This window comes from Nuphar pumila, chromosome 1 (genome assembly GCF_984573655.1).
Source record: "Nuphar pumila chromosome 1, dmNupPumi1.hap1.1, whole genome shotgun sequence".
NCBI classification, from domain to species: domain Eukaryota; kingdom Viridiplantae; phylum Streptophyta; class Magnoliopsida; order Nymphaeales; family Nymphaeaceae; genus Nuphar; species Nuphar pumila.
In genome coordinates, this window is record NC_143249.1 from 171,391,691 (window position 1) to 171,676,652 (window position 284,962).

General features: G+C 38.4%; 2 protein-coding genes and 1 long non-coding RNA gene across 3 annotated transcripts; 1 reads left to right on the forward strand and 2 right to left on the reverse strand.

The window, feature by feature from the left end:
• The first annotated feature begins 15,930 nt into the window (after positions 1–15,930).
• On the forward strand, positions 15,931–17,750 carry LOC149851274 (uncharacterized). The gene is made up of 2 exons (XM_089999628.1): positions 15,931–16,064; positions 16,182–17,750. The coding sequence occupies exon 2, from the start codon at positions 16,188–16,190 to the stop codon at positions 17,610–17,612; it is 1,425 nt and encodes a 474-aa protein (XP_089855754.1). The 5' UTR covers positions 15,931–16,064; positions 16,182–16,187; the 3' UTR covers positions 17,613–17,750.
• A 26,219-nt stretch (positions 17,751–43,969) lies between these two features.
• On the reverse strand, positions 43,970–194,557 carry LOC149851275 (transducin family protein / WD-40 repeat family protein). The gene is made up of 9 exons (XM_089999640.1): positions 194,037–194,557; positions 193,811–193,930; positions 193,609–193,692; positions 154,119–154,295; positions 92,575–92,652; positions 50,003–50,175; positions 49,417–49,578; positions 44,611–44,671; positions 43,970–44,414 (listed from the first exon to the last, which is right to left on the reverse strand). The coding sequence occupies exons 1-9, from the start codon at positions 194,436–194,438 to the stop codon at positions 44,226–44,228; spliced, it is 1,446 nt and encodes a 481-aa protein (XP_089855766.1). The 5' UTR covers positions 194,439–194,557; the 3' UTR covers positions 43,970–44,225.
• Positions 58,423–59,287, reverse strand: LOC149851276 (uncharacterized). The gene is made up of 2 exons (XR_016433335.1): positions 58,979–59,287; positions 58,423–58,902 (listed from the first exon to the last, which is right to left on the reverse strand). It is a non-coding gene; the product is annotated as an uncharacterized LOC149851276 (long non-coding RNA).
• Positions 194,558–284,962: the final 90,405 nt, after the last annotated feature.

A 284,962-nucleotide genomic window follows, 5' to 3' on the forward strand; every position in this document is an offset into this window, starting at 1 on the left:
AATATTTTTTGGTTTTTAGATTCAATCTGATATCCATATACAAAGTTAAAATCCATAATAAACATATTAAAAAACTCATATGGTGGAGCAGATCGAGTCGGACGATAAAAAATAAAGTTAGCTCAAGTTGTCTGTCCAACGTAAACATCAAATGCCGGACACAAGGAGCACAACTGCTTATCCAGTCAAAACAAACATGGGACATAATACAGTTGTTACAAAACAAATGTGTTTAGTCTGTTAAGTTCTGTTGTTCCATTCAATCTTGAACAAGCAACCAAACACCCTTGTGTATTTTTACTATTTGGGAGCAGCTATGTTGCCAAAACACTACACAAGGAATGCTGTTGGCAGCTCCAACACCACATTTCAACACCATTCACTAGACTATAGTTTTTAAGAACTCCATCTTCAACAGCAATACATGAAAATGGTGTTTTCCATCTTAATGCAAAGCTCCCAAAGAAAGTCTCAAACGAAATGAACACCATGTTGGTTTGTGAATGAAGCCGCTGCTCAAATTTTGATCTTTAAATTGAAACACATAATAGAACACCTCATGTGGTGATCACAGAACAGTGAAAGATGCGTAGAGCATCAAATGAGCTTCATGTTTGGAAATATAACCTTGCGCAACTAACTCAAACTGGTCAATTCACTCTTATTCTTATTGGAAATACCATTATTAACTGCAAGCTAGAAAATGTAACAAACATGACCAATTTACTGTTTACTTTACCCTTTTTCTTTTTTGCAGCCTGAAAGTTCAGGTGCCTGATTTTTTTGGAGACAACTTACATGACACCTAATTTTTTCAGGCAACAACTTAAATGGCGCCTGATTTTTTTTAAGCAGCACTTATATGGTGTTTGATTTTTTCAGGTGAGAACTTAGACAAGAAGTTTGACCAAGGTGTCTAATTTTTTCGGCTGACAAAAAAGTAAAACTGTAAAGAAAAAAATAAGTGGCCATGTTTGACATATTTCTCTAGTCTTAGAGAAAACAATAGAGCATGTGAATTAATGACAATGTATGTTTTCTGCAAATACAGATTTTTTGTAAACCAGCAGCTAGCAATAAGGCAACAAGTTCGACCCAGAATTAAAATTGAAAATTGGAATTGAAATTCAACTAGTATACAGAGCAATCCTGCATCTGATCCCACCACATCCAATTTATATAATTAGAGGTTTTCCTCTTAAACAGAGGATAAGAAGGAACTTTCGAGGATGGAGAGAGGCTGCACAAGATTAATATATATTTTTTTGCTTGTTTACCTTGATTCCTTTAATTTCTTTGCTCGTAGACAAGTTTGTATTAGTTTCTTATTGAATACAGTAGATTGATAGCATTAGTTTTTTGAGGGCCATTAATTTGCATCAGTTCTTCCCAAATGCTGTGCAACACTCCATTCTCCTTGCATTTGATCTTTAAAGTTTTTCAAGAGTACAAATACATTTAATATGTAATGAAATACTACCGTATTTTGTGTGCGTGCAGAGAGAGAGAGAGAGAGAGAGAGAGAGAGAGAGAGAGAGAGAGAGGTGCTACTCAAACTCAGTAAGAACGTTTGAGCTTGGGTGCTTATCAAAATGAGGCTTCAATAAATAAAGTTCAAGCTGAGCCGGGATCACTTCCCTATCATTTACATGTTTGTACAAGAGAGTATAAATGCATCTCATTTGGGGACATTCTTTGTATTATAGCTACTCTTTGACATATTTCATTAAATATTAAACAATTCTTTTTTCCTGCAAAATGGATTTGAATCATTTTTTATTTTATAGCTTAATGGTAAAATGGTCTAAGGTACTCATCTATGCCGGATGGACATGGATAAGGACACATGTTATATGAGACACTTTTAAATTCTAGAAGGTTTGCATCGGGCTTGCGGATCTCAGAAGATTTGTGCATTTCAGTTGTGAATCTCTTGTGTAGGGTTCAAGTTAGCATGTTCACAAATATTTTATGTGAATTTTATCATGTCTGTGAAATGTTCATGTGAATTTTCTTATTATTGAGATATTGCGACCTTGGGATGGCGTGTATATTTATAGCGCCAACATCAACATGTGTGAAAGGTAAAAATATTCTAAAAAAGTTGAGAATAAAAAATTTTGAACTTCAATGAGATTTCCTCAAATCAAACTTATTACATTTTGTAATGCACTTTGGGACTTTAAAGCATCACTGACTGATTGATCACTGGAAGCATTTCAGGATTAATTTAACTAAGTTGGTGACATTTGGAGGGGAGGAGGCCCATCTCATCCAAGTAGGCAGTAGGCTACTCCATTTACTAACTCCTGGATATCCAAGTCATGCCTACCCTTAATAATTGTTTTTCAATCCCGAAACTAAAGAGTATCCAGCAATGATCTATGTATGCACAACCAATCACAGGGCAGTATTCCATGGATCCCACAGGAACAGAGCGTGGGCTCCACTGCAAATGCTGGCATGTGATTGGCCATGCATAGATAGAAAGGTAAGTGAAAGGGTCAGTGGATCTGGGCTGCCACTAATAGAGCCTGTGAATCTCCAAACATCTGTCATGACAATGTCTGCTCAAGTAAAAGATGTGTTATGCAAAACAATTTGAGTAGTTGATTATCAATCTTTAAATGAAAATTAAACTTATTAGGCCCCATTTCTGGTTCTGCCCCATAGGTTTTAAGTGTTTTATGATAGATGTGTCACGCCCCAAACGATTGTTAGATGTGTTTAGCATGATCGATTTAGTGGGAATCGACTCTTGGATCATGTTTTTATTTTATTTTATGAAAAAACATGTTTTTATAAGCTGAGAAAAACTGGTAACTTCATAGCCATTGATTTTGGATCACCGGAAAAACCTGTATACAGGTTAGATTTCGAAGATCCAAAAGCTGGTTCCCACTAAACAAAACCTATAGATCACATCTACTGGGTTAGACATGCAAAAAAATACTTAAAACTGCGATTTTTGAAAGGAACTAACGAGACCTAACGAAAAAAGGGGCCTAAGGAACACATTACTCATCTTTAGTTGTGTAGACCAGCCGGAGTAATAAAATTTGAATGCCCGATGCATCCATGGGAGCAATGCTGCCAACTTGCCCTTCATAAATATTTAAGACTTAAAATGATTTTTTATTATAAAAAAAATACGATCTAAGTGTTGTTTCTTGGTGAATTGATCATGTTGAACACATCTACAAGTCAGATTAAAACATCCTCAAAACCTCCATGCACTTGTCGTAGGCACCTAACTTTAGTTGGCACCTATTCCCCACTGATACAAAGAGTACATATTTATATCTTTCTTACTTTACAGGAAAGAAACCTTCCTCTGTTTAACTAATGAATATAATTAACGAGAAAATACATGGTTTGATTTTAGAATGTGACCCGAGTTGGACTAAGTGAGCTGAGACTCTGCATCGGGCAAAAACCAACAGAGCCTTGGGTCTCAACTGTTTACGGCCGAGTTCTCCAACCATGCATGCAAGAACTCCCTTGACCTCTCTTGCATACGGGAGTGAAATTGGCAACTATATATCACCTCTAGGAGGTTGGTAGGGGTGCTACTTGGTTGGAATCCTAAGGTAATTTATATCCGAGTAGAGGTGGGCACTGCGGGCCAGCCCAGCCAATCGCGCCATGGGTCGGGCCTGGGCCAGTAAATTTAGCCCTAACTCGGCCCAACCCGGGCCTCTGGCTCAGCTCGGCCCGAAGCGGGTCGACACAGGTATATATATATATATATATATATATATATATATATATATATATATATATATATATATATATATATATATATGTGTGTGTGTGTGTGTGTGTGTGTGTGTGTGTGTGTGTGTGTGAACTTTTATGTATATATGTATATATGAATATACATATATGTTATAAAAAAATGATCATATTGTACAACTAGTTTGATGTGTTTTCTTAAAAAATACTACAAATTTTTATACTCTCTATGTTCAAAATCGTAAATATCTGAATTTAAAAAAACCTTTTTACCCTTTGCACATGTGAACTTTCTCCTGTATATGCGAACTTCCTTTCAAGTATGACTTTTTTTATAAAAGGTTTTCGTTCTCAGATATGTATCTCTCTAATTCAACTTCAAAAACTTGTATTTTTATAGTCGTTGGAAAGCTTAGATACAACCCTATAACTTGCATGTTTTGAGTCAGAATTAAAAACATTACTAAGGTTTTTGTTTATGAGTTCAAAAACTGGAATAGAAATAAGCTTTGCAAATTGAACAATTGAAATGATGTTTAGACCCAAAAAAATAAAAGATTTCAGAAAAATCTAAAAAATAACAAAGAAATTAAAAAAAAAATATTTTCAATGATACCTGATTTGCTGAAAAATGATGAAGGAGCGTTGAGATACAACCCCAACAATGTTCCTAAAACTTGAGGTAGTCCGCATAAAATATATGCGAACTTTAAGAAGTTCGCATAAAATATATGCGGACTTCATCAAGTTTGCATAAAATATATGCAAACTTGAGAAAATCCGCATATATTTTATGGAGACTTGAGGAAGTCCACATAAAATATGTGTGAACTTTCTGAAGTTTTTATCCGCATATATTTTATGCAAACTTGGGGAAGTCCACATAAAATACGTGTGAACTTCCTCGAGTCTACATAAAATATATGGAGAGTTGAGGAAGTTCGCATAAAATATATACAGACTTGAGGAAGTCCGCATATATTTTATGCGGACTTGAGAAACTCTACATATATTTTTATGCGAACTTCCAAAAGTTTTAGGAACGTTGTTGCTATTGTATCTCAGCATTTTTTTATCATTTTCTAGCAAATCAAGTATCGGTGAAAATGTATTTTTGTCTAGTTTTTTTGTTTTTGTTTTCTGAAATCTTTCATTAATTTGGTTGAAACATCTTCTAAAATTACCTATTATTTGGTTGTTCCAATCTATAGAGCATGTTTTTATTCTAATTTTGAAACTAAAAAAATGGGAACCCTATAAAGATTTTTTTGTTCTAACTCAAAACATAAAAGTTATAGTATTGTGTCTCAGCTTTTCAACAACTGTCAAAACACAAATTTTTTACATCGGATCATAGAGATACATATCTAATAACAGAGACTATTCTAGAAATAACAATCACATATTTGGGAGAAAGTTTGCATATATATGAGGAAGTCCACATGTGCGAAGGGTTAAAATATCTTTGTAAATCCAGATATTTGTGATTTTGAACATGAAAAAAATATAAAAAATTATAGGGATTTTAAGGAAACACATCAAATTAAATGTACAATACTGTTATTTTTCATATATATTATATGTATATATTCAGCTCGGCCCAGCCCGTTTAGGCCCATGGGTCTAATGGGCAGGCCGGGGATCAGGGTTTTCTCAATGGGCCAGCCCGGTCCATAAGGGGGGCGGCCCATTGCCCACCCATATATTTGAGTATATGTCGAGCCCAGAACAAATATGAACGGACTTATTTGAAACTAGTTTAGAACTGGATAGTCAAACGTGATGGGATCAAAGTAAAAAATCGGGCCTAGTCTAACCTGTTTTTATCTTTTTCACCTGAAAATCACAGCTTTTAAATCTAATACTGCAGGCATTAATACCTCAACCACTTTACTGTGAGGTCATATTGAATCTAAATCAAGAACCAGGACCACTATATCGAAAACAGGCAATAAAAGATTAAGCCTGACTTTGGACCCATTTGCAATCCTAGAGGTAGGGTCGACAAATGAGTCAAACGAATCAAACTGTGGGTGTTCAAGCTCGGCTCATTTTTTGTATCGAGCTAAGCTAAGCTGAGTGTTAGCTCATGAAAAGCCTGAGGGCATGGGCTAGCTCATTTACAAAAATATATTTTTTGAGAGTTGAAAATAATAGAATTTGAACCCTAAACTTGCATGGGCTAGCTCATTTATGGATGGGTCCCACTCTTTTTCTGAGATGTCATGGTGCCTCTTTCATGATCCTCTCTCCCTCTCTCTCTTTCTCATGGTTATCGGCTTTACATTAGGGATGGCAGTGGACCGGGGGGAAATGGAACCCCACCCAGCATCACCTTGATTGGACCAGGGATGGAGGACATAAAATGGGGATGGAGGTTAAAATCAAAACCCATGCGGGGATAGACTTACACTTTTCCCCACCCAGCCTTTTTCCGCCCCACCCGTCCCAGGTCCCCGTTAGTAAAATGTTAAAATACTCTTCAGGGATAACAGTGGACCGAGGAAAAATGGGGCCCCACCCTGCCTCGCCTTATTTGGACCAAGGGTGGAGGACATGAAACTGGAATGGAGGCGAGAATGGAAGTTAAAATCAAAATATGTGTGGGGATGGAGGCAGGGATGGAGGGTGGAGACCTTGTCCCCCGCCCCCGCCCCGGCCCCGGTCCACTACGTACCATCCCAACTTTACATGTGGGTTTGTTTATAATTTAGTTATACAGTGGCAATTGATATTCAGATTTAATATACCACCAACGGGGGCTCCGTGTGGTTGGTAGGAGCTGACAGTGGACGTCTCCTTGTGGTTGGGACATTGTTGGTTCAAACCCCAGTGGTACGATAAATAATAACTAGTGGGTTCTGCCTGACTCCAGCTTGCCTTTTAAATAAAAATATATATTTGGATTTAATATGAGTTCGATTATTCTGCACAATTTTGGTTGAATCTGGATTCTTTTTTTCCTTATGTTTAGATTCAAATTCAAATTCGGGATGAGTTGTTTTTGAGTCATAATCCCACTATGAATCTGAATCCAATTAAATGAAAATCAAATTAGTCTTCACAAACAAAGGCTTGATGTAATTGACAATTGAGGTTGATAATGTCGTTAAATTCAACTACATGGTGGTGGATGCAGACTGATCCATTATTCATTCTTTAAATTATAAATGCATGTTGTTTGAACTATTTTGATGAGTTGAAAGAAAATTAATGAAACCATCAACCAACAGATATTGGATTTTTTGTAGAACTCTTTTTTCCTATGTAAAGATACTGGTACAACCCAATGTATAACACGAGTTGATTATGCAACTTTCTGATTTTTTAAAAAAATAAAAATAAGGTAGGACACAAATTTTTAGATTTTTAGTAAATAAAAAACTATTTTTTGATACTTTAATATATAAAAGTGTGTTTTAGTTAAAGTTCATTATAAACCATTTACAATATTAGAATAAATGTATGTACATGTCTCGGTAGTGCCAACATGTCCAAACGTATCCGAATTGTGTCTCCCAAGACACGTAGGGTGGTACTAGGACATAGCTCTTTACCATGATAAAATCTTAGGCCCAATCATTTCATATAGTTTTTTTTTACTCATTTGTTATACTCTCACGTAGGGAAAGCCTTTTTCGTTGAAAAAGCCACTATGGAAGAAAAGTGCTTCACCATGTGGGGGAGATATGAACCCATTTCAACAATAAAGCAACCTTTTGTAATTACTATGTGGGTCCTATCACATATTTCTCATAGACATGATTGTTTAATACCTTTTAGGAAAGAGGCTCTATTTCTTATGAAAGATTGTTTCTTTCGTGGGAAAGGGCATGAAACAAACACCTTGTTGAGTTGGCATCTCTTCTCCTCTTTCCTATTATAGTAAAACAAACATCCAAACATCATAGAGAGAAAGTGTTATATGGGCATAAGTGGGCCTCAATTTCACAATACCTCATAATATACTCTTTTGGCATAAGTGGGTCTCAATTTTCCCACCATCTTCCTCTATGTCATGTGTAGATAGCTTTATATGAAAGAACTTTCATGAAAATTCTAAGTTGACAGTTTTTCTAACTGAAAATGACCATATTGTACAAAAAAATGTGTTTTAAAAATGCTCCACAATTTACCAAATCCACCAAATGAATAATTTCACAACTTCACTTTTTTGTATGCTTTTACCCCTGCATTTTTTATTTTTGTGGGTCATAATGCTAAAAGTTGATGGACCTACGAAACTCATCAACAAAATCATATATGAGGTTGCAATATTCCAAAAAAGATTGCAAAATTTTAAAACACTTGAGAAACTCGTGACAAGCAACACAAGGCACGTTATGAAAATCCTTAAAGTGTTGTGGAAGTTCATACCTTGTAAAATTCTAAAAGAATACTGCATGAGGTATTGCAAAATTACGAAAAACTTGTGAAAGTCTATATTGCGAAATTGAGATGAATATCTCAATGGTATTGCAAAAAAAAAATTCTTACAAAATTTTGTTTTATATAAATGTTGCTTCATTTCTCAACCCCTTATTTGCATTTAAATGCCCTATTTTTGCAATCATAGGGTTCTTTTGGTCCCTAACCGGTGGTCCCCAATCCTTCCAACGACATTCTGATAACATTTAGGCTTTGCAAAAATCCTTTATCAACGACAATAAACCCCGAAAGCATGGGCAACAATTCATCGACAATGAGTTTTTTTGTTAAAAGCATGGGCGACACTTCATTGACGGTGAATTTTTCCAGTAAAAGCATATGTGGTGAGATGATCGACAACACTTTATCGACAATGAGTTTTTCAGTAAATGCAATGGCGATGAGATCTTATGGTATGGATAAGATAGAAAACCAAAAGTCCGTGAGTTGTTTGTCAGTGTTGCAGTTGATCATTTGAAAATTCATTCTCATCGTAGAGAACGTGAAGGATGATGATGCCGAAGGATTTTGCTCTAACAATTTGTGATAGCCAAAAATATGTGTTGGATGATGATGATGTAGAGTTGACGCATCTCATAGTCAATGTTTGTTCAATCACATGGTATGGGTGGGATAGTAAAAATCAAGAGAATAACATAGAGTGTAGAATCAACAATGGTATTTTGCATTTTCTCCCTATCAAAGATATGGTGAAATACAACTCTTTAGGCCAAAGAGATAGAGGTACCTCTTCGCATACTTTGTTTTCTTCCCATCAAAGAGTCAGTGAGAAGCATCATTCTTGTGAAAGAATGTAATGAATGAAATATAAGCGACTTTATTTTATGAAAGAATGTAAAATTTGTACTTATACATGCAAGTTTCTTCAAAGATGTGTTAGACGATGATGATGTAGAGTGAACATACATCACAGTTAGCATTTGATCACATGGTATGGGTAGGATAAGAGAAATTATTTTGTTAAAGAATGAAATAAATGCAAAATGTATGAGCGACTTCATTTTGTTAAATAATTGAATTAATGCAAAATGTATAAGCAACTTTATTTTGTGAAAGAATGAAATGAATACAATGTATGAACGATTTCATTTTGTGAAAGAATGGAATGAATGCAAAATATATGAATGCTTTTATTTTGAGAAAGAATTGAATAATACAAAATGTATAAACAACTTTATTTTGTAAAAGAATTGAATAAATCCAATGCATGAGTGACTTCATTTGGTGAAAGAATGGAATGAACGTAATGTATGAGCAACTTTATTTTGTAAAAGAATATAAATGCAAAATGTATAAGTTACTTCATCTTGTGAAAGATAGAAATGAATGCAAAATGTACAAGCGACTTTATTTTGTGAAAGAATAAAATGAATGCAATATACAAATGACTTCATTTTGTTAAAGAATTAAATGAATGCAAAATGTATGAGCAACTTTATTTTGTGAAAGAATGAAATGAATACAATGTATGAGCATTTTCATTTTGAGAAAGAATGGAATGAATGCAAAATATATGAACGATTTCATTTTGAGAAAGAATGGAATGAATGAAAAATGTATAAATAACTTTATTTTGTGAAAGAATTAAATAAATCCAATGTATGAGAGACTTCATTTGGTGAAAGAATGAAATGAATGTAATGTATGAGTGACTTTATTTTGTAAAAGAATAGAACAAATGCAAAATGTAAAAGTGACTTCATTTTGTGAAAGATTGAAACGAATGAAAAATGTATGAGCGACTTCATTTTGTGAAAGAATAGAATGAATGCAATATATGAGTGACTTCATTTTGTAAAAGAATTGAATAAATGCACTGTATGAGCTACTTCATTTTGTGAAAGAACAAGTCACACATATACATGTAGATTTTCTATACAAATTTGCATGTATATATGCGAATTTCTTTCAAAATATGTAAATTTCCTACTTATGTGATATTTTTCTTTAAATTTTACTGTTACATAACAAATCCGTTTGTTTAACAAATTGACAATACATACAAATAGAACTAAAATTTATAACTAAAATTCATCTACAAACATAACAAAACAACTACAAATTTTGTTAACCTTAGATGTAAAATTATAACCAAGATTTTAAATACAACCATAAATAAACTTTATATCCAAATTATATTCAAGTTTTTATTCATTCTGTCAAAATTACATCCATATTTTTTATTGTCATCTATATGAATCTTTCTAGATGTTGTATCATCAAAATAAGTGATATATTCATGTTATATTTAAATGAGTCCACACAAACAAAACAAATAAACAACGATATATATATATATATATATATATATATGTCAAACTTATTAGATTTTTGTTCTTTTTATGGTTCAAACTTATAACCTTCTATACAGGACCTTTGAATGTGTTAAGAGAGACCTTTGAATGTATGCAGATGGATAATGAGATACACAAAAGCTATAAAACTATCTCATTGGCTTATTTTGTTACTATTTTTGCTTTTTGGTAATGTTTTCTATAGAAGACCTTTGAATGTGTTAAGAGGGACCTTTGAATGTTTTTATATGCAAGATTATTTTATTACTATTGTTTAAAATGAGATATCCCTCTAGCAGGTTATATCATTTTGTTATTATTGTGTTAGGAAATTAACAAATGTAATGTCCTTTTGCTATGACTCAACACTACTTGAATTTAGAAAGATCAAGTCACTCATGATCTCGTGAGTTCTAGTCGAGCTCATATGATCTATATTTAGTTGTTTAAATTGTTCATGAGACGAGTGTGAGTTATTTGAAGAGTTTAACATGCAAGCCCGAACACCTTTTGTTCAGTTCTATAACAATGAAATTTAAAGCAAAAAATATAGAATATTTGATGAAATTTTGCACATAAGTAGGAAATTCGCATGTATACATGCAAATTTACACATGAAATTTGCAAATTTAAGAAAAAATCATAAAGAGCTTAAGGAAAATCGCATATATACAAAACATTTGCATAGAAAATTCTCACGTATATGTGCGAATTTCTTATCCTATTGTGAAATTTGCATGGTAAAACAAAAATTTGCATCACTTAACGCCGATTGCATGCGAAAGTTCATGAATTTGGTAAAGTTTTCATGATTTTCACTTCTAAAGTAGACTTTCTCAACCACCAACATGAAACTCTTAATGAACTTCGCACGCTAATTGCCTATATAAACAATGAAATTCACACACTAGAACAAAATTTCGCATCTCTTAAAGTTGACTGCATGCAAAAGTCCATAAATTCCGCAAACTTTTCATGATTTTCTCATCAAAAGTACACTTTTGCAACCACCAATGTGAAACTCTGACGAAATTCACATGTAAGGAATTTTAGTACTATAGATGCGAAAATCGGAGAGCTTTTGCAAAAGTGAGGATTAGTCATTTTTTACAATGTGTATTGTGCAGAAATATCGTGCAAATTTCATTTTTAGTGATATTTATCAAGATCGGGAGAGTGTCACGACGTAACGCAAAAAAAAATCAAAAGATTCGTTTGTGCTAAAGGTAAAATGGTTCTAAAAAAGTAGGAAACCTGTGAAATTAGACATCCAACAGATTTCAAATTTTGTAAGGCATTTGGGAAAACAGTACGTTCATTTTTCGTTTTTATAAACACATGCCCTTTCTCGCGAAAGACATTCCCTTCCAAGACAATGAAACAAACATGCTCTCTCTCTCTCTCTCTCTCTCTCTCTCTCTCTCTCTCTCTCTCTCTCTTTGGTAGGGGTGGCAATCGGGTCGGGTTGGCGGGTCAGCATACCTCAACCCGAACCCGACCCGTTTATTAAATGGGTCGGCTGTGGCAAACACGAACCCGACCTGTTTATTAAAAGGGTAACCCGACACGACCCACCAACCCACTTAATAAACTGGTTGGGTTGGGTAAACGGGTTGGCAGGTTAGCGGGTTGGCATACCCCTAACATGAACCCGACCCGTTTAATAAACCGGTTAGGTGGGTCGACCCGTTTATTAAACGGGTTCATTTTTGCCCAACCCGAACCCGCCTAAGAGGCGGGTTGGCGGGCCGTGTCAGGTTTTGCCACCCCTACTCTCTGGTCAGGTCTTGCTTGGATGTCAAAAGATGGACGTTGGGCCCTTTAAGGTGTATTTCTGTTCATGAGCAGAATTGGAATTCAGCCCTCACTTACCAGGCATGAATCCCGAGTCCGGCTTCACTCATCCCCTAAGTCATCCACATTTTCATACCCCTCTTTGGGATTTCATTTATGCAACTTGTTTCGATGAAATCAAACTACATAGACATGATCTACATATAAGATCAACATTCGAATCACCTGAATCTGACTTGTACTCAGTTTTTTTTTTTGGCAATTCAAAAATCAAGGCTGAAAGAAAACAAAATTTTACGATTCAAAAGATAATATTTTTTCCATGAAACAAGTATATGATTAAAAGGTCGACTTTTATTAAATCAAATTATGCTAAATCTAGATCAAAACAACTTGCATCAGTAAGATCTCAGAGGGGGTTACAAACATGGGGAAGGACATAGGGGATGAGTGGAACCAAATTGCTGAATCCCCTGAACCACATCTAGATGAATATATAACCAACCAAGTATATCTACTAGCTAGTCAGGCCTCGTGACAGTCATATATGCTTCCCAACCACATAAATGAGACACATGTAGCCAATCAAAGCAGCCAAGTATCTCTGTACCGGCTCAACCATATCTCTTAATGTAAACTTTACACCACAAACAGTTTACGCCAAGGTTAAGGAGCCACTTTGCTAAAACCTCTGCCATTGATTATTGTAGCCAATTCAATCCCCTTATATTAGAAAAGAGAATCATTTTCAAGCTCTGGCTTTTTTTTTCTTTTTCTTTTTTTTTAATATGGAGAACTTCTGGATGCTTCGACTTGTGGAGAAGAGTACGTCGACGATATATAATGTTACATCCATGAATTCGAAAAAAAAAAAATGTATGGTCTTCTCTAATTTTTGCTTCGTTTTATTAAGGGCTCTATTTGTGGTTGTTATCTGTCTACCTAACATTCAATGTGATGATGGGGAGACTGTAAGCCTTGCAAACCATATACACCACTGGGTCACTTTGATTGATTGCCACAAGCTGACTAATTTACACCACCACTCCCACTTACCCACAAACTTGCACGTCCCTTTACTGTTGTATTTTCCCTTGTCTATTCTTCGATGTTTGACATCGAAAATCTCTTCGAGAAGCCTGTGAGTTGTGATTACCATGGTGGTGGTGGTGGTGGTGGTGGTGGTTACTTTAAACATTGATGCTTGAAACCAGAATGTGTCTAACCAAACGCGTGAATTGGCGAACTACCAAATAAAAACATGAAGTGTTAATGCTGTGTTCATGACGTTATATTCGTGTAGTATTTGGCTTTTGAAGATACCGTGCAAAATCGCAACATTATCAAAATATTGCCGATATTTGTGACTATATTTTGTTGCAAATACCTTTGTAAAAAAAATAAAAACAAAGAATTCTAATGCAAGTGCAATTCCACCAAATTTCAGGTCCACTATTCACAGTGGATCTTGAGCTAGAATCTCAGTGGATCCTTACGCTGATTTTGCGTTCAGCGTATTAAAGTTGAGTGCTTGGTCTACTACAAAGATACAAGGACTGCAGATGTGAAGAAGTTCCTTTGCATAACCAAAAAGGGCCACTCACTACTAACCAAGGTTGTTAGAGGCGAAGCTAGGCGTTGAGCATGTTATGAAGCGAGGCGTAAGCCTCAAGGCGTTGAAGCGTAAGCTTCAGATTTCATGGCCATGTCCTCGCAGTTCCTCTGCTCGTCCACCAATTCCCCAACCCTCGCTGGAATCCGGCACAAATACTCTCTCAGGTAATCGACTGAAACCACCATGAATTTCGTTAGGATGATCGAAAACCGATTCGAGCTCATCGTGTATATCCATGACCTCTGGCTGAGATCGAATTCGTGCGACCGGGCGAAGAATCCGACGATCCTCTCCGGGTGGCTCTGCCACACCTGGAAGGCGAAGCGGAGGGAGTCAACGTCGATTCGGATGTTGTCGTCGCAGATGGCCATCGCCCGCGTACGGATGAAGGGGCGGGGGAGGAATCAGTTATTCAGGCTAGCGTTGGGATCACGGAGGAGGTAGATGGGGGCGCCGAGGGACTGGAAGGAGAGGTTCCTGAGGGTTCCCGATGGGATGGAGGGGTTGCCCCACATGACGTAGACAGAGTGGACCGCCGGAGATGAGGAATAGACGGTGGCGAGTTCCTGGAGTTGAGGGAGACGCGACTCCGAAAAGCCGTTGATGAGGACAATGAGCTGGTCTGAGCTGAGGGCATGGTGGTCGATCGGACGACAAGAGTCCTCATGGTGGTAAGTTATCGATGGCCGAGATGATGTCGTCTTCTGGAGGAGGGAGATCGCGAGGATGAAGAAAAAGGGGCTGATTTGCGTCATTCGCTTTGTCTCCATGGACGGAATTTTTTTTCTCTTTTCCGATGTTGGTTTGTTAGATTTCGGAGGAAACGCCGATGGTTTTTTGGATTCCGGCGAGGTTTGTTCTGTTCATGTGTCAGACTCCATCGCAGATTTTAGCCGTCGGAGGCTGCCGAAGGAGGCACCATCTAGTTCAGTACGCTTCAGGTACTGAGTGTGCGCCTTAGTACCTTGAGCGTGCGCCTCGCCTCTGAGGCGTACGCTTCAGGTACTGAGGCCTACGCCTCTCACAACACTGCTACTAACAACTTGATTAGAGATTTCGAGGGCACACCTCAAATTATATCTAGTAGCAATTTTGACTATGAGATGCCTGCTTACTTACTATTTACTAACGTGGGTTAGGTTCTCTATGCACTTGTTTTTTTTATGAAAGTCTAGCTGGGGTTAGTCTGACCCCTACCAGTTATACAAGGATACCATTGGGATTTGAACTTGCAAAGTCCCAACACAAGGGGAGCCCCCGTTGGTATGCACATTGTTTTTTCGTTGACCTCTCTTTGTTCAAAACTTGAGAAGATTTGAAATTTCCAATTAACTATGTACCCCTGAAATTTTCTACTATTGTACGACTTCTGATAAGCTGGCTTTAAAGCCACTCATATGATGACTAAGATGCCCTTAAACCAGATCAATCTTTTTGTGAGGAAGGTGCCTACCGTGAGTGAATGGGAGTTTTTGCAAATCTGACATTGCATGTGTATTCATCATAGTTGATTTGCTAGAAAACGATACTTATGTGGTGTTTTTTTCATGAAGAACATGAAATTTTAAGCTTGAATATTCATGAAAAATTTAGACTGCCCATTTTCAAATCTTTTAAAAACCTAATCAAATGTCATAATCATATTATCCAAGAAGTCCCGTTCCTATGAAATCAAGCATGTACTAAACATCTGTGTGGTGAAATTTAAAAAAAAAAAAACTGGCAGCTGCCCCCACTACTCTCTATTGTGTAAACATGTTGACTAAGATGCCCAACTATTACTTATTTGTATCTTGTAAATCTTCACAACGCTTCCTAATATTTTTACTGCACGGGGAAACCCATTTTGAAATAGCGTAACGTTGCCCTCCTACATTTTTGTTTATGACATGCACCCTCAGTTACTTTTGGGCAAAGAGTTCCATAAATGTAGGGGTATTCTGAAATGCCATTTTCTCAAAAGGATTTAGGGTTTAGTAAATGTAGCCGTTGAGGTACGTTCCCCGAGTACTTATAAAAGACATTTGATTTCCCCCCAACACCCCCACTTTGGCTCTCAGCAATCCCTTGCACTCCCCACTCGCCGTCTTCAGCCTTATCTCTACTGCATCTCCTTCTAGGGCTCTTCCTCTTCCTCTCTCATCCAAACAACCCGAGGACATCCCTCTGAACCGAAGGTGAACACGTAAAACCTTCCTTTATGGGAGTTCTTTTTTCGCCTTTTGTTTTCTCCCTCTTCTTGGGGATGGTAGTTTGCTAAGTTTGTTGGTGACTCTGTGTTGTGTTTTGTTCAGAGAAAGATGGCCAAGAAGAAGGTCGCAAAGGCAGCAAGCAACGAGGGAGCAGAGGAGAAGAAGGTCTCTAAGGCGGCGAACAACAAAGGGGGAGGAGAGGAGCTGAAGGCTAAGATATCCGCCATCAATGAAGACCACCAGATCGCAACCAACCTCAAGTTGCTGAACGACCTCCTCGTGAAGCAGACGATGGAACTCAGGCAACAGGTAGCCGCGCTGCGGACGCTGAAGGAGAAGCTCGAGCACGATATCTCTCAGGGGGAGGAGAGAGCCCAATCGTTGGTAGCAGAGAGAAACTCGTACATTCGGAAGCAGAGGGACTCCGAAGAGGAGCGCCATGCCTGTTCTGCCATCTTTGACATCGAGCGGATGCTGAACGCCACCGTCATCGCTTCGCAGATATCCCAGCATAACGAAGAAGCCGAGAAATGGGGGAGAACGATGGAGTCTTGCCTGAAAGAAGCCCGGGAGAACCAGGAAGCGGTTCAAGAGGTGTGGAGGGTTGAGAAGGAAGGTCTGGAGAATGCCATCTCCGACCGAGAATCCAAGATTTCGGAGATGGTTGAACTGAGGCAAGAAATCGAGAGGTCGTGGAAGACGGAGAAGGCGGGACTGGAGGATACCATCTCTTCCCAAGAAACCAAGATTTCCGAGATCGTCGATGCGAAAGAAGCCGTGGAAGAATCATGGAAGACTGAGAAAGAGGAGTTGCAGAGGACCATATCCACCCTCGAGGCTGAAACCTGTAGGATGGCAGGACTGAACGAGGAAAGCGAAAAATGGATTCGCCAACGAAATCTTCAGATAGCCGAGCTACAGGGTGATGTAGGAAGATTGAATGCGAGAATCACGGATTTGGATGAGTCTCAGAGAGATTTGTTGAGTACCAACGATCGGATTCGCGAAGAACTGCAGCAATCCAAAGACGGCTTCCTCAGATTCTCGAGCGAGAACCAAGAACTGAGCAAAATGGTTTCAAAGCTCAAGTTGGAGATGGAAGAGAAGGATGTTCTGCTCAAGTCGTTGAAAGAAGAAGTGGATGCACTTGAGAGGAAGGGAGCAGAGTGGATGAAAAGATTTGAAGGTGCAAGAACGTCGGGAGAGAAAGTGTTCTGCATGTTGAAGAGAAGGGCAGAGATGTTGAGTACTTCCGAGAGGGGGGAATTGATGGTAGCTAAAGGGAGCAGAGAAGGTGGTGATGAAGAAAGTGAGAAGAGATGTCAAGGGGAACTTGAGGTTATCTGGGAGGCTTTCAAGAAGAAAACAGAGAAGGTGCAGGAAATGGCGATGAAAATCGACAGCCTGATGGCTGAGTTGGTGGAGTCCGAAGACAAGAGGCGTATAAACGTATGGCATACCATATTCTCGTCACTCACGGGTGCTGCTGGTCTGGCCATTACCCTTGCTTTCATTGCCAAATTGCGTTGGTGACTGCAAAACTCTCTCTCTCTCTCTCTCTCTCTCTCTCTCTCTCTCTCTCTCTCTCTGCTTTTTAAGATGTATCAGCCATTAACCTGTATGAATGCATGCCAAGGTCTTTTTTTCTGTCAATTTCATGTACTGTTAGTTCCATTGTCTTTCTGATTTTCCTGTGTTAAATTGTGTCTGTGCCATAGTTACTGAAAGCTTCTTAGTGCATAGAGAAGTTCACTTTCTTAGAAGTGCACTTCAGAGACAGGAAACTGCTAGCATCCCCGGAAAAAAAAAACGAAATCTGCTTCCTTTTAATGGAAATCTGGTGACCATAACTCTCAGGGGCACCTTTGGAAGGAACAAAAGCTCTCATATTTAAAGAAAAGATTTGATACGATAATTTACCTAAAATGAAAAATTCTCACTTGTTTAGGTAGCATGAGAAAAATAAAATAGAAATTGTTGAAAAAACGAGAGAGAGGAGAGGGTGGTGGTGGAGCTTCTCCCATGCAGTTTTCTGTGATATGGGTGATGGTGGGTAGTGATGTTCACCGCCATCTATCACTACCCACCATAACACATATCTCAGAAAACGGTGTTGGAGAAGATCCACCGTCATCCACCACTTGAAAAACAGCACTAGAGAAGATCCACCCCCAAATGATTTTTTGTCACCACTTTACATGGTGGTGGTGGTCAGATAGGTGATTGGGAGTGGATTTCACTATTTTCTCTTGGAGGAATGTTTTCTATCAAAGGAGTTTCTTTTACAAACTCTAAGAGAAACTGCACACTTAAAGTAGAAAAGAAGAAAAATAATATAAATTTAAAAAATCCTTATAATTTTTTCAACCATTTCAAACAATAGAAACTTCTTTTCTTACAATTTTTTTTAAAAAACATATTTTTTATAAGAAATATTCTTCGAAGGGAAGGGAGTGGTGGTGGATAGTTTTCTACCAAGATAACATAGTGAGGTTCACTCTCCACCACCCATCTTACAACCACTACTACCTACCAACTCACCATCACCCACCTCCAGCCATCAACCCCATGATTATTTTTCACTACCCATCATCACCATCTATCTCACAACTTCCACAGGATAAACTCCACCACCGCCCCGCCCACACCATGTTTTTCCACCATTACCCACCTTTTGACAAACCACCCTTCCAACTATCCATCACCATCCACCCTGATGATTTTTCACCGCCATCCATCTTACCACCATCACCCACCTCTCGGGTGGATCCTCTCCGATGCTATTTTTTGGGAGATGGGTGATGGTGGTGGTAGTGGTAGTAGTAAAATGGATGGTAATGGATAGTGAAAATGATTATGGTGAAGGTGGTTTTCCAAAAGGTGGATGTCGATTATGATAGGGAGATTGTGGTGGTGGTAGTGAGATGGGTGATGGGGAGTGGAGTTCATTATTTTCACTTAGTAGGAAACATTTCTACACCTCCGGAGGAATGTTTTTTATCAAAAAGTAATTTTTAAAAACTCTTAAAGAGAAACTGCAGGTTTCGAAGCAAGAAAAATATTGAAAGAGTATCACAAATTAAAAATCCTTATGATTTTTCAAACCCTTTCTAATGAGAGAAACTTTTTTCCTGAGTTTTTCTAAAAAGTATATTTTTGATAGAAAACATTCCTCGAAAGGGAGAGAGAAGTGGAGGAATGTTTCCTACCAAAAAAAATAGTGAGATCCACTCTCCACCACCCATCTCACCAACACTACCACCTATCATCTGATTATCACCACCACCACCGCCCACCAAACGAAAAACCATCATCCCCACGATTATTTTCTACTATGCATCACTACCATCTATCTCACAACTACCACACACCTCTAGAAAAATGGTGCTGAATAAGCTCCACCACAACCCCCTATGATGATTTTTCACCATCATTCACCTCCCAACAAACGTCCCTCCCCACTATCCATCATCACCCACCTTTCAAAAAACTGCATGGCACCCCCCCCCCCCCCCCACCCAGATGATTTTTCACCACCACCATCACCCACCTCTTGAGTGAATCTTTTCGGTGGTATTTTTTGAGAGATAAGTGATTGTGGTGAAATGAATGGTGATGGATAGTGAAAAATGATCATGGGGAGGGTAGTTTTCTAAAAGGTAGATGGTAGTGGTGATGGTGAGATGGATGATGGTGGTGGGTGGTGGTGGTGGTGAGATGGGTGATGGAGATTGGACTTCACTATTTTTTCTTCATAGAAAACATTTATCCACTTCCTCTTATGAAGGAATGTTTTCTATCAAAATTTGTTTTTTATAAACTATTTAAGAGAAACTAGACATTTGGCAGTAGAAAAGATGTAGGAAAAGTAATACAAATTAAAAAATCCTTCTGATCTTTTCAACCCTTTCGAACGCAAGAAACTTTTTTTTGAGAGTTTTTCTAATAAATGCATTTTTTATAGAAAACATTCCTTGAGGGGGGAGGCAGAGGTGGTGGATAGTTTACTACCAAGAGAAAATAGTGAGTTTCACTCTCCACCACCCATTTCACCACCACTACTACCTACCATCTCACCATCATCACCACCACCACCACCACCCACCACCCAAAAGACCCTCATGATTATTTTTCACTATTCATCACCACCGTCTATCTCATAATCATAACTACCACACACCTCTAGGAAAATAGTGCTGGATAAGGTCCACCACTGCTCCCTATGATGATTTTCCACTATCACCCACCTCCCCACAAACTGCCCTACCCACTATCCATCACTACCCACCTCCCAAAAAAATTGTGTTGGAGAACCGCCACCCGCTTGATGATTTTCTACCACCACCATCCATCTGACCATCATCACCCACCTCATGGGTCGATCTTCTCTGGTGCTATTTTTTGGGAAAAGGATAATGGCAGTGGTAGTGGTAGTGGCATAATGAATGGTGACAGATAGTGAAAAATAATCATGGTGAGGGCAGTTTTCCAAAAGGTGGATGGAGATTGTGATGGTGATATGGGTGATGGGGAGTGGACTTCACTATTTTCTCTTTGTAGGAAACATTTTTCTACCTCCTTCGATAGATAAATGTTTTCTATCAAAAAGTATTTTTTAGAAACTCTCTAAAACAAATTACACGTTTGAAAGTAGAAAAGATGCATGAAAAGTAATACAAATTAAAAAATCCTTGTGATTTTCTCAACCCTTTTGAACGAGAGAAACCTTTTTTTTTTAGAGTTTTTCTAAAAAAGTATATGTTTGATAGGAAACATTCCTCGAGAGAGAGGGAGAGGTGTAGGAATGTTTTCTACCAAGAGAAAATAGTAAGGTTCACTCTCCACCACCCATCTCACCATCACTACCCACGTTTCGAAAAACCATCATCCCCACAAGTATTTTTCACTATCCATCACCACCATTTATCTCATAACTACCACATATTTCTAGGAAAATGATGCTAAATAACCTCCACCACCACCTCCTATGATGATTTTCCACCATCACCCACCTCATGACGAACTGCCCTCCCCACTATCCATCACCACCCACCTCCCAAAAAATTGCGTTGGAGAACCTCCACCCCTTGATGATTTTCTACCACTACCATCCATCTTACCACCATCACCCACCTCTTGGGTGGATCTTCTTCAATAATATTTTTTAACAGATGGGTGATGGTGGAGGTGGTGGTAGTGGCGAAATGGATGGTGATGGATAGTGGAAAATGATAATGGTGAGGACAGTTTTTCAAAAGGTGGATGGCAATTGTGATGGTGAGATGGATTATGGTGGTGAGTGGTGGTGGTGGTGGTGAGATGGGTGATGGGGAGTGGACTTCACTATTTTCTCACGGTAGAAAACATTTCTCCACCTCCTCCCATGGAGGAATGTTTTTTATCAAAAAATATTTTTTAAAAATAATCTAACAAAAACTGCATGATTGAAAGTAGAAAAGATGAAGAAAAAGTAATACACATTTTAAAAATCCTTATGATTTTTATAACCCTTTCGAATTAAAGAAACTTTTTTCAAAGAATTTTTCTAAAAAAGACATTTTTTATAAGAAACATTCCTTGAAGGGGAGGGAGAAGTGGTGGGATGTTTCCTTCCAAGAGAAAATAGTGAGGTCCACTCTCCACCACCCATCTCACCACCACTATCACCTACCATCTCACCATCACCACCACCACCACCACCACCCACCTCATGAAAAACCATCATCTACATGATTATTTTCCACTATCTATTACCACCATCTATCTCACAACTACCACACCTCCAGGAAAAATGTGCTGGATAAGCTCTAACACCTCCCCTATGATGATTTTCCACCAACACCCACCTTCTGACAAACCGCCCTACCTACTATCCATCACCTTAGAACTCCCAAAAAACTGCGTTAGAGAACCTCCACCCCACTGATGATTTTCCACCACTACCATCACCACCATCGATCTTACAACCATCACCCACCTCTCGTGTGGATCTTCTTTGATGCTACTTTTTAAGAGACAGGTGATGGTAGTGGTAGTGGTAGTGATAGTGGCGAAATATATGGTGATGGATAGTAAAAAATGATTATCGTGAGGGTGGTTTTCCGAAAGGTGGATGGCGATTATAATGGTGAGATGGATGGTGATGGTGGTGGTGGTGAGATGGGTGATGGGGAGTGGGGAGTGGACTTCATTATTTTTTTTGGTAGGAAACATTTCTCCACTTCATCCTATAGAGGAATGCTTTCTATCAAAAAATATTTTTTAGAAACTCTTTAAGAGAAACTGCACATTTGAAAGTAGAAAAGATGTCGAAAAAGTAATACAAATTAAAAAAATCCTTATGATTTTTCCAACCCTTTCGGACAAGAGACTTTTTTTCTGAGAGCTTTTTTAAAAAGTATATTTTTTTAAAAGAAACATTCCTCGAGGGGGAGGGAGAAGTGGAGGATTGTTTTCTACCAAGACAAAATAGTGAGCTCCACTCCCCACCACCAATCTCACGACCACTACCATCTACCATCTCACCATCACCACCACCACCTCCCACCTCCCGAAAAACCATCACCACCATCTATCTCACAATTACCACACACCTCTACGAAAATGGTGTTGGATAAGCTCCACCATTGCCCCCTACAATGATTTTTCATCATCACACACCTCCTGACAAACCACCTTCCTCACTATCCATCACCATCCACCTCCCAAAAAACTGCGTTGGATAAGCTCCACCCCCTTGATGATTTTCCATCAGCACCATCCATCTTACTACCATCACCCACCTCTCGACTGGATCTTCTCCGGTGCTATTTTTTGAGACATGGGTGATGGTAGTGGTAGTGGCGAAATGAATGGTGATGGATAGTGAAAAATGATCATGGTGAGGGCATTTTTCTGAATGGTGGAGGATGGTGGTGATGGTGAGATGAATGGTGTTGGTGGGTGCTGGTGGTGGTGAGATGGGTGATCGGAAGTGAACTTTACTATTTTCTTTTGGTAGGAAACATTTCTCCCCCTCCCATTGAGGAATGTTTTCTATCAAAAAGTATTTTTTTAGAAACTCTCTAAGAGAAACTGCACATTTGAAAGTAGAAAAGATGTAGGAAAAGTAATACAAATTTAAAAAATCTTTATGATTTTAACAACCCTTTCAAACTGGAGAAATTTTTTCTGAGAGTTTTTCTAAAAAGTACATTTTTGATACGCAACATTCCTTGAGGGGGAGGAGGAATATTTCCTACCAAGAGAAAATAGTGAGGTCCATTCTCCACCACCTATCTCACCCCCACTATCACCTACCATCTCACCATCACCACCACCACCATCACCACCTACCTCTCGAAAAATCATTATTTCCACGATTATTTTTCGCTATCCATCACCAATATCTATCTTACAAATTTCACACACCTCTAAGAAAATGGTGCTGGATATGCTCTACCATCGCCCGCCTATAATGATTTTCCACCATCACCCACCTCTCGACAAACCACCCTCCCCACTATCCATCACCACCCACCGCCCAAAAAATTGCACCGAAGAACATCCACACCGCAAATGATTTTCCACCACCACCATCCATCTTACCAAAATCACCCATATCTTGAGTGGATTTTCTCTGGTGCAATTTTTTGAGAGATATGTGATGGTGGTAGTAGTGGTAGTAGCAAAATGGATGCTAATGGATAGTGAAAAATGATCGTAGTGAGGGTGATTTTTTGAAAGGTGGATGATGATTGTGATGCTGCTGAGATGGATGGTGGTGGTGGGTGGTGAGATAGGTGATGAGGAGTGGACTTCACTATTTTCTCTTGGTAAGAAACATTTCTCCACCTCCTCTCATAGAAGTATGTTTTTTTATCAAAAAGTATTTTTCATAAACCCTCTAAGAGAAACTGCACATTTTGAAGAAAAAAAGATATAAGAAGAGTAATACAAATTAAAAAATCCTTATGATTTTTCCAACCCTTTCGAACAAAAACTTTTTTTTTGACAATTTTTCTAAAAAGTACATATTTAATAGAAAACATTCATCAAGAGGGAATGAGAGGTAGATAAATGTTTCCTACCAAGAGCAAATAATGAGCTCCACTCTCCACCACCCATCTCTGTGGCGCCCCAAACCCCGACTTTGGAAAAACTTAGAATTTTCTGTGAATTTTTTTTTGAAAAGGTTTAACTAGAAAACAGTAGAAAGCAAAGTGTGAGGAAAACAACAAAGCTGCGAGCCTGGACGGTCACAGGTGAGTGCAACAAGGTAAACCACAGTGTGAACAAAGGTACAACTACCACGTAAAAAGGGTATACAACCCATCAGTTTAAAGTTTACAAAATAAGAGTACAAGTCTCAAACAGGGAATATATCCCAATCAAAATCCCAAAAACCCAAAACCACAAGGGACAGGATCTGCAGAGCAAGTGTGGGTCCCCCAAGCCTCCACCATGTATCGTCGCATCAGCATTGCACCTGTTCGTCACTTACATCCACATAAAACGGGGTCAGGCCTCTTGCGAGGTGGTAAAGAAACAACCATAAGTATATATATATATATATATCAATTCTTACAAGGAAAAGCAGGAACAAAACTAACAAGTGTAAGTGCCTGTGTCAGGCAAGTGCAAAAGTGACAAGTACTAGTCAACAGAGCTGAAGTAACAGTAAAACAAGTAACTAAAGCGGTAACTGAACTGTAACAAGTGCTGAAACAAGCAAGTGACTAAAGTAACAGCTGAACAAGTAAAGTAACCGAAGGAAAAACTACTGAACAAGTAAAGTAGCAACTACAGTAAGTCACCTGATTGGTTAGTCTTTAAGTTCTTCTGATTACTCCTTCGGGTACGCGAAAGAACCTTGCATTCTGTGAGACATGCACCCGGCGTCTGTTATTCAATTCTAGTGTGGTAACCGGGAAAGCTACATACCGAGTAAACCTCATGCGAGCAACACGCAGCTGGGAGAAAAAACTCACATAGGCAAGGATTGCAATTCATACTACTGCAGTAGTGAGGTCCTAAAAAGGTAACCTCGACCTCCCTGACTCTGAGTGACTGGAGGCCAAAGGACGCTACAACTCCTGTCAAAACACGTGTCGTAGTAACGACAAGTCACTCAGGGTTGTACCATTCACCCTCTCCAAGGTGAACCGTTTTGTGAATGTGGCGAAGCAGATTTATCTTTCTTAGGCTCATTGTTCAATCATACCTCTCAAAAAGGATTTTGCCTCGTGGTCCCTGCGGGGTACGCAAAACGAGGACTTGGCCAGCCCATCAACGTGCTCAGCCTCACGCGGCCAACAGAGAACACTACTCGTGAAAGCAGTCACAACACCGTATTATTTCTTTTCTAATTCAGGGTATAATCACATAAGAGTTCATTCACCACACAAGGGCCATAGCCCAAGGACTCCAACTGTGCCCAAAACAAGTCATTTTCATTCATACCCTATGGTGTTCAAATTTCAATCTTTTCATTTCATGAAGGAAGTGCATCTTGTGCACTTGCCAATGCCTCAAGCAATGTACCTCCTCAAGGTACGCACTACTCAGTGTCAGTGTCAGGATGTGCCACGTGCAAAATGTAAAAGTACCACATGTTTACTAACTTTTGCACAAATATAAGTAACAGAGGCATTGCATGAATTTATTTCTGAGAGACAAGTAAACATGCAAGCAAATACACATCCTCATGCATATGACATTTCATTACTTTCTATCATTCAAGAAGTTGTCTCTTCATCATTAAAATTGGCACTTTGCAAAACAAGAAATTATTCTCGTAGAGAACTTATGATTTTGCATACTTCAGTGTTGCGATTGAATTTAACAATATTCTCATACGTATGGGAATTACATTCGCATATTCAAGGGTTGAAACTGAATTTAACCAAAATCCCATCTTATAGGAATAACATTGGCTTTTTCCACGGTGTAGGGTGTCGCTTCCGAAGACCCGATACAACAATACTAAACCACACTTGTGATTTAAAATCAACGTAGTCTCTAAGTACATAGATTTACAATAGTGTTCATCTGCTTACTTGACTAGTCCGTAGAACGTAAACCAAGGTGTGAGGGTTGTCCTTACGTAGTACAACACACATACGTGTCGAAGGTGATTTCTGACATTAACCCATCTAATGGGTAATACATTAGCTTTTCCCAAGGTTCGTGGTGCCGCGCCCGCGGACCCGAAACGAATCATGACAAGACGAACATGAAATAACACTAAGGAAACTCATATCTAATTCAAAGTGTAAAATTTTCTGAAGAATCACTTGGACGGGACACCAGAGTGTCACAAGTCCATTCAGTCGCACCGAAACACTTAATGTGTTTTAATATATATATATATATATATATATATCCACATTTTTATAAAAATACTCGATGATGCACGCTCCATATATATATATATATCACTCGAAATCGGTGCATCCCAAGGCATGTGCACGCATGCCAACACCCTAACTGAAGTGCGAAAGGGTGCGGGGCAAAACAATTATCAGTTTAAACCTATTATGGTTCGGCTAGAAGTAGGTTTGTGTGTAGGCTTTAGAAGACAAATGTTGACGGCCGAATCAATGGGATTACGGGGCTGAAATTGGGCCGAAAATGAACTGCGTACCCGCTGCCAAGGCGGGCCTGTAAGGAAAAACATAAGTCTGGTCCTCTGGACCAGACTGCTTGGTTTACCTAGTAAATCTGGTCCGATTCACAGTCCGGATCAGAGTGCCATAATAGATCGGTTAGGGCAGAAACTGGCCGCCAAACGGGGCAGTTTGGGCTGGGTCAAACTGCCAAAAGGGGGCAGTTTGGTTAAATCTGCAAATTTGTGCGCAAAGGGGCTGGACAAGGTGGGTCTAGTCCAGAGGACCAGACTGCGCTGTCGACCATTTACAGGTCTGAACTATTTGGTTCAGACCTGGACCCACAAGGGTCGGCCACCACAGCCTGGTTGCCCAGCACCATGCGGCTGGCACCCGACTCCATCTAATGAACCTGGGTGCCAACGCACACACAGGTCTGAACCTTGGTTCAGACCTGCATGCAACCGAAGGTTAGCCGAAGGGAGGAAGGGCCTGGGTGCTCAGTACCGCACGACTCCATCCGGATCCAACAAGAGGGGAAACCAGGCTGGGTCAAAGCTCACACACCAGTCGGTCAAACCGGACTATAGTGCTGGTCTGAACCCATGGTTCAGATCGACGCTTCAGTCCAAGTCGAATAAAAAAAATACAAAGAAGGAACAAAACTTAACACAGAGATTTATATTATATTTTTTTTGAAGGTTTGTGCTGGGCGCGCAGGCCACCCGCATGGCGCCCAGCCCAGCCATGGCGCAACTGGGTTGGCCAGAGGGTATGGTCCGCTGGACCAAACCGTGCAACCCTCAGCTACATGAACCAGAGCCCAAAGGCTCGGTTCATAGCTACCAAAGGGGTGTTGGGTGCCTGTACAAGGCCGGCTCAAACCCACAAGGTGATCCGGTTGGTCATGCGCCAACAGTGAAACCCAAAAAAAAAAGGAAAACAAAACGATGACATAAATGTTTTTACTGGAGGCCATGGCTTCCCATTGCTAATGGGACCTGGTCACACTATGACCCAAGCCACACACAGGTGCAGCACTAGTCCCATCGTTTTGGGACTACGTTGAGCCCAACACTCCCAAGAAGGAGTTCAAGGTGAGGGGCAACGGCTGCAGCACATAGCTATGCCTGTGTGCATTGCAAGATGGTGCCAAAAGGGTGTTGGGTGTAGGCTGGACAAGCTCAGCTCGGTCCAGCACACCTCAACAGCTCTACACGTCCAGCACAAAGGAGGAAACAACAACATGAAGGTCGAAGCTTTCAGCAAAACTTAAAAAAACAAAGGAGAAACAAGAAGAAAACATGACATGCATTGAAAATAAGACATGGAATAATGCATCAAAGGAAAAAAGAATACGATAAAATAGAGAGGAAGTTCTTACACATGGAAGTATGAACAATAACCCAAAGAAAACCATGGAAAGAAACTTGTTATGCTAATCTACCGAAGGAGCACACACGCATGGGTGCGTTTGCATCCTTGGCTTCACCTTTTGACAATATGAGCACTATAGAATGATTCTTCACCTTAAAAGTTTGGAAATGGAAGAAGATGTTGCAGCTCTTCAAGTCAAGAGGGCTCCCACGGCTGGAGGAAGAAGGTAAGTGAGAAGGAGGTTTGGGAGAGAGAGTATGAGAAAGAGAGAGAGTGAGAAAGAAAAATCGCCCAACTAGGGGGCCCGATTTTTCTAAGGGGTTATAAAAGGTGTTGGGTTGAGATGAATGGCTAGAAACCACCCATCTATGATGGAGGGCTGGGGTGGAACACGGTTTTCCACTGCCGCCCAGCCCCTCCACTCAGCTCCAAGGATTCAAAATGCTTTCAAAAAAATCACCAGGATGCCATGGGGCTGCCGCCCCATGCATCCAATGGTGGCTAGTCCACCCTAATGATGGCTCTTCCCTCTTGGGAAGAGCCTTTGGGATTTCCTCAAAATCCCAAGGCACAACACTTATGGGCCCACGCATTCCCCATGGGGGAATGGCGCCCTCCAAGACTACAACGTCTGCTCCTTTACTTCTTAATGACATGACTATTAAATTTTAAAATTTCTTCTTTTTAATGATGTGGGTAGGGCCAATCGTGGCCCTCCCATTATGAGCTTTTAAAACCTCTTACAATCTTGCCACTAACCTAGCTGGTCAATGTGACCAGCTGGTTCCATGGCCTTAGTCGTCCCAAGGCCCTCCAAAGTGGACAGATGAGGCCTTGGTCGACCTTGACCAATGGCAGAACAATTAGTTTATATACAGATTTTATTTTTAATTTAAATTTTAATTATTTTCCCATGATGTTTAACAATTTTATTTTATATTTTCAAAGTAAATGTCATCACACAGCTACTCAAGCAAAGAAATCCTCGTTTCGAGCAAAATTGGTCTCGTTTAGGCCTTCGCTAATTTTTAAGCGATCTCCCGTAATTCACATGCACTGGCGAGGTTTTTTCGTTGTTCGGACCTCAAATTTGAGGTAAATCACCATAACCTTATTCCAAACTTACCCTAAAAATTTTGGAAGTCCGCAATTGCCTTTTTACGTAGAATTACGTGATTTAACCTGGTTCTCAATGTAGGCTAAATTTCAAAAATTGCCAAATTAGTAGAATTTCATTGATTTCAACATATTTACGTGATATTACATCAAAATTAAAATCGTGGATCTGACATGATCCCCTCCTTAAAAAGGATTTCGTCCGCGAAATCACCCTTAGGAGGTTACAAAAAGTTCTGGATATGTCTCTCTCATGCTCGCTTCCGGTTCCCATGTGCATTCTTCAATGGCATGGTGCTGCCAACGTACCTTAACTTGCAGAATAGTCTTGGTACACAAAATCTAATCTCGTCAATCAACAATCTCGATAGGCCGTTCTGTCAAAGTCAGATCTTTCTACACGTCCACATCTTCGTAACGAATGATGTGTGATGGGTCAGGAATGTACTTCCTTAGCATCGACACATGAAACACATTGTGAATGTGGGCATATTGTGGAGGTAACTCGACACGATATGTCACTTCACCGATCCTTGCCAAAATCTCAAACGGTCCAACGTATCTCGGACTCAACTTCTCTTTCTTTCCAAAACAAAACACACTTTTCGTTGGTGAAACTCTGACAAAAACCATGTCACCAAATTCAAAAGACAACTCACGACATCTCTTATCGACATAACTCATCTGTCTATCTTGCGCTGCCTTCAAACGTTCACGAATCTTCTATACTTGTTGAGTGTAGTGCTGAAGAACAATCGACGATTCGCTCGATCTATCGATGATATCGTCCCAATAAGATGGTGATCGACAAGATCTCCCATACAACCCTTCGTACGGGGTCATCCCGATACTTGCGTGGTAACTGTTATTGTAGGCGAACTCAACCAAACACAGGTGTGAATCTCATTCACCCTTCCAGTCAAGCGTACAAGCTTGCAACATATCTTCTAACGTCTGAATCGTTCTCTCGGATTGTCCAACTGTCTGAGGATGAAAAGTTGTATTGAACTTCAACTTCGTCCCCAAAGCAGACTGCAACTAACCCCACAGTCGTAATGTAAACCAGGGATCATGATCGGAAATAATAGATCTCGGCACACTATGCAGTTGAACAATCTCTCTAACATCCAAGTCGGCTAGACTCTCGAGAGACTGACTGATCCTGATCGGCAAGAAATGGGCAGACTTGGTGAGTCTGTCCACGACTACCCAAACTGCATCATGCTTACGCCTAGTCTGCGGTAAACCTACCACAAAATCCATCGTAACGTCTTCCCACTTCCATTGAGGAATCTTGATCCTCTGCATGAAACCACCAGGACGCTGGTGTTCTGCCTTGACCTGCTGACAAGTCAAACACCTCGCAACGTAAGCCGCTATCTCGCGCTTCATGTCATTCCACCAATACTTTCGCTGCAAGTCCTTAAACATCTTCGTTCCACCTGGATGAATCGTGTATCTCAACATATGCGCCTCATCAAGAATCTTTTTCTTCAGCTCAGGGTCGCTCAGAACCCAAAGATGATCTCTCATACGAATGCTGCCATCATCAGACACACTAAAGGAAGAATTTGCTTGCTCTGTCAAGACTATAAACTTATCATACTGGCTGTCAAGCTTCTGAGCCTCCACGATTCTCGACAAAAATTTTGAGTGAATGGTCAGACCAGACAATCTGATCGAACCACCACCAACTGAAAAGGGTTTTCAGGCTACAAAATCCTCAATAAGCTTCTGGCTCCACACAAGACTAGCTAGAACACCACTCGTCTTGTGGCTAAGCGCATCTGCCACAACGTTCACCTTACCAGGATGGTAAGACAACGTGAAGTCGTAGTCCTTGATGAATTTGAGCCAACGTCGCTGTCTCATATTCAACTCCTTCTGAGAGAACAAATATTTGAGTCTCTTGTGGTCTGAGAAGACCTCGAACGATTCTCCATACAAATAATGTCGCCACGATTTTAGAGCAAACACAACTGCTGCTAACTCCAAATCGTGTGTCGGGTAATTCCTCTCATGGGTCTTCAAATGTCTAGAAGCATAGGCAATCACTCGGTCATGCTGCATTAGCACGCAACCCAATCCAGTACCAGAGGTGTCTGTGTACACTACAAACCCACCTCTGCCAGAAGGTAAAGCTAACACCGGCGAGGTCGTCAGCTTCGACTTCAGGATCTGGAAACTGTCTTCATAAGCACTGTTTCACTCGAACTTGATACCTTTACGCAAAAGCTTTGTCAAAGGTAAAGCAATCCTCGAAAAGTCTTGGATGAATCATCGACAGTAACCTGCCAATCCAAGAAAGTTGTGAATCTCAGACACATTTTGAGGCTGCTTCCAGCCTAGAACTGCTTTGACCTTAGCTGGATCGATTGACACTCCGTCCTTCGATATCACGTGCCCAAAAAACATAACTCGCTCGAGCCAAAATTCACACTTGGAGAACTTGGCGAACAACTGATGCTCACGAAGAGTACTCAAAACAATCCGTAAGTGCTCTCGATGTTGCTTAGAACTCTCTGAGTAGACCAAGATGTCATCGATGAACACTATCACAAACGTATCCACAAACAGACGAAATATCTGATTTATCATATCCATGAATGCTGCTGGAGCATTCGTGAGGCCGAAAGGCATCACCACGAACTCGTATAACCCATATCTCGTTCAGAAAGTTGTCTTCACAATGTTATCTTCTCGGATACGAAGTTGATGATAACCCGACATTAGATCAATCTTTGAGAAAATCTTCGCCTTCTGCAACTGATCGAAAAGATCTTCGATCCTGGGTAACAGATACTTGTTCTTGATCGTGGCTTGGTTGAGCATTCGATAGTCAATGCACAACCTCAATGGTCCATCCTTCTTCTTCATGAACAACACTGGTGCTCCCCATGGAGAAGCATTGGGTCAAATAAAACCCTGATCTAAGAGTTCTTCCAACTGTCGCTTCAATTTCTCAAGTTCTGTTGGAGCCATACGGTACGGTGCCTTGGAAATTGGAGTAATTCCAGGCAACAACTTGATAGAAAATTCAATCTCTCACTTCAGAGATAAACCAGGCAATTCCTTCAGAAACACATCGGAAAATTCTCAGACCACGTCCAAGTCATCAATCAAAACCATCTCAGGTTCAATTGGAACAATACTGATCAAGAATACAGTACCCCCATTCCGCAGATACTTCTGAGCCTTGAAAGAAGAAATCATGCGACTGTCGCACAAAGGTCGAGGAAGCTTGATCTCCAAGACAGGACGATTAGGCTGAAAAAGAACAACCTTGCCTTCTCGACAAAAGACTTGGGCATGATACTAAAAAAGCCAATTCATGCCTAGAATGGTACCGAACTCCGTCATGTCTAGCAGGATCACGTCAGCCGATAGGTTCTGCCCTGCCACTGACACCTCTATGCTCAGAATATACGAATCACAAAAAGACTGTTCACCAGTCGAAGTGCAAATCTCTAACGGGTAATTCAAAGACTCTACTGCCAAAGGTAAAGTACGAGCAAATCTAGCAGCTATGAAAGAATGCGAAGCACCATAATCAAACAAAGTAAAAGTTGTGTGTCCGGTGACTGAGATAGTACCTTGGACCAACTCTCTCTTGGTCACTTGCTCTACCGTTGTTGCGTATGCACGTCCGGCAATGACTTTTTGGTTGGTCTGCTTCGGTTGGTACGATTGCTACTGTTGCTGATGCTGATACGTCTGAGGCTGTCTCTGCTGCGCCTGCTGGGAAGTGCTTGGCATATTCCTCTGCTGGTCATCCGCCTGTTTCTTCCTGCAGTCCCTGATGTAATGGCCCATCTTGCCACAGTAAAGGCAACCGCCTGTGTCACGCGGACAGGGTCGCCCTGGATGGTCAGTTGTGCACTTTGGGCAACTGGCCGCAGTGATCTGCTTTTGTGGCTGCTGGTGCTGCTGATGTTGATACTGGGGCCTTCTGTTTTGGTATTGTAGCTGGTTGGTGTTGGTGTTGTTGTTGTTCCAATTCTTCTTTGACGGAGGATGAAACTTCCTTCCACCCTGGTTCTTCTGAAAATGTCTTTTCCTCTGCCAACTCTTTTGGCCTGGATGATGCTGTTGTTGTCGAGATGCTGGAGTCTTCTGAGATTCCATCCAATCATGCTCTAATAAGGAGGTCGTCTTCAAAGCTTCGTCTACTGTCGTCGGTGCACGGGTGTACACCTTTGTCCGTAGAGTCGGCTTTAGACCCCGAGCAAACTTCAGTGCTCGCTCCTTCTCCGTTGTGTATAAATTTGGACAGAATCTCTCCAAGCTACGGAAACGAGTGACGTACTCCGCAAGTGACGAACTACCCTGCTGAAGATCAAGAAACTCTTGCATCTTCCTACTCCTCTCGTGAGCCGGAAAGTATGCAACGAAGAAGGCTTCAACGAACTGTTCTCAATCAATCGACTGGTTGTCAAATTTAATCTCCCAGGTGGTCGCCCACCACCTTTCTGCATCTTTCCTGAGACGATACGTCTCGAAGTCCATCATGCAATCGTCTCCAACCTGAAGAACACGACAAATCCTCTCCATTTCCCGCACCCAATCTTCAGCTGCCTCAGGTGTCGCTTTCCCGTCGAACGATGGGGGATTCATGCTCATGAACTGCTTATACGGTACCGCTGCAGCTGGAACTTGGGAAGGAACTCCCTAACTCTAGGTGGCCTGCTGAATATGCTCGCCCATGTTCCGCATTGTTTATGCCTGTCGTCCGACAACCTTCGTAAGGTTGTTAACCGTCTCCATGAGATCATCGCATCTCGTACGTCACGCCATCTAAATACGTAAAATTTACACATAAAAAACTAGCAAGTACTCAAAGATAGAAAATTTATTTCATTAATAAGAAAACTGCAAGCATTACAGAAACACCCTTTATCCATACAGGGTTAAACAAGCACTACTAACAACTTAAGCAAAAACCAAAAATGAAACAGTGACTCAGTGTTTCTAACAACATAACATCACATAATATTCTCAAGACTGGCTAGTGTAGAAGTCTCTATAGTCCTTCTGACTCTCATAGCGCCTCGGCCTGACACGGGGAGGAGAAACAGGATTCCTCAGCGGCGTGTTAGAAATCTCCTGGACTTCCATCTATATTGGTGGCACGTACTCCGAGGAAACAACATATGGATAAGACTCAAGAGAATACTAAGGAGAATCTATCGCTCCACGCCTTTCTCCATCTTGACTATCCACTTCAACGACTAGTGGTCCAATAACCGAAGATACATCATCGATGTCATCAGCGTTGCTCCTCCAGAGCTCATCCCTCAGCTTCGTCTGGCATTCATCCTTGACATGCCCTCGAAGACTGCAGTAGGGGCAATCAACCAACTCACGGGGACAGATTTATCCCGCGTGATCTACCAAACACCTGGCACAGAGAGGTGCCAACATATACATACTACATGCCAAATGTTGCACAACTCCACTCAAGGCCTTCTCGCCTCGAGTCAGGTTCTGGAGAGCTTCCAAAATCTTACCGTAGCTCAGGTTCGTGGAAATCTAATCCACACACAGAACCGAGTATACAACACTAACTAAGAAGCAAGAACAACAGAATAAAGAAAGCTTAACTTACAGTGCGATGGACGATGCACGATGAAGCTTGGACCACACTTTAATGTTGCTTTGATACCAAACACAGTGGCGCCTCAAACCCCGACTTTGGAAAAACTTAGAATTTTCTGTGATTTTTTTTTTTGAAAATGTTTAACTAGAAAACAATGGAAAGCAAAGTGTGAGGAAAACAACAAAGTCGCGAGCCTGGACAGCCACAAGTGAGTGCAACAAGGTAAACCACAGTGTGAACAAAGGTACAACTACCACATAAAAAGGGTATACAACCCAACAATTTAAAGTTTACAAAATTAGAGTACAAGTCTCAAACAGGGAATATATCCCAATCAAAATCCCAAAAATCCAAAACCACAAGGGACAGGATCTGCAGAGCAAGTCTGGGTCCCCCAAGCCTCCACCATGTATCGTCGCATCAGCACTGCACCTGTTCATCACCTACATCCTCATAAAACGGGGTCAGACCTCTTGCGAGGTGGTAAAGAAACAACCACAAGCATATATATATATATCAATTCTGACAAGGAAAAGCAGGAACAAAACTGACAAGTGTAAGTGCCGGTATCAGGTAAGTGCGAAAGTGACAAGTACTACTCAACAAAGCTGAAGTAACAGTAAAACAAGTAACTAAAGCAGTAACTGAACTGTAACAAGTGCTGAAACAAGCAAGTGACTAAAGTAACAACTGAACAAGTAAAGTAACCGAAGGAAAAACTACTGAACAAGTAAAGTAGCAACTACAGTAAGTCACCTGATTGGTTAGTCTTTAAGTTCTTTTGATTACTCCTTCAGGTACGCGAAGGAACCTTGCATTCTGTGAGACATGCACTCAGCGTCTCTAATTCAATTGTAGTGTGGTAACTGGGAAAGCTACAGACCGAGTAAACCTCACGCGAGCAACACGCAACTGGGAGAAAAAACTCGCATAGGCAAGGATTGCAATCCATACTACTGCAATAGTGAGGTCCTAAAAAGGTAACCTCGACCTCCCTGACTCTGAGTGACTGGAGGCCAAAGGACGCTACAGCTCCTGTCAAAACACATGTCGTAATAACGACAAGTCACTCAGGGTTGTACCATTCACCCTCTCCAAGGTGAACCGTTTTGTGAATGGGGCGAAGCAGATTTATCTTTCTTAGGCTCATTGTTCAATCATACCTCTCAAAAAGGATTTTGCCTCGTGGTCCCTGCGGGGTACGCAAAACGAGGACTTGGCCAGCCCATCAACGTGCTCAGCCTCACGCGGCCAACAGAGAACACTACTCGTGAAAGCAGTCACAACACCGTATTATTTCTTTTCTAATTTAGGGTATAATCACATAAGAGTTCATTCACCACACAAGGGTCATAGCCCAAGGACTCCAACTGTGCCCAAAACAAGTCATTTTCATTCATACCCTATGGTGTTCAAATTTCAATCTTTTCATTTCATGAAGGAAGTGCATCTTGTGCACTTGCCAATGCCTCAAGCAATGTACCTCCTCAAGGTACGCACTACTCAGTGTCAGTGTCAGGATGTGCCACGTGCAAAATGTAAAAGTACCACATGTTTACTAACTTTTGCACAAATATAAGTAACAGAGGCATTGCATGAATTTATTTCTGAGAGACAAGTAAACATGCAAGCAAATACACATCCTCATGCATATGACATTTCATTACTTTCTATCATTCAAGAAGTTGTCTCTTCATCATTAAAATTGGCACTTTGCAAAACAAGAAATTATTCTCGTAGAGAACTTATGATTTTGCATACTTCAGTGTTGCGATTGAATTTAACAATATTCTCATACGTATGGGAATTACATTCGCATATTCAAGGGTTGAAACTGAATTTAACCAAAATCCCATCTTATAGGAATAACATTGGCTTTTTCCACGGTGTAGGGTGTCGCTTCCGAAGACCCGATACAACAATACTAAACCACACTTGTGATTTAAAATCAACGTAGTCTCTAAGTACATAGATTTACAATAGTGTTCATCTTTTTATTTGACTAGTCCGTAGAACTTAAACCAAGGTGTGAGGGTTATCCTTATGCAGTACGACACACATAAGTGTCGAAGGTGATTTCTGACATTAACCCATCTAATGGGTATTACATTAGTTTTTCCCAAGGTTCGAAGTGCCGTGCCCGCGGACCCGAAACGAGTCATGACAAGACGAACGTGAAATAACACTAAGGAAACTCATATCTAATTCGGAGTGTAAATTTTTTGGAAGAATCACTTGGACGGGACACCAGAGTGTCACAAGTCCATTCGGTTGCACTGAAACACTTAATGTGTTTTAATATATATATATATATATATATATATATATATATATATCACTCGAAACCGGTGCATCCCAAGGCATATGCACGCATGCCAACACCCTAACCGAAGTGCGAAAGGGTGCGGGGCAAAACAATTATCAGTTTAAACCTATTATGGTTTGTCTAGAAGTAGGTTTGTGTGCTGGCTTTAGAAGAAAAATGTTGACGGCCAAATCAATGGGATTACGGGGCTGCAAAGGGGGCGAAAATGAACCGCATACCCGCTGCCAAAGCGGGCCTGCAAGGAAAAACATAAGTCTGGTCCTCTGAACCAGACTGCTAGGTTTACCTAGTAAATCTGGTCTGACTCACAGTCCGGACCAGACTGCCATAATGGCACGGTTAGGGCAGAAACTTGCCGCCAAACGGGACAGTTTGGGCTGGGTCAAACTGCCAAAAGGGGGCAGTTTGGCTAAATCTGCAAATCTGGGCACAAAGGGGTTGGACAAGGTGGGTCTGGTCCATAGGACCAGACTGCATTGTCGACCATATACAAGTCTGAACTATTTGGTTCAGACCTGGACCCACAAGGGTCGGTCACCACAGCCTGGGTGCCAAACACCATGGGGCTGGCACCTGACTCCATCTAATGAACAACTAAGGCTGGCACCGTGTGCCAGCCTGGTTGCCAACGCACACACAGGTCTGAACCTTGGTTCAGACCTCCATGCAACCGAAGGTTAGCCGAAGGGAGGAAAGGCCTGGGTGCTCAGCACCGCACGGCTCCATCCGGATCCAACAAGAGGAGAAACCAGGTTGGGTCAAAGCTCATGCACCAGCCAGTCAAACCGGACTGTAGTGCTGGTCTGAACCCATGGTTCATACCGGCGCTTCAGTACAAGTCGAATAAAAAAAAAGCAACAGAACTTAACACAAAGATTTATATTATTATTATTTTTTAAGGTTTGTGCTGGGCACGCGAGCCACCCGCATGGCGCCCAGCCCAGCCATGGCGCAACTGGGTTGGCCAGAGGGTCTGGTCCGCTGGACTAGACCGTGCAACCCTCAGCTACATGAACCAGAGCCCAAAGGCTCAGTTCATAGCTACCAAAGGGGTGTTGGGAGTCTGTACAAGGTCGGCCCCAACCCATAAGCTGATCAGGTTGGTCATGCGCCAACCATGAAACCCAAAAAAAAAGGGAAAACAAAACGATGACACAAATGTTTTTACTGGAGGCCACGACTTCCCATTGCTAATGGGACCTGGTCACACTGTGACCCAAGCCACACACGGGTGCAACACCAGTCCCATCGTTTTGGGACTGGGTTGAGCCCAACATGCCCAAGAAGGAGTTCAAGGCGCGGGGCGACGGCTGCAGCGCATAGCTATGCATGTGTGCATTGTAAGATGGTGCCAAAAGGGTGATGGGTGTAGGCTGGACAAACTCAGCTCGATCGAGCACACCCCAGCAGCTCTACACGTCCAGCACAAAGGAGGAAACAACAACATGAAGGTCGAAGCTTTCAGCAAAACTTAAAAAAACAAAGGAGAAACAAGAAGAAAACATGACATGCATTGAAAATAAGACATGGAATAATGCATCAAAGGAAAAAAGAATACGAGAAAATAGAGAGAAAGTTCTTACACATGGAAGTATGAACAATAACCCAAAGAAAACCATGGACAGAAACTTGTTATGCTAATCTATCGAAGGAGCACACACGCATGGGTGCGTTTGCATCCTTGGCTTCACGTTTTGACAATATGAGCACTATAGAATGATTCTTCACCTTAAAAGTTTGGAAATGGAAGAAGATGTTGCAGCTCTTCAAGTCAAGAGGGCTCCCACGGCTGGAGGAAGAAGGTAAGTGAGAAGGAGGTTTGGGAGAGAGAGAGTGAGAAAGAAAAATCGCCCAACTAGGGGGCCCGATTTTTCTAAGGGGTTATAAAAGGTGTTGGGTTGAGATGAATGGCTAGAAACCACCCATCTATGATGGAGGGCTGGGGTGGAACACGGTTTTCCACTGCCGCCCAGCCCCTCCACTCAGCTCCAAGGATTCAAAATGCTTTCAAAAAAATCACCAGGATGCCATGGGGCTGCCGCCCCATGCATCCAATGGTGGCTAGTCCACCCTAATGATGGCTCTTCCCTCTTGGGAAGAGCCTTTGGGATTTCCTCAAAATCCCAAGGCACAACACTTATGGGCCCACGCATTCCCCATGGGGGAATGGCGCCCTCCAAGACTACAACGTCTGCTCCTTTACTTCTTAATGACATGACTATTAAATTTTAAAATTTCTTCTTTTTAATGATGTGGGTAGGGCCAATCGTGGCCCTCCCATTATGAGCTTTTAAAACCTCTTACAATCTTGCCACTAACCTAGCTGGTCAATGTGACCAGCTGGTTCCATGGCCTTAGTCGTCCCAAGGCCCTCCAAAGTGGACAGATGAGGCCTTGGTCGACATTGACCAATGGCAGAACAATTAGTTTATATACAGATTTTATTTTTAATTTAAATTTTAATTATTTTCCCATGATGTTTAACAATTTTATTTTATATTTTCAAAGTAAATGTCATCACACAGCTACTCAAGCAAAGAAATCCTCGTTTCGAGCAAAATTGGTCTCGTTTAGGCCTTCGCTAATTTTCTAAGCGATCTTCTGTAATTCACATGCACTGACGAGGTTTTTTCGTCGTTCGGACCTCAAATTTGAAGTAAATCACCATAACCCTATTCCAAACTTACCCTAAAAATTTCGGAAGTCAATTCGCTCGATATTTTCCGCAATTGCCTTTTTACGTAGAATTATGCGATTTAACCTGATTCTCAATGTAGGCTAAATTTCAAAAATTGCCAAATTAGTAGAATTTCATTGATTCCAACATATTTACGTGATATTACATCAAAATTAAAATCGTGGATCTTACAATCTCACCACCACTACCACATACCATCTCACCATCACCACTATCCACCTCCTGAAAAACCATCATACCCATGATTATTTTCCACTATCCATTACCACCGTCTATCTCATAATCATCACACGCCTCTAGGAAAATGGTGCTAGATAAACTCCACCACCGCCCTCTTTGATGATTTTCCACCATCACCCACCTCCCAACAAACTGCCCTCCCCACTATCCATCACCACCCACCTTCCAAAAAACTGCACTGGAAAACCTCTACCCCCTGATGATTCTTCACCACCACCATCCATCTCACCACCATCACCCACCTCTCTGGTGCTATTTTTTGAGAGATAGTTGGTGGTGATGGTAATGATTGTGGTGAAATGGATTGTGATGGATAGTGAAAAATGATCGTGGTGAGGGTGGTTTTTCGAAAAGTGGATGGAGATTGTGATGGTGAGATGGATGGTGGTTGTGGGTAGTAGTGGTGGTGAGATGGGTGATGGGGAGTGGACTTCACTGTTATCTCTTGGTAGGAAACATTTCTCTACCTCCTCTCATAAAGGAATATTTTCTATCAAAAAGTATTTTTTTAAAACTCTCTAAGAGAAACTGCATGTTTGGAAGTAGAAAAGATGTAGGAAAAGTAATACAGATTAAAAAATCCTTGTGATTCTTCCAACCCTTTCGAACAGAAAAAACTTTTTTTCTAAGAGTTTATCTAAAAAGTACATTTTTTATAGGAAACATTCCATGAGAGGAAGGGAGAGGTGGAGGAATGTTTCCTACCAAGAGGAAATAATAAGGTCCATTCTCCACTACCCATCTCACCACCACTACCACCTACCATCTCACAATCACCACCACCACCCACACACCTCCCTAACAACTATCATCCCCATTATTATTTTGTCACTATTCATCACCACCATCTATCTTACAACTACCCCACACCTCTAGGAAAATAGTGCTGGATAAGCTCCACCATCGTTCCCTATGATGATTTTTCACCATCACCCACTTCCTGACAAACCACGCTTCCCACTATCTATCAACACCCACCTCTCAAAAAAATGTGTTGGAGAACCTCCACCCCCCTCATGATTTTCCACCACCACCATCCATCTTACCACCATCACCCACTTCTCGGGTGGATTTTCGACAGGGCTATTTTTTGGGTGATGGTGGTAGAAGTGGTAATGGTGAAATGTATGGTGATCGATAGTGGAAATGATCGTGGTGAGAGAAATTTTTCGAAAGGTGGATGACGATTGTAATGGTGAGATGGATGGTAGTGGTGGGTGGTGGATGGTGGCGGTGGTGAAATGGGTGATGGGGAGTGGACTTTACTATTTTCTATTGGTAGAAAACATTTCTCCACCTCCTCTCATGGAGGAATGTTTTCTATCAAAAAGTATTTTTTATAAACTCTATAAGAGAAACTGCAATCTTTGAAAGTAGAAAAGATGTAGGAAAAGTAATATAAATTAAAAAATCTTTATGATTTTTTCAACCCTTTCGAACGAGAGAAACTTTTTTTCTGAGATTTTTTTAAAAAGTATATTTTTTATAGAAAACATTCCTCAAGGGGGGGGGGGGGGAGAGGTGGAGGATTGTTTCCTACCAAGATAAAATAGTGAGGTCAACTCTCCACCACTCATCTCACTACTACTACCACCTACCATCTAACCATCACCACCACCCACCTCCCAAAAAACCATCATCCCCACGATTATTTTTCACTATCCTTCACCATCATCTATCTCACAACTACTACACACTTCTAGAAAAATGGTGTTGGATAAGCTCCACCACCTCCCCTATGATAATTTTCCACCATCACCACCTCCCAACAAACTGCCCTCCCTACTATCCATCACCACCCACCTCCCAATAAACTTTGCTAGAGAAGCACCCCCCCCCCCCCCATGATTTTCCACCACCACCATCCATCTTACCACAATCACCCTCCTCTCTGGTGGATCTTCTCTAGTGATATTTTTTGAAAGATGGGTGATTGTGGTGGTGGTGGTGAAATGGATGGTGATGGATAGTAGAAAATGAATGTGGTGAGGGCGGTTTTTCGAAAGGTGGATGATGGTGGTGGGTAGTGGTGATGGTGAGATGGGTAATAGGGAGTGGACTTCACTATTTTCTCTTGATAGGAAACATTTCTCCACCTTCCACGGAGGAATGTTTTTTATCCAAAAGTATTTTTTAGAAACTCTCTAATAGAAACTGCATGTTTGGAAGTAGAAAAGATGTAGAAAAAGTAATACAAATTAGAAAATCCTTATGATTTTTCCAACCCTTTTGAACGAGAGAAACTTTTTTCTGACAATTTTTCTAAAAAGTACATTTTTTATTGGAAACATTCCTCGAGGGGGAGGGAGAGGTGGAATGTTTCCTACCAAGAGAAAATAGCCCATCTCACCACCGCTACCACCTACCATCTCACCATCACTGCCCACCACCCGAGAAACCATCATCCCCATGCTTATTTTTCACTATCCTTCACCACCATCTATCTCACAACTAACACACATCTCTAGGTAAATGGTGTTGGATAAGCTCCATCACTCTCCCCTACGATGATTTCCATCATCACCCACCTCCCGAAAAAATGCCCTCCCGACTATCCATCACCACCCACCTCCCAAAATATTGTGTTGGAGAACCTCCACCCCCGATGATTTTTCACTACCACCATCAGCCACCTTTCTGGTCGTTTGTTGCTATTTTTTGAGAGATGGGTGATGGTGGTGGTGGTGGTAATGGCAAAATGGATGGTGACAGATAGTGAAGAATGATCGTAGTGAGGGCGGTTTTCTGAAAGGTGGATGATGGTGGTGGTGGTAAGATGGGTAATAGGGAGTGGACTTCACTATTTTCTCTTGGTAGGAAACATTTCTCCACCTCCTCCTATGGAAGAATGCTTTTTATCAAAAAGTATTTTTTAGAAACTGCATGTTTGGAAGTAGAAAAGATGTAGGAAAAGTAATACAAATTTAAAAATCTTTAGGATTTTTACAACCCTTTCGAACGAGAGAAACTTTTTTCTAAGAGTTTTTAAAAAGTACATATTTGATATGAAACATTCCTCAAAGGGGAGGGAGAGGTGGAATGTTTTCTACCAAAAAAAATTAGTGAAGTTCACTCTCCACCACCCATCTCACCACCCCTACCATCTCACCATTACCACCACCCACTTCCCAAAAAAACATCTCTATGATTATTTTTCATTATCTATCACTAACATCTGTCTCACAACTACCACAACACCCCTCTAGGAAAATGGTGTTAGATAAGCTCCACCATCACCCCCACCATCACCTACCTCCCAACAAACCGCTCTCCCTACTATCCATCACCACCCACCTTCCAAAAAACTGCTTGGAGAAGCTCCACTTCCCTGATGATTTTTCACCACCAACATCCATCTTACCACATAACCCACCTCTCGAAAAACTATGTCAGAGAAGCTCTACCTCCACCCTCTTTTCTCTCTCATTTTTTTTAAGATTTTTCATTTTAGTTTCCTCTCATGCCACCCAAACAAGTAAATTTTTTATTTTAGAAAATTTATCATATCAAAACTTCTCATAGGCAATTTTTTTTTTTACCATGATAGTTTTTCTTCCTTTCAAACGTGCCCTTAGCGTCTTCTTCTCACTTCTTGTTGCTCTCCCTCACTTTCTTTGTTTTTTATATTAAAACATATTATTTTATATGTTGTTTTCATATCACTTCCTACTCGTCGCTTCTTGTATCCATTATGTTTCCTGAACTATGGTCTATGTGGGTTGGTTAAGAAACTGAAACAGATGTCAGTGTTGGAGCGAACAGTTGTAGAATGGCTGGAATTCATATAGAGGGTTCCTAGCGAAATTGAAGCGAGCTTCCAGCATAAAGTGTGGCAAAAGGGTTTAACATTTAGGATCATGACTTCCAAGTTATCGAGCACGTAAACTGCGCAACCATCGCTCCTTTTCCCGTGAGCCATTGAACAACTGTTCGATCTCTTACATCCACATATTCAGATAACAAACTTTATTTATGTATGAGACAATCGTTTGAAACAGCATTTATCTAAGATAATCCTCTTTTATAAGATAGAAGATAATAAACAATTACAAATAAAAATGTGGAGGGGGATAAGAGATACTATGTATGCATCACATGATGAAGACTTCTACCTGCGTCTCCAAATGAGAGTTTTGGAAAGTGATACAAGGATACACACTAATAAACACTATATACATCACATAGTGAAGTAATTAGCTTTCCAGTTTTACATATATTTCTTCTGGCGGGTCTTCTTCAAATGAGAGTTTTTTCCTTCATTTCCAGCTGAAACTTCCCAACAAGCAATTACACGGTCCCACGAAGAGCTCACCAGTGTAGGATAGAAAGGATGCCAACTGCAGTCCCTCACAGTTGATGAATGATACACTAGTTTACGGACAGTAGCCCCCGTAATCTGAAAAAGCAAAACTGCTTCCATCAAATGACATCCAATAACACACACTACAACCAGTGTTAATATCATGCTCGAAATATAATGGAAAGCAGTCAGAAGCCATGCTACCATCGACAATACAATCAAAAGCAAAAAACCCGCTAGAACATCCAAAGAAATCCCGAATCTAAGCAAGAAAAACCAGGAAAGCTCATACCACATCATAAATATAAATGCACCCGTCATGAGAGCCGGTATATATATACTTCTGGCCAGTGCTGTAACAGTAAAGAAAAAGATTATAAAAAAAGAGATTAGTTAATGGAAATTCAGTTGCATGCTTGTTTCTTGACAAGCTGATTGCATCCAACGAACATCAGAGTTGGGGAAGAAAATAGGAACACTATATATATATATATATATATATATATATATATATATATATATATATATATATATATATATATATATATATATATATATATGGGGTTAATAATTGGTGCTATTGAAGGCACCAAATTATAGGAAACTATTGAGCTGAAAATCATAGGTTATAAATTTTTCTGTAAATTAAATATTATGAATGTGATCTACAATGTTTGTTTAGTCGGAAATGAGTTTTGACTCATGATTGTAAAAACCCCATTTAAAAAAAAAAAAAAAATTTGTTTTGGACCCGGGCCGGGTCGGGACCCGACCCGGACCCATTTTTCTTTAGGGTTTTAAGTAACTCGACGCAGGATCCCGAGCGCCGCCCCCTCCCCTCTTCTCCCCCTTCGTTTTCGGGTTGATTGGGGAAACCCACCGAGGTTTCCCCTTTCATCACCCCCCCCCGAGCTCTTTATGAGCATTGATGGAGGGCGAGGGGAGGCACGCCTCCCCTCTCGAGCTTCCTCCCCCGCGCCGGTCTCCTTCCCTGCTGCGCCCGCCGCCGACGCCGGCCACCACCCCTAGGTACGCCGTTCTTCCTTTTTCTCCTCCCTCTTCTCTTCCTCACCCCCTCCCTGCCACCTCCCGCTGTCGGCAGGGGCTCAGCCCCTGCCACTTCTTGCTGTCGGCAGGGGTTGGCCCCTGCCGTCTGGTGCTTTCGGCAGGGGCTGGCCCCCTGCCATCCATATGCTTCCGGCAGGGGCTGGCCCCCTGCCATCCATTGCTGTCGGCAGGGGCTCAGCCCCTGCCACTGTGTGCTGTTGGCAGGGGCTCAGCCCCTGCCACTTGGTGGCTGTCGGCAGGGGTTGTTCCCCTGCCGCCACGCTATTTGTTTTTGACAGAGGGCTCAGCCCTGTCTCCCCGCGGCTGTCTGCAGGCAAGGGCTCGCCCCTTGTCGTGTTTCGGTTTTCGGCCGGCAGGGGCACACCCCTGCTGCCTCTCTTTTTCTCCTATAGGCAGGCTTGTTTTTCTACTTCTCCGCATTATAATTAACATAGCACTGTTGCAGACCTCGCATCGGACCCCCGCTCTGGCTCCGCGGCCCGAGCCTCGTATCATCTACACGCGTAGACGCACGCAGCTGCACGACATCCCGAGGTAGGGGAAAGTCGCACGAATAGTATGTATGAACAAAATAAAATAAGACTTCTGAGATAGAATAGTTATTTTGCATACTTGCGTATCTGAAGAAATATTGACTGGTCAAAGTTCCCTCTTTGTGATTCTTTTGAAATTGCATAATGTAAATTCTTTGGGTAGACTCATCAAGTAGTTTAATTGGCATGCCTGTTTACGTGTAAGATTACTTAACTGATAATTGTCTATTTTGCATGCTTATTCCTTTGAAACTGCATACTTAAGGTAGACTTTGTGAATAGACTCCGAATGCACTGCAATTGCTATTGCAATCGAACCTTAAGGCAGGTACGATATGAATTTTATGTAAGAACATGGAGTGTATTGAAGTGTGAAATTTACACTTTATTGATTTTGATGTGATAATATCGGCCTCCACAGGCCAATTGCTCAGAAAAGCAAAACATGTCATGTAGGAACCAAAGAAATCATAAAACATTATCGTAGTTGTACCTCTAGGAAGGTATGATCGTACTTTTGGACAAGTACGTCCCATGTGGGTTACGATGGTGGGTTGATGAGGTTGTAGCAACCTCGATGAGTGCAATTAGCACATTGCTGAGATCACATAAATGGTGACCATTTCGCCTTCACAGGCAAGATGCTCGAGTGGGTCTAATGGACCAGAGTATGTAGGATGGGGCGGCGGTTAAGAAACTCCCGTCGTACCCATCCGATCTTCACGGTTCATCAAGGGAGAGGATGGATGGTACAAAGACTAGGTTGTTGACAACCACCCCACGAGCAAAAGACTCGGTTTTCCCCAGTCATCGGAGTTAGGGGAAATGGGATTACCATAAATTATCCTAGGTGGTAACTCCCAGGCACTTCTGCAGAAGTTGGGTGCATCCATGAGCCACGAATGCCTTTGGGGATTTACTCTCTTGGTCACTGACCGTCCCCTTAGGAGCGGACTCAGTCAGCCATCCGGGTTAATGAAAACACCTGACATAATAAACCCCCGGATCGGTCTCGGCTGTTTCTACGTTTCGCGTCTGTGCGTACCCACAGGTCAGTTAATATCAGAACTTAAAGAATATATTCATGAATAGTTGTAGATGGCTAAGACTTACACTGCTTCAACTAACATCTCTTTGCACTTATTACATTTGTTAGAATAGACTACAATTGTTTTAATTGCTTAAATATCATAACTGCTTATCTCATGAATGCCCTATTTTGTTTTATTCTACTTATCTGTTTCGTGCACCTACTGGTTTGTTATGAAACTGACCCATTTCATGGGCAGGTGAGGAGTAGGACTTTACTGGCAGCCGATGGCGTGGTGCAACATGGATCAAGATTTGTCTTCTTTCTGCTGGCGGCTTGGCTCAGAGACTTTTTGGAGTTTTTCTTAGATTTATTGAACTTTGGAATAAAATGCTCATTTTGTAATAAACTGCAGATTTTTAATCTATTGCCTTATTTCTTAAATTCCTTTAAGTTGTTGTACATGTGAATGATGGTTTTTCAGCTAACGTACCCAAGATTATTGACTTGTGTTCCTTTCTAAATGTCTTCCGCTGTCGTTTTTAAAAAAGTTCAAACTTTAAATCTTTGAAAGGTTTTTCGATAAGGTTTTCGAAATCACAAGTCGAAATTTTGAGGCGTTACAATGATTAGGAAACATAAAGCCGGTTTTTCAAGGGCTTCAAAAATTAATGGTCCACAATGCACTAAAATTTCATGACTCAAAAAATCATATTTTTGGATCAAAATAACACTATCCAAGGTTTAGCAAACAAACCTTCTTGAACACATCTACGTAGTCAGATTGAGTTGATAAAACTTGAACCTATGATTTCCAGCTCAATAGTTCCTATATAAATCGGTGCCTTCAATAGCACCAAATATTAACCTATATATATATATATATGTATATATATATATATATGTATATATATATATATATATATATATATAGAGAGAGAGAGAGAGAGAGAGTAGGTGACAGCTGCCTACTGTCAGCCTACCAAGCTTTGAAAGGGTTTTTTCTAAAATCTGACCATTAGGATGTGATCTACATGCTTGATTTTATAGGAATCGACTCTTGGATTGTCTGATTCCGACACATAGGTAGGTTTTTATAAGATTTAAAAATTGACAATATACAATTTTCAAAAATATTCAATGCTTAAAAAGTCATATTTTGTATCGAAAAAACATTATCCAAGTATCATTTCCTAGCAAATCGACCATGCCGAACACATTTGCAGGGTCAGATTTGTGAAAAAAAAAATCCAAAACACCTATTTACTGGTGGTAGGCAGCTACCAAATTTCATATATATATATATATATATAGATAGATAGATAGATAGATAGAGAGAGAGAGAAGGGTGTGTGTAGGTACATATGACAGTCATAGTTACAGGTTTGGTTTCTTTTAATGACTGCACAGATGTAATCTACATGCTTGGTTTTGTTGGAATACGGCTCTTGGATTGTGCGGTTTCAACAAGTGAGCATGTTTTTTAAGGACTTAAAAATCAATATCCATGGTTTCGAAAAATATTCAAGGCTAAAAAAACCATGTTTTCCATTTAAAAAACATGATCCAGGTTTGGATTCCTAGCAAACGGACCATGTCAAGCACATCTATAGGGTTGGATTTATGAAAAAACTGTTGAAAATGCCTGTTTCTCTCTCTCTCTCTCTATATATATATATATATATATATATATATGGTAACGCTTGGTAATGGCACCATTACGTACAAACACCTCTGGATCTCCATGACAGGTTGTTTTGATCCAATCCAACCTCATGGATAGATTCAGCATGTTCAAAATAGTGGGAACTGGCTTTTGGATCATGTTTTTTGATGAAAAAACAAGATTGTATGATCTGGGAAAGTATCATACATTGTAAGCCATTGTTTTTTAAAGCCTTGTAAAAACCTACCAATGTGTTGTAATTGGATGATCTAAGAGCCAATTCCCACTAAGAAAAACATGTAGATCACATCTATAAGGTTAGTTTCATGAATAAAATGAAAAAAAGAAAGGTGTTTCTACCTCATGTCACCACTACCAAATGATATATATATATATATATATATAGAGAGAGAGAGAGAGAGCAATATGATAGCTCCTAAACAGTTTCATCTCTTAAAGGTCCTAAACACTTCAAAAAAACATAGTTACAGGTATTTTTTGCTTGATCTAAACCTCTACATGTATTTATCATTGTCTATTTACTAAAAACTGTACTTTAGATCAAAGCAATCTAACCAAAAAGTTTGATTTTTTGAGCATCAAGTTTTATGTGATATGAACTATGGATTTTTCGTCGCTTTAAAAAAATGCTTCTAAACATGAAAACTACATCATCTAAAATGTAAACTATATAGAATATGTCCAAGTTAATGTTAGCAATGCATATACCATTTTAAGTTATTTAGGATGGTTTAGGAGAACTGTCTAGAGTCTTCTGAAGAGAAGAGAATGAAAAGATACCTAGACACCGGAGAGAAGTAACAACGTATGAGTGTACATAACACTTTGTGCCCTTTGTATGTAGCCAATGATTGATCATCTGGATGCTTTAAATTTTTGCAGTTGGCTGGGTAATCCATCCACCGATAGTCCCACTCAGTGTGGATCCTCCTGGGATATGCGCTGCATATGCAAATCAAATCAACCAAAATATCCTGTGAACTACACCCACATTAAACAACCAGAGTTTGGTAAACTATCTAGCGTTTTTCAAGGAGACCACATTTTCTCTAGATACTTCTGCCAAGAATGCAACCCAGCATGCCATAGACTTCCAACTATATGCATGAGCTGTTCTAACTTATCATGTCAAAGTGCAAGATCAATATGCACTGCAGGGTCACTTTATCTGTCAAAGTTACTGAATTTCCAACTAAGATGTATAGAAGTAGAATATCCTCGCTTAAGTATGAAATCATTTAGCAAATGAATCACTATCGGTGTGAAATATACCATTACATATTCTAAGGTATGCAAAGTCTATGAAATGTTAAAAGCAAATGACAAACGATGACAATAATTAGGATGCCAATAGAAATGGGAACACCTGGTGTTGGATGACATTTTCCGTATGTCCCATAGTTTGATGGATTGATCTTTCCCATTTGAAATGAAATAACGCCCATCCCCACGACTATCCAGAAATGTAATGCCTTCTAAATGACCCACCAAGATACCGGCTGCATGACCTCTTGAAATAAAGCAACGTCTGTCCCAGACCTGAAGAAGCCAACCACATCAGAGTATTTAACATGCAGGCTAAATACAAACAGCAAATCTTACGTATTCTACTCATTATTGTGATTAAGGGAATATTGAGTTAACCCATCTTAAATATGTCAGAGACCTAGTATCCTAGGTTTTGAAGGACAAGAAATTACAACTACCTATTCTAGAAGATAACCTTCAATCTTTTTTCAGACAAACAAAGCATGGTAAGAAACCTCAAGTAAAATAAATCTTTTCTGGATCTATTATTTGCTCTTAATAAAGAGAACAAGGACAAGAAATCCAGCACACAAAAATAATGTAACTGAGCAAGATGGACTTGTAACATAACTGTATCATGACAAAAAAATACATTTAAAGCCAGTGAACATAATAGATAAGAGCAGGAGAAACTGGAAGGCCAAGGAAATCATAGGAGATGAACACGAGCCCTTAGTGCATATAGATGAATGATAGGCAGGTGCATGCACAGTGCAACCTCACGTCATATCCATCTTCACTACTTTTTGTTAGATTTTGTCATTTCCCTCTTGCACTTTCTTCCTCGCCACTTATTTCAACTGCTTAGGTTCCTACAGGAATTGGACTCTTCCACATTTCATCCTCCTGTTCTCAAGTCTGATCCAAATGCCACAGTTGCTCTGCAGTGACGTGGACTTGACCTGCTCCTCTGCCACCACAGGGCACCATAGCATGTCAAGGATAACAGAGGAAACCTTAGAGTAACAACCACCTTGGCATCTGTGTCACCCTGTAGAGTCAAGTTCTGAAGGCTTCAGTTGACAGCCTTTCAATCATTACACAGTTGAGGAGGCTGATCAAGAATGCTACACTGTGGGAGATATCTTGGTCCGGGAAGGCCAAGATGATGCCTTGCATATGGGTAGCAAGAGGGCGCTTATGCCAAACATGGGCCTTATGAGGAAGGACCCTGCCATTAAGGACAGGGCACCCCCCACTGATAGGCAGACCTCTGTATCAACAGCATCAGTCCAAGGGTCTCGTCAGCCAGTTCAGTACTGATACAACCTGAATTTTCTTTTTCTTCAAAAAAGTATTGACTACAACCTGCTATATAAAGGCCAATTCTTACCCTTTTTTATTTTCCCCCTTTTTCTTCAAACAATTGGAACCTGATAGGAAAAAGATAATACATGTTTTCTACGTCTGTAGATGTGATTTTTATGCTTTCATTCCTTTCGTTTTTTTTCATTTTTTTTATATGTTCCTATGTAAGAGAACCATTGTCCTTGGGGCATGAAGGAAAAAAATAAATGCCTAGTGGGAACAAATGGAAGACCAACCAACCTTACTGAGCATGAAGAACAAATCAACCATACAAAACTTGTAACACCTGTGAATTTTTGTTATATGAATAAATATGAATTCTGGATTTTCAATATGGTCTGGAATGTTATGTATGTGTATTTTTACGTTTAGATGTGATTTGGATCCGGGTCGGATGTTATATAAAGTCTGACCCAAATGGTGTCTCCAAGTTATGGCCGAATCGATATTGGAACTTTAATATTGGATCTCTGATATCGGATCATAGAGAATTGGATCTCTGATATTAGATTGTCGATATTTCATTTGGATCTTAGAATTTGGATCTTAAAGATTGGATTTCGAATATTGGATCTCAGATATTAGATCTCTGTTATCGGATCTCTAATATTGGATCCTTGATATTTCATTTGGATCTCAAGTTTGGATCACTAAGTTTGGGTCTTGAGAAATTTGGATCTTTGTATGGATCTAGATAGATCCAATATGGATCCATAAATCTAAATGGATCCTCGATCCTTATTAGGTAGACCCAATTAACCGTTATGAATGAATAACCAAAGTAGGGTGGGGCATCACCCACCTACTTAATATATATATATATAGGATACTAAGTAAATAGTAAAAAGTGAAATAATTCCTACTTACTAAAAATGAGAGGTTAAGAGATAAGTTACTAAAAATGAGAGGATAAAATGGTAAGTAGGTAATTATGTCTGGAAAAGAGAAAAGTAAAACAGATTTTTAAGTAGTTGGGGAATATCTCCACATGATTTTGGAGAGATACCATTTTAAACATGAAGGCAAAAAGATAACCTACTAATTAGGAGGTGAATGGGCTGAAATATAGGAAAAAGAGGAAACCACTTTTGTGAAACCTCCCTTTCATGCACCCCCCCCCCCGCCTTCTCCCCTCTCTTGCTTATCCTCATAACCGACCCCAACCCCCTTAATCCCCTTTTATCTCTCCTCCCTCTCACTCGACCCCATCTCTCTCTCTCTCTCTCTCTCTCTCTCTCTCTCTCTCTCTCTCTCTCTCTCTCTCTCTCTCTCTCTCTCTCTCTCTCTCTCTCTCTATATATATATATATATATATATATATATATATATATATATATATATATATATTGTTCCTCCCATATGATTGGGATGCACTCCATTGAAGGCAGTAACGGCGTTGTTGCTGCAGTCAGATCAGGTAGAAGTCAGCCTATCTGCGTACATCAACGAACCTGTTGTGGCCTCCAAACTGAATCGAGGTAGGACCCGTAGCGATAGTGTGTGCAAGGTGCCAGGCTGAACTTGCATACAGCCTTATAACAGGCATATGAATGCTATGACTTATGCTCAGCCATGGGATAATAACCATGGTTGAGATTGAAAGTCAAGACCATACGTTTATATCTATGTCACATGGGTGCGGGTGCGGGTGCGGGTGCGACACGGGTGCGGCGCAATTCCAAAAAATTTGGACACGGGGACTCCGCTATATATATATATTAAAAAATATATATTATAAATATATATATTTTAAATATTATAATTATATATATAACAATAAATTAACACATAAAGATTGTAAATTTTAAAGCAAAAAAAAAGCAATTCTTAACAACACAAACTTACCAAGATATAACACATAAAGAAGCTTGTGAGTGTGATAAACAACAAAACTTATCATAAATCTGCCTCATCGTCTAAATTAGAAGGAAGAACAGGATCGAGGTAGTCCATGTTGAGAGTATGTAAATTATGTTCTCCCTCCAAGTCAAAATCTTCTGGATTTACATCCCAATTCTTGGATGGTCCACAACTGCATCAAAAAATCACTATATTAGTATCTAACTTAAAAGTTAAAACTTTGAATACAAATATGAAATATTTAAATACAAACTTTGAATACAAAGAAAAAAAAATACCTATACTCTTCTTTGATCCGGCGAGAAATTAATCGTAGATTTGAGTGAACATATACCAAATCCTCTGCTCTTTTACTGGTGAGTTTGTTTCTTTTAATGTTGTGAATTTGAGCATATGTACTCCAATTTCTTTCACAACAAGATGATGTAGCAGGTTGGGATAACAATTTCATTGCAAGACGTTGCAGATTTGGTGTCTCTGATCCATATGTTGCCCACCAATTAAGGGGATCTTCCTCGTCCCTTGCCACAAGTGCTGCTAAAGAATCAAATCTTCCAGTAGAAAACTTGCCAAACTCACTATTTACAACCTTAAACATGTGAGGATCATTAAAAACTCTTCCCAAATATATCATTCTATTTCTTGATATCTCAGGATCTTCATTTGGAGAAACACGACCAACACCTGCTGTCAACTATTTTTTTGCATAGTATTTTGGATTGAGAGAGTGTGCCATGCAATGCAAAGGTGTATTGCTTTTATCCCATCTTCTCACTAAAACTGAATGTACATGATTGTAAAATTCTGAATCATCAAGTGCAATATCTTTCTTCTCATGTTTAAAAATGATACTTTGAACTTTTCCAATCATATTGTCCCACATTTCATAAATTCTATGAAGCATGGGTACATCTCTGTCAACTTCTCTCAACATTTCCCAAATAGGCTCTGTAAATTCAACAAAATATGTAATTTTATCCTACCAAAAATCATCACAGATGCATTTTTTGATAGCTTGAGCCTTGACATCATCTTCAGTACGATAAAAATCCCAATCTTGATCAGCCACCATCATCATCAATGCATTCTTGAGTTGCTTAATTCTTTTTATCATAACAATTAGAGAAGCGAAACGAGTTTCAGCAACTTTCAGTAACTTGAGATCAGAATGCCTATTAAATATAGAAAGGGCATGATGATGGTTTACAACAAAATTTCTAATATTTCGAACATCATGCTCTATTTCCTCAATCCATAAGCACATTTCATGTGCATGTGCATCATCTTTTGATGGATTGCATATACTCTTAAGTGCCAAATTTAAACTGTGTGCTGCACAAGGAGTCCAAAAAATATGTGAATATGTATCTTCACTTGCCAAATTCATTCCTGCACGACTGCAAACTGGAGCATTGTCAGTAATGATTTGCACCACACTTTCTTCACCCACTTCTTTTATCACTTCAACAAATAATCTCTTTAAATATTCAGCATCTTTATACTCTCCAGATGCATCAACAGTCTTAAAAAAGATTGGCCCATTTAGTGAGTAAGCAATGAAGTTTATCAGTGGTCGCCTTTGTATATCAGTCCACCCATCAAAAACAATCGACACTCCATGTCGTTTCCATGCAAATTTTGGGGTCTCTAGCAAGTCTTCAATTCTATTTTTTTCCTCTGCAAGAATGACTGTTCTTAGTTTTTCTGAACTAGGAGGCACATAACCACTCAAATTGCAATTAGCCAAAGATGTAATCATATCTTTCCAGTATGGACTTCTAGCTACATTAAAAGGAATTGAGCTTGAGTAAAAGAATCGACCAATCTTTTTATCAATTTCTGCTCTTGCCATGTTTTTGAATGATGCTTGTATTGTTTTATTGCTTTTCATCTTTCTTTTCTTTAAAAGCTCTTCTTGTGTATCACTAGCAGTAGAAAAAGACAAATTAATCGAATCGCTTTTCATCTCTGCAATTTTCTTATTTTCAGCTTCCTCTTGTTCTTTTTTTAATTGCTTTAACATGTCTTTGTCAACCCCAGAACATGCCCTAATTCCTTGACCACGAATATGCAAAAGATGTGCTTTCACATGCGTATAAGAACCTGTGAAAACAGTCTTACATAGATTACAATGAAACTGCACATTCCCACCACCACCACTACTAGCTTTTATCCCTTTTGTCACAAGCCTCCAAAGTGGTTGAGAAACATCTAATTTAGGGTTAGAACTTGAACCAAATGTATTGACACTACCGCTAGAACTCGCCATTATATCTGAAAAGTGAAAACTGAAAAGAAAATAATTAAATAAGTAAATAAAATAAAGTTAATAAAACAGGGAATATTGGAGGGGCCGAGCCCCTCTTCTGCGAGCAGAGGGTGCAGGGAGGGGGGCCGAGCCCCTCCTCTGCAAGCAGAGGGTGCAGGGAGGGGCCGAGCCCCTCCCCTGCGAGCAGAGGGTGCAGGGAGGGGGGCCGAGCCCCTCCCCTGCGAGCAGAGGGTGCAGGGAGGGGAGCCGAGCCCCTCTTCTGCGAGCAGAGGGTGCAGGGAGGGGAGCCGAGCCCCTCCTCTGCGAGCAGAGGGTGCAGGGAGGGGGGCCGAGCCCCTCCCCTGCGAGCAGAGGGTGCAGAGAGGGGGGCCGAGCCCCTCCCCTGCGAGCAGAGGGTGCAGGGAGGGGGGGCCAGCCCCTCCTCTGCGAGCAGAGGGTGCAGGGAGGGGGGCCGAGCCCCTCCCCTGCGAGCAGAGGGTGCAGGGAGGGGGGCCGAGCCCCTCTTCTGCGAGCAGAGGGTGCAAGGAGGGGGGCCGAGCCCCTCCTCTGCGAGCAGAGGGTGCAGGGAGGGGCCGAGCCCCTCCCCTGCGAGCCGAGGGTGCAGGGAGGGGGGCCGAGCCCCTCCCCTGCGAGCAGAGGGTGCAGGGAGGGGGGCCGAGCCCCTCCCCTGCGAGCAGAGGGTGCAGGGAGGGGGGCCGAGCCCCTCCCCTACGAGCAGAGGGTGCAGGGAGGGGGGCTGAGCCCCTCTTCTGCGTGCAAAGGGTGCAAGGAGGGAGGCTACGAGCAGAGGGTGCAGGAGGGTCGACATACCTGACGGAGGGGGAGACGGTGGCTGCCTGTCGCCGGAGTTCGGATCGCCGGCGTGGTTGCAGGAGAAAGCTGCAGGGGCTGGGCTGAGGGGGAGAGGCAAAATCGAGAGGGTAAGCCCCTCTCCCTGTCGATAAACCCCTTTTAGGGTTCGGCTGCCAAAAAAAATTTGGATCTGGGTCGGGTTTGGACCCGACCCGACTCGGATCCAAAACAAAATTTAAAACTCGAACTGGACAATTTTGGACGGACTCGGCCCGGACTCGTTGACCGAGTCCGACTCGGCGTTGACCGAGTCCGGGCCGAGTCCAAAGCCGCACCCGAGTCCGTGCGTGTCGACGCGGGTGCGGCAACCCTTTAGCCGAGTCCGTGTGACATAGGTTTATATATATATATATATATGGCTGTTGCGAAACAGGAACCACTTTATGCATTCAGATGCATCGCTGATCCAAGGGTATACATATATTTCCTGTAATACAAAGTTAGAATCATACATTCATATATATGTATATAGTTAAATGCATACAGATGAATCATTAATCTATGCTTTCGCATAATTCCTTGAGATACTAGATCTCAATATATATATATATATATATATATATATATAAGTAGTTAAATATACAGATGATCCATACAGTCACTGGCTTTGAACATGCAGTATGCATCTCTGAATTTCTGAACCCGAATAAACATGTAACCTGTTGACTACATGGTTCTGAACGTATGCATCTGAAATCTTTTGAACCTGGTTATGCCTAGATTTATTGTATACCTGCATCTATGGATTTTTTAACATGAGTAAACCTATAACCTGATGAATACATGTTTCTGAATTTTCTGAACATGTTCATCTGAAATTTCTGAACCTGGTTGTACCTAGATGACTGTTATATATTATATATATATATATATATAGTTCATGCATGCATTTCACTGATTACATGCATCTATCTTTAAGCATGTATTTTGCTGCGAACGTGCATCTGCATTTCCAGAACTTGTAACGTCATGCACTGTAATGATTTCATGCATCAATAAGCATGAATTAAGCTGGGGGTATGCATCTGTACTTTTCCAGCACATGTTCTTTTGATTTCATGCATTTTCGACATGTGGTATGATGGGATTAGGATTCTGCATAAGTACCTGAACATAGTATGCTGGGAACAGGTATCTGCAATTGACTGGGCCTGTGCCAGCATATAAATTACTGATTACATGCACCAGCAGTACTGGATGACAGCTGCATACATCCAGTTTGGATGTTGACTGCATGCATCCAGTCTGGATAATCATGCATTCGAAATGGAGGATACGCAAATGTATATGGTTTAGAGCATGTGCTTGTATAGTTTGGCTATATACATGTGCTGCTTTAGTGACACCCATGTGCAGTTTACCTAAGTAAATGATCAGGATGATTATATATATATATATATATATATATATATATACCTACAATTTGTACAAGACCTATGGGTAAGTGGTTTCCTTGTATTTTAAATCTAGATATTAATTATGTTGAGTCGGAACAAGATGTGTGGGTATGTGTATCATGATATGTCCTGGTGTTGCAAAAACACATGTACACCAAGGGTTGCCCCAGGTTTGGGCTCCGGTTTGAAATAGACCCCAGGGTGTTGCAGGTGCACCCATATTAAGAAATTTCAAGTACATGCACACATAAATAAATTGTAGAGCCCGACTGGTTCAAAGGTACCCGAGAACACCAAATAGGTTAATTTAATGAGTTGGACCATATCTTATCCACTTCTGTGAGTGAGTTGTTTGGAGAACCGCACTAAATAGGCAATGTGGTAGGTCACCTGATGTGAGTACCTAGGCTATTAAGTCATGGGTGCAATATCAATTATACCTATGCGAGGTAAGTTAATAAAGCCTCTAAGAAAGAGAATTATATATATATATATATCATAATAATAACAGATGACTCATTCAGTCCTGGGCTTCGGGCTTCCCTGAGAGAGTAAGTAGTACAAAACTCTAAGGACATTCTGGTTATACTCCGAGTGGTAATGGCTCGGTCGGTCCCTAGTTCTCGGAGTTAAGGGACCCGACTACCAATTTTGTCCTAGGTGGTAGATTCATGTTCTTCTGCAGAATTTTATAATGCATCCTATTTTGGGCTTGGCCTTTGGGGTCCTCTCTTGGTTTGTATGTTGTCCCTTTGGATTTCAGTTTCAATCAGAGTTGCCAGTCAAGGAAGCGGGAGCGGGAAGCGATACGGGAAGCGGAAGCGGGAAGCGAGGCACTTTCAAAAATTTAGGAAGCGGGAAGCGTGGGACCACTTAGGAGCGAACCGGGAAGCGTCTCGGAAGCGACATAGGAAGCGAACCGGAAGCGACCTAAGAAGCTATAAATTTCTAAATTGTAAATTATAAGCTACAATGTTCTAAACTCTAAGTCTAACCTTAAAATTAACATAATCCACTACTTCACTTCATCATGCAAGATTCAAAATAAAAGTATACCAAAAAAATATTATAAGACCATGACAAAAAAGTAACATAAAGGTTTTTAAGTTGGACAACTCCAACTACATCATAAAAAAAAAAATAATAATTCAAGAGTTCATTAATCTGTCATCTTTCTCTTCCCCTTCAAGTCAGCAATAGATCGCGAACTTTCTGCATCATCACGTGCATCTTGTCCTCCACGACCATGTCTTCTGCTCCTTCCTTCATTTCCTATAATGAATACGTTAAAAAGTTAAAATGTTCAAAAACCATAATTTAAAATATAAAAAACACAATATCAACATACCTTGCCTAGGTCTCCGGCTAAAGAAACGATCAATCCGACCATGAGGAACTGATGGTCGCTCTTGTATATCTGCAGTTCTACTAGCTCTGATGGATTGATTTGTATCCTCTTGAACTTCATTTGTACGTATAATTATTGGAGGTAATGGAGCTCTTGGTTGTGCATCTTTATGTTTGGATTTGGAAATAGTGCTTGATTGTTGTGCACTATCATCCAAATCTCTCCATCGCATATCCTCTAATCTCAACGTATTTTCTTCTACAATAGGAAGTTCTGGATTGATATCCCATTTTTGACTAGGCCCTTCTTTATAGCGATTGTTGCACCTTTTATAACAAGAATATAAAATATGAATGTTAATAAACAATCAATGATAAAAAAAGAGAAAAAAAATACCAAAACAAAAGTACAACACAGTTTAATTATACCTGTCAATCAATCGAAGATTGGAATGAATATACACTAAGGTATCAGCACGATCTTCATTGAGCCTATTTCTTTTAACATTGTGAATGTAACTATAGGTGCTCCACACTCTTTCTGCAGAAGATGTGCTAATAGGTTGAGATAAAACCTTAATGGCTAATGCTCTCAACTCCGGTGTATCACCATAAAAGCGCCACCAATTAAGCACTGACATTGTAGGATTCAGTGCATCTATTTGTGCTGCATTTCGGCTAAATCTTCCACTTCTTGATGCAAAAGCCACAAGTTGTGACCTATAAAGTGTAGATAACTCTTCATTTTCAGAAGATATGACTTCAAGCGCAAGCATTGCACCGTCTAAAATATCATTATCCTTTTCTGCAAAAAAAAATGTTTAGTAACTATAACAAGAGAAATGCAAATGAAATAATAAAATAATTAAATCATTTAACTTTAAACTTTATTAAATAGATAGAATTAATTTTTTACCAGGAGAAACTCGTTTGACCCCTCCTGCTGCTGGGATTTTGAGATACTCCGACTCGTAATATTTTGGAGTAAGCATGTGGGCTAGACTATGGAGAGGCACATTCATTCTGTCCCATCTATTTGAGACAATCTTATGAATCTTTTCATATAAATCTGGTTGTCCTTTTAGATTGTCTTTGATTTCCCCCAACATGTTGTCCATGCCTTCATACACTTCACCAATTATAGGGCCTTCCTGATCACAAAATTTAATCATCTTATAAATGGGTTTTGTAATCAATAATGCTAAACGTACAGAATCTCAATATTCTTCATCAAGAACAGTTGTTTCTGTTGTAACAGCCCTTTTTTTCATAATTTCATCTGTGCATGATTGCTTCCAATCACTCCATCTATCTGAAATTACTGTGAGCCTTAAGCTCTCCCTCACATCAAGCAAGCGTTTCAAAGTAGTATAATGTGAAGCAAACCTTGTTTTTGCAATCTTTATTAATTCTAATTTTTCATTGCTTCTAAAGATTGCTAGTGCTTTTGAATGATTTGTGATATACTTCACAATTTCTTTACTCTGCAAATATGTTTCTCCCAACCAATGAAACTCATGTGCCAAATCCTTGAAGATCAAATTAAGTGTGTGCACAACACAAGGTGACCAAAAAATATACTTGTACGTTTGTTTTAATTCTTCACCTGCTAACTTGCAATTTGCTGCATTGTCTGTAATCACTTGCACTACATTAGAAGGCCCCACAAGTTTAAATCCCGTCTTCAAAAACTCGGCAATGTTTGCAGCTGACTGTTGCACATTAGAAAAATCGCTTGCATGTAAGAACATCGAGCCAAAACAGTTTGAGGCAAGTATATTTATCAAGTGTTTGTTCTTGATATTTGTCCAACCGTCTGAGACAATGGAAACTCCAAACTCCTCAAACTTTTCTCGAAATTCATTTAACTCCCTGTGAACACACTCTTTCTCACTGTCAAGCAACGTTGTTCGCGCTTTTTCATATGATGGGGGTTTATATCCGGGCACTTTACTAACTGCAGATATCATCTCTTCCCAATATGGCGATCGAAGCACATTGAAAGGTATGCCATTTGCACACAAAATCTGATAATTTTGTGATCTACATCATCTCTTTCTACCTTTTTAAAGGTATCACGAATATCAACTGTTTTTCGGCTTCCACTAGATGATGTAGTCATACTAATAGGCTTCTTCGGAGTATCAATTCTTGATCTCCTCAACTCAAATGCACTTGATGAAACCTCCACTCGATGAACTTGCCTCTTAATTTTTTTTGCCAATTCTGCATTTTTTGCAACTTCAGGGCAAAAGGCAATCCCAACACTTTGTCCCTTTGGAGATCCCATGAGATGTGCAAAAATTCGAGTATATGACCCATGATAAATATTTTTGCAGTGCCTGCACATAAAAACTTGGGTTCCACCTTGCTTTCCTTGCCCACTCTTCTTTTGTTTCAATACATGGCGCCATAACACTGTTGTTTTATGCATGCTAGGTGGTTCATCATCTTGGTCATCTTCAGAATAGTAGTCATCCAAGTCATATTCTTCTTCATCTTCCTCATCAAAACAATTTTCGTTTCGGTCCTCAAACTGATATGGACAAGCAGAAGACCTCTTCTTGCCCTTCCCAACACCACTAGATGATTCATGCTCCAAATTGTACAAAGAATCGTCATCGTCATCAGAATTATCGTGATCATAGCTTGAGATGGTCATTAATGAAGCAAAGAACATGCAAATATATATGCATCATAAAAGTATCAGAATCAACCTAAAACACTTAAAAAAAGCTATTATTAATAGTAAATAATGGAGAGTGAAGAACACAAAGCATGGGGATGTAAACAAAAGACTAAGCTAAAAAAGGGGGGGGGAATTACGTGCAATCTGACTATCACTGAACTAAATACTCAAACAGGCACTTCAAGTTCTAATAAGAAACAAGCAACATAAATAACTGAGAATATAGAGAGAGAGAATAGTTTGATTGAACTTCTAAATCAGATCAAGAACATATAAATCCAGTTTTCTTTCAGGACTCCACTAAAGTTCAATACCCGACTCATTGGGAAATTCTCCAAGTACCCATCAACTTAATTTTGCACAAATGGAGAACATTAAAGTGCTACCAGCCTTGGCAAACATTGATCTCTGAGACAATAGACTTAGAACTGAGGTTCTAAATCATTACGGTTATCTTCTTCATGATAATGTTCATTTACTATTTGTACCAGCTCACATCCTCCAGCAGCTCTCAGCCTCTCACTGTACATCGGACTGAAGAAATAGCTTTTAAAATGTGGGAACAACACACTCAAATGCTCTCCAATAAAACAATAATATTGCATATTATACCCGTTATACACCAATTAGCAAAAAAAATATTCATCAGTGTAGAATAGTTAAGATCATTAAAACCATCAACAATATCATGTTATCTCTAATGATACTTCCACCCCATCCGGTGCACTGATTTTCTTTGCCAACTGATGAAGTATAAAATGAACTTCCACATACACTATCACCATCATATCATAAACAACTGAAGAGTTAAATAAGAAGCTACAACACATAATGGCCAATGCAAATTAACAATCCAGCTATATCAGAAAAGTTTTGTGACGAATGCATACCATCTGTTTAGATAAGAAGTTAATATTACATTGCTTACGCTATCAATAGACTAGTATCATGGAGACAATAAAAAACAACCCACTGCTTCATGCAGAATGAATAAAAAAAACAGTTGCGATAATGAATCAGAAACTAAAAAAACTACAAACAAACCCTTGATCTACAGGAACAAAAAAAACCTTGATAGTTATGAGAAATAGACGAGTCAAAAACCACAGTGGTTGTCAACATCGTCTGAAAAAAGGGAGAAAGGGGGGAGGACATAGGGCCACCCTCTGTCCCTATCGCCCACTGTGAGAAAAAGAGGGGGCGGAAGATAGAGGGTGTTCCTCTGTCTCCACCCGGCACCAGCACCAGCACCAGCACCATGAAGAAAATAGTCATTGCCTCAATTTTCCATATTTTTTTGTTTTTATTTTTATTATTTTTTTCTTTTGACCACACTCGGTTTGGGTCACACCCAGATCAAGTTGGTTTGGGTGCAAACCCGCCAGACCTGGACTGAGTGGCCTTGGTCGACTCAGTCTGGTTCAGACCCACACAAAGTTGGTCAGTGGTCTTTAAATGGCTAAGACAAAAGTCATGACCTCTGTCTGTGACTCTGTGGACTCTCTCTTCCTCTCTCATGGCTGCTGGTGGCTGAGGCAAGGGCACCCCCCATGTCTCGCACTTCTTCTTCACGGTGCTGGTGCTGGTGCCGGGTGGAGACAGAGGAACCCTGATATACACCCTGAAAAAAAAAACCCTGCGATAGATCTACACCGAGAAAGAAAAAACCCTTGATCACTTTCCCCAAAACTACCCTATTGGATCCCACTGGTGTTGCTGACTGGAGGGGAGCTCGCACGACAGAGAGATAGAGAGAGTGACAGAGCGTGAGAGAGGGGGATAGCGTACCTGAAGGTGAACATCTTCATCTTCGGAAGTCGGTGGAGGCCACCGGAATTTTTTGAGGTCGCCGGAACTCGGAGCTCGCCGAAAACTCGAGAGAGAGAGAGAGAGAGAGAGGAGTCAGAACGCGTGAAAAAACAAAACCCTAAGCCCCTTTTGATTTTATTTTTTCACGGGTTTTATAAAATACCCATTTTAACCTCGGTAAAAAATATATATTCATGTGTAAAAAAAAAATTGAGGGCAAACTCGACCTTTCCATAATAGCGTACCCCTTTAAAGGGGTACGCGTACCCCTTTAAAGAGGTATGCGTACCCCTTTAAAGGGGGACGCGCTTTCTCAATTGAACCTGCGCTTCCCCTCGCGTTTCGGAAGCGCTGCGTTTCGCGCTTCCAAAATGCGTCCCGGGGAAGCGCGCTTCCCCTATTCTATAGGCGTTTCCGGTAACTCTGGTTTCAATTAGATTACTCAGGTTATCAAAATATTTAGAATAATGAACCCCCAAGTAGTCTCTTCTATTACGGTTATAGTGGCTCTGCGTGTACCGACAGAAAAATTAACAAGAGGAATAATTATTAAATTTGTCTAGAATGTTTTTATTTAATTAATATTCACTTTGATAATATGATTCATGTTTATCAAGTTTATACTTGTTCGGATGTTATTGAATTGATGTATCTTGTTGTGAGTTTTCTTAAACTAATTTAGGCTTTGATGTAGAAGTGTATATGACTGATGTATGAATGTATGTTGGTGCATACTTGTTACTGAGTACACACCTATTTCTTCGGTGTTCCTTCTATTCAGACTAGTTATAGTCTGACCCTACTATTTAAATATTTAAGGTGAGGAACAGAAGGTGTAGAACGATTGTGGGATATTGTAGGAGCACCTTGATGTATAAATTTTTTATATTCACGAGACAACTTTTGGATAGTTCAATCATATCCATTTAAACTCGTTGTAATGAACTTATAATTTTATTTGATGTTAGACTTTAGTAAATATGTGGAATGATATCTTTAGTATGAATGCCAATGATGCTCCTAAAAAAAAATTGTCACGTTTTTGGGTTAAAGTTTCAGGGAGTCACAACTTTGGTATCAGAGCCTGGGAACAAAAATTCTTAAATCATGAATGTACAACAACCCGACAAATGCTATGAGTATAATTCAACTTAGTTACTTGTTTTGCATTTAGTGATATCTACTTTATACAATAGAGAACCTAGAAAAAATTGTAAAAACACTACATGAATGATTAAATAGAAAGAATTTAGATCCTAATTGGCTTGTTAATAGATTGGTTTGTAGATATATCGTCAAGCCAATACCAATGCGAACAAGGCCAACAAATGGCAAGAGCAGAGGGGCTTCATCATGGATTCCCTCAATGACCTGACTCTGATCATGAATACGCATCTGCAAAATCAGAATGGGCAAGCTGCAACTGCTGGTGCACATCATAACCCAGGCCCGGTAACTTACAAGAAATTTATGAAGCTCAACCCACCAACATTTTACGAAAAGGTTGACCCAAAATTAGCTAAGAGCTGGATTGAAGAGATCAAACGAGCCTTTTGTGCACTGCATGTGCATGAGGATAGGCATACGGACTTCGGTACCTATAGACTGAAGGAGAATGTCAGGAAATGGTGAGACATTGTTCGGGAGGTCAGTTTTGTTGGGATGGCTCCTATTCCATGGAGAGTCTTTCAGGAGGCATTCTTGGAGACATATTTTCTCCAGCATGCTCGTGATAGGAAGAACCAAGAATTTCTAGAGTTGGCTCAGAAAGACATGAATCTGGTGGACTATACTACAAAGTTCCGGATCCTAAAGAGGTATTGCCCGAACTTGTTCGCCAACAACAAGGTAAAGGAGACTAAGTACGTCTGTGGGCTCAAGAACGGTATGAGATATAGAGTGATGACTAGTCGACCATCGATTTTGCACGACGTCATCGAAGCAGCCACCACATTAAATGAAGAGTGAAAAAAATCCAAGAAGAACAAGAATAAGTCAATGGGTAAAGGTGGAGTCTGCAAGCAGTAGTTCCAGGGTGGCAAGGTGCAGCAACCACCGTTCAAGAAACAAAAGCCGCATGGAGGAAATCTACCCCATTAGAAGCAGAGTCAAAACCAGATATGCCATAAATGCAACCGTTCTCACAACGATCAGCCTTGGCCTCAAAACACGGGTGCATGCGTTTACTATAGAAAGATAGGTCATTACGCGCATCAGTGCCATAAGAAGATGGCGAATATGCAAAGGAGGACAGTTGCAGCAACAGTAATAACATCAACCACAACAGAACGTCTAGAAGAGGATGTCGAGACGTGTATATGACACCACCACTGAAGGGTAATCTGGTGCAAGGTATGTTGTTAGTTGATGGTCAAGCTGCACTTGGTTTTTTTTACTATGGTGCCACACATTCTTCCATATATGTAGATTATGCTAAACAACTAGTTGTGAGCATTGAACTATTGAAACATATATTAGATGTGTATAACCTCGTTGGACACAACTCTATTTGTGTAAATTATATACCGGATATGAAAAACTTATTCGACGAGCAGAGTCTACCTGTTGACCTAATCCTGCTCGATATGACTAAATATGATGTCATATTGGGTATGGATTGGTTATATGAACATTACGCTAATGTTCTATGCCGTCAAGGCAAGGTGATACTATCTCGATCAAGTTTTTCAGAAGTAGAATTCAAGCTCTCAAGACTTGCTCTAAAGGATTGAGTGATTTCGACATTGAAGGCTAAAAAATATATGAAACAAGGATGCATGGCCTTTCTAGTTAATGTGTCCCTGGTGGAGCCGAAGACCACACCAACTAGTGAACTGGAAGTAATCTGTGAGTTTCTGGATGTATTCCCAGAGGAGCTGCTTGGGATACCTCTGCAGCGAAAAGTGGACTTCCATATTAAGCTTATGCATGGGACTGTACTAATCTCCAAAGCACCCTATCGCATGGCACCAACGAAACTCGAGGAGTTAAAGAAACAATTGCAAGAATTGATAAAAGGACTTATCCAACCGAGTGTATCACCGTGGAAATCACTGATCTTATTTATAAAGAAGTATGGGTCGATGAGATTATGCATTAACCATTGGATGCTTAATCAGGAGACCATCAAAAGCAAGTATCCATTACCCCGTATTGAGGACTTATTCAACTAGTTAAAGAAAGCGAAGGTTTTCTAAAAAGTCGATCTATATCTGGTACCATCAACTTAAAATTAAGGATGATGATATTTCAAAGACAGCCTTTCGGACAAGGTACGAACATTACGAGTTTATGGTAATGTCGTTTAGACTCACAAATGCGCCAGCCACTTTTATGGACCTCATGAATCGGGTGTTCAGACTATACCTGAATGCATTTGTGATTGTTTTTATTGACGATATTTTGATATACTCAGAGGATATGGAGTAGCATCGAAGCCACTTGAGTATTGTATTGGAGACTCTTAGGGAACACCAATTGTTCGCAAAATTCTCTGAGTGTGAATTCTAGCTTGAGAAGGTCATGTTCTTAGACCATGTGATCTCAAATGATGGAGTGTTAGTGGACCCAGCAATGGTAATTAATTCTTACATAAACTAACTTAGCAATCAAAATGAAGTTCTTATATTGAGGAATCTTAATAATGGGCGTGAGATGTATATATAGATGCTATATTAAATTGAGAACAACCGAAAAATGTCAAAGATATTAGGAGTTTCCTCAGTTTGGCAGGCTAACACAGGCGATTCATTCAGGACTTCTCTCGGATCGCCCTGCCGATGACCAAATTCCTTAGGAAGGGAGTTAAATTTGATTGGACCGAAAAATGTGAGGAAAGCTTCCAAATTCTGAAGAAGAAACTCACAATTGCCCCTGTTTTAACCATGATATCTAGTTATGGCGGTTTTGTGGTATACACGAATGCTTCGGGTATAGGTTTGGGGTGTGTGCTAATGCAAAATGGTAAAGTTATTGCATACGCATCACGACAACCGAAGATTCATGAGCAAAACTATCTGATTCATGAGCTGGAATTGGCAGTTGTAGTTTTTGTCCTAAAAATATGGTAACATTACTTATACGGCAAACAGTTTGAAGTATTCACGGACCATAGGAGTCTTAAGTATCAGTTCTCACAAAAGGACTTGAACACACAGCAAAGGCAGTGGCTAGAATTTATAAAAGACTATGAGTTTACCATTTTCTATCATCTGGGAAAGGCAAACGTTGTAGCGAACTCACTTAGCCGCAAGGCGGACGGTACATTGGCCAGTTTGGTTAGGAAAGGGTGGAGATCAGTGAAAGATTTTGTGAACTGGAAGCCCTTTGCAGACGAACATAGAACTGTTAAGCTATCCAGTCTGACCTTGGAATCCTTACAAAGATTATTGCAGGCCAAAAGGAAAACCCTTAATATGAAAAACTTAAGGCGCTTGCATGGCAAGAAGATTTCTCATTCATAATCAAGGAAGATCACAGTATTTGGATGCAAAAGCGACTTTGGGTCCCTAACGACCTTAAATTGAGGGAAGAATTGTTAAATGAAGCCCATAAGTCTAAGTATACCATACACCCGAAGAGTACAAAAATGTTTGAGGACTTATAACGGGGGTATTGGTGGAACGGCATGAAGCGAGAAGTAGCAAGTTATGTCTCGAAGTGCTTGATTTGCCAGCAAGTTAAGATCGAACATCAGAAACCTGACAGAATGTTACAGTAGATGAAGATCCAATAATGAAAGTGAGAGAAGATTACTATAGATTTCGTGGTGGGTTTACCCAAAACCCACAAGCAACACGACACTATCTTTGTAATAGTTGACAAATTTACCAAGTTGGCTCACTTTTTGCCCATTCAAATCAACCAACCTTTTGACAGTCTAGCCGACTTGTACATCAGGGAGATAGTCTGATTGCAAGGCCATAATAAGGGAGACCTTTATTATATGGACCATCTTGATCTCCCTACAAATTATTTTTGTTCTTATGTCCAAGAAAAAAACATGGAAACTTGGCATAAAAGACTTGGTCATCCAAGTTATTCCAAAATGTATCTCTTTCCTTTTGGAAACAAATTTTGTAAGGAAAAAGAAATTAATTGCAAAGATTGCATTTTTGGAAAAATGAAGTCTATTCCATTTCCAACTAGAACTTTTCTTTCATCAAGACCTTTTGAATTGATGCATTCGGATGTTTGGGGGCCTTCTCCGGTTATGTCTAAAGGGGACTATTCATATTATGTTACGTTTATTGATGACTTTACTCGGTATATTTGGATTTATTTTCTTAGTCATAAATCAGAAGTATTTACTTTCTTTAAAGATTTTCATAAAAAGGTTCAAAATCAATTTCAAAATAACATATCTATTTTAAGATCCGATTCTGATGGTGAATATTTATCTCACGAATTCCAAAACTATTTAACCCAAAATGGCATTTGCCATCAAAAGTCATGTCCTAGGACTCCCCAACAAAATGGCCTAGCGGAAATGAAACATAGGCACATTATAGAAACCGCTAGAACATTACTTGTTTCTAGAATCACCTTGCTTGGTGGTTCTAATCTTTTCTTGCAAAAAGTATGCTCTCGCAAGATCCTTTTGGGTATACATACCCTTCATAAAGGACCAAGCCTCATTGGCTCTACAAAATTTAGCTATATTAGCACATACCTTAAGCTCCACATTGTTCATAAACCACGCAAGGATTTTTGCGTGATTGCTTTCCCAATCTTCCACTTTTTTTTGATGATTTTCAATGGCCTTGAGGCGAGCATCTCCTTCAAGAGCCTTTTCTTAACCTTCTTCGTCCTTGTGAGCATAAACTTAGGTTCCGGAACGGTACCCATGACAAAACCCCAAAGCTTCTTTCCTTTGAGATTATTTTTCATTGCTGATGCCCACATCATATAATTCTTTCCATTGAGCTTGAAAGATAGGTCAATCTTTGCTTCCATGATGTTGCCAAGAAGTGAGAAGATATCCACTAAATATGAGATACACGAACCACACCTTTCCTTCAAGAATCGAGTGGCTCTGATACCATGTAATGAGATATTGCGGAAATATAAAGAGTGCATACAAGCACTTACAACAATGAATAAAAGAGACAATATCACAAGTCCACAAAGGGACAATACAAGCACAAGCCTTTAAGAAGGCAACAATATAAAAAGCCTCTTATTGAGAAGAGAGAAAGCTCTCAAGAATAAAAATACACAAGAGGTTCACCCCTATTTATACAAGAGGGAGAGGAGGAAAAAGGAGGACCAAATAGCCTCAAAAGAAGAGCCAAAAGGGGGCTCCCATGGAGTCGTTGGGAGCCCCCAACGGTCACATTTGTGACCGTTGGGGGCTCCAACGACTCTATGGTTGGAGCCCCTCTTTGGTTCTAAAAAATACAACATAAAAACAAAAAAATAAATAAAGAAATTTACATTTAAACAAAATAGTTGTTTTTTAAAACAACTATGTAAAATTACAAAAATACCCCTATCGGGTATTGATGTAATATTATATATATATATATATATATATATATATATATATATATATATATATATATATATTTATATATACATATATATAGATATATACGTATATATATATATATATGAGGTACATTTTAACAACCGGGTAACCCTACTATCTCAATATGCACATATTCATAACGCTTTTCACGTGTCTATGCTAAGGAATACATCCACGACCCATCTCATGTAATCCAATACGAGGATGTGGATATATGTGAAGACCTAACTGTTAAAGAAAAGCTAGTGAAGATATTAGAACAGAAGAATGGGTGTTGAGATCCAAGACCATTCCTCTTGTCAAAGTTAGGTGGCAACATCATGGCATCGAGGAATGTACATGGAAAATCGAAGCCCGTATGAGGGAAAGGTACCTGTCTTTTTTGGTAGTCCTCGTATGATAATTTGGAGGTTGAAATTCTTTTAAGGGGAAAAGGATGCAACACCTGTGATTTTTGTTATATGAATAAATATAAATTATGGATTTTCAATATGGTATGGATGTTATGTGATGCCTTGAAATTTAAAACCCAAAATTTTACTAAAAATTTCAAAAAAAAATCTTTTAAATATTGACAATGGAAAAGGATTTAATATTGGGTCAGGTTTTGAAAATTTTGAGCGAGCCACACAAGTGAAATAAGACAAAGCTATTATCAGAGTGAAAATCAAAATATTATTTACATAATTTTTGACAAAATGTACACAGTTCAAAACTTGAGAATACAAAATATTATGAACAAAAGTCCTAAGTTGGGCCTTGGATCCTCCATAGAGTACTAGTCCTTAATGAACCATATTCTTTTTATTTAGAGCACACTATTCTATTGTTAGAAGGGTTCTCTGAACCCATAACTCTATTCTTAAGCTATGCAGAGATGCACGTTTTATGCATGATTCAAATATTTTATCTTCAAAAAGCATAACATAAGCAGAAAGTATTATTCAAAATATAATGCATGCATCTTTGTAATATTTATTTTGATTATGATGTGTACTAAAAACTACTATTTATTCGAAACATAATGCATATGCTTATATTATTTTATTTAGAGAATGATTAAAAACTATTATTTATTGAAGGTTTGATACGTATCTTATTCAGAAGGGATGTATGCAATAACTATTTATTTTATTTGAGATAAAATCATTTTCCTCAAAGTATGGTACGTACCAAAACTATTATTTTATTTGAAATATAATTATTTTATTCCAAATAGGATACTTACCAAAACTTTTTATTTTATTTAAAATTTATTTGTTCAAAGTATGATACATATCTAAAAATTACTTTATTTGTAATATAATGTGTATATACATATATATGTATATATATATATGTATATATATACAGATATAGATATATAGATAAAACGAATGTGATTCGTAACAATTCAAATATAAGAGGACATGTATGTTTCCAAAATATATTTAAATATTCAAAATTCACACACATTTGGTGATAGAGATTACCTCGTATAGTTCTTTGTTAAGAGACAGAAAATTTCCCAAAAATCCTAAGGGAATTTTTCCTCCAAGTTGAACCTTCAATGTATGAGAGCCAACCGTGTTTGAAGGGTTCGCTATTGCAGCGTGAAAGGGAGGAGTACAGGTGCAGCGCTATGGGTGACCAGGTTCAAATGTGCAGGGTTCAGCTGGGCACAAGGGGTTTGAGCTGGGTCATCCAATAGGGTGAAGCTGAACTGGCTTGAACCTAAGTGGGTGCAGGCTGGTCTGAACCTAAGTGGGTACAAATTGATCTGAGCCTAAGTAGGTACATACTGGTTTAAACCTAAGTAGGTGCAGGCTGCAGCACCACCACTCTTGGTGGTGGGAGGAGGGAGGAAAGGAAGTAGGAGAGGAAGTGGGAGTGGGAGTGAGGAGAGGGGAGAAGAGATGTGAAGCAGGAAGGGAGAGGTTTGATGAAAAGAGCGTGAGGAGTTGGGCGAGGAGTTGGGCCCTTTAAATAGGGAAGAGATAGAGCCTTGGTGTTGCCAAATGGCAACACTAAAGTGCTGCCTATTCACACTTGTAATTTTTCATAGGGAGCAAAAACAGTGGGCCCCCCATGCTCTTGTTTAAATGGGCATTGGGTTGGATCAATTGTGATCCAGCCCTGGTTCCAAAGCCCAGCCAGCTCAGTTGGCCTATATATATTTCTTGTGTACACACTACATCAGGGTTGACTGGACCCAGTCAACAGGTGGCTGGATGAGTATGACCCTTTGGCCATAATCATCCCTACGATAATTACCAAAATGACCATTTTACCCTTGAACTTGCCGGGTGAGTTTCGAGAGCATACGAGCTTCGTTTTTGACGAAATCAAGATCGTCTTGCCTAGAATTTCAATGCAAATGCAACAATGTGTTCGAAACTTATAAAATAGATCTTGAAAATTATGATTTTTCCCTTTTGTCGGGCATGTTTTGCGCTCGTACAAGCTCTGTTTTTTACAAAATCACTTTTGTTTTTTTCAAAATTTTGATGTGGTTGCAACCATGCATTCGAAAATCATAGAATAGGTTGTCAAAAATATTCATTACCTTAGATATTTATAGTCAAAGAAAGTCTCTGAAAAATTGTCAGGTATTACATGTTATATGTGTATTTTTACATTTGGATGTGATTTGGATCCAGGTCGGGTCTTATATAAAGTCTAATCCAAATGGTGTCTCCAAGTTCTGGCCGGATCAAACTCTGATATTGGATCTCAGTGAACACCCCAAATTTTTCAAAATTTTGTAAAAATGACCCTTTTGCCCCTAACCCCGTTTTCTGAGAAAATCAAGTCATTTCTTCAGATTCTCTGAATTAAAATTCATATCGATATATTCAAAATCAACTCCGGATCCGAACCCAACACTTTAAATCCATAATTCCTCAAAATCCGGATCAAAACCCATTTCTGAAGAAATTTTCTCAAAATAGCTCTTAAAAATTCTCAGAAAAATTCCCTTTTGTAAATATTTTTGCAAAAACACCAAAAAAAATTAGTTTTAACCTTTGTCTTCTCACAAACTTTAGGATTTTATTCTAAAAATACAAAAAATTGAAAAATAAACCAAAAACCAAAAATTTGAAAAAATTTTGAGAAAAACAAAAGATTTTGAGCCTTTTGAAAACAATTTTGCTAAAAAAAAAAACTCGAGAGCCCCCACCTCTTTGTAAAATCTCAAAAATCAGAGGGGCTCCTCTGAAAAAACTTTTTTTTAGGGTTCGAAAAACCCTTCGTAAACAAGGAAAGGGCGAAGGTAAGGCGCCTCCCTCCATTCTCTCTCTCTCTCTCCCGATTCTCTCCGTCTCGGCCTCCACCGAAACCACCTCTTCATTCCCATCCTCCATCGCCCTCCATCACGTACCCTACATCCACCGTTGATGCCTAACAAACCCCCTCCTGAAGCTTCTTCTTCCTCCTTAAGAAGGGACTCAGGAGACCCTCTCTTCCATCCGTTCTCACCCCATCATCGCCCTTTTCTGCCTTTTTCTTCTTCCCCTCTTCTTCATTTCACCCTCCTCGTCGGCCTCAGCTGAAAGAGGTCGATCATTCCTTACAGCTAAGAGATGATCGAAAGGAGTCGACCAATCCCAAAAGCCGCAGGCCTTCTTCTCTCTTAGTTGATCCAGGAAGAGTCTCCAACCCCGGCATCAAAAGCAAAAACGGCTGTCATCAATCTGCGCCTGACCCCTCCATTAATAACAGCAAAAAGTGAAGGAACCTCCGCCCACTCTTTCAAAATACAAGCAGGCCAGATTCTTTCTTCATTGATAGGAGAAGGCAGTCCCTATAGTGGAAGCCCCACCGAGGTAGGCACCTCTACTCAATACCTGGATTTCCCCTTTTATCTTTTGTTTGAGTTCTCTTTTAAGGATTTTGTGGTTTTGATTTTCGTTTTTCTTTAGTAACTCCGCCTGTGTAGTTATACACTGCCGGTCCCAAGCCCGGATAAAGGAGGAGGGTTGCGGTAGGCCTGTGACAGCCAGCATAAAAACTTTGTCATATCCTATGAAAATGAACCAATATGAGAATTTCGTTGGGGCGTTCCCTACTGAGCGACGCGCTGCACTCTCTAGGCCCGGAGGCAGTGATAAATGTGCAAGGGTTGCTAGGTCGTCGCCCAGAAGCGACGCGTCACACCAGCGCCCGGGTGTGGTGTCAAATAGGCAAGGGTTCCCTCACTTTGTTGGACGGGTGGGGGTAAAGAAGTTAGTCCAAGACCATAAAATTAGGTTAGCCACTTGGAACATAGGGTCTTTAACTGGTAAGTTGGTAGAGTTAGTAGATGTTATGTGTAGGAGAAAGATTGATATTTTATGTCTTCAAGAGACCAAATGGGTAGGTGAGAAAGCTAAAGTGATAGAACCTTGGGGATATAAGATTTGGTATACAGGAATAAATAGGAATAGGAATGGAGTAGGGATTGTTATGAGTCGTCAGTTTATAGATAATGTAGTTGAGGTCCATAGGAAGGGTGATAGAATTTTATTTATTAAATTAGTATTAGGTAAGGATATTATTAATATTATTAGTGTTTATGCACCTCAAGTAGGTTTAGATGATTCCATTAAGCATCAATTTTGGGAAGATTTAGATGGAGTAGTACAAGAGACATCTTATGGAGAAAAGCTTTTCATCGGCGGTGACCTTAATGGACATGTAGGCATTAGTAGGGATGGATTTGAGAATATCCATGGAGGCTATGGTATAGGAGAAATAAATAAAAGTGGAGAAAGGATTTTAGATTTTTGTTTGTCCTATGATATGATCTTAGCAAACACTTGGTTTAGGAAGAGGGAGTCTCACCTAGTAACATTTAAAAGTGGGGTTAATACGAGTCAGATAGATTTTTTCCTACTTAGAAAGAGAGATAGGGGTTGTTGCATCGATTGTAAGGTTATACCAGGAGAAAGTGTAGCTACACAACATAGAGTCTTAATTTTAGATCTTAGAATTAGACAATGCCGCAAAAGGGATAGACATAGGATAGATCCTAGAATTAAGTGGTGGGCACTGAAAGGAGCTAAACAAGGAATGTTTGTAGAGCAGGTAGTTAAGGAAGTTGATTGGTGTCTCGAGGAGGATTCAGAATCAATGTGGAATAAGATAGCGGGTGGTATGAGAAAAGTAGCTAAGGAGGTATTGGGTGAGTCTAAAGGCGGTGCACCACTAGGTAAGGATACATCATGGTGGAACGAGGATGTCAAATTAGCTATTAAGGTTAAAAGAGAGTGTTATAGAAATCTAAGTAAGAGTCGTGATAATGAGAATTTGGAGAAGTATATGATAGCAAAGAAGGAAGCTAAAAAAAGTTGTTCGAAACGCGAGGGCTAAGGTATATAAGGAGGTTTATGACAAGTTGGATACCAAAGAAGGCGAGAAGGATATTTATAGGCTTGCAAAGATGAGAGATAGGAAATCGAAGGATTTGGGTATGGTTAGATGTATCAAAGATGAAATGCAAAGGGTTTTAGTCAAAGATGAGGAGATTAAGGAGAGATGGAAAGATTATTTTGACAAGCTATTTAATGATAGTCATGCTCAAGATCTTGGAGACTTCTCCATTCCTTTTCATGAGATAAATCGTGACTTCATGCGCAAGATTCAAAAGAAAGAAATTGCAGAGGCTTTGAAGAAAATGAAATCAAGAAGGGCAGTTGGCCCAGATGGTATACCTATCGAGGCTTGGAAATGCTTGGGAGAGAAAGGTTTAGAATGGTTGACAAATCTTTTTAACTTGATTTGGCGAACAAATAAGATGCCTAATGAGTGGAGGAAGAGTACTTTGGTGCCTTTATATAAGAATAAGGGTGATATACAAGATTGCACAAACTATCGTGGTATAAAACTCATGAGTCATACTATGAAACTTTGGGAGAGGGTGATTGAGTCTAGGTTGAGGAAGGTTGTCATGATATCGGAGAATCAATTTGGTTTTATGCCTGGAAGATCAACTATGGAAGCTATACATCTTCTTAGACAACTTATTGAAAGATATAGAGAGAGGAACAAAGATTTGCATATGGTTTTTATTGATTTAGAGAAGGCATACGATAGAGTACCTAGGGACGTTCTCTGGTGGACAATGATGAAGAAAGGTGTTTCTCTCAAGTACATTAGTATAATTAAAGATATGTATGAAGGAGTAGTAACCAATGTCTGCACTTGTGGAGGGGTGACAACCAATTTTCCGATAACGGTTGGGTTACATCAAGGATCTGCTTTAAGCCCTTTCCTATTTGCGATAGTGATGGATGAGCTTACGAGATCAATTCAAGAAAATGTACCGTGGTGTATGTTGTTTGCTGATGATATTGTTTTGATTGATGAGTCTAGAGCTGGGGTTAATGCTAAGTTAGAATTATGGAGACAGACATTGGAAGCTAGAGGTTTTAAGTTGAGTAAGAGTAAGACTGAATATATGGAATGTCGGTTTAGTAAGCAACGAAGTAGTGATGGGAGTGTAGTGAAGCTTGGTGAGCAAGATATACCGGTGAATGATTATTTTAAATATTTGGGATCCATCATTCAAAAGTATGGAGAAATTGATGGAGATGTAAATCATAGGATAAAGGTTGGGTGGATGAAATGGAAAAGTGCTACTGGAGTGCTGTGCGATCGTAGAATGCCATTGCGGTTGAAGGGAAAGTTTTATAGGACGACTATTAGACCCGCTTTACTATATGGTACGGAATGTTGGGCTGCCAAGAGACATCATATTCAAAAAATGAGTGTAGCTGAGATGCGGATGCTTAGATGGATGTGTGGAAATACAATAAAAGATAAGATTCGGAACGAAGAGATACGTAAGAAGGTAGGTGTTGCACCCATTGAAAATAAGATGCGAGAGAATCGTTTACGGTGGTTTGGACATATTCGGCGAAGGCCTAATGATGCTCCAGTTAGAAGGTTGGAGAAATGGGAAAATATATTAGTTAAAAGAGGTCGGGGTAGGCCTAGGAAGACTTGGATGGAGATGATAGGAAAGGATATGAATGCTTTGAACCTCACCGAGGACATGGCGTTGGATAGAAATGATTGGAGGAAAAGGATTCATGTGGAAGACCCAAAATGAATTTCTTTTTTGGTTCATATCGCTGACCCCAATTGTTTTGGGATGAAGGCGTAGTTGTTGTTGTTGTTGTTGTTTGTGATTTTCGTTTTTCTTTAGTAAAAGCACCCCTGCAATATCGATTTGCTAATAGCAAAATCGATCTGCAGATGTGCGATAACAATGGAATGTTATATTCCAACATTTCTTTTTCTGAGATCTACATATGCCCGAATATCTGTATTTTCTGATTTCCTAGCATTCTTATTCTTCTTATTCATTGTTTGCCTGTGCATTTTAAGATATTCAATATGCTCTGCATCTATATTTTGTCCATCTGTTCATTACAGCATCACCTATCTTCAGTTGGTCCCATGATATATTACTTCATGGCATCTCGTGCTCTCACACATGTCCATACATCTCTATGTTTTCCTTTAATTTTTTTTTTTTTATGTCAATTCCTGTATCAGATACTGTGTGAATTTTAATCGCATCTATAGTATAGCATCTTCGTCATATCGTTTTGCTTTTGTTTGGTGATCATTCCTATACAAGCTACTACATATCATAGGTTGTGTTGTAGCGCCGTCTATGTATGACATTGCGTAACATCCATCGAATATCAGCATTAGGTGTCTCCTCCACATCATCTCCAGATCCAACTAGCAGGCTGTGCCATAATGATAACCAGCGTGAGGTTCAATGGCAACCCCTAAGAGCTCCCCATTTTCCTGTCTTGATTTGAACAGACTTGAAAATTAGCACAGAACCAATTCAATAGAGAGCATTGAGGAATCAACTTGTGCTCCTTCCAATTCGCCTAAGCCAATCAAGAGCGAGGTTTCTTGACTTAGGACTCGTTGAAAGTTTGGGGAACTTAACGTCTTAACCTTGCTCTGATGTTATGACGATTGCAGAGATTTTTTTTTTTTTTGGGTATGGAGGATGGAATGTTATGTTCGGAACTGGACTGATGGATGCCTCACAATCTCCTCATTAACTCCATATTACATATTTTCACTAGAGTTTATTTGTGTCCCGAGCCTGGATATCGAATAGTTTCTTTTTCTTTGTCTTTTGACCAAATGCTACTTAGATGGCAATCCTTTTATCCAACTATAATTTCCCCTTGAACACGCAGGGACAGGATATATTTTCGTATACCTTGTGACTTCTTTGTCTTTGTTTCATACCTTATTTAGACCAATTCTGATAGCATGTTGATTTTATTGTTATCAACTGTTGTTTGCTGGACAATACTTGGTTAGTTTGTGTTCAGTCATGTGGGAACTGTCGATTTAAGTTGCTTGGTTCACCATTATGTTCTGCAAGGAGAAGGTAAGTTCTAGTTAAAATCATTGTCTACCTTTTGGATATCAGCCTATGCAGAAATTACTTAAGTGAATTTGTGGATGCCCTCTTATTTCCTTTCTTTTATGCAAACATGCTGATGTCTGTATGTAAACTTTGTCTATTGCAGGAGGACATTTTACCTTCACGTTTGATCTGTAACTAGTTTCTTTTGGACCTAATTGTTGTTTTCCCCCTCCTTTTTGCTTTTATGACTATTTCTCTTAAAAGAATTGAGCGGTTTTTGCTCAGTTCTGTCCAGGATGAATCCAAGCTGTTGATAGCCTACTTAATGAGTTATCAGGGTTGACAAAATAAAGAGTCTCACAGCCATCGTTTATTTTCATCATATGCTTCTACTCCTTGGTTGTTTAGTAGTGCCTTTAGACTTCCCAACATCTTGGGATTTTCATAGTTGAAGCTTTATCTGTCCTATTTTCCCAAAATAAATAAATAAATAAATAATATATATGAAAAGAGAACAGAAAAGAAATTGCAGTGATCTTTGGAAATTCCTAGTGCCTGCGTCTAAACTGCATAATTCTCCTTCTGTTATGACCTTACTCAATGCTGTCAAGATATAATCTGATGTGCCTGACGATTTTATTTCATTGATTACTTAATATAGCATGATTACGTGACATTAGGAGTTGGAACATGGTGGCGCCCATGCGTATTATCATTGGCCTCTATCAGGTATATATCCATTGTATTGAAATAGTTGGGATCTTATGTAATAATATTGATAGGCAGTATATTAGGAATCCGAGTATATGCAATTCTTAGGTATTAGCTTTCATGGAATTGTTATTGATCCTACATCTGGGTGCTGTCATTTACTACATTCCCTGTGTTACAACCCCTTTTATCTTGACATCCACGGCACAATCCTCATATTAGCCTAGTAAAACTCAGCTATGCAGCATCTTACAGACCTCCCACGTGGGTTACAGGTAGTTGGTTCCTGCCCATCTGTTTTGTTCTTTATTAAGGCATGACCAGCACATGCGTGGGAACTGATTTTCCCTTGCCATCATAAGTGTCATTTGTTGAGTGCCAAAGACAACTTTTTTTTGGGCTGTTGGGTTAAATTTGTTTCTGCCTTACACTCCAGCACTTATCATCCATTCATCACCATTGTTAGCATGTGGCAACATTTCCCATTTCTGGCCTCACAACATGCAGGGCCTTCATAGCTCCACCATCCTGTCTACAGCCACCCTGTGACTATGTCCCTGCAGTCAGTCCCTTACCTATACCACCATGTTTTACTCACAGCAGCATCCCAGCATAATTTCCATTCTTAGCACTCACTCTGCACCATTACCCTCTGCATTACCTCATAACCTTTAGACTTCCAGCCTAGATGGTTACCATTCACCTTAAATGTCATTATAGCCCATTTCCAGTTATCTCATTTTCCAAAGTTCGATATGTCATAACAGATGCAGGGGATGTCATAATTATATGTTTTGGGTCTTGATTGGTAACGCAACCTTATATTATTTCTAGATAGTAGGTTCATGTGCATTGTAACCTCCTCCTCATTTCTAAATGTCTTCCATAAACATGATTAACACTTGTACTTTTTCATCATCTTTGTCAAGTACTAACCCTATTTTGCAGGAAATATGTGGATAAAGTCATCATTTGAAGTTGTAAAATTAAATTCATATGTTGTAATAGCTAGATTTGAATGAAAATTTACATTTCCTGCTTTAGGTAGAATGAATGAGCATCGTAAAAACATGAATTGCTTGTTTTTCATGCATTTTTGCCTTTATTTCTCAAATTCTCATAAATGGCAAACACGAATGGCACGTGCACCATTTCGTAGGAGGTAATTGATAATAAGTTGATGATCCACATCAATGGCCATAGTCAGGGTGTGGACAAAACTTAGCATTTTTATCTTTTACAAAATAACACTGAATCCACATTGGATCTATTTTCAAAATTCATCATATTTTCTAAAAATATTTTCTTCTTTTATCAGAATTTAACTTAAAATTAACTCAAAATATATACCAATGGCCATAGTCAGGGTATATTGAGAGTTAATTTCATTTTAAATTCTATAAAAGCACCAAAAAAATGTATTTTATTCTTCACTTGAATTTAAATGTGATTATTATATAATATATCCAATGACCATAGTCAGGGATATATTATATCTTCAATCTCATTCTTAATTCATTTAAAGAATGAAATAGCTTTTCAAAAGCCAATTTCAAAGGTTTAAATTCATTCATATAGGATAGAATTGCATCATATTTTCAAAACTTCCTTTTCAAAATTCCAAGTGATTCTTCTTCTTAAATCAAATCTTGTCCAAATCCAATTCTATCTCATTTCAATATTCAAAAATTCAATTTCAAAGTCCAATTTGACTTTGAAATTTCAAAATTATTTTATATTCAAACTTCAAATTTCAAACTCAAATCAAAATCCAAATTCAAAGTTCAATTTAACTTTGAAGTTATCTTTTGACTTCAAAATCAAGTTCATCCCCTTATCTTCAATCAAGGTTTAGATTTGAATCTCAAGTTTAAAATTTGGGTTTCTAAAACCCAGATCCACCTTTAAAGGTCCCATTTGGGCTTCTCAAAACCCAAATCCAAAGTCCCAAATCCTAGTCTCAAACTTGGACCCAGATTTCCCAGTATAGGACTCCATTCCACTTTGGGTCTCCAATCACGGATCCAAATTCCATTTAGGATTCAAATCCTTATTCTATTCTGGATCTCCCACCACAGATCCAAATTCCATTCAGGGTCCAAACCCTTATTTCATTTTGGATCTCCAATCACAGATCCAAATTTCATTTAGGATCCAGATCCTCATTCTACCATTGGATCTCAGATTCAGATTCAAATTCCAATTCTTAGGATCCAGAATCCAATCCTACTTTGGGTCTCAGATTCAGATCCAAAGTCCAATTCTTAGGATCTAGAATCCAATTCTACATTGGATCTCAGACTTTAGATCCAAATTCATTCTAGGATCCAGAACCCAATCCCACATTGGATCTCAGACTTCAGATCCAATTCCATCTTAGGATACAGAGTTCAAATCCATCTTTTTCAGATCCAAATACTATCTTGGATTCCAAATCTTGAATCAAATTCCATTCAAGATTCCAAATCCAATATTCCATTTTTTCTCCAATTTTTAAAACCAATTCCATTTCATTCCAAACTTCAAATCAAATTCCCATTTCGGATCCTAAATCCAAAATTCAACTTTGAACTCTATTCCGAATCCAGATCTCGGATTCGGATTTCATCTTGAAATTCCAACCTTTAAATCAATTCCATTTTTTTATTTTTCCCAATTCTATCTTTCCTACTGATTCAATTCCATTTTCATTGCTATTTCTGACTCAAAGTCCATTTATGACTTAGAAAATTTCTTTCTTCTTCTTTTATCTCAAAAACTTCAAAAACCATCTCTTTCCAGATCTAGATTTATCTTCCCAAGCTCTTGATTATTCTAAAAACTTAGAACTTTAATCTTAAGTTCTAAGTTAGGAATCATTTCTTTACTTTATCAATTTCACTTGGAAATTCTTCAAAATATTTTTCAAAAAGAGCATACATCTTTACATATTGCACAATCATGATTCATTGTGCATTTAGACTTAGGATAAAAACTTAGATAAATTCTTTGCAAAGCAAAAGGCATAAAATTCGACCCTTGGTTCGATTACCCCTGGTAAAGGCGCCAGGAACGGTCGAACCTCGTACCGACGAGCGGATCCCGTCTCCCAGTTTTCCCGCAAATATTTCAAAAACGGAGGCGAGTTATTTCAAATATTTTTAAAATTAAGGTCAAGTGAGACCCGCAAAAGAGTTCCTCTTCTCTTCTCTTCTTTCTTTTTTCTCTTCTCTCTTTCTTTCCGTTCTTTTATCATTTCTCCCTTCAAAAAGGAGGAAAATAAGAGGTTGAAAAGGAAAAGAGAAGGAAGAGAGAGAACATTACGAGAGGAAAAATTTTGCGATGATCACAATCTCTGATATCATATCTAATAGAATTGGATCTCTGATATTGGATTGTCGATATTTCATTTGGATCTTGGAATTAGGATCTTAGAGATTGGATCTCTGATATCAGATCTCGGATATTGAATCTCTAATATTGGATCTTTGATATTGGATCTATGTTATCGGATGTCGAAGATTGGATCTCTGGTACTGGATCCTTGATATTTCATTTAGATCTCGGGGTTTGGATACCTGAGTTTGGGTTTCAAGAAATTTGGATCTTTGTATACATCTGGAACGACCCAAATATAGATCTAGAAATCTAAATGGATCCTCGATCCTTATTAGGTAGGCTAATTTAACCGTGATGGATGAATAACCCCAGTAGGGTGGGGCGTCACCCACCTACTTAATATATATATACTCTATTCCTCCCACACGATTGCGATGGACTCCATTGAAGTAAGGTAGTGAGAGTGTTGTTGCTACTATCAGACTGCAGCCGGATTAGTTGGAAGTCGGCCTATCGGCGTACATCAACGAACCTGTGGTGGCCTCCAAAGTGAATCGAGGTAGGACCCGCAGCGATAGTGTGTGCAAGGTGCCAAGTTCCACCTGCATACAGCCTTATAACAGGCATATGAATGTTGAAACTTACGATGGGATAATAAACATGGCTGAGATTGAATGCCAAGTCCATATATATATATATATATATATATATATATATATATATATATATATATATATATATATATATATATATATATATATATGGCTGCTATTATGAAACAAGAACCACTTTATGCATTCAGATGCATCGCTGATTCAAGGGTACACATATATTTCCTGTAATACAAAGTTAGAATCATACATACATATATACATACATATATAGTTAAATGCATGCAGATGAATCATTGATCTATACTTCTGCATAGTTCCTTGAGATACCAGATCTCAATCACATATATATATAGTTAAATACAAAGACGATCCATATAGTCAATGGCTTTGAACATGCGGTATGCATCTCTGAATTTCTGAACCTGAATAAACATGTAACATGTTGAATAGATGGTTCTGAATTTTTTCTGAACGTGTGCATCTGAAATCTTTTGAACCTGATTATGCCTAGATTTGTTGTATACCTGCACATCTATGGATTTCTGAGCATGAATAAACATGAAACCTGTTGAATACATGTTTCTAAATTTTCTAAACATGTGCATCTGAAATTTTTTAACCTGGTTGTACCTGGATGACTGTTATATATATATATATATATATATATATATATATATATATATATATATATATATATATATATATATATATATATATATGTCTGAGATTCCTGAACATGATTGATTGTAACATGTCCAGAACTTGTAACAGCATGCACTGTAATGATTTCATGAATCAATAAGCATGAATTAGGCTGGAGGTATGCATCTGTACTTTTCCAGCACCTGTACCAGCATATGACCTGATTTCATGCATTTTCGACATGTGGTATGTTGGGATTAGGATTCTGCATGAGTGTTTGAACATGTAACAAGCGGTTGCATGTATCTTCGGCAGGTAGTATGCTGGGAACAGGTATCTGCAATTGACTGGGCCTGTGCCAGCATATAAATTACTGATTACATGCACCAGCAGTACTGGATGACAGCTGCATACATCCAGTTTGGATGTTGACTGCATGCATCCAGTCTGGATAATCATGCATTTGAAATGGAGGATACGCAAATGTATATGGTTTAGAGCATGCGCTTGTATAGTTTGGCTATATACATGTGCTGCATTAGCCACACCCGTGTGTAGTTTAGCTAAGTAAATGAGTAGGATGATTATGCATATATATACCTCCAATTGTACAAGACCTATTTGTAAGTGGTTTCCTTGTATTTTAAATCTGGATATTAATTATGTTGAGCCGGAACTAGATGTGTGCGTGTGTATCATGATATGTCCTGGTGTAACACCCGTGTTTTAGAAAAAAAATTAATTTTGGATCCAGGTTAGAACCGAACCAGATCCAGGTTCGATCCAACCCGGCACGCCCCCCCCCCCCCCCATGTTTTTCTATTTGAACGCAGGGGATGGTTTCCTCTTTTACGCAAAAAGGAAAAACCCTCCCGTCCCCCAATCTTTCTCTCTCCTCGGTTACCCCCTGCCCCGCTCTCGACTCCCCCGCTCCCTCTCCCCGACGCCCATCCTCTTCTCCTTGTCTTCTCTCTTTTCCCTTTACGCTCGCCCTCTCCTTTCGCCGGGCCAAACCCCTACCGGAGACACGTGCCCCTGCAGGTACTCTCTCTCTCTCTCTCTCATGTCAGCCGGCAGGAGGTCATGCCCTCCTGCCGTCACCTGGGCTCTCCGGCCAACGAGCAGGGGGCAAATGCCCCCTGCCTTCGTTTTGTTGTTCAACCGGGGGGCAGGGGCGCCGTCCCTACCCTCCCTTTCTTTTTTCGGTCGGCGGGTAGGGGCGCAACCCCTGCCCTCCTTTTCTTTTTCAAGTTAGCAGGCAAGGGCATGCCCCTACCCTCCTTCTCTTTCCGGTAGGCAGGCAAGGGCGCAGCCCCTGCCCTCCCTCTCTTTTTTTGATCATCTGCCTCCTCTTTTTCAGTCGGCTAGCAAGGGTGACGCCCCTACCCTTTTGTTGTTGGGCTCAGTCTGAACCGAGCCCAGCCCTTGCATGTTGAGGGGAGGACCGAGCCTAGGCTCGGTTCCTTGCTTTGACTAGGTCGGGCTCGGCAGCCAGACCGAACCCAGCCCAGTCCATGGTCGTGTCCAAGGTTGGGGCCAGGTTCGGCCTGGCAGTCGAGCCCACAACCCACCCTTTTTCTTTTTTTTTTTCCTTTTATCGGGACTGAGTCTGGCTCGGTTGAGGGTCCAGCTGAGTCCGGCTCGGTTAGGGCTAAATTGGCTCACTCCGACTCAGAAACTGGTTAATTCCCTGCGACACGAACATGGCACCAACGCGTGATTCTAAAAGAGAAACTCCCTTGTGCTATTTATGATGTACGATAAACCATTTAGCGTACCCCATCGGTGCAACGGATTCTATGCGCACACCAAGGCACGAGCCACTTATCACCTACACCCGGAATCGTCAGCAAAACTGACATTCTCTGAGATAGGGGAAAGTTCCATACAAAGATAATGGTTGGACACTTTTAATATATGTATATCTATGTCACAGGGATTCGGCTAGCAGGGTGCCGCACCCGCGTCGACCGGGTGCAGGTGTGGGTGCGGCATCGGGTGCGGTCAACCCGATCCTGGGTGTGTTGACCGCACCTAGGGTCATTTCGGTCCATTTTTGTTTGGATTTTTTTTTAAAAAAAATTGCCCTACGAAATGGGCTGCAGAATTTAAAAAAAAAATCTGCTGACAGTTGCTGCTCTTGTTTTATAAAGGGGCACTTGTGTCCACAACATCTGACCAGCTTTGTTGGCATCCCATGCTATTCCTGCCTCCAAACAATTAATTCATAGCGTTGGAAAACATACTGTTAACTTGGAAATGATGATCCATCTTCCTCAAAAATTAAAACCAAAATTCAAGAGCCTTTTGAAGTCTTTATGCTTCAACCAACCAGATCCTTTTTCGTTAAGGATTTTCTCTCTCCATAATAAATGATAATGGTGGTGGTAGAGCCTTGGTGGCTATTAGTATTCACTTTTCTCCTGACGAGATGGGTGCTCTAGCCATAGCCTTGTGTAGACCTCTCTTTTCCACATGTCAAATCCAATAAATTTCTTTTAGCTGTCATCTGTGTGCAACTGTATATAAAATGAAATTTGAAGAACCCTAGGCAGTGGCGTGGCAGTGGCGTCGTAGGCCTCGTGAAGACTCTCTCTCCAACAAACCATGTCAAACCTTTCGCTTATATTTTTTTTCGTGAAGACCAGAGAGTTTCAGACATGATTGAATCATGACAGTCAGCAGAACGCAGCAGGCTGGGTCAATCAGATTGCCAATCCTTTTGGTTCATCAATTTTGTCCCGTTGAGCTAAAGTACACAACAAGCAAAACGTGGGTAACAAGTCTTCAAACAAACACACCAGCAAAAAAAAACTGAACCCCGACCCGCGCCGGGGGAACCCCCGACCCCCTTCTATCTATCTATCTATCTATCTATCTATATATATATATATTACATTTTTGCCCCTGCCGCACCCCCGCACCCGAGTTTTTTGGAAGTGTCGAATCCCCGCACCCGCACCCATGTGACATAGAAGTATATATATATATATATTTTTACATATGCTTTTAACTTAAGGATGCGGTTTTGCGTATTCTTGTTAATTTAAATTTATGTCATTTACTTAGCCATCGCGTTGTTACATGCACAGGCTACTGCTTATGCATTTATTTAGCCGATGTACGGTTTCATACATCGTGCACTGCTTATGCAATTTATTTAACTAGATGTGTGGTTTCGCACATCGAGTCTTGCTTTATGTCATTTACTTTGTTGCCGCACAGTTACGTGCACAGGCTACTGCTTACGCATTTATTTAGCCGAGATACGGTTTTGTACCTTATGCGCTGCTTATGCATTTATTTAGCCGAGGTACGGTTTCGTACATCGTACATTGCTTATGCATTTATTTAGCTAATGTACGATTTTGTACATTGTGCACTGCTTACACAATTTATTTAACTCGATGTGTGGTTTCGCACATCGAGCCTTGTTTTATGTCATTTACTTTGTTGTCGCATTGTTACGTGCACAGGCTACTGCTTACGCATTTATTTAGCCGATGTGCGGTTTTGTACCTCGTGCACTGCTTACGCATTTATTTAGTTGAGGTACGGTTTCGTACCTCATGCATTGCTTACGTATTTATTTAGCCGATGTAAGGTTTCGTACATCGTGCACTGCTTACATAATTTATTTAACTCGATGTGTGGTTTCGCATATCGAGTCTTGCTTTATGTCATTTACATTGTCGTTGTGATGTAATGTACACTGGCTTATGTTTGATATACATGTACTACGCCGATGCGTTGTAATGTGCACAGGATGATATTTTGATATACATGTATTGCTTCATCGCGTTGTAATGTGCACAAGCTTACGCTTACTTTTAAAGATGCAGATTTGTGCATGCTCGCCCAATTTTTAAAAAAAAGAGGATTTCATGCAAGATTTCAATGTTTGAAATATTTGTTGTTTCGAAAAACAAAAACGGATATCTAGTGGTTGCCTATTCGCAACTAGGTCTTTCCCTCAACCCTGCGTAGCCCTAAGAGATACGTATGGTCTTTTGTTGTGATAACCGAATGACTCAGATATCCCCAGCCTAGAGTACGAGACTTGAGATTTCAAAATAGTATTGGGGTTTCTTTCTGAGAAACTGATACCCCTTTCATTATAACAGTACTATAAGACATACGCGGCATATTAGTACTACGATGATTGGATGAGAGGTTTATGGTAACCTCGTAGCATGCAAATACAAAATGATAAAAAGGAAATCATATAAATAAACAAAACATTGAAATTTCTTAATGATAGGGTTTCTTGTTGAGAAACTGATACCCCTTTCATCGTAGCGGTACTATCAAACATGCGCGGTATGTTAGTACTACGATGATTGGATGAGAGGTTTATGGTAACCTCGTAGCGTGCAAATGCACAATGATGAAATGAAAATCACATAAATGGTGATCATCTCTTTCACAGGCAAGATGCTCGAGTTGGTTTGAAAGACCAAAGCATGTAGAATGAGTCGTCAGTTAAAATAGAACTTGACGTATCCATTCGTCTCTTGGTTCTGTCAAGGGAGAGGATGGGATGGAAAAAAACTCTGATGGACTGGTTGTTAACAACCACTCCTCGAGCAAATGACTCGGTATCCCAATCATAAGAGTTAGGGGACAGGGCTACCAAAAATTATCCTAGGTGGTAATTCCCATGAACTTCTGCAGAAGTTGGATGCATCCCTTTGAACAAGTGGCCTCTGAGGAATTCTCTCTCGGTCATTGATCGTCCCCTTATGAGCAGACTCAGCTAGTTGTCCGGGGTATTAAAATACATGAAATAACAAACTCCTGGGTAGTCTTAGTTGTTTCTACGTTTCTCTTGTGCGTACCCTCAGGATAGTTTAATATTGAAACAAAGTTATCATGTTCATTATACTTATTTTGACTTGCACACCGCGAAAGGAACAACGTATATGTTAGTTTTGTTCTGAATTTTGTTAGCATGGTCATTCTGCTCACTCTTAGAAGACATCTGATAAAATTGGAACGATACAAAAACAAGATTAGCATGCTCATTTTTACTTATTCTGAATTGCATATAACAAATGAAACTACGCATGTGTTAGTCTTGTTCTGAGTTGTTATATCTATGCACCTACCTGATTTTTATCGATCTGACCTTGTTTCATGGGTACAGGTGATGATTAGGTCGGTACGACAAGCGATGGCACGATGGCGTGATGATATCATGATGAGACTTTTTTTCTGATGTTTTGCTCCTGAGGATATTTTTGGTATAAGGGTTTCTTTGAAATTCCATTTTTTCGTATAAATTGTAAAACCTTGTTTTGAATCTATTTGGTTTCAATGAATGTACGGAGTTACAAATCCGTTGTGTAATGGAAATGGTTCACCCGTAATGCACCCAAGGTCCGTTGACTTGTTATTTCAAACGTCTTTTCCACTGAACTGCTATTTTAAACTCTGATAAAGGAATTATTACAAGGCTTTAAAAAATTTCCTAAAAAGTTACAAGTCCGGGATTTTGGGGGCGTTACACCTAGTGTTACAAAAAGACGTGTACACCAAGGGTTGCCCAGGTTTGGGCTCGAATTTGAAATAGACCCTAGGGTGTTGCAGGTGCACCCATATTAAGAAATTTCAAGTAAATGCACACATAAATAAATTGTATAGCCCAACTGGTTTAAAGATATTGAGACACACTAAATGGGTTAATTTAATGAGTTGGACCATATCTTATCCACTACTATGAGTGGTTTGTTTGGAAAACCACGCCAAATAGGCAATATGGTAGGTTACCCGGTGTGGATACCTGGGCTATTAAGTCATGGATGCAATATCAATTGCACATATGTGAGGTAAGTTAATAAAGCTTTGATGGAAAAGAATAATGTATGTATATATATATATATCATAATAATAACAGATAACTCATTCAGTCTTGGGTTTACCTACGAGAGGGTAAGTGGTACAAAACTTCGGGGATATTCTGGTTATGCTTCGAGTGGCAATGACTCTGTCAGTTTCCAGTCATCGAAGTTAGGGGACCAGACTACCAATTTTCTTTTAGGTGGTAGATCCATGTTCTTCTGCAAAAGTTTAGGATATATCATATTTTGGGTTTGGCCTCTAGGGTTCTCTCTTGGTTTGTGTGTCGCCCGTTTGGATTTCAATTTCAGTTAGATTACTCGAGTTATTAAAATATTTAGAATAATGAAGCCCCGAGTAGTCTCTTCTGTTACGATTGCATTGGCTCTGCCTATACTCGCAGGGAAATTAACAAGATGAACAATTACTAAATTTGTGTAAAATAATTTTATTGAATTAATATTCACTTTAATAATGTGATTCTTGTTTATCAAGTTTATACTTGTCTGAATGTTACTAAATGAATGTATCTTGTTGTGGGTTTTCTTAAACCGATTTAGGCTTTGAGGTAGAAATGTATTGCATACGACTGATGTATGAATGTATGTCGGTGCATACTTGTTATTGAGTATACACCTATTTCTTCGGTGTTCCTACTATTCAGACTGGTTGTAGTCTGACCCTACTATTTAAACATTTAAGGCGAGGAATGGGATGCTATAAAAGCACCTTTGATGCATGAATTTTTTATATTCCCCAGACAGATTTTGGATAGTTCAATCATTTTCATTTAAACTTGTTGTAATGAACTTATAATTTTATTTGATGTTAGACTTTAGTAAATATATGGAATGATATTTTTGGTATGAATGTGTGTGACACGCCTGATACGTTTAACCTAAATTGAACTTATCATTTCCGCTGTGTTTCAAAAAAAATGTTACATTTGTGGGTTAAAGTTTCAGGGTGTTACAAAACTGAATAAAGAGAAACAACATCACCTCAATCAGGACTGAATAAAGAGAAACAGCATCACCTCAACCAGGACCAGAACCACCATATTAGCGGTTTTGAAACACAATCAAGAAATTGTCTAACTATATGTATCAATAGATGAACATAACATGCACTAATACAAACGGGTGATATGCAATGTAACTATTAAAGCTTGACAAGAGGAGGAACGTAAGGACGACAACAATAGTCACATTTTGGACCTGCCCCAGAAGAGGTTGAATGCAGGACAAGGTTCAAAAACATAGAAACTCAGGATTCAGTCCCAGTGATGCTTGTGTGTGTGTGTGTGTGTGAGAGAGAGAGAGAGAGAGAGAGAGAGATGTGACCAACTATGTTCTGTGTATATGAATCAATATAGATATTGGATTAAATTCACCCAATGGCTCATAGTTTCAAGAATCATAGAAGGTAACTAACAAATTATGGTTATAATGAGTTTTCATGAATGAGGTTTATCACCACCAGGAACTTATGCAAAGGATCATTAGCATTTCTACTGCTTTCTCATATTTGCATAAAATTTGACAAACAAAACAAGTTTTTCATCAAAAAGAAAACTTCACTATTTTGCTATGGAGATTCAATGCACAGAGCAAATCTACAAAAGAAAGCAAGCTATGGAATTAGCACTTGCAATTTTGGGGTTAGACCACAGTAACACCTTGTGAACCCATGTATTTGTGTTCTATAACCTCATTTCATTTCTAGTAAAAGTTTCAGTTCACCTCTTTGATGTCACAAGTTAACAATTCTTTATATTCAAAGAAAATGCCTCCATTGTGGCAATTAGTAACCATGAGCATGGTTATCCTATGCCCTCATCATGTGCATGACTAAGTGCCACTCACATTATTCAGTTCAAATCTAATATATATCAATAACAAACTTCTATTATTTGCAAATAAAACAAAAGAAAGAAAAAGAAAGAATCTGATCATTAGCCTTTAAAAAAAATCAACTAATAGTAAAAGAAACAAACTGTTGCTTGTAACAAGAAAATTATTCCAAAATACTATTTGAAACATAGTGTCACATACAGTGTTGTTAAAATTGTGCCTCGAGGTGAGGCTTAGGTTTCTTCGCCTTGAGTGCAATATGGGGCAAAGTGTGTGCCTCATAAGTTTTGAGGTGCACGCCTCACACATAAGTGGTCAAATAGGCATCAAACCATTTGACCTTTTTTTACTTCTTCTCTACCCTTTTTCCGTTTTTCTTCTTTTTCTTCTTTTTCTTCTTTTTCTTCTTTTTCTTCTTTCTTTATTTCTTCTTTTCTTCTCCTTATGTTTTGCACATACTCTTCCTCTTTCTTTCTTTTCACTTTGTTGCATCCAATTAACTAATTTTGGTTCAAACTAGATCTAAACCAAACATCAGACATTATCATGGTGCTCTATTATAAGAATTTCTACTGATTAGTGAAATTCATATTTGATTTGTTTCTTAGCTGTTATTTTTTGTTTAATTCCTTAACAAAAAAATGACATTTGGATGTCCATGGTTTCTATAGATAGGTACTAAAATAAGTTGTGTTGGATTACTATTAGTTGTTCCTTGGTTAAATAATACAATTGTTAAATCATTCAAACTACTGCATTATAATCATTGCTTAAATTTATTTTATATTCTCTAATTATTATTCATTATTGTTTCATACGTAATGCATTGTTTATTTTTATTTTTATTTTTATTTTTTAACACTTTTTATATATTTTTTTATTTTTTTATTTTTTAATATTTTTTGTGAAGCTTACGCTCTATGCCTCAAGGCTAATGCCTCACTTCATGGGCGGTTCTTGCACCTTGCTATGTCTCAATGTTTTTCACAACATTGGTCTCATTCATTTAAGGATTACTATGATTGAAGAAGCAATCAACATGAAATAAGAAAATTTTGAAGAAGACTGATGATAGATCTATACACAAAAACACACTAAATTAAAACATCTGAAGAGAAAGGGTGTCCAGTAATTCCATCCCTATGCAACAATTTTACACAATGAACAAGTTTCAAATAAAAAAAAGCATAAAATTGGCATTCTTTTGCATTGAAATTTCAAACCACCTTACAAAAGCTGTCATCACTTCCAGAATACATGATATGGCCAGTTTCATCAGCAAAGGAGACCGTATTAACATCTTCCTGTACAAAGATGTGCAATCCAAGATCAACAGGTATTAAAGAAGCTTAACAGTAAAATTGTCTCATCATTAGTTGCAATTATTTAACATCATGAGCAAAAGCCCAACTGAAGAGATCCCTTGAGCAAGTTATCCTACCACTAGAATTTTGATAATCAAAAGTTGGATCCAACTCATTGCCTACAACAATCTATTCAACCACTAAAAAATTGATAATCAAGGTTAACTCTGCTACCCCTGCTCTGTGCAGAAAATATTAAAAGAACCAGAAACATAAACGAATGGTAACCTTGAAGATATAACGTCTTCAGTGTAGCAGATTGTAAATATGAGTGGACACGATAGCTATGTTACAAGGATTAAAGAGAGATCTTCATGATACACCAGGTTTCACTGAACCAACTGGAGAGCATTTATTTGGAGAAACAAATCATATGCAGCCTTCTGGATGACAAGGCTAGCAGGAAGATAGACAAAGGATGCCATAGAAAGAAAACATAACTTACACCTTTCTACCAATTCCAGAAAGAATTCAGATGAATTGTTACACAAATGAAACTACTCATGATGTTCAGGAGGGGCCTAAGTCTCAGTGGAACCTAGACCATAGTTTCTTAACTGTGTGCTACATTTTTCTTTTTCCTTTTCTTTTTAACCACCAGATTGTTGAACATTCTGAAGGTCAAGAAAGGTGCTTGGTACATCTTGTAACTCCAGGAGGCTACATAGTTCTACTATTCTGTTTCTATTTAAATCTAATAAGTACTCCATGTCAATTTGTGTTATCCTCCAGACAGTCACCATTGTTCATCTCCATTCTCCTAGTTCCTTCAACAACAACAACAATAACAACACAAATCATGCTTGCATGTGACTTTTCTCATCTTCATCATGTCTCAAATGGTATTCCTTGATTTCCTCCATTACCAGAATTTTCCCAGAACTTCTTTCAGCATACTCCTAACTCTGGCATTTATTATTCTCAGTCATCCAACTTCTTGTATCATTTTATATTTGTTGTAGTTTTTGCACCACCAATCACTTTAACAAAGTAGCAGAGGGCCTCGAGGCAACATTGACGGTGAAGAATCTGAATAAGGATCCATTTATCATATAACAGGCTAATAGCTTAAACCAACGTCACAAAGCAGAGCAATAATGACTTTAACAAACTGAATGTGTCATAAATAGACTATGTTTGTCATATACATTACCGTACAGCACAAGAAGGCTGACAATATTGATAATCCTTTCCTACATTACACTACACCATAAACCAGCACTACATATAACCTTAGTTGTCAAAGGCGGCGACCTAGGCATAGCCCCACCATCTGGGCTTTTGGGTTTGGGCAGTGGGGCCCTTTTTACCGCCTAGCTCACCTAGGCTGTTACTGACTAGGCTTAAGGACAGTCTTGTCCTTTTCTACTTTTCCAAGGCAAAGTATAAAATGGGAAGGGTGTAGTCCTCTCTCTCTCTCTCTCTCAGTTTGTTGCAGCGAGAAGAAGAAGAAGACTAGAACAGCTACACTCCCTCTCTCTCTCAATTTGCTCTCCATCCCTCTCTTGGTTTTCTTCTTCTTCCTCCCCCCCCCCCCCCCCCCCACCCTTTTCTCTTTTTCCTTCTTCCCTTTTATTTTTCCCTTTTTTTTCTTCTCCTTCCTGTTTTTCCTTTTTTTCTATAGCTTGTGTTTTTCAGTTATATACATGTATATAACTGATCATCTTGTGTTTCAGTTATATATATATTCTGTATTTCAGTTATTATAATATGTATATTATATATTTTGTATTTTGTGTTTGTGTGTTTCGTGTATATATATATTCTGTATTTCAGTTATTATAATATGTATATTATATATTTTGTATTTTGTGTTTGTGTTTCATGTATATATATATATATATGTGTGTGTGTGTGTGTGTCAGAAACCTATGTCATAGGAACTCGGCCAAATGGGTGCCGCACCCGCGTCGACACGACGTGATGCGGGTGCGGCACCAGGTGCGGTCAAACTGACCCTGGGTGCGTTGACCACACCCAAAGTCATTTATGTCCAACTTTTGGACTTTATACATATATATATTTTTATTTTTTTGCCTCACCCCAGTACCCAAGTTTTTTTAAAGTGCCGCACCCCCGCACCTGCACCCGCACCCATGTGACAGTCGGAAATAGTCAACCAAAAAAATAACTCAGAAACAGTCAAACAGATTAAATATAAATTATATATATATATATATATCATGTATGTATATTTGATTATTTGTTTATCTTTTCTCACACATAGACATGCTGACGCACACATATATATCTATTTTCTGTGTGTAAATATATATAATTATATATATATATATATATATTATAAGCATATATTATATATAACTATATGTAACTATGTATATGTATATATTGTATAGTTTTTGCGTGTACTATTTCTGTTTGTCTCAATTATTATCTATTTTCTTATCTTTTTCACACTTCACACACACACACACACACACATATATATATATATATATATTGTTTTCTGTATCTTTTCTCTCTCTCTCTCTCTCTCACACACACACACACATATATATATATATATCATAATCGCCTGTATCGTTATAACGCCTCAAAATTTCAAACTTGCGAACCTTTCAGAAAACAGGCAAGAGACTAGAAAAAATCTCTTTCCTTTAGAGTTTGTTTATGAAATCAGCGGAAGATTATTCTTTTGTTAAATTCAGAAAGGCAAGCTGACAACTTTGGGCACATTAGCTAAAAGAACCAAAACTCACAATCCATGTTACTTGCAAAACACTTGGAAAAGCCACTTTCATTTAAAGAAGTTTCCAAATATTACAAAATTCGGATATCCCAAGAAAATTCATTACAAAACCCAAAAACGTCCAGGACGCGAGCTAAGAGCAGTTAAAAGAAGTCTTGAAGCCATCTTGCAATCGCGTCATCGCCCGTGGTGTACCTAATCATCACCTGTACCCATAGAATGGGTTAGTTTCGCGAAAAACTAGTAGGTGCACAAGAGAGACTACAGAAAACTGAATTAAAAGTATTTAATTCAGCATGCTAAGCAGTTTAAAGTAGATCAACAATTAAACAGGTAAGTCGTTCAAAACAGGTAGGCGGTTCAAAGCAGGTAAACAGTTCAAAGCAAGTAAGCAGTGCAACCGTCAAACGCAACATGACGATTCATTTGATTGTAAGCTGTGAACTATCACGCAACAAGCAAGTCTCATGACCCATCAACCAGTGTGAACATACTTTATGTTTCAATATTACTGGCCTGCGGGTACGCGCAGACAAATCGTACAAACAGCTGAAACTAGTTCGGGTGTCTGTTATTCTATGTATTTTCAATAACCTGAATAGCTAGTTGAGTTCGCTCCTAAGGGGACGGCTTTAGCCGAGAGAGGATTCCCCAAAGGCAGGTACTTGACAACGGATGTATCCAACTTATGCAGAAGTCCATGGGATCTACCACCTAGGATAATGTTTGGTAGTCCCTTTCACTAACTTCAATGACTGAAGAGGCCAGATCTTTGCCCGTGGGGTGGTTGTTAACAACCTGTCCATTAGAGTTTTGTACCGATTCATCCTCTCCCTTGACAGAAACACAAGGGCAATGAGTGCGTCAGTGGTAAATTAACTGACGACTCATTCTATATGCTCTGGTTTTTTGACCAAATGAGTATCTTACCTGTGAAGGCGATCTCATTTTTATGTGTTTACAACATTGTCATTTAGCATTGTTCGAGGTCGCACAACTGTCTCATCCGATCATCGCAGTACTAGCGTGTAGTGCACGACTACAAGTACTTTATGATGAAAGAGGTATAGTTCCTCAATAGGAGCCTCAATAAAAGTGTTTCACAAAGATGTAATGTTTGTCGAACTTTACTTTTGACATTCTTTATCTTTTGAAACAGCCAACAGCTTGTGCCAACATTTGTCATGCGATTTTCTAGAATCTCATCCGCTATCGTGGTATCTACATGCCTTGCATGACTCGATACCGACCTCGATAAATGGGATACGGGTTTCTCAACAGAACCCCCGCTAAAAAAGTTTGCTCAAGCCCCAATTCGGGGTTACCCGAGATATGTCGGATAGACGAACAGAACCAGCCAAAACACATTCTTCCAAATACATCGATTTGGGTAGTCTTTGATGTTTTTGTGCAGCTCCCTAAAATCTCAAGTCTACTCTGCAGGACTGCTTACTCGAAGAGTCAGGATCCTTGGGAGGTATCTCTCTTCTTAGACGAGGATGTATCGTTAAGCTCTTGACTCAACTCTTGTCGCAAGAGGGAGAGCGGTAAATACTTTTGTATCCTCCACGAGGATGCCTTTATAGCACATGCAATGAGCGAAAACATGAGCGTCATCTGCAATGGCAAGGCAGTAACAAAACATTTGCAAAAGCAGGAGCCTGGGCGCAAAGGAAAGACATGACAGAAAATAAAGGACAAGGATCGCGAAACCGCGTCCTTGAGTTAAATGCGTATTCTTATAAATATATATATGCATATATATTTATTTAATTGTAATTTTTAGTTAATTGAACTCAATTCAATTGTCAAAGTCCTCCGTACAATCTTCCCCTACCTTGGGGAGCTGCAAGCTTGTTGGCGCCTGCAGGTGTAAACGATGGACGACTCGGGTCGCAGAGCGCGAGAGGGATCCATTGTACGAGTTGCAAAAGCGACGATCTTAGCAAGCTAATACCAAAAATAGAAGGTCAGGGGCACTATCCTTGTCTTGACGTAAAGGAAGCAAAGGCAAGAGAAACATGCCCCTGCAAACCTGCTGAACGCGAAAGAAGCAGGGGCAGGGGCTGCGAGCCCCTGCTAACCTGCTGTCAGCAAACTACGAGGAGGCAGGGGGTTGCACCCTTGCCCTCAGAAAGCGAAGGCAAGCATAATTGCGCCCATGCCTGACAAAGTAGAAGAGAGGCAGGGGCAAAGCCCCTGCCTGTCAACAACAAAGGGGAGGCAGAGGGCTTCGCCCCTGTCTGTCGAGCATGCAAGGAGGCAGGGGCCCGTCGATCAAAAAGAGGGAGGCAAGGGACTTCGCCTCTGCCTGCCGAATACACAAAGAGGCAGGGGGCGAAGCCCCTGCCTGACGCCAGAGAAGAGGGAGCAGAGAGGGGGCTCGACCCCTCCCCTGAACAACGGGGGTGCAGAGAGGGGTTCGACCCCTCCCCTGCCGGAAAAATGGGAGCAGGGAGGGGCTCGACCCCCTCCCCTGCCATAACAGGGAGCAAGGAGGGGCTTGACCCCTCCCCTGCTGTAAAAGGGAGCAATGAGGGGGCTGGGCCCCTCCCCTGCTAAAGGTGGTGCAGGGAGGGGGTTCGTCCCCTCCCTTGGCCGTAGGGAGCAGAGAGGGGGCTCGACCCCTCCCTGAAATCAGAGGGAGTAAAGAGGGAGCTCGACCCCTCATATGTACTACGAAGGCAGGGAGGGTCGAGCTCTCCCCTACGAAGATCGAAGGCAGGGAGGGCTCGAGCCCCCTCCCTGCAATAAATAAAGGCAGGGAGGGTCGAACCCTCCCCTGCGCACCTAAATAAGGGAACAAGGAGGGTCTCGACCCTCCCTGATAAAGACAAAAAAGTAGGCAAGGGCCCCAAAACCCCCTGTCGGAACCCTTCTCACAGGCGACAGGGGTTTTACCCCTGCCGACCTGTCGGCAAACTGGTAGGGGCTAAAGCCCCTGCCGGACGGCCCTTCCTTACCGTAAAAGACCGACAGGAAGGGGCTTTTGCCCCTGTCTGTCGACGGAAGGGAGAAGAAAAAAAAAGAGGAAGAGGAGGCGACAGAGGGAAGAGAAGAAGAACGAGGGGAAAGGGTGCGTACCTGGAGGTCGTCGGAGAGCTTGGCGAGGGGAGGAGGGTCATCGGCGGTGGGATGCCAGTGGTCGTGCTCGTCGAATGCAAGATCGGCAGGGGGTCGGTCGGGAGAGAGACGAGAAAGCAGAGAGGGGAAGGGGTTTCATAACCCCTCTCCTGCCTCGCTGTCTTTAGAAGGCACGAGGGAGGCGGTGCCTCCATTGGGTCCGGGTCGGGTCCGGTTCCGGATCAAACCCAAATCCAAGTTAGTTTTTTTTTCGGGTTTTACAATCATTAAAGGTAATTTCTCAGTGAGGGTATTTCTCGAAAAGATTTTCAAAAGTTGATACATCTCATGAATATCTCGCAATATATAAAAAATTAAATAAACATTCTAAAAAATAAGTAAAAATAAAGAAAATAGAAAAATGAAAGAAAACTAAGATAAAGACCTTAAAATAGATAAGATAAATTGATAAATGAGCATCTAAGTTAATAGCTAACTAACAAACAATAAATTAGTAACTACATGACAAGTAACAACATAACACAACTAACAAGTAACAAAAAAATCACAAAATGTGCAAAACTCGTCGATTTGATTTGATTTTTTAACTTTATTTTGAGGCCAAGGTTGCTTTTTTTAAATATTGTAGTATTTTTTTAATTTTTTATCTTTAATAAATTTGGGGCTTTTTTTAAAAAGAAAAATCTGAAAACAGATGCAGTTTTCTTTAGCGATATTTATCACGATATTATCATGAGATATAATTTGCCAATATATTGAAAATATCATGATATATTTCCAATATTATCGGCTACTTTGAAATGGCCGATAAAATCACGATATTTTCAATATATCGATGATATCAGTGACTCTGATATATATCATGTATGTATATTTGTTCTCTGTATCTTTTCTTATACTCTCACACACACATATATATCTGTTTTCTGTATATATATATATAGTTTAGTTTAGTTTTTGGATTTTTAGCCACCAGCATCCACCGCAGGCTACGGCAGGTACCCTTGTCACGGCAGCAGCAAGGGAAGACTTCAGTCGGCCCTTCTCTCGCAACGGTTGAACCTGCCGATCGTCGGAGATTTTCGCCAAAGAGGTACGGATTTCTCCATTGTCTTAGATGAAAAAAAGGGACATGGATTCGTATTCCATGTGGTATTTTTCTTGAAAATCCATGGATGGAATCAAGGTATTTTCATCTTCTTGAAGGTTGCTGTGTAATAAAATAGATGTAGATGTATTTTTATGAAAACAGAATTTTAGACCATGAGATATATGGCTTTTCAGGTGTGCGTTAAGGTAGATTTGACCTCCACGATTTTCCAATGTATAAGGAAGGGATTATTTAAAACGTATGCATGTCACTGCATAGGTAAAATCCACATAAGTATATCACGATTAGGCACATATCTGAATGTAAGCTATACTTTCAAGTATCCTTGGCCTTTTTATTTTGTTATGGTTGCATATATATATATATATATATATATATATATATATATATATATATATATATAAAAGTGCCTGTAGGTTTGTTTACACATGCATACCTGTAGGTGAATCAACAAAATGCATGCTTTCTTGGCAAGGAATCGGTTTATATTCAAACATTTGAATGAAGGACATGCATACTAGGATTTCTTTTTCTAATTATGCATAAGCATACCTCATGTTCTGAATTTTTCTTTGGTATTTATGTTGGTATGCTGTCAGCAACAAAAAAAAAAAGGGGGTGAAAAGAAAAACTTTGGTTGCTTAGAAGGAAAGACAATCTTAACAGCCCCCTTACCAGTCCTGGCCCTGTTCAGCTAGGCCTCGACAGGCTGGACAGGCATGTCGAGCCTGCTGAACCGAGTAGAGTGGGCATCGGCTGGGAAATACCTAGTTTTTTGTGGGTCTGGCAGCACTTGCCAAGTGCTGGCAGATTCCACCTGTATAAAAAAAAAAAGGTTATGTTAGTTCAAAAATACGGGTGGTGTGCTTTTCTTTTTAATTTTAGTTTCCTGTTAAGTGGGTGTATCTGGGTACATGTTAAGGAATGGGATTGTCACTTGACAAAATATGCTGAAGGTAACATTGGTGTATTTATACATTTAAACTTATGAGTAGGTCACGTGTGTTATCACTTGAATACTCACATACAACAACAACAACTACGCCTTCTGGGGTCGGCGATATGAACCAACAAAGAAAATCATTCTGGGTCTTCCACATGAATCCTTCTCCTCCATTCATTTCTATCCAATGCCATGTCCTCAGTGAGGTTCAAAGCATTCATATCCTTTCCTATCACCTCCATCCATGTCTTCCTAGGCCTACCCCGACGTCTTTTAACTAATATATTTTCCCATTTCTCCATCCTTCTAACTGGAGCATCATTAGGCCTTCGTCGAATATGTCCAAACCACCGTAAACGATTCTCTCTCATCTTATTTTCAATGGGTGCAACGCATACCTTCTTACGTATTTCCTCGTTCCGAATCTTATCTTTTATTGTATTTCCACACATCCATCTCAGCATACGCATCTCGGCTACACTCATTTTTTGAATATGATGTCTCTTGGTGGCCCAACATTCCGTACCATATAGTAAAGCAGGCCTAATAGTCGTCCTATAAAACTTTCCCTTCAACCGCAATGGCATTCTACGATCGCACAACACTCCAGTTGCACTCTTCCATTTCATCCACCCAACCTTTATCCTATGATTTACATCTCCATCAATTTCTCCATATTTTTGAATGATAGATCCCAAATATTTGAAAGAATCATCCACCGGTATTTCTTGCTCACCAAGCTTCACTACACTCCCATCTCTATTTCGTTGCTTACTAAATCGACATTCCATGTATTTTGTCTTACTCTTACTCAACTTAAAACCTCTTGCTTCCAATGTTTGTCTCCATAATTCTAACTTAGCATTAACCCCAGCTCTAGACTCATCAATCAAAACAATATCATCAGCAAACAACATACACCACGACACATTTTCTTGAATTGATCTCGTAAGCTCATCCATCACTATAGCAAATAGAAAAGGGCTTAAAGCAGATCCTTGATGTAACCCAACCGTTATAGGAAAAATTGGTTGTCACCCCTCCACAAGTGCGGACATTGGTTACTACTCCTTCATACATATCTTTAATTATACTAATGTACTTGAGAGAAACACCTTTCTTCATCATTGTCCACCAGAGAACGTCCCTAGGTACTCTATCGTAAGCCTTCTCCAAATCAATAAAAACCATATGCAAATCTTTGTTCCTCTCTCTATTTCTCTCAATAAGTTGTCTAAGAAGATGTATAGCTTCCATAGTAGATCTTCCAGGCATAAAACCAAATTGATTCTCCGATATCATGACAACCTTCCTCAACCTATACTCAATCACCCTCTCCCAAAGTTTCATAGTATGACTCATGAGTTTTATACCACGATAGTTTGTGCCATCTTGTATATCACCCTTATTCTTATATAGAGGCACCAAAGTACTCTTCTTCCACTCATTAGGCATCTTATTTGTTCGCCAAATCTTGTTAAAAAGATTTGTCAACCATTCTAAACCTTTCTCTCCCAAGCATTTCCAAGCCTCAATAGGTATACCATCTGGGCCAACTGCCCTTCTTGATTTCATTTTCTTCAAAGCCTCTGCAATTTCTTTCTTTTGAATCTTGCGCATGAAGTCACGATTCATCTCATGAAAAGGAATGAAAAAGTCTCCAAGATCCTGAGCATGACTTTCATTAAATAGCTTATCAAAATAATCTTTTCATCTCTCTTTAATCTCCTCATCTTTGACTAAAACCCTTTGTGTTTCATCTTTGATACATCTAACCATACCCAGATCCCTCGATTTCCTATCTCTCATTTTTGCAATCCTATAAATATCCTTCTCACCCTCTTTGGTATCCAACTTGTCATAAACCTCCTTATATATCTTATCTCTCGCGTTTCGAACTACTTTTTTAGCTTCCTTCTTTGCTATCATATACTTCTCCAAATTCTCATTATCACGACTTTTACTTAGATTTCTATAACACTCTCTTTTAACCTTAATAGCTAATTTGACATCCTCGTTCCACCACTTGAATACTCACATACTTGACTAAAATGTGTAGTGTATAAGGGTGTGCATATGGTATGAATATGTGAGTGAAGCGTGTATATGACAGGAATACTTGCATTAACTGAAATTATGCTAGAGCAGTCTCCCTTTCAAAAATATATATATATATAATATATATGCAGTTTGGTATGGACAGGCCCAAATTTTCTGTTTATGAAAAATAAATTGGTTAGGATATGCATGCGAATATTACAAATTATGCTAAGTGTATTGGGCTTAATCATATGCATACAAAGGGGTGTTGTTCCTTATGTGATTAAACTTGTTGTGTGATACTTATTCGAAATTGTTGTTGCAAGCAGGCTTACTTGTGCATGTACATATACGGAATTTAGGTGCTTTTGCGAGATCAAAATGGCATGAGTGTTCGTACGTTTTAATTGGAATAATTCATTAATGAAATCATGCATTTGGCAAGAATTGTGCAATAAATGAAAGTATGCATTGCATGTTGGTGTGGGAACTCGTGCTCATGTATTTAAATATTATTGATTTTGTCATAGATGAATGTGCATTGAAAAGTGTGTGAAAAGAATGCATAAGTGGCATACTCTTTATGATTTTTTTTGCTTATGAGGGCATTGATGGTCAATTGGATCATCAGGGGCCGGGTGAGCCTCGTGAACCGGTTGTTCTCTGTTTTAGTTATTTTGATGCATTGCGCAAATCAGAGGGGATATTATGGTTTTTACTGCACTGTTCCTTGTTGCTACGGACTATAGTCCTGTGAAAAGCTTGGCATGCTGTTTTGCAAGCTTATGTTGTTAAAATTTTTACATGTTGATTTGCAAATGTAAAATAGATGAATTAATAACCAGATAAAATAAAGTAAAGAACAGTGTAATTCATATTACTCTTTGATGTCCCTGCTTTAGTGTAGGGAATCTTGGATGTTGCGGTTTTGGGGAAAACCGTGAGGATACAAAAACTCCGTGTGCGTATTGTCGCCCCTGAACCCGATATTGAGGTTCTTCTCCTGGCCACGGTTTTAGGGAGAGTCCGCCACTTTTCCTAGGGGTGGTGTGTGTTGACACAGTTGTTGTTGTTTTGGTATACCAAGAAAGTGGCGTCAGTGGATGCTGTTTTCCCTGGTGTCCCCGACTTTGGATGTTATTTTCCAAGGTTCCGATGGATGGTGCTGTTTCCTGATATCGGTCGAAGGCTAAGTTTAGAACCCGGTAATAAGATACAAATTGTGTGTTAAGCTACCCCGAGAACCCTACTTGACATCGAGGATTGTACCCGTTTGGTGTATCCTGTTAAAATATGATGTATATATATATATAGAGAGAGAGAGAGACAGATTACGACACATATTCATATATATGATATATATATGACTACGTGTCTATCTATATATATATATATATATTTATTTTGTAAAACCCGACAGGGGTATTTTTGTCATTTCACCTATACACGCATATCATTGATATGCTTTTTCTTTTCTTTCTTTTTCCTTTATTCTTTTTCTTTTTTATTCTTTTTAGTTTTTCTTTCTCATTTGAGAGGGGTCCACATAGAGTCGTTGGACCCCTCCAACGATCATATTTATGATCGTTGGAGGGGCTCCAACGACTCTATGGGAGCCCCTCCTTGGGTCCCTTGCTGTGTGTAAATAAGGGGCACAGCCCCATGTATTTCCTAAGCTTCTTGTGAAGCATTCTATGAAGTGAAGAATATTTTTTATCTCTTTTTTGTGCTTGACCACATTTGTGGTTTATTTTGCCCCTTTGTGGCCTCTTGTGTATGTGCGTGCTTTCGCTTGAAGACTTTCCCCTTCTCATTTGGCACTTCATTACATGGTATCAGAGCCTTGGTAAAGAAGGCTTCATCGGATTCTACTTTGACAAGTAATACCTCTCCTCTCTCTTGTCTTATTAATTTGTTTCTCTAAATGGCCAACAAAGATGCAAAAATCGATCTCTCATTCAAATTGGATGGGACCAATTACCGCATGTGGGCCGCCGCTATGGAGAATAATCTCAAAGGTAAAAAGCTTTGGGGTTACGTATGTGGAACCATTCCGGAACCACAATTGAAGTTAACTAAATTTGAAGGAAATGAGGAAAAAGCTTTGAATGAAGAAGAAAAGGAAAAGGCTATTCTTGATTATTCTTCTAAAATGGAAGATTGGGAAAGTGAACATGCTAAAATCTTAGCATGGTTCATGAATAATGTCGAGTTGAAGATTTGTGCATGGTTTTTTATGAAAGGCATGTACACCCAAAGAGACCTTGCTAGGCATTTTTTTCTACAAGAAAAGGTAAGAGCTACCAAGCAAGGTGATATGAGCATTAGGGACTACTATAGTGCCCTATCTTCTTTGTGGGATGAACTTGTTCTTCTCAAACCACAATGGGAAGGAAGTGCTATTGCTATGAGACAAGAGCAAATGGAAAAAGAGAGGTTCTTTCAATTTATTCATGGGCTTCGTCCCGAATTTGAACAACTTAGAGGATCTCTACCTCATAGAGCCTCTACCCCTCTAAGTGATATTTTGGCCGATTTATGTCAAGAAGAAACCCGTTTGGCCTTGAAAAGAGATGTTGATGAAGTACATGCCGTGTCTAGACCCGGCAACAATGTAAGAACATATAAACCACCACATTTTTGGAAGAATAATGGTGGTGGAGGAAGAAAAATTATTTGTCATAATTGCAATGAACCGGGCCATATTCATCCCGATTGCCCTAGATTCAAGAAGAAGGTGGCTTCCGTGGGGGAAACTCCTCCAATCATCAATGAAGATTCAAATAAGGATGGTGACATAAAAGAGTCCATCGCTCATCTAACCGAAACTCTTCAACAATTTATAAAGATGAACGCCTCTACATCATCATCCTCACCTTCCACCTCCGGTGCCGCCATCTCCTCTTTTCCAGGTATGACCTCTTGGATTCTTGACTCGGGTGCCTCTTTCCATATGACTCCAAATGCATCACTTTTATCAAAACCAAGTCTCAATAAATTTAAATCATATGTATCCACCGTCGATGGAACATCTTTAAATGTTGAAGGTATTGGAAACCTTGAGAAAACTTATGACCAAAACAAAGAATTTTTTGTTCCCAAAATTCGAATTATCCTAAAACTTAATCTAAATCCTTTTTCCGTCTCTCAAATTACCGATTTTGAATGTAATGTTTAGTTTTCACCAACCCATTGCTATATGCAGGATCTCCGGTCCGGGAAGCGGATTGGGCAAGGCCATAGAAGAGGGGACCTTTACTATATGGATTTTGTCTTTGCCATCCAAATCATTTTGTAATCACGTTCAATCCAAAGATATTGAGACTTGGCATAAGAGACTTGGACACCCTAGTATTTCCAAGTTGTACCTTTTTCCGTTTTTGGAAAAATTTTGTAATACAAATACATTTACATGCAATGATTGTATTCTTGGGAAAATTCACTCTCTTCCATATTCTCATAGCAATTTTGTGTCAAAAAGGCCTTTTGAACTTGTGCATTCCGATGTATGGGGACCGGCACCCGTTATGTCCAAAGGGGACTTCTCTTACTATGTTTCTTTTATTGATGATTTTACTAGATATACATGGGTTTACATTATCAAGAATAAATCCAGTGTCTTCATTAATTTTAAAGAGTTTCACGCTCTTGTTCAAAATCAATTCCAACACAATATAGCCATTTTTAGGTCCGACTCAGGAGAAGAGTACATGTCTAAAGATTTTCAAAAGTATTTTAAAACAAATGGGATTTTGCACCAACGATCTTGTCCTAAAACTCCGCAACAAAATGGTTTTGCGGAAAGGAAACATAGACATTTAATCGAAACCACAAGAACTCTTCTTGTGTCTAAAAATGTTCCTAAAAACTTTTGGGCTGAAGCTCTTCTTACCGCAACATATCTTATGAATCATATGCCCTCTTCCTCCTTAAAAAATGTTTCGCCCTTTGAAAAACTATTTAAAATTACTCCTGATTTTAATAGACTAAGAATTTTTTGATGCAAATGTTTTGTACTTAGTCTAGGACAAGATAAGTTGTCACCTAAAGCTATTGAATGTGTGTTCATTGGCTATGGTGAGAATAAAAAAGGCTATAGATGCTATGATATTCGAAACAATAAATTATATGTGTCGAGAAATGTAAACTTTATTGAAGATCAAAATGGTTTCGATATCCACACATCTAAGGAAGACATCGATTATTCTTTTCTATTCGACTTAGCCCCTAGGATTAAGTCTCCTGAGGCAATTACTTGTGATACTAGTTGTGATGGAATTTTGCATTATAATGATATACCACAACATGAGAATACTTCCCAAAATGAAAACCTTAATAATATAAATGTATATACCCAGCGGATAGGAAATGAACATCAACCTGCTATTGATAGACACTCTCAAGACTTCTCTTTAGAAGAATCTATTGATCCACCTAGGAGATCTTCTCGTACTAGTAGGCCACCACAGAAATTTGTGTCTTATGAATCTTTTTCGCCGAATTATAGGGCCTGTCTCATGTTAATACATTCCTATCATGAATCTACATCATTCAAGGAAGCTAAAGATCACCCACATTGGATTGAAGCTATGAAAACCGAATTAGATGCTCTTAACAAGGCCCAAACCTGGAGCATTATTCCTCAACCTTTAGGAAAAAAAGCCATTGGGTGTAGATGGGTATATAAGGTGAAAACCAAATGTGATGGGTCTCTTGAAAGATACAAAGCTCGTTTGGTTGCAAAAGGCTACGCCCAAGAATATGGGATTGATTATGAAGAAACCTTTGCTCCTGTAGCCAGAATGACTAGTGTACGAACACTAATTGCTTTAGCATCCATCAAACAATGGCCGATATATCAACTTGATGTTAAAAATGTGTTTTTAAATGGAACTCTGTGTGAAGAAGTTCTTATGGACCCTCCGCCGGGTCTTGAAATTGGGAAAGGTAATGTTCTAAAATTAAACAAAACTCTCTATGGTTTAAAACAAGCACCAAAAGCTTGGTATGATCTTTTTAGCAAAGTAGTTCTTGATAATGGTTTCTCCTTGTTAAAATGTAAAACTGTACATATATGTATATATAATAATATTATATTATTATATATATATAAATACATTTTTAATTTCTTTCTTTTCTGTATTTTTTTCCTTTATTTTTATTTTTTGTTTTTATGTCATCTAGTTCAGTTTGAACTAGAATGACTGTTGCTAGTCAAGTCCTGTCCAGACTTGACTAGCAATAGAGCTGTTGGACTGACACAGTCCAACAACTCTTAATAGAGCTGTTGGACTGACACATGCCCAACAGCTCTATTGAGTCCTCTTTTAGCTGTGTATATAAAGGGGTGCAGCCCCTCTTGTATTTTACTCCAATGCTTCTTAAGCAATTGGTTTTTCATATCAATAAAGAATACATTTTTTATTTTTATTTTGTTTCCAGTTATACCCTTTTTAAGGGTTATGCTTTAGTGTCATTCTTGACACTTGCTCTTGTTAATCAAAGCTCGTGTTTCGAAGATCCCCATTTCATTTCATGGTATCAAAGCCGCGGAAGTACTAAATCTTGAGGAAAAGCTGCCTCGGTTTCCGTGCACATTTGCAAAAGTGTTCGCCACTTGAAGAGAAGTGTTTTATCACTTCATTGGAGAAGATTTCACATCTTGTTGTATTGTTTTTTTTTTTTTTCTTTCTCATTTTTCTTCTTGTTTCTCTTCTATCCCTATTCTTTCTCTCCTTGTAATCGATGGATGACAATGATAAAGTCACCATCATGCCTATGAAACTAAGCGATACGAACTATGTAACATGGGCTTCAATCATGAAGCACCATATATGGGGAAAAGGCTTATGGGGGATTGTGGATGGTTCCGATTCGGAACCTAAGCTATCTCTTACTAAAAAGGAGGGAGACAAAGAGGTCCCTCTATCGGAAGAAGAGAAAATCAAGGCTATTGCCTCATACGAGAAGAAATGGAAAGAATGGAGAATATCTCATGCGAAGATAATGTCATGGCTTATCAATAGCGTTGACATTAAAAAATGCTCAAGTCTTGCCAAATTTGATCATGCCGATAAGGCATGGGAATACCTTAAGAATATGTATTCCCTTAAAGATATTGCACACGTGTGCAACCTCCAAGAAAAAGTTCGAATGATGACACCAGGAGACAAAACTATTCGTGAATATTACAATGGGTTGTCCGAACTTTGGGAAGAACTTTCCCTTTTAGAACCAAAGTGGCATTGTGCCGAAGACATCGAGCTTCGTCAGAAACAACTCGATGCTGAACATTTTTACCAGTTTATCACTGGATTAAGGCCGGAATTTGAAACCACTAAATCGGCCCTACTTCACCGGGGAAAAATTCCTTCTATTGTTGAAACTATTGAAGAGTTAACAATGGAAGAAAATCGTCTCCGGAAAGGTTCTTTAAAAATTGAAGATGATTCCGTTTTAGCCGTGTCTAGACCAGGGAATCATGTTCGATCATATAGGCCTCCTCACTTTAACCGACAAAATGGTGACTATGATAAGAAGAAAGTTATTTGTCATCACTGTCATGAACCGGGACACTACAGGCCACAATGTCCCAAACTTAAGGAGCTGAGAGAAAAAAGAGCTGCAATTGCTGGATCGGAGCCTAAAGATCAGGATGCACCAGTTTCCCTGGCCCAACTAATGGAGATTCTTCAGCCTCTCATCAAAGGTGCCTCTTCCTCATCTGAAGCTTCAACCGGCGCAGCAGCCTCATCTTTTTCTGATTTAGGTAAAATTTCTTGGCTTCTTGACTCTGGTGCATCTTTTCATATGACCCCAAATAATCAAAGTCTATCCAAATGTGTTAAAAATAAAACAAGTGTGTCAAAGGTCTTTACTGCTGATGGGACTTCTCTTGAAATAGAAGGAATAGGAAATTTTGAAAAAATTTATAAAACAAAAAAAATTTTTATTCCAAAAATTAGACATGTTCCCAAATTAAATTTAAATCTTTTATCTGTATCTCAAATTTCTGATTATGGGTGTAATATTTCTTTTTCTTCTCATGGTTGTTGGGTACAGGATCGCCAGTCAGGCAAGCTGATTGGGAAAGGCCATAGAGAAGGAGGGCTCTATTACATGGATTTTTTGGAAATGCCGAAGAAAGCTTTTTGTTATAATATTCAAAAAATAGAGTTGGAACTGTGGCATAAGAGACTTGGTCACCCACATATAGCCAAAATCCAACATTTTCCAAATCTAGGGAAATTTTGTAACTCTGAATCATTTGATTGTAAAGATTGTATTCTCGGCAAAATGAAAAGATTACCATTTCAGAACAGAACCTTTTTCTCTTCAAGACCACTTGAATTAATACACTCGGATGTTTGGGGTCCTGCACCAGTAATTTCTAAAGGAGGATTTGTTTACTATGTTATTTTTGTCGATGATTTCTCCCGACATACGTGGATGTACTTTCTCAAACATAAGTCTGAAGTATTTTCATACTTTCAAACTTTTCATAATATGGTTAAAAACAAGTTTCAAAATGATATTACTATTTTTCGCACAGATTCAGGGGGAGAGTTTTTATCCACAGATTTTCAAAATTATCTTAAATTGCATGGCATCACACATCAAAAATCTTGTCCTTATACACCTCAACAAAATGGACTGGCAGAACGAAAACATCGCCATATTATAGAAACCACTAGGACTTTATTAATAGCAAATCAAGTCCCTAAAGACTTTTGGGCAGAAGCTGCCTTAACTGCCACCTATCTCATTAATAGGATGCCATCTTCGTTACAAAATATCACTCCCATTGAAAAACTTATGAACATTTCTCCAGACTACTCTAGATTAAGAATATTTGGGTGCAAATGTTTCATATTTACTGACAAAAATGATAAACTTTCCCCTCGTGCGATTCCCTGTGCCTTTTTAGGATATGCTGAAAACCAGAAAGGTTATAGATGTTTTGACTTCAAAAATAATAAACTATATGTGTCTAGAAATGTTTCCTTTCTTGAAAAGGAGAGCTTTTTTTATTTTAGAAAATTAAAAGACGTCACTGAGTACTCCTTTTTGCTAGATCTAACATCAACATCTGATGAATATGACCTTGATTGTAACTTTGATGATGATCACAGAATTATTGATCTTAATGTTGAAAATGAAGAAGTTCATAGAGATACTAGTATTCAATATTCCAGGCGACAAGAGTCTAATACTCCATGTGCACTTGAGAAATATTCTAACATTCCAACTAGACAATCATCCCGAATCTCGAGGCCTCCAGAAAAGTTTGTATCATACGAGTCTTTCTCACCCACATATAGGGCAGTTATTGCATTAATTCACTCATATGAAGAACCATCCACATATTTTCAAGCAAAAAATGATATCAAATGGATAGAAGCCATGAAAGCTGAATTAGATGCACTTGAAAAGGCTTCTACATGGAATATTCAAGATCTTCCTCCAGGGAAGAAAACTATAGGATGTCGATGGGTTTATAAAATTAAAACCAAGAGTGATGGTACTCTTGAAAGATATAAAGCCCGTTTAGTAGCCAAAGGTTATGCCCAAGAATATGGGATTGATTATGAAGAAACCTTTGCTCCGGTGGCTCGTATGACTACTGTCCGAACCTTAATTGCCTTAGCTTCTATCAAAAAATGGTCTATTTTTCAAATGGATGTCAAAAATGCTTTTTTAAATGGAAAGCTAGTTGAAGAAGTATATATGGAACCCCCTCCTGGTCTAAGTATTCCTAAGGGTAAAGTCCTTCGCTTAGAAAAAGCTCTTTATGGACTTAAACAAGCACCAAAAGCTTGGTATGATAGGTTTAGTCGTGTTATGATTGATATTGGTTTTCAATTCTGTTTAACTGACACTGCTTTGTTTATTAAGAATTCTGATGCAGGGATCATTGTGCTTCTTCTCTATGTAGATGATATGATCATCACCGGAAGCGATAAACAGGGAGTTGCAACAATCAAAACACTTCTTAAATCTCATTTTGAAATGACTGATTTGGGCTTGTTGAGATATTTTTTAGGCATTGAAGTTGCTTATTCTCCTAGAGGATATTTATTATCTCAGACTAAATTTGCTTTTGATATTGTTTTCAGGTCTGGTATTACTGATGATAAGAAAGTTGACACTCCAGAAGTTGTTAATGTTAAAATGAAGATTGATGATGGAGAACTTCTTGCAGACCCTACTCCTTACAGACAGCTTGTCGGGGCACTTTCCTATCTATCCATTACCAGACCAGATATAGCACATGCTGTTCATACAGCAAGTCAATTTCAACATGCTCCTACTTCTGTTCATATGGGAGCAGTCATGCGTATTATCAGATACATCAAGTCCTCTCTTTCACGAGGACTTTTCTTATCTTCCTCCTCTTCTCTTGATTTAATTGCATATACTGATGCTGATTGGGGAGGTGATCCCAATAACAGACACTCAACCACTGGCTTTTGTGTCTTTTTAGGGGAATCATTAATCTCGTGGAGGTGTAAAAAGCAGCAGAAGGTATCTCTCTCATCCACCGAAGCTGAATACAGAGCCATGGCAACCACGACCATGGAAGTAGTTTGGCTCCGACGACTGCTTGCTGACATGGGAGTTGAAGCAACAAAGGCTTCACAAATGTGTTGTGACAACAAAAGTGCGATCTACATTGTCAGTAACAGAACATTCCACGAACGCACCAAACACATCGAAATGGATTGTCACTACGTCAGAGAGGAATATCTACACGGGATAATTGATCTGCCATATGTCACTTCAGAATATCAGTTAGCAGACTTCTTTACAAAGCCTCTCGCTGCTCCCCGATTTCACTTTCTCTTAGACAAACTTTCGCTCATTGTACCGTAAGTTTGAGGGGGAGTGTTAAAATGTAAAACTGTACATATATGTATATATAATAATATTATATTATTATATATATATAAATACATTTTTAATTTCTTTCTTTTCTGTATTTTTTTCCTTTATTTTTATTTTTTGTTTTTATGTCATCTAGTTCAGTTTGAACTAGAATGACTGTTGCTAGTCAAGTCCTGTCCAGACTTGACTAGCAATAGAGCTGTTGGACTGACACAGTCCAACAGCTCTTAATAGAGCTGTTGGACTGACACATTCCAACAGCTCTAAATAGAGCTGTTGGACTGTGCCCAACAGCTCTATTGAGTCCTCTTTCAGCTGTGTATATAAAGGGGTGCAGCCCCTCTTGTATTTTACTCCAATGCTTCTTAAGCAATTGGTTTTTCATATCAATAAAGAATACATTTTTTATTTTTATTTTGTTTCCAGTTATACCCTTTTTAAGGGTTATGCTTTAGTGTCATTCTTGACACTTGCTCTTGTTAATCAAAGCTCGTGTTTCGAAGATCCCCATTTCATTTCACTCCTCATGTTACACAGATACTGCTTTGTTTGTTAAATCTTCTAATGAATACATAACAATTTTGTTATTATATGTTGATGACATGATTATCACAGGTAATGATAAGAAAGGTATTGATCTTATTAAAAATATTCTTAAGAAAAATTTTGATATGTCTGATCTGGGTTTTCTAAGGTATTTCTTAGGAATTGAAGTTGCATACTCCCCCAAGGGGTATGTCCTATCTCAAATGAAGCTTGCCTCTGACATTATTGCTAAGTCTGGGTTGACAGATGACAAAAGGGTGGAGACTCCAGAAGTGATCAATGCCAAGATGAGAGCCAATGATGGCACTCCTTTAGCAGACCCCACGCCTTATCGTCAATTAATTGGATCCTTAACATATTTATCTATCACCAGGACTGACATTTCACATGCAGTTCATAGTGCAAGCCAATTTCAGACTGCTCCTACCACTACTCACATGGCAGCAGTAATGAGGATTATCAGATACTTAAAAAATTCCATAACTAAGGGAGTATTCTTCTCCTCTTCTTCACCTCTTACTTTACTTGCGTATACTGACTCTGATTGGAGGGGTAACCCCGATGATCGTATTTCTACCACAGGTTATTGTGTGTTTCTTGGGGAGTCGCTTATCTCCTAGAGGTGTAAGAAGCAGCGTAAAGTTTCTCTCTCGTCTACCGAAGCAGAATATCGTGCGATGGCCACTACCACAACTGAGATTATATGGTTAAGAAGCTTACTTAAAGATATGGGTGTCTCATTCTCAACTCCTTCAAAGCTATGTTGTGATAACAAGAGCTCCATCTATATTGCTAGCAATCACACTTTTCATGAACGAACGAAGCATATTGAGATGGACTGTTATTATGTTCGAGATGAGTTCCTACGCGGCACCATTCAACTCTCATATGTTCCTACCGAATATCAGTTGGCGGACTTCTTCACCAAAGCCTTGCCTTCGCCTCGCTTCTACTTCCTCCTTAGCAAACTCTCGGTGATTTCACCATGCGTTTGAGGGGGGGTGTTAAAATATGATGTATATATATATAGATTACGACACATATTCATATATATGATATATATATATATGACTACGTGTCTATCTATATATATAAATATACATATATATATATATATATTTATTTTGTAAAACCCGACAGGGGTGTTTCTGTCATTTCACCTGTACACGCATATCATTGATATGCTTTTTCTTTTCTTTCTTTTTCATTTATTCTTTTTCTTTTTTATTCTTTTTAGTTTTTCTTTATCATTTGGGAGGGGTCCACATAGAGTCGTTGGACCCCTCCAACGGTCATAAATATGACCGTTGGAGGGGCTTCAACGACTCTATGGGAGCCCCTCCTTGGGTCCCTTGCTGTGTATAAATAAGGGGCACAGCCCCATGTATTTCCTAAGCTTCTTGTGAAGCATTCTATGAAGTGAAGAATATTTTTTCTCTTTTTTGTGCTTGACCACTTTTGTGGTTTATTTTGCCCCTTTGTGGCCTCTTGTGTATGTGCGTGCTTCTGTGCTTTCGCTTGAAGACTTTCCCCTTCTCATTTGGCACTTCATTACATATCCGCGGGCAATGGAAATTTAAAAGAACTTAAAGATTGTGTACATTTAATAGGACATGCATATGGAAAGAGAGGAGCTTAAATGAAAGATAATAAGGGTTCATGCATTGCACATAAATCATGCATATTCTTGCTATGCATTAGTTCATGCATGTTTACCTGTTCACTTGGTTGTTATATGTTGATCATTGCATGATGTTGATCTCTTTTGCATTTAATTGCCTTATTGATTAAATTGTGATCAATGTTACTTACTTCGTGTTCCCTTGTGTTCAATGTTTAATTCTGCATGAATGGTTAATTGTCTTATGAATTGATTATAACTGTATTCCTCAAAATATTACATGGATCTTATTTATGCTTTTCTTATTTGATTCATTAGGGAAACCTGTACGCAGAATTCTTCGGATTTCTGACCCTCTTCTTTTATTGGTTTTTCCCAGACACAGATGATCAGTGAAATCGACTCGCTTCTGAGGGGATACGAGGGTCACATTTGCTTCAGACTGCTTCACTTACGGACAAAGTGGCTCTACTTTTGTTTCTTTTAGTTCTTATTTCCTGCAAATTGTTATTTCACTTTTGACATTGAGTATGAGACTCTTATTGATTCATTAATAAAAGAGTTTAGTTGGTTGGTTATGAATGATAAATGTAAGTTTATTTGTGGTGTGTGGTTATCCAATTGAAATTAGAATTGTAGGGACCCCAGGTCTCTAGGAAGTTTCCCGCAACTCTTAGAAAAAAAAATCTGCATTTTTCAAAGGTATGAGTTGGGGTTGTTACATTGTTGATCGGACGAGAGATCCGAGACAACCTTGTATCATGAAATATGCAAAATATTGTTGAAATGAATTCAAGACTTATCTTGTCAAATTGTGTTGTGTTACTTCTTATGCAAATAATATCTGTTGGGGTTTCTTTGGTGAAACCATATCCCTTTTATCGTAGTCGTACTTTTTGACAAGTACGTCCGTACTTTTTGACAAGTACGTCTTCTTACGTTGCGATGATTGGATGAGTAGGTTGTGGCAACCTTGATGAGTGCAAATAACAAAATGCTGAGATCACCTAAATAAGTGATGATTTCCGCCTTCACCGGCAAGATACTCGAGTTGGGTCGAAAGACCAGAGTATGTAGAATGGGTCTTCAGTTAAATACCCCTGATGTACTCATTCGGACAGCTGACTCCTATCAGGAGAGAGGACGGGAAGGTACAAAAACTTCGATGGACAAGCCATTAAAGGCAGTTACGAGCAAAAGACACGGCTTCCCCAGTCATCGAAGTTAGGGGAAGAGGACTACCATAATTATCCTAGGTGGTAGCTCTCCATGTCCGGGATGCATCCATTGTCTATGCTGCTTTGGGGATTTCTCTTTTGGTCACTGACGGTCCCCTTAGGTGCAGACTCAGTCAGCTATCCGGGTTATCATAAAATACATAGCATAATAAACCCCCGGATTAGTCTAGGTTGTTTCTAGAGTCGTGCCTTGTGCGTACCCACTTGGCCAGTTAATATCAAAACATAATTTAAATCCGATCACACAATTTATTGAGTTATGCACGTATGAAAGCTATAGCATGCAACGGGTTTCAATACTTATGAAATTGTGTGTGTGGTTAATGTAGCATCGTATTTTGTTTGCTTTTGCAGTGCTTTGCTTATAATAATTAGCCTACTTGTGCCAGTGAAATGCTTGTAATAGTTTTAGCATTTTGCTCATGATAGTTACTCCATGAATCTGTTGAAATTAAATTGCTATATAATTGTCTGTCTACTTGACATATTAAAATATTTTGCTTAACTATGTTATATATCGTCTTGTATGTGCACCTACTAGTTTTTAGTGAAACTGACCCATTTTATGGGCAGGTGATGTATAGGTGATACACTCTGCGATGACATGATGGCGCGATGAGTTCAAGATAGAGTTCTTTCCCTAATGTTTCGCTCCTGAGGACATGTTGGTAAATTTGGTATAAAGTGTATTTCAAAATTTCTCTTTTTATTAAACCTTGAGTTACTAAAACTGTTTTAGTAAACTTCTTCTTGGTTTCAACAAACAAATTCTAAATCATTGAAATTGCATTTTAAAACCCTTTGATTTCAATAGTTGTGCGGAATTCGGTAAAGGAAAGTTTACGCTGTAATGCGCCCAAGGTCCATCGACTTGTTATATTAAAAATATCATTTTCCGCTGAAGTACTATTTAGACTCTGATAATTGTATGATTTCAAAGCTTTCTAAACTATTCTAAAAGTTACAAGTCCTGGATTTTTGGGGCATTACACTGCCACCAAGGCGACTGCCGGAGAGCCGTTCGCGCGGTCGTCGGTCGGAGGGTGGAAGCGACGGAGACGAAAAAGGGCAGAGAGAGAGAAGAGAGAATCGGGCGAGGGCAAATGCCCTCGCCCGAGACACCCGTACCCTTATAAAAAGGGGGGTGTACTGGCTTCTCGAAAGATCGAGAAGCCGGATTCGGGCTGGGCTCGAATCCGGTATCAAAGACCGACCGAGACACGTGTCTGACACGTGCCAGACTCGTTTTTTTTTTTCCGACATTACATCCTTCCCTCCTTAAAAGAATTTCGTCCGCGAAATTTTATTGCGATAAGACTCAAGCATACAATTCAGGGTATTTATCCCTTACATCAGCCTCTGGCTCCCAAGTACACGCATCGATGCCATGGTGCCGCCACCGAACCTTAACAAAAGGTATCGTTCTTGATCTCGTTACCCGCTCTCAACGATCAACAATCTCTGTCGGCTTTTCCTCGAAGGTTAGGTTAGCACGAATATCCACGTCGTCAAAGCAAATAATATGGGATGGATTGCGGACGTACTTCCGTAACATAGACACATGAAAAACATTGTGAATATGAGCGTATTGCGAGGGCAATGCCACACGATAGGCTGTCTCACCTATCCGCTCTAAAATCTCGAAAGGTCCAACATATCTGGGACTCAATTTTTCCTTCTTTCCGAAACGAAAAAACAAACACCAGATCTCCAACTGCGAAGGAAAGTTCTCGACGACAGTGGTTGACATAAATCTTTTGTCGGCTCTGAGTTGTACGAAGACGCTCGCGAATATGTTGTACTTGTTGGGTATAGTGCTGGAGTACGATGGGTGACTCAAGCCCTCGCTCACCTACCTCATCCCAGTAAACCGATGCTCGACACGGTCTTCCATACAAGGCTTCGTAGGGAGCCATGCCGATACTCGCATGATAGCTATTATTGTACGCAAATTCGGCCAAACATACGTGAGAATCCCACTCTCCATGCCAATCTATCATACAAGCTCGCAGCATGTCTTCCAGGGTTTGAATAGTGCGTTTTGATTACCCATCCGTCTGAGGATGGAAGGCGGTACTAAACTTTAGCTTAGTACCCAAAGCCTGCTGAAGTTGCTCCCAAAATCTCGAAGTGAACCTCGGATCACGGTCGGATATGATAGAAGTTGGCACTCCGTGTAACCGCACGATCTCCCGAATATACAAATCAGCTAGGCTGTCCAACGATTGGCCGAGACGAAAAGGCAAGAAGTGCACTGATTTAGTAAGTCGATCAACTATCACCCATATCGCATCGTGCTTTTTCTTCGTTCAAGGCAACCCGACAACGAAATCCATAGTGATATCCTCCCACTTCCATAGCGGGATCTCCATCTGCTGCATGACTCCACCCGGTCACTGGTGTTCGATCTTTAACCTACTGGCAAGTCAAACACCTAGACACAAACTCTGCTACCTCACGCTTCATGCCGCTCCACCAGAAATTCTGTTGCAGATCCTTAAAAATCTTGGTACCCCCGAGATGGATGGTATACCTAGATCTGTGCGCTTCAGACAAGATTTCATTCTTCAGGACAGGGTCACTAGGGACCCAAAGGCGATCTCTGAACCAGACACTACCGTCCTCCTTAAGATAAAACGAAGAATCATCCTGAGCCGCACTAGCCTTTAACCCTTCGTAGCGTGGATCAATCCTTTGCCCGGCAATAATCCTGGCAGACAAATCCGGAAGAACCACGAGGTTTGATAAACGCAACGAGCCCGTTGAAGAAATGAAGGGTTTCCATGAGACAAAGTCCTTTATCATTTTCCATTCAGCAACTAACGTGCTGACCAAAACCCCAGAAGATTTGCGGCTGAGGGCGTCTGCTACAACATTCGTCTTTCCTGGATGGTAGGAAAGAGAGAAATCGTAATCCTTAAGAAACTCGAGTCATCGTCGTTGATGCATATTTAGATCCTTTTGAGAAAAAAGGTATTTGAGACTCTGGTGGTCAGTGAAAGCCTCGAACTGCACACCACACAAGTAATGTCGTCATACCTTTAATGCAAAGACTACGGCGGCTAACTTTAGATCATGCGTAGGGTAATTCTTCTCGTGCGGTTTGAGCTGGCGAGAGGCATACGCTATCACCCGATCATTCTGCATAAGGACCCCACCCAGACCCGTGCCTGAGGCATCGGTATAAATCATGAATCCTTCCTGACCAGAAGGCAAGGTCAGGATAGGAGCAGAGGTAAGTCGCTCTTTCAAGGACCGAAAACTTGTCTCGCAACTATCGTCCCAAATGAACTTAGTCTCTTTCTTCAGCAGCTTGGTCATAAACTGAGCAATCTTGGAGAAAACTTGGATAAACCTTCGGTAGTATCCAGCTAACCCAAGAAAGCTTCGAATGTCGCGCATATTTTTCAGTTGTTGCCAGTTTAACACAGCATCAACCTTCGCAGGATCTACAGACACTCCTTCTTTTGAAATAACGTGCCCTAGAAACATTACCTCTTCAAGCCAAAACTCGCATTTGGAGAACTTGGCAAACAACCGCTCCCTACGCAACGTCTCTAAGACAATGCGCAAATGATCCTGATGTTTGCTCTCAACTCTCCGAGTATACCAGGATGTCATCAATAAATACGATCACAAAAGAATCCAAGAAAGGCCTGAATACCCTGTTCATAAGGTCCATAAAAGCCGTTGGGGCATTAGTGAGTCCAAAAGGCATAACAGTGAACTCAAAATGCTCGTACCGAGTACGAAAAGCCGTTTTTGAAACATCGATTTCCTTGATCTGAAGCTGATGATATCCGGATCTAAGATCGATCTTTAAGAAGACCCTAGCTTTCTGCAGTTGATCAAACAGATCCTCAATACGCAGTAACAGATATTTATTCTTGATCGTGACCTGGTTGAGCATCTGATAGTCGATGCACAACCTCAAAGATTCATCCTTCTTTTTCACGAACAAAACAGCACCCCAAGGTGATACACTAGGCGAATAAACCCCTGAATCATAAGCTCCTGAAGGTGCTTCTTGAGTTCTTCAAGCTCCGCAGGCGCCATACGATATGGAGCCTTCGAAATGGGTGCGGTACCGGGCAGCAGATCAATACAAAACTCCACCTCTCAGGGCGGAGGGAGGCCAGGTAACTCCTGGGGGAAAACATCCGGGTAGTCACTTACCACCTTCAATTCGCCAAGGGGAGTTGGTGCCGCAACCGATTGAATAAGATTCACTAGAAAAGCAGAACATCCCTTCCGTAAGAAGCTCTACGCCTTCAATGCTGAAATCATCTTGGTCTCACGCATCGACCGCGGAATCCGAAATTCCACCTTCGAAAAACCGAGAGGAGACAGAACAATCCTACCCTCATGGCACAAGACCTTGGCATGGTATTTGTGTAACCAATCCATGCCCAAGACGACGTCGAATTCGGACATCTCGAGCAAAATGGCACAAGCCGGCATGTGCCGCTCGGACACGACTACGTCCAATTCTGGCAAGTAGGTGACGTAAACCGTATTTTTCCCAATCGGGTTGTATACATCCAAGGCAGAGTCTAACCGAGATACAGGCAATTGCAATTGTGCAGCAAAACTTGCAGAAACAAACGTGTGAGTGGCACCACAATCGAAAAGAACAAAAGTTGCGTGATCTGTAACTAAAATCGTACCTTGCACGAGATCTCCCTTAGTCAACTGCTCGGCGGTAGCTGCGTAGACTCGTGCAGGTGCTCTCTTTACGCCGCTAGTCTGAGGTTGATCCGATTGCACTAATAGCGATGTTTGCTGCTGCAGTGGAGGCTGGGATGCACCACTGGCCAGCTTAAAGTCGTCTGCCACCTTCTTGCAGCAATCGCGAATGTAGTGGCCCATCTTGCCACAATATACACAGCCACCTGTCTCACGGGGACAAGGCTAGCCCATATGCAACCTCCCACACTTACTGCAAGCTCCACTAGGAGGTCGTCGCGACGGACGGTACTGATTTCGCTGCCTCTTGGTTGGGGGACCCGACAGCTTCGCTCCCTCGATCTTCATGGGCAGAATCGGCTGCTTATCCTCCTCGATTTTGACGGGCAACAACGGTTGCTTGGCCTGAACGCGAGGGTGCACCTTCTTTCGATCGCCACCTGTCGTAGGTGGCCTACGGGTCTGAGTGCTCTTCGAACGCTCTCAGTCATCATTGAGAAAAGTGGCCATTTTGTAAAGAAACGGCTTTGAATACATTAGGCCCAATAATGAACCAATACACATGCACATGAAGTGCGGATATACCCACTAAAGGGGAAAACACAAGCACATAATTTGCTAACACATAAACCCACAAAAGGGGCAAAAATGCCTATAAGGCATAAGTTAATATTATTAAAGAGAAGAAGGGTGTAACACCCATTACAATGGAGCAAAAGCTCCTCCAAGAAATGACAAATACATGGAGGAAAACCCCTATTTATAAGCCTTTGAGGAGCCACATTGGGGCTCCCAAAGGAGTCATTGGGAGCCCCCAACGGTCACATTTGTGACCGTTGGGGGCTCCCCAACGACTCTTTGGGGAGCCCTCCACTGTGGCGCAAACCACAAAAAAAAATAATTTTAAAAAAATAAAATGAAAAATAAAAATAAAAGAGAAAATACAATCATATTCCAAAATGGAATATGCGTAAAATGACTAAACTACCCCTATGGCTAATATAGGAAAATATATATTTTATATATATAAATAGGAAAATACATATACATATATACCATATATGTATATGTATCATCTTTTATATATATAAAATATATCTAATTACAATAATTGATGAGTACATTTTAACACCCCCCCTCAAACTTTGCGTGGGGAAACGAAAAGATTGAAAAAAGTCGCAAGACTCCAAGAGGTTTCGGTGAGGATGCCATTGAAATTTGCAAATGCCTTCCTCCAATTGTCTTCTAATGGTGAACACATTTCCCGATCTATCTATGGTATTTTTTATCCTATCTCCAAGATCCTCTGGAATAACAACAAAAAAACAAGTAAAAAATATCTTTGCGCTTTACTCAAATGGAGCATTCCTAACAAGATGAATTAATCAAAACCATATCGGATGACTCACCCACAATATAACTTATGCATAGTAATTTGAAGCACATGATAGGATAACTTCTTTATCATGAAAAGAAAATTTAGAAAACCAATATTTCAAAAACATATATCATGTTAAAGAGAAAGAGGGAACGAATTACAAGAATGTATAATGCTTTCACAAGCTCTAAAAATGGTCAAAACACAACCCCATAATGGGGAATAAAGCAATGGTCCGCCATGGGACCCCATAAGAAGCTCATAATGAAGTGCCAAACAAGTGAGACGAAATCTCCAAGAGTAAGCACGGAAGCACTCACATATACAATAGGCCACTAATTGGTAAAATAGACCACAAAAGTGGTCAAACACTCAAGAGAGGTGAAAAAATATATTTCGCTCATAAAAGGCTTCATAAGAAGCTTATAAAGAGGTATGAATTAATTCAATCATTTTGAGGGAACCTTACATATTTAGGAACATCTCACTCAAATGATTGCAATTATAAAAATTCATTTTGCATATTAAATACAAAGGTGGCCAAAACCATAAGCACTTAATATGTAGATTAAATGCCAAAATATTAAATTGGTTTCCAAATATGTATATCAATGATATGATTCACTAGAATATCTTTAAACACAAGTTATAAATGAAATTTTGCAAATTTCAACAATAGTTCATTCACTACAAGCAACTACCTCATTAGTCCTCAAAAACCCATAAATCAAGTGTATAAGCTATTAGATCAAGAACATAAATATAATGCCTTTAAAGGTCAAAGGCACACACAAAGGTGTGTAAAAGAACCTCTTGTGTACATGTAATAATACTTGAAATGAGTGCATCAACGACAAGAACAAGAGAATACACGCCAACATGGACCAAAAGCATCTATTGTCTACGTAAAAATACACTCAAGATCAAGTATGTTCAGCTACTAGAACAAGATTATCAAGCCAACCATGGGCTAAAACACAATACATCTCTTGTCTACATAAAATGGCACTTGAAATGAGTGAAAGAAGTCAATCATGGGCATACATCTCAGCGACTAGAACAAGGACACAAATGCCAACATTGACTAAAATCACACACCATGGTGTGAATCAACGTGCCTTGTCTACATATAATAACACTCAAGACAAGTGTGTTCAGCTACTAGACCAAGAGAACAAAGTCAACAAAGGGCTACCAATACACAAAGGTATAATAAAATTCTTGTCTACATATGATGACACTTAGAATAGAGGTATAAGAGGAGAAGACTTTTGAGGCAATAAAACTTGTAATGGCAAACATATAAATAAAACCTTGGACAATATTTTGAAAATGGATGTGTACATACGCACAACAAGAACACTTGAAACACTTGTGCACAAAAAGCACAAAACATGAACTCACAAATGTGCAAATGCACTCATAAGATTCATAAGCAACAAAAGGTTGAGCAATAGTCCCAAAACCCATGAATTTAATATACCTTAAAACATTTAAGGTTCCAAACACCATATATCCATCACATTTATGTATAGATAAGAGTATCCATAAGATCAATGGCCAAAAGAAAAACGAGTGACACACTCATAATTAGAGATCATATAACAAATCATTCTAGAGTCCTAAGGTGCCCATAACGCACCTCAACAACCATCTATAATATGGCAAGTGGACAATCTAAAATGACATAACACAAGGTGCCCATAATTCACCTCAACAATCATCTCTAATATAACAATAAGGCCATAAAAAAGGATTGATGCATCATATAACTTGTGATGGATAGAAGATAAATGCCATAAATGAACTCTTAGGGAAATCATTTTCCAAATATGTGATTTTACAAAGAGGGTTGATTCAAAGGTCCAGCATAATTAATCACAACAATATGCCTTATAACAATAATTTTGCATAAACACGAAATTATGTTCAATCATGATCAATATCAAAAAAACTTAATAAACACAACATGAAATCTATAAGCAATGTTATGTGTGAGAACGGATTTGGAATAATCCAAGAATCAAATCAGGCTTTTATAAATTGCAATTATATGCATACCAAGATGTAGAATAACAATAATCTTAAATGAGCAAATTTAGGACAACATGTAACAAGGTATTGCGGAAGCACTTATAACGATAAAAGAAACAATCTCACAAGTCCATTAAGGGACAAAAAACAAGCCCTAAAGAAGGCAATATAAACATCTCTTTATTGAAAAGAGAGTACCATGTGAAAATGTCTATGAAGAGACAATACGCATACAAGCATAAATACTTTATAAAAGAAGTGCACGAAGATACTCTAACAACACTTGAATAAAATACGCAAAAGGCGTAAAAAGTAGCAAACATGCACTAGTGCATGTATTTGATAAAAAGAGCAAATGCTTGAGTCTCTCAAGCTTTCATAAAGATGGTAATATTTAAGAAGTCTCATAAAACCAATATTGTTATTTAAAAAGAAGCTTATAGCAATCATGAAATCTTCTCAAAGAGTATATACTCATAACAAGATTCACAAGGATCAAAAGGCCTCTCAAAGAGAGATCCAACACAAAAAAAACAAATCCCCAAATGAGGGTACATACGAAAGGAAGAGGGAAAACTTTATTAAAGTGGAGAAAATCCCAAAAAGAATAATAGGATTGCGTTATGGCATAAATCTATGGACAAAAATTCATAATATTATATGACTTAATGTAATAAGTGTTAAATATGTATATGTAAATGAATATATTTTTGTACTGTATTGTACTACTGTACTGTATTGTACCACTTGTACAGCATACTGTACTGTATTGTACTACTGTACTGTATTGTACTGTATTGTACAGCATACTGTACTGCATTGTACTATTGTACTGTATTGTACCACTCGTACAGCATATAAATATCAATGGAAAGGGGAGAAGACATTATTGCCGCCCAACATTTTTTTTCTCTCTTCCCTCTTACCTCTCTCTCTATCTCTTGCTACGATAGTAAGGTGACTCCCACATCTGATTTCTCACATGGTATCAGAGCCAAGGGCGTGGTAATCACGATCATCTGGAAGGCCCCTAAGGACCTTGACGTGCGTTTTTGGGCGTTCTCAAGGAAAGTGTTTTTTCCATCTTTTCTCTGTTGTTTCTCCGTTGAATCACTATATTTCGACGTCGTTTCTTCATTTCCTCATATCGTGCATCTTTTCCTTCTTACATATTCTGTTATCCCCAATTTTATCAACCCTAATTTCTGTTTTCCCCAAATTTGGGAACCCTCATTTCTCAAAAGTGTCTCTTTTCTCAAACTTCTTGTGATTTCTTATCTATTTCTTGCAATATAGTTGATAAATCGTACATTCTGCACGATTAACTAAAAAAAAATCGTGATTTCCAAAACTCAAAATTTTTTGTCCGTACGGTTCTGTCCGTACAACCTACGAATTTCTGTCGTGCTGTTTGATTCATCTTTGATCTTCTTCCTTATGGATTCTAAAATCAGCCCCGGATTTCTTTCTCAACTTGTTTCTCACAAATTAACTCATGATAACTACTTACTTTGGAAACGCCAAATTCTGCCGTTTATCCGAAGTCATGGTCTTTCCGGGCATCTGGATGGGGGATCACCCGCCCCACCTATGACTATTACGCAAGAGGTAACTGGTAATGATGGGAAGGTGAGTTGCATTGCTATTCCAAATCCTGCGTATGATGTTTGGTTTCAGAAGGACCAATCTGTGGTTGCCTATTTGACTGCCACGTTATCTGATCGTATATTACAAACTATCTCTGACCATTTTACTGCTGCAGAACTATGGAGACATCTTGCTCACTCTTATTCACAGGTTTCTGAATCACGTGCACTTCAACTGAAATGGCAGTTCCAATCTATGCGAAAGGGAACTAAGACCATTACTGAATTTCTAGGGGATATCAAAATTATCATTGATCAGTTGGCCGCTATTGGATATCCTGTTTCTGACAGAGATGTTGTTCAGCAGGTATTGGGAAGCCTTGGGCCCCAATATCGTATGTTTTGCACTGCATTACAGGTTGCCTCTACACTTCCATGCTTTGAGGATTTACAGGCCAAACTCCTACAATATGAAGTTAGTTTGACTCAAGATCATCTTATTGATGATCCTCATCCTGTCATGTTTACATCTGGGTCTACCTCATTTCGTCCACCTGCTGCTCATATGGGCCGTGGAGGACTCCTTCCTACTCCTACTGCTCCACCTGCCACTAGAGGTACCCGTGTCCCTACTTGCTTCCATTGCAACAAGCGTGGCCATGTGAAAGCAGATTGTTGGCACAACCCACGGAATCGCAACAAGGCAGGGAGGCCAGGACCAAGAGCTGGACAGATGAATGTTAGACAGTTTCAGGGGCAGCCGCAGGGAAATTTTCGAGCACATCAGGGTACTGATCAGGGACAGAGTGCAGGGTTGCCACATGATGTGCAACAAATTCTGATGACTACATTTAACAACATGAATTTGCGTCAGAATGATGATGGAGTTTGGTATATTGATTCTGGAGCAGCCGCACATGTTACTTCTGATGCAGGTAAACTTTCCAACATGGTTCCTTATATTGGCACTGGCACTATTGTCACGGGAGATGGTTCCCACCACCCTATTTCTCATACTGGAAATGCATCTCTCTCTTTGTCACAATCTACACTACCATTGAAAAATGTCTTACTCATTCCTGCCATTGAGAAAAACATTTTATCTGTTTCTAAATTGGTTGATGAAACAAATTCATCCATGAAATTTACTCCGTCTTCTGTTTGTCTTAAGGACCTTCGAACCAAGAAGATGCTCGCTAAGGGTGAACGACGCGGAAACATGTACGTCTTCGAAGCAGCCCCCGGGACTTTGAAGACGTCATCTACCGTGTCTCCATCTTTTCCTGCTTATTTGAGTCAGTCTTCTTCTGTTATGCAATGTAATAAGCCAGTTTCTTGGCATCGTCGGTTAGGTCATTGTAGTCAAGGGTTCCTTGACAAATTGTCTTCTCAGGGTTTTATTCCCAAAGTCAAATTAGATTATGAGTGTCCTAGTTGTAATGTCTGCAAGAGTCATGTACTTCCCTTTCAAAGTATCAATAAAAGAGCTTCCAAGCCATTTGAAATTATTCACTCTGATGTTTGGGGCCCAGCTCCTGTTTCATCTCTATCTGGCTCTCGTTATTATGTGTTATTTGTTGACTCTTTCACTCGTTACACTTGGATTTACTTTATGAAATCTAAATCTGAAGTGTTCAAACTTTTCAAACAATTCCATGCTCTTGTTCAGAACCTTTTCAATTCAAATATCACTTATTTCCAGTGTGATGGTGGTGGAGAATACATATCTCATGATTTTAGTGAATATTTAAAGGACCATGGCATCACACGTAACTCCTCTTGTCCTTACACTCCACAACAGAATGGAGTAGCAGAACGTAAGCATCGGCATATTGTTGAAACCGCGTTAAGTATGATGCACAATATTGATATTTCTTTCTCTCTTTGGACTGAGGCCTTTCACACTGCAGTGCATATCATTAACAGGTTGCCTATGGAATTATTAGGAGATCAGTCTCCTTATTATTTGCTTCACGGTTCTCACCCTTCTTATGATGATTTGCATGCTTTCGGATGCATTTGTTATGTCCATGTGGATCATTCTTTACGTAACAAGTTTCAGGACAGAGCAGTTCAGTGTAGATTTCTGGGATATGCCGATGGGTATAAAGGATATAGATGTTATGATCCTATTTTGGGTAAGATTAAGGGGTCTAGAAATGTTGTTTTTGATGATGACCATTTCAGCACTTGTGATACTTCTCAGGTATATGAGCAAACTACTTATGATCCATGGCTTTGTGATACTTTGCTATATGACTCTATCAGAGATCCTGTTGTTGATGAACCAATTCAGTTTGAAGCAGACAACTCCATCATCCAGGATGCACCTTCACGGTTTTCAGGTTTGGTTTATGCCCGTCGAGGAGCCCCTTCAACTCCATCTCACGAGGCTCCCCCTCTTCGACGATCCACACGTGAAAGGCATCCTATCCATCGTTGGGTTAGTTACAACAATTTTTCTCTTGACTTTCAGTTGTTTCTAACCAATGTGGCCAAAGAGAAAGAGCCGTCTACTTTCCATCAGGCAGCCCATTCTCGAGCTTGGGTTGAAGCTATGAACGAAGAAATGGCAGCACTTCATGAATGTCATACATGGGATATTGTTCCTCGACCTGTTGATAGAAATGTTGTTGGTTCCAAATGGGTTTACAAGATCAAGCGTAAACCAGATGGTAGCATTGAAAGATATAAAGCTCGCCTTGTTGCACGCGGATTCACACAACAATATGGGCAAGATTATGAGGAAACTTTTAGCCCTGTTGTCAAAATTGGCACCATTCGTGTGATCCTCACTTTGGCACTTCAGCATGGTTGGTCTCTTAGCCAGTTGGATGTCAAGAATGCGTTCCTACATGGGGACTTGAAGGAAGAGGTGTATATGGAGCAACCTCCTGGATATAGTGAACATGATGCGGCTACATGGGTTTGTAAATTGAGAAGGTCTCTTTATGGTTTAAAACAGGCATCTCGGTCTTGGTTTGAGAGTTTCTCCATGGAAATTCAGCAGCATTGGGAGTGATGATGCACATATTGCCTTGGTCAAGTCTTTACTCATGGCCAAATTCAAGATGAAGGACTTAGGCCCATTGCGATACTTCTTGGGAGTTGAAGTCGATAGACAAGATGATCGACTCACTCTAAGTCAACACAAGTATACTCTTGACATTCTTCACACCACTGGTATGATTAATTGTAAACCTCTCAGCACCCCATCTGTCTTAAATCATAAGTTTAGTGCAAAAGAAGGCCAATTATATCATGATTCCACTTTATATCGCCGCATTGTTGGTATGTTGCAATATCTTACATTTACAAGACCTGACATTGCTTATGTTGTAAATCAAGCATCTCAGTTTATGCATGCTCCCACTGATTGTCATATGGAATGTATTAAGCGTATTCTCAGATATCTGAAAGGGACTATTGGAGATGGATTGCTCTATCACAAAGATGAAAGCTTCACTACAGGACACCGTTTACTTACATATTGTGATGCAGATTGGGGTGGGGACCCTGATGAGCGTAGGTCGGTTTCAGGATATTGTGTTTTTATTGGCCCAAATATTGTCACTTGGAGTAGTAAGAAACAAAAGGCCATTGCTAAATCCAGCACTGAGGCAGAGTACAGGGCAATGGCAGCAGGGACAGCTGATGTCACTTGGGTACGGCATCTTCTTCAAGAGTTGAATGAACCTATCTCTTCCTCTCTGCTTTTATGTGATAATCAAAGTGCCATTAATATTTCTTTTAACCCTATTCATCATTGTCGCACGAAGCACATTGAGATTGATCAGCATTTTGTTAGACAAAAGATTGAAACAGAAGAAATTGAGGCTTCGTATGTCAGATCAGAAGACCAAGTAGCAGACATCTTCACCAAAGGATTGGTTAGTCATCAATTTTGGTTACTTAAGGGCAAGTTGAGCATGATTGAAGATCATCCTCAACTTGAGGGAGGCTGTTAAATATGTATATGTAAATGAATATATTTCTGTACTGTATTGTACTACTGTACTGTATTGTACCACTTGTACAGCATACTGTACTGTATTGTACTACTGTACTGTATTGTACTGTATTGTACTGCATACTGTACTGTATTGTACTATTGTATTGTATTGTACCACTCGTACAGCATATAAATATCAATGGAAAGGGGAGAAGACATTATTGCCGCCCAACATTTTTTTTCTCTCTTCCCTCTTACCTCTCTCTCTATCTCTTGCTACGATAGTAAGGTGACTACCACATCTGATTTCTCACAATAAGTATGCAACATTAATGAAGACCATAAATTTTATAATAAAGCATATTCTTGAAATTGAATTGAAGAATGTAAAGAAAATAACCATATTTTATGAGATCATTTTTTAAAACTTAATTCAACCGGTATTATAAAATGCCTTCTTAATCAAACTGTTGAGAATAGGTGGTTCTTTACTTAAGTTATTTTATATTAGAGGGTTTTTGAAATTTTGTCCTCATAAGGACTTACATGTAATTTCTCCTTTTTTGCCTCTCTCTATTTAATATAGAGAGAAGCCCTAATTAATTGAGGTTAACGAGTTCTATTCTCACAGCCGTCTCTCTCCTTCTCTCTCTCTCTTCTCTCTCTCCCTCTCTCTCTCTTCTTCTCCCCTTCTCTACCTAGGGTTCGGATCATCCCTTCTCTTCTTGAACATGGTATCAAAGCTAGCGATCTCAGGAGCGTGATCGAGGAGCATGATCGATCTGATCTTAGGAGCGTGATCTACATCCTCGAACCAGGTGTCGATTAAATTTTTTTTTTGAGATCTGATGACAGATCTAGCCTAGATCTGTTATCAAACCTAAAGAGCAACATAGAGAGCATCGTGGGAGTACTCAGGTCAGGCAGTCGTAATTTTTTTTTCTGTGTCTCACATGCCGTGACGTCTGGGTGTGGCAGCTGATAGCAGATCCTATTGTCGTATGGCTATGTCTTCTGCCATGATGTATTTGTGGTTGTCGTGACTTACAGCATCTGCAAATATGATTTCAGTAATTGCTGTCGTGATTTTAAGCCTCTGTCGTGATTTCAGCATCTGCCGTGACCCTTCATGCTGTCGTTATTATTTTGTTTGTCGTGATTGCATCTGTTGTCGTGACTTCAGCATCAAACCCACATTAGCCGTGATTCTTCATGATGTCGTGATTGTTTTTCCCATGCTGTCGTGATTAGTTTCAGCATCGGAAGCTTTGTAGTGGAAACAGCCATTTTTTGCTGTGTTGAAAATCATCATGTTTATGTGAAAGTTTTTTTTTGGTCGTTGGTTCTGGCTGATGCGTGACTGTTATGTGTGTGGACTGCTGTTCAAGAAATTGCAGGCTTGATTCCTGTGGTGCTGGGGAATATTCTCCTCGTGTGGCCTGTTGTTCCTTACTGTCGTGGTGTTTTTTTTTGTGAACAGCTGCTAGGTTGCTTGAAATCTGTCCAGAAATATTTTGCTGAAACAGAAATATTTTGTTAGTATGGCTGAAACTTCAAAGTGTGATTCCAAATTGGAACACATTGGTGAATATAAAGCATTTGCCAACCCCTTCTCGTATGGCTCTTCCGTAAGGTTGAATGAAACCAACTATGCCAGATGGTCCAGAACTTTTATGATGTCGGTATCTGGACATCGTCGAAAACATATTTTGTTGGAAGGCGAACCCACTGAGAAATTGGGAAAATATGTTACTTGGGATGAAGATAATGACATAGTTATGTCATGGATCATGAATAGTGTCGAACCCCATATTGCAGATGGATTGATCTACTATAATACAGCCAAACTGATGTGGGACAATCTTCGTGATACATATTCACAAGAAACGAATGTGAGTCGTATCCTGCAAGTCGAACAGGAAATATATAATTTGCAACAGGGAGATCAGACCTTGGCCCAGTACTATGCCTCAGTCAAAGCTGCGTTTGAAAGACTTAATGCTCACAGGCCCCTATGTTGCTCAAAGCAAAAGGATCATCAAGAACAAACCATGGTTGCTCGTTTTCTTACAGGTCTTCCTTCAGATTTTTCCGTTGCAAAAGTTCAAATGTTGACTGGATCAGATGTTCCCACTCTTGCCGATGCTTACAATCGCCTGAGTAGATTTGTGATCTCTCTGCCACAATCTCAGCCTGTGACTCAGTCATCTGCTCTTGTTGTCCCATCTAGTTATGGGCGTGGAAATGTTTAGAATATCAGAGGACGAGGACGTGGACGTGGTATGGGTGGCAGAGGAAAGCTTCAATGTACATTCTGCGGAAAATCTGGACATTTAGAAGATCGTTGTTGGGATAAGCATGGTCGGCCAACCTCTTCTTCATCAAAGTCATATACTCCTAAAGCAAATGTGACTACTATCGAGGCTACAAATGTACAAAAGAATATCGCTGAAAATGAGAGTAGTATCACCCTTAGTCGTGCGGAATATGATGAGCTCATAGCTCTTCGACCTTTGAGTTCCACTCCTCCTGTAGCTGGTGTTGCATATTCAACCGGAAATCATCTTCATCCGACTGATAGTAAGTGGGTTATTGACTCTGGTGCATCCAGACATTTGTGTGGCAATTCTCGTGTTTTTTCAAATCTAAAGGATATTAAGGCTCAGATTGGAGTCTCCTTAGCCGATGGGAGCTCCTCCCCGGTTGTTGGTCAGGGAAATATTTCTATATCCTCCTCATTACAGTTGAAAAATGCTCTTTATGCTCCAAAATTTCCTCAAAGTTTACTTTCTGTTAGTTGCCTTGTAAAAGAACAAAACTGTAGAGTAATATTTGATCCAATGGGTTGTCATTTTCAGGATTTGCTGACGGGGAAGAAGATTGGTGGAGGCTATGAAGAAAATGGAATTTACTACCTACATCATCTAATGGGTACTGTCCATGCTGCAGTGGAACATTCATTCAATCCTGTTCAGTGGCATCGTCGTCTTGGTCATCCTTCTTTGTCAAAGCTTCGGTCGGTCTTTCCTCAGATTCCTTCTACCACATCATTTCAGTGTGAGGCATGTCAGTTGAGCAAGCATCATCGAAGTTCGTTTCCTTCGAGTCAGAGTCAGTCTAGTAATAAAGTTTTTGAACTTCTTCATGCAGATGTATGGGGTCCTAGTAAGATTCCTACTAGGACTCAGTGTCGTTATTATCTTGTTATTGTTGATGATTTTTCTAAGTTGTCATGGGTATTTTTAATAAAAGAACGATCTGAAGTTCCAAGTATTATCAAATCCCTAATTCTTGAAATAAAAACTCAGTTTGAATCTATTGTCAAGATTGTTCGCACTGATAATGCTCTCGAGTTTAAATCAAAAGGTCTGTTACAATTTTACCAAGATCATGGCATCCAACCTCAAACTTCCTGTGCCTATTCATCTCAACAAAATGGGGTGGCTGAGCGAAAACATCGACACCTCCTTGATGTTGCTAGGACCATTATGATTCAATCCAATGTTCCTGCGTCATACTGGGGTGATGCGATTACCACTGCTTGCTATCTAATCAACCGCATGCCTTCGTCTTCTGTGGGTGATCACATTCCATTACATATCCTAAAACCTAATGCTCCACTTTTCCCTTTATCACCAAAAATATTTGGATGTGTTTGTTTTGTACACAAACTTGGCCCTGACCGTGATAAATTAGCCTCTCAAGCTACAAAATGCATATTTATCGGTTATCCAAAAAATCAAAAGGGCTATCGATGTTATGATCCTATTTCTCGCCGAGAGTATGTCAGTGCGTATGTATCTTTCCTGGAATCCTCTCCATATTACTCTATTTCTAGTTCCTCGCTGCAGGTCGGTCCAGCTGAGTCTTTATCATTACCTATACCTCCTTTTCCTTTGGAATCTGTGCCCCCATTACCGAATCAAACTTCATCCACTTCCAGATTTAATAATCCTCCATTGGTATATGTGCGTAGAGCTCCACTTCCGCAAGAGCCTTCATCTTCTTCTTCTCCTGAGGTAAGTTCTATTGACAATAGTGATCTCCAGGATGATGATAACAGGCCTATTGCTCTACGAAAGGGGACAAGACAATGTACCTTATATCCCATATCTCATTTTGTCTCTCATGCCAGAATTGGACATCAGTTGAAGTCATTTGTTTCAGCCCTGTCTGCTGAAACTATTCCTCTGAACTATCAACAGGCAACACTTGATAATCGCTGGAAGCTGGCTATGCACGAAGAAATGACAGCTTTAGTATCTCAACATACCTGGGATCTCGTTGATTCACCAGCAGATGCTGACATTGTTGGATGTAAATGGGTATATACAATAAAGTACAAATCTGAGGGTTCTATTGAAAGGTACAAGGCCAGATTAGTCGCGAAAGGGTATACTCAGACATATGGAATTGACTTCTTTGAAACTTTTTCTCCTGTTGCACGGATGGGCACCATCCGTCTTGTTCTCTCAGTAGCTGTTCAGCATGGTTGGAGCTTATGCCAATTAGATGTGAAAAATGCATTTCTCTATGGGGATCTATCTGAGACTGTTTACATGCAACAACCTCCAGGCTTTGAGGTTGAGGGGGAGTGTCAGAAGGTGTGTAGATTGCGAAAGGCGATTTATGGCTTGAAACAAAGTCCTCGTGCATGGTTTCAAAAGTTATTTGAAGTAATGTCAAGCTTTGGCTTTAATAGATCAGCATCAGATCATACACTTTTTATAAAGAAAACTATCTCTGGCATAGTTGTTATGGTGGTATATGTGGATGACATTATTCTTACAGGAGATGATGTGAAAGCTATTGAAGCCACAAAGGCTCATCTTCAAAAACACTTTGTTACAAAAGATCTTGGTTCACTCAGGTATTTTCTGGGTATAGAAGTTGCTAGGAGCCGAGAAGGGATGGTGTTGTCTCAACGGAAGTATGCTCTTGACTTATTAAAGGAAACGCGCATGTTGGGAGCTAAACCAGCAAATATTCCCATGGACCATAAAGTTCAGTTGTTTGAAGAAGGGTCAAAATCTGTTGATAGCAAAAGCTATCGCTCCCTAGTAGGGAAGTTATTATATGTAACTGTGACCAGGCCGGATATTGCTTTAGCAGTAAGCAAAGTTAGCCAGTTTATGGACAAACCAACTGAAGTACACTGGAATGCAGCCATAATGATTCTCAGATATCTAAAATCATCCCCTGGAAAAGGGTTATGGTTCAGGAAAGGTGGAACTCTGGAGATAGTAGCCTATTCAGATGCTGACTATGCTGGATCTGTAGTAGATAGAAAATCTACCACAGGATTCTATGTGTTTCTGGGAGAAAATTTGATTTCATGGAGAAATAAGAAACAAACTGTGGTTTCCAGGTCAAGTGCTGAATCGGAATATCGGGCTATGGCCCAAACAGCTGCTGAATTGATGTGGGTTTGCACTGTTCTTCATGACCTCCAGGTGAAGGTTCTCTCTCCAATGACCATGATGTGCGATAACAAAGCGGCAACATATATAGCGAACAATCCTGTCTTTCATGAGAGAACAAAGCACATTGAGGTTGATTGCCACTATGTACGAGATATGATTCAAGCTGGTCATATTACTACCAAATACGTAAAGTCGGAAGACCAAGTTGCAGATATGTTTACAAAGCCCCTTGCTAGGCCAAATTTTTCAAAGTGTTGTGACAAGCTGAGCATGATTGATATCTATGCTCCAGCTTGAGGGGGAGTGTTGAGAATAGGTGGTTCTTTACTTAAGTTATTTTATATTAGAGGGTTTTTGAAATTTTGTCCTCATAAGGACTTACATGTAATTTCTCCTTTTTTGCCTCTCTCTATTTAATATAGAGAGAAGCCCTAATTAATTGAGGTTAACGAGTTCTATTCTCACAGCCGTCTCTCTCCTTCTCTCTCTCTCTTCTCTCTCTCTTCTTCTCCCCCTCTCTACCTAGGGTTCGGATCATCCCTTCTCTTCTTGAACACAAACATTGCTCGTAAGAAAAAGAACGCATTAGGTAAGAAAATAAAACATCATTTTTCAAAGACACATGATATTATAAAAAGCCTCATATAGGACATTTTAGAGGGTAAACACATACCTTTAATATGAAATAATTATGATGAGAGTATGTGAGCAATGCTACATATCTCACAAACATTTTACTTCTAACATAACTTTCTTTAAAAAAACTTATTTTTCAAGAAAAGACATACGAAAGAGAATAATATAAAAAGTTCAATGGAATGTTAAGAATCCAAACTCATAATGACAAGGAGAACACATGCAAAAACATATCTAATTCTTTATAATGCACAATACTTAAAGAAATATAATGCATACCAAATAATTTTAAGAAGCAAAAAAAAGAAACACATGCAAAAACATATCTAATTCTTCATAATGCACAATGCTTAAAGAAACATAATGCATACCAAATAATTTTAAGAAGCAAAAGAGAGAAACGAGAACTTCACTATTCTTCTTTAAAATTTCTTAAATAGCATGCTTCCCAATGCAACAAAGAGCAACTTGATCTCAACCTTGCTCTGATACCATGTAAAGAAACGACTTTGAATACATTAGGTCCAATAATGAACCAATACACATGCACATGAAGTGCGGATATACCCACTAAAGGGGAAAACACAAGCACATAATGTGTTAACACATAAACCCACAAAAGGGGCAAAAATGCCTATAAGGCATAAGTTAATATTATTGAAGAGAAGAAGGGTGTAACACCCATTACAATGGAGCAAAAGCTCCTCCAAGAAGTGACAAATACATGAAGGAAAGCCCCTATTTATAAGCCTTTGAGGAGCCACATTAGGAGCTCCCAAAGGAGTCGTTGGGAGCCCCCAACGACTATTTAGGGAGCCCTCCAATGTGGCGCAAACCACAAAAAAATAATTTTAAAAAAATAAAATGAAAAATAAAATAAAAGAGAAAATATAATCATATTCCAAAATGAAATATGCGTAAAATGACTAAACTACCCCTATGGCTAATATAGGAAAATATATATTTTATATATATATATATATAGGAAGATACATATACATATATACCATATCATCTTTTATATATATAAAATATATCTAATTACAATAATTGATGAGTACATTTTAACATGTTTCGATAGCTGCCGATAGGGTTGCAGGCATGCTATTAAGAACTCGGCGTCTGAGTCCTTCTTTCAGGCCCCTAGCAAATTTTCTCGCCCGCTCACGCTCATCTACGAAGAGGTTAGGGCAGTGTCGCTCCAACTGTTGAAACCTCATCGCGTACTCATTCAATGTCAAGCTGCCCTGACACAGCTCCAAGAACTCGATCTTCTTTTTCTCCCTTGCATGAGGGTGAAAATAATTGTCGAGAAATGCCTGCTTAAAAGTCTCCCAAGGCACTGCGCCCATGCTCGAGAATCGTATTCTCTGTGTGGTATCCCACCAAATACGTGTCTCGTCCTTCAAACGGAATGACCCAAACAAAGTCTTTTTCTCCTCAAGAACTAAGAGGACGTCGAAGACTCGCTCGATTTCATTGACCCAATACTGTGTTGTGTCTGGATCTACGCCACTGGAGAAAAGCGGGGGGTCCAACTTTAGAAATTTCTCGAAAGAGACCCCTGCTCAGGAGCCTTATATCTCGGTGCAGTACCCTGATTTCGGATCGCTTCGGCCAACGCATTGAGAGAATCCATAATAAATCCCCTGCGTTCGAGCCCATCTTTCGTCAAATCCTCGTCTGGTCGTCGTGCCATCCTTAAAAAAAAATAAACATAAGATACAAGTCAGAATGCACCAAGACGAATAAGAAATAAAGGGTACTTTATAAATCCTTAAGTCACTTCATATACAAAATCCCAGCGATGCTAGTATATAAGCCAAAAGAAACTTATCCGCACGAGAGTTCGCAGCCTCATAAAAACTGAACAAAATTTTACAAACACACCCCCTTCTAGGTACGATCGAACTGTCGAAGATACTCCCTCTTATTGCCCATACGCCTAAACATGCGTCGAGGGACAAAAGAGAGTGGCTCATCGGAGGGAACCTCCACATCGTACATCGGCGTCGAAGGTGTGTAGTCAAGTGAGACCGAACCGCTCGTGGACGAATCAGAAATGTTGATTAAAAAATCAACAGGAATTGGGAGCACCGGGCCCTTCGGGATCACTGGGGGCAAAGGTTGTTCAAGAACCGCTAAAGGTAGATCTGGCACATTCAGGTCGAAGATGGTGGCTTCAGCAGAATCCTGGGCTACAAGTGCCCTATCGTGCTCCTCTTTAAGGAGACAAAAGTCTAGGGTGTGTCCGAACTCACCACAAAAGACACACTCAATCGGTACTAAGATGGGACCACTATTATCTGAGACTTCCGGCGTAGTATGCCGATTTTCCTGGATTTGCGAGGGTAAAAATCCTCTAACTTGAGCATATACTGAAGACCATGTTGCTGCCAAAGGTATCTGAAATTCTGGTGGTAGCGGGCTACCAGTCTCATCCGTAAAGGTCGGTGTGAGTGGGCGGTTAGCCCAATACTCTTCCTAGGACACCCTACGTTCTCCCCTTTCTATAAAAAGGCCCCTACCCCTTGACAAACGAGCACGCATTCTACGACCACCTCTGTCGTGATAGCCACTAGGACCAGCTGACGGATCCATCACACACAAGTACTGATCAAAGTAAAAGCAATACATTAATTTATCAAAGCAAGAAAATCAAAAGTCTACTTACAGTGCAGTAGAATGCTTGATCAAAGCTCAACTGTTCTCGTCCTGGCTTTGATACCAAAAGTTGTAACGCCCCAAAAGTTCGACTTGAGAGAAGAAGATTTGAATGAAATTACCTTCAAAAGTCAGAGTTTGCAGCAAAAGTTTTTAAAGATATCAAAGGTTTTAGATAAATGCACAAGTTGATACTTCTAAGCATGTTAGCAAAAAGACCCAACACAAACACAAACCCATTTCCTGGCTAAGCCAAAATAGTGAGCAAAAGATAGGAAAGAGTTTATCCATAAAAAGGGTTTAGTTTGTACAAAGCAGAAGGGTATCCACCCAAAACAACAAAAGTACAAAACCAAATAGTCAATGTGTCGACGACAGAGGCGAGGCTTTGATCATGTAGCATTTTCACCGCCGCCAGTAAGAAGAACAATCTGTCACCTACACCCATAAAAATGGGGTCAATCCTGAAAACTGGTAGGTACGCAAAAAGAATAAAATGAACAGCTAATCTAAAGCATGCTCAAATCTAAGCAAACAGAAATTGATACAACAGGCAGTGAGTAAGTGAATAGCAAAGCTAAGCAAATCACCACCAGACTTATCATGCATACTTTCTAACTATCGCAAATAGCAAACTGATAGCAAAGTAAAAGCATGCAGTCAAAAGCAAGAACAAAGAACAGCTGTGAACATGCCATAATGTGATCTTATTATCATCTGGACATTATGGGTACACACAATGTATAAAACGTAGAAACAGCCGAGATTCATTCGGGGGTTCATTATGCTATGTATTTTATTATACCTCGAATGACTGACTGAGTCCACTCCTAAGGAAACGACCAGTGGTCAAGAGAGTAAGTCCCCAATGGCTAAACAAGGCCCAAGGATGCATCCAACTTCTGCAGAAGTGTCGGGCGACTACCACCTAGGATACTTATGGTAACGTCATTTCTCCTACCTCTGATAACTGGGGAAGCCGGATCTTTGCTCGTAATAGCCATGAATGGCCTGTCCATCAGAGGTTTTGAACCACCCATCATCTCTCTTGATGAACCAGCCCGAACAAGTACGATGAGGGGTTTTTTCTTCATCATCGCCTTGCTCTACATACCCTGGTTTATTCGACCCACTTGAGCATCTTGCCTGTGAAGGCGCATGATTACCATTTAGTGAGATGTTCATAATTATGCTCTTTTGCATACCATGAGGCCTATTCACTTCATGCTACGCATCAAAGCATTGCATAGCACGGCCGAGAAATGCAACTAGGCTTATAGCCACAAGCCACAAGAGAACACTCAAAACAAGCTCAGATGCTGACAACAATTTCTAGAGGTAACTGAAAAGTAGAAACAATAGCATAATCGCGATCTACATGACGCAAGCAATAAGCGAAACAGTAAAATCATAAATAAGCAAGTCAAGCACAAGGCCAAGGCGCGTAAAGCGCGGGGCAACAGAAAGTAAAGTGTTGAAACGTAAACAGCCAAGGCGCATAAACGCGGGGCAACAGAAAGTAAAGTGTTGAAACGTAAACAGCCAAGGCGCATAAACGCGGGGCAACAGAAAGTAAAGTGCTGAAACGTAAACAGCCAAGGCGCATAAAGCGCGGGGCAGCAGAAAATAAAGTACTGAAACGTAAACAGGACAAGGATCGTGAAACCGCGTCCTTGAGTTTAAAAGACAGAAAGTAAGCCTAGGCACATATAGCGCGGCGGCAGCAGAAAGTAAAGTGTTGGAAAGTAAATAGGACAAGGATCGTGAAACCACGTCCTTGAGTTAAAGAACAGAAAAGAAAGCCTAGGCACATATAGCGCGGCGGCAGCAGAAAGTAAAGTGCTGGAAAGTAAATAGGACAAGAATCGCGAAACCGCGTCCTTGAGTTAAAGAACGTACATATAGCTTATATGTATATATATATATATATATATTGTTTAATTATCTTTTCGTTAGTTCAGTTTTGCTCATTCAAAGTTCTTTCGTGCAACTTTCCCCTACCTTGGGGAGTAGCGAGTTCCAGAACGCCTGCAGGCGTAAGTGCGAAGAGTCTCAGGCCACGAGACACGTGGACGCTCCGTCGTGCAACCTGCAAGCGCAAAGAGGTTAGCATAAGACAAAGGTGAAACAAGGGCCTGGTCACCAAGGAGGGACAGGGAAACATAGTCCGTGACGAACAACACAGGTGGCAGGCGGCAACCAACGGCGACAGGGGGCGGAGCCCTCTGCCGGCAAATAGAAGCGGCAGGGGGGGGGGGAACCCCTGCAGACAGACAAAAAGCGACAAGGCGCGGATCCCCCTGTCGGCAAATAGAACGACGATAGGGGGCTCCGCCCCCTGCCGGCAAACAAAAGCGACAGGGGCGGAGCCCCCTGCCGGCAAACAACAGCGACAGGGGGCGGAGCCCCCTGTCGGCAACACAACAACAACAAGGGGCTCCGCCCCCTATGGGCAAACCAACGCAACAAGGGGCTCCGCCCCTGCCAACGAACAGGCAGTGACAGGGGGCTCCGCCCCCTGCCGGCAAACCAACAACGATAGGGGGCGGAGCCCCCTGCCGGTGAACCGAAGTGACAGGGGGCAGAACCCCCTGTCGACAAACCAACACAACAGAGGGCTCCGCCCCCTGCTGGCAAACAGGCAGCGATAGGGGGCTTCGCCCCCTGCTGGCAAACCAACCGTGACAGGGGACCAAGCCCTCTGCCGATGGCGACAGGGGGCCAAGCCCCCTGCCGGCGAGCCAACGGTGACAGGGGGCCAAGCCCCCTACCGACAAACCGACAGCGACAGGTGGCCAAGCCCCCTGCCGACAGACCGACGGTGACACGGGGCCAAGCCCCCTGCCGACAGACCGACGGCGATAGGGGACCAAGCCCCCTGCCGACGAACCGACGGTGACAGGGGGCCAAGCTCCCTGCCGGCAGACGAGTTCCGGGAGGAGAGGAGAGGGTACCTACCTGCAGTAACCGGCGGCGAGTCGCCGGAGAAGAAGGCGAAGACGGCGGGTCACCGACGCTAGCACGGAGGAGAGGAGTCGACTGCCACCAAGGCGGCTGCCGGAGAGTCGTTCGGACGGTCGTCGGTCGGAGGGTGGAAGCGACGGAGACGGAAAAGGGCAGAGAGAGAGAGAATCGGGCAAGGGCAAATGCCCTCGCCCGAGACACTCGTACCCTTATAAAAAGGGGGGTGTACTGGCTTCTCGAAAGATCGAGAAGTCGGATCCGGTATCAACGACCGACCGAGACACATGTCAGACTCTTTTTTTTAGGACATTACAATATTACCCAGAGTTACCGAAAGCTTCTTAGATAGGTGGAAAGCCTGCTTCCTGGAAACTCACTTCGGAAGCGTGATACTCCTCGCTTCTAAAACTTGATGTGAATCTCGATTCTCCCACGCTTCTATGTTTGTAATAACCGAAAATTTTTCATGTATTTTCCTTTATAAAATAATGCAAAATGTGCGAATGGGCCTAGGATCCGTATTTTGGATCCAGGACCCATAAAGGGGGCATATATATATATATATATATATATATATATATATATATATATATATATATATATATATAAGAAATAATATATAAAATAAATAAATAAATAAATTTTAGTGTGGGGATCCACAGTTGGATCCATTTGGATCCAACTTGTGGATCCACATTGCAGGTAAGACGTACGGATCCAAACTGCGGGCAAACCACGGTTTCACACTACAACTGGGACTCGGACCCAGACCCGAGCCACGCCCCATTACTGTTAAGTGAAAAAAAAAACAAGAGGAACCCTTAGACCCGGGTCGGACCCGACCTGGATCCGTAACCCGGTAGGGTCTTTTTAAAACCGATATCGGCTACAGCTTGTTTAAAAGGAAAAGAAAGGCAAAAATCGTGCCCTAGGCACGATTCCTGCAATACCAAAAGGGAGAGAAGGGGGTCGGTTACAGCAGCCGTAACCGAACCCCGCACCTCTCGGCAAGAGGGGGGTTTCGGCGATAAAAGGAAGTGGAAGAGGGGGGTCTCACCCTCTTCCCTCGTCTCTCTCTCTCTCTCTCTCTCTCTCTCTCTCTCTCTCTCTTTCTCTCTCTCTCTCTCTCTCTCTCTCTCTCTCTCGTGTGGGCATGCATTGGGGAGGTGGAGGTCGTCGGAAAGTTGCAGCCACCAGCAGCCCCCTTTTCCTGTCCTTTCCCTTGCATGCGACAACCACGACACCGGAGCAGTCGAGGCCGGTGGAATAGCTTGCCTTCTCACGATGGCCGCAACCCTCAAACATGGATTTTTGAGGTACGGGTTCTCTTTTGATTTCAAATAAGAATGGGAACATAGGTTTGTATCCCATGCAATAGTTTGGTAGGGTTTCAGTGTTCTTACAGATGTATTATCTTTCAAGTTTGCTTTGGGTTTCCGTAACTCCCAAATCGACAGATTTGGGAGATTTCGGCTGTTGAGAATTCAAATCGAAAAAAAAAAAGGAGAGGTTGGGGTTTTGCAATTTCTGAGGTAGGGTTTGGTATGATTTGTAGGGTTCTTGCGATACTAGCAGTGTATTGGGTATCAAACATGTGACATACTGAATCACGACCCATATGCGTGAACCTAAAGTGTTCAAACTTTCTAATCTGCGGGTTTGGGCATTGGAATATATATATATATATATATATATATATATATATATATATATATATATATATATATATATATATATATATATATATATATATATATATATGAGAATGTCTTATCTGCGTGTGTGCATTGAAAATATTCTAACGCACTTTCAATTCCTGATATGTGTATCTTGTGTTGGAAAATATTTTATATGTATGTTTAAATTGGGAATCTCTGATCAGCATCTATGCGGTGGAAATATTCTGAAGCATTTTTCAACTTGAAATATGCGTATTTTGTTTCGAAAAATATTTTGGATGATTGTTTAAAATGAGAATCTCTGATATGTGCATTTGAATTCTGCTTCATGTGTTTGTGTTGGAAACATTCTGCAACGAAGGGGTCTGGTTGTTTCCATAATCAATTGATGTAGGGTTTGCCGTGTTTTTGGTTGGGTGTCTGCTTCAAGTATGAAAAGCAGTGCGGCAACCCATTTATGTGGGTTTAATTTGTGCAAAATGCAGAATTTCAATTCAGTGTGGGTGCTGCATACAAATGTTTTATTTTGCATGTACAGAGTTTTGGGAAATTGATATTCAGACCTTGGAATAGCATATATCGAGTAGTATGATTCATTATTACGTATTGTTTAATATTTTGTATCATCTTGCTACACTGTCATATTTCTAGATTCAAATAAAAAACTCTTTGGGACTAATATCACATGCCATAGGTTTGAACAGTTTTTTTTTTCTTTTACTGTTTATGAAAAAAAAAATGATTAATATGCCTATCGAATATTGAAGGAGGTAGTGTAGTAAGTACAGAATTCTATTTGCATAAGTCAGCATGTTGAGCATTTCCCTTATACCTGGAAATGTGTGATGTTGTACATTAATAAAGCATGGATGGAATATCTGTGTTTCAAAATTTTTAACTAATGAAAGGTGCGAATTGTTTTGGGAATAATCTGAATATAATTGTCATTTCTAAACATGCAGTATGTGTAAATTATGAAGCTTGTCCAATCCTAAGCTAGGTATTGGTCTTGGCATAAAACAGTCAGACCTCCGATCGTTTTGTGTGCGTGGGAGTTTGATCTTACATTCTGTCCAGGATCAGATTATGTGAGTGAGAGTTGATCTTATATGCATATATATACCATTTTATGTTAAACGGCCCTGCGATAATGCTAATAGGCGTTAATACAATAATATGTATTATCCTCCTATTCTTAGTCTGTAGGTGACTTGCAGAAATTGTATTATGCTTTGCATGCATTTAATGGTTGTCTTCTGAGCAGTCAATCTGAGCCTTCTTTGAGATTTTAGAGACAGAGGTTGGAGACTTTATAATGAAGTTGAATATGCAGGGGGTATCTACTTACACATAGATGCATCACTTATTTAAGTCATCGTGTAGTTCTAAAATACAGGGATCCTGAAAGTTTATTGTTATTGCACCCACATAATTATATACTTGCATGCATGTTTTGCCAAGGAAAAAAAATGGTGTTAGAATCGACATATTATGCCTGAGTAAGACATTAGCACCAGGTTGCTTGTATATGCATGTGCATACATGCATTGATGTGTGTTTCACATGTATATAAATGCATGAGTTGTTCATTGTTCTATTTGAGATGACTCATGAGTGAATGCATGTATGTGGAATGATTTCGTAAAGGCACATGCACATGAATGGTGAATACATGCATACGAATGTGACATATCATGCACATGGTTAAATTGACATATATAAATATGCAATTGGAAGCATGTTGACCTTATTTCATACATTACAAGTTATGGTTTTTGCGTATGATGCATCCATGGTCTAAATGAACCATCACAGACCTGGAGAGCCTTGAGCTTTGGCTTGTTCTTTCTTTAATTGTTTAAATGCATCACAAAAATCACATTTATATTATGGTTTTAAATTGCACTGTTCTATTGTTGTCATGGGTGGTAGACCGTGAAAAGCTTAGCATGCTGATGTGCGAGCTTATGTTATTAATTTTGCATGTTAATTTGCAAATGAAAAAGAGATGAATTAATAACCAGATAAAAGAAAGTAAAGAACAGTGTAATTGGGAATCTTGGAGGTTGCGGTTTGGGGAAAACCGTGAGGATACAAAAACTCCATGTGCGTGTTGTTGCCCCTGAAGCCGATATTGAGGTTTTTCTCCTAGCCACGGTTTTAGGGAGAGTCCGCCACTTTTCCTGGAGGTGGTGTGTTTTGACACAGCTGTTGTTGTTTTGGTATACCAATAAAGTGGCGCCAGTGGATGTTGTTTTCCCTGGTGTCCCCAACTTTGGATGATGTTTTCCAAGGTTCCGATGGATGGTGTTGTTTCCTGATATCGGTTGAGGGCTAAGTTTGGAACCCGGTAATAAAATACAAATTGTGTGCTAAGTTACTCCGGGAACCCTACTTGACCTCGGAGACTATACCCGTTTGGTGTATCCGCTGGCAATGGTAAATTAAAAGAGGAATTTAAAGTTGTGTGCATTTAATAGAACATACATATGGAAAGAGAGGAGCTTAAATGAAAGATAATAAAGGGGTTCATGCATTGCACATAAATCATGCATATTCTTGCTATGCATTAGTTCATGCATATTTATCTGTTCACTTGGTTATTAGATGTTAATCATTGCATGATGTTGATCTCTTTTGCATTTAAATGCCCTTATTGATTAAATTATAATCACTGTTAGTTACTTAGTGTTCCCTCATGCTTAATGTTTATTTTATTTTTGCATGAATGGTTAATTGCCTTATAATTTTGTTATAATTGTATCCTTCTAAAATATTACATGGATCTTATTTATGTTTTTTTTCTTATTTGATTCATTAGAGAAACCTGTACGCAGAATTCTTCGGATTTCTGAGCCTCTTCTTTTATTGGGTTTTCCCAGGCACAGGTGATCAGTGAAATCGACTCGCTTATGAGGGGATACGAGGGTCACACTTGCTTCAGACTGCTTCACTTACGGAAAAGTGGTTCTACTTTTGTTTCTTTTAGTTCTTATTTCCTGCAAGTTGTTATTTCACTTTTGACATTGAGTATGAAACTCTTATTGATTCATTAATAAAAGAGTTTAGTTGGTTGGTTATGGATGATAAATGTAAGTTTGTTTGTGGCGTGTGGTTATTCAACTGAAATTGGAACTGTAGGGACCCCAAGTCTCTGAGAAGTTTTCCGCAACTCTCTTTAAAAAAAATCGCGTTTTTCAAAGGTATGAGGTGGGGTCGTTACAATGTTTTTCACGTGTTTCGTCTATTCTTATATATTCTCTCATTCTACTTTTCATGTTTTTTATATGTTTTCTCTCATGCTTCTCACTTACTTCCATGTGCTTTCTCTAAATTGGTAGTCATTATTTTTAGATTTTGTTAAAACTTTAATGCTTACTATAAAAATCATGAATTTAAGACACTTTTATTTTAGTTTTTATTTGTGTTTCATTTTGATTCTCATTCAATTCTTATATTTCTTTTTTTATTTTTTGCTTCCCACTTCCTATACATTTTAAAATGCATTGCTTCTTGCTTTCGCTTCCTAGTCTGGAAACCTTGATATTATCACACCATTTTGTGAACAATATATACCATTGCATTGAACCTTCCTTTTATTGATAAAACTTCAATAATAACCAGCACATATATATACTGACTGCAGATTCAGGGCACAGTCCCTTGTTGCTACGTTCCAACAGACCTCCTCCTTGTTAGATTTACAATCTCCAGGTCGTTCCACGCGTGAGAGCTGAGAAACAAAGAGAGATAGAGAAAGGGAGAGAGAAGTTGGGGAAAAACCGATACCCTCTTGTGTTAGGGTCGGCTACTATGTATACTCCTTTATATTAACATACTATTACAAAATTAGGGTACTAAAATATCCTCATTACAATAAAATATATTACACAATGTCATTAATGAGAAGTGAATGTCACGGGTCTGGATCTCCAGATTCATGACCCGTAACCAGAGAAAACACTTCTTTTCACCCTCCCTCAAGTTGTGCATGATCTTGAACCATGAACAACTTGCCTTTTAACATCCAAAATTTGTCTTTTGTCAATCCCTTTGTAAATATATCCGCCACTTGATCTGTAGTTCGAACAAATTCAGGCTCAATCTCTTTCTCTTCTACCTTTTGTCTCACAAAATGCTGGTCTATTTCAATATGTTTGGCACGACTGTGATGGATTGGATTAAAGGACATACTAATGGCACTCTGGTTGTCACACAAAAGAAGTGATCGAGAGATCGATTCTCTGACTTCTGTCAGTAGATGTCTAATCCAAGTAGCCTCAGCAGTGGCGGCTGCCATTGACCTGTATTCAGCCTCTGTACTGGATCTGGCAATAGCCTTTTGTTTCTTACTACTCCAAGAAACCAAATTCATCCCAACATATACACAATAGCCGGATACTGATCTGCGTTCATCTGGATCTCCCGCCCAGTCCGCATCAGAATAAATAGTGATCTCATGTGCATTTTGCCCATTTGTCTTTCGCTTATATATGAGACCATCCCCAACCGTTCCCTTCAGATATCGTAGTATCCGTTTAACTGCTTCCATATGTCCTTCACATGGTGCATGCATAAACTGAGAAACTTGATTCACCGAGTAGACTATATCAGGGCGAGTAAAAGTGAGGTATTGTAACATACCCACTATGCTACGGTACTGTGTGGGATTATCAAATGGATCTTCGTCTTGAGAGCTAAGCCTTTGATGAAGAACGCTAGGAGTGCTCAAGGGCTTGCAGTCTTTCATACCCGCTTTAATGAGAACATCAATGGTATACTTATGTTGAGTGAGAGTCATCTCTTCAGAAGTACTGTCGACTTCAACTCCAATCAACTCCAAGAAAATATCGTAGTTTGCCAAGGTCCTTCATTTTAAACCTCTGATTCAAGAGATGTTTGACTTTTTCAATGTGCTCATTGGAATTACCAGTGATGATGATATCATCCACATATATCAACAACAGAGTAATTGTGTTTTGGTTCTTAAATATAAATAAGGAGTGGTCAAGAAGACATTTCTTAAAACCATATTTTTGTATTTCAAGAGAAAAGTTGTCGAACCAAGATCGAGATGCCTACTTCAATCCATATATCGCCCTTTTTAGTCTGCAGACATATTTTGTAGGATTACCTTCTGCGTAACCAGTGGGTTGTTCCATGTATACTTCTTCTCTCAAATCTCCATGAAGAAAGGCATTTTTCACATCAAGTTGGCTAATAGTCCATTGGTGTTCAATAGCTAAAGAAAGTATGACTCTGATTGTCCCCATCCTCACCACTGGACTAAAAGTTTCATCATAATCATGTCCTTGCTCCTGTGTAAAACCTTTGGCTACAAGTCTCGCCTTGTATCGCTCTATAGTCCCACCTGGTTTATACTTTATTTTGTACACCCATTTTGAACCAACAACGTTTCTGTTGGGCGGTCTTGGTACGACATCCCACGTACCACATTCATATAGAGCTTCCATCTCCTCATTCATTGCTTTAATCCATCTTCTGGAATTTGACGCTTGAGAGAACGTTGTGGGTTCATCTTCTTTATTCAAGGTTGTTAGAAAAAGTTGAAAATCTAATGAGAAATTTTCATAACTGACCCACCTTTCAATTGGATGGCGAGAACGTGTGGATCTTCTAGTATCAACGATGTTGGATGTAGAGGATGCGTCCACATCCGAATTAACTATGGTGGGCGGCTCTCTTTCTCGTCGAGTGTAGACGAGGCCTTTATACCTTTCTGGATTCAAAGTTGGGTCTGTATTTTCATGGGCAATCATTTCATCAGTAGACACAGGTCTCTTATCCTTTTGAGTGCAGTTTGAGCAAACATCACTAGCTCCTGAGAGAAGTTCATAATTCAACCAAGGATAATAAGCCTCAACTTTAAGCTTTGATTCTGAAGAGCTAATACATCGACAATCAAAATTCAATTCATCGAAGATGACATTTCTTGATATTTTGATGCGCTTGCTCACCGGATCATAGCACCTGTACCCTTTATAGTCATCAGCATAACCCACAAACCTGCACTTCAGGGCCTTATCCTGAAACTTGTGTCTCATTGAACTGTCAACATGAACATAGCATAAACAACCAAACACATGCAAATCATAATAGTTGGGATGTACACCAAAGAGAGACAAGTAAGGAGACTTGTTTTCCAAAACAGTCATGGGCAATCGATTTATCACATAAACTGCAGAATGAAAAGCCTCTGTCCATAAAGTGATCGGAAGACTACTGTCATGCATCATGCTCATCGCACTCTCAACAATATGGCGATGCTTCTTTTCAGCAATACCATTCTGCTGAGGTGTGTGTGGGCAAGACACCTTTTTCCTTATCACGTTACTTTGAAGAAAGTTAGTAAAGTCAATCGAAGAGAATTCACCTCCTCCGTCACATTGGAAACTTAGAATGTTTTCAGAAAATTGGTTTTTGACAAAGGAATGGAAGTTACGGAACAACTTGAAAGTCTCAGATTTATGTTTCATGAAAAATATCCAAGAATAGTGAGAATAATTGTCAACAAATAAAAGATAATATATAGTTCCAGATATGGAAGCAACTGGAGCAGGCCCCCAAACATCAAAACAGATAGTCTCAAAAGGTCTTGAAGCTCTTTTATTGATAGAATGAAATGGTAAAACATGACTCTTACATAAGAGACAACTAGAACATTTGTTGTCATTGACATTTATTCCTAAACTTGACTTGGGAATGAGGTGACGACTATGCCAAAGGTTTGGCTTATTGATTTCAGAGACACTAAAAACACAGGTAGGATTTTCAGAAGGCAACGATGATTGGAGCTTCAAGTTTGGGTCTGCAGAGCGAATATGTGCTGAAGGATCTTCTTGAAAAACATACATATTGCCTTGTCGTTTTCCTCTAGCGAATGTCTCCTTCGTGCAGAGATCCTTGACAAGAACAGAAGAGGGAGTAAATTTAACTGAGGCTTTGATATCATCAACAAGTTTAGAAACTGAAACAATGTTTTTCTTGATATTAGGAGCATAAAGAACCTTTGAAAGGTTGATGGAAGATTCGGGCAAGGGTATAATGGAGTTTCCAATATGCGAGACAGAGTGGTGTGATTCATCTCCAGTAACTATACTACTTCTACCAATGTAAGGAGCATGTTTTAGGAGCTTACCTGCATCACCAGTAACGTGAGTCGCTGCGCCAGAGTCCACATACCAAGTACCTTGCTCATTTTGTTTCAGATTCAATTCTGCTAATGCTGACAACAATAACTCCTTTACTTCTCTGTTGGTCCTTGTAGTGTCTGTGCCTCTTTTTGCTTCAGTTTGTGTTGATTTTCCTTTATTTAGGGGATTGAACCAGCAATTAGCTTTGATATGCCCCTTTTTATTACACAGAAAGCAGGTAGGAATTGGCCTCTGTCTTTGTGGATTGGTATATGTGTTGGGTGTAGGCAATAATCCACGACCTCCTTGACCACTTCTCCCTTGTGCTCCCTTTCCCTTGATATCATAGCTTCCTCATCCTCGTGCATAAGTAACCCATGTAGCAAGAACTTCTTGTGCCCCAGTATCATAGATGATTCTTCAGAAAATCCCTTTAAATTCATCTCATATTGTAACAATTTTGCACGCAGATCTTCAAAGTTGGGCAGCTCAGGTAAACATAACAGGGAAGTGACGATCATATGATAGTTGTGTCCCAATCCACTGAGGGTTTGTTGTACCAAATCTTTATCAGTAATTGTACTTCCAACAACTGCTAGCTGATCTGTGATAACCTTCATTTTGTTCAAATATTTCATGATGGTCATGGAATCCTTTCTTAACATTTGAAATTCTCTTTTAAGAAACATAATCCTGGCCTGAGAAACCTGTGAGTATGTCTGAACAAGTCTGTTCCAAAATTGCATAGCAGTGCAGTCATCTGGAATGGCTACAAGTACCTCTTGTGACAGTGTAGATGTAATATAAGCAATTAGCGCTTGGTCTCTTTTCATCCAAGCCACAAATTCAGGATTTCTAACATATACTGTAGTAGATTCCCCTTTGTTGTCCCTTTCTTCTCGTGATATGAACTCAGGAGGAACTGGAATAGATCCATCCAGATGTCCAGAAAGATCCTGACTCCTAATGAAAGGTATGATTTGCCTCTTCCAAGTCAAGAAGTTACCATTATTTAATTTTTCAGACACGAGTTGGCTGAGGAAACTTGAAGAAAGAACTGACTGGCTAGGAAGTGAATCCATGTTTCACAGTATTAAGAGTGGGTTCAGCACAATCTGCCTACAGTTTCGGTAACCCCTTTTTTTCAGAAACTAAATCAGATCAATGGCTATCAGATTGCTGATTTGAAACAGAAATTGAATATCAGATTTCTGATTTGTATAGGAATGGAATATTGGGTATGGAAATCACAAAAAAAAATTGTGAATATGAATTCCCACTTGATATTGACGCAATGCCTTCAAGCTAAAGGAGATAAAACAGAAGAAATGAGAGTGGATCGGCTTGATCAGATCTGATCAAGGATGCAGCTTAATCAAAATAGAGCTTGAATGCGTGATTAGATCACGCTGTGATCAAGAATGACAAATAGGGTATATTAATGATAGAAAAAAAGTATTTTCAACAAAGGATTTGGGTCGAAAATCTGGGCTGAGTCACTCAATCCTCTCTGAGTTGACTCAAATTAGATTGGGAGATAGTTTGATCAGATCTGATTAACGTCAGATCTGATCAAGTTCAAGAGACAGAAATGAAACTGTAGGGAGAAGAAGGAAAGAAGGCAGATCTGATTATCGTCAGATCTAAATGATGTCAGGTCTGGTTGAGAAGAAAAGAATGGACTGGGTCAGTCGTGAACCAAAAAAAAATCAGATGAGATGGGGGGACAGACCAAAAAAAATATTTTCTTGACTTAGAAGAGGAAATCAAGAAGGGATAGATCTTTCAGACATACCTTTGAGATCGATTCCAGTTTCAACTGAAGCGTGGCTCTGATACCATGTTAGATTTACAATCTCCAGGTCGTTCCACGCGTGAGAGCTGAGAAACAGAGAGAGATAGAGAAAGGGAGAGAGAAGTTGGGGAAAAACTTATACCCTCTTGTGTTAGGGTCGGCTGCTGTGTATACTCCTTTATATTAACATACTATTATAAAATTAGGGTACTAAAATACCCTCATTACAATAAAATATATTACACAATGCCATTAATGAGAAGTGAATGTCACGGGTCTGGATCTCCAGATTCATGACCCGTAACCAGAGAAAACACTTCTTTTCACTCCTGAAGTGGTAATGTGACAATATAGTATAGATTTTGATGTCGCACAGCCCTAATTGGAAGTATTTCAACTCCACTACCAGACCTTACATTCATTTTCCATCAGCATGAATTTTGTGGATAGTTTCATGTATAGGTTTGAGCATCAAATAAGCTGGATTATCTTGGGCCCCATCATGAAGCCCTAACTAGGTCAATGAAACCCATGTGCAACATCTTTTTATTTCTGAACTTTCAACAGTTGCACTGTTTAAGAAAAATTTATTTGTTAATGAACTCTTTTGATTGTCTCCTCAGTAGCATTTTTACCTGCTTTACAAAATTTGCCCATTAAACATTAGTGTCTCCTTGAGCTTCATGGTGGTCTATGAGATTATGGTTTATAAGATTAACCAGTAGTGGCATAATTCAACAAATCCACCATTCGTCTGTCCATCTTAGTCCATGCTTCCGTAGGCATAACATCTATGCCCATGATTTTACTTTTCTTCATCTGGATAAAGCTCTTTCACCATTTCTTGCATGGATTTGGCAGCTAGACTACTCAACTCCAGGTAAATAGGACTAGCCAATCGTATGATCACCCATTCTCTTGCTAGGCTGTGGAGTTTTCTTAACATCAACAAAGCAACAAAATGACATTGGATCCAGCCAGTCACTCACATGTTTCATCACAATCTAATAACGAGAATTTCACCCCCAAGAGACCTACCACAGCTAACTGAAATTATATCCATCTATGCCAACCTTGTGGACATATTCTGACTATGAAATATTTACTCACAGGTGGGGCAGGCTCTTATATTCTGGTTTTGGTTCACCCTGGGGAGAGATCAAGCTTTAAGAAATATTAAACAGTCATATCAATACAGAAATCTATAACTTCCCAGGAAATCTGATTGCATTTATATCCATCACTATAAGGATCCAGTTCAAGCTTTCTACGACCCTCTTTTCTTCAATGGACTCTTGAAATATCCCATGCTTTCAACTTTTAGGCATAAGTTGCATGATTCTTTTCTTTTATCCTCCATTTTGCAACTATCTACAAGTTATAACCAAGTAACAAGTTCATCATATGAAATTTGACGGATATAATTTAAAATTTTCTGCCTAAGGTTTCTTATAACAGCAGAATTTTTCATAACAAAGTTGACGATCTTTATTTCTATTCAGCTCCTTCATATATCTGTACTCATTAGGACATGCAGGGGTTTATCTACAGATTCTGGATTACAATCAGGACCCCACCTCAAATATTATGTATTCTATATATCATAAATTGATAGTAACTAAACATGAAAGAAAACACACACACATACATATATATATATAGGTGCTTCTATTGTGGTTCTGTACCACCATAACTTATGGTGCTACACCCTTGATTTACATAGATCAGTGATCCAAAAGCAAAATATAACTTTTGAATCATGTTTAGCATATTCTATTTACTATTTTCATGTGTGAAAGTTGACAAATATGAGGTTTTAACTTTTATCCATTTCTAAACCACCTAATCTTCATGAACTGTGAGCTATTGATTTTTCATCATCTCAAAAATGGAATGTTGTGGTGTATAAGACATGATAAAACCTTCTAATATAACAAATAATCCATGCTAAATGCATTTGTACAGTTAGATCTAACATTTGATGGCTAGATCATACAAACAAGGGTTTTTACCACCATATGGTATCATGATAGAGAGATACCATATGTGTCCTGTATATAAACACACACACACACTTGCATCAAACCTTAATGCCTTCTAAAGAGCATCTTAAGCTGACGTAACTAAAGGTGCACAACATATGCTAATGCGGACAACATATTATCAAAGTAATTTACTCCTTGTCTGCATGTATGACTAGGCAAAAGGCAATCCAACTTTTCATTGAAGTAAATGAAAGCTTTACAGAAAATTTGCATTTAATGATAAGAGTTCAACCATGTGTGCTGAAATTGCAAGGCTAAGCTTGTTTGCTTCAAGGTCAAAAACATATATAGAATCGTCACTGCTCCCAGCTACAAGCTCTCGTCCATCAGTTGAGAACTTCACACAGAAAATCCCAAAACTGTGCTCATTGTATTCACTATTAGAGAAGTCTAAGCCTTCATGAATTTCCTGCATAATAGAAAGACAGCAGATATCATTTAAGGTTGCAACCCTGTTTTTACATGTGCATATTTCATACTAGTATACACATGCACGCGCACATGTGCACACACACAGAGTGTAAATGTGTTTCTGGAGTGTGCATGTGCGTTTCTTTGAGTATCTAGTTAAACTTTCAGCTGGATTGAAACAAAGGCCAATAGTTTGAAAGATACATCTCTTTAAAGTGTACAGCGCCCCACACACACACACATATTGTGCGTTGGTATGTGTAGGAGAAAAGATATCTTATTTATAACTTTGGGTTGATGCCAAACAAAGATCATAAAAGTTTTAGGATATACCTACTTGAACCATCAAATTCATTGTAGAGTGACAAAGAAAACAAAAAATGCATGCTGCTATGATAAGAATGATGTAGGTAAGATACATAATATATGAACACCTGATAGAACCCTAGCACAATTGGTAATGAAGTTACATTTATTTGGGGTACCAAACTACCAAAGGTAATCTAGTGAAGTATATGGAGCTATCATCATGATCATTAAGAAAACAAACGTGTGATGATTCCTTAAATACTGTAAAGTAGAGAAAGATATAGATCACCAAAGTTATTATCCTTAACCTTATTTGAAATATTGAGGTTGTCATGTTCTAGTACGTGAAGTTAGATAACTAACGTAGTCAGAAGCATGAATAAAAAAGAACACTGTCTTCATAGAAGAGTTGATCACAAATTCACAAGATCCTCTTTGATTTCCCAAAGGAAAAGCTATGATCCGTTGAATCCATAGGGGTTTCCTCGAGTCCAATTGAACAAGTAAAAGAGCATATAGCACAAAGAGATCCTTGAATCCATGAGGAAGAGGGAAAAATACCCAAGATCAACCTCACTTCATTAAAAAAATTGATTACAAGCAAAAGACGTCCCCCCTATCAAAGCAAGAAGACGAGTTCTAGGAGAGATGTTGAGAGGAAGCACAAAAGGAAACTTCATTTCACCTAAAATGAGAGAGTTACAACAATATATGGGAGACATCTCCTCTACCTCACAAGACTAAAACTGTTGACTTTACACTAACTGGAAATATACAAGAATAACCCTAGAAAGAATGAAATGTACACATATACAATAAAGGGGTAACACTCAAGATGGTCATACATATGATACACAAGTCTCAACACTCCCCCTTAAACTTGAGATGATGTAAGAGAAATCATCCCAAGTTTGGAAAGGAATGAACTAAAATGTAAGGGAGCAAGACTCTAAGTGAACACGTCTGCAATTTGATCCTTAGAGTTCACATCCTAAAGAGAGATAGCTCCATCTTCATAGGCTCTCCTAGTAAAGTGACAATCTATCTCAATGTAATTTAGTTCTTCTATAAAACTCTGGATTCTTTGCAATATGAATGGCGCTCATATTGTCACAATACAAGGAGGTCCAACCACAAATAGGAACTCCTAATTCTCTCAATAGCCACCTAATCCAAAAAATTTCAGTCGTAACTTGAGTCATAGCCCTATATTTTGCTTCAGCTTTGGATAATGCAACACTTTGTTACTTGCTTTTTCAAGAGATTAAAGAGCTCCCAAGAAAAATACAAAATTCAGTAGTGGAGAAACGGTCCCGAATAGAGCCTCCAAAATCTGCATCACAAAAGGTTGTAAGATCTATGGAGGAAGATGAAGAGAAGAACATCCCATAATACATAATGCCTCTCAGATATCTAATAATCCGAAGTACCATGGCAAGATGAACTGATCTGGGAGAACTCATAAACTAACTGACCACATGAACAACATAAGTGATATATGGCCTGGATATGTTCAAGTAAATCAAACTCCCAACTAACTGCATGTAAACAATTGGATCCTCTAGCTCTACTCTATCTGAAGCCCTTAATTTTACATTTGTTTTCATAGGGGAACTAACATTTTTAGAATCATCTACTAGTCTCACCTTTCCAATAAGATCAGTTGCATACTTATGCTAAGACAATTAAACTCCTCTCTTTGAGTATGCAACTTTCAGGCCAAGGAAATATTTTAAATTTCCAAGGTCCTTCATTTCAAAGATGCTAGCCAACTTCTTGGTATCATCCACCTTCTGTATCATACCATCAACATATATACGCAATATACACTTTTAGTGAAAAGAAGATGACAGAAACAACGTTGGTTCATAATAGATCTTTTCAAAACCAAGAGACTTAACAACCGAACTGAACTTCCCAAACCAAGTCCAAGGTGCTTGTTTGAGTACATATAAAGCTCTTCTCAATCTGCAAGCTCCCTCACTAGTTTTGTCGATGGGTGGTTATGTCTATTTTGTCACTTTTATCGATGATTATACACGATTTACTTGGATTTACTTTATGAAGAACAAAAGTCAAAAGTGAGCTATTTGAGATCTTTAAGAAGTTTTCTACTATGGTTGAGACTAAGTTTTTTGCTAAGGTTAGAATCCTTTGCTCGAATTCAAGGGGAGAATATATTAGTTATGTATTTCAAAATTTCTTGCAAAAAAAAGGAATTGTTCATAAAAAAATCGTATCCATATACACCCGAGCAAGGCAAAGCATGACTCTTTGCTAGCCTACAACTCTCAAACTCCTTCACATGATCTGAAACAGAGACTTTAGACCCACTAAAGCTATCAAAAGAAATAGGATACTGGAGTCTAGAACTAGAAATATGACCAAGTCGTCGATGCCACAACATAGACTCATCCATAACTAATGCTCCTAAGCCACCTCCAAAACTCTTTTGAAAACTCAAATCTAATGAGTCTAGGTAATACAAGTCACCACTTCTATGGACAAGCCTAATCCTCCTTCTTGAAAGATGATCCTGCACAACACAATCCATAGGAGAAAATATTACAATGCAATTATGTTTAGTAATTTGGCCAACAAAAGTAAGATTCATAGCCAAATAAGGGATATGAAAAACTTGAGAAATATTCAAGTTGCTCCCAGGACAAGAGGTAGGAGTGATAGATCCAACTTTGGAAACTCACGTAAAGGATCCATTTGCAGTGTGGAATGAGCCACTACAAGGATGACAATTGGTTAGAATAGACTCTTGTGCAGTCATATGACATGATGGACCTGAGTCTATTAACCATCTTGAAGAACTACTCGAAGAACCAACAAAAGCAATACTAAAAGAGGTAGACAAAGTAGAAGAAGAAGAAACTGAAACATCAGTCTGAGCCAGAAGTTGTTGAATCTGCTCAGCAGACAAAGAATTTGAAAAGCTTCCTGCAGAAGGAATACAATGAGCATTGAATACAAGGGGTAAAGTATCCTTAGGCTTTTCAGCTAACGAGCTATGAGGGCCCCATACTTCTTTTTTTTTCAACACAGGACATGTTTTTTTTATGTAACTAAGCTTTTTACAATAAAAACAATGAATGAGGCTCCTATCATTTCTGAATTTTTCAAAAAACCACCGCCTTTGAATACATTAATCCTTCCAATCGTCTGTCTCAAGGCCCTAACATCCTCTCCATGCTCAGCCCAATAGTCCTTCTTCTTCATACTCACCAACCTCCAAGCTACAGGGTAATTAGTACACAAAAGAAAGAGCAAAAACCGCAGCAACCAGGCACCATACAAGAACCACAATATGTAGTTCACACCACAATTTCTACAGAAGACACCCACAACTCCTCAAGGATGTTGCACAAAAACATAAAACACAGCAAGAACAATGTCGCAAAATATTGTATATAACACTTCAAGGAACTATTTGAACCAATATCACAACACCCAACTGCACAGAAAACAATATCAAAATAGGCCTACCGATTTCACAAAAGTGGCTCAAATTCAACCCAACAACCACATCCAATGCCAGAACTCAGTGACAAAGAGAAACACAAGGCAATCTTTTATGCCACTACAAACAGCATATTATATAAGCAACCAAGAAACCCTGATAGCCTCGAAATGCCAAAAAAATCGAGTTACCGCCTGAAATTCCTCTCAAAAACTTCAATAAACCTCACCAAAATGCCAAGATTCACACCCATACTGATATCAAGCTACAGCCAACTAAAAAACAACTCAAATAGATCAAACTTGAATCATCGAAAACCATCCAACAGATCAGAATGAGCAGATTTCACAAATCTGGACATCCCAGAACATAATATCCAGAAAATCTTCAAACAATCACCAAAAATCCAAAACTACTCCGATCGGAATGATTTTTGGTTTGCTGGACTTCTAAAATCGTGCTCTACCAAGCCCTTACCTCAGAAAATCCAAATCTGAAACCTTGTTTTGATGTGATGACATCATCATGGCATGAATCCTGATGCAATACACAGATTACTGAAGAATTGAGTCTTATTTTTGTAATATCGTGCGTGTTTTCATGATTTATAACTATGAAAATTTATGAAATTTTGGCCAAGTATTTATTGAAAATGATAAAATCATGGAAAATACCTTTAAATATAGGTGACGTCAGTTGGGTCTGGGTGTGGCACAAAGCCCACTGACAAGACTTAAATGAGACGATTAATATTTGTGAAAAAATTGTTTTTAACATTTAAATTCAAGCGAAAGTTAGGTTAAATTCAGGCAAAATTCGAAGGTAAAAATCAAGTATACTGTTAGATGCGTCTCATAATTCTAAGAACATTGGTGCTTTGTTTTCCTGAAATCGGGTTACGGTTGTCCCGAAAATTGAGTTTTTCGAAAATGACCCGCCTCTATTTTTACTTTTCTGGATTGAATCGGACTAGATCCGATCTGTTTGATCCAAGTTGATATGGATCTGGACCCAGTCTAAGACTTAAGTTGGGTTGTTAGAGTCTTACTTGGAGTAGAACTCTACTCCAGGGAGACTTCTAGAGAGCGGCGGCACCCTCTGAAACATTCCATATATATATCATATTTAATAATAAAATAATTAAGTAATAAAAAGGAGTATTTAGGGAGGCTACTCTCTATTAGAGAGAGTTATCTAGAGGTGATGTCACCCTCTAGATAAGGAGTTATTTAAAGTAGATAAAATAAAAATAATAATAAAGGATAAAAGTATATAAATGAGGATAACCTCCAGAAGAGATAGAGTTCTACCTTTGGTAAAACTCTATCCTCCAAAGGAGAGAGTCCTCAGGAAGGGACATCACCTTCAAGAGAGATCTCTTAAATAAAATTAAAACAAATAAAAATAGAAGATGATAAGATAAGAAAAAATTCTAGAGACATAAAAAGGGGGTTGGACTCTCCCTCTCTCTATAATCTTGTTCTAGAGAGAGAGCCCAACTCGTGGAAGAAAGAGAGAGAAAAGAAAGAGAAAGAAAAAAAAAGGAAAGGAAGAAAAGAGAAGAAGAGGAAGAGATCCTTTTCACCGATCATCCGCTTGTTTTTTTCCTATCTTTCAACACATCCAAACTAAGGTATGGGTTTCTTTCTAGATTAGGAAAGAGTTTAAAATCAGGTTCATGTAAAATTTTAGAGGGAAAAATAAAATTTTATTTCAAAAATATGTTTAAAGTTTAAACCTATATTTTGATTCACAATTTCATGTATGGTTTGATGTGACCGTACCAATGATTGTTTTTATATGTTTAAAACATGTGTTCGACATCCATAGATTCGCATGTCATAGAAATACATGTCGATTTCAGCATCTAGTATATATATATATATATATATATATATATATATATATATATATATATATATATATATATATATATATATTTATTGGCCCTATCAATTTTGGGCAAATGCTGATTCTTGGATTCATATTCAAAAGAATATCAATATTGTGGTTTAGGAATCAGTTTTGGACCTGCACAGGACTTGCCGATTCAATTTTAATGGTAGTCTGATCAGATCTGCCCTGTATGCAGTATGGACAGACCGATCAGGCCTGCCGATCTGCTCAAAAGTGATGTTTGGGACTGATCAGGTCTGCACTGTTGGCTGTGAGTGAAGGCTTATCAGACCTGCTGTAATATGTTTATGGTGTTATCGAATCTAGCTGCATGTTACACTGTTAATTGTTAGAAAAATTTTGAATTTGATGACGGTCACCAGATTTTACCAAGTCATTCTGATGACTGACATTAAATCTGTGCCTTGCTATTGTACTGATCAGATTCGAACCTATGACAAATCTGAACAGGTTGTAACTGTTGACTGTGCCGATTTATCACAAAGCTATTGTGGTTGACTGTTAATGAACCATATTATGTGATGTGGATAACAGTTTTCAAAATTAATGAAAGGTTGTTTTTGGACTGTCATAAAATCTGAATTCTTTTGCCATTCGTTATGAACTGCTAAAGGCTTTGATCACACAATGTTTGATGCCGATCAAATGTAACTGCATATGTTAATCTGGATGGCTGTTTTCAGACTAACTATGCAATCATTTTTTATAGCAACTATAGGGTGATGATATATTGTTTTTGATAGACTATCATTCGATTCAAAAACGTGATAAATATGTTGACTATCATCAGTTTTAAATACATGTTGATTTATAGACTGTTGTCATATCTGATTTCAAGTTATTTCGATCAGATTTTATTTCAAGCCATTTTTTGGGAACTGTTATCATAATCCAATTCCAGTTATTTTGCTATCTGTGATTGGTTTCGATTTCAAGTCATTATAGGGACTGAGATCAGTTTCGACTTAATGTCACTTCATGGACTGTTATCATTTATGATTTCGAGCTGTTATATTAGCTGCGAAGTTGTGTTTTGATGTTGTCATGTTAACTGTCATCAAACATGAATCTATGTGGTTATGTTTACTGTTATTAGAATTATATATTCAGGTTTTGTTGGCTCTTAGTAAATCTGATTATTTTGTTAGAAGTGTGGACTAATTTTGGCTGCATATAGATATGTGTTTAGTGGTTGTTCAGGACAGCACGCATTTATGCAGTAATAGTATGTTGTCAACAGCATGCTGTTGTGCACGAATTTGCAGTGGCAACATGCTGCTGACAATATGTTGCTGCTCACATTAATGCAGCCACGACATGCTGTTGACAGCATGTCGTTAAACATGGTTCGGTAATAGAATAAAAATCAGATTTTGCCACTCTTTGCAAGTGTACAAACTGACCAGATTTGTCCATTGTTTGTGCATATGCAATCTGATCGAATTTGACAAAACTGACCAGATTTGTCCATTGTTTGTGCATATGCAATCTGATCGAATTTGACACTGATTTCACATGTGTAATTTGATCAGATTGTTGAATGGTGAGTTATGTGCAATCTGATTAGATTTATTAGAGGGCATGTTTGTGCATCCCGATAGATTGGAAGTATATTATTTTTGAACCGTGTTGTTATGTTCAGACATGCATTCATGTGGACTGCAGGTTGCTTTATATGTTTTGGATTTGATTGTATATTCAATTACTATGTTATAAATGTGCATATCATACGCATGAAAATTCTGAAGTTGTTTTGATGTTTGCATAAATATGATCATGTACATATTTAGATGTTTATGCATGAAATAGATCATGATAATATATGTTGTATGCATATGCTTGCATGCGTATGCAATTGGTTTTATGTGCATTCATGTTGTGTAATTGAATGTGCATTGTGGACATGTTAAATAAGTATGTTGCATGTTCACTGAAATTTTGCAAAAAGATGCATAAATCACGTTGAGATGTTTTTGTGGTTAGATGTGAACTATTGTAGCCGTGTGGGCCTGGAGCAGGTGTTGCTCCCATGTTGATTTTAACTTATGCATTGTAAAATTTATTTCTAAAAATTATTGGTTTTTTCAAAATTAATTGCATTATTATATTCTGGTGTGAAAAACCTGAATTTGTTTAAAAAGGTAAAAGAGACCAATCAGTGTAATTAATTTGTTCATTGATGTCCCTTATGATGTATGGGAATCTTGGATAGCGGTTTGAGAAAACCGTGAGGATACTAAAACTCCGTATACGATTCTGCCCCTGAACCCATTATAGTGGTTTACCTCTCGACCACGGTTTTAAGAAGATTCAGCCATTTTGCTTGGGGGTTGTGTTGTTGACTCAGCTGTAATTATTGATATATCAAGAAAGTGGCACAAGTAATTATTGATTTCCCTGATATCCTGGCATTAGATACTGATTTCTAATATTCTGACAGATAGTGTTGATTCCTGATATCGATCGAGAAACAAGTTGAGAACCCAGTAATAAAATACAAATTATGTGTTAAGCTACAACTGAGAACCTAACTTGAACTTCAAGAATTGTTGTGCCTATTTTGAGTATCTGCGGGTTTAAGGAAAAGTGAAAACTAAAATTGTATGCATTTAATAGAAACATGCATACAAAAGCAACTCTGATAAATAACTTAATAAGTTATTCATGCATGTGCATTTAATCATGCATCTTTACTGTTTTGCATTAATTCATGCATTCATGCTTATTCTATTTTGCATGATAGTTATTATTGCATGCTTAAATGGTAAGTTGATTATAGAAATTGTTGTTAAGATATTCCTCTAAAATTATGCATGAATTTGGTTTATGCTATTTCATTACTGTTTGAATTTTTAGAGAAATTCATACAAAGGACTTTGGTTCTTACCCGTTTTCAAAAACTGTTTTACAAGACCGGGAGCTCAATGATGGGGTGAGTTGCTAGCTCAACACTGCGAGCTTTACGTGACATGTTCTGGGTTCTTGACAGAGTGGCTCTTTGACATATAGACGATTTTATAATTTAGCTTGACATTCATATTATTTATTGATTGATAAAGTTGATTACTTCTTCGTTGATTCAATACACTTTGGTATATATTAAATCTGTGAGACCTTGGATCCTTGGGTTTATTTCCATAATTGTTTTAAAAAAAAAATCACCTTTTACGAGAATAAGTTGAGGTTGTTACATTTTCCCTTCTAGACACAATCTCAGCCCTGTTTCAATTTGACAAGACTCTTGATACCATATCAAAGCAATAAGATGAACTCTAGAAGATGGTTGAGAGGAAGCACAAAAGGAAACTTCACTTCACCTAAAATGAGAGAGTTACAACAATATATGGGAGACATCTGCTCTACCTTAACAATAAAGGGGTAGAACCCCTACTCTAAAGCCCAAACCTCTTATGGATTCTAAAACATCCACCCTTATCCAAGACCTCTCGAGAAACTAAAATCCTATTGAGACTCTCTACCTTAAAGACTCTGCACTTTCCTATGTAAACCACAACTTTAAGACTGACTTTGATCCTAGCTTGGCCTTATCTTGATTCTCTAGAAATTTTCTGGCCAAGTGTTCTACGTCAATCCCCTCCACTTGTAACAAGCTCGGCCTCGAGTTGATGTTTGGGTAGACCTATTACGCCCAAACTTTTTGCGCAGTTTTTGCCTTGTACTAAGCCTACCGAAAGCCCTGTGTGGCTCACACAGGTCGTTCGGCCTTGAAATGTTTTTACAGCTTTACATACCTGTAATTTGCATTTTACATAGTGAGATTGTGGTGCATGGCACTATTGTATTTACCCACGTTTAATGAATTGATTGTTATTGAACGTTCCTCTCTCCCCCTCTATTCTCTCCTCTCTATTTTCTCTCTGCTCGATGTGATTGTTCCCTCGTAATTGTGTGTTTGCATGCAATATTGTAACGACCCCAACTCATTCCCGTTGAAAAGTGAATTTTTTTTTAAACAATTGCAGAAACCATACCTAGAGATCTGGGGCCTTACCGACATAACACAATCCAAACCACAAGGAATCTTATAGTAATCATCAACCAACCAAAAAAACTTTATTCATCAATAATTAAAGTTTAAGAACAATAATAAAATAAATATCAATAAAAATGGAGCTACACTGTCCCAAAGCAAAATGTCAAAGTCGTCACGCAAGTCTCGTAGACTCCCTATGGCAGTCGGTCTCATCACTGAGCTTCAGAGGCTGTGAAAAACGTAAAGAGCACAGGGTCAGAATCATAGATCCTGCATATGAATTCATCTAACAATTCAAATGGGCAAAAAAAACATAAATCAAATTCATGCAATATTTTTAAAGGAACAAAACTACAACAATTTCATAATTCAAATAACCATTCATGCATTTGAGAACAATTATCATGCAACAATCAATATATCACATATAAGAGAACAAGTAAAGATGCATGAACTAATGCAAAACAGTTAATATGCATGATGTCATTGCACGTGCATGAGTAACTTATCAACTTATTATCAGAGTTTTCTTTTATATGCATGTCTCTATTAATAGACACAAATTTAGTTCTACTTTTCACTAAAACCCACGGATACACAAAACGGGCACAACAAGTTCTTGAAGTTTAAGATAGGTTCCCAGTTGTAGCTTAACACACAATTTGTATTTTAATACTGGGTTCCACACTTGGCCCTCGACCGATATCAAGAATCAATATCATCCATCGGAATATTAGAAATCAACATCTAATGTCGAGACAACAAGAAAATCAATATCCACTTATGCCAATTTCTTGGTATACAAATAACAACAGTTGTGTCTACACACCACCTGTAATGAAATATGCGGAAAAACTAAGAGTGCATTAAGCACTTACAACATTCACTAATGAACAAACAAAAGGGCTAACACTCAAACCCACAAGAGACAACACAACATAAAAATATAAATGTCTTTTTGTTGGCCATAAGGCCTTAAAAGGAGAGCCACCTAGGAGCTCCCCATGTAGTTGTTGGGAGCCCCCAACGGTCACAAATGTGACCGTTCGGGCCCCATCGACTCCATGGTGGGACCCCTTTTGTGTGAGCAAAAAACATAAAAACAAAAAATATAAATTACAAAAAAATAAAAGGGAAAATAAAAGAAGAATAACAAGTACCCCTATCGGGTACTTGTGAAATGACTAAAATACCCCTATCGGGTATTTTAGACAATTATATATATATATATGAATTACATGTATTTTAACACCTTCCCTCAAGCTTTACGGGGATATAACCGAAAGCTTATTAAGGAGAAACAAAAAACGAGGAGCAGCAAGGGCCTTAGTGAAGAAGTCCGCCAACTGGTACTCAGATGTGACGTAAGGTAGTGCTATGGTGGTATTCATCACGTACGTAATGGCAGTTGTGAACGCCCCAAATTTTTCAAAGTTTTGTAAAAATGACCCTTTTGCCCCTAACCCCGTTTTCTGAGAAAATCAAGTCATTTCTTCAGATTCTTTGAATTAAATTCCATAAAGCTATATTCAAAACTAATTTCGGATCCGAATCCAGCACTTTAAAACCATATTTTCTCCAAAAATCCGAATTAAAACCCATTTCTGAAGAAATTTTCTCAAAATGGTTTTTAAATTCTTAGAAAAAAAAAATTCCTTTTGTAAACATTTTACAAAAACATCAAAAAATTAGTTTCAATCTTTGATTTCTTGTAAAGCTTTAGGATTTTAGTCTAAAAATACAAAAAAATAGAAAAATAACATAAAAACCAAAAAAATCGAGAAAAGCTACAAAGAAAACGAATGATTTTCAAGTTTTTGAAGCCATTTTTACCAAAAACCTCATTCCTTAACCATTTTTCAGAGAATTCTTAAAAGGGGAACCACCTTTTTGAAATAGGGAAAAAATTTAACGAACTCTTCCCGCGCCTCTTTCCTCCCCTCTCCATCGTTGATCTTCCAACAGCCTGCCGGTTCCTCCACCCTTAATCTTCAACCACTTCCTCTCCCGAATCCTCCATGGCTCCTTTAAGAAGGGACCTCCACCACTTCTCGAAGGGGGGGCCTCTGAGAATCCATCATCGGTCTTTCTGCAAAAAGCACCTATTCACCCATTATCGATCGAGTCGTCTCCCTGCAAAAACAAAAAAAAATTCATTACAATCTATCTTCATCGATTTTCCCTGCAAGTGCGATCATCAACGTCCATTTCCCCATTTTGATCAAGGAAGTTCCTCTGCTAATGCGTCTTCAACAGGATTCATTATCAACATCCTCCATTTCTATCACATAGCGAACCCTCCACCTCTTCTTTAAGAAGAAGTTTTCACCCTTGATCGAGGAAGGGAGAAAAAGGAGAGAAGCAGGCCAGTTTTCTTCCCCATTTGGTTTGAACGCCATCCTGCAGCCAAATTCCTCTTTCATCCAAAACTGTGCGATTACAGGTAAGTAATTACCCTACTTTCTCCTCCTATTTTCTACAGATATTTTGTCCCCTTCATTTTCTGGCATCTTCTTATTCAATCTTCCTTACTATCCTGTATTTATTTTGTTTATCTGCGTTTCAAAGCACAACAGGTGGGGATCGGTCTGCATATAGCAGAATCGATCCACCTGCGTGCAAAATCAATAGAATACATTCATTCCAACATTTTCTTTACTTTACTGTTCTTTCCTTCTTTTGATTATGGAATTTCAATGATCGTATATATGTTGATCCTCCCGTTATGATATTATAGGTTATGGTTTTCATCTATCTTGTGTTTGTTTCCCTCCGTGTTTATGCTCCTCTATCATATTTGTTTCTTTCTTTTATTTTATTTATTTTATTTTATTTTTATCTTTTTTTTTTCTAATGATCGAGTTATGCTTTGCTCGCCTATCAATTCTTACATTTTAGCTCTATCTTGATCACTCGTGGATTTGGAGTTCTTGTTTCACCCTGATAATCTAGGGCATCGCGCATGTCTGTGGGTCGTCATATCCCTTGCATATTAACTAGTGTCGGCCTATGATTTCCACTGCCTTGTATTTCCTCTGGCCCCTTTTTTTTTTATTTTGTTCTCTGCCTTCTTCCTCGTTTTTAAGATAGTGTTGATAACCAACTATAAACCAAACTTTTCTTCCCATCGAGATTGAAAGTGAAAGCATTCAACCCCCGAAATGGTTGAGGGCTTGGAAGTTGAGGTTTGGTGATTAGAACTTTGAAGATGGAAAGATGATCGATGGTGCCATCAAAATTTGGAACTATCAGGCAGATATTACACCGCGAGTAGCTTTGTCGTCGGCTATGCTTTGTGCTCCAGCCTCCTTACTATAATCAACAAGTATGCCATCATAGAAGTCAGATTTCCTGGACTATTGAACGTCCTTCAGTATCTTACATTTGTATTAGATGTTTGGATTATGGGGAAATTGGGATTTCCCTACCATAACCCATTCTTCATTCAGACTGCCAAGAAATTCCTCTCTGCTGCACTCGTTTTTTTTATTTACCTGGTAGCTTTCACAAACACAAATCTTCTCTATGTGTAAAGACCAAAAAAAAAAAAATCGCGTCCGACTCGTGTCAGACACGTGCCCGGCACGTGTCGGACACGAGTCAGGGTCTGACCACTATGTCGGGCCCGGATCCGGGCTGGACCCGAGCTCGAGCCGACCCGCGCCCCGGGTTCTCGAACTCTCGAGAACCTGCGTCTTTTAAAAAGACGCAGGTGTCTCGGGCGAGGGGCAAAACCCTCACCCCTTCTCTCTCTTCTGCTCCGCCTACCTCGAGCTGTCACCGACGATCGGAGACTCCGACGAGCAGCTCCGTCCGGCCGCCTCCTCTCTCGGTCCGGCGGGCCTCCCGACGACGCGAGCACCTCTCGGCCTCCCTAACGACTGGCGTTTCTCCCCCTTCGAGTTCCGGTGAGCCCCCGATCCCCCTTGCTGTCTCCTCTTCAGCCGCCGACCTTCGACAGCCGGTATCCTCGCCGGCGACGACCGGCGATCCTCCCTGCGGCCACCTCTTCGCCTCCCCTCTGAGTTTCGGCGACCCAGTGGCCTCCGTGCAGCGGCGACTCGCCGCCGACCTCTTCCCCTCGCTGCTGCTCCTCCCTGCGTCTGGCAGACGCTCCGGCAACCCGTGAGCCTCGGCAGCGCCACCACCCTCCGTCCGGTGGCCTTGTCCTTCCAGCCCCGATGACGCGGGATCTCCTCCTGTCTGGCGATCGGCTGTGCCAGGGACCCCGAGCATGCCGTCAGCGCCCCTTCCACTCAGCTCCTCCCCCGATTGCTGAGGTCTTCGGAGGTATAACCCTCCCCTCCTTCTCCTGTGTTTTGGGTGGATCGACAGCGGGGCTGAGCCCCCTGTCACCCCCGCTTGTTGGCAGGGGGCTAAACCCCCCCTGCCACCTTTTGTTGTTGGTCGACAGGGGGCTGAGCCCCCTGTCGTTGACTCTTCTTGGCAGGGGGTTCCGCCCCCTGTCACTCTCTTTGCCGTGGGACGACAGGGGGGCTGAGCCCCCTGTCGCCTCTTGTTTTGGTAGGGGGTTACCCCCCCCTGCCTTTTTCTCTCTTGGTCGACAGGGGGGCTGAGCCCCCTGTCGCCTCTTGTCGGCAGGGGGGTTACCCCCCCTGCCTTTTTTTGTGTAGGGCAGCAGGGGGACTGAGCCCCCCCTGCTCTTTTGGTGATTCTCGGTAGGGGGAGGGGTCCCCTGCCTTGGTGTTGCCTCTCGGTAGGGGGCTTTGCCCCCTGTCTTCTTTTTGTTTGCCGGTAGGGGGCGAGGCCCCCCTGCCTTCTGTCGTTTTCCCTGCAGGGGGTGGAGCCCCCCTGCACCCTCTGTTGTTCCTGGCAGGGGGCGGAGCCCCCCTGCTCTTCTGTTGCTCCTCGGCAGGGGGCTTTGTCCCCCTGCCTCTTGCATTGAACCGGCAGGGGGCGGGTCCCCCTACCTCCTGCGTGTGCCAGCAGGGGGCGAAGCCCCCCTGATTTCTTGTTTTCGAGCAGGGGCTTGCCCCTTGCATCTTTGTTGTTCTTCGGCAAGGGGCTTTGCCCCCTTGCCTTGTTCTTGCTGCCAGCAGGGGGCTGCGCCCCTGTCTCTTGTTCTGACAGGGGGTGTTTTCCCCCTGCCTTGTTGTGACAGGTGTGGTAGGGAGCCCCTGCTCCCTCCCCTGCCTTTCCTTGTGCTAGCAGACAGGGAGCTCCTGCTCCCTGCCTCTGCTACTGTTGCCAAGCAGGACTGAGGCCCCTGCCTTTGGCACCCTTGTCTACAGGATGCAGAGAGCTTCTGCCTCTGCCTTCTGCAGGCAGGAGACCTTGCTGTGTTTGCTTATCTTTTCTTATGTGGCATATACTAATGTTCTAAGATCTCCAGGTTGAACGGTGGATCCAGCTCGCCCTCTGTGGCTCGAGCTCTTGCTTGGCTACGCTGCATGCGTACGAGGACCCGCAACCCCTTCAGGTAGGGGATTCTTGCGTGAAAGGACAATGAACTGATAAATGCTAAAATAAGAAAGATAACTAAAAGAGGATATATGTATACGTATAATATATATACGTATGTCTTTACCTTCAAGGACGCGGTTTCGCGATCCTTGTCCTCTTTACTTTCCTGCACTTTCCTTTCTGTCGCCGTCGCGCTATATGTGCCTAGGCTTTCTATTCCTGTCTTTACATTCCATGTCTTTTAACTCAAGGACGCGGTTTCGCGATCCTTGTCCTTTTTACTTTTTCGCACTTTACTTTTCTGCTGCCCCGCGCTTTGCGCCTTGGCATTTACTTGCTTATGTCTGCTCTGTTCTCCAGGATGCAAGTCCTGGTCCTTCTTTACGTTCTTGCACTTTACATTCCTGTATTTACTTGTTGCCCCGCGTTTTATGCGCCATGGCTTTGCTTCTGCTTTACTCTTCGTATTTTACCTTTCTGTGCTGACGTGTCTTGCACTTACCCTTTTGTATGTATTCGTCTTTACCTTGTTACTGCGCTTCGTGCATATGCCTTGTTCATGCATGTATTCTATCTTCGTCGTATGCTCCTGTCTTGCTTACGCTTTTTGATCTATCGAGGTGCAACCCTATGCCTCGCGAGTCGTTCTTTACACTTGCGTAGTCAGTATAGGATCTCTTACCTCATGAGTCGCTTGCGTAGTTGCTTGCTCGTGCGTTACGATGATCGAGGTATGATCTCATACCTCGTGTGGAGCTTTAGCGTTCTACCCTCGTGGTGCGGCTTCGCCCACCGAGTCTTGTCCCTCGTTTTGCCTTAGTATGTGCATGAGTTGCCTCTTGCCAGCTTGCACTCCCTGAGTGCAACTTCAAGTGCATAGTATATATCGTCTCACTTGGCTTACAAGCCATGACACACACTTATGCACTTCAGTTCTCAAAAGGCATCGTCATAGGCGCAAACCTATTTTCAAGATGTACAGCTTGTAAAGCAGAGGCAGCGGTCAGACCTCCCAAATTGATGTATTTGGGATAGATGTGTCACAACCTTAGTTTTGCTTATTCGATACGACTTAGATAACCTTATTTAGGATCCTGTGCACGAATAAGGGCGGGGATCCTAGCGAGGTATTTGCGCCATCTCTAGATCGGCGTTACCTCACCTCTGATGTGAGGCTTAGTTTCTAGGCTTTCTGGTTCAACCATGATTGTAGCGCCTTCTTTCGTGAAGGTATTGCTGGATCTCTTACAAGAGATCCATGTTCTTCCTCTTGTAGTTATACCTTTAGTTACGTACGATATGTTTGGACTACGAAGAGAAGGACGAGAGGTTTATAGTAAACTCTAAACGTGTATTGACACATTAAGCTAATCCTGTTATATTGTTTTTGCCTAATAGGCAGATTGCTCGCGATTGTTTATAGGATCTGAGCACGATCAGTTGGAACTGGAAATGAGTTCACTGCAGGCTTCTATAGAGTAGAAGCATTGGGATTTCCTGCGAAAGATCCATACCCCTCTTATCGTGGTTGTACTTTTGAACAGGTACGTTGCGTACTACGATGAGTAGGATGAGAGGCCTATGTCTGCCTCGAACATGCAATGGCATGTGTTTGAGATCACAAGAGTGATGTTTCTACCCTCACTGGGGATTGACCCCCTTTTCATCGTGATTGTATATGTGAATAGTTACGATGCGTACTGCTGTGAGTAAGATGTAAATTGTGTGCTTGCCTCGAACGCGCAATGGCGCGTATAACTCACCTAAATAATAACCATGCGCCTTCACAAGCAAGATGCTCGATTGGGTTGAAAGACCAGAGCATGAGAATGGGACGGCGGTTAAGAAACCCTCCGTCGTGCTCATTCGGGACGGTTCATCAAGAGAGAGGATGGATGGTACAAAACTCCGATGGACAGTCATATATAGCAATCTCGGGCAAAGATCCGACCTTCCCCAGTCATCGAAGGTTAGGGGAAATCCTTCGGGCCACTTCTGCAAAAGTACGGATGCGCATCCTTTGGGCCTTTGTTTGCCTTTGGGGATTTACTCTCTTGGTCACAGACCGTCCCCTTAGGAAGCGGACTCAGTCAGTCATTCGGGGTATAATAAAATACATAGCATAATGAACCCCCGAATCGATCTCGGCTGTTTCTACGTTTTGCCTTGTGCGTACCCACAACGGCCAGCTCAATAATGAGACAAGATATAACTTATACACATGATCGTGAGTTACGCATGTTGTGACGTGCTTTGCTTGCTTGCTTGTTAGCTTAGTAGTTCGGTATGCTACTCGTTAAGCTAGGTACGCCTGTCGAGGCGTTACCCTTGTTGGTTAAACTGCTTATGCAGATCCTTGCTTGGTAATTACTAGCTAATTGTTTGTCCTGTGTAGCTTATGAATTGTTTGTGATACAATAGCTTGTGCCTCACGATGAATGTAATCACTCGTCGATGGATTGAGCCATCCTATGGTACTTGTATGTATTACGAGTATTGTTATGAATACTTGTATTATGCAATTGCTTTGCTTGGCTGGTGAATAAGAGTTAGTTATTCTTCACCTACTATATCTGTGTGATTGCTATAGTTGTTTAGCACGTTGATCCTTCCTGCCCTTGTACGTAGCTGTTTGTTTTACTAGAGCTTTGCTTACTCCACAGCATATTTGGTTAGATCTGCTAGTCTTGCTTGTTTCTGCTTGAGCTAGCGTTTATCTTACTTATTGCAGCTTCTGCTCTTTCTTGTTCTTTGCACCCCTACTAGTCTGTTGTGAGACTGACCCATTTTCATGGGCAGGTGGTGAACAGGTTGAGACAGCTTGCGATGACACGATGACGCGATGCACTCAAGGCAATGTCTTTTCCTGACGTTGCGCTCCTGGGGACTCTTTTGATAGATCTAGTACAAGGTTTCTTAGAAAACATATCTTTTGATTAGAACTCTGGATTTCTAGAACTGTATTACCAAAATGTGGTTCTTCTTTTCATTTCAATAAAATGTATATTTGAATTGCAAATCGGTTTGTAAAAGGGGAAATCTGCTTTTGGTTGTAATGTGCTCAAGGTCTAGGGACTTGCTATTTTGAACCTGATCTTCCGCTGAACTTCTGTTTTAAACTCTGATAAATGATTGATTTCAAAGCTTTCAACCTTTTCCATAAAAGGTTTCAAGTCCACGATTTTGGGGCGTTACACTATGGGTACGTTCCTTCAGTCTTCTGATCATTGACGCCCCACTTGGCTGCCATTGCTAATACTGTCTTTAAGAGGTAGCCTTTATCATCCAAATTTACCTGTGTGTCTTTAGTATTTGTTTTGATGGGTATAATTGAATATGTTACCCTAAATCCAGCCTTCACCCCTACTGCATATTCACGGGTATTTGCTTATCTGGTTATAATCACCACATAGATGGTGTACATCAAGCACATGGTCACAAATCTGGGGTTGAATGCTTGGGGTTTTGTTTTCTATAACCATTTGCTGTTATTAACGATGGCATCACTGTTTTAGAATCAGGACTAGAGAATATAACGATATGCTCTTGGCCATTCCTGGGATTAAGACTGGCCCTTGGGGCCAGTCTGGTGCATTGTTTTAGTCTCATCGCCCTACACGTTTGGCCTGGCCACCATTTATGTTTGGGTTTACCACAGGAAAGGCAACCTCTATCACTACATGTTACCCTCACCAGTATTGTCTATAAATTTCCCACAGTGGCTATTAATGTCATGATTTGGGGTAATTATACTAGTCCATTTGGGATTGGTATGTCTGCTTTTTCACTCTTCTAAGAGGAGGTTATTATCAGTAGACTGAGTCTCTCCGCAGCAGTGGGACACAGCGGTCATGGTCATCAAACTCAGAGGACAAGATTGGCATTCACGGTGGAGATGAAAACGGATGACAGAGAAGATAGGTCATAAGGATAGGTCTTGGAGACTGAAGAGTCACTTGCTGTGAATCTCTTTTAGCTGAGATGCTTATCTCAGTCGGTAAGCTCAGATATAATCATTCTCAGGCATTCGGTTTTCACATTTTTCGGTTCACTGTTCAGTTTCACAATATACTCGATCTCCACTGATTACTGAATTTCTGCTGCAAAAGGAAGAGAGGGACCTTGCAAGCAATTGCGAAGGCATGCTAGAATCAATGTCACATAAAATTTCATTGATAAAATAGGAAGATGTATTACCCTTGCTTGCCGTCTGTGTGCTGAAAAACAAAAAGAACTGTTACCAGTTTTGCTATGTGCAAACCATACTTGTCTCCAAGGTGCTGCAAGTTACAGAGTAACTGCTTTTACCCAGAAAATTCTGCCTTCGCTAAAGCGACAATCTGGAGATTGAACAGCTTTGCCCCATTGATTATTTTGAAAATGGAGAATTTGCAGTCTTCACAACAGAGCTTTATGTCAAATATCTCTATAGAGCTTTTTAAAGTATTGAGAGATCGGAAATTGACCCCAATTATGCCAAAACATTTTGCACATCATTTGTTTTATTTTCCCCACCCAGCAAACAATGTTGAAACCGCTGCTTTTCCTGCTATCAATGCTTTTACAATAGCCGATGCACCCCCATTTCACTTCACACTGATATACCCACTTCATTGTTACAACTACTGTAGTAGTTGCTTTCTCATTACCCTTCATTTCCCACTTCACTATGACTCCATCACCTACTGTGCACAGCACCATAAACACCTCACAAACAGCCATAGCATCACTACATTTGTTCCTAACTGCTTTTTAGCCCTGCACAGTATTCCTGCACTTATATCACACACTTTCACTATGATCCATTTCTAGTACTCTTATCCATCTACACTAAGTACATGTTATATATATATATATATATATATATATATATATATATATATATATATATATGTATATATGTATATATACGTATATATGTATATATACATATATATATGTATATGTGTGTGTACTCATATGTGTGTAAGTATAAGCTCTCATGTACATATATATATATATATATATATATATATATATATATATATATATATATATATAAATACGCATGTCATTCTTCATCTTTTTCAGCATGTATATCTTGATATATGAACATTTTTACCATTAACATCCATATGATATATGTGTTTTTCCTTCTCTTTTCATTACTAACCAGGTTGTTTTGCAGGAAATATGTGGATAAAGTTATCATTTGAAGTTGTAAAATTGATTTTACATGTTGTAATAGCTAGATTTGAATGAAAATTTACATTTCCTGCTTTATGTAGAATGAATGAGCATGGTAAATGCCATGAATTGCTGGTTTTTCATGCTTTTTTTTGCCTTTATTTCTTAAATTCTCACAATGGTGAAACACGAATGGCACGTGCACCATTTCGTAAGAGGTAATTGATGCTAAGTTGATGATCCACATCAATGGCCATAGTCAGGGTGTGGACAAAACTTAGCAATTTTATCTTTTAAGAAATAACATTGGATCTATTTTCAAAATTCATCATATTTTCCTCAAATATTTCCTTCTTTTATCGGAATTTAATTTAAAATTAATTCAAAATGTATATCAATGGCCATAGTCAAGGTATATTGAGAGTTAATTTCATTTTAAATTCTATAAAAGCACCAAAAATATATTTTATTCTTCTTTTGAATTTAAATATAGATTATCATATAATACATTCAATGACCATAGTCAAGGATGTATTATATTTTTCAATCTTATTTTAATTCATTTAAAGAATGAAATAGCTTTTCAAGAACCAATTTCAAAGGTTTAAATTCATTCATCATATAGGATAGAATTGCATCATATTTTCAAAACTTCTTTTTCAAAATTCCAAGTGATTCTTCTTCTGAAATCAAATCTTATCCAAATCCAATTCTATTTCATTTCAAGATTCAAAAATTCAATTTCAAAGTCCAATTTGACTCTGAAATTCCAAAATCATATTATTCAAAATCCCAACTCAATTCAAAATTCAATTTCAAAGTTCAAATTAACTTTGAAGTTATCTTCTGATTTCAAAAATCAAATTCACCAGCTTTATCCTCAAATCAAAGTTTGGATTTGAATCTCAAGTTTAAAATTTGGGTTTCTAAAACCCAGATCCACCTTTAAAAGGTCCTATCTGGACTTCTCAAAACCCAAATCCAAATTCCAATTCTTAGGATCCAGAATCCAATTCTACTTTGGATCTCAGACTTCACATCCAAATCAATTCTAGGATCCAGAACCCAACCCTATTTTTGGATCTCAGATTTCAGATCCAAATCCATTCTAGGATCCAGAACCAACTCTACTTTGGATCTCAGATTTCAGATCCAGTTCCATTTAGGATCCAGAGTCCAACCCTATCTTGGATCTCAGATTTCAGATCCAAATACCATCTTGAATTCCAAGTCTTGAATCCAATTCCCTTCAAAATTCCAAATCCAAAATTTCATTTTAATTCCAATTCTTAAAACCAATTTCATTTCATTCAAACCAAGTTCCTATTTCGGATCCTAAATCCGAAAATCAGCTCAAAACTCTATTCAGAATCCAAAACTTTGGGTTCAAATTCCATCTTGAATTCCAAATCAATCTCATTTCTCAATTCCTTTAGATTTCCCACATTTCCTTCTAATTTCAAAACTTCAAAATTAGAATTCAATTCCATTCCAAATATTCATCCAAGTTCAAACTCCTAAATTCAAAGTCCATTTCTGACTTTGAAACTTCATTTCAAAGCTCCAAGTCATCCTTTCTCATTTATTTTCCCAAGCTCTTGATTATTTCCAAAAACTTGGAATTTTAAATCATAAGTTCTAAGTTAGAAACCATTTCTTCACTACTATCATCAATACTGGGGAATTTTTCAAATCATTTTCGAAAAGAACATACATCTTTGCATTTGCACAAGCATGATTCTTTGTGCATTTAGGCTTAGAATAAATTCTTAGATAATTTCTTAGCAAAACAAAAGGCATAAATTCGACCCTTGGTTCGATTACCCCTGGTAAAGGCGCCAGGAACGATCGAACCTCGTACCGACGAGCGGATCCCGTCTCCCAGTTTTCCCGCAGATATTTCAAAAAAAAAAAAAAAACGGAGGCGAGTTATTTCAAACATTTTCAAAAATTAAGGTCAAGTGAGACCCGCAAAAGAGTTCCTCTCCTCTCCTTCTTTTCTCTTCTCTCTTTCTTTCTGTCTTTTATCTTTCTCCCTTCAAAAAGGAGGAAAATAAAAAGTTGGAAAGGAAAAGAGAAAGAAAGAGAGAGAATATTATGAGAGGAAAAATTTTGCGATGATCAGAGCAGTCAATCTCAATATGCTTAGTACGCTCATGGAAGGTGTGATTGCTTGCAATATAGATTGCGCTTTTGTTGTCACAACACATCTTCGAAGGAGTAGAGATGACAATGCCCATATCACTGAGGAGACTCCTTAGCCACACAAGTTCCATGGTTGTAGTGGCCATAGCACGATATTCCGCTTCCGTTGAGGACAAGGATACTTTGTGCTGCTTCTTGCATCTCCAAGAAATCATAGTCACCTAAGAAAACGCAAAATCCCGTAGTTGAGACTCGGTCATTGGGATTTCCTCCCCAATCAGCATCAGTATAAGCAATTAAATCAAGTGACGAGGCAGAGGAAAGAAAAACTTCCTTAGTTATGGTGTTTTTGATATATCTGACGATCCTTAAGACTGCACTCATGTGCACAGTTGTAGGAGCATGTTGAAACTGACTGACAGAGTGAACGGCATGAGCTATGTCTGGCCGAGTGATGGATAAGTAGGTTAGAGACCAAACAAGTTGCCGGTAGAGAGTAGGATCCTCGAGAGGTGTTCCATCTTCCAACCTTAATTTTGCATTGATGACTTCTAGGGTTTCTGTCTTCTTATCATCGGAGATACCAGATTTGGAACAGATGTCAGCAGCAAGTTTCATCTGAGAGAGAATGTACCCTCGAGGAGAGTACGCTACTTCAATCCCTAAAAAATATCTTAAGAAACCAAAGTCAGATATGTCAAAATTTTCTTTCAAAACCTTCTTAATATCATTAATGCATTGCTCATCACTTCCAGTGATGATCATATCATCAACATAAAGTAGTAAAATAACTACTGAAGACCCTGCACTTTTCACAAACAAAGCAGTGTCAGTATAACATGAACGAAAATTCAAACTTATCATTACATTACTAAATCTATCATGCCAAGCCTTTGGGGCTTGTTTTAAACCATATAATGTCTTCTTAAGTTTGAGAATTTTATCTTTACCAATACACACTCCTGGTGGAGGATCCATATAAACTTCTTCATTTAATTCGCCAACTAATAAACCAAGTCTTTAATATAGTCTTCTGCACAACCCTTGAAACCCAACCGTCGCCGACCGTATTTGCTGACTGTATATGGGCACTACACTTGGAAAAAAAAAGAGAGAAGAAGAAAAAAAGGAAAAAGAAGAAAAAGAAAAACTGTGTTTTTAATCTTTATTGCCATTATGAATTTTGATTCAATATGAACATGTGTATGGCATGCTGATTTTAGATGGAATCATGTGATGCTATATAATTGTGAAACATTGTGTTTTAAGCTTTACCGACAGAAATATTACGAGTGTTGTGATGACTTAGCTAAACATGTAATCATCCTTGGTTGTTGTCGTGTAACCTGTTCTCAAGGCTTTGACTGAACTTGTTGAATCATACGTATAGTTAAATTGAGATTGAGATATATGGATGTGCATCAAAGTGCATATAACTATTAGTGTAGCATACACATTGATACGTTGGCATACATGAATGTGCATTGAAAGCATGTTGACATTATGTTATATGTGGCATCTTGTTATGGTTTTTGCATACGGTGCATCGATGATCGAAATGAATCATCGAGAGCCGGGTAGGCCTTGAGCTACGGTTTGCTCCTTTATTAATTGTTTAAATGCATCGCAAAAATCACATTTATATTATAGTTTTAATCGCATTGTTCTATTGGTACTATGGGTAGTAGACCATGAAGAGCTACACATGCTGATTTGCGAGCTTATGATTGCTTATTGATTTGCAAGCCTATGTTATTAATTTTGCATGTTGATTTGCAAATGTAAAAGAGATGCACGGTTCTCTGTTGCCACGGGTTGTGGTCCTGTGAAGAGCTTGGCACGCTGATCTGCAAGCTATTGTTATTAATTTTCCATGCTGATTTGCAAATATAAAAGAAATGAATTAATAACAAGAAAGTAAAGAACATTGTAATTTATGTTTCTTTGATGTCCCTTCTTTAACAAGACAATCTTGGATATTGCGGTTTTGGGGAAACCGTAAGGATACAAAAACTCTGTGTGCGTTGTTGTTGTCCCTAAACCCGATATTGAGGTTCTTCTCTTGACCACAGTTTTAGGGAGAGTCTGCCACTTTGTCTGGGGTTGGTGTGTTTGACATAGTCGTTGTTGTTTTGGTATACCAAGAAAGTGGCGCCAGTGGATGTTGTTTTTCATGGTGTCCCCGACATTGGATGTTGTTTTCCAATGTTCCGATGGATGGTGTTGTTTCCTGATATCAGTCGAGAGCTAAGTTTAGAACTCAGTAATAAAATAAAAAATGTGTGTTAAGCTACCCTGGAAACCTAACTTAACCTCGGGGATTTTACCCGTTTGGTGTATTCGTGGACAATGATAATTAATTAAAAAGAAGAACTTAAATTGTATGTATTTAATAGAGCATGCATATGGAAAGGTAAAACTCTAATGAAAAATAATACAGTATTCATGCATTGCACATAAATCATGCATAATCCTGCTATGCATTAGAACATGCATGTTTCACCTGTTTTCTTAATTGTTACATGTTGATGGATGCATGATGTTTAATCTATAATGTCTCGCTTATTTAAATTGTGATCTCTGCTAGTGCTTAAATGATTCTTCATGCTTAGAAATTGTTCCCTGTTGTATGAATGCTTAAATCGAATTATATATTTGTCATCATTGCATTTCTTTAAATTATTGCGTGAAGTCTTATCTATATTCTTTAGCTCACTTGTTTCATTAGAGGTACCTGTATGGAAGATTCTTCGAATTCTGACACCCTACTTTATTGGTTTTTCGCAGACGCAGGTAATCAGTGAAGTTGACTCGCTTCTGAGGGGATACAAAGGTCACATTTGCTTCAGACTGCTTCACTTACGGACAGAGTGGCTCTAGGTTTGCTTCTTTTAGTTCTTTTTTATTTCTTGCAGTTGTTACTTCACTTCTGACTTGAGTATGAGACTATTATGGATTCATCAATAAAAGAGTTTAGTTGGTTGGTTGTGGATGATAAATGTAAGTTCGTTTGCGGTGTGTGATTATCCAACTAAAATTGGAACTGTAAGGACCCCGGGTCTCTGGGAAGTTTTCTGCAACTCAAAAAAAAAATCCGCATTTTCAGGGTGTATGAGTTGGGGTCGTTACATAACATCGAGTATTTTACCGATGTTTCTACAACACTTAGCTAAATTTTTAGAATTCCAGAATTTAATACAGCATAAAAACACACGATATTACAAATTATGCCAGCACACTTGTTGCTTCGAAAGATCTGCTGCGTTCGCTTTTAGAACTCGCTAAAAGGCATGTTGGGTCAAGGTTGCCCAACGCCGCACGGGCATCTCAAATTTAGCCTGTGACAAGTGGTACCAGAGCTATGTCACAGAGATTCGGCTAGCAGGGTGTTGCACCCACGTCGACGCGACGCAGGTGCGGGTGCGGTCAACCCAACCTTGGGTGCGGTCAACGCACCCAGGGTCATTTTGGTCCAATTTTTTGAACTTAAAAAAAATGCCAAGAAATTTTTTTTTGCCCTATATGTCATAGGGATTCTCCAACTAGGTGTCGCACCCACTCCCGATGCGGTCAATCTGACCCTGGGTGTAGTCAACGCACCCAGGATCATTTATGTCCAACTTTTAGACTTTATATATATATATATATATATATATTGCCGCACCCCCGCACCTGGGTTTTTTGGAAGTGCCGCATCCCAGCACCTGCACCCATGTGACATAGTACCAGAGTTGACTTCACCCTGGGCAAGGTGAAGTTTGTCAAGTCTCGCTCGACCAAGCGACAATCGTTGATCATGGCTTCTGGAGATTCTGGTGTGGTGATACTGCTAAAGCCAAAGATCAAGAAAGTAAAGGGAACAGAGATGTTTACCACCGAAAAAGCTTGGAAAACTCCTTCGGCAGACCCCACCAAGTTGGAAAAGATGGTGGAAAAACTCCTGCGAGAAATGCATGAGATGAAGGCTACAATGTGTGAAGCCTCTCTCAGTTATCTAAAGCTCGATGATGAACTCAATACTGCGAATGAAAACTCCAAGGAAGTATCGTGTTACTCGAAGATATAGTAGACTCGATTGTTGCCGAGTTGGACACTGTGAAGGATCAAGGCTTAAGAATGGAACAACCAGGCTTTGGAATGCAGAATCCTAGCTCTGGAACGTCGGCCAACAACCAACAATTATGGTATAGTCGAGATGTCGACTACTCGTCTGAAGGTTCCTGAGCCCAAGAAGTTTACTGATACTCATGACGCCAAGGAAGTAGAGAATTTCTTGTGGCAGATGGAGGAATTCCTCGAAGCAAGCTTTATCGAGGACGATGCGGTTAAGGTTAGAACCGCCACAGAACGGTTTGCTGATGATGCCATTGTTTGGTGGCGAAGCAGACGCAGTGACATGGAGAAGGGTCTCTACACAATTGATACATGGGATGACTTCAAAAGAGAGTTGTGAAGTCACTTCCTTCCGATGGACGCCAATTACTTGGCATACAAGAAGATGACGGGCCTGAAGCAGACTGGGTCAATCCATGACTACATCAAGACCTATTCATATAGGGAAGACGGACCGCCTCCTCCATTTCATGATGGGATTACAGCCTTGGACGGAGCAAGAGTTGCGGAAGCAGAAACCTCGAGATCTTGCTAGTGCCTTCGCAACAGTAGAAGTACTATCAAAATTTCAGCGAAAACCTGAGTTTAAGGGAAGACAGCTGAAAAAGATAACTTATGGGGATAAAAAGTAGAATGATAATCGAGAAGACAGACAATATGCCCAAATGCAAAATCGCCAAGACAACCGAAACCGAAATTATCAAGAACGATATGGAGAAAACAAGAACTACAGTGGGAATCACAGAAATTATGATAGATCTATGAACGCAACTCAGACGGAAGATCCACCAGAGGACCAACCAAGGATGGGCGTGCTACAAAGAGTATTGGCGCTCAAAGAAGCAAGTGTTTGCATGCCTTCGTCGAGCAAGGCACTCATGTACATGGATGTCATCATAAACAAAGTGGCCACTCAGGCCATGGTCGATTCAAGTGACACCCATAACTTCATCTCTCAGAAAGAGGCAAAGCGAGTGGGCTTAAAGTCCATGAAGAAGGTGACCCGCATGAAAGCGGTGAACTCAGAAGTGAAGCCCATCCTCGATGAGGCAAAAAACGTGACTGTTAAGATGGGAGATTGGTTGGGCACAACCAGTTTCTCGGTAGTCCCACTCGATGACTTCAAGTTGATCCTCGGAATAGAGTTCTTGTGCGATAAGTTCGTCAGGCACGGGTCATGGCCCCTGTCGTGCGACTTTTTTCGGCAGGCAGGGGCCTCGGGCCCTACCATTTGATGTTTCTGGCAGGCATGATCCTCGGCACCTGCCATGCGACTCTCCCAAGCAGGCAGGGGCCGAGGCCCCTGCCATGCAACCCCCTTTTCTGGCATGCAGGGGGCAGGCCCCCTGCCACTTGCTTACTTTTTCCGGCAGGGGGCAGAGCCCCTGCCACTTTATCTCCCCCCCCCCTGCCACTTTATCTTTTTTCGACAGGGGCAGAGCCCCTGCCGCGTGTTCGATTTTTTCAGCAGGGGCCGAGCCCCTGCCATTCTCTTGCATAAGTCGACAAGGGCCAAGCCCCTACCACTACCCCTTGTCGTGCACTCTTGCAGGATCGGGCTTGTCTTGGAAACCGACCCTTGGATGGCCCTTGTCGCATTCTCTTTTGCGAACTATCAGCCACTTATTATCTTTTTCTTTTCGCAGCTTTCGCGACGGAGCACGCTCACGCCCTATGGCCCAATACTATTCGTACCTACACTCGCAGACGAACACAAGACCACAACCCCTTAAGGTAGGGGCAAGTTGCGCAAAAGGACTTTAAACGAACAAAATACTAAAATACATACATATTCAAATGAAAAGTTTGATTATCTGCATTTACTTTACATAGTTCCTCATGCATTTACCTTTCAACAGTTATTTTTTCCTATAGTTATATCCTGTATTGATTTGTTGGTAAATTCTTTATGCTTTTGCCTTTATGTTCCATCTTTGCTATTGCATGCTAGTGTTCCTTTATGAGCTACCACACCTGGAGTGAGGCCTTGCCTCATGTGACCCTGCTATTGCAGGCCTCGCAGGGCGTGCAGGTGCGCAAACCGATTCTCGCTCTTTGCGAAAGACGCAAAATCAAGTATCGACGCTTCAGTTTGAAAAAAAGGGGATTTCCTCTATACGAAATCTCACCTTTTCGAATTGGCTAAGCTAGCCATTCTCTGTGCACTGCTAGATGGAGTTAGCGTTATTACCCCGAGTCGAGACACTTGAGAGGTACATGGGGATCCACGGAGATCCTAAGCCTTGTATGATTCTGTTGTACACTCTAAGCACATAATAAATTATTTTGTCGGATGGTGTTGAGTTATCCTTTGAGATACCCATGCCTACCATCGTAGTCGTGCCTTTAGAAAAGGACAGAATGTTGCACTACTATGGGTAGTATGAGAGGTCGATGAAATCTCGAAACATGCAATGAGCACATTTGCTGGAACCAAATAAAATGTGATAATGCGCCTTCACAGGCTAGATGCTCATGTGGGTCTAACATACCAGAGCATATAGAATGGGACGGTGGTTAAGAAACCCCCGTCGTGCACATTTGCCTCCCACGGTTCAATAAGAGAGAAGATAGATGGTACAAAACTCCAATGGACAGGTCGTTAACGACCACCCTACGAGCAAAAGACCCGACTTTCCCAATCATCGGAGTTAAGAGAAATGGGGTACAAAAGGTAACTTACAGTTGGATGCATCCATGGGCCACACACATGCCTTTGAGGACTTACTCTCTCAGCCACTGGTCGTCCCCTTAGGAGAGGACTCTATCAGCTATCCGGGTTATCATAAAACACAGCATAATAAACCCCTGGACTGGTCTCGGTTGTTTCTATGTTCCGTGTCATGTTCGTACCCGCATGGCCAGTTAATATCGAAACTAAAAATAACTTGCTCACACTTCAAGTTAGTTGTAGACTTTTGAGAGATTGACTCTTATTGCACATGGTCACTTTCTATATTTAGTTACTTGTTTGAATTTATTGATAATTGCATGCATTATGAGCTCTGCTACGAATGCTTAACTTATTGAGTTACTCTGCTTAGTATGCTAACTGCTTTGCTGAGTTAGTTTCTGTATTTAGTTACTCTCTGCTTGTAGAATCAGTGGGACTACTATAGTTGTTTATCCTACTTTGCTTTAGCACTTTGTTCTTTACTGCTTTTCTTTGCGTACCTATTAGTTTTTCGTGAAACTGACCTGTTTTATGGACAGGTGATGAGTAGGTGCTCTTGACAGCCAATGACGGGATGCAGGATGACTCGAGATCTCACCCCTTTCTGCCTGCATCCTGGTTACCTGCTTCTGGTTGCCGTTTTGTACTTTTGCTCACGGGGGTAAACGGTTTAGTTACCAGAAACGCATATGCATAAGGGGAAGCGCGCTTCCCCGAGACGCGCTTCGGAAGCGCGAAACGCGGCGCTTCTGAAACGCACAGGGAAGCACACGTAAAAAAGAAGAAGCGCGTCCCCCTTTAAAGGAAAACGTGTTTACGAAATACCATTTTTACCCTTTTTCAAAAAAAAATTGACACGTGAAAAACAAGAAACTAAAAAAAAATCTGAATATGGGCAAAACAGACATTTTAAAAAAATCGTGAAAACTTAAGAACGAAGGCTCAGGGTTTTTCTTTTTCACCCGACTCTCTCTCTCTCTCTCTCTCTCTCTCTCTCTCTCTCTCTCTCTCTCTCTCTCTCTCTCTCTCTCTCTCATTTTCGACCACCGACGACCGGCGACCTCCGACGACCGGCGACCTCCGATGATCTGCGACCTCCGACGATCTGCTACCTCTGCTGATCTGCTACCTCTGCCGATCTGCTACCTCCGACGATCGGCGACCTCTGACGATCGGCGACCTCCTCCTTTGTTGACATCCGAAGACCTTGATCGACGTTGGCAATGTCTCTGTTCAGGTATGTTCCTCTCTCTTCCGCTGACGTTCGGCGACCTCTCTCTTTCGATTCGCTCGAGGTCATCCAAAATTTGTTGTGAGAGGACACGTTGTGAGAGGCGTACGCCTCGAAGGCGAAGCGCAGGCTCAACGCCTCGCTTCGCCTCATCGCATTTAACAACCTTGCCCCGAACCCCCGACTGTCACACAAATTTTTTTTTTGCTACACCCCTGTTTACCCCCCCCCCACATGAATCCTAGCTACGCCACTGCATTGAATCGATGAGGCAAAGCGAGGTTGTAAATGCAATGAGGCGAAGCGAGGCGTTGAGCCTGTGCTTCGCCTCTGAGGCGTATGCCTCTCACAACATAGTTCGGGGGCAGCGTCCCCGATTTTTTTTTTTTGACATAAAATAAAAAATGGCTACAATTATTAATAAAAATTTATTTCATATGGACAAATCGAACTATTTGCTGCAGTCAGGGCTGGGTAGGACTGGGTTGGGCTACAAAAAATGGATAAAAATCTATTTCATATTGAATCAGGGCTGGGCTAGCCGGCTAGGACTGGGCTTTTAAAAAAATAATAATTGTTACGGTAGCCTCCCAAAACAGTTATTTATTTTTTATTTTTTAAAAGCCCAGTCCTAGCCCAGCCCTGATTCCATATGAAATAGATTTTTATCCATTTTTGTAGCCCAGCCCTGACTGCAGCAAATAGTTTGATTTGTCCATATGAAATAGATTTTTATTAATAATTGTAGCCATTTTTTATTTTATCAAAAAAAAAAATTGGCTGATTCACAAATTTCGCTATATGCATTGAGTCTTGGACTCTTGGCTGATTCATGTACTGATTCGTTAAATTTGATTTGATGGGCATATTCTGATAAGAATAAATAGAACTTGTCTGCAGTTCTTTTTAGATTGGATTTATCAAGCTTCTACCTATTTGTGATTTCCTGGGTTAAATTAAATATGTGGTGTTTCAAGTTTCAACTGTCATGTTTGTTTGAGATTTAGTTTGATTAAACTTGAATTTTAAGGCTTGATGCTTTCCTCTGTATTCATTACGGGTGTTAATGCTATTAGAAAAAGGAAATTTGATTGGTTTCATAATTTTGAAATTTAGATTGTGACTGTGAAGCTGTGTGTGATACATATTGTCTGGATTATTTTAAGAAATGAGCATGATTAGTTTATGTGCGCTGACACTGAAGTTGTTTAGTTCGGAATTTTCTTCTAAGTGGTCCCACGCTTCCCCGCTTCCTAAATTTTTGAAACTGCCTCGCTTCCCGCTCCCGCTTCCCGTATCGCTTCCCGCTCCCGCTTCCTCGACTGGTAACTCTGGGTAAACCCTCAAAGCCATGCAAACTGAATTTTGACATATATATATACATATTTTTAGTCCTCCAATTGTTTTTGCCAATTTTCTTCTGCGGGTTTTACGCTAATGTACCCAGAATTGTCGACTTGTCTATCTTTAAAAGGAAAATCTGCTTCCGCTGAATTTCAAAACCAAAACTCTAAATTTTGAAAGGTTTTCTAAATATCTTTCAAAAGTTAACAAGTCAAGATTTTGGGGCGTTACATTAAACTCCTCATGACCAAAGAAGTTCCTACATATGAGTAAGTCACATCCTCATTATCATCTTCTACTGAATCAGTTTCTTGCCCTTCTATAAGTTCATCAATTTCTTTCTCAACAATATTTATTACCCTTCTCTTGGGACATTGGTTGGACCTATATCCAGCTTCTCCACACCGATAGTACTTAAAATGTTAAGTGGTTGCATGAGGTTTTTTTTTAGTTGATTTGGCTTGACCCTTGTTGTTGTCCACATCTTGGTTCGAGTTGACAGACAATCGAGATTTTCCCTCCATCGATGCTTTGCCCTTGTCTTTCATAGCAGGGAATTGTTAACTTAAATAATAAATATGTATATACATATATTTAACATTAATATGTATATACACTATGTATGTGTATATATATATATATTCCTTTTTATTATGTTGTATATGTAATAGGTCATGCTCTCTATGGGCATTCTTGCCTTTTTCTCTTTATGAAATAGGCCCTGCACTTCATTCTAGCCATCGGGACTAGACCAATGGCTAGTTGGACTAGCCTTTTTGCTCTCTTCTTTCTCTATAACTATGGGATCTCTCCCATATTGTAACTATGATTCTCTTAAGCATTTTATGTTAATAAAATCATTTATTTTTTATGTGCTTGTTTCCGTTTAGTGGCTTGTGCTTGTGCTATTTCTTGTGAACTTGTATCTTGCCCATAAACGGCTTCTTGTATTTGTGCACATGTGTGACTTTATAGCCTTTAGAGGCACTTATTTGTAGACTCCTTTGGTTCAGAGCCTTGAGCTCTTAGAGATTGAGGGATTCGTGTTCATGGTCATGGATCGTGTGATTAAAGGCTCGTGAAAAAGTTGCTTAGTGGAGCCTTCTTCATCCACTCTATTTTTTTACTCATTCTCTCACATTGTTCCTCTTCTCTTCACACTCAAATGGCCAACAAGGAAGTTGTTATGGTCGTTCCCATCAAGTTTGATGGAAGCAACTACAACATGTGGGCTATGGTGGTGAAGAGAATTCTCATGGGCAAAGAATTGTGGCAATATGTAGACAGCTCCTTCCCATAACCTCAACTTATTCTCATAAAAACCATAGTGGGAGAAGATAGGACATTTAAAGAAAAGACCCTTAAAGGAAGCAAAAGAAAAAAGGCATTGTTGGACTACAAGAAAGCCCATAAAAAATGGGAGGTTCGGCAAGACAAGGTCCTCTCTCTCTCTTCATGGGAAGCATGCATGAAGAATCATGCTCGAACATCCTCGAATTTGAAAGAGTCGATGAAGCATGGGAGTTTATCAAAAAAACCTACACACAAAAGGATGTCGCACATAAATGGGATCTATGGGATCGCATCCACAATTGCAAGCAAGGAGATAAATAGTTAGAGAGCACTATAGTACTCTTAAAAGGCTGTGGGATCAAATGGCAAAATCGGAGCCAGTTTTGGAGGCTCCTAATGACGCTCTTTAAAGGAATAAACAAATTCTTTAAAGCATCTCTTTCAATTCTTGAAGGGTCTTAGGCTCGAGTTTAAACAAGTATGGGTGAATATTATGCATACGGAAAAAAGCCTACCCCTACATAAAGTTTTGGCCGAAGTATGCATGGAGGAGACAAGATTAAGAACCATGCTTGAATCTAAGGAAACTAAAGACAATGTGTTGGTCGTTTCTAGACCCAGAGACAATACAAATACCTATAAGCATCCTCACTTTAACAAGCCCCAATTTGAGAAGCCTCGCAATAAAAATGAGAGGAAGAAGATCATTTGCCATAATTGCAGAGAGTTGAGGCACATCAAGCTCTATTGCCCAAAGTTCAAAGAAAGAAATAAGAATAAAGTAGAATCGATGGGAGCTCTTCAAGAGGATAAGAGTGGGACCGATGGAAATGCCAAATCCATTAAAACCATAACATTGTCGCAATTGATGAAGGCTCTATAATTGTTCCTCAAGAACTCATGCTCCTCCATCTTGGGAGTCGCGGTCTCTACCCCCTCACCTCCCAGTAATATATCTTTGCTCTTGGATTCTAGAGCATCTTTTCATGTAACCCTAAATGTTTCTTTGTTCTCTGATTGTGGCACTAATTCAAATAAAACACATGATTTTACTGTTGATGGTTGTTCTCTTGACATAAAAGGAATTGAAAATTTTGATAAATTTTCAAACTTTTCCATTTCTAAAATAAGATTTTTTTTCAAAACTCAACTTGAATTTACTTTCGTTTTCTCAAATTGCCGACCATGGTTGTAGTATCTCTTTCTCATCAAACTGATGTTGGGTACAGGATTTTCAGACCGAGAAGCAGGTTGGGTAAGGCCATAGAGAAGGAGATCTCTATTATATAGGTCGGTTGGTTATTCAAAAAGACATTTTTTGTTGCAATGTACAAAACTTAGATATTTTTTTGTGGCCTCAAAGGCTAAGATATCCTAGCATATCCAAATTATCCCATATATCTCATTTGAAAAAAATTTGTAATGAAGATTTTCATTGTACTGATTGCATTCTTAGCAAAATAAAAGCCCTTTCATTTGCAAAAAGGAATTTTTTCTCAACTAAACCTCTTAAATTAGTGCACTCGGATGTTTGGGGTCCAGCTCCAATTGCTGCTAAAGGTGGTCATGTTTATTATGTAATATTTGTGGATGACTATTCTATATATACTTTGATATATTTCCTTAAATATAAACATGAAGTTCTTAAAATCTTTAAAAAATTTCATATTCCCATTAGGAATCAATTCAAAACCAGCATATCTATTTTTTGCTCAGATTCAAGGAGAAAATTTATGTCAAATGATTTCAAATAACATTTGGAAAGCAATGGTATTTTACATCAAAGGTCTTGTACTAGTACATCCCAACAAAATAGTTTGGCCGAAAAGAAGCATAGACATATAGTTGAAACCACAAGTACACTTCGCATTTCAAACCATGTTCAAAATGAATTTTGGGTCGAAGCTTCTCTTATCGTCACGTATCTTATAAATAGACTTTCTTCTTCCAAACGTCAAAACATCTCTTCCCTTGAAATGATTTTCAAAAAAGATTTAATTATTCAAGATTAAGAATTTTTTGATGTAAATATTTCGTTCTTACCAACAAAAATTGCCAAACTTTTGCCTAAACCCATACCATGTGTTTTCCTTGGATATGGTGAAAACCAAAAAGGATTTAGATGTTATGATTTCAAAAATAACAAACTTTATGTTTTAAGTAATGTCTCATTTATAGAAGAAAAAAAAAGCTTCTTTGATCAAAATATGCCTAATAAAGCTACTAAATATTCATTCTTATAAGAATTGTTGCCTAAAAATAATGATGATGGTATTGTTAATGAAGAACCGCAACTCAATATTTAGGATGGTGAAAATATTGACATAGACAGAACTGATCCTACAATAATCCAATATAGTAGGCAAGGAAATGATAGACAATCTAGTGCCATAGAAAAATATTTTAACCCTAAAGGACATGAACAAAGCAACTTGAGAAGATCTGACAGAATTTCCAGACCTTCTAACATATTTGTCTCATATGAATCATTCTCTCCTCAATATAAAGCTTGTCTAGCTAGGATTCTATCATATTTTGAACCAAACATATAACCTAGCCAAAATTAACCTGAATGGTTTGAAGCTATGAATGATGAACTACAGTCACTTAAAAAATGTAAAATTTCAGAGATAAAAGATCTACCAAAAGGAAAAAAGACTATAGGATGCAGATGAGTTTACAAAGAGAAGATTAAAAGTAATGGGACACTAGAAAGATATAAGGAGAGATTAGTAACTATATTTCCAATAATACGGCATAGATTATGATGAAACCATCACACCTGTAGCTAGGATGGTCTCTGTTAGAACCCTCATAGTTTCAGTTGTTGTCAAGGGATGAACCATGTATCAAATGGATATAAAAAATGTCTTTAAATGAGGAACTAAAAGAGAAAGTTTATATGCATCACCTCCTGGATATGAGATGCCTTCTAGAAAAGTCCTTCATTTAAGAAAAGCACTATATGGGTTAAAACAAACTCCTAAGGCCTAGTATAATAGGTTCATCTCTATAATGATTAAACTTGAGTTTAAATCTTATTATACCAACATTGTTATATTTATTAAGAAATTTGATATAGATATCGTTGTCTTGCTTTTTTATGTCGATGACATGATCATTACTAGGGAATACAAACAAAGGGCTAGCCATATTAAAAGTATTCTTAAATAAAGTTTTGAAATGACTGCCCTAGGTATTTTTTCTAGGAATTGAAGTGGTTTATTCTCCACATGGATATTTGCTAACCCAAACCAAGTTTGTTACTAAAAATTATTGACAGGTCAGATATTAATGATTAGAAGAGTGTGGACACTTCAGAAATAATCAATGCCAAGATGAAGAAAGATGATGGATCACCTCTGTAGGATCCCACTCTGTACCACCTGATGATTGGAGCATTAACATATTTAACTATCACTTGGCCTGACATAGCCCATGCAGTCCTTACTATAAGCCAGTTCCAGCACTCACCTACCACAGTACACGAGTGTTCTGATGAAAATTATTAGATATTTACAAAATTTTGTTTCTAAGGGTCTTTTGTTGTCTTCTTTCTCCTCACTAGAGTTAATTGTTTATTTTGTTTCAAATTGAGGAGGAGATCCTAATGACAAAAGCTCAGGTTTATATGTCTTTTTAGGTCATTCTTTGATATTTTGAAAGTGCAAGAAGCAACTAAAAGTATTCTTGTCATCAACCGAGGCTAAATATTGTACTATGGCTACTGTAACATTAGAGATCATGTGGATGTAGAGATTACTTGAACACATGAGGGTTTACTTACAGACACGATATAGATATATATTCCTTTTATTATGTTGTATGTGCAATAGGTCATGCTCTCTAAGGGCATTCTTCTCTTTTTCTCTTTATGTAATAGGCCCTGCTCATTAAGGGCAGTTTTGTAATTTTATTTTTGTTTTTTAATTTCATTCTAGCCGTTGGGACTAGCATTTTGCTCTCTTCTTTCTCTATATATATGGGATCTCTCTCATATTGTAATTGTGCTTGTCTTAAGCATTTTATGTTAATAAAATCATTTGTTTTTTATGTGCTTGTTGCCCTTGCAAGTCCTGGTTAGTTGTAAGTGCTCCCATCAAGCTAAAGCTCCTCTCTTAAGCTTGTAAGCAACAAGCTTGACCTTTTTATCTTCTCAAATATCCATATAGTCGAAAAAATATTTCTACTTCTAAAAATTCAATCTAAGAAGTCCTCAATATGCAATTGGCCATTAAAAATAGGAAACTTTATCTTCATCTTGTAGTATTTCTGATGTCGATCGTTGTTAGGAACCGCCCTCTCTTCCCCAACGATCAAATTCTCAATATCTTCATCACTTAAATAAGAGAGACTACTGGGCTGATCATGGAAGAAATGAATGCTTGCGGGTATCATGAGCACCTTCATTGATTGGTGGCCTATTTTGCCCATGTCTCTAAAGTTGCAATTGTTGCACTAGCACCACTAATTGTTCTACCATTCTTTGAAGATTTCTGACCTTGGTCATAGTTACAAGTTGATCTTTAGGAGTACTAACGACATAGTTGTGGCTCTTAGACCCATCATTGGCCATTTAACCAAGAAAGAACTAGGCTTTGATACCAACTAACCTAGTCAGAAGCGTGAATAAAGAAGAGCATTGTCTTCTTAGAAGAGTCGGTCTCGAATTCACGAGATCCTCTTCTATTTCCCAAAGGGAAAGCTATGATCCCTTGAATCCACAAGGGTTTCCTTAAGTCCAAATGGACAAGGAAAAGAGCATATAGCTCAAAGAGAACCTTGAATCCACAAGAGAATGAGCAAATACCCAATAAAAGCCTCACTTTATTGAAAAAAAAATGATTACGAGCAAAAGATGTCCCCCCTATTTATAGACCCAAGAACCCCCGCTCTAAAGCCCGAACCCCTTAAGAACTCTAAGACATCCACCTTATTGAAGACCTCTCTAGAAATTAAAATCCTATTGAGACACTCCTACTTTAAAGGCTCTTTGCACTTTCCTACATAAACCATAACTCTAAGACTTTGGCCCCATATTGGACTTATCTTGATTCTCTAGAAATTTCCAGGCCAAGTGTTCTACATCAATATCTTACAAGGGAGTTAACACCAAAGTTATAGTAAAATCTAAATTGTCATAGTAGCTGTATCTTTTTTTCAGTGAATATTCTATTTAGTTGTTTATCTGGAAGTATAAAATTTCTATCAAGTCATAATACATGGGCAACCATCATTGTTTCCAAGATGTTCTATCATCAGTCATTGCATTTACAAATAGAACGATGTCATGATGTTCCAACAAATACATTCATGAGAAAACTTAGATCTCACCTTTCGCTTAATGATGTTTGAACTGAACGGTGTACAGTGATTATTTACAAAAAAACATGAAAAACCAAAGTTCTACAAGCATTTACCTCCAATTTCAAGAGGATAGGCAGCAGGAATGCCTTCTAGAGTACACCAAACTGTGGTCTAGCGATCTGTGTCAGATGGATAAGAACATAGACATAGGACAAATGTATAAGATCCTTTTTAGACATAGGACGCATATATATATATATATAGAGAGAGAGAGAGAAAGATCAAACGTTGTCAAATCTATAGAAAAGTTGTAATGAACCACTCCTTGGCCATTTTCCCATATGAATGATGTCATGCCACACGGAAAGATGTGTCTTTCTGGTATAGCTTGCCATTCAACTTTGGTGAAGAAGAAATTGTTTTCACTATTTCACTGTTCTCAAGATTAAAGCTTGGAAGATACTGCTCTAAAACAATGATACCGTCCTTACAACAACAGGAAATTAACAGCTGATTATTGTCAGAAATCCTCCTTCTCTAGGAAGAATCAAGTTTATAAAGGAAACAATCTGTTAATCAGGATAATGGGAATGAGTGCAGCTTTAAGAAGTAGGTATCGAGTATACTTGCCCTCTATTTTCACCTAGGAATGCCAAAGGCAAGTCAAATGGAAATTGATCAGCGAAATCAACTTGGGAAAATGAATATGAATGGGATTTCTCGAAAGCTTTTTATGTCTTCTTCTATTAACTGAAAGCTTACATGTTTCTTTCTTCATAAGCTGCCATATATTTGAACAAAAGAACAAAGAGCAAGTGGAAAAATATGGCTAGCAAGCAACATGGCAGAACAAAATTCCAAAACCCTAGATTGAATATCTCAACAGAAAGGGAAGTTTGAAATGAAGTTCCCATAAATTACATACAGTGACGTTAGCAACCGATTGTTCCCCAGCGGTTCCACTTCCCGCATTAACAATATGAACAACAGGCGACATAGTTGAATACACCTGCAACCGAACAAGAAGAAGGAAAAAAAAAACACAACATCACGGAACTACTGAAACAAGCATCACTAATTACAACCGATTGGTGAGGCAATCAGGAAGGGAAAAGAAGCAGACTCACCAGAAATCGTTGGTCAGGGGAGAGAGAGGTATCGGTAACGGTCCATCTCAAGTTCTTAGCGAGAATATCCTTCTGAACCCTCCATCCGTTCTCAGCATTGTATATCCTGATATGTCGATCCTGCCGAGAATACAATCCCACCGATCAGAATGCGAGAAACCAATAAGATCCACTGCGTCACTTGTGAATTATGTGCCGGGACGCGAAGGGTAAAGGGAGGATATACCTGGAACCCGGCAACGAAGAGGTTGCCGTCGGAAGAGAACTGGGAGACGTAGGCCTTGCTTTTCATCTTATCGACGAACCAGGGGCCCTTGGTGGGCAGGTACCTGCTGAGAACGTGAGAGCAATCCGCCGAGGAGAAGCGTCCTCTGCCAGAGAAGTTGGCCTCCCTTCCGGCGAGCATTTTGGCGGTGGAAACGTACATGCCCTTCCTCGCGGGCGGGCAGAGGCGTTGGTACATCTCACTCGGAGCCGACCGGAGCTTGGTGAGGTGCGAGATCTCTTGATCGACGAGGGAATGCGAGCCATCGGCATCGCTGAACGCCTGGGCTTCCTCTGGATCGTCGAGGCGGCTCATGCCGTAGCCCATGTCGAGGTAAGCTTCGGCGACGCTGCTCAAGTCCATGCGCAGGTCGTTGCAATGGCCAATCGATATGCAGCAGCCGGCGCTTCTTCCACTGCCAATTGCATCGTCGCCCTCCACAGCTGTTGTAGCTGTGCCCCTCTGCACCCGAGTCTGTTTTGACGAAGGTTGTTCCAAGAAGTGAGGATGGGGTGGGCCCCCATGGTGACAATTATCGGCGATATTTTAACAATATCGTTAAAAATAAAATATATTATTTTACCTTTTGAAACTTTAAAATCTCATAATATTTTCAAAATATTGTGATATTTCTGATAAAACCTACGTATTGTGCTTTTATCATGTTATTTGTGTTTTTATCATGAGATTTAAAATAAAAAGAGACGCTTACTTGCTTTAAATTCATTTTAAATACATTAAACAGCATCATTTTCAAGTGAGTAAACTATCTTTTAATACATATATATATATATATATAAAAAGAAAGAGATCAAAACCTACCCACTAAAAAATATCACTAACCTACTCACTAAAACTTGGACGCACCTGTGATCAAATGCACCACTTGACATGCGTCTGTCAGTTGATTGGATGAGCGCCCAAAGGTTCTAGGCTCACGGTGCAGTAGGGATGCCGACGATAGTTGGCGCATCTCCAAAGGCTGCCGAAATGGCAACAAAGTTGCCGAAAAAAACAGATTTTTGTGACTATGCATGGTTCAAATACTATAAAATGAGTCGTGTCCCGAAGTATCTCTGATCGTTGATCCGAGACTACCGTTGAAAAGATCTTGATATGTAGTATGTCAAAAAAAAAAATACTTGGATCGATCGGATTCCATTGAAATTGGTCAAAATCTTCGCTGAAAGTTGCAACTGCACCACTAGTGGGTAGGTTTGGCATGTTTTTCAGTGGTCAAGTTTTCATTCCACTGTATATATATCATTTAATAGTAGCTGAACTTCCTCTCATTCACCAAAAACATAAAACAAGTTTTTCAATATGTAGCTTTGGAAAGTCTTGATAATATACAGTGATTTCCTAAAATAGATCTTAAAAATTAAAAGCATTAATGTATTGAGAATAGAAAAAGTTTTCTAAAATCCAATGCGTAAATTAAATTCATATTTTGAAGTTTTAAATTATTTTATTTATAACTTTTAATTTTGGACAAGACCTTAAACCCATATCATTTTATACAGTTTTTATTTTACCTCATATTTTTTAAATATTAATCAATTTATTTTTTAACCAATATTTTTTTGAAAAAAACTCTGAGATAAATAAAAAAAATTCGAAAGCTCAAGAGAAACATCTTGGTGATAACTTGTCGTTTTTAACTTTTGTCATTATGAATGGCTTGAGAGTGAGAGAGGGCGAGCATTAATGAAGGGAAGAGGTGAGGTGTAACGACAAGAGAGAGAATATAGTTTATGTATAATATAAAAAGTTATTATTTTATTATACAATCACAAAATAAAATTTTGAAAATATTATTGTAGAGATAAATGTGAAACTAAAAATAAATATAAATATAAATATAAAATTAATATTTTTTATGTTTGTTTAAAATATTAATCTAATAAGTTTAATAAATACATATTTAAAATTAATAGTATTTATATACATTAAAAATATTAGGTCTAATAGGTTTAACAATAAATTTAAAAGTAACTATTTTTAAAATTAAGTACATTCTATATTTGCTTTTAATTTAATTAGTTTCAACATTTTTCTATCATAGATTATACATATTGAGTTTTTGTTTCTAGTTGGCATATATTTAAAAGTAGTATAGTCTTGACAGAATATAGTATATAACTAAAATATCAACATTCCATCAATTTAAAGAGTGTTAGTAGATAATTTTTTATTGTTTATATTTTAAATGTAGCTATTTATAACTTTTAAAATGATGTTCCCAATGTTGGCGATTAATCGTGATTTACAATTTTATCTATTAATCATGATTTGGCGAGGAGTTTGATGGTCGAGGTAGACCGAATTTTCTCCCAATTAATCACGATTTGCCGAGGAGGGCAGGCACCGAGTAATTGCCGAGGACGGGTTTTGCTAGTATGGATGTCACTTCTATTGTTTAGGCAAAAAATGGAAATTTTCTGCACAAATATGTGGAAAATAAAATATACACGTTAGGCCCAAATGTCAAGGCTATTTTTTGTGCATTTTCACATGCCTCGCTTTTTAGCTCACAAGCGACTTGTGAATGCCATCAAGTCAGGAGTTTAAAGCCTTCTAAGTGCATCTCTTGTTACAAGGTCAAAGGTTCAAAGCTAAGTAAACTTCTTGGAGCAAAGAGAAGACCTCAACTCAGTGGTACGTTGGGGCTCCGCGTGGTTGGTAGGAGCTGTCACGGCACGTATCCTTGTGGTGGAACGTTGCAAGTTCAAAACCGAGTGGTACGTTGAATAGTAACTGGTGGGTCGGCCTAACCCCAGCTTGCCTTAAAAAAAAAAAAAAAAGGGGTGACCACAACAGTTTCATCAGTTAAAAGCATGTCAATAATAGCAATTGCCAGTGATATTTTTTCGATGAAATGGTTTTGGGAAGCCCTTCCCTTTATTCGATCATAGCATAAAATATATAAAAGAAGAAACAAATGAACATCGTCCTCTTGTAATTAGGGATGGCAGTGGATTGGGGCAGGTGCGGGTTACAAGGTCTCCACTCTCCCACCCCATCTCAAAATTTTGACTTTCATCCCCGTATCAAAATAGTTCTCCCCATTCCCGTCCCTGCCTTCATTTCCGTCCTCATCTCAAAATAATTGTATTCATATTTTAAGAGGAATAAGAAGAAAATAAGAAAGAGAGGAAGGGTTTAGGGTTAAGAATATATGTATATATATAAAGATTTTATAATATATAAGGGTATATTAATAATTTTATTAATGAAGATTGAGGATGGGATGAGGCGGGAGCAAGAGTAAGTCCATCCTCACCTTCATTCTCGTACGGGTTATGATTTTCACCTTCATCCCTGGTTCATTCTTCGTTTTATGTCCCCATCGGGTTCGAATATATCCCCATTTTTCCCGCTCCACTGCCATCCCCACTTGCAATACAACAAAACCTCCAAAAATGCACTCAATAAAACTAACTACATTCACTCCAAACATCTCACTCATTTGGCCCTTGACTTAAGCCAAAACAAATATATAAAGCCTCTAATCCTAAAGGAGGAGAAAACATGTTTGTCAAATTTTCTCTAGCTTTTCATAAGCCACGTGAGTGGCAAAAATTTTCAAATTTCACAAAGCATTGAGTAATCATGTCAAATGAAAATAATGAGAATGTATGACTATTGAAAATCTCCATCATCAACTCTTTGGACACATTTAGAAGTGATAAAAACTTTCATAGGAAAGGAAAGTTTTGCATGTGAAAAGTCTTGATATGATAACTTTTCTAAATAAAAAGTTTTATCTTGTTTGTGTAACACGAGAAAAGATTTCCCTTTGCTCCCTTGCTCCTCTCCTTATTCTCTATATCTCATGGAGATCATCGGCGACATAGTAGCCGGATCAAATGAAAGAGGAGGTTGACGACATAGTGACCAGGTCACTGACAATGATCTTCCTCACTACAAGCTTAGCTAGGGGCAGAGGTGGCTGCATCAATGAGGGAGGAGGTTTGGCTAAGGTGGGTGTCACCGGAAGAGATGAAGATTAGGGCAAGCTAGAGGTGTAACACGGAGAAAATCCAGAGATTTAAAATTTTTACTTTAATTTTTTTTTAAAACACAACGAAAGTCAAAAATAAAAATATGCTCTAATCTTCAGGCTCGTCTCAAGTTGAAAAGTAACAAAAAAACCAAACCCCAACAATTATTTCAAAAATATTTCATTCCATTGAATGAATATCAAAGTTTATACAACTAAAAAGCACAAATGCTCAGAGACAATTCAAATAAACTTCATTTATACCAAAATTTTAGTTGAGTCCTCGTGTAGTGTATCTTGCATCCATTCATTTATGTGAACCTAAAAGTTTTTAAATAAAACAAGTGAGACAACTTAATATCATAATACATACTAGTAAACCTCTATAAGGTCTTTAGTATATAAGGAATCACGTACACAAAAATATGTCACACATCTCATATATGACATTGCATAATATACATACATGAGACACATCTCCTTTATAGATTTTTTCGTAATCATAATTGAACTATTGTTTATTAATACATATTCTTATTTCATTTCTCATAACAATCTCCTTAACTAAACTGAATCTAATTACTTGCAATTAATTGAATGATCACAAGAATTTGCTTGCATCTCATAATCCCTTATGATTTATGTATATAACTAAAATAATTTAATATAAATAATCATAAAGAATTATTTACACCTCATATTTTTTATGATTATAATAATCAATTTAAGTAATTAATTAAATAGATAATTATGTATCTACATGCTTATCCTATATACATGAACCATATTGCACCACTAGTTGGTTCAGAACTACAGGCATTCAAACATTCAAGGGATGTTTATTAAAACATTTCATCTTCATATTTTATCCTATGCATGCACCAAGCATATATAATTCTTTCATCAAAGAATCACTCCACTCATAAATCACAGTGAAATTGTTAACACACATGTACTTGGTTGGACATTCCAACTCTGTCACCCGAGTTTGTTACCCTAATAAGTTGTAGTTCAGGGACAAAGGTACTACTTGGTATTATGAATTATCCCTCAGAGACAACTGAAATTTTACATGATTGGTGCTGATGCCGGTTTACATTTGACCGACTTGCTTGTCCATATTCTTCCACATGTGATGAACTCTAAATCATTTGTGCAACTTTTCTTATTATTTTAAAATTATATTCGCAATGCATATCATTTTTAAAATAAATACAGTGTGCTTAAAAATTCACAATAGTTGCACTTTTGGGTCAATACCCATAAAACTTTTTATGCTACTAAAAGTGCATCAATACAAAGCTAGAGTATTTATTACAATTGCAATTAAACACAAATAGCATAAATTATCAATATGAGGCATACATTCAATCACAAATGAATCTTCGGACAATTCCAAAGTCCTAGGTTAGCACTCATGGCTCAAACACAATCATATATATGTATGTTGATTTTAGCATACATATTACATATAAATCTCATAAAATTATTTAATTAATCAGGCCTTGTACCCATAATCTTTGTAAAAAAGTGTGCCAAATATTTTAAATTATCTTAAAAAAATAGTATTAAAACCTCGGAGCTGACGATTTTATTTTTCATCATCTACAGTATATCAAATTAAATTCTAAAATTAAATCTTTAAACATAGGACATACAATTAAAATTCTCTAAAACTAGTAATAGTTTCTTTTAAATCAAATTGTGTCTTCTATATTCAAGTAAGACCAAACTACTTATTTTGTCTTGCATCCTGGGCATTACTTGCCTTATCTCAGATTTTGGTATTCAAAAGTTATTATAAAAAAATGGACAGTACCTATAACAACTACAAATTTTCTATATGAATAAATGAGAAATATCTTTTAAGTCAAATTTTATATAGACATATTTACTATAATTTTCGAGAGATAATAATCAATTGCAGAGATAGAAAGATAATGAAGGGCAAAATCATAATTTTTAAAAGAATGTTTTATGATTTTTGAACAAGTGGTTGCATACGTGTTGAAATTTCAAAGAGAACGAAAGAGATTTCATCAAAATCGGAGTTCATACGAACTCAAAACATGTCTGACAATTTTAAGAGTATATTAATAATTTCAATAGTTTTTGGAGATCATGGTGACCTGAGGGTCATGGTCTTCCATGCCCATGTTGACCAAGTTTTGTCCACTATTTATACTTTTTATAAAATATCCTTTTTTTATAAATAAATTGATTGTGATGTTAAAAAGATAAATTAAAAAGTTTATTAGGACCTGGTTAGAAAACTTCAACTAAAAGCTAACTAACAAACTCAGTAACCTAACCAAAATCCTCTCTAGTCGGGCCAATTGGGTTTTAGATCTGGATCTTATCCAAATATCAAAATAAAAAAACCCTCATCAAACCAGCCCAAGTGTTGGTGTTGCCCTATAAATTAATCAGAAAACACCATAGTCTTTCACCTTCTCTCCAAATTAACCCTCTCCAACCCTATAAAAGGTAGTCTTCCCCTCCCCTCTAGCCTCACTCAATCCCTCTCCCTCTCCCTCTCCCTCTATCCCTTAGCCACTTCTTGCACAACCATTTTGGTGGTAGCCACCCCCTTAGCCCACTTCCTCTTGGCTCTAGCCCACTTTTCCTTAAACTTAGCCCACCCGGTTCATCACTTTAGCCTAACTAATTCTCCCCTAAACCTACTTGGTACAGCCCTAGCTACCTGTGACCTAGTTCATGTGAGTCTAGTTCGATCACCTACTTCACGTGCTTGAGTCATCATCGTGACATTGCTTTGCATATTATTTGAAGGAAATTCCCTAAGGATATTTTGGGATTTTTTCTGTCTCTTTCGATTAGGCACACTTTTTCAAGGTAAGGTCTTGTCCCACCAATTGCTCATAAATTGTGTAATATTTAATGTATTTGTTCACATGTAATAGTTATGTAGAACCTATGCTCACATGCAATAGTTTACGTAGAATCTATGCTCGCATGCCTATTCTATGCTATGCAATCATGATTTACATGCACTAAATGAGTAGTTCAATCATATTATTAGGGTTTGCAAAACCCTATGGCCATGCATATACTTAACTATGTAAGGGTCAATATTTATGAACATGCATAAGAAAAATATGACTCAAGATGAAGCCAAGGTTTGAGGAACCTGTGCATTTCAATTTAAAATACTGGGTAGTATTATTAGTATGAACTTATTATATTTTGGTTGTATGCATGACGAATGTGATAATTAGGATCTGCCTGCATAGGCAACATGCTCGCAAAGGTTGAAGTGCCAGAGCAGTTCTACATAATGAATAATATATGCATACACACGCACACACTCAAAGGGATCTGCCTTCATAGACGAAGTGCTCATACGAGCAAAGGGATCCACCTTCACCGATGATGTGCTCGTAAGCACCAAAAGAGCCAAAAAAGTACTAGATGGGAGAGAACATAATATGCACAAACAATAATAAAATACATGGTAAAAAAGAAAAACTCCTTGTCACCCGATGCCCCTTGTCATCGAAGGTAAGGGACCAGATCTACCACAAGTATATTCTAGGTTGGTAGTTTTCACACTGCTACAAAAGGTTATGATACATCCTTGTTTGCAGCCCTAGGTGAATTCATCTCTCAGACATTATATTGTCTCCTATGGAGTTATGGAGTCAGTTAGTTATGCAAGGTATTAAAATACCTGACATAATAAACACCTATACTGTCTCAGTTGCAACTCGAAGTTACCCTTGTGAGTACCCATAGTGATGCTTAAATATCGAAACATAAGATCTTCCTGCTCACTATTATTATGAATGACTGCTTAATTATGACATCTGAGTTGCACAATCATATCTGAGTTGCACAATCTTGATTTATCTGAAATCATGCTTTAATTCTAATCACACTTTAGTTGAATGTCTGCTTGATGAACTGTGACATATGAATTGTATTCATTGTAAGGTATAAATTTTTTAATAATTGTTATTTTGGAACAATAATATGTTAAATAATATGCTTTTTACCTAAAATTGATAGGACTACCTACCAGGATTTTACATGTCTGACCTCCTTTTCTTGGGGATTTCAAAAGACCAGTGAACAGGGGATTGCATGAGGCAAGGTCCGTATTTAGAACCAATCTTTTGGATCCAAGGGGTCAGTTTAGGATATTTTTATTTATTTTTTAATCATAAACACTTCATAAGTTGTATATATTGTTTACAAACTCTAATATATAACTAGTTTCATTGTTTTGGAATATGATCTCATTTTTTAAGAGTGTTTGTGTTTACTTGTGACCCGCCCGAAGTCGTTCGACCCCAAGGTCTAGTTAAAATACTTCATTTTCCGCTGCTTGAAAGGCAAACAATTTTTTTTTAATTTTTACATTAAATTTTGGGTCAGGATTTTCATGGCATCACCGACATGGTATCAAAGATCGGATCTTGGATAGTTTTATTTCAGAATTTGCCTTGCTTCCGACATCACATTGTAAGTATTATACTTAAATTCTTATTTATTTTACTATCTGACTTAATATAAACTAGAAATTGTTTTAGTAGATGTCTTATAACGACTTTGTTGAAGCTATCAACACCTTCACTGAGGCTATTGAACAACAACAAATGACCATACACAACATGAGGCAACAAGTTCTAGAGTTGGTTCACAGAAACACCAACCCAAGGTTGGGAGAATGCCACCAGTGCTAGATAATCCATCTAAAGCATATATGCCAACTTGAGCAGTTAGACTGTCAATTTTGTGGAGAAGTAGGGCACACTCACATTGAGTGCCACATCAAGAAAGATTATAAAAAAAAAGACAACAAGCAACAAAATCCTTATAAAATACGGAATCACATGAGTGCATCTGAAGCAATGCCAATAGAAATCATCTCTCCAAACTCATAAGTGGGCATGACAAACCAAGGAGAACATACAAACTCTTTGGCATCGCCTACATACACTCCAACATCGACCGAATACACTCCAATATTATCTCCTTACATCATTTCACCAATCTACGGTCTAGCATCATTCGAATACCCTCCAAACACACTGATCTACACACCGACATCTCTGGTCTATGACACATCTCCATCCTCCTATCCTTCGCACAACTAGGCGCACAAGAAGTAGAAGGGAATATATGAAACAAGTCTGAAGATGCATAAAGTTGGGAAATTTTTGAAATTATAGCCTCCAACATTCACTGGAAAGGCCGACCAAGAAATAGCGTAAAGTTGGGTCCAAAGAATCGAGCATGCTTTTCAAGTATTATCGGTGCTAGTAGACAAGAAGACAAACTTTGGCACATATAGATTAAAGGATAATGCTAAAAATGGTGGGATACCATCAAGAGAATACATTTTTCTAGAAATGCAGTGATTCCCTAAAACGGTTTTGGAGAGCCTTTCTGAAGAATTACTTTCTCCTTCATGCATGAGATAAGAATAAGGTAGATTTTTTAGAGTTAAGCCAGAGAAACATGAACTTGATATATTACACCACCCGATTCTAGAATCTAGAAAGATATTGCCCGAACCTGTTCACTGACGATCGTAAGAGGGCAAACAAATACATTAAAGGACTCAAAGGAGGACTGTGTTATCAAGTCCTAACCAGTATGCCACAGACCTTTCCCACAGCCATAATAATGGCTACCTGCTAAATAAAGAATGGGAACGTTCAAAGAAAATCTGAACAAAAAACTGACTGGGAATAAAGGAAACGACAAGAAGCCATTTCCTACTAGACAGACTCAATGACCACCATCCCACAAGAAGAATTTTAGAGGAAGAAAAACCAGTTGCACCATCTCAAAGGCCACCACATCCAGCAAAGGCTCCACCTCAACAACAACCCAACTCACACTGCCCTAAGTGCAGTCATAATCATCCAGGATAGTCTTGCCCCAAAGATACGGGAGATTGTCTATATTGTGGCAAGATGAGCCACTTTATAAAAGACGGCTACAAGAAGGCAACAAATGATTAGAGAAAAGCCTCAGGAGGAGGACAAACCTCAAGGCAGCTCTAGCCCTTTCAGCAACCATAGAAGCAAACAATAGCGAGACGTGTTTATGCCACTACTGTTGAGCAACTCACCAAAGGCGACTTGGTATAAGGTATTATATTAATCATTGGTCAAGCTGCATTTATTTTATTCGATTGTGGTGCATTGCATTAATTTATTTTAGTAGATTTTACTAAACAATTACATATACCTATTGAACCTTTGAAGAATATACTAGAAGTGTATACAATCCTATATGATACACTTCTCTCTATGTAACATATGTACCAAACCTGTACATTGTAATAGAGAGACAAAATCTACCACTAGATGTGTTCCTACTCGATATGACATAATATGACATCATATTAGGCATGGATTGGTTACACCAACATTTTGCTAGGATTTTATGTCAAGAAGGAAATATCGTATTATCTAGAGCAAAAGTCTCTAAAGTAGAGTTTGGGTTGTCCAAACCCGTTCTAAAGGATCAAGTGATATCCATGTCAAAAGCTCAAAAATACCTAAGGAAATGTTGCATAACCTTCTTGGTTAATGTATCCTCTGTAGAGCCGACATACATATCTATTAGTAGCATGAAAGTAGTATATGGGTTTTCAGATGTCTTTCCAAAAGAATTACTCGGTCTTCTTCCATATCGAGAGATAAAATTCAGTATCGAATTATCACCTGAAATTACACTGATCTCCAAGGCATCTTACCAGATGGTTTTAGTAGATCTCAAAAAATTAAAGAAGCAACTATAAGAATTGATGAAATGATTTATTAGGCCAAACGTATTACCTTGGGGAGCACCTGTGTTCTTTGTAAAGAAGAATGATGGATCAATGAGATTATTCATAGATTATAGGCTACTCAACCATGCACAAGGATGAAGCATGAAGTAATATTTTGTGATAATTTTCTGAAAGCATGAAGTAACATCAGGAGCACTTGAGAATTGTCTAAGGAAACAATAATTATATGCTATATTTTCTAAGTGTGAATTCATCCAAACTCTAAGGAATTCAAGTTTTTGGGATACGTGATATCAAAGGATGAAGTGTGCATAGATCCCACCAAGGTAATTACCTTATTTATGATCTGAAAAAAAAATAGAGTTTAAATTTTGATTTTGATTTTTTGATTTTTTAATTTAAAACCTTATAAGTGGATTTTGATATCATTTTAGGTAGAAGCAGTATTGGAATAGAAGTAATAAAAAAATATTTAGGACATTTGAAGCTTCCTAGGACTTGCAAGGTATTATCGCAGATTCATATTGGATTTCTCACATATAGCATTACCCATGACCAAACTTTTGCTAAAGTGAGTCAAGTTCAAATGGAATGACAAATGTGAAGAACATTTTCAAATTTTGAAAGAGAATCTCATCTCATCTCCTATATTAACTTTGCCCTCATAATAAGAATTTATAGTATATACTGATGTCTTAGGATTAGGCCTAGGTTAAGCATTAATGTGGAATGGTAAAGTCATTGCCTACACTTTGAGAAAAATAAAGATTCATGAGAAGAACTATCCCATCCACGATTTGGAATTAGCAACATTGGTTTTCACTTTGAAATTTTGGCATCACTACGTATATTGGGAACAATTCAAGGTAAGATCTAATCATAAGAACCTCAAATATCTATTTTCGCAAAAAAAAGTTGAACATGAGGCAATGACACTAACTGAAATTCATTAAAGATTATGATTTCACCCTTTCTTATCATATGAGAAAGGCAAATGTAGTAGTTGATGCCCTCTATCGCAAAGATGAAGGTACATCAACTAGCCTTTTAGGAAAATGATAGAAACCTAAAGAGGACTTTGTCAACTAAAAACCTTTCATGGCATAACCTAGAAGAATTCAGTTATCCAGTTTGACAATTTAACCTAAAATACTCACTCAAATTATTGCAGAGTAGAGCAAAGATCCTCTATATGAAAAGATCAAAGCAAGAGCTCAACAAGATAATGATGTTTCTTTCCATCTTAAAGAAGCTAAAGTATTTAGATAAAAAATAGAATATGGGTACCTAATGACCCTAAATTAAGAAATAAAATACTTGAAGAGGCTAATAAAGGTAGATATACCATCCACCCAAGAAGCATAAAAGTATTAAAAACTTATAAAGAATTTATTGGTGGAGCGGTATGAATAAAGATGTAGCCAGTTTCATCTAGAGTTGTTTGACCTACCAACAAATCAAAATTATGCATAAAAATTGGTGAAGTAATGTAGCAAATCGAGGTTCTATAATGGAAATAGAAAGAAATAACAATGAATTTCATTGTAGGGCTACCTAAGACTCGGCAGCAACACGATGCCATCTAGGTAATCATCGATCACTTAATTAATTCTACACATTTTTTACTAATCCGTGCAAACCAATCTTTGGAAAGTTTAGCAAATTATATATCTGAGAGATTGTTAGATTACATGGGGTGCCAATCTTGATTATTTAGGATCATGAGACCATATTCACATTTCGACTTTGGAAGCAACTACAACAAGTTTTGGGGTAACAATTGAAGTTCAGTACAACCTTTCATCTTCAAATAGATGGATAATCTGAATGAACGATACAGACTCTTGAAGATATGCTACGAGCATGCATTTTGGATTGAAAAGGAAACTAGGGTTCTCATGTAGTAGTTACATAATTTGTGTATAACAATAGTTTTCACGCTAGAATCCAGATGGCTATGCATGAAGCTTTGTACGTGAGACCTTGCTAATCACTTATCCATCAGGATGAAGTAGGTGAACAAGTGATATATTTACCAATTGTATTGCAGCATTACACCTAACAAGTAAAGATGATTTGAAAAAGACTAGAACAACTTAAACTGACCAAAAAGTTATGTTGACCAAAGACGTAGAGGGGTCACTTTTACAGTTGGAGATAAAGTTTTTGTCAAGATATCTCCAACTAAGAGCGTATTGACATTAAAAAAGAAAGAGAAGATAGGTCCTAGATTTGTCGAACCTTTCAAGATCTTAGATCGAGTTAGCAAAACGACTTATCATGTGGCGCTACCTCCATAATATGTACATGTTCACAATGTATTCCATGTCTCAATGTTGAGAAAATATGTCCATGACCCATCATACATTATTCATTTTAAGGACATAGATATTCAAACATATCTGATTATATAAGAAATACTTGTAGAAATCATTGATCAAAGGGATCAGGTGATAAGAACGAAGATCATTCATCTTGTTAAAGTAAGATTGCAACATCATGTGATCGAGAAATACACATGGAAATTTGAGTCTAGTATGAAGGAAAAATACCCCAAGCTCTTTGTATAAAACTAAGGATCAAAATTTCGGGAACAAAATTCTTTTAAGAGTGGTAGGTTGTAACAACCACAAATTTTCTATATGAGTAAATGAAAAATATTTTTTTAGTCAAATTTTATATAGACATAATATAAATTTTGGGAGATAATAACCAATCACAAGGATAGAAAGATGAATAAAAGATTATTTTTTATTTTTAAACATGTGGTTGCATACGTGTTGAAATTCCAAAGAGAATGAAAGTGATTTTGTCAAAATCAGAGTTCGTACGAACTCAAAATATGCCCTACAATTTTAAGAGTATATTGGTAATTTAATAGTTTTTGGGGATCGTGGCGACATTAGCGTTATGGTTGTCCATGCTCATGTTGACCAAGTTTGGTCCACTATTTATACTTTTTATAAAATATCCTTCTTTTTATAAATAAATTGCTTTTGATGTTAAAAAAGTAAATTAAGAAGTTTATTAGGACCTAGTTAGAAAATTCCAACTAAAAGCTAACTAACAAACCCACTAACCTAACCAAAATCCTATCTAGTTGGGCCAATTGAGTTTTAGATCTGGATCTTATCCAAAGATCCAAATCGAAAACCACTTATCAAACCATCCCAAGTGTTGGTGTTGCCATTTGGCAACACCATAGTCTTTCACCTTCTCTCCGAATTGCCCCTCTCCAACCCTATAAAAGGGGGTCTTCCCCTCCCCTCTAGCCTCACTCAACCCCTCTCCTTCTCTCCCTTAGCCACTTTTTGCACCACCATTTTGGTGGTAGCCACCCCCTTAGCCCACTTCTTCTTGTCCCTAGCCCACTTTTCCTTAAACTTAGCCCACCTGGTTCATCACCTTAGCCTAACGGGTTCTCCCCTAAACCTACTCGATACGCCCCTAGCTACATGTGACCTAGTTTTTGTGAGTTTGGTTCACTCATCAACTTCACATGCTCGAGTCATCGTCGTCACATTGCTCTTCACATATTATTTGGAGTGAAATTCCCCCACAGATATTTTGGGATTTTTTCTATCTCTTTTGATTTGGCACACTTTTTCAAGGTAGGGTCTCATCCCACCAATTTCTCATAAATTGTGTAATATTTAATGTATTTGTTCACATGTAATAGTTACGTAGAACATGTGATTGCATACACGTTGAAATTCCAAAGAGAACGAAAGAGATTTGATCAAAATCGGACTTCATACGAACTCAAAACATGCCTCACAAATTTAAGGATATATTGTAATTTCAATAGTTTTTATAGATTGTGGCGATTTGAGGGTCATGGTCTTCCATGCCCATGTTGACCAAGTTTTGTCCACTATTTATACTTTTTATAAAATATTCTTCTTATTATAAATAAATTGCTTGTGATGTAAAAAAGATAAATTAAAAAGTTTATTAGGACCTAGTTAGAAAATTCTCTCTAAAAGCTAACTAACAAACCCACTAACCTAACCAAAACCTTATCGAGTTGGGTCAATTGGGTTTTAGATCATCCAAGTGTGTGAACACCCCAAATTTTTTAAAATTTGAAAAATTCCATTTCTGCCATTGGCCCCCACCTTCTGAGTAATTGGGTCAACTTTTGATTAACTTCTGATTATTTCTCGGATTAACTTTCTTGTTGAAAATCCAAAATCCAATTCCAGTTTCCATATCTGACCCAATCTCAGATCCAGATCAGATATCCAAATCCAGTTCTGAGTCCGGATCTTCTATTTTTTAAAAATAAAAAAGCAATTCTCTATATTGGCTCAAGTATTTTGTCCATACCCAATCTCCTCAATCATTCAAAATTCCAATTAACTATCTGTAAAAGGGATCTCTTAACTGTCGTCAAGTTGAAGACTGTTGGTCGAGTTGGACCCCTGGGGCCAAAGAAGACTCGAAACATCTTCAAATTGAAGGAGTATGTGACGTGACCTTCCAGAGAAAGTCAGAACATCGCCAAGTTGAAGGTGGAAGCAATGAACCCCCCAACACACCCTAAAAGATATTTAATTTCTGTTATCATTAAGAGATTTCAATCAAAGAGACAGTATTATCAATCAAATTCTTGGGACCAAAGAAGACTCGGATCATCTCCAAGTTGAAGGTGGATGCAATGAAATTCTCGCCAAATCTCAAAGAAGTTCAATCTCTGTGTCTCAAAAGAATGCAAAAAGATCATCATGGGTGAACCCCAGATATCAAATTGTCAAAATGCCTAGAATTCGCTTTATTCGTGTGAAATCCTTTTTATCAATATCATTTCATCCACTTGCTTTCATGAAACTAAGGATATTTCCTCTCCTTTCATATCAAGGGAATGGATAGCTTCCTTGAAGAAATTCAACAATAACAAATTTGAATTTGATTCTTGATTCTACACTGGATCTACACTAGATCATTTTCAAAATTCATCATGTTTTCCTTAAATATTTTTTTTCTTTTATCAGAATATAATTTAAAATTAAGTCAATACATATACCAATTGCCATAGTCAGGGTATATTGAGGGTTATTTTCATTTTAAATTCTATAAAAGCACCAAAATGTATTTTATTTTTCATTTGAATTTAAATGTGATTATTATATAATACATTCAATGACCATAGTCAAAAGTGTATTATATCATTAATCTTATTTACATTCATTTAAAGAATGAAATATGATTTTCAAATCCAATTTCAAAATTATTTAAATTCATTCATCATTTAGGATAGAATTGCATCATATTTTCAATTTTTTTTCAAAAAACCCAAGTGATTTTTGAACATCTTTCTTTAAATTTCTATTTCAAATTCGAATTCTATTTCATTTTCAAAGTCCACTTTCACTTTGAAATTTCAAAATCATTTTGTATTCAAATTCCAATTCAAAATCCAAACTTCAAAGTTCAATTTAAGTTTGAAGCCATCTTCTATTTCAAAATCAAATTTATTTTCCTTATCTTTCAAATCAAAGTTTGAGATTGATTTGAAATCTCAAAATTTGACTCTTCTTAAATTTTAAATTCAATCTGGGTTTTCGAAACCCAGATCCATCTTTAAAGGTCCTATCTGGTCTTTTCAGAATCCAAATCCAAAGTTAGACCCTAATCCCAACTTGGATCTAGATTTCCAAGTACAATATCCACTTTTGGATCTTAGACTTCATATCCAAATTCTATTTAGGATCCAGAAACCAACTTCATCTTGGATCTTAGGCTTCAGACCCACAATCCATTTAGGATCCAGAATTCAACTTCCACTTTAGGTCTCGGATTTCGGATCCAAAATTCATTTTAGGATCCAGAATCCAATTTCACTTTGGATCTCAAAATTCAGGTTCAAAACTCATTTTAGGATCCAGAATCCAATTTCACTTTGGATCTCAGACTTCAGATCCAAATTCCATTTAAGATCCAGAATTCACTTCCATTTCGGATCTCAGACTTCAGATCCGAATTTCATTCCAAACTTCGAATCCAATTCCATCCTGGATCTCATATTTCGGATCCAATTCTCCTTAGGATCCCAAATACAGAATTCAGTTTATCTTGGATTAAAATCCAGACTTTGGGTTCAAATTCCATCTTAAATTCCAGATTTCAAAATCAAAGTTTAGATTCCCAAAATTCCAAAAACCAATTCCATTCTATTTGGATTTCTCCGATTTCAAGCTTTACAGCTGAAGTTCAAATTACATTCCAAATTTCATCTCTATCCTGATTCAAAAATTCTAAATTCAAAGTCCATTTACGACTTTGAAATTTTCTTTCTTCTCCTTTTATCTCAATTTCAAGATCCTTCCTTTCAAAAGTCCAGATTATTTTCCCAAGCTCTGATTATTCAAAAAATTCAGAATTTTAAATCTTAAGTTCTGAGTTAGAAACCATTCCTTCACTCTATTATCAGATTCATCTCAGAAATACTTGGAGATTTCCAAATCATTTTCAAAAATAGCATACATCCTTGCATTGCACAAGCATGATTCTTTGTGCATTTAGACTTAGAATAAATTCTTAGATAATTTCTTAGCAAAGCAAAAGGCATGAATTCGACCCTTGGTTCGATTACCCTTGGTAAAGGCGTTAGGAACGGTCGAACCTCGTACCGACGAGCGGATCCCGTCTCTCAGTTTTCCCGCAAATATTTCAAAACGGAGGTGAGTTATTTTCTTAAATCTTTTCAAAACTAAGGTCAAGTGAGACCTTCGCAAAAGAGTTCCTCCTCTATCTCTTCTTTTCTTTTCTCTTCTCTCTTCTTTTCTGTCTTTTATTTTCTCCCTTCAAAAAGGAGAAAATAGAGGACTGGAAAGGGAAAGAGAAGAAAGAGAATATTACGAGAGGAAAATTTTTGCGATGATCACATGGACCCTTCTTGAAATTTTTATAATGGTCTCCTCCGTTATAAACCAATGCAGAAGGGAGACCTTCGATCATCGATCGCTTGCCTTTCTCATCTCTCGCACACCCCTCTTCTTCTCCTCCACTCCTTCTTCCTTTTCCTTTTTTCTCTTCTTTCCCCTCTGGTTTTCTCTCTTTTGATTGATTGAAGGAGGTCAGTTCAGCATAAACGCAAGAAGAGAAGCCCCATCTCTCATTTCCTCAAACCCACAAAAACATTGGCATTTCATCATGGTTCAGACAAGGACAGGAAAGAAAACAGTTCAGCAGCACAATGATAGTGAGGCAGAAGAAATGAATTCTCCCAGATCGTCCATAGGACATGGCCCAGAAGGAGAAGATGATGTTGATCCCGTCATATACAGTCTATTCCAAAAAATGATAGCAAAAATGGTGTCAGAGCAAGTTGAAGCCAGTTCATAGAAGACATCTTCCAAAAATAAAATCAGGAAAAAGTTTGTGAGAAGACATGTCAAGATCGGCAAAAAGAAATTCCAGCCTGACAGCGCTTCAGAAGACACAGTTTCAGCAGAAGAAGATTCAGAAGAAAAGCAACCTGTGTTTATTCAAAACCCTCTGCATCAGTCTCAGAAAGAGGCAGAAGAGCCTGAGTCAGTGAACAGACCCAAGTTTGGGACCCTAATGGAGGATCCAATCCAACTGCAATTAAAGGAAGTGACTCCCATGGTCAAAGATTTACAAACGAGAGACAAGGGTAAAAGAACCTACACCAGCGAGGATTTCTATGACAGCCTCAAAGGAGATGACAATCTAGAAAACCTTCGTCGCAAGTTCATCAAGTTTGATGGGACTGACAACCCCAAATCCCACTTGGCTATGTTCTTCGCAGAATGCAGTCGTTTCAAGAGGGACAACAGGGCTTTATTCATCTATTTTTCATGCAGCCTAGAGGGTACTGCATCAAAGTGGTATGCTGAGCACATCAACCCCATCGAATTACGAGAATTCGATAAAGTAGTCAATTTATTTATCGAGCGCTTCTTGTTCAATATTAAGGCACTACCAACTCTCAATCATCTCTGCAATCTGAAGCATAAAGAAAATGAAAAGGCTTGAGAATTCATTCGTAGGTGAAGAAGCACCTGTAACAAAATGGGGACTCCTATTTCTGAGGAGCATGTGTTCCAGATCATTCTCAATAACTTCTCTCAGCCTCTGAAGAGCCTTATCTCCACTTCTCCTTTAAAATCCTTCATGGAATTAACTAAGCGAGCCGAATGACCTGAAATGGGAATGAAGAATGGCATTTACAAGGGTATCACCCTTGTTAAAAACAACTCTGATTCAAAGAAAAAGCTCATTTCATCTTCTCCCTTGAAGTTTCTGGCAGCAGCAGCGGCAACAATAACAAGGATGGGAAAAAAAATCACAACAAGAACTCAGAGGGTTACAAGTCTGAAGGAAATCACCATGCAGTTCAAAAGGCAAAAATCTTCAAGCAACGACCTTCCCAGCCAGAAGCAAAACCACAAGGAAAACTGAAGCATGATGGCTGGAGTTATGAAAGGGAATTCACTCCTTTGGATTAGTCTCATGAAAACATTCTAGAATACATGCTTGCAAAGGGAATGATCAGACTCCCGAAGGTTGCTGATCCCTCTGTCATTATATGGAAAATGAAAGAGCGATTTTGCAAGTTTCATCGAGTAGTAAAACATGATACAAAAAATTGCTTTGTCCTCAAAAATATTATTCAGGACTGTATCGATAAAAACTTGCTTGTGGAAGATGAGAAAGAAGGTCAGCCGAATATCTTATCTAAGCCCTTTCCCAACCACTCGACAAAAGTCATTTCAGAGCAACTATTCTCCCCCCAGGATCACATTTGACCATGTTCTAGTGAGGACATCTATGTTCAACACCAAGTCCAAGTGTTACATCAGGCTCAGCCCGCCACCAAGAAAATAAATATCATGTCAGCCCTCAGCAAGTTAAATTCATTCAGTGAACCTGCGAAAGCATTCGCCAAAGTTGCTAGAAAAATTCATGGGTTTCCTAAGCGGTTCATCAAGACTAGTCAGGGAAAGGACAAAATATCTGATGAAAACACCAATCTGGTTTAAAGGCCGATCACTGTAAACACCCCAAATTTTCCATATCCATTCTCAAACAATCCTCCTCGTGCAGTGCCAACCTTGTTAGGTCAGTGTAGGAGTCAAACCCCGAGTCAGTTTCAGAAAATTACCACTTTACCCATTTTCATTAGGAAAATTACCATTTTACCCCTAGGTCATCCCGGATCCTAGTCAGTCGGAGTCAACAAAGCTCACTGGTCAGTTCAGAACATTTAGAATATCAGTCATTCCAAAGCTCATATGAGCTCACAGTGAGAAGACCATTTTTATTTCTCACAATTCGTGCCAAAATGGGATCATTTCTTCAGAAATGAGCTCATTTCTTGCTCAAATCCAAGCTAATTGTCTCTGAGTTAGTCATTCATAGTCAGTCATATTCCCCAGAGTCTAACTTGAGCTCACCAGGAGTTCAAGCGCTCCAGTTTCAGTTCAAAACCATTTCTGAGTGTCCAAGAGCCCATTTTAGTCCATTTTGGCTCTTTCAGCTGAAACTGAGTTGAGTTCAGTCAATTGAGCTAGTGTTCGAGCTTCGATTTTAGTTCATGTTAGTGTTACTGACCTTTGTTTTAGCTCAAAGTCAGTTCAGGTTCGTAATTCACTTCACTCCAGTGACCATTCCGTATCATTTCTTTAAAAATGACAGCTTTTCTTGAAAATTCAGTCGGAAAGGTCAGTTGAGTCAGTATCATTGTCAGCTCATTGAAGTTCTGAAACTCTAAAACCCAGCTCAATCTAGCTCATCTCAGTTCAATCCAGCTCGAACCCAAATTTTCAGTGTTACTCTGACCCAGTAGAGTCTCGAAAACCATTTCTTGAGCTATTTTGCAAATTTTATCAATTTTAATGCTTTTTAAACTGGTACAACTGCCAACCGGGGTATAAAATCTAAAATTCTTCCTTCAGGGTTAGCATTTCGCATGTCATTTCTCAACATTTTATATCATTTCTCAATATTTCATAACATTTCATCACATTTCACTTTATTTTCGAAGTCCAGAACTCCAGTTTTATAAATTTCAATCCAGATTGAGTTTTAAAAGTTTTCATAAATCAATTTCAAACCTCAGGTTTCCAAAATTGACAATTTTACCCCTAGGATTCTAAATTTGGAAATATTTTCTTGAAAAAAACAATCTGAATTTATTTCAAACTCAAATTTTCAAATTCTACACTAGATTTGCTTCGCAACGGGGTATTGAACTTTAAAATCTGAGCTCATTTCAAAAACTGCCAAAAATAGCTCGTTTCGTTTGGAAATATTTTCTCGAGAAAAACAATCTGGATTTCTTTCAAAATCAAATTTTCAAATTCTACACTGGATTTGCTTCGCAACGAGGTATTGAACTTCAAAATCCGAGCTCGTTTCAAAAACTGCCAAAAATAGCTCGCTTCGTCTAGAAATTTTTTAAAAAGACTATTTTACCCCTCTAATCGTCAAAATGAATTTCAAAAGTAGAATTTGGACCCGCTCTGAGATGGCCCACTCATTTATATTTCTGTTTAAAAAAAATATTCTTTTATTCCTTTCAATTTTCTTTTTATTTGTTCATTTTTGTTTTTTTATTTATTTTGCATTTTAGAGAGGTGGGACCCACAAGGTGGTCGCCCAAGCATCCAGCCCCACTTTCCATTTTTTTCCTTATTTTTCTTTCCCTTTTCCTTTTTCTCTCATTTTCTTTCTTTCCTTTCCTTTTCCCTTTTCTTTCTTTTTCTTCTTTTTCTTCTTCCTCTTCTTTCCTTCTTCCTTCCTTCCTTCTTTCCCTCTTGCCCAGCCATTCACGTAAACTTCTTTATCTTCTTTTCATTAAACAATCAAGACCTAAGTTGGGGATATATTAAAGCCTAAGTTTAGATTTTGGAAAGGAGGAGAAGAGACGGCTGGTGAAAAACCCATTCAAGGCACCTCCTTCTCTTTCTCTCTCTCCCTCTCTACCTTAAAGCCTCTTCACTTACCTATTCCCATATGCACGTAGGCCACAACTCTTTTTCTCTCTCCCTCCCCATCAAGGTTATCTCTCCATGAAAACTTAGGAAAATCATTATTTTTCCTAAGTTTTCAACCAAAAAGGGTCATACGGCTGGGCACTTTTGGCTTCTCCAGCCCATTGACGCCCTTTGGTTTTCTCTTGCCTCTTCATTTTGCTGCTACAGCACCAGTACCTTCATCATCCTCCCTTTGTAGCAGCTGCAGCCACAACGCAAGACCACTTCCAGCCCATCTGTCTACGTTGAAGCAGCCTCCAGCCGACAGCAACCAACTCCATTCTAGCCACCATCATCCTCCTTCTTTGGTGCCACACGACTCCAGCCATACTAACAGCCAGCCCCTCTTACCTTCAACAACTGCAGCCTTCTATCTTCAGCACCAGTCCAGCACCATCAAGATACTGCTTGCAGCCCAACCTTCTTTGCAGCCTTATTCCAGCCAGCCCTCTTCCTTGCAGCAGACTCTTCCTCAAGGTGAACCACTATTCTCTCGATTCGTGATTTCTATTAGCTAATAATAAAGCCCCTATGATGATTCGTCCATGGAATCCGTGGACTGGGGATCTTTGGATTTCTTTTTGTATGAGTGTCATGGAATCAAGTTAAAAGTCAGATTTGAAACCACATGAATGTCTCTTTCCTAGTTTTAAATCAAGTAGATGCGATAATCACCTTGTCTATTGAGGCTAGTGAAATAAGAGATTCATCCACCGGTTGGATCGAATCTCTCATTTTAGAGCCAACATCAAAACGGAATCATATCCCTGTCAATTTTTATTTTTTTTATTTTCATATTCCATGTAGGTTCATATTTAAGGATTGCATTTATTCTAGTCTCATTATTCATATTGTTCATTTTGTATGGTTTTGGTTTGTATTTAATTTAGAATCTATAAGTTGTAGCCATATTACTATCATTATTTCATGTGCGAGTTCTCATTCATAAATCTAAAAATTTTTAGGTTAATTAGGTTTACTTGTTAATTTTCTGTCGAAAATTTGATTCAATCCGGGTTTTGTAACCCACCTAAACCGATCAAACTCTACATCGAGTTTTCTGTCTCTCTGAGTTTTCAATTTCTGCTTTAGCAGAAAAGAACCTCCGACACCACCATTGTGGGAGATCTGGATTGTCCTAAAAAAATCACAGTGTATTCATAATGAAATATACTAGTGATCTGGAAATTTTGAAGTTTTTCCAAGTAATTCTGACCTCTTTCAAAAATCGGATTTCCCAGACTCCTGGGAAAATCTCGATTTTCCTTCGTCAGGGTATAGACAGACCCTAATGCACTAATTTCGCTCAATCCGTAGCTTTTCTACAAAAGCTTTCAACATGAAAGTTGTTCCTAACATATTTTTCTATTAATTATCAAAATTTGAAGATTTTTGGAACTGTTTCATTATTTTTCCCAAAATTTTTATTTCTGTCTGTCAGATTTCAATATCCCGAAATTCCAGAGATTTAGGTCTCTGATAACAGCGTGCCCTTTTCCAAACCGTAATCCGAATCCCAATTTTGTAAAACTACAAAATTTCCATATGTTTGTCAGAAACATTTTCCCACAATTTCAGCCTTTTTCCCATCTGTTTACTATTTTTCCACCTTTTCTACCGAAACCTGTCTGTTTCCTTCATTTACTAGAGTCGTCGGATTCCGATCCGACTTGCCGGAGTGGTACAGCTCCGACCATAGGTCAAAAACAGAAAGTATAAAATGTAAAAATCCTTGCCTTACTGTCCTCTGTCACCCCATAAAATTTGGGAAATTTTTATAGAAATTTGATATCCTAAATCCCCTTTAGAATCAACATTTTAGGCAAAAATCACAAAATTTAGGGTTTTTACTTGAATTTCCATATTTAAAAATACAAAAAAATAGATTTTTAAGCTCCATTCTGTTTTTAGGGTTATTTTAGGTTTCCATGCCAAATTTGGCTTAATTTCAAGTTCATTTGCTCCATGTGTTAGTTTATCTTTAAATTCAGAAGCGAAAATCAGGTTAAATTTTATATTTTATGATATTTTCGCCATTTTAGTGTTGTATTCATGTAAATTAGCATGTAGAATCATATTAGGATTAATTTCAATGTCATTTGCATTTCATATTTTTCAATTTTGCAAAATTTATTTCAGAAAACCCTAGTTTCAAGGCCATAGTCTTGTTATCGAGGGTATTTTGGTCATTTTGACCATAATTTCGAAATTTCAATTTCTAATTCCACAAAATTTCATGCATATAATCATATTTTATTATTTTATGTTTGATTTATTTCATTTTATTTTCAAAATTCCAAAATTTACAAAAATTCTTTTAGAAAACCTTGATTTCAAGGTCATTAGGGGTATTTTGGTCATTTTGACCCCAATTTCGAATTTCTAAGTTTATTTTCAAAATTTATTCATTATTTATCATGTTTATATCAAAGGGGGTATGATTTTGGGTTTATATCTGAATAATATCCGATAATTTCCCGTATTTTCGGATAAATTCAGAAAAACCTACATTTTTGTGCTAACACTGTTTTCCAGTTTTGCAGGGACATTCAAGAAGAAGATTTAACTTTTATTTCTTTTATTTCAATTCAATATAAAAATCAATGTAATATTTGGAATAAGAGTTACTTTTCTGCTTAGAATAGGGCTGCATTGCATATAGTTTAATTTTTGCAAAATTCCAATATTTGATGTATGATCCATGTGCATTTATTTCAAATCCACTATGGTTTACACGAATGGCACGTGCACAAGCTTTTATGGAGTTTATAAACTCGGTGGGATTCGTATTTATGGCCATAGTCAAAATACGAAGAAAACCAAGATTTATGATCTTCATATTAGCCACATTCAGCCTACACTCTTAGGCTAACTTCAAAAATGCACTGCATTTCTCAAAACTTTAAAAGGATTTCCCAATTCCGCAATGAAATTCCCTTTTCAAATTCATATTCATTCATTCATATCATTCAAATTGCATTATTTTCAAAGTCATTTTCCAATTTCAATTTCAGAAAAACCAATTTTTTTCAAGGATTTACCAAGTCTTTCTCAGGATTGGATTTTCCCAGAATTCTAAATTTTCAAATGAGATTTCAAAGCATTTCCCAAGTTCAAATGAAGATTTTCCAATGTTTTAACATTCTCAAATTTCAAAATCCCAAGTTTTCAGAAATCCATTTTCTCAGAATTTTCAAATCCATTTCTTCAGAAAAGCAATTCCAAATTTCAAAATCAATTTTCTAAAGTTCAAATTTTCTTAAGAAATTACTTTCCAATGCAAAATTTCTGATTTCCAATGAAATTCAATGATTTTTTCAAGAATTCAATTTTCAAGTACTTTTCCAATCAATTTTCAAGCATATTTCAAATTTTCAAAGCAAACATCATATTTTCTCAAACTTGCATTATTTTCAAAATTTCATAGCACAAGCCTGATTCTTTGTGCATTCTAGGAAAAATAAAGCATAATTTAGATATTTGAGTCAAGTTAAAGCACGTAATTGATCCTTGGTTCAATTACCCCTGGTAAAGGCGCCAGGAACGGTTGAACCTTGTACCGACAGGCGGATCCCATTCCACGGAATTTTCCCGCAAATTTTTAAAACGGAGGCGAGTAATTTTCAAAACCATTTTCAAAACTTTGGTCGAGTTTGACTCGCGAAATTCGTTTCTTTCTCGCAAGGGAGGGGAAAAATTTTGCGATGATAACAGGTTTGACAACCGTGATGGGACCTGTCTTCGCCTGATCAATTATGTGCTTTAACTTAGCTCAATTATCAAAATTATGTTCTATGGAATGTCAGCTTTAATTCCTGATATCATGTGAACCTAGAAGCCTAGACTTGAACCCAGCTGACATGGATTGCATGTAGACTAGGCATGGTTTGGTAGGACCATATTGAGGAGAATTATTTATGCTCACTTAGACTTAGGTCTGAAATACAACATTCCTCAATATAGGGCTTGTATGGAAACAATATTTGCTTCTTCAAAAAAAAAATCAAAATTCTATCTCTTTAGGATTTAGAGCCCTTTGTTTGCTTGCATGTGATCATATTTCAAAAACCACCCCACCTATGTCTACCCGGTCTTCACGTTGTTGGGCTCTCTTCCAGAACCATAGTTCGGGACAGAGCCTCACAACTGGGCCACTTATTTGGGCTAACGCCTCCCTGCCACGTACCAAGGGCCATAGTCCAACGTATATCGGCAGACGCTCAAGGATGTTGGGAAAACACAAGCTTAGAACCGGAGATAAAATTTTATGCCACGTACATCGAGCCTCGGCTCTAGTATATCGGCATAGCATGATTAAACACAGTTGATCTAAGCCTAGAATCAGGATTAGGGTCCTAAAGCTGTTTCAAAATCAATGCATTTAGAGTCAGCTTCTTAGGTAATGCTGTATGTGCATAATTGTTTGTGATTGAATGTATGATATTCATTTTCATCTTATTTTCTTATGTTTTTTCCCAATTTTTCCAAAATATCAGACAATTTTCCAAAATACCTCATTTTCCATCTTTTGTGAAATATCTCCTTTTTTTCAAAAAAAAAACTTGGATGATTTTTTTCAAATTATCCACCTTTTCTTCAAAACTTCAGGAGATTTTCCATTCTTTCGTTCCTCTGGACTTCGAATTTTCAGCTTTCATTTTATCCTGCCTGCAATTTTCAAAATTCTTGTATTTTTCCAATGTCTAATTCCAATATTCCTATATTTCAGTCCAATAGCATCCAGTCAGCTTGATTCTGTTTTTCTTGAGGGTCACATCTCCTACGAGGTGCGACAAACTCTTCCTGAGCATCGAGCTCTCAGCACCGGACCTTTCTTCCCCCGGTGGTACTATGTCTGGTTCAAAAACTTCTCTCGTATGTTTCTGGACCACTTGAGCGATTGCGGGTTGGAACTGACATCTGCAGTGGGAAAGTTGACAATCAACGACAATCTGATCCATGTGCTGGCAGAGCGATAGAATCCGCGTACCTGCACGTTCTGGTTTCCGTGGGGCGAGATGACACTACTGATGGATGAATTTTCAGAGATCATGGGACTGCCTGAGCCAGTCGGTCAGCCTGGAGATCCGTTAGAGCAGCAGTTTCTAATTAATGTCAAGGGTTTGGACCCTAAAGATGTCGTGGCTCGCATGACAGGGCGTAAGTCTTGGCCACTCATTGAAGAAAATGGGAATGAGTACGTGAGCCTGATCGAGATCTACCGACAGTATGGAGAATTCGCAGAAGTCAGCTCGCTGTCCAGAACAGCTCGAGAGAGAACTCAGCATGCGATGGTTTTGTGTACTGTGGGACTTGCTTTCTTTCCAGATGGACAAAATTATGTGGATGTCAGAATAGTTCAGCTTTTGAGAAGATGGGGAAGTCGACAGACCAGCCGTCTCTCGATAGCCATGGCCGCGCTTGCTTTTCTATACAGAGGACTGACCCGCTTCACACTTGAAGAGTCCATCTTAGTCGAGGGATGTACCTATGCTCTTCAGTCTTTGTTCCTTCAGCATGTGCCAACCAAAGCTAGTTCGTTCAGATACAACAGCAAGGAACTTCTTCCAGTTGCGCGGTACTGATTCATGATCGATTATCTGGAAGAAGAAGAAGTGGTATGAAACTATTTTGATCGAGAATTATCGCCTCCCAGATACACCTATGCATATGACAAGAGATTCAAGCTGCTTGGTTCATTCTTCTGCGCCTACTATCATCCAGAGCGGTGTGTTCGACCGTTTTCTCAGAGGCAGAAGCTTATAAAAATGCAACTACTATCAGGGGTTATGCCAGAGTTCAACCTTGCATCAGCGTAGTGGTCTGGAACATACCATTCTGCCAGATATGACTGGGATTCTTTCATCATTCTCACTCTTTTCCCCGGTCCTCGTGTCTCTGCTGATCGTTAACAGTGGTGGCAGACTGTCTATATACTCCCGCTTTCTCAAATCCACTATTGATGCAATCATATTTTTCCTTCAATAAAGAAAAAAAAATCCTTCATTTTTCATTCTATCATGGTTTGACAACCTCACCTAGGTGACAAGGCATATTTGCAGTTGTTCGTTCTCCTTGCAAAGAATGACAACACAATTGTCGTGACTCCAGCGGCGACCCAATCTCTAGTAATGGGATGTTCTTTCAATTATCTACCAAATTCTCATCAAATATTCTTCTTATATTCATTTCTATCCTGAATCATCATCATCAAAATTTAATTATCCATCTCATTCTGTAGAGAGCATCAGTATTCCCAAGTGGTTCAGATCAGATCAAGCACGAAGACACCACTATATCAGAGCATCAGTGATTTTAGAAGCAAGCAAGAAGAAATGGATTCTCCAAGAACTGTTGGAAGACAGTGTCTGAATGATAGGGATGACATTGATCCTGCTGCATATCAGATGTTCAAGAAAATGATGATTAGGATGATGTCTGAGCAAGCTGAAGACAGTCTCAGAAAGACTCCCATCAAGGAGAAGACATCTCTCTCCTTCTCTTAGAATACCACTGGACAAGAGCAACAAGTGATTCGGCATGTGCCTGCCCAATATTTTATTCTCGCTGATGTCCTCTATCATCATGGATTCAGTTCTGAATATGCCAGATGTCTAGATGAAGATGAAGCCAAAGAAGTCGTGCGAGAGGTACACGAAGGCATTTGCGGTGATCACGTCGGCTACAAAACTCTTATCAAGCAAATCATTCGGGCAAGATATTATCGGAAGACTATGCAACAAGATTGCTACCATTTTGTGAAGAAGTGTGCTCTATGCCAGATACATGCACCTTCTATTCATGCGCCAACAACATATTTGCGAATTGCCATCTCTCCATGGCTATTTTCTATGTGGGCCTTTGATGTTGTGGGCCTTTGATGTTGTGGGCCTCATCACTCCTGCTTCAAACGACTACAAATATTTTCTTGCCGCAACAGAATATTTTACTAAATGGGTCAAAGCTATCACTTTGCGTACAGTAGAAGGTCGACACGTGGTTTCATTCATCCACAAGAATATCCTTTGTCGTTTCGGCGTACCGCACGATATCGTGCCAAACAATGATAGTCATTTCAAGAATGAGAGAATGAGGACATTTGGCTCGAAGTTCAGAATTCAACATCATTTCTCCGCTCCCTATTATCCTCAAGGGAATGGTCAGGCATATGCCGCCAATAAAATTTTGATTAGAATCCTGGAGCGAACTTTGGAAATAGGCCGTGACTGACATGAGAAGATCCATGATGCATTGGGGGCATACAGAACCACCATTCAAACTCCAATTAATGCTACTCCGTCAGAACTTGTCTACGAAACTGAAGTAGTGTTGCCTCTACATGTTCAGAAACCTGCCTTGAAGTTCGCATCACTGCTGGAGTTACCGCTTGATCAGTATTAGCAGCAGCGACTGGTACAACTTGATTTGCTCAATGAAAGAAGAATCTGAGCAGCAGAGCACGCCTAATCATATCGGCAGAGGGTAGCCTGACAATATGCAAAATTTGTCATTAAAAAGAAATTCTGAGTCAATGATCTAGGGCTGAGATCAACGACCTATCTCAAGCACCGCCCGGGTGGCAAATGGTCACCGAATTGAGAAGGGCCCTATGTTATCGAGGAAGCATTACCCCGCAATTCATATCTGCTCATCAATGCTGATGGTGTGGAATTATCAGACCCCATCAATGCTCAACATTTGAAAATTTTCTATACTTAAATCCTCTATTCCATCCTTTGTAATTCCTTAATATATTTTCTTCAATAATGGTCAAATTCTTCTTTCCCAGTTACACTGGGGCATTATTTTGAAAATTGTTTTCAAAACATCTTGTATGCAGACAGGATCAAACAAATCTCTCATTTTGCATACATGTGCATTCATTTACATCATTTTGCATACATTTGCATTCATTTGCATTTACGTGCATTCATTCGCATTCATCTGCATCAATTTGCATTTGCATCAAATTAACTTCCCCTTCAGGTTAAGGGATAAACCTGAACTACCCATTCAGGATAAGAGATAAATCCTGAGACCCCGACAGTTGTCAAAGTCATCGTGAGGATGAAGACTGAAAATCTCTCATCAGAATCAGTTGGGTATATTTTCAAAATCCAGTGTTCGTGCTGGTAAATTTTCAAAAATTCAGTGTTCGTGTTGGTAAGATTTTCAAAAACCAGTGTTCGTGCTGGTAAAATTTTCTAAATCCAGTGTTTGTGCTGGTAAATCTTCAAAATCCAGTGTTCGTGCTAGTAATTCTTCCAAAAACAATATTCATACTGATCCATTTTCAAAATTCAGTACTTATACTGGTTCATTTCCAAAATCCGGTATTCACACTGGTACATCTTTCAAAATCCAATTGTTATTGGTCAAGCTTTCAAAATCCAATTTTTATTGGTCAAACTTTCTAAATCTGGTTTACTGGTTAATGTTTTCAAACATAATCCATGCGAGTCTAGTTTTTCTTCGGGATTCGAGTTTCGACTTGAATTTCTTTTCCTTCTAACCGGTCAAGTTTCCTTCGGGATTCGAGTTCCGACTCAAATTTTCTTTCAAAACCCAATTCATTTAGTTTTTCCTTGAAGATTTGAATTCTGATTCGAATCTTCCCTTAAAACCCAGTTTAGCACCTGGTTCATTCAAAGCTCACAAGTTGAATCCTTCCTTCTTAAACTATGGTCCTTAGGTTAAATCCCTATGGAATTGATAGTTTGTAGGTTAAACTCCTGCTGAACCGATGTGATCCCTAGGTTAAGTTCCTATGGAATTGATAGTTCTTAGGCTGAATCCCTATTGAACCCATGTCGTTCTCAGTGAACAAATGTCGTTCTCAATAGAACCAATGTCATTCTTAGGCTCAATTCCTATTGAAGCCATATTTATCTCAATAAACCAATTCTCAATTTTGGCTTACAGGTCATCCAATTTCCAATCCCAATTTTGACCTTTGGGTCAATCAAATTCCAATTTCGGCCCTCAGGCCATCCAATCACCAATGTCGGCCCTCAGACCATCCAATTACCGATTTGGCCCTCGAGCCACCCAATTTCCAAATTTCAATTTCGGCCTTCGAGTCAATCAATTTCAAAAATTCCAATTTCCAATTTCTAAATTCAAAATTCCAATTTCGGCCCTTGGGCCACCCAATTACCAATTTCAGACCTCCGGGTCAACCAATTTCCAAATTTCTAATTTCGACCTTCGGGTCAATCAATTTCCAAATTTCCAATTTCAGACCTCCGGGTCAACCAATTTCCAAATTTCTAATTTTGACCTTCGGGTCAATCAATTTCCAAATTTCCAATTTCAACCTCCAGGTCAACCAATTGTCAAATTTTCAACTTTGACCTTCGGGTCAATCAAATTCCAATTTCGTCCCTTAGGCCATCCAATTACCAATTTGGGCCCTCGGGCCACCCAATTTCACAATTTTCAATTTTCAATTTTCAATTTCCAATTTCAAATTTCAAATTTCCAATTTCGACCTTCGGGTCAATCAATTTCCAATTTCCAATTTCCAATTTCCAATTTCCAATTTCCAATTTCCAATTTCCAATTTCCAATTTCCAATTTCCAATTTCCAATTTCCAATTTCCAATTTCCAATTTCCAATTTCCAATTTCAAATTTCAAATTTCAAATTTCCAATTTCCAATTTCCAATTTCAAATATCAAATATCAAATATCAAATATCAAATTTCAAATATCAAATTTCAAAATTTCAAAATTTCAATTTCCAATTTCGACCCTTTTGGTCACCGAATACCAATTTCAATCATTTCCTCTTGCGAGAGACCCTTTTTATAGGGAGAGTTCGAGGGAGCTCGATCTTTTTGCATGCTATCCTTTGTTCACTTAGCCCCTTTTCAGGTAGAGTTTGAAGGGACTCGTGTCTTTGTGAACCGTTTGCAAAATAAAATTCCAATTTCATACAAGGAACCCTTAGTTCAGAGAGATCTTCGACGGAAGTTCGCTTTCCTTGTGATCACAATTTCATACTAGGTCATTTCATCATGAAGGACCCTCTTTTCAGGGAGAGTGTGATGGACTCTCTCCTTCATGACCAATTCACCGACCTCACCATTACCGGCCCCCTTTCCATAAGAGAAGCCTAATGTTAGGAAGTTTTGACGAAAGCTTAATTTCTCTTCGAAAGTTCGTTTTGCAAACACCTCCTCTTCAAAGAAGAGAGGAGTAATTTCTATTTCCCATTTCTTAATCTTCTCCTTTGGGGAAAGGAGAAGAAAATTTCTGTCATGGATGCGTTGCGTTGTGCTTCAAATACTCGCTTCCACAAAGGATTTCAAGAAAATCTTGCCAATTTTTCATTAAATATTTATTGATTTCAAAAAATTTTATTGCACAAAAACATTACCTCAGAATACCTTTAGTATTATTTCCGAAAGGTCAAAGCTTTCGTGAAAAAGGATTCAAAATTCAAATTCTTTCTATTGGCCAACCAAAAGGATGAAGAATAAATCCTCGATATGGCCAGCAAAAGGAAATTCAATGTTGTTGCAAAGCCATAAGTGATCGATATTGATTGCAGTCAATGACACATTTTTAAAGATCATTCTTGGAAAATAAAGCAGTCGAAATATCCTGGGTGATACATAAAAATCCATTAAATCCCTATATCTCCTCAATCACCTAAGCTGCTATTAAATATCTGCAAAAGGGATCTCTCAATTGTCGTCAAGATGAAGGCGAATTAGGCGAGTAGACCCCCGGGGCCAAAGAAGATTTGAATCATCTCTAAGATGACGGAGTTTGTGATGGTTCCTTTCAGGGAAAGTTCAGAGCACCGTCAAGATGAAGGCGACTGCGATGAGACTCCCGACAAACCCTAAAAGATATTTAATTTCCGCTACCGTCAAGAGATTTCCAATCAATGAGTCAATAACCGTCGATATAATCCCTGAGAGAAAAAGAAGGATCGGAACATCTCCAAGATAAAGGAGTTTGTGACGTACCCTTCCAAAAAAAAAAAAGAGAAAAGTCAGGACATCTCCAAAATGAAGGATGATGTAATAAAATCCCCAAAAGCCTAAGAGAGCTCTAATTCTGCCAAAAAAAGAAAAAAAAAGTGGGCAGAAAGATCATCATGAGAAAAGAATCCCAGAATATCAGACTGCCGAATCTGTCAAGAATCTTCTTTAAAATTTGTGAAATTCTATTATCAATATTTCTTCGCCAATTGCTTTCACAATATCAAGAATACTCTCTTTTCTATTCATATCAAGGAAATTTATAGCCTCCTTGAAATAAAGTCAATTGCAAGAAATTTGAATTCGAATCTTGATTCTACGAAGTTAAACCCAGTCAGAGGTAATACTTCAGGTAGAAAAGAGGGAATATTTTCAAAACAATGTGCATCATTTTCAATTATTTTGAATCAACAATAATTTTCAATATTTTGACAATATTTTCTAGCTATCCTGGCGTGAAACGCGAGTTTGAGGTTCATCTTTGGTGCATCCTGACATCAGTTATTATCCTTTTTAGGACTTGATAACGGGAGTTTTCGAGATTCCTTCCCTTCTGTTGGTATAATCTGAGCGCCTGGGCTCTCAGATTCGCACACTTCCCTGTGTCCCCACTGTCCCACCATAGACAGTCCAATTTCGGCTCGATGTTAAGCCACCAATCATTTTCTCGCAAAAGGTCACCAATTTCAAAAGTTATTTAGTCTCAGCAATGAGGCGCCCAAAATCAAACCCCTTTTCAAGCTTTAGGGACCTCAATTTCATCCTTTTGCAAAACCCCTATCAGATTCATTGTGCGGAAATCCGAAGGTTCCATCATGGTTTCTTCCTTCGAGGATTCTATTCATTTTCTGCCCAATCAGGATAAGGGTACAAACCTGAGCCTCTTTTGATGAGGTATTTCATTTTTCGCCCAATCAGGATAAGGGTACAAACCTGAGCCTCCTTTGATGAGGTATTTCATTTTCCTCCCAATCAGGATAAGGGTACAAACCTGAGCCTCATTTTGATGAGGTATTTCATTTCCTGGTCAGGTTAAGGGTTAAACCTGAGTTTCGTATCTACACGAGGAATTTTCCGTCCCATCCAAGTTAAGGGCAAAACCTGAATCTCACTTCTTTTGAGGTAAAATTTTTCTTCTTTATTCTCCATTTCATATCTACCATTTTCATCAGGGCTAATATATTCATATCCAGTCAGATCCTTCTAACTGGGGCATTTTTATAGCCCAAATTTGATGTATTTTTCTTTGCCACTAAGCTCGTCTTCAAGCCAGCTTAGTAGCAAAAAGGGGCTTCTGTAAACACCCCAAATTTTCCGCATCCATTCTCAAACAATCCTCCTCGTGCAGTGCCAACCCTGTTAGGTCAGTGTAGGAGTCAAACCCCGAGTCAGTTTTAGAAAATTACCACTTTACCCATTTTCATTAGGAAAATTATCATTTTACCCCTAGGTCATCCCGGACCCTAGTCAGTCGGAGTCAACAAAGCTCACTGGTTAGTTCAGAACATTTAGAATATCAGTCATTCCAAAGCTCATATGAGCTCACAGTGAGAAGACCATTTTTATTTCTGACAATTCCTGCAAAAATGGGATCATTTCTTCATAAATGAGCTCATTTCTTGCTCAAATCTAAGTTAATTGTCTCTGAGTTAGTCATTCATAGTCAGTCATGCTTCCCAGAGTCTAACTTGAGCTCACCAGAAGTTCAAGCGCTTCGATTTGAGTTCAAAACCATTTCTGAGTGTCCAAGAGCCTATTTTAGTCCATTTCGGCTCTTTCAGTTGAAACTGAGTTGAGTTCAGTCAATTGAGCTAGTGTTCGAGCTTCGATTTTAGTTCATGTCAGTATTACTGACCTTTGTTTTAGCTCAAATTCAGTTCAGGTTCGTAATTCACTTCGCTCTAGTGACCATTCCGTATCATTTTTTTAAAAATGACAGCTTTTCTTGAAAATTCAGTCAGAAAGGTCAGTTGAGTCAGTATGATTGTCAGCTCATTGGAGTTCTGAAACTCTAAAACCCAACTCAATCTAGCTCATCTCAGTTCAATCCAGCTCGAACCCAAATTTTCAGTGTTACTCTAACCCAGTAGAGTCTCGAAAACCATTTCTTGAGCTATTTTGCAAATTTTATCAATTTTAATGCTTTTTAAACTAGTACAGCTGCCAACCGGGGTATAAAATCCAAAATTCTTCCTTCAGGGTTAGCATTTTGCATGTCATTTCCCATCATTTCATATCATTTCTCAGCATTTCATAACATTTCATCACATTACATTTTATTTTCGAAGTCCAGAACTCCAGTTTTATAAATTTTAATCCAGATTGAGTTTTAAAAGTTTTCATAAATCAATTTCAAACCTCGGGTTTCCAAAATTGACAATTTTACCCCCGAGATTCTAAATTTGGAAATATTTTCTTGAGAAAAACAATCTGGATTTATTTCAAACTCAAATTTTCAAATTCTACACTGGATTTGCTTCGCAACGGGGTATTGAACTTCAAAATCCGAGCTCGTTTCAAAAACTGCCAAAAATAGCTCGTTTCGTCTGAAAATTTTCTTAAAAGACTATTTTACCCCTCTAATCGTCAAAATGAATTTCAAAAGTAGAATTTGGATCCGCTCTGAGATGGCTCACTCATTTACATTTCTGTTTAAAAAAATATATTCTTTTATTCCTTTCAATTTTCTTTTTATTTGTTCATTTTTGTTTTTTTGTTTTTTTGCGTTTTAGAGAGGTGGGACCCACAAGGTGGTTGCCCAAGCATCCAATCCCACTTTCCATTTTTTTCCTTATTTTTCTTTCCATTTTCCTTCCTTTTCTTCCTTTTCTTTCTTTCCTTTCTTTTTCCCTTTTCTTTTTTTTTCTTCTTTTTCTTCTTCCTCTTCTTTCCTTCTTTCTTCCTTCCTTCCTTTCTTCTTTCCCTCTTGCCCAGCCATTCACGTAAACTTCTTTATCTTCTTTTCATTAAACAATCAAGACCTAAGTTGGGGATATATTAAAGCCTAAGTTTATATTTTGGAAAGGAGGAGAAGAGACGGCTGGTGAAAAACCCATTCAAGGCACCTCCTTCTCTTTCTCTCTCTCCCTCTCTACCTTAAAGCCTCTTCACTTACCTATTCCCAGATGCACGTAGGCCACAACCCTTTTTCTCTCTCCCTCCCCATCAAGGTTATCTCTCCTTGAAAACTTAGGAAAATCATTATTTTTCCTAAGTTTTCAACCAAAAAGGGTCATACGGCTGGGCACTTTTGGCTTCTCCAGCCCATTGACGCCCTTTGGTTTTCTCTTGCCTCTTCCTTTTGTTGCTACATCACCAGTACCTTCATCATCCTCCCTTTGTAGCAGCTGCAGCCACAACGCAAGACCACTTCCAGCCCATCTGTCTACGTTGAAGCAGCCTCCAACCGACAACAACCAACTCCATTCCAGCCACCATCATCCTCCTTCTTTGGTGCCAGACGACTCCAGCCATACTAACAGCCGGCCCCTCTTACCTTCAACAACTGCAGCCTTCTACCTTCACCACCAGTCCAGCACCATCCAGATTCTGCTTGCAGCCCAACCTTCCTTGCAACCTTATTCCAGTCAGCCCTCTTCCTTGCAGCAGACTCCTCCTCAAGGTGAGCCACTATTCTCTCGATTCATGATTTCTATTAGCTAATAATAAAGCCCCTATGATGATTCGTCCATGGAATCCGTGGACTGGGGATCTTTGGATTTCTTTTTGTATGAATGTCATGGAATCAAGTTAAAAGTCAGATTTGAAACCACATGAATGTCTCTTTCCTAGTTTTAAATCAAGTAGATGCGATAATCACCTTGTCTATTGAGGCTAGTGAAATAAGAGATTCATCCACCGGTTGGATCGAATCTCTCATTTTAGAGCCAACATCAAAACAGAATCATATCCCTGTCAATTTTTATTTTTTTTTATTTTCATATTCCATGTAGGTTCATATTTAAGTATTGCATTTATTCTAGTCTCATTATTCATATTGTTCATTTTGTATGGTTTTGGTTTGTATTTAATTTACAATCTATAAGTTGTAGCCATATTACTATCATTATTTCATGTGCGAGTTCTCATTCATAAATCTAAAATTTTTTAGGTTAATTAGGTTTACTTGCTGTTAATTTTCTGTCAAAAATTTGATTCAATCCGCGTTTTGAAACCCACCTAAACCGATCAAACTCTACATCGGGTTTTCTGCCTCTCTGAGTTTTCAATTTCTGCTTTAGCAGAAAAGAACCTCTGGCACTACCCTTGTGGGAGATTTGGATTGTCCTAAAAAAATCACAGTGTATTCATAATGAAATATACTAGTGATCTGGAAATTTTGAAGTTTTTCCAAGTAATTCTGGTCTCTTTTAAAAATCGGATTTCTCAGACTTCTGGGAAAATCGCGATTTTCCTTCGTCAGGGTATAGACAGACCCTAATGCACTAATTCCGCTCAATCCGTAGCTCTTCTGCAAAAACTTTCAACATGAAAGTTGTTCCTAACATCTTTTTCGGTTATTTATCAAAATTTGGGAATTTTTAGAACTGTTTCATTATTTTCCCCAAAATTTTTATTTCTGTCTGACAGATTTCAATATCCCGAAATTCCACAGACTTAAGTCTCTGATAACAGCATGCCCTTTTCCAAACCGTAACCTGAATCCCAGTTTTGTAAAAATACAAAATTTCCATATGTTTGTCGGAAACATTTTCCCAAAATTTCAGCATTTTTTCCATCTGTTTACTATTTTTTTCACATTTTCTACCGAAACCTTTCTGTTTCCTTCAATTACTAGAGTCGCCGGATTCCGATCTGACTTGCCGGAGTGGTACAGGTCCGACCATAGGTCAAAAACAGAAAGTATAAAATGTACAAATCTTTGCCTTACTGTCCTCTGTCACCCCATAAAATTTGGGAAATTTTTATGGAAATTTGATATCCTAAATCCCCTTTAGAATCAACATTTTAGGCAAAAATTTCAAAATTTAGGGTTTTTAATTGAATTTCCATATTTAAAAATACACAAAAATTAGATTTTCAAGCTCCATTCTATTTTTAGGGTTATTTTAGGTGTCCATGCCAAATTTGGCTTAATTTCAAGTTCATTTGCTCCATGTGTTAGTTTATCTTTAAATTCAGAAGCGAAAATCAGGTTAAATTTTATATTTTATGATATTTTCGCCATTTTAGGGTTGTATTCATGTAAATTAGCATGTAGAATCATATTAGGATTAATTTCAATGTCATTTGCATTTCATATTTTTCAATTTTGCAAAATTTATTTCAGAAAACCCTGGTTTCAAGGCCATAGTCTTGTTATCGGGGGTATTTTGGTCATTTTGACCATAATTTCGAAATTTCAATTTCTAATTCCACAAAATTTCATGCATATAATCATATTTTATTATTTTATGTTTGATTTATTTCATTTTATTTTCAAAATTCCAAAATTTACAAAAATTCTTTTAGAAAACCTTGATTTCAAGGTCATTAGGGGTATTTTGGTCATTTTGACCCCAATTTCGAATTTCTAAGTTTATTTTCAAAATTTATTCATTATTTATCATGTTTATATCAAAGGGGGTATGATTTTGGGTTTATATCTGAATAATATCCGATAATTTCCCGTATTTTCGGATAAATTCAGAAAAACCTACATTTTTGTGCTAACACTGTTTTCCAGTTTTGCAGGGACATTCAAGAAGAAGATTTAACTTTTATTTCTTTTATTTCAATTCAATATAAAAATCAATGTAATATTTGGAATAAGAGTTACTTTTCTGCTTAGAATAGGGCTGCATTGCATATAGTTTAATTTTTGCAAAATTCCAATATTTGATGTATGATCCATGTGCATTTATTTCAAATCCACTATGGTTTACACGAATGGCACGTGCACAAGCTTTTATGGAGTTTATAAACTCGGTGGGATTCGTATTTATGGCCATAGTCAAAATACGAAGAAAACCAAGATTTATGATCTTCATATTAGCCACATTCAGCCTACACTCTTAGGCTAACTTCAAAAATGCACTGCATTTCTCAAAACTTTAAAAGGATTTCCCAATTCCGCAATGAAATTCCCTTTTCAAATTCATATTCATTCATTCATATCATTCAAATTGCATTATTTTCAAAGTCATTTTCCAATTTCAATTTCAGAAAAACCAATTTTTTTCAAGGATTTACCAAGTCTTTCTCAGGATTGGATTTTCCCAGAATTCTAAATTTTCAAATGAGATTTCAAAGCATTTCCCAAGTTCAAATGAAGATTTTCCAATGTTTTAACATTCTCAAATTTCAAAATCCCAAGTTTTCAGAAATCCATTTTCTCAGAATTCTTGTTTTCCTAAAAATTCATTTTCGCTTTCAGAAATCCCTTTTCCAATGAACTTCCTGATTTTCTCAAAATTTTCAAATCCATTTCCTCAGAAAAGCAATTTCAAATTTCAAAATCAATTTTCTAAAGTTCAAATTTTCTTAAGAAGTTACTTTCCAATGCAAAATTTTTGATTTCCAATGAAATTCAATGATTTTTTCAAGAATTCAATTTTCAAGTACTTTTCCAATCAATTTTGAAGCAAATTTCAATTTTTCAAAGCAAACATTATATTTTCTCAAACTTGCATTATTTTCAAAATTTCATAGCACAAGCTTGATTCTTTGTGCATTCTAGGAAAAATAGAGCATAATTTAGATATTTGAGTCAAGTTAAAGCACGTAATTGATCCTTGGTTCAATTACCCCTGGTAAAGGCGCCAGGAATGGTTGAACCTCGTATCGACAGGCGGATCCCATTCCACGGAATTTTCCCGCAAATTTTTAAAACGGAGGCGAGTAATTTTCAAAACCATTTTCAAAACTTTGGTCGAGTTTGACTTCGAAATTCGTTTCTCTCTCGCAAGGGAGGGGAAAAATTTTGCGATGATAACAATCATCACCCTCTCGAATATTTCCATTCTGGAATTGGCGCATATATCCCCCAAGCACCAACAAGTTTTGGACAATTTGCTCAAGAAGATCAAGGTCAAGCCAAGCACAACTCCTCAAGACATGGCCCAAATCGTCAATCAGACCATGACCAATGCTCCAATTACTTTTTTTGAAGAGGATTTGTCGAAACCTCACTGCTTTCATAACAATGCCTTGTACATCTAGTAAGGACCAGGGGAATGACCGTTCCCCATGTGCTGGTTGATGAAGGCAGCAACCTCAATATTTGCCCTGAAATAACCGCCAAGGCTCTGGGTCTGAAAGAAGAAGAATATCTGCTAGATCCAATCACAATTTATGGTTTTGACAACCATGACCAAATGGCAAAGGGGAAGATCTTCCTAAAAAATTTCATCAACTATTCAGTGCACAATGTGCTATTTATGTCGTCAATGTGCCACCAACATATAATCTTTTGTTGGGACGTATATGGATCCATAATGCAAATGTTGTTCCTTCGACCCTCCACCAGGGCATCAAATGGTCAAAAGGTGGAATGATCACCACAGTTTGGGGGGAAGATCAAGAAGAGAGGCGGCCACAACCAATGATTCCTCATCCAACCTTTACAGCTGGCATTCCCAGCATCAGAGAAAGTGATGAAATCAATCTGAGTGATAGTTTAGGAATGTTAAAATAAAAAAAAGTTTAGACAGAAAAGAATGTTGCTGCAATGGTCCAATGGCAAGGACCACATTTCTTCAAATTGAGAGGGCGTCTCAATTGCAGTTCCTTCAAAGATCATCATTTATTCCCTCAGTTTTCCAAAGCGAAGAAAGGATTTAATCTCCTGATGAAACATGGCTATCAGCCGTTCAGAGGGATAGGAAAGAATAAAAATGGCACGTTGAAACCGGTCATTCCTGTTCACCACTTAGAAAAAGCAAAGCTGGGATTCACAAGCAAGGAATCACAGAAAGGAATAGTTTTCGTCAAGAAAGCAAACTAGGAACAAAAATGCCATTTTTTTTGCTTTCTTCTTTTGTCTTCTGTCTTTATAAAGGACGTTATAGTCCTAGTTTCTTCTTCTTCTTAGAGCGGTCATCATCTTGTAAATGTTCAAGTCATCAATAGAATATCGAATTTTCTCTTCATCTTTGTTCCATCTTCATTATAATTTATAATTACTTCTTTGGCAATGTCTTTTATGATGGGCGGTTTTCCTAAAAACTATTTCTTTCAAGTCTTTCAGAATGCCTCCCAAAATTATAAAGAAGCTCGTTGTCAATCCAAATCTTCCTTCAAATGTTGCAAAACCGGCAAGGATCCATAGGATAAAAGCCAAAGCAGAGGTCAGCAGATTCCGCGGAGTTTGACTCAACTATTCAAGAATTGCCAGAATTTGCCCGTATTCAGAAGCAAGATGAATCATTGCCTTTGGTTCAGGATCCAACAGAGGATATCAATATTGGTTCAAAAGATGATCCCAAAATCCTCAAAATCGGCTCCAGCCTTAATGCAGATGAGAAGGAAAGGCTCATTCATTTTCACAAACAACATCAAGAGGTGTTCGCCTGGGCTTATGAAGACATGTCAGACTTAAATCCCAAATTGGTCGAGCATTGTCTTGTCCTGAAACCAGACTTCAAGCCAATCAAACAAAAACTAAGGAAAATGGACCCCCGGGTCAGATCACAAGTTAAAGAAGGAGTGGAGGATTTGTTAAAGGTAGGGTTCATTCGAACCATTGATTATTCTGACTGGCTAGCAAACATCATTGCAATCCCTAAGAAAAATAGCAAAGTTCGAATCTGCGTTGACTTCAGAGATCTTAGTAAGGCAACTCCAAAGGATGATTATTCGCTTCCCAACATTGATCTTCTAATCGACAGAACAACAGGCCACGCCATGTTTTCTTTTATGGATGGGTACTCTGGTTATAATCAGATCAAGCTAGTCGCTCATGATCAAGCGAAAACTTTTTTCACTACACTGTGGGGCACCTTTTGTTACACGGTCATGCTCTTTGGGCTTAAGAATGCTAGGGCAACTTATCAAAAAGCAATGACAGCCATTTTTCATGACCAGATACACAAGATCATGGATGCTTATGTTGATGACATCCTGATTAAATTCAAAGAAAAATGGGATCATATTGACACTCATGATCAAGTTTTCAAGTGACTCATCCTCTACCAATTGAGATTCAATCCTCAGAAATGTATTTCCAGAGTAGAGTCAGGCAAACTGCTCGGTTTTATAATCAGCAAGAGAGAAATAGAGGTGGATCCTGCCAAGGCAAAAGTCATTATTGACATGCCACCACCGATCAATCTTAAAAAATTGCGCAGCCTTTAAGGATGCATTCAGTCAATTCGTCGATTCATCTCTAAATTAACAATGAGATGTGAACCATTCAATCATCTACTAAAGAAAGGAGTAAAATTTGAATGAGGGTCAGAATGCCAATGATCATTCGAACGCATCAAGCAATATCTTCTTAATTCAACTGTTCTGAAGCCACTAGAATTGGGAAAGCCTCTATTATTATATATCTCTATCAGTCAAAATGTCTGCGACAGATTTTTAACAAAGTATGAAGAAGGCGGTTTGATAGAGCATGCCATCTACTATGTGAGCAAAACTTTTATTGATTATGAAAAGAAGTATTCTCCGATGGAGAAAACCTGTCTAGCTCTGGTTTGGTAGTGCCAAAAATTGAGACACTACTTGTTGTCATCTGAAGTCAAATTCTTATTAAAGCTCAATCCTCTCAAGTACATTTTAGAACAACCATTTCTCAGTGGACGGATTGCCAAATGGCAAGTTCTTCTAATGTAGTACGACTTAGAATATGTTTCTCAGAAGTCTATCAAAAGTCGGGCCATCGCAGATCAGTTGATAGATTTTCCTTTAGCAGAAGATGTCAAAGCAGAAGATGATTTATCTGATGAGCATGTCTACAATGTCCAGCGATCGCCAATTTGAAATTTGTTTTTCAACGGTTTCAAGAATATGGCTAGTATAGGGATCAGGATCTTATTGATCACACCCGAGAAGGAAATGATCCCTTATTCTCTCAAATTGGGCTTTCAGTGTACTCACAATATGGTCGAGTATGAAGCTTTAATACAAGGCCTAAGAATTCTGCAAAATGTCAACATCAAAAGAGTATATGCTTTTGGTGATTCATTGCTTGTCATCAGTTAGGTCAAAGTTGAGTGGCAGGTGAAGGATCAGAAGTTGATCTCCTACCAAAAGATTGCCTTAGCCCTTATCGACAATTTCGAAGAATTTCAACTTCATCACATCAAAAGAGAGCATAATCAAATAGCAGACGATTTGACCAGTCTAGGCTCCATCATGTCTTTCAAAAATGGTGAATTCTGTCGCACTTTCAAAATTGGCAGACTTGATCAACCTGCCTTCGTTTCAGCTGTGCAAATAAACTAGGTCATTCGAAAGAAGAAGCCTTGGTATCAAGACATCAAGAATTTCATTGAAACTGGTGAATTTTCACTAGAAATGCCAAAAAGAGAAAGACAAGAGATCCAACATATGTCTGTCTGCTATTCCATCCTTGTCGATGTCCTCTACCGTCGTGGGTTCAGTGCTGAGTACATCAGATGCTTAGACAAAGATGAAGCCATGAAAATCATCCAAGAGGCACATGAAGGAATTTGTGGTGGCCATGTTGACTACCAAACTCTTGTCAAGCAGATCACTCGAGCAGGGTACTATTGGAAAACCATGCAACAAGACTGCTACCGATTTGTGAAGAAGTGTGTCAAATGCCAAATGCACATACCTTTCATTCATGCACTGGCCACATATTTGCAATCAGTTGTTTCTCCTTAGACATTTTCTATATAGGCTTTCGATGTCGTAGGCCCAATCACTTCTTCTACTTCCAATGGTCACAAATATTTTCTTGTCGTACCAAAATATTTCACCAAATGGGTTGAAGTTGTTACTCTGTGTATAATAGAAGGCCGACATGTGGTTTCTTCTATTCACAAGAACATTCTGTGTCGTTTTGGCATACCACATGACATTGTTTTTTACAATGACAGTCATTTCAAGAACGAGAGGACGAAAACCTTCTGTTCAAAATTCAGGATTTATCATCATTTTTCAGCTCCCTACTATCCTCAAGGGAATGGTCAGGCTGAGGCCACCAATATGATTCTAATTCACATCTTGGAAAGGACCGTTGAGACGGGCCATGATTGGCACGAGAAAATTCATGATGTACTTTGGGCATACTGAACTACTATTCAGACTCCGACCAATGTCACTCCTTCAGAGCTTGTTTATAGGATCGAGGTGGTTTTACCTCTCCATGTTTAAAAGCTCACATTCAAATTTGCATCGCTCATAGAGCTACCACTCGATCGGTATCAACAATAGAGGTTGGTACAACTTGATCTACTAGACGAAAGAAAGCTCAAGGCAGCAAAGCATGCTCAAGCTTATCGTTGAAAGATAACTCATCATTAAGCCAAGTCTATCATCGAGAGGAAATTTTGAGTTAATGATCTAGTCCTCAAATCGACATCTTATATCAAGCATCGTCCGCGTGACAAATGGTCACCCAACTGGGAAGATTCTTATGTGGTTAAGGAAGCATTACCCTGTGATTCATGTCGTTAGATCAATGCAGATGGGCTGGAACAGTCGGATCCTATCGATGCTCTGCATTTGAAGAAATTTTATACCTAAATTGTCTATTCTATCTTTGTATTATTCAAAGAGCTTTCTTTAAATACAATGATCAATCATTCTTTTGTCCAATGCTTTCTTGCCTTGTTATTTTGAGGCATCTTTTGTTATGAAGACTAGTCTTCGCTTTAAAGATTCCATATGCAGGCTTGATCAAACAAACTCTTTCTTCATCAATTTTTATAAACTTTCATCAAATTTTGCATAAATCTTTATCAATTTTCACCAATTTTTATCAATTTTCACCAAATTTTATCAATCTTTATCAATTTTCACCAATCTTTATCAATTTTTCATCAATTTTTATCAATTTCCATCAATTCTCATATCATTTTCCATTTAGGATAAGGGATAATCTTAAGACCATCATGAATAATTCAAATCCTAAACCATCTTGGATTAAGAATTTTAAATAAATTTCTCATCTTAATCTTCAGAAAATTTGTAATCTTCGGATTCAATTCATAACTTTTGTCGGTCCCTCACAAATCCAACTTTCATGTTGGAATAATTTTCTTTTAAAGATCTGGGTTCTGACTTGGGTTTTTCTTCAAATTATTTTTCTTTTGAAGAACCGTGTTCCGACTCGGGTTTTCCTTCAAATTATTTTTCCTTGAAAATCTGGGTTCCGACTCGGGTTTTCTTTCAAATTAATTTTCTTTTGAAGATTCGAGTTCTGACTCGGGTTTTCCTTTTATCCTTGAAAATTCGAGTCTCGACTCGGATTGTCCTCCAAATTAATTTTTCCTTTGAAGTTTCGAGTTCTGACTCGAGTTTTTCTTCAATTAATCTATTCTTCCTTGGAGATCTGGGTTCCGACATGGGTTTTCCCTCAAATTAATTATTCTTTTCGAAGATCCGAGTTTTGACTCAAGTTTTCCTTCAAGTTAATCAATTTTTTCTTCAAAACCGAGTTTTGACTCAAAATTTACTTCAAAACTGAGTTCTGACTCAGACTTTCTTTCAAAATCGAGTTCCGACTAAGACTTTCTTTCAAAACCGAGTTCTGACTCGAACTTTCTTTCAAAACTGAGTTCTGACTCGAAATTTCTTTTAAAACTAAGTTTCAACTTGGACCTTGAACCCCCTTTTTGACTAATTCTTTTCAGAAATTCGATTTGTAGGTTGAATCCCTCTTGATCCTGTTTTCTTACCAGTTCTTAGGTTGAATCCCTCTTGAACCAATCTCGTTCTCAAAAATTTGATTTGTAGGTTGAATCCCTCTTGATCAAGTTTTCTTACCGGTTCTTAGGTTGAATCCCTCTTGAACCAATCTTTTTTTCAAAAATTCGATCTATAGGTTGAATCCCTTCTGATCCAGATTCCTTAATGGTTCTTAAATTGAATCCCTCTTAAACCAATCTTGTTGTCAAAAATTAGATCTGTAGGTTGAATCCCTTCAGTTTTCTCTGCGGTTTTTAGGTTGAATTCTTCTTAAACCAATCTCATTTTTAAAAATTTGATCTGTAGGTTGAATCCCTCCTGATCCAGTTTTCTCAGTGGTTCTTAGGTTGAATCCCTCTTGAACCAATCTTATTTTTAAAAATTCGATCTGCAGGTTAAATCCCTCTTGATCTAGTTTTCTTTGCGATTCTTAGGTTGAATCCCTCTTGAACCAATCATTTTTTTTTTAAATTCGATCTATAGGTTGAATGTCTTCTGATCCAGTTTTCCCAGTGGTTCTTAGGTTGAATCCCTCCTGAACCAATCTTGTTTTTGAAAAATTTGATTTGTATGTTGAATCTCTCTTGATCCTTTTCTCGGTGCTTCTTAGGTTGGATCCCTCTTGAACCAATCTCATTTTCAAAGATTCAATCTGTAGGTTGAATCCCTCCTGATCTGATCTGATCTTCTTTACGGTTCTTGGGTTGAATCTATTTTTCTCAAAAATGTGATTCTTAGGTTGAATCCCTTTTGAACCAGTCTCTTTTTCAAAAGATGCGGTCTGTAGGTTGAATCCCTCCTAATCCAATCTTTCTGTCATCAAATCCAATTTGTTTAATGCCAAACATTTCAAACCTCAAATCATTTTTCTCTTGCGAAGGACCCTTTTTCTAGGGAGAGTTTGAGGGAGCACGTTCATTTCACATGCAATCATTTTTATTGTTTGCAAGAACCCTTTTTATAGGAAGAGTTTGAAGGGACTCGTTTCTTCGTGGACGGTTTGCAAAACAACAATCAATTTTTACACAAGGAACCCTTTTTCCAGGGAGAGTTTCGACGAAAGCTCATTTCTTTTGTGGCTCCCAATTTCTCATTTTGGCCTCACCGTCGCAAAAGACCCTTTTCGAGGGAGAGTGTGATGGACTCATTCCTCTGTGATATTCATCAAGCTTACCCGCCGACTACCTTTCCATAAGAGAAGCCTAAGATTAAAAAGTTTTGACGAAAGCTTAATCTCTCTTCGAAAGTTTCATTTTGCAGATATCGCTTCTTTAGGAAAGAGAAGAGTATTTACCCGTTCAGGTCAAGGGTCAAGCCCGAGTGTCTCTTTTGTGGAAAAGAGAGGAGAATTTAGTCATAGATGTGTCAATTCGATATCAGGCAATTCCTTTCAAAGAATTTCAAGAATATTTTAGAAATTTATCATGAAGAACAGTTGTTGATTTCAAAATTTTATTGCACAAAACTTTACCTCAAGCTTCCTTCAATAATCCTTCTAAAATGGTGAAGCTTTTGCAAGGAAAGAACAAAATTCAAGTTTTTTTTGTTGATCCTGCAAAAGGATCCTGCAAAATTCAAGTTTTTTTTGTTGATCCTGCGAAATTCAAGCTTCCTGCAAAAGGATGAAGAAAAATCCTCGATATAACCAGCAAAGGAAAATTCAATGATGTTTAAAATCCATAAGTGAATTGATATTGATCATAGCTATGGCACATTTTTAAAGATCATTCTTTCAGCAACAAGGCAATGGAAATATCCTGAGCGATAAAAGAATCCAACCAATCTCCTCAATCATTCAAAGCTCCAATTAACTATTTGCAAAAGGGATCTCTTAATTGTCGTCAAGTTGAAGACTGATGGTCGAGTTAGACCCCTGGGGCCAAATAAGACTCGGAACATCTCTGAATTAGAATATGTGACGTGACCTTCCAGGGAAAGTCACAACATCGCCAAGTTAAAGGTCGATGCGATGAACCCCTCGACAAACCTTAAAAGATATTTAATTTCTGTTATCATCAAGATACTTTAATCAAAGAGACAGTATTACGAATCGAATTTCTGGGACCAAAGAAGACTCAGATCATCTCCAAGTTGAAGGAGTATATGACGTATTCTTCTAGAGAAAGTCAGAACATCGCCAAGTTGAAGGTTGATGAGATGAAATTCTCGCTAAAGTCTTAAAATAGCTCAATTTTATGTCTCAAAAGAGCGCAAAAAGATCATCATGTGTAAAGCCCAGATAACAAACTGCCAAGAATCCTTTTTATTTATGTGAAATTCTTTTATCAATATCTTTTCATCCAATTGCTTTTATGAAACTAAAGATATTTCCTCTCTTTTCATATCAAGAAAATGGATAGCTTCCTTGAAGAAATTCAACAACAACAATTTTGAATTTGATTCTTGATTCTACAGAGTTAGCCCAATTGGAGGTAATGCTCCAGGTAGAAAAATGTGATATTTTTTTGCACTAAGCATGCACATTTCAATCATTTTGAATCAACTACAATTTCTTATATTATTGGCAATATTTTCTAGCTATCCCGACATGAAGTGAGAACTTGGTGTCCATTTTGATATATCCTGACATTGTTTTATCCCTCGTTAGGACTTGATAACAGGAGTTTTCAAAGTCCTTCCCTTCTGTTTGATCTGAGCGCTTGGGCTCTCGGATCTGCATATTTCTCAATTTGTCCACATTGTCCCGCCATAGACAATTCCCATTCAGGTAAGGGTTAAACCTGAATTGTTTCTGCAAAGGGTCATCTATTTTAAAAGTCATTCAGTCCCAGCAGTGAGACGGCTAAGATCAATCTTTTTTCAAGCTTTGGGGAAACCCCATTTTCATCCTTTTGCAAACACCTCTCGAATTTATTGTGCTAAAGCCTGAAGGTTCCATCATGGTTTCTTTTTTCAAGAATTCTATTTTTCTCATTCAGGTAAGGGTTGAACCTGAACCTTATTTTGATGAGGTATTTCTTTCAGTCCCATCACGGTCGCCAAACCTGTGATCGTTGTAATTTTTTTTCTCTTTTTCTTTCTTTTCTTTTTTGAGGGGAAAAAGCAAGAAGAGAGAATGAGAAACACTTTGCAAGGTCTCACTTGACCTTTTGAAGAAAAGATATTTTGAAATTTACTCACCTCTGTTTTGAAAATTTTGCAGGAAAAATGGAGAGACGGGATTCGCTCAACGGTACGAGGTTCAGCCGTTCCTGGCGCCTTTATCAGGGGTAATTGAACCAATGATCGGATGTATGCCTTTGCTTTACCTAAGTTTGATTGAGAGATTATTCTGAAATCCTAAATGCACATAGAGTCATGCTTGTGCTGTAATGTTTGCTTTTTTATGATATTTTAGAACTCTGGATTTTTCAAGTGATTTTGAAATAGGTTTGAAAATATCATTTAAAACATTTGAACCTGATTTGAAAAGATTAAAATTTGAATCCAAAAACTTGGGATTGAAGTGAATTTGAAATTGAAAAGGAAATTAGAAGTTGAGACTATGAAATAATTCTGAAATTTGATTTGATGCTCGAAATCAGATTTGAATTTAAAATTGGAAATCCAAAATGAATTCCAAAATTAGATTAAGAATTTGGAATAAGATTCAGAATTTGAAATCGAATTTGTGATGAAAATGGAATTCAAAATTTGGAATTTTGAAAGTTTGAATTTGAAAGTTTTGAAATTGAAATGGAACTTGAAATCGATTTTGAGATTTGGAATTGAGATTTTAAAGAAATTCTGAAATTTGATTTGATATTTTTAATCAGAGTTGAACTTGGGAACCGAATTGGAATTTCAAAATGAATTTCAATCTTTGATTAGGAATTCAAATTGGATATTGAAATAAAATTCAGAAGTGAATTTAAGATGGAAGATAATTCAAAATTTGATTTTTTTTAAAAAGAAGTAAAGACTTGAATATTTGAAATTGACTTGAAATTTGAAGTTAAAAATATGAAATTTAGAAATGTGAAGTTTAGGAATACGGGTTGAAAATTGGAATTTGAAATAACATTTAAAACTGAGTGGAAATAAAAAGATAAATTTGCATTTGTGAATTTGAAAATGGTTTTGAATTTTGGAAATAAAAACTGTGTTTTTTGAAAATTTATTTCAAAATCACTTGGAATTTTGAAAATTACTTAAAATAATTTGAAAAGATGGCAAATAATGATGCAAAATGATGAATGCCTTGAAAGAATTTGTTTAAAATTAGATTTTTTTTAAAAACAAATTTCATTCTTTAATAGAATTGAAATAAGATTAATTTTAATATATTCATGACTATGGTCACAAATATATTATAATTTAATCTTCATTTAAATTCCAAGAAAAAATAAAATTAATTTTTATGCTTTTATAGAATTTAAGGCAAGATTAAATTTCAACATATTCATGACTATGGCCATAAATATATCTTGATTTAATCTTTACTTTTGATTCTGATAAAAGAGGAAAATGTATTTTTTTTTAAAATATGATGATTTTTTTTAAAAGACCTAAAGTGTAGGTCAAATTTTATTTCATAAAAGATAAAAATCCTAAGTATTGTTCACATTTTGACTATGGTAAAAACTGTGAATCATTTACTTAGGATTAATCACCTTTTATTAGAATGGTACATGTGTCATTCATGTTATCCCACAGTGTTTTTTTTTTTGAAAAATAAAGGAAAATGAAATGTTACAAGCAATTACGAGAATTTAAAATTTGCAACTATATGCTCATACATTCTATTTTAAACAGAAGAATGAAAATTCTCATTAATATGAAATTATTACAATTGAAATTAACTATTGAAATATTAAAGCTTCCTATTCTTAGAAAAGAAAATCATGATCTTTCAAGCTCCTCTGCAAATATAAAATAAAACAAGGCAAGAGAAATGCAAAATATAGGCAGAAATTGAAAATATCATGTTAAAACTAATATGCATATGGTTATGCCTAAGCTATAATGGAAATGCGTGTATTAATGAAGATGTAATGCCTAATGCATGAATGGAATGCATATGCATTTGCCTAAGTGTAATGCTTTGTGCTAAAGGAAAAATGTGTATGCATTTACCTAGATGTGATGCTTATGCTAAATGAGAAATGCATATGCATCTAGCTAAGTGTAATGCTCATGCTAAATGAGAAATGCATGTGAAGATATATATGCAAGGCTAAGGGGGGAATGCATATGGAATTGCTTAAGTGTAATGCTTAGGCTAATGAAATAATGCATATGCAGTGGCTAAGTGCAATGCATGTGTTAATGAAGAAATGCATATGTAATGCCTAAGTGCAATGCATATGCTAATGAAGAAATGCATATGCAAGTATATATGGGTATACTCATAAAGGAAATGCATATGCAAGTGTATATGCATATATTAATGAAGGAAGTGCATATGAAAATGCCTAAGTACTATGCTTATGCTAAGGAAGAAAATGCATATGCACTTGTATATGCATGTGAAGCTACAACAGCTCATGGGCTGCCGTGGATGCAAATGAAGCTACAGTAGCCCATAAGCTGTTGTAGCTTCACATGCATATACAAGTGCATATTGAGATAAACTTGCAGAATGTTTATCTCACATCAGTAATAAAACTACAACAGCCCATGGGCTACTGTGGATGCTAATGAAACTACAGCAGCCTAACTACAACAGTTTATTAATAATGTTGTGAATATGATAGTATGTCGTAGGAAGTGAAATACTGCAATAATGAAATGTTGTGAAGTGAAGTACAGTGAAGTGGAATGTTTGCAAAATAGGGTGTTGTACAGTGAAATGTTGCAAGAAACATAATGTTGCGAAATAAGGTGCTAAAATGCTTACGAAATGCATTTAGTAGTGTTGTGAGTGTTACATATGAAAAGTGATTCATAGCAAGTGTTGTGAGTGCTAATAAAATGCATTTGAAGAGTGATTCACAGCATATGTGAGATGCATTTGAGATATGATTTTATAGCATATGCTGTTATTGCATACAAGGTGCATGTGCCAAGCTTTAACAAGCACTGTGAATGTATGCACGACTCTAGACTAGACTGAATGCATACGTGGAAATGATGTGCAAATGTGAATGAATCAAAACATGTATATGACAGAATGTTGATATACACCTGCACCAATGAATATCTACAACAATTAGCTAGCATTTCACAGGTGATTTGCCAAATACAGGGTTTAGCATCAGTCAACATCGAGCTCAACTCTGAGCAGATCAATTTTTGCCATTCGAATGTGCAGAGACCAATGTACAACAGATTTAAGTTCTATTGTTCAATGTACAACAGGTAACCTTCTTGTTATAGAATTTTCCAATTTTGTTAAGAAGATTGATGATCTTTTCAGCCTCTTTATTATCATTGAGGGATGGGTTCCTTAATGCGGCAACTTCAAATCTTAGCTCTCTGAACTTCCCTGCACTCCCTATGGAAAATTTCCAGAACAGCCTATCCAAATATGCAGAAGATGATCTTGTGCAAGGAATGGGGGGATGTAACAGGAACTAATGAGTACATTGAAGGTGATGGAATTCAGCTGAATCCCAAAAACAGTAATATCTCTACCCTTACAGAGATTGTGTGATGCATGTAAGGTAAAGAACATAAATGTGTTATAGAGTACCTCATTGCACAACAAATGAAATACACTATTGTGGGTGGGTAGGAAACGATGCATGTAGGAGACCATATACAGGCGATGCAGGAGGTCAATGAGGTGTGGGTGGAATGCAAACAATGCAAGAAAACAGAGAATGCTATTATGTGTTAAATGCAGAAGGGCAATAAGAATACAATAAATGGCCAGATGAATGGATGAGTCTACGATGCTGAGTGGTGGTACGAAGCAAATCAAAAACATACAAATGTTGTGATAAATAGTAACAAAAAAATGCACGAATGCCTTGATGAATAAAAAACACACACGAGTGTTGTGATGAAATTAAAAACACATGAATGTTGAGAAAATGGATTCGAAAATGCATAGATGATGTGGGTGATGCTGAAACAATCAATAGTGCTATGAAATCAATGGCAATGATTTGGTTGGAATGCAATGTCTAGGTGAATCGATGATGTCATTGCGAGGCATCACCGATTACCAACATGTAAGGCAATCACAGATGTAAACCACATCAACCGATGCAATGATGATGTCGATTGCCCAAGAATACAAATGCACACCACAAAGATAATTATATGATGCGATCAAACTACTGAATTTGGAAAAAGGTAATAGGAGCAACGATGTATAACATGGAATTAACACACACAATCTGTAATGAATTCAATAAAGCCTCAACACACAGATCGACAAAAAATAAAATGAGAAAAGGAGGAGTGTCTTACCTTGGCTATTGTTGTTGGCCTAAGATTCCTTCCCTCGATCAAAGGGGAGGAACTAAAGAAAAGGGAAGTAGAAGAAGGAAGAAGAGGGTGAGAAATAGGGATGGCAGTGGACCGGGGGAAAGCAGGGCCCCACCTCGCCCCGTTTGGACCGAGGATGGAGGGTATGAAATGGGGGTGGAGGCGAGGACGAAGGTTAAAATCCATCCCCATTCGGGGATGGAGGCGGGGATGGACGTACACCTTTCCCCACCCCGCCTCATCCCCGCCCCGACCCGTCCCCGTAACTTTTCCCCACAGTATCCTCGCCTGCCTCGCCTTATCCCCGTTTGAACCGGGGATGGAGGACATGAAACATAGATGAAGGAGGGGGTGGAGGTTAAAATCCATCCCCGTCGAGGATGGAGGCAAGGATGGAGGTTCTAATCTTGAGGCGGAGCAGGGGTGGAGACCTTGTCCCTTGCCTCGTCCCGCCCCACTGCCATCCCTAGAGAGAAAGGGGAAAGGGGAAAGGGAAGGGGGAGAAGGAAGAGGAGAGGGAAAATGAGAGATGCGAGAGATGGGAAATGCAAGCGATCGATGATCGAAGGTCTCCCCTCTGCGTTGGTTTATAACGGAGGAGACCGTTACAAAAATTTCAGGAAGGGTCCCTCATATTTTTCAAAAAAAAAAGGTGGTTCTACTTACAAGTTTTTTCAGAAAAGGGAAAAAAAGCTATATATATTTTATTTTATTATTATTTTTTCTTTTCCTTTTTACATATTTGAGAGAAAAACCTAAAATACGAGGGAAATGCCAGAGATTTAAAAGATAGGATCCAGATAAGGTTTTTGAATGCTTTACGCAAAAATATTATATTTTAAATTTTGAGAATTTTACAAAAGAAGGATTTTGTGAAATAGCAGAATTGATTTAAAAATTGGGTTTTAAAACAGATCTGGATCTGAGATTTTGAGAAAAACATCATTTTGGATCTCAAACTGAGAAAACGAAATGAGATTGGGTCTGGAAAAAATACCTGAGCCAATACAGAGAATTGATTTTATTTTATTTTTGAAAAATAGAAGATCCGGACTCAGAATTGGATTCGAATATGAGATCTGGATCCGAGATTGGGTCAAATATAGAAAATGAATTTGGATTTCGAATCTTCAGCTAGGAAATGAATCTGAGAAATGAATAGAGATTGACCTAATTGCTCGGAAGGTGGGTACTGTAAACACCCCAAATTTTCCTCACTCATTCTCAAACAATCCTCCTTGTTCAGTGCCAACCCTGTCAGGTCAGTGTAGGAGTCAAACCCCGAGTCAGTTTCAGAAAATCACCATTTTACCCTTTTTCACTAGGAAAATTACCATTTTACCCCTAGGTCATCCCGGACCCCAGTCAGTCAGAGTCAACCAAACTTGTTGGTCAGTTCAGAATAGTTAGAATATCAGTCATTTCAAGCTCATCTGAGCTCACAATGAACAGACATTTTCATTTCTGACCATTCCTGCCAAAATGGGATCATTTCTTTAGAAATGAGCTCATTTCTAACTCAAATCCAAACCAATTGTCTCCGAGTTAGTCATTCCTAGTCAGTCATGTTCCCCAGAGTCTAACTTGAGCTCACCAGAAGTTCAAGCACTCCAGTTTCAGTTCAAAACCATTTCCAAGTGTCTAGGAGCCCATCTTAGTCCATTTTAGCTCTTTCAGCTGAAATTGAGTTGAGTTTAGTCAATTGAGGTAGTGTTTGAGCTTCGATTTTAGTTCATGTCAGTATTATTGACCTTTTTTTTTAGCTCAAAGTCAGCTCAAGTTCGTAATTCAATTCGCTCCAGTGATCATTCCGTACCATTTCTCTAAAAATGGCAAGTTTTCTTGAAAATTCAGTCGGAAAGGTCAATTGAGTCAGTATCATTGTCAGCTCATTGGAGTTCTAAAACTCTAAAACCTAGCTCAATCTGGCTCATCTCAGTTCCATCCAGCTCGAACCTCAATTTTCAGTGTCACTCTGACCCAGTAGAGTCCCGAAAACCATTTCTTGAGCTATTTTGAAAATTTTATCAATTTTAATGCTTTCTAAACTGATACAAGTGTCGATCGGGGTCTGACATCCAAAATTCTTCATTCAGGGTTAGCATTTCGCATAGCATTTCATGTCATTTCTCATCATTTCATATCATTTCTCAGCATTTCATAACATTTCATCACATTTCATTTCATTTTCGAAGTCCAGAACTCCAGTTTTATAAATTTCAATCCAGATTGAGTTTTAAAAGTTTTCAGAAATCAATTTCAAACCTCGGGTTTCCAAAATTGGCATTTTCACCCCGAGATTCTAAATTTGGAAATATTTTCTTGAGAAAAACAATCTGGATTTCTTCCAAAATCAAATTTTTAAATTCTATACTGGATTTGCTTCGCAACGAGCTATTAAACTTCAAAATCTGAGCTCGTTTCAAAAACTGCCAAAAATAGCTCGTTTCGTTTGGAAATATTTTCTCGAGAAAAACAATCTGGATTTCTTTTAAAATCAAATTTTCAAATTCTACACTGGATTTGCTTTGCAATGAGCTATTGAACTTCAAAATTCGAGCTCATTTCAAAAACTACCAAAAATAGCTCGTTTTGTCTAAAAATAGATTTGGAAGCATTTTCTCGAGAAAAATAATCTGGATTTCTTTCAAAATTATATTTTTAAATTCTATATTGAATTTGCTTCGCAACGGGGTATTGAACTTCAAGATCCGAGCTCGTTTCAAAAACTGCCAAAAATAGCTCGTTTCGTCTAAAAAAATTTTCTAAAAAGACTATTTTGCCCCTCTAATCGTCAAAATGAATTTCAAAATCAAAATTTGGACCCGCTCTGAGATGGCCCATTCATTTGCATTTCTATTTTATTAAAAAAAAAAAAAAAGATGCTTCTTTTTATTTGTTTATTTTTGTTTTTATTGATTTTTATTTATTTATTTTTATTTTATTTTTATTTTTATTTTTTTTAGAGAGGTGGGACCCACAAGGTGGTTGCCCAAACCTCCAGCCCTATTTCTTTCTTTCTTTCCTTTTCTTCTTCCTCTTCTTTCTTCCTTCCTTCCTTCCTTCCTTCCTTCCTTCCTTCTTTCCCTCTTGCCCAGCCATTCACGTAAACTTCTTGATCTTCTTTTCATTAAACAATCAAGACCTAAGTTAGGGATATTAAAGCCTAAGTTTAGATTTTGGAAAAGGGGGGGGGATCCATACGGCTGGCCCATCTTCCCCTTAACCTCTCTCTCTCTCTCTCTCTCTCTCTCACTCTCTCACACACACACACACACACACACCCCTTGGCTGCAGCTTCCAGCCATTGAAACAGCCCCACAACAACTCTTTTTTTTGTAGCAGCCATTGCTCCACCTTGAGGCACCAGTCGGCAGCCACTTCCTCAAGCCGTAGTTCCAGCCGGCGCGCCACCATCCACTCCAGCCGGCACCTCCTGGCAGCACAGCAGCAGCCCTTCCTCACACAGCAACTCCATTGCCTTGCAGCTCTTCTTCATCCACCACAGCAACCAACACCCTACTTGTTCCAGCCACTTTAGATGACTTGGCCATCTTTTGCAGCAACCTACCTTCAATCAATCTAGGCAAACCAAGGTAAAGCCTATTTTTCATTTTCTTTCATGAGTTTTAGCTTGAATCCAAGCCGTATGATGATCGTAAGAAAGCCAAACTAGGTTCAAGCAAGCTAAAATGCTTCTTTCCTTTTTATGAAGATGGATGTTTGGCCATGTGAGAGAAGGGATCCATTCAAAAGATGGATCGGATCCCTCCTTGCAATGGCCCATATCAAGATGAATCATGCCCCCTATTGATTTTTGGTTTCATTTTCATTTCTTATATAGCTTTCACATTTTAGACAATAGGTTTAGTTTTATTACGTTGTATTCATATTCATTTTGCTTATTTAATTTAACTTTGTTGAAGTTCCATTGGTGGTTTATAATTTTATGTATATGCGTAGAATCCAGTTAGGATTTCATGCAAGATTTTTCATTCATAAATTATGTAAATTTCGTGATCATTAGACTCATGTGTCATTAAACTTCTGTAAAAAAATTGGATTAGTTTGAAATTTGGAGTTTCATAAAAAAAATAAAAGATTGATCTGAGATTTCACACTTCCAAAAATTTCAATTTCTGCTTTAGCAGACATAAACCTCCGGCACCACCCTTGTGGGAGATCCGGATCGTCCTCCTAAAATCATAGTGGATTCATCATTGAATCTACTAGTGATCTGGAAATTTTTATATTTTTTCAAGCAGTTTTGTTCTCTTAAAAAAAATCGGATTTCTCAGACCCCTGGGAAAATCTCAATTTTCTTTTGTCAGGGTATAGATAGACCTTAATGCACCATGTCCATACAATCTGTAATCCGTCTGCAAAAACTTTCAACATGAAAGTTTTTCCTAACATATTTCCCTATCATTTCCCAAAATTTGGAGATTTTTGGATCTGTTTCATTATTTTTCCCGGATTTTCTATTTCTGTCTAACAGATTCCAATGTCCAGAAATTCCAGAGATTTAGATCTCTGATAACAGTGTGGCCTTTTCCAAACCGTAACCCGAATCCCAATGGTATCAAAAGATAAAATCTTCCTCTGTTTGTCAGGGATATTTTCCCACAATTTCATCTTTTTTCCCATCTGTCTTCTATTTTTCCCACATTTTCTACCGAAACCTGTCTGTTTCCCCTAAATCCTAGAGTCGCCGGATTCTGATCCGACTTGCCGGAGTGGCACAGCTCCGACCATAGGTCAAAACAAGAAAGTGTAAAAGGAAAAAGTCCTTGCCTTACTGTCCTATGTCACCCCATAAAATTTGGGAAATTTTTATGGAAGTTTGATATCCTAAATCTCCTTTAGAATCAACATTTTAGCCAAAAATCACAAAATTTAGGGTTTTTATTTGAATTTCCATATTTAAAAATACAAAAAAATTAGATTTTCGAGCTCCATTCTGTTTTTAGGGTTATTTTAGGTGGCCATGCCAAATTTGGTTTGATTTCAAGTTCATTTGCTATATGTGTTAGTTTATCTTTAAATTCAGAAGCGAAAATCAGGCGAAAATCAGGTTAAATTTGATATTTTATGATATTTTCGCCATTTTAGGGTTTTTATCATGTACATGAGCATGTAGAATCATAATAGGGTTAATTTCAATGTCATTGGCATTTCATATTTTTCAATTTTGCAAAATTTATTTCAGAAAACCCTGGTTTCAAGGCCATAGTCTTGTTATCGGGGGTATTTTTGTCATTTTGACATAAATTTCGAAATTTCAATTTCTAATTCCATAAATTTTCATGCATATCATCATATTTTATCATATTATGTTTGATTTATTTCATTTGATTTTCAAAATTTCAAAATTTACAAAAATTCTTTCAGAAAACCCTGATTTCAAGGTCATCAGGGGTATTTTGGTCATTTTGACCCCAATTTCGAATTTTCAAGTTTATTTTCAAAATTTATTCATTATTTCTCATGTTTATATCAAAGGGGGTATGATTCTGGGTTTATATCTGAATAATATCCGATAATTTTCCATATTTTCGGATAAATTCAGAAAAACCTACATTTCTGTGCTAACCTTGTTTTCTAGTTTTGCAGGAACATTCAAGAAGAAGATTTAGCTTTTATTTCTTTTATTTCAATTCAATGTAAAAATCAATGTAATATTTGGAATAAGAGTTACTATTCTGCTTAGAATAGGGTTGCATTGCATATAGTTTAATTTATGCAAATTTCGATATTTGATGTATGATTCATGTGCATTTATTTCAAAATCACTATGGTTTACACGAATGGCACGTGCACAAGCTCTTATGGAGTTTATAAACTCGGTGGGATTCGTATTTATGGCCATAGTCAGAATACGAAGAAAACCAAGATTTATGATCTTCGTATTAGCCACATTCAGCCTACACACTTAGGCTAACTTCAAAATGCACTGCATTTCTCAAAGTTTTAAAAGGATTTCCCAATTCCTTAATGAAATTCCCTTTTCAAATTCATATTTATTCATTCATATCATTCAAATTGCATTATTTTCAAATTCATTTTCCAATTTCAATTTCAGAAAATTCAATTTTCTCAAGGATTTACCAAGTCTTTCTCAGGATCTGATTTTCTCAAAATCCTAAGTTTTTCAAATGACATTTCAAAGCATTTCCCAATTTCAAATCAAGATTTTCCTATGTTTTCGAATTCTCAAATTTCAAAATCCCAAGTTTTCAGAAATTCATTTTCTCATATTTTCCAGTTTTCTTGAGAATTCATTTTCCATTTCAAAAGTCATTTTCCAATGAATTTCTTAGATTTTCTTAGAATTCTCAAAACCATTTTCTCAGAAAAGCAATTCCAAATTTCAAAATCGATTTTCCAAAGTTCAAGTTTTCCTGAGAAATCACTTTCCAATGCAAATTTTTGATTTCCAATGAAATTCAATGATTTTTCCAAGGATTCAATTTCAAGTACTTTTCCAATCACTTTTCCAGCATATTTCAATTTTCCAAAGCAAACATCATGTTTTTTTTTAAAACTTGCATTATTTTCAAAATTCCATAGCACAAGCCTGATTCTTTGTGCATTCTAGGAAAAATAGAGCATAATTTAGATATTTGAGTCAAGTTAAAGCACGTAATTGATCCTTGGTTCAACTACCCCTGGTAAAGGCGCCAGGAACGGTTGAACCTCGTACCGACAGGCGGATCCCATTCCATGAAATTTTCCCGCAAATTTTCAAAACGGAGGCGAGTAAATTTTCAAAACAATTTTCAAAACTTTGGTCGAGTTTGACTCGCGGAATTCGTTTCTCTCTCGCAAGGGAGGGGAAAAATTTTTGCGACGATAACAGGTTTGGCGACCGTGATGGGACCTGTCTTCGTCTGATCAATTATGTGCTTTGACTTAGCTCAATTATCAAAATCATGCTCTTTGAACTGTCAGCTTTTAATTTATGATATCATGTGAACCTAGGAGCCTAGACTTGAACCCAGCTGACATGGATTGCATGTAGACTAGGCATGGTTTGGTAGGACCATATTGAGGAGAATTATGCATGCTCACTTAGACTTAGGTCTGAAATACAACACTCCTCAATCTAGGACTTGTATGAAAACAATGTTTACTTCTTCAAAAGTTTTTAAAATTCTATCTCTTTAGGACTTAGAGCCCTGTGTTTGCCTGCATGTGATCATATTTCAAAAACCACCCCACCTATGTCTACCCGGTCTTCACGTTGCTGGGCTCTCTTCCAGAACCATAGTTCGGGACAGAGCCTCACAACGGGGCCACTTATTTGGGCTAACGCCCCCCTGCCACGTACCAAGGGCCATAGTCCAACGTATATCGGCAGACGCTCAAGGATGTTGGGAAAACACAAGCCTAGACCCAGAGATGAGTTTTATGCCACGTACATCGAGCCTCGGCTCGAGTATATCGGCATAGCATGATTGAACACAGTTGATCTGAGCCTAGAGTCAGGATTAGGGTCCTAAAGCTTTTTCAAAATCAATGCATTTAGAGTTGGCATCTTAGGGATTGCTGTATGTGCATAATTGTTTGTAATTGAATGTATGATATTCATTTTCACCTTATTTTCTCATATTTTTCCCAATTTTTCCAAAATACCAAACAATTTTCCAAAATACCTCATTTTTCATCTTTTATAAAAAATATCTCCTTTTTCTCAAAAACCCTGGACGATTTTTTTTCAAATTATCCACCTTTTCTTCAAAACTCCAGGAGATTTTCCATTCTTTCGTTCCTCTGGACTTCGAATTTCCAGCTTTCATTTTATCCTGCTTGCAATTTTCAAAATTCTTGTATTTTTCCAAAGTCTAATTCCAGCCTTCTTGTCGTTCAGTCCAATGGCATCCAGTCAGTTCGATTCTGTTTTTCCTGAGGGTCACATCTCCTACGAGGTGCGACAAAGTCTTCCTCAGCATCGATCTCTTAGCACCGGACCCTTCTTCCCCCGGTGGTACTATGTCTGGTTCAAAAACTTCTCTCGTATGTTTCCGAACCACTTGAGCGATTGCGGGTTAGAACTGGCATCTGCAGAGGGAAAGTTGACAGTCAACAACAATCTGATTCATGCACTGGCAGAGTGGTGGAATCCGCGCACTTGCACGTTCTGGTTCCCGTGGGGCGAGATGACACTACTGATGGATGAATTTTCAGAGATTATGGGACTGCCTGAACCAGCCGGTCAGCCTGGAGATCCGTTAGAGCACCAGTTTCTGATCAATGTCAAGGGTCTGAACCCCAAAGATGCCGTAGCTCGCATGACAGGGCACAAGTCTTGGCCACTGATTGAAGAAAATGAGAATGAGTACGTGAGTCTGATCGAGATCTATCAACAGTACGAGGCATTTGCAGAAGTCAGCTCATTATCTAGAACAACTCGAGAAAGAATTCAGCATGCGATGGTTCTGTGCACTGAAGGGCTCGCCTTCTTCCCAAATATACATATGTGTATGGCAAGCAGTTGAAGCTACTTGGCCCATTTTCCTGTACCTACTAATATCCAGAGCGATGCGTCAAGCAATTTTCTCAAAGTCAGAAGCGCGTAGAAGCTCGGCTACTATCAGGGGTTATGCCAGAATTCAACCTTGCATCAGCGTAGTGGTCTGGAACATACCATTCTGCCAGATATGACTGTGATTCTTTCATCATTCTCACTCTTTTCCCTGGTCCTCGTGTCTCTGCTGATCATTAAGAGTGGTGGCAGACTGTCTATATGCTCCCTCTTTCCCAAGTCCACTATTGATGCAATCATATTTTTCCTTCAATAAAAAAAAAATCCTTCAATTTTCATTCTATCATGGTTTGACGACCTCGCCTAGGTGACAAGGCATATTTGCAGTTGTTCGTTCTCCTTGCAAAGAATGACAACATAATTGTCGTGACTCTAGCGGCGACCCAATCCCTAGTAATGGGATGTTCTTTTAATTATCTACCAAATTCTCATCAAATATTCTCCTTATATTCATTTCTATCCTAAATCTTCATCATCGAAATTTAATCATCTATCTCATTCTGTAGAGAGCATCAGTATTCCCAAGTGGTTCAGATCAGATCAAGCAAGAAGACACCACTGTATCAGTGCATCAGTGATTTTAGAAGCAAACAAGAAGAAATGAATTCTCCAAGATTTGCCAGAAGACAGAGTTTGAATGATAGGGATGGCATTGATCCTACTACATATCAGATGTTCAAGAAAATGATGATTAGGATGATGTCTGAGCAAGCTAAGGACTGTTTCAGAAGGGCTCCCATCAAGGAGAAGACATCTGTCTCCTTCTCTCAGAATACCACTAAAAAGAGCAGTGAGCAATTCAGCGCATGTCTGCCCGATATTTTATTCTCGTTGATGTTCTCTATCATCGTGGATTCAATTCTGAATATTCCAGATGCCTAGACGAAGATGAAGCCAAAGAAGTCGTGCAAAAGGTACACGAAAGCATTTGCGGTGGTCACATCGGCTACCAAACTCTTATCAAGCAAATCATCTGGGCAGGATATTATTAGAAAACTATGCTACAAGATTGCTACCATTTTGTGAAGAAGTATGCTCTATGCCAGATACATGCACCTTCCATTCATGCGCCAACGACATATTTGCAATCTGTCGTTTTGCTATGGCCATTTTCTATGTGGGCTTTTGATGTCGTAGGCCCCATCACTTCCTGCTTCAAACGACTACAAATATTTTCTTGCCGCAACAGAATATTTTACTAAATGGGTCAAAGCTATCACTCTACGCACAATAGAAGGTCGACATGTGGTCTCATTCATCCACAAGAATATCCTATGTCGTTTTGACATACCACATGATATTGTGTTGGACAATGGCAGTTATTTCAAGAATGAGAGAATGAGGACATTCTGCTCAAAATTCAGAATCCATCATCATTTCTTCGCTCTTTATTATCCTCAAGGGAATGGTCAAGCAGAGGCCACCAGTAAGATTCTTATTAGAATCTTGGAGCGAACTTTAAAAACAGTTCGTGACTGGAATGAGAAGATCCATGATGCATTGTGAGCATACGGAATCATCATTCGAACTCCAACTAATGCTACTCCGTCAAAACTTGTCTACGGAACTGAAGTAGTGCTGCCTCTACATGTTCAGAAACCTGCCTTGAAGTTCGCATCACTGCTGGAGTTACCGCTTGATTAGTATTAGCAGCAGCGACTGATACAACTTGATTTGCTCAATGAAAGAAGGCTCCGAGCAGCAGAGCATGCTCAATCATATCGGCAGAGGGTAGCCAGACAATATGCAAAAATTGTCATTGAAAGAAAATTCTGAGTCAATGATCTAGTACTCAGATCCGTGGCTTATCTCCAGCATCGCCCAGGTGGCAAATGGCCGTCGAATTGGGAAGGGCCCTATGTTGTTGAGGAAGCATTACTCTGCAATTCATATCTGCTCATCAATGCCGATGGTGTGGAATTATTAGACCCCATCAATGATCAACATTTGAAAATTTTCTATACTTAAATCCTCTATTCCATCCTTTGTAATTCCTCAATATATTTTCCTCAATAATGGTCAAATCCTTCTTTCCCAGTTACACTGGGGCATTATTTTGAAAATTGTCTTCAAAATGTTCTATATGCAGGCAGGATCAAACAAATCTCTCATTTTGCATGCATGTGCATCCATTTACATCATTTTGCATTCATTTGCATACATTTGCATTCATTTACATTTGTATGCATTCATTTGCATTCATTTGCATCCATATGTATCAAATTCACTTCCCCTTCAGGTTAAGGGATAAACCTGAGTTTCCCCTTCAGGTTAAGGGATAAACCTGAACTTCCCCTTCAGGTTAAGGGATAAACCTGAACTTCCCCTTCAGGTTAAGGGATAAACCTGAACTTCCCCTTCAGGTTAAGGGATAAACCTGAACTACCTATTCAGGATAAGGGATAAATCCTGAGACCCCGACAGTTGTCTAAGTCATCGTGAGGATGAAGATTGAAAATCTCTCATCAGAATCAGTTGGGTAAATTTTCAAAATCCAGTGCTCGTGCTGGTAAGATTTTCAAAAACCAGTGTTCGTGCTGGTAAAATTTTCAAAAATCCAGTGTTCGTGTTGGTAAAATTTTCAAAAAAACCAATGTTCGTGCTGGTAAATTTTCAAAATCCAGTGTCCGTGCTGATAAGATTTTCAAAAACCAGTGTTCGTGCTGGTAAAATTTTCTAAATCTAGTGTTCGTATTGGTAATCTCTCAAAATCCAGTGCTCGTACTGGTAATCTTCCAAAACCCAGTATTCGTACTGGTAATCTTTCAAAACATAATGCTTGTACTGGTACGTTTTCAAAATCCAGTGCTCGTACTGGTACCCTTTAAAAATCTAACACTCGTGTTGGTGTCTTGCCCATTGGTCGCGTTATTCGATCTCTTAGGTGCAGTCTTCACGCTGACCCTTTCATCAGAATTCAAGTTCAATATCAATTATGTCAATTTCGACCTTCGGGTCATCCAATTTCTAATTTCCAAATTTCTAATTTCGACCTCTGGGTCACCTAATTCTCTATTTCAATCTTCGGGACATCCAATTTGATCAATCAGGCCTCCGGGCCGCCCACTCTATCAGATTCTCAATTCAAGCCTTCGGGTTACAATCTTATCAGCATCAGTCATTCTCCTGCCTTCGATTTACAACTTTGTCAATATTTATCACTTACCCAGCCTTCGGGTTACAATTTCATTAATGTCCATCATTTTCAAGCCTTCGGGCCACAACTCTATCAATGTCAACTATTTTACCAAAAATAGCAAAATCCTGCTTTCGAGCTGGTCGGTCAACAAATCCTGCTTTCGAGCTGGTAAATCAAAACCAAACCTAACCTTTGAGTTGATCTCTTACTAAGTCTTTTCAGGATTCAATTTAGTCATGGATGTGTTGCGTTGCATCTCAAATGCTCACTTTCACAAGGGATTTCAAGAAAATTTTGCCAACTTGTCGTCGAATATTTGTCAATTTCAAAAATCTTTATTGCACAAAAACATTACCTCAGAATACCTTCAGTACTACTTCCGAAAGGACAAAGCTTTCGCGAAAAAAGATTTAAAATTCAAAATCTTTCCATTGGTCAACCAAAAGGATGAAGAATAAATCCACGATATGGCCAGTAAAGAAAATTCAATGTTGTTGCAAAGCCATGAGTGATTGATATTGATCGCAGTCAATGGCACATTTTTAAAGGTCATTCTTGGAAAATAAAGCAATCGAAATATTCTGGGTGATACAGAAAAATCCACTCAATCTTTATATCTCCTCAATCACCTAAGCTGCAATTAAATATCTGCAAAAGGGATCTCTCAACTGTCGTCAAGATGAAGGCAAATTAGGCGAGTAGACCCCCGGGGCCAAAGAAGATTTGGATCATCTCCAAGATGACGGAGTTTGTGACGGATCCTTCCAGGGAAAGTTCAGAGCACCGTCAAGATGAAGGCGACTGCGATGAGCCTCCCGACAAACCCTAAAGGATATTTAATTTCTGCTATCATCAAAAGATTTTCAACCAATAAGCCAATAACTGTCGATATAATCCCTGAGAGAAAAGAAGGATCGGAACATCTCCAAGATGAAGGAGTTTGTGACGTACCCTTCCAAAAAAAGAGAGAGAGAAAAGTCAGGACATCTCCAAAATGAAGGATGATGTAATAAAATCTCCAAAAGCCTAAGAGAGCTCTAATTCTGCCAAAAAAAGAAAAAAAGTGGGCAGAAAGATCATCATGAGAAAAGAATCCCAGGATATCAGACTGCCAAATTTGCCAAAGAATCTTCTTTAATTTTGTGAAATTCTATTATCAATATTCTTTCACCAATTGCTCTCACAATATCAAGAATACTCTCTTTTCTGCTCATATCAAGGAAATTGATAGCTTCCTTGAAAGAAAGCCAATTGCAAGCAATTTGAATTCGAATCTTGATTCTACGGAGTTAAGCCCAGTCGGAGGTAATACTTCAGGTAGAAAAGAGGAAAGATTTTCATACAAATATACATCAATTTCAAGCCTTTTGAATCAACAAATAATTTTTAATATTTTGGCAATATTTTCTTACTATCTTGACATGAAGTGAAGAACTCGATGTCCATCTTGACACATCCTGATATCACCTTTTACCTCCTTGAGAGAGTAACCTTTTTCCATCTTTCGCGTTGTCGAAAGAATTCATCTTTTGCGTTGTCAAAAGAATCGCCTTACTCCTTTGGATCGCCTTGTCATCTTTCGCGTTGTTGAAAGAATCGCCTTGTTCCTTTGGATCGCCTTTCTCATCTTTCGCGTTGTCGAAAGAATTCATCTTTTGCGTTGACAAAAGAATCGCCTTACTCCTTTGGATCGCTTTGTCATCTTTCGCGTTGTTGAAAGAATCGCCTTGTTCCTTTGGATCGCCTTTCCCATCTTTCGCGTTGTCGAAAGAATTCATCTTTTGCGTTGACAAAAGAATCGCCTTACTCCTTTGGATCGCCTTTTCATCTTTCGCGTTGTTGAAAGAGTCGCCTTGCTCCTCTGGATCGCCTTGTCATCTTTCGCGTTGTCGAAAGAATTCATCTTTTGCGTTGTTGAAAGAATTCATCTTTTGCGTTGTCAAAAGAATCGCCTTACTCCTTTGGATCGCCTTGTCATCTTTCGCGCTGTTGAAAGAATCGCCTTGTTCCTTTGGATCACCTTTCTTATCTTTCGCATTGTCGAAAGAATTCATCTTTCGTGTTGTCGAAAGAGTCACCTTATTCCTCTTCAAGAAAATTGTCTTATTCACCATCCAACTTACCATTTCATTTTCCGCCCAATCAGGATAAGGGTACAAACCTGAGTCTCCTTTGATGAGGTATTTCATTTTCTGCCCAATCAGGATAAGGGTACAAACCTGAGCCTCCTTTGATGAGGTATTTCATTTTCCTTCCCAATCAGGATAAGGGTACAAACCTGAGCCTCCTTTGATGAGGTATTTCATTTTCTGCCCAATCAGGATAAGGGTACAAACCTGAGCCTCCTTTGATGAGGTATTTCATTTTCTGCCCAATCAGGATAAGGGTACAAACCTGAGCCTCCTTTGATGAGGTATTTCATTTTCCGCCCAATCAGGATAAGGGTACAAACCTGAGCCTCCTTTGATGAGGTATTTTATTTTCTGCCCAATCAGGATAAGGGTACAAACCTGAGCCTCCTTTGATGAGGTATTTCATTTTCCGCCCAATCAGGATAAGGGTACAAACCTGAGCCTCCTTTGATGAGGTATTTCATTTTCCGCCCAATCAGGACAAGGGTACAAACCTGAGCCTCCTTTGATGAGGTATTTCATTTTCTTCTCAATCAGGATAAGAGTACAAACCTGAGCCTCCTTTGATGAGGTATTTCATTTCCCGGTCAGGTTAAGGGTCAAACCTGAGCTTCGTTTCTACACGAGGTATTTCCTGTCCCATCCAGATTAAGGGCAAAACCTGAATATCACTTCTTTTGAAGTAAATTCTTTCCTCTTCATTCTCCATTTCATATCTACCATTTTCATCAGGGCTAAATCTCTTCATATCCAGTCAGATCCTTCTAACTGGGGCATTTTTATAGCCCAAATTTGGTGTGTTTTTCTTTGCCACTAAGCTCGTCTTCAAGCCGGCTTATTAGCAAAGAGGGGCATCTGTAAACACCCCAAATTTTCCTCACTCATTCTCAAACAATCCTCCTTGTTCAGTGCCAACCCTGTCAGGTCAGTGTAGGAGTCAAACCCCGAGTCAGTTTCAGAAAATCACCATTTTACCCTTTTTCACTAGGAAAATTACCATTTTACCCCTAGGTCATCCCGGACCCCAGTCAGTCAGAGTCAACCAAACTTGTTGGTCAGTTCAGAATAGTTAGAATATCAGTCATTTCAAGCTCATCTGAGCTCACAATGAACAGACATTTTCATTTCTGACCATTCCTGCCAAAATGGGATCATTTCTTTAGAAATGAGCTCATTTCTAACTCAAATCCAAACCAATTGTCTCCGAGTTAGTCATTCCTAGTCAGTCATGTTCCCCAGAGTCTAACTTGAGCTCACCAGAAGTTCAAGCACTCCAGTTTCAGTTCAAAACCATTTCCAAGTGTCTAGGAGCCCATCTTAGTCCATTTTAGCTCTTTCAGTTGAAATTGAGTTGAGTTTAGTCAATTGAGGTAGTGTTTGAGCTTTGATTTTAGTTCATGTCAGTATTATTGACCTTTTTTTTTTAGCTCAAAGTCAGCTCAAGTTCGTAATTCAATTCGCTCCAGTGATCATTCCGTACCATTTCTCTAAAAATGGCAAGTTTTCTTGAAAATTCAGTCGGAAAGGTCAATTGAGTCAGTATCATTGTCAGCTCATTGGAGTTCTAAAACTCTAAAACCTAGCTCAATCTGGCTCATCTCAGTTCAATCCAGCTCGAACCTCAATTTTCAGTGTCACTCTGACCCAGTAGAGTCCCGAAAACCATTTCTTGAGCTATTTTGAAAATTTTATCAATTTTAATGCTTTCTAAACTGATACAAGTGTCGATCGGGGTCTGACATCCAAAATTCTTCATTCAGGGTTAGCATTTCGCATAGCATTTCATGTCATTTCTCATCATTTCATATCATTTCTCAGCATTTCATAACATTTCATCACATTTCATTTCATTTTCGAAGTCCAGAACTCCAGTTTTATAAATTTCAATCCAGATTGAGTTTTAAAAGTTTTCAGAAATCAATTTCAAACCTCGGGTTTCCAAAATTGGCATTTTCACCCCGAGATTCTAAATTTGGAAATATTTTCTTGAGAAAAACAATCTGGATTTCTTCCAAAATCAAATTTTTAAATTCTATACTGGATTTGCTTCGCAACGAGCTATTAAACTTCAAAATCTGAGCTCGTTTCAAAAACTGCCAAAAATAGCTCGTTTCGTTTGGAAATATTTTCTCGAGAAAAACAATCTGGATTTCTTTTAAAATCAAATTTTCAAATTCTACACTGGATTTGCTTTGCAATGAGCTATTGAACTTCAAAATTCGAGCTCATTTCAAAAACTACCAAAAATAGCTCGTTTTGTCTAAAAATAGATTTGGAAGCATTTTCTCGAGAAAAATAATCTGGATTTCTTTCAAAATTATATTTTTAAATTCTATATTGAATTTGCTTCGCAACGGGGTATTGAACTTCAAGATCCGAGCTCGTTTCAAAAATTGCCAAAAATAGCTCGTTTCGTCTAAAAAAATTTTCTAAAAAGACTATTTTGCCCCTCTAATCGTCAAAATGAATTTCAAAATCAAAATTTGGACCCGCTCTGAGATGGCCCATTCATTTGCATTTCTATTTTATTAAAAAAAAAAAAAAGATGCTTCTTTTTATTTGTTTATTTTTGTTTTTATTGATTTTTATTTATTTTTTTTTATTTTTTTTTTATTTTTATTTTTTTTAGAGAGGTGGGACCCACAAGGTGGTTGCCCAAACCTCCAGCCCTATTTCTTTCTTTCTTTCCTTTTCTTCTTCCTCTTCTTTCTTCCTTCCTTCCTTCCTTCCTTCCTTCCTTCTTTCCCTCTTGCCCAGCCATTCACGTAAACTTCTTGATCTTCTTTTCATTAAACAATCAAGAACTAAGTTAGGGATATTAAAGCCTAAGTTTAGATTTTGGAAAAGGGGGGGATCCATACGGCTGGCCCATCTTCCCCTTAACCTCTCTCTCTCTCTCTCTCTCTCTCTCTCACTCTCACACACACACACACACACACACCCCTTGGCTGCAGCTTCCAGCCATTGAAACAGCCCCACAACAACTCTTTTTTTTGTAGCAGCCATTGCTCCACCTTGAGGCACCAGTCGGCAGCCACTTCCTCAAGCCGTAGTTCCAGCCGGCGCGCCACCATCCACTCCAGCCGGCACCTCCTGGCAGCACAGCAGCAGCCCTTCCTCACACAGCAACTCCATTGCCTTGCAGCTCTTCTTCATCCACCACAGCAACCAACACCCTACTTGTTCCAGCCACTTTAGATGACTTGGCCATCTTTTGCAGCAACCTACCTTCAATCAATCTAGGCAAACCAAGGTAAAGCCTATTTTTCATTTTCTTTCATGAGTTTTAGCTTGAATCCAAGCCGTATGATGATCGTAAGAAAGCCAAACTAGGTTCAAGCAAGCTAAAATGCTTCTTTCCTTTTTATGAAGATGGATGTTTGGCCATGTGAGAGAAGGGATCCATTCAAAAGATGGATCGGATCCCTCCTTGCAATGGCCCATATCAAGATGAATCATGCCCCCTATTGATTTTTGGTTTCATTTTCATTTCTTATATAGCTTTCACATTTTAGACAATAGGTTTAGTTTTATTACGTTGTATTCATATTCATTTTGCTTATTTAATTTAACTTTGTTGAAGTTCCATTGGTGGTTTATAATTTTATGTATATGCGTAGAATCCAGTTAGGATTTCATGCAAGATTTTTCATTCATAAATTATGTAAATTTCGTGATCATTAGACTCATGTGTCATTAAACTTCTGTAAAAAAATTGGATTAGTTTGAAATTTGGAGTTTCATAAAAAAAATAAAAGATTGATCTGAGATTTCACACTTCCAAAAATTTCAATTTCTGCTTTAGCAGACATAAACCTCCGGCACCACCCTTGTGGGAGATCCGGATCGTCCTCCTAAAATCATAGTGGATTCATCATTGAATCTACTAGTGATCTGGAAATTTTTATATTTTTTCAAGCAGTTTTGTCCTCTTAAAAAAAATCGGATTTCCCAGACCCCTGGGAAAATCTCAATTTTCTTTTGTCAGGGTATAGATAGACCTTAATGCACCAAGTCCATACAATCTGTAATCCGTCTGCAAAAACTTTCAACATGAAAGTTTTTCCTAACATATTTCCCTATCATTTACCAAAATTTGGAGATTTTTGGATCTGTTTCATTATTTTTCCCGGATTTTCTATTTCTGTCTAACAGATTCCAATGTCCAGAAATTCCAGAGATTTAGATCTCTGATAACAGTGTGGCCTTTTCCAAACCGTAACCCGAATCCCAATGGTATCAAAAGATAAAATCTTCCTATGTTTGTCAGGGATATTTTCCCACAATTTCATCTTTTTTCCCATCTGTCTTCTATTTTTCCCACATTTTCTACCGAAACCTGTCTGTTTCCCCTAAATCCTAGAGTCGCCGGATTCTGATCCGACTTGCCGGAGTGGCACAGCTCCGACCATAGGTCAAAACAAGAAAGTGTAAAAGGAAAAAGTCCTTGCCTTACTGTCCTATGTCACCCCATAAAATTTGGGAAATTTTTATGGAAGTTTGATATCCTAAATCTCCTTTAGAATCAACATTTTAGGCAAAAATCACAAAATTTAGGGTTTTTATTTGAATTTCCATATTTAAAAATACAAAAAAATTAGATTTTCGAGCTCCATTCTGTTTTTAGGGTTATTTTAGGTGGCCATGCCAAATTTGGTTTGATTTCAAGTTCATTTGCTATATGTGTTAGTTTATCTTTAAATTCAGAAGCGAAAATCAGGCGAAAATCAGGTTAAATTTGATATTTTATGATATTTTCGCCATTTTAGGGTTTTTATCATGTACATGAGCATGTAGAATCATAATAGGGTTAATTTCAATGTCATTGGCATTTCATATTTTTCAATTTTGCAAAATTTATTTCAGAAAACCCTGGTTTCAAGGCCATAGTCTTGTTATCGGGGGTATTTTTGTCATTTTGACATAAATTTCGAAATTTCAATTTCTAATTCCATAAATTTTCATGCATATCATCATATTTTATCATATTATGTTTGATTTATTTCATTTGATTTTCAAAATTTCAAAATTTACAAAAATTCTTTCAGAAAACCCTGATTTCAAGGTCATCAGGGGTATTTTGGTCATTTTGACCCTAATTTCGAATTTTCAAGTTTATTTTCAAAATTTATTCATTATTTCTCATGTTTATATCAAAGGGGGTATGATTCTGGGTTTATATCTGAATAATATCCGATAATTTTCCATATTTTCAGATAAATTCAGAAAAACCTACATTTCTGTGCTAACCTTGTTTTCTAGTTTTGCAGGAACATTCAAGAAGAAGATTTAGCTTTTATTTCTTTTATTTCAATTCAATGTAAAAATCAATGTAATATTTGGAATAAGAGTTACTATTCTGCTTAGAATAGGGTTGCATTGCATATAGTTTAATTTATGCAAATTTCGATATTTGATGTATGATTCATGTGCATTTATTTCAAAATCACTATGGTTTACACGAATGGCACGTGCACAAGCTCTTATGGAGTTTATAAACTCGGTGGGATTCGTATTTATGGCCATAGTCAGAATACGAAGAAAACCAAGATTTATGATCTTCGTATTAGCCACATTCAGCCTACACACTTAGGCTAACTTCAAAATGCACTGCATTTCTCAAAGTTTTAAAAGGATTTCCCAATTCCTTAATGAAATTCCCTTTTCAAATTCATATTTATTCATTCATATCATTCAAATTGCATTATTTTCAAATTCATTTTCCAATTTCAATTTCAGAAAATTCAATTTTCTCAAGGATTTACCAAGTCTTTCTCAGGATCTGATTTTCTCAAAATCCTAAGTTTTTCAAATGACATTTCAAAGCATTTCCCAATTTCAAATCAAGATTTTCCTATGTTTTCGAATTCTCAAATTTCAAAATCCCAAGTTTTCAGAAATTCATTTTCTCATATTTTCCAGTTTTCTTGAGAATTCATTTTCCATTTCAAAAGTCATTTTCCAATGAATTTCTTAGATTTTCTTAGAATTCTCAAAACCATTTTCTCAGAAAAGCAATTCCAAATTTCAAAATCGATTTTCCAAAGTTCAAGTTTTCCTGAGAAATCACTTTCCAATGCAAATTTTTGATTTCCAATGAAATTCAATGATTTTCCCAAGGATTCAATTTCAAGTACTTTTCCAATCACTTTTCCAGCATATTTCAATTTTCCAAAGCAAACATCATGTTTTTTTTTAAAACTTGCATTATTTTCAAAATTCCATAGCACAAGCCTGATTCTTTGTGCATTCTAGGAAAAATAGAGCATAATTTAGATATTTGAGTCAAGTTAAAGCACGTAATTGATCCTTGGTTCAACTACCCCTGGTAAAGGCGCCAGGAACGGTTGAACCTCGTACCGACAGGCGGATCCCATTCCATGGAATTTTCCCGCAAATTTTCAAAACGGAGGCGAGTAAATTTTCAAAACAATTTTCAAAACTTTGGTCGAGTTTGACTCGCGGAATTCGTTTCTCTCTCGCAAGGGAGGGGAAAAATTTTTGCGACGATAACAGGTATCAGGGGCAAAAAGGGAATTTTTAAATTTTTGAAAATTTTGGGGTGTTCACAAAGTGTCACTTAGCAACACCATAGTCTTTCACCTTCTCTGCAAATTGCCCCTCCCCACTTCAATAAAAGGGGGTCTTCCTCTCCCCTCTAGCCTCACTAAACAACTCTCCCTCTCTTTCTCCCTTAGCCACGTCTTGCACCACCATTTTGGTGGTTGCCACCCCCTTAGCCTACTTCCCCAACTTCCCCTTGGCCTAGCCAACTTCCCCTTGACCCTAGCCTACTTCCCTTTGGCCCTAGCACTCTCACTTCACCTGGTTTACCCCCTTTGATCACCCAGTTTACCCATTTAGACTAATCAGTTCTCCACTGAATCTACTCGGTATGCCCCTAGCTACACGGTTCCATACATGTGAATCACATTACTTTTTTCATATTATTTAGAGGAAAATTCTCTCGGAGATATTTTGGAAAATTTTTTGTCTCTTTTGATTCAGTACACTTTTTCAAGGTAGAGTCTCGTCCTACGAATTGCTCATAAATTGTGTAATATTTAATGTATTTGTTCATATGCAATAATTATGTAGAACATATGCTCACATGCTCTATTCTATGTTTTCATATGCTCACATGCAATAAGTTGCATAGAATCTATGCTTGAATGCTCTATTTTATGCTCACATATGCTCACATGCAATAGTTTACGTATAATCTATGCTCACATGCTCTATTCTATATTTGCATGTGCTCACATGCAATAATTTTACATAGAATCCATGCTCGCATACGTATTCTATGCTCACATATGCTCACCTTAAATAGTTATGTAGAATCTATGCTCACATGCAATTATTTACATAAAATCATGATTTACATGCCCAAAATGAGTAGCTCAATCATATTATTAGGGTTTGTGAAACCCTACAGGCCATGCATATAAGCAACTACGTATGGGTCATTATTTATGAGCATGCATAGTAAAAATATGGCTCGAGATGAAGCCAAGGTTCAAGGAACCTCAGTATTTCAATTTAAAATATTGGGTGGCATTATATTTATGAACTTATGATGTTTTGGTTGTATGTATGATGAATGTGATAATTGGGATCCACTTGCATTGGTGAAGTGTTCACAAAGGCCAAAGCGTTAGTGCAATTCCGAAAATTTAATAATATATGCATATATACACACACGCTCAAAGGGATCCCCATTCATAAGAGGAGTACTCGTATGAGTAAAGGGGTTTGCCTACACCGACGATGTTCTCTTAAGCGGCAAAAGAGCCAAAACATACTAGATGAGAGGGAACATACAACAAAACTATTAAATATAAGTTACCTAGAAAGGGTATAAGGGAACTTGATGACCTGAAATGCCTATAAGAGACACATACAATAATAAAACACATGCTAAGAAAGCAAAACTCCTTATCACCCATCAAGGTCTATGCCTACCTTGGAGAGGATAGGTGGTACAACCCTGATTGACATTATTGTTAATGAAATATGTTCATTGAGTGGTAATGACTTGACGTACCTAGTGATCGGAGGTAAGGGACTAAATCTATCACAAGTTTTGGCAGTTTTCACACTTATCAAGAAGGTTATGACATATTCTTGCTTGTGACCTAGGGTGAATTTCTCTCTTGATTATTATACCATTCTCTCTGGAGTTACACAATCAGTTAGTTGTGCGGGGTATTAAAATACATTGCATAATAAACTCTCATATGATCTCAGTTGCAACTCCAAGTTATCCTGGTGAATACCCACAATAAGGGTTAAATATTGAACCATAAACACCTACTTAACGGTGACATTTGTGTTGAATAATCATATCAAAATTGCACAATCATGCTTTAACTGATTGTCTGCTTGATAAATTGTGATATTTGAATTGTATTCATTGTGATGTCTAAATTTTTTATAATTGTTATTTAGAATAATAATATGTTGAATAATATTTTTTTATCTGGAATTGGTAGGACTACCTACTAGGCTTTCACAAGTTTGACCCTCTTTTTATGGGGATTTCAAGTGACTAGTGAACAGGGGATGATGCAAGGCAAGGACAACATTTAGAATGAAACTTCTAGATTTAAGGGTCCAATTTATGGTACTTGTTTATTTTTTAATCCTAAACACTTCATAAGTTGTGTATATTGTTTACAAACTTTGATATATAACTAGTTTCATAGTTTTGGAATATGATCTAATTTTGGAAGAGTGTTTATGTTTACCTATGACCCGTCTGGAGTTGTCCGACTGTGAGGTCTAGTTAAAAAGCTTTGTTTTTCGCTGCTTAAAAGACAATAAAAAATTTGACTGGCTTTGTGTTCTTCCCTTTTTTAGGTATAGTGTTGTTAGCAATAGAGGAGTTGAATGATAAGGACTTTTTTTTGTTTTGAGTTAAACCTATTCTATTAGTGATTCAAATCAGATAATTACGGAAGATATTACAGTTGGGAATACCTTTTGAATGTCGAGTTTTATAATTTTTTATCGAAATTTTGATAGTCACCGCATTTCAGTCCATAAAAGAAATCCTAAGGGTTCAAAAGAGAGCTAGGAGATCCTATAAATTCATACAAGGACTCGGATGAGTTCTACGAGTGTTATCATCGCAAAATTTTTACTTTTGCGAGTCAAACTGACATTTAAAAAAGATTTTGAAAATAACTCGCCTCTGTTTTAAAATGCGGGATAATTCCGAAGAATGGGACTCGCCTGTCGGTACAAGATTCAACCGTTCCTGGCGCCTTTACCAGGTGTAATTGAACCAAGGATCAATTGTATGCTTAACTTTACTCAACTTATCTAGATCATGTTCTATTTCCTAAATGCACAAAGAATCAGGCATGTGCTATGATTTTTTAAAAATACAGTTATGAAAGCATGATGTTTGCTTCTAAGATTGAGAATAATTGGAGAATTCTTGGAAAAGATGTCATTTGGAAAATCGTGAGCTTTGTGAGAGAATGTGAAAATCGATTTCTGAGGAAGTCTTGAAGTTCTATGAAAATCAATTCTGGGAAATTTGAAATAACTTTGGAAAAACTTGATTTCTCTTAATTCAAACTTTGAAATTGAAAATCGAATTTTGAACTTGAGAAACACTTGAAATATCCTTTGAAAACTCAATGTTTTTAAGAAAATCGATTTCTGTATTAAACTTAGAAAATTTTGAGAAAATCGATTTCTTGGAATTGGAATTGGAATTGGAATTAGAATTTGCAAATGAATGAATGAATATGGATTTGAAAGACTTGATTTTGAGGAATTGAGAAAATCCTTTTGTATTTTAGAGAAATGCAGTGCATTTTGAAGTTAGCCTAAGAGTGTAGGCTGAATGTGGCTAATACGAAGATCACAAATCTGGGTCTCATTCGTATTCTGACTATGACCATAATTACAAATTCCACCGAGTTTGTCAACTCCATAAGAGATAGTGCACGTTCCATTCATGTAAACCATAGTGGATTTGAAATATGTGCATGAATGACAAACATAACAGTTATATATCAAAGTTTAAAACTATATGCAATGCAAATCCTATTCTAAGCAGAAATTGAAATTCTTATTCCAAATTTAATTACAATTTACATCACTAATTGAATTTAAATGACTAAAAATATAAAATCTTCAATGTCTCTGCAAAACTAGAAAACGTGTTAGTGAAGATATGTTGGCTTTTCTAGGTTTATCCAGTAATATCTAGAAATTATTGAATTTTGCTAGATATAAGCCATTTTCCATACGATTCCCTTATATAAACTTAATAAAATAAGAAATAAAATAGAAGAAATAATGATAATAAAATTTGAAAATTCGAAATTTGGGTTAAAATGACTAAAATACCCTTGATAGCAAGTCTATGGCCTTGAAATCAGGGTTTTTAGAAAGATATTTTGTAAAATTCAACTTTTAAAATCCAAATAAGGATAAATTGAACTAAGTATGAGATGACATGATTAAAAACATGAAAATTAGGGTTTATAATTTCAAAATTTAGGTCAAATGACCAAAATCCCCCTAATAGCAAGACTATGGCCTTGAAATCAGGGTTTTATGAAATAGATTTTGGTAAAAAGTTGAAATTTATGATTGAAATAAACATAACATCAAACATGAAACATCCTAATATGATTCTTAACATGAATAAACCCTAAAAACATGAAATTATACACGAAAATCAAGAAATATCACAAATATCCTAATTTTGGCTGTGTTTCTGGATCTTTTAGGTACCCTGTTTTGCATTTTGATCTATTCAAGCATCAAATGAATTTCAAATTTGATAAAATTCGACACCTGCACTTATTATCACCCTAAAACCAGGTTGGAATCATAAAAATATATTTTTGACATTATTTTAATTCAAAAATTGTATTAAAACCCTAAAATAAGCTATTTTTACCCATGTTCACAAACCAGTTCCAATGTTAGACCAGAATAAGGGGTCAAATCATCATAGAAATTTCTGAAATTTCACAGAGGTAAACTAGACAAAAAAACAGATATTTTCATTTTTACAGATTGGAAAAATCATCTTCGGTTAGGGAGAAACGTTTCCGGCAATCTAAACTAAAATACAACGAATCTAACATGGGTTAAAACAGATACTTTGGGTTCAAAATACAGAAAGAAATAAAAAACTTAATCAAAATTTTTTGAAATTTCAGCAGTGAACAGTAGACCTAAAAATAATAAAACTCTTTTTTTACAGATCATAAAACGGATCTACGGTCTGAGATCTATGATCAACACAAGTCAAATTAGGGTTTTGGTAAACCCTAACGAGTTTTAAATTTTAAATCTGATTCTCTGACAAGAAAAATACCAAACCGAGGCAAAAAATTATCAACATTTCACAGTAAATACTTCACATCAATAGGAATCCACTGCATTTTACGGATCTCGAATCGGATATCGGATGAGGAAAATAACACAACAGCAAGTTACCTATGAATTTCAATATCGATTCTAAACGACTGAAAATCACGGTTTAATCTTTTATTTTTTTGACAGAGTTCTCGAATCTCAAAACATCGGATTTTTTTACAGTAATTTACTGACATATCCATGTATCACATATTAAAAAATCATAAATTTACAGTGAGTACTTCAATACGAAATAACATGTTCTTTGCTGATTCAAGCTTAAAACACACAGAAATTTGATAAAACCTAATAAAGCATGCATTAATCAATGAAAACAATATAGAAAATACCAAAACAGTAAAATAAAATTAATTTCTATGCTGGAAAACGTGTAATAAACATAAATAAGCAAAGAAATAAATAAAATACAGGGAATCCATGGCTGAAATTTGATTTTACCTTAAAAATCATGGATTTGACCCATTTAACGGGTAAATAACATGTTTTCATGGTTAAGAACATAAAAAACGATGCTATAATTGATTCTAACGGATTAGAGTCCCTGGAAAAATAACAAAACAGGGTTAGATCATCTTCTTGAACCTCTCTTGAGGTTCTTGAACTTTAATCCATGGTTTAATCCATGGAATAGATGGCGCCAATGGCTAAATCATGTTTAAAACCATTAAAAACATTAAACAAAAACTAAAAATTAGAGAAAATAATTACATTGAAGTTGCTGCAATGGAGTAAGGGCTGGAGAGGAGAGAGAAGCTCCAAGAATCCAAGAGGGAAGAGATGAAAAAAATCGACCCCCCTATGGAGACTATTTATAGAAAATTTTTTAGGTTTAAAAGTTGGGAATTTTGAAAATTTTGGACTCTAAAGGGGGGAGGGGCGATTTTTTGGTGGAGTTATCTATATTCCCTTGACCTAATTAACTCTAAATGACCCCTAATTAAACTCCTAATTAAACCTAAAGACCCCCAAATGTGGCCCCCCACTTGGCATTTTTCCACATTTGGTTTTTAAAGTTTTAACTAAAACCTTTAAAAACAATAGTTTAAAATCAAGTTTTAAAATAGGTTTTCAAAATAGATTTTGACTCTTTTAAACTTCTAAAACTAACCAAGACACTAACTAACCCTAGTCTAGCCCTGACTTTCTCAAATATGGTGTCACCTTGAGTGCGCCCCACTTCAATTTTCAAAAACGATTTTAAAGCTTGAAATTAAGAGAATTTTCAAAAGATCTTCAAAAGTAATCTTGAAATTAAAAGTTTTGAAATGACATAGAGTTCCAACTGGGTCAGAACTCCTCTAGGTGTGGCGCCAACTGAGTGAACCCACATCAGGTTTTGAAAATTTTGAAATAAACACTGAAAATAGCTTAAAAGGGGTTAAAATCAATAATTGAAATTCAGAATTTTTTTTTAAATAGAGTCTCAAGCGAACTAGAACTCAAGGTTAGAGTCCTGAAATTTTAGGACTCTTAGATTTTGAATTTTAAAAGCCAAACGAAGGAGTTTTTAAAAGATTTTATCAAAAATGGTGAAATAAATCAGAAAATGGAGTCAGGGTTAGACTCCTAACTCGATCACAACTCTGAAATAGAGTCCTGGATTAACTCGACTTTACAAAATGACCTAATTTTTGAAAAACAGATGAAAATAAATCAAAATAGAAGTAAAAACAGACTTTAAAACAGACTTCTGACTGGATTAGGACTCTGGGACAAAGTCCTGATCGGACTGAAACTCTAGAAATTTTTTGGTATTTTTCTGAAAAACAAATGAAAGAACTTGTAAAAATAGTGAGAACAATGACAAATATTGAAATAAAACAGAGTTCTGATTCAACTGAGACTCTGGGGACAGAGTCCTAATTGAACTAGGACTCTTAGATTTTTAGATTTTCTGAGAAAACAAATGAGAGAATTTTGATAAACACTTAAAAATAAGATAAAATTGAAGTTTTGGTTCAGAGTCCTGATCTGATTAAGACTCTGAGAAAGAGTCCTGATTCGATCAGAACTCTAAGAAATTTTGGTTTTCTGATAAGTAAATGATGAAATTTAAGCAAAGCTTTTGAAAACCAGTGAAAATGAAGTGTGAAAACCAACTTTGGATAGAGTCCTGATTCGATCAGGACTCTGGGGCAGAGTCCTGATTTGATCAGGACTCTGAGATAAAACCTTAGAATTTTGGAATTCTTTGATAAAAGTGTAACAGTTTTGATAGATGAAAAAATTTTTGAAAGATTTTCTCAAAATTGAAATCAGGATTAGAGTCCTGATCCATCTAGGACTCTCTGAACAGAGTCCTGTTTTGACTAAAACTTTGAGTTTTGACTCATTTTGAAAGATTTGGTAAAAACATGTAAAAATAGTGACAAAAGACAGAGTCCTAGTCCGACTGGAACTCTGAAAAAGAGTCCTAATCCGACTGGGATTCTTGAAGAAGAGTCCTAATCCAACTAGGACTCTGGAATTTTGGCCAAAACGAAAGATTTTGAAAGGTTTTCTCCAAAACAGGTAGAAAAGGTAGTAAAAAGTAGAGTTCTGATCCGATTGGGACTCTGGAAAAAGAGTCCTGATCCAACTAGGACTCTAAGATTTCGGTCAAAATGGAGGAAATGGAAAAGGGACATGATCATAAGTGGTTTAAAATCAGAATAGAGTTTTGAAAATGTTTTAAAAAGATAAAAATACAGAGTCCTGATCCAACTAGGACTCTAAAATTTTTAAGATTTTTGATAAATAAAGGAATCCAGAAGCGACACCACCTAAATGGGCCTCATCTGAGAATTGAAATCAATTGAAATTGAGTTTGAAATGAATCCAGATCGTTTTCTGAGAAAACACTTCAAAATGTAAGGTCCTGGGGGTTGGCAAATGACATAATGTTGATTAAAAACCCAGGTTTTAAGATTGATTTTGAAAGAAAAGTTTTAAAACTCGAATCTGGATTAAATATTTTGAAAACAGGAGTGTTGGATCTCGAAAATGAGATGTAATGACATTAATGCTATGCAATGCAATGAAATGGCATGCTGAATGCATGCAATGATATGCGATGACACATGAAATGTAAGCACTGGATAAGAGTGAAAATTTAGGGTGTTTACAAATGCCCCTCTTTGCTACTAAGCCGGTTGTAAGCCGAGCTTAGTGGTAAAGAAAAACACACCAAATTTGGACTATAAAATGCCCCAGTTAGAAAAATCTGACCGGGTGTGAAAGAATTAATTCAAATGATGGTGGTGGATATGGAATGGAGAATAAAGAAGAAGATTCACCTCATCGAAATGAGGCTCAGGCTTAGCCCTTAACCTGGATGGGACGAGAAATAAAATACCTCATCAGAATGAGGCTCAGATTTGCACCCTTGACCTGATCGGGGAGAAAATGAAATACCTCATCAAATGATGCTCAGGTTTATACCCTTAACCTGATCGGGCAGAAATTGAATGAAATTCTCGAAAAAAGAGACCATGATAGAACCTTCGGATTTTGCACAATAAATCTGATAGAGGTTTTGCAAAAGGATGAAATTGGGGTCCCTAAAGCTTGAAAAGGGGTTTGATTTTGGGTGCCTCATTGCTGAGACTAAATAACTTTTGAAATTGATGACCTTTTGCGGGAAAATGATTTGTGGCTTAACCTCAAGCCGAAATTGGATTGTCTATGGTGGGACAGTGAGGACACAGAAAGTGTGCGAATCTGAGAGCCCAGGCGCTCAGATTATACCAAAGAAGGGAAGAAATCTTGAAAACTCCCGTTATCAAGTCCTAAAAGGGATAACAACTAATGTCAGGATGCACCAAAGATGAACCTCAAGCTCTCGCTACACGCTAGGATAGCTAGAAAATATTGTCAAAATGTTGAAAATTATTGTTGATTCAAAATAATTGAAAATAAAGCATATTGTTTTGAAAATATTCCCTCTTTTCTACCTGAAGTATTACCTTCAACTGGACTTGACTTCGTAGAATCAAGATTCGAATTCAAATTGCTTGCAATTGACTTTCTTTCAAGGAAGTTATCAATTTCCTTGATATGAACAGAAAAGAAAGTATTCTGGATATTGCAAAAATCATTGGTGAAAGAATATTGATAATAAAATTTCACAAAATTAAAGAAGATTCTTTGGCAAATTCGGCAGTCTGATATCCTGGGATTCTTTTCTCATGATGATCTTTCTGCCCACTTTTTTTTTATTGGCAGAATTAGAGCTCTCTTGGGTTTTTGGGGATTACATCATCATTCATTTTGAAGATGTCCTGACTTTTCTCTCTTTTTTTTTGGAAGGGTATGTCACAAACTCCTTCATCTCAGACATGTTCAGATCCTTCTTTTCACTCAGGGATTATGTTGACGGTTATTGGCTCATGGGTTGGAAATCTCTTGGTGATAGCAAAAATTAAATATCTTTTAGGGTTGGTCGGGAGGCTCATCGCAGTCGCTTTCATCTTGATAGTGCTCTGAACTTTCTCTGGAAGGATCCATCACAAACTTCGTCATCTTGGAGATGATTCAAATCTTCTTTGGCCCCGGTGGTCTACTCGCCTAATTCGCCTTCATCTTGACGACAGTTGAGAGATCTCTTTTGCAGATATTTAATTGCAGCTTAGGTGATTGAGGAGATATGGAGGTTGTATAGATTTTTCTGTGTCACCCAGGATATTTTGACTGCTTTTATTTTCCAAGAGTGATCTTTAAAAATGTGTCATTGACTGCGATCAATATCGATCACTTATGGCTTCGCGACAATATTGAATTTCCTTTGCTGGCCATATCGATGATTTATTCTGCGTCCTTTTGGTTGGCCAATAGAAAGATTTTGAATTTTGAATCATTTTTCGCGAAAGTTTTATCCTTTCAGAAGTAATACTGGAGGTATTATAAAGTAATGTTTTTGTGCAATAAAGACTTTTGAAATCAACAAATATTTAATGACAAATTGGCAAAAGTTTCTTGAAATCCTTTGTAAAAGCGAGCATTTGAAGCACAACGCGATGCATCCATGACAAAAATTCTCTTCTCCTTTCCTCAAAGGAGAAGATTCAGAAATTGGAAATAGAAATTACTCCTCTCTTCCCTGAAGAGGAGGTGTTTGCAAAACAAACTTTTGAAGAGAAATTAAGCTTTCGTCAAAACTTCCTAACATTAGGCTTCTCTTATGGAAAGGGGGCCGGTAATGGTGAGGTCAGTGAATTGGTCATGAAGGAACGAGTCCATCACACTCTCCCTGAAAAGAGGGTCCTTCATGATGAAATGACCTAGTATGAAATTGGGGTAACAAGGAAAGCGAACTTCCGTCGAAGCTCTCCCTGAATTAAGGGTTCCTTGTATGAAATTGGAATTTTGTTTTGCAAACGGTCACAAAGACGAGTTCCTTCAAACTCTCCCTAAAAAGGGGCTAAGTGAACAAAGGATAGCATGAGAAAAGAACGATCTCCCTCGAACTCTTTATGTGAAAAGGGTCTCTCGCAAGAGAAATGATTGAAATTGGTATTGAGTGACCAAAAAGGGTCGAAAGTGGAAATTAAAAAATTTGAAATTTGAAATTTGAAATTTGAAATTTGAAATTTGAAATTTGAAATTTGAAATTTGAAATTTGAAATTTGAAATTTGAAATTTGAAATTTGAAATTTGAAATTTGAAATTTGGAATTTGAAATTTGGAATTTGAAATTTGGAATTTGAAATTTGAAATTGGAAAATTGAAATTTGAAATCTGAAATTTGAAATTTGAAATTGAAAATTGAAAATTGAAAATTGAAAATTTGAAAATTTGAAAATTTGAAATTGGAATTTTGAATTTAGAATTTAGAAATTGGAAATTGAAATTTGGAAATTGGAAATTGGAAATTGGAAATTGATTGACCCGAAAGTCGAAATTGAAAATTTGAAAATTTGGTGGCCCAAGGGTCGAGGTGGTAATTGGATGGTCTAAGGGCTGAAATTGGTAATTGAAACTATGAATTTTGATGAATGATCAGTACGAAATCTGAACCCAAGAGGTCGACTGACACGGCCAACCAGTGAGACATTAACACAAGTGCTCAATTTTGAAAAAATACCAGTATGAATACTGTGTTTTTTTTTTGAAAATGTGTAAACATTGGATTTTGAAAATATACTGGTTCGAGCACTGGGTTTTGAAAGATATACCAGCTCGAGCTCTGGATTTTGAAAACATACCTTGTTTTTAAATTGATACTTGAAATTTTGAAAGAGACATATGCTCTTAAAGTATTTGGGAATTATAATGAGAATGTTGGTGGGAGCCTCAGGATTATCCCTTATCCTGAATGGGTATTGAATTTGATGCAGAAGCCTGCTAATGAATACCGACGCCGATGAATGCAGATGTATGCGGATATGAAAATGATATAACTGAGTGCACATGCGTGCAAAATAGGAGATTTGTTTATCTTGCCTGCATACAGGGTATTTATAGATAAAAACAAAATTTTAAAATGCCCCAGTATAACTGGAAAAAGAGAATTTGATCATTATTCAAAGAAAATTTTAGAGGAATTACAAAGGATAAGACATGATTTAAGTATAGAATTTTTTCAAATGTCGAGCATTGATGGGATCTGGTAATTCCACTCCGTTGGCATTGATGAGCCGATATGAGTTACGAGGTAATGCCTCTTTGACAACATAGGGACCTTCTCAATTGGGTGACCACTTGCCACCCGGGCGGATGTTTGAGATAAGCCGTTGATCTGAGCACTAGATCATTGACTCGAAACTTTCTTTCAATGACAGACTTTGCATATTGTCTGGCTATCCTTTGACGATATGATTGAGCGTGCTTTGCTGCTCTGAGTCTTCTTTCATCTAGCAAATCAAGTTGTACTAGCCATTGTTGCTGATACTGATCAAGAGATAATTCTAGAAGTGATGCAGATTTTAGAGCAGGTTTCTGAACATGTAGAGGCAGTACTACTTCAGTTCCGTAGACAAGTTCTGACGGAGTTGCATTAGTTGGAGTTCGAATGGTGGTTCTATACGCCCACAATGCATCATGAATCTTTTCATGCCAGTCACGACCTGTCTCCAGAGTTCGCTCTAGGATTCGGATGAGAATCTTATTGGTGGCCTCTGCTTGACCATTTCCTTGAGGATAATAAGGAGAGGAGAAATGATGGTGAATTATGAACTTTGAGCAGAACGTCCTCGTCCTCTCATTCTTGAAGTGACTGTCATTGTCTGACATAATATCATGCGGTATGCCAAAACGACATAGGATATTCTTGTGGATGAATGAGACCACATGTCGACCTTCTACTGTGCGTAGAGTGACTGCTTCTGCCCATTTAGTAAAATATTCCGTTGCGGCAAGAAAATATTTGTGACCATTTGAGGCAGACAGAGTAATGGGGCCTACGACATCAAAAGCCCACATGGAAAATGGCCATGGTGAGACGACAAATTGCAAGTATGTCGCTGGCGCATGAATAGAAGGTGCATGCATCTGGCATTAAACACACTTCTTCACAAAATGATAGCAATCTTGTTGCATGGTACTTCAGTAATATTCTGCTCGGATGATTTGTTTGACAAGAGTTTGGTAGCCAACATGACCACCGCAAATGCCTTCATGTGCTTTTTGCACAACTTCTTTGGCTTCTTCTTCATCCAAACATCTAGAATATTCAGAATTGAATCCACAACGATAGAGGACGTCGGCAAGAATAAAATATCGAGCAAACATGCGTTGAAGTGCTCGCTGCTCTTTCCTTGAGAATTCTGGAGAAAATTCGCCAGTTTTAATGAAATTCTTGATGTCATGATACCAGGGCTTTTTCTTTTGCTCAACCTGGTTTATCTGCTCTAATGGGACGAAAGCAGGTTGATCAAGTTTACCAATTTCAAAGGAGCGACAAGATTCTTCGCTCTTAAAAGACATAATAGATCCCAGATTAGCTAAACTGTCTGCAACTTGATTGAAGTCTCTCTTGATATGAAAAAGTTGGAATTATTCGAATTTGTCAGTAAGAGTTGAGACGATCTTCTGATAAGGGAGTAATTTCTGATCCTTCACTTGCCATTCGGCTAGGACTTGATTTACGACAAGCAAAGAATCGCCATAAGCATGCACTCTTTTGACATTGAAGTCCTGTAGAATTTTTAGACCCTGCATCAAAGCTTCATACTCGGCCATATTGTAAGTGCATTGAAAATCCAGTTTGAGAGAAAAAGGGATCATCTCCTTCTCTGGTGTGATTAGCAGAATCCCAATTCCTATGCCTGCCATATTCTTAGAACCGTCGAAGAATAAATTCCAAATTGGAGATTATTGAATATTGCAGATCCGCTCATCGGGGAAATCATCCTCGGCTTTAACATCCTCTGCTAGAGGAAAATCTGCCAATTGATCTGCAATTGCTTAGCCTTTGATAGATTGTTGAGAGACATATTCCAAGTCGTATTGCATTAATAGGACTTGTCATTTGGCAATCCGTCCACTGAGGAATGGTTGTTCGAGAATGTACTTGAGAGGATTAAGTTTTGAGAGAATCTTGACTTCTGATGCTAACAGGTAATGTCTCAACTTCTGACACATTCAGACCAGTGCTAGACATGTATTCTCTATCTGATAGTACTTCTTCTCGTAATCAATGAAGGTTTTGCTCACATAGTAAATGGCATGCTCTATCAGTCTGCATTTCTCATATTGTGCCAAGCATCCGCCACAAGCGACCTGGTTAACTGAAACATACAGCAAAAGAGGCTTTCCCAATTCCGGTGGCTTCAGAACGAGCGGGTTAAGAAGATATTTCTTGATACGATCAAACGATTGCTGACATTCTGGTCCTCATTCAAACTTCACTCCTTTTCTGAGTAAATGATTGAAAGGCTCACATCTCATGGCGAGATTGGATATGAATCTCCGAATTGATTGAATACGTCCCTAAAGGCTACACAATTCTTTGAGATTAGTCGGGGGCGGCATGTCAATGATGGCCTTGGCCTTAGCGGGATCCACTTTTATCCCCTTTTTGCAGACTAGAAAGCCTAACAACTTGCCAGATTCGACTCCAAAAACACATTTTTATGGATTGAGTCTTAACTTGTAAAGAATGAGCCGCTTGAAAACTTGATTGAGAGCTTCAATGTGATCTTTCTCTTCTTTGGACTTTACCAGAATATCATCGACATATGCATCCATGATTTTGTGCATCTGATCATGGAAAATAACAGCCATAGCACGCTGATAGGTGGCTCCAGCATTTTTAAGCCCAAATGGCATGACTGTATAACAAAAAGTGCCCCAAGGAGTAGTGAAAGATGTCTTGGACTGATTGCGAGCGGCCAACTTAATCTGATTATATCCGGAATATCCGTCCATAAAAGAGAACATGGCGTGGCTCGCCATGCTGTCAATCAAAAGATTAATATTAGGAAGCGGATAATCATCCTTAGGAGTCACTTTATTGAAATCTCTGAAGTCGATGCAAATTCGAACTTTGCCATTCTTCTTGGGAACAACGACAATATTTGCTAGCCAATCTGGATAGTCAATGGTTCGAATGAACCCTGCTTTGAGTACTTCTTCCAGACCTTCCTTAACTTGTTGTTCCACTCGGGGATTCATCTTTCTCAGCTTCTGCTTAACTGGCTTGACATCTGGTTTTAGAACGAGGCGATGCTCAACCAATTTCGTATCCAGACCTGACATATCTTTATACGTCCATGCAAACACTTCTTTATGTTGCTTGAGGAAATTGATGAGTCTTTCTTTCTCTTCTGAACTCAAGCTGCTGCCAATCTTGAGAATTTTAGGATCATCTTCTGATCCGATATTGATATCTTCAGTCGGATCTTGAACTAAGGATGATGTCTCATCTTGTTTCTGAATTGTTGTAAATTCTGGTAGTTCTTGAAGAGCTGAATCGAACTATACGGGTTCATAATTGGAAAGATAAAAGAGCAAAATAAAGGTAATTTTGCAAAGATTTGATAATAAGAAGTATAGAGACAAAAGACATCCAAACAGATAAAGGAAATTTGCAACTTTATTGAAAGATTGAATTGATCAAATGACAATGATGAAAATGAAATGGGATATCATCCCAACAAAAGAATAGAAATGAAAAGATAAGCATATTCTTTTAATGTGTCCCCTTGACGAAAATAGTGCCCTTCTGAGATCTTCTGCCAGTGAAACCCAATCTGGCTCCCTTAGGGTAGTGCTGAGGAACTACATGCTCAAGACGACCATCTTCATTCTTGCCTAGGCCTTGAAAAGGCTGATAACCATGCTTAATTAATAGATCAAATCCCCTTTTGGCCTTCATAAACTGAGAGAACAAAAGTTGGTCTTTGAATGTACTATAGTCAATTAGCCCTCTAATTTTGAATAATTGTGGGCCTCTCCATCGAGTCATAGCCACTGTATGCTCTGGATGTTCCGCTGTCTGCAGTATTCCTGAATCTTCTTTGATGTTGACCTCATCAATGCTCCTAATGCTAGGGATATCAGTAGTAAAAGTGGGTCTAGGAACCATAGGCAGTGCTAGCCTCTGCTCTGAATCTTTGCCCAAGACTGTTGTGATCATTTCATCTTTTGACCACTTGACACATTGATGAAGAGTAGACAACACAGTGTTCGTATTGTGAATCCACGGTCTCCCGAGAAGCAGATCATAGGTAGGCGGCACATTGACCACATGAAAGAGAACTGAATGGACCGAGTAATCAATGAAAATTTCTACGAAGATTTTTCCTTTCGTTGTTTGGCCATGATTATCGAACCCGTACATGGTGATCGAGTCTGGGATGTATTCCTCTTCTTTGACGCCCAAAGCTTTGGCTGTCATTTTTGGGCATATATTGAGGTTGCTACCTCCATCTATCAGCAGTAGGTCTTAAATCTACCTTTAAAAAAGGCTTCAACTATCGTACCATAAATGACCAGTTAGCAAGTATCCTAGCTAAGTAGTTAGGACTTTAAGGTTAAAAAAGGAGGAATAGGAAATTAGACAGGGTTGGGATAATTAAACAGAAGAGTGAGGGTCTAGGGAGAGAGAAGCTCTGAGGTCTGGGCAAGTTTTAGTGAGAGAAACCACCACCAGGGGGTTTTATAGGCCAAGGGGGTATTGCCTCGTCCCTCAATTGTTTTTTTTATTTATATAAATTTCAAAAGTTAACCTTATATTTTTCACTATTTCATCTTAAGTATCAAAAAACTTACCATTTTACCCTATTATACTTTCATTATTTACCAGTATATACCCTTGGGTCATGAAATTATTATTTTACTATTGGACAATTTAAATATTTATAGGCATGTCTCAAAAATATTGATTTGGATAAACATCCAGATCTGCTAAAAATATCTATTTGGATAATATCCAAATCTGCTAAAAGATTTATTTTATTTTAAAATATGAGTTCGAATCAGTATCCTTATCTGGTAAAAGATCTAAATTCAAATATTATTTAGATTGAGCTTCTGGACTTCGGATCCATAGAGTTTAATTTCATATAATAAATTTATTGAACATTTAAAAATTACAGCTATTATATTATTACCCTCTAAAAAAAATGTGTCCTCGAAATTAACTATACACTTAATTGAATAGATGAAAATATTTTTTTGCATCTTTGTTTCTAGTTCTCAAGTATACTTTTTAATGTCGTGGTGTTGCCATCACACCTTGATTGACTAACAAGACTTATCTTGTTTCTCAGTATTTTTTTGTTGTGATCTATTATTTGTATTGGTTTCTCTTACATTGTCAAGTCCTTGTGCATCTCTAAGTTTTCATGTCGAATAACATGAGAGAGATCTCTAATATACTTTTTGAACATTGATATATGAAATACATTATGTACCTGTTCATATTGTGGTAGTAGAGCTACTCAATATGTCGTTGTTACTATTTTTTCAAGTATCTCAAAAGGACCAATGTATCTAAAGCTAAGTTTCCTTTTTTTTCCAAACCGAAAAATACTTCGAGTTCGTAATATTTTTATAAATACATGGTCCCAACATTGAATTTTAGTTCACGGTGTCTTTGATCTGCATAGCTCTTTTATCTACTTTGAGCTGTAAGTAAATGTTGTCAGATCATTTGTACCTGATCCAAAAGGTGTTGGATGGCTATTTGGGATTCAAAAGTTCTATCTCTAACATCATTCTAACATAATGGCGATCGACAAGGCTTGTCGTACAAGGCCTCATAGGGTGTCATCACAATGTTGGCATGATAATTATTATTGTAGGTGAAATCTGTCAGTTATACATGCCGATCACATTCGCTAGACCAATCCAAAGTACAAGGCCTTAACAAATCTTCGAGAGTTTGGATGGTCATTTCTTATTGTCCATCAGTATGTGGATAGAATGATGTGCTAAATTATAATTTTGTTCTCAAAGCCTTCTGCAATTGTTTCCAGAATCATGATGTGAATCATAGATCATGATCATATATGATGGATAATGGTACTCCATGTAGTTGAACAATCTCTTGGATATATAAATCTGTTAGGCTTTCTAGAGTTTGATTTACTCTAATGGGCAAGAAGTGTGTTGACTTACTGAGACTGTCTACAATTACCCAAACTGAATAATGTTGTATGCAAGTTCAAGGTAACCCGACTATAAAATCTATGGTAATGTTGTCCCACTTTCACTCTAAAATCTCCAAATGTTATAACAAACCATCTGGTTTCTGATGTTCTATTTTTACT

Coding starts and splice junctions, on each gene's coding strand:
- LOC149851274 (XM_089999628.1), top strand. CDS start 16,188: ATGGCCAAGAAGAAGGTCGCAAAGGCAGCAAGCAACGAGGGAGCAGAG.
- LOC149851275 (XM_089999640.1), bottom strand. CDS start 194,438: ATGGACTTGAGCAGCGTCGCCGAAGCTTACCTCGACATGGGCTACGGC. Junction 49,579..50,002: donor AAAATGTCATCCAACACCAG/GTGTTCCCATTT, acceptor TTGCATATGCAG/CGCATATCCCAGGAGGATCC. Junction 44,672..49,416: donor TACTTCTCTCCGGTGTCTAG/GTATCTTTTCAT, acceptor TTACTGTTACAG/CACTGGCCAGAAGTATATAT.